The 259,698-nt window shown below is 38.3% G+C and overlaps 1 protein-coding gene, 1 long non-coding RNA gene and 1 other non-coding gene across 11 annotated transcripts; 2 read left to right on the top strand and 1 right to left on the bottom strand.

The window, feature by feature from the left end:
- The first annotated feature begins 43,479 nt into the window (after window positions 1-43,479).
- LOC112133024 (uncharacterized) lies at window positions 43,480-54,362 on the top strand. The gene is made up of 4 exons (XR_002914686.2): window positions 43,480-43,568; window positions 49,228-49,387; window positions 49,482-49,670; window positions 53,644-54,362. It is a non-coding gene; the product is annotated as an uncharacterized LOC112133024 (long non-coding RNA).
- Window positions 54,363-99,322: 44,960 nt separating this feature from the next.
- DDX60L (DExD/H-box 60 like) lies at window positions 99,323-241,967 on the top strand. 9 transcript variants are annotated; one of them, XM_054554678.2, is made up of 39 exons: window positions 99,323-99,541; window positions 103,787-103,906; window positions 107,106-107,219; window positions 107,390-107,459; window positions 107,977-108,166; window positions 117,994-118,335; window positions 123,748-123,864; window positions 125,621-125,734; window positions 128,518-128,676; window positions 132,450-132,591; window positions 133,673-133,828; window positions 142,083-142,188; window positions 142,630-142,745; window positions 144,331-144,491; window positions 147,630-147,882; window positions 151,178-151,344; window positions 152,300-152,446; window positions 153,062-153,211; window positions 154,703-154,822; window positions 155,686-155,781; window positions 158,291-158,406; window positions 159,286-159,428; window positions 159,578-159,687; window positions 172,083-172,187; window positions 172,711-172,839; window positions 174,684-174,808; window positions 177,809-177,961; window positions 182,644-182,812; window positions 184,149-184,305; window positions 187,127-187,227; window positions 193,939-194,139; window positions 198,955-199,059; window positions 199,281-199,422; window positions 200,309-200,430; window positions 203,254-203,401; window positions 204,962-205,104; window positions 207,009-207,160; window positions 217,757-217,819; window positions 220,660-222,227. In XM_054554678.2, the coding sequence occupies exons 3-39, from the start codon at window positions 107,216-107,218 to the stop codon at window positions 220,787-220,789; spliced, it is 5,124 nt and encodes a 1,707-aa protein (XP_054410653.1). In that variant the 5' UTR covers window positions 99,323-99,541; window positions 103,787-103,906; window positions 107,106-107,215; the 3' UTR covers window positions 220,790-222,227. The 9 variants fall into 9 exon arrangements, with proteins under 9 accessions (XP_054410653.1, XP_054410658.1, XP_054410652.1 ...); XM_054554680.2 differs by lacking the exon at window positions 103,787-103,906 and adding an exon at window positions 100,343-100,618 and having other exon boundaries at window positions 99,393-99,541; XM_063723717.1 differs by lacking the exon at window positions 103,787-103,906 and adding an exon at window positions 100,102-100,268 and having other exon boundaries at window positions 99,393-99,541.
- Window positions 108,372-108,502, bottom strand: LOC112133275 (small nucleolar RNA SNORA51). Its single transcript, XR_002914945.2, has one exon. It is a non-coding gene; the product is annotated as a small nucleolar RNA SNORA51 (small nucleolar RNA).
- Window positions 241,968-259,698: the final 17,731 nt, after the last annotated feature.

Genomic DNA, 259,698 nt, shown 5'->3' with positions numbered 1-259,698 from the left:
GTGAAATAAGCCAGGCACAGAAAGACAAACATGGCACGATCTGACACATGTGGAATCCAAAAAAGTCAAACTCATAAAACAGAAGGTAGAATGGTGGTTGCCAGGGTTTGGATGGTGGAGGAAATGAGGAGCTATTGGTCAAAGGGTACAAAGTTTCAGGATGAATAACTTTTGGAGGTTTAATGGACAATATGGTGATTATAATTAATAACACTGTGTTCTATATTTAAAGTTTACTGAGAGTAGACCTGAAGTATTCTCACCACATATACAAGCTGTAACTATGTGAGCTGAGAATATGTTAATTAGCTTGATTGCAGTAATCATTTTACAACATATATGTATATCAAAACATCACATTGTATACTTTATATATAATTTTTATCTGTCAAAATAAAATAAAATTCCAGAAAAAAATTATGTCTTAAATATCAGATAAGAACTTATTTTAAAATAATTTTTATGTAATAAAAAACAATGCCCCGTTAAGCTACCGAAGAGTCATCTTTGCTATAGGGGCATAAACATGATTCTCACATTTTTTAATTTGTTAATTTTCCTTTAAATATTTATTTTAGGAACATTGACCTAGACCTTTTCCATCTTTAACTACATGATATTATATGCTTGTTTACCTAACTAGGTATATGTTGATTTATACATATTTGTGCACTGTATTGCATAGCTAAAAAAATTGCTGCAATGTTTGAGTATTCCTATGTTTTTCCAAATCAATTTATCAAACATTTAGAGATTAAAATTTAGCAATTGGATGCATTTGTTAATAATGACAACTGACAGTCATTGATTACTTATTGCATGCTTCAATATGACATTCCATTTAATATCCCCAGTGTCCCTCTGGAGGAGACATCATTCTTACCCGAATTACATGAAGGTACAAAATGAGGTTTAGGGAGATTAACCAACTTTCAAATAGCTGCACTTTACATGGCACTATTAGCCATTGTGGTGAACTACCTTGACCTCCCCACTGTGGGAGATTTACTAGGACTTTCTAGGGATTGAAAGCAAGGACTGCCTTAGACAAAATTACAGAGCTGAAGCTTATTTTCAGATGTTCTCCTTTATCCCTTCCTTTGGTCTCCAAATGCTCTTCTTTTCCTGTGAAAACCCTTTCCCTACTTGAAAATAGAAATCTACTAGGAGTTGGTTAAAACTAGAAATTGAGACATACAGAGCACACCAACTGGAATCTTACAGAATAGTGTTTACCAAATGTCAATGGGTGAGCCTCAAACAGTGTTCTCTTTTTAAATGAGTTTGGGAAGTAATAGGCTTAAAAACACAAATAACTTTCTTTACTATAGGGTTTTTTTTAAGCACTAGGACTATCTATCTATCCATTGGTCTATCATATTACCTATCTAACATATTTATTTACCTATGATATCTATCAATCATCTATCATCTATCTATTCTCTCTATCAATCTATTATCTAACTCCTCTGTGTTTTTTTCTTCACATGTAAAACATTTTCCACAGTCTTATTATTTAGAACACTGTATTAGTCTGTTCTCATGCTGCTAATAAAGATACCCAAGACTGAGTAATTTATAGAGGAAAGAGGTTTAGTTGACTCACATTCAGCACGGCTGGGGAAGCCTCAGGACACTTACAGTTATGGCAGAAGGGGAAGCAAACATGTCCTTCTTCACATGGCCGCAGCAAGGAGCAGTACAGAGCAAAAGGGGGGAAAGCCCCTTATAAAACCATCAGATCTTGTAAGAACTCACTATCACAAGGACAGCATGAGGGTAACCACCCCCATAATTAAATTACCTCCCACTGGGTCCCTCCTATGACACGTGAGGATTATGGAAACTACAATTCAAGATGAGCTTTAGGTGGGGACACAGCTGAACCATATGAAACACCAATTTTGGAAATGCTTTTGTAAGGGCTATTTGATTCACAATTATATGTTTTTTAAATCCTAACTTAATGGAAGGTGTATGTCCAGGGAAATTGCTGACCCTAGAAGATAATGTAGAACAAACCAATGTTATTTATTATCAGATTTCAAATTAACAAGTTGTTTGTGAATATTCTATGCTACTTTGCCTCAGTATATGCTGCATCCAAAGGAAGCACACATTAAATTGAAAGAACATTGAAAAGTAGTACGGGTCTTTGTAACATTTTCTCCAGGAAGTGATGAGAGATTCACAGCGTCCCTCCCCATTCATGTGTCCTCTCTTATCGAAGTTCCACTTTCCAGGCAGCTGTTCAGCTGTTTGCTTTTTCTCTTCTGCTACCCATTGCTACATGCTGGGTTTGTCCTTTCATTCCCCTTCTTCTTTCTTTGGCCATGGTCCTCCAAGAGTCCCTGGAACTGATGGTCTCTTTTGCGTAATGGTCAATTTAGCCTTTCTTTCAGTTTCCAAACTGCCTCTCTACTCTTGACTCCTGCCCCAGCATAACAAACAATCTCTTAGAGAAGAAACTTTGCAAATACTTTTGATATATTTTAAATCCTTCCTATATAAGAAAAACCTGAATTAAATGGGTGCTAAAAAATGTTACAATCCTGTGAATGTCATGCATTTTTTTTTCAGATCTTTAAAAATTGATATACTGTATTTAATAGAAATAAGAATACTCATATTTTATCTACTGTTAAAGCAAACTAAATATGGCTTGAGAAGGACTCTATACTTCCATATTTGAGTCCTTGTGGGCAAACCATAACCTAACTTAGTCGGTAGAAAAGATTGAAAAACCTAACTTAGGTGTATGTGTCTGTAACAATAGCTGAGTCTTGGCCAATTCCTGTAGTCATACTTCAACCACTCATACACTGCTGAGCATTCAAACTGTGTTCAAATAAGGCAAACATCAACCTGTTACCAATCCAGCTGTTTCTGTACCTTACTTCTATTTTCTGTACATCATTTTCCTTTTTCTGTTCATAAATCTTCCACCTTATGGCTGTGCTGGAGTCTTCGAGCCTGCCAGATTCATGAATTGTTCATTGCTCAATTAAGCTCTTTTAAATTTAATTCGGTCGAAGTTTTTCTTTTAACACTACTAATCATTTTATGTATCACAGAAAAAGAAAATGCTGCCAATTTCTCCACATCTTCTCCAGCACCTGTTTTTTCCTGACTTTTTAATGATCGCCATTCTAACTGGTGTGAGATGGTATCTCATTGTGGTTTTGCTTTTACTCTGTTGGTGGGACTGTAAACTAGTTCAACCGTTGTGGAAGTCAGTGTGGCAATTCCTCAGGGATCTAGAACTAGAAATACCATTTGACCCAGCAATCCCATTACTGGGTATATACCCAAAGGATTATAAATCATGCTGCTATAAAGACACATGCACACGTATGTTTATTGCATCACTATTCACAATAGCAAAGACTTGGAACCAACCCAAATGTCTAACAGTGATAGACTGGATTAAGAAAATGTGGCACATATACACCATGGAATACTATGCAGCCATAAAAAATGATGAGTTCATGTCCTTTGTAGGGACATGGATGAAGCTGGAAACCGTCATTCTCAGCAAACTATTGCAAGGACAAAAAATGAAACACCGCATGTTCTCACTCATAGGTGGGAATTGAACAATGAGAACACATGGACACAGGGAGGGGAACATCACACACCAGGGCCTGTTGTGGGGTGGGGGGAGGCGGGAGGGATAGCATTTGGAGATATACCTAATGTTAAATGATGAGTTACTGGGTGCAGCACACCAACATGGCACATGTATATATATGTAACCAACCTGCATGTTGTGCACATGTACCCTAAAACTTAAAGTATAATAATAAAAAAAGAAAAAAAGAAAATGCAGCCAATTATATTAAATAATTGTAAGCACCACAGATTATGAAGTCTTCCAATTTTAGAGATATTGAAATATTAAAAAGTGCATCTTAGGAACAATTAAATGCAATGATACTTTAAAAAATATATTCTATAAATAACTCACATATGTTTTAGACAATTATATTTATATGAAAATTCCATAGATGATTTTATCCTTTCTAGACCAGTCTTCCTCCAATTGTGGACTATGGATTACCTGTAATAGAAATATCTGGAGCTCCTCATTAAAAATATAGATTTCTGCCCCTACTCCCCTGAAGGTTAATTGAAACGGAATCTTGTGGCAGGGTCTGGGCAGCAAGATGTTTTAAGCTTTTGGATGATTATAACATGCAGCCACAGGAGAGAACTTTTCAACAGTAGTCCCCAGGCCAATAGCAGTGGCATAACTTGGAAGCTTCTTAGAATGCAGAATCTCAAGCCCCAGCTCAGATGTACTAAAGTAGAATTTGCATTTTCACAAGATTTCCAGGTGATTCATAGGTGCATTAAACTGAGAGAAGCATTGTAGACCAGGAGTTCTGAAAGTTGTGGTTTCTAGACCAGCAACAGCAGCTCCAAGAGACTTGTTAGAAATGCCAATTCTTCATCCCCAAGTCAGACCTCACCAATAAAAAATCTGGGGTTAGAGTGGTGGTATGGTTTGGCTCTGTGTCCCCACCCAAATCTCATCTCAAATTGTAATCCCCACATGTCAAGGGAGGGAGATGATTGGATCATGGGGGCGGTTTCCCCCATGCTGTTCTCGTGATACTGAGTTCTCATGAGATCTGATGGTTTTACAAGTGTTTGACAGATCCTCCTATATACACTCTCTTGCCTGCTGCCATGTAAGATGTGCCTGCTTCCCCTTCCACCATGATTGTAAGTTTCCTGAGTCCTCCCAGCCATGCAGAACTGTGAGTCAATTAAACCTCTTTCCTTTATAAATTACCAAGTCTCAGGCATTTCTGTATAGCAGTGTGAAAACGGACTAATCCAAGTGGGGTGGAGCTCAAGTTATCTACGGTTTAATAAGCCCTCCAGGTGATTCTGATGCATACTAAAGTGAGAGAACTATTGCTGTAGCTAATCAGATTAATGCAAGGCAAAGGGATTCAGCTGGGGCAGACACCTGTTTTGCAGTCATGGTGATTAAGAGGCATTAACTAGCATCTCAAGGGCTAACTAAGCTTTTAATCCCAGATATTAAAATAATAGCAGATAGAACAATTGGGAAAAGACAGGACAGAATATGCTGGTGAATGTTGATCTCTCATTTTTAAGTGAGTCAGAGAGTGATAAATACATTCTAAGCCTCAGGAATCTCTTCTAGCTTTAATCTCTTACTCTAGCTTTTGTTTTGTTTTTCTGACTCTTTAGAGCCTCTGTGACAAAGCCATCATATTATGAGTTCTCTATAGTATCTAATAAGTTCTATTTTGAAGTGCTGCCAACTTCCAACTCATTCAGGGCAAAAGAGTTGGTACTTGATATTTCTTTTCTCCACTCTTATAAATGGGAGAGACAATAAAATGAAGGCTTTGGGGAATGATTCATTCATTCAAGTTGTTATTGAGCATCTACCACAAGTCAGACGATATTGGATACTAAAAATTCAAAGATAGAATGGCAGTTATTTCCCCCAAGGAACATACAGTCTATTAGGGAGACAGACATAGCAAGTAAATAATTTCACTGCAATATGCTGCCTTGCATAATGGAGGCATAAAAATGATCATTTATTATAACTGGCCTGACAGTGGTTTGAAGATGAGAATAACAAGAAAAGAAGACAAGTAAGAAGCTACTGGAACAGTTTAACCAAGAGGCCAAATAGTGGCAAAAGTTAGAAGAGACATCTGTGTGAGCATTTTCTTTCTTTCTTTCTTAATTTTTTGTTTCTTTGGGGGTTTTTTGTGGTAAGCATCTTGTAAAGCACAATAATTTATAATCAGCGATTGATCCCATTGTATCCACTGAAAGTAAGAAGTGACTCAGGATATCCAAAATAAGTTTCTAAACATTCTCTGACTTTGGGAGGTTTTCAGAAAGTCATGTTTTTAACTATGCAATAAGTGTCTGATGCTTCTCAACATGCCCTTTTTATTATCTCCAGCATTCCATGACTATACAGTTTATGCCAGTATTATGCTTAATTAAGCACCATGACAATACCGATAAGAGTCTGAAAGCAAGACGTGGCACAGATCAGCCAAAAATGCAGCTATCCTGGCAAGCTGAGGATAAACCTTGCAAAAAAAAGAGCTGCTTCCCAGAAGTTGTCTTCTCTTTAACTAAGATTCAAACGTAAAAGGTTGTATTCCAAGGATAAATGAACATAGTGATCAAGATTATGTTAGTAGTCTCAAGCATTTAGAAACACAATACCAGGGTTACTGTTGCACACCAACAATGGTATGCAGCTTCATATAATTGGGAAGGGTACCTTTATGCTTTTGTACTACAAAATGAACAGACCATAGGAAAGAGGGCCTCCTAGAAGCATGATTTTCTCCAGGGATCCTTTTCTAACCCTCTCAGCCTGAGGTGGTTCCTTCCCAACTTCCCATGTTCTTTTAGAACTCTTCACACCTTTCAGTCATAGCAATTGTCTCTCTAAATTGTAGTTACTGATTTATTGTCCCTTTCCCCACCAATAAAAGCCAGAAGGGTATTTGGGATATGTTTCCTTACATGACCATCAATCTTCTTAGCCATTCATTCACTCATTCATTCAAACTATATGTCAGGTGTTTTGGACACTGGGCGTATAGAATTGGGAAAGACAGACAAACTCAGTTGATAAGGAACTAAAGACCTAGTGAAGGAGAGAGATAGTTCAACACATAAGCAGGTAAATAAACAAATGACTGCAGAGAGTGGTAAATGCTACGCAATTAACAAAAAAAGGCAATGGGGTAGAAAGAAATGGGGTAGGGGAGGGATCTTTTGGTGGGAGTGTTCAGAGCAGGGCTTCCTGAGATGGTGACTTTTGAGCTGAGACCTGTCATCATGAGAAGATCTAGGAAAAAGAGCACTCCAGGCAGAAGGAACTGGAAATGCACAGGCCCTGAGACTTCCTGTGCTTGGAAATCCTGAGAAATGGAAAGAAAGCTTACTCAGAACACAGCTGTAGGTGTGAGATGGGGAGAAGAGTGGTAGATGAGGGTGGAGAGGTGGACAGATTCTAGAACATGCTGGCTGGGCTTTACTTGTAGATTATATTAAGGACAGCAGATTTTGTTCTAAATTAATAAATAAAAAAAAAAATCTGCTCCAGACATCAGCCTGCCGACAACCACCGGTGCTGGTGGGTTGTCGGCTGGCTGATGTCTGGATCAGATTTACAATTTAAAAAGAGCACTCTGACCATTATATGGAGCACAAAAGAATGAATACTATTTAGGAGGTAGCTTCTGATGTCCGTGGAAGGATGGCTTGGACCAGGGTTGAGCAGTGCGGGTGGCAAGAAGCATGTTCAGATTTGGAGGTTTTGCCAATAGGACCTGCTGATGAAGTAAGCTGTGAAGGAACAGAGTATGACTCTCAGGCTTTGGCTTTAAGCAAGTGGCTAGATGGTGGTGCCGTTTTCTGAGACTGTATGAGGAACAGATTGGGAAGGGGGATATCAAATCAAGTGTTCGGTTTGGACACGTTGAGTTTGAGAGGCCTATTAAACGTCTACACCTACTGAAAGGGTTTACTAACCCAGAGCAAATCAAAAGGTGGAGGTTCCCCTTAATATTTTTCTACCACTGTGAAAAAGCAGTTAGAATCTTGGCCCTTGGAGGGAGAATGACCTGTTTGTACCCCAGTTTTCCTACATAACCATTTTGGATAACTGTTCTTTTTGAGCCTTAGTTTCCATATCTGGCAAATATATCTATATCATGGGATTATTGTGAAGATTAAATCAGATCGTGGACGAGATATGTTTATAGAGTACCTGGACCACACTGAGTGCTGAACAATGATACCACAAACTGACGGCTATAATGGTGGTGATGACGGACTGCTTAAGGTGACAAGTGCAGAGGGAGGTTTCACTGCCAAGAAGAGAAAGCTGTGTCCACTGCACTGAGTACTGTATCAAGAGGGACAGGAAGTCGATTTTTTACTAAGCAAGGCCTTTCTCCTCAGGCTTTAAGCTTCTAGTGCTTCAGGTATTATAAGGGCCAAACCTATTGACCAGCTACCATACTACAATAGATTCATCTGCCTCGGCCTCCCAAAGTGCTGGGATTACAGGTGTGAACCACCACGCCCGGCCTGGCACTGATAATTCTTATAAACCAAAGTGCTGTAACTCAGTCATCTACAGTAGTCTCGAGGCAATAGAATTATTCAGAACATTAACTTCTCTTCAGGCTTAAAATCTACAGAGAAAGCTTTAAGATTCTTTGGTTTAGTAGTCTACTCAATAAGCAGTTGTGGAAGGCTGATGTTCATAGCATGAAATTTACCTTCAAGAATCTTGCATTCTGCCGATAAAACCAGATTTCTAAAGAATGCTAAAAATTGTCAACAGACAACAAGGAGAATACAGAGAACTGAGTGGCATGACTTCTATAGTTTTAAAAATTCTGGATCTGTGAAAAGTAACACATTTTGGGAGTCAACTGGAATTTAAATGAAGTCAGGGATTGCAATTAAAAATTTTTCCTTAGATATACTTAAAAACTTCTAATTGAATGGTTGATAAGTTATGTAAATATTAAGCTAACTTAAGAATTGTGAATGGAAGAAAACTTTTCCAGTTTCATGTATGTAATGAGTTAACTATCAAAGCAGATAAATTTGATTGATAACTTGGACATAGTGCTTACGTTTAGGGGAAAAAAGTTATCTTAGTTTTAAAATGGATCCAGCTAGAATCTTCTACTTACAGTTCACAGAATCACACACAGAGTAAATAGATGAAGGAACTGGTAAGTTTTAGAGCATATGGTGCAGAATAAATGAAGTAGAAGGAAAAGACGGAAGAAACTCTGGAAAGTTTCTGGGAGAAAGGAGAACTGAATGGTAAAGAAGGCAAAGGTGGTTAGGAGGAAATGCAAAGAAAATTCATGGACTGCAAGGTTTTAAAAGCTCTCTATGTTTTTTCTTTAGATGAGAACCCTGCCATTATTTTCAAAGAAGAGAGCCAAAGAAATAAGCTCCAGAGAATAAAAATCAAGATTACAAAACCAAGTCAGGCATAGTGCCTAAATAAATGCTTCACAAGGCATAGATTTATATTCACCTCTTTGTTATTCCCTAAAATGTGATTTGAGAATAAATGTGGATAGGAGAAAACTTGTCCAGTTTTAGGGATGTTGGAGGATAAGAACTGATCAATATTCAGGAATTAACCAAGAGTGTCAATCCAGGACAAAAATGAATGTGAACAGCTGTGTTTCCCAATTTGACTTCAGGACATTGGATCTTTAGTATTTCCATAATATGACTATAAAAAATATGTCCCTCTAGCCTTATTGCTTTCCTTAATGGATAATGCTTTTGGCTTGGATCTTTGTGTGGAAAAAAGGATCTTTTGTCTCATAAAATGTTACAGATGCTGCTATGGTAACGCATTTTAATTTTATTCCTATCTCAGAAGATAAACATGGAAAAGTGCAATTGGCAATTTAATCTCATATTTAGCATTAGCTTTAAGTCCATAGAGCATTTTGGTTTTTGTTTTAAAGGGACATTGGCACTTTTGTTAACCTGCTGTACTCAATTAAGCAAAATCCTGAAGGCGCATCTAAAAGGTATTACTTTGCCAACTTAAAAATACCATGTGGCCAAGTTTTAAAACCCGTAAGCGAAAGAAAGCATGCTGCTTCTAGGACAAAATTCTTAGGTGGCCAGAATGGGTTTGTATTTGTGGGAATTTTCTTCTGGGCTAAAAACAAAAACCAAACATTTCAGCATTTACAAAGACAGTATCTATTTGGTTTGAAATAAAATCCGCCCGTTAAATAGACAGACAATTATTGAATGTTTGTTCTAGTAGTAAGCCCTGCAACATATTGCAGTAAAACTTTTGACAGTAAAGTAAGTTGTTTACTTTGTACTCGGTAGATAACCAAGGTTATTGCATCCGGAGGCTGTAATTTGAAGCCCGGTTCCCTGTTGAATTATAACGATGTACATATTTACACGGTAGATAAAGGCTTCCATACTTTCCAGCATCATAAAGCAAGGCAAAAAGCACAAGCAGAAGGGAAGAGACAGGAAACATGGTCAATATTGCATGGCAGGAATTAAAATCCTGTGACATTTCCTCTAAAATTGCAAAGAGACACAAGCCCCTGATTGTATTTTTCAAAAGCCATCAGTCCCACTTCACAATTTTTATTATTTTCTAGGCAGCAGAAGAGTTAATCAAGGGTGTGGTCAATTTATACAAAGTTTCAGTTACAAACCTGCAGGGGTCAAGTCTGATTTAGATTCACCATATGCCGCACTAACCAGTTCCAGAGCACATTTGGCCTGCATCTCAAACAAGAATCCTGATTCATTCATTACATGATTAGAGAACGTGCAGCCTGCTTAATTTTAGTTATCTTAGAGATCTTTTTAGAATAATACAAATCATCACTGTTACTGATTCATACACTGACATTTAGAAATTTCCATAATGAGTGTACTAACACTACAGCCCTTTTGAAATACCACAACATATGCAAGTTGCTAGTAATTAAACTGAAGTGCCTACCTAAGTTGTTCTTGAAGCAAACTTCAGCCCTTTGTAATATTTTCCCTTCATAAAAGTCCCCGAGTATTTACAGTCTGTAGATGAGATCATTCTCTTGAAATGGTAGAGATTAAATGAGAAGGCGAATGAGAGTCAAAGAGAGGTTGTTCACACTAACACTACTCGTACTGAAAAGATTCCACGGCACTATCTCAGTTCTCATTGGTCACTCGGCGGGCTAGAACAATATTTGCTCCAGTTGCTATGTAGAGGGGAGTGGCTGCCAGTTCACTTCACTAATGAGCCTGAACCTGGCCTCTGCAGATAAGAGTAGTTATTGTTTGAGTTAATGTGCTTGCTGATAAGATGCTCACCAAGGCAGGTAAAGGAGATATTTTTCTTTTGTGAACATCTGTAGAGCTGCTACAGATATTTCTCTGTCACTCTCTGAATTTTAACAGCTGTTGCAAAAAGTAAACCAGACCAGGAGATAATTTCTTTCTTTCTTTTTTTTTTTAATTAGTCTTTCCTTCTTCAGGAAGGCACATCTATCTGAAAGATCACACTTCAATGTTTTCCTAAAAAGGACACTATCCTTAAAATATAGAATAACTCACACACCCCAACTCCGGAAACCAATTAAAATATATTTAAAGCATTCCATGGTACTATTTTATAGATATATAATACATATGTAGAATGCATATATTATATATAATATGCATATATAAATATTTACATATAAAATATACATATATACCTACATACACACATATGTTTGTGGAAGTTATTTTAGGAAAAATTTCCCAAATTTCAAATGAAGTAGTTTGGATTTGCAGGTACCTTATACATACACAAACCCCATCACTAAACTGTGTGTGAGAATACATAATGCACACATATGTATGAAAGTTTGAATAATACAGGACTAATGTAAAGCACATGTCAATTTAGGCAGGGTTTAAAAAATTTAAAGACAGATGTTTTTCTTTTTGCATTTAGAGAAATACCCTATTTTTTTTCAATTTATACTAACCGTATGCATTTTTGTGGGATTATGTGAAGACTTCAAATCCTGAATTGAACTTCATATAATGAACAGAGGTACATGAAAACAAGAATATTCAATATGCCTTTAATGACCAATTTTTAGTGTACCCAATACCATGAGAAAAATGGAGTAAATTGCTTAACAAGTAGGATGCTTTTCAGTGTTCTGCTATAGAATTTCTAAAAATTATCAATTATGATGGAAATTATCTATGTACCTCTAACTTTCTCTTTATCACTAGGTCGATAAAGCCTAGTGATTTTTTTGCTATATATTTATTGGTTACTAATAGAGATAAAAACTAGTAAACTAATATATTCATACAACTTCTCATAAAACCAAAAGGGCCCATGTTGCTTTAAACTCTGGTCTAGAATAATAAGAAATTTCAACTTTTATTTAGAGTATTTTTAAAAATTAAAATGAAAAATATTTTTAGATAATTGAAAAGAACCTCAATAGACAATCCAACGGAAAAGTTTGATTTTTTTAAATCACTTCTTTTTAAAAAAAGTTTATAGATTTAGGGGATACAAATGTAGTTTTATTATGTGGACATATTATGTAGTGGTACAGTCTTGGCTTTTAGTATACCCATCACCCAAATAGCGTACATTGTACCCGATAGGTAATTTTTCATCCCCTCTCCCATCCTCCCACCTTTTGGAGTCTCCATTGTCTATTATTCCATTCTCTATGTCCATGTGTACAGATTGTTTAGCTTCCACTTATAAGTGAGAACATGTAGTATTTGACTTTGTGTTTCTGAGTCATTTCACTTAGGATAATGGCCTCCAGTTTCATTCTTTTTTATGGCTGAGTAGTATTCCATGGCGTACATGTGTGTATAATATATGTGTGTATATATATATATATATATATATCTGCATACACACACACACACACACACACACACCACATTTTCCTTATCCAATCAACCATTGATGGACATTGGACACTTAGGTTGATTCCATGATTTTGCTTTCCATTTGCTTTGTGGTTTTAATTTATATTTCTCTGATGATTAGTAATGTTGAGCATTTTTTCACATTTTTTTGGCCACTTATATGTCTTCTGTTGAAAAACGTCTGTTCATTCCTTTGTCTACTTCTTGATGGAGTTGTTTATTTCTTGTTGAGTTGTTTGAGTTTCTTGTAGATTCCAATTATTAGTCCTTTGTCAGATGTCTAGTCTGCTAATATTTTCTCCCATTCTGTAGGTTGTCTGTTTACTCTCTTGACTGCTTCTTTTGCTGTGCAGAAGCTTTTTAGTTAAACTAAATCTTATTTGTCTATTTTTTTTTTTATAAAAATAATTTTTGAACTCAAAAATGTGAGAACCACATGATGCTACTAAAATTTGGCTGCTTACAAAATGGAGCTACAGAGACAACTCACTATTCAAGTAAGGTAATAAATGCTCATAGCTAGAAAAAGTGCTGCAGAATGTGGTTCCAGTTGTTTTTCTGTGTTGCCTCCACAATTAAGACAACATGTTTCCTGAGGAAGTTTTGAAAGAACAATCTGGTGTATCTCTGGCTTCACTGCATTTGCTGATCTCTGTTGGGCCTGACCAATCCACACTATCCAGAAACACTTCATCATGTGTTCACAAAAGACACACAGATAAATGAGCCCAATGTTTATATTAATATGCAGATTTCTTCTGCTTAGCACTTTATTTTAATAGCTGGTTAAAACTAAGAGTATAGGAAAATAATGAGATGGTAATCCTCCCACCACTGCAGAAAGAAACATGCTAACAACAATATGTTTATTAAACAGAACATGTTTATATCTTCATGGACTCTTCGTGGACTCAAGAATCAGTACAATTTCCATGATATAAATATGTGGAGACAGCTGAGCATGGTGGCTTATCCCTGTAATCCCAGCATTTTGAGAGGCTGGGGTAGGAAGAACTCACAGGACTAGGAGTTTGAGACCAGCCTGGGCAGCATAGGGAGACCCCGTCTCGACAAAAATATAAAAAATTAGCTGGGCTTGGTGGCACGTGCCTGAAGCTCCAGCTACTTAGGAGGCTGAGGTAGGAGGATTGATTGAGCCTGGGAGATCAAGGTTGTAGTGAGCTGTGATTGACCATTGCATTCCAGCCTGGGTGATACTGTGAGACTCTGTCTCAAAATTAAAAAAAAATAAATAAATTAGTGGAATTGATTAGTATAGATAAATGTCTCCCTGTGAAAAACTGAAAGAATTGTATTCTTTAAAACAAGGTCTAAATCTAGAAAAGAAGGTAAGCTGAGTTTGGTGTTTCTAAAAATAGATTACTTTCTAATAACTGATACCTTAGCACTCCTGAGGAATATTTTCTGTGGGATGATGGCCAAAGAGATTGGCTAAGTGCTAAGAGACTATATTCTTTATCTTATGTTATCTCTGACCTGTTTTGCACTATTATAACCAATAGTATCCAGAATTCAGTCACAGGACAGGTCAAATTTCTAGGGGTATTTTAAGGAAGAAAAAAAAATCCGCACCATTATATAACACAAAACATACTAATTCTGCAACAGCCACTAGCATTATTTGGCTAGATTTAGAAGATAAAATTCTCTCAAGGCCATAAAATTTCATGGAGCATTAAAAATATATGACAAGGAATCAGCTTTTCGATTATGACAGCTTTACCTTTCAATTCAATACAGATTCTTTTTTATGAGCTCTTCTTTTTCATGAAGTGGGGTGATGGTGACAATGTAAAGTATATTATTCACTAATAAACTACTAATACCATGAAGCAGAATTGAGCTTCCAGGAGTGGTCTTCTCGGAGTGTAAATCTGCACCTGCACCTGTGTTTTCCTGCTGGAGGACCTCCTGGCTTTCCCTTGACCTCTAGATGACATTAGAACTGGCCACCTGACCTCTCCAGTCTCCTCATGTGCCTCTCTCTGGAGCTCCTCTTGCTTAAGTCAAGCTGGATAGGTTTCAGCTGAATGAATGCACTGTGTTCTTTCTTACCTCCAGGTTTGATTTTCTTGGTCTGGAACACCTTCCTTCCTGACTTATCTCTGAGCCTCCTGCAGAGGTGTTGCATGTCCCCCCAGCTCTGTGCTGCACTCATCACATGTGTAATTACTTGTGTCAAGAGCACGGAATGGTCTCTAAATATCCCCTTGTATCCCCAGAGGCTACTGAAACATCTAGCCTATAAGAAACGGTCAATGAATATTTGTTTAATGAATGTAAGTTTGAACAGGAATAGTTGCATTTGTTGGTGGTATTGGTCAGAAAAAAAAAAAGTGAAAGACTAAAGCTGCTTTTCCTTTTATTGTTTGAGATAGGGTCTCATTTTCCTCCCAGGATCACTGCTGCCTTGACCTCCTGGGTTCAATCCATCTGCTGCCTCAGCCTCCTGAGTAGCTGGGACTACAGGCATGTGCCACCATGCCCAGCGATTTTTTTTTTTTTTTTTTTTGGTAGAGATGGGGTTCACCATGTTGCTCAGGCTGGTCTCCTAGGCTCAAGCAACCTGCCTGCCTTGGCCTCCCAAAGTGCTGGGATTACAGGCATGAGCCACTGCACCCAGCCAAGTTTTCTTAAGGGTAATATAATATTGAATTTAAGAAAGTATATGGTCCCCTTATGGGAGCAAATATGAGGGTGGATCTGCTTTTGATCAATGTAGAGACCTATGACTTAATCTATAGTGATTTTCTCTAAAAACATAAATATATAAACTTAAAATGAATAATTACATTAATGTTCTTGAGATCCCAGAGAAATTAATTTTATGCATATATAATAGTTCGTGTAATTTATATAGGCTGTTATTTTATTTCCATAGGTTTAGCCCCCAACTGTTTAAATCCTCCATGGATTTCTGTCATTAGTCTCAGTCAAGAATTTTAATAGGCATTATATAATCCCTCCTGGACCATATATAGAAAACATCTTGTTTAGTCTATCCACAATTTTAGATTATTTCATCTTTTCTAGTAAGACCTTGAAGAGCAATGCATTTCATTTGTATTTCTATCTGTACCTAACAGTGTTATGTCATAGACACTGAACAGATCCTTGCTAAGTAGACAAATAAATGAATGTAATATGCAGTTGTATGTTTATAGAAAAAATTGTGAAGAGATGAAATGCTAACGTCATGGTAGGTTGAAGGAGAACTTGAGACACTGGTTATGTTGGAGTCTACATGACCTTATCTAACCTCACCTCACCTCTAAGAAGCACTGGCTTTATTAACATTTGAACAAGAGACCTAGAAATGTTAATTCAGGTATCTCAGTAACTGTTGAGTGAATTCCCTGTGAGTCACATTTGGATACTGTGAACTATGATAATGTCATAGTAAAGGACAGCTAGGCTCAGAATAAAACTCTCATCTTCTCATCCTAATGAAGCCCAGAGAGATTTTCTTCCATGTGGACAGACAATGGAGACTGGGAAGGGTGAAGGCTGGGAGAAGGGTGATGAAGGCAGGCTACTTAATGGGTACAAGGTATATTATCTGAGTGATGGATACCCTAAAAGCTCTGACTTCAACACAACACAATCTATGCATGTAACAAAATTACACTTGTACCCCATAAATTTATATGAATAATTTTTTATTAGAAATGGTTTTCTTCCACAGAACTAGAGTTGCTTCACAATTCTTGGTCATTAGTAGAACACAGACTGACAATCAGTGCCTTGAGAAAGAGATTTATGTAATGGACAACTACCTGTTCTTGGAAAATCTTAGCTTGTAACTCACATCACATCAAGCAAAAGTTTTTCATAATGCATTATATATATAAATAGGGAACACTACCACTTTTTCATATGACTTTAACTGATAATGAATAGTTTGACCTTGCTAAAATGTCACACTTCAAAATCTACATTTATTTAAAAGACAAATTAAAGTTACTAACAAAAGAAAAGACTGAAGAGGAAAACTGGCAAATAGTTTTATATGTAATATTTTTGGGGTTTCTTGATGTGCTCAGTTTTACTGAGATTTGACTTTAATCATGGAGATGGAATGATGTAATAGAAAGATATCTGACTGACAGCATGATGTTTCTGGTTATGGTCTCTGTGTCTTTAAATGATAGAGAACCTCAAGGCTCTGCCTAAGTCTCATTTCCTAGCAGAAAAGACATGCCTTTAACTGCCTTATGTAAGCCAGTTCTGATCCCTTTCCCCCGAGCTCCAGATTCTTATGTACAACTGCTCTGAGATCACTAGTCAGATGCCTAATAGGTATCATCTCCAACTTAACATGTCTAAACAGAAGCTTGACACCAACTGTCTTCTCAAACATCTGCCTGTGAAACATGCCCACCCACCAGTTGTTCCCATTTCAGTTAACAGATCCACTATCCACTCACTTGCTCAGGCCCCAAATCATTATTTATTCTTCTGTCTGCCACTCCCCACAAACAATCTGCCAGGAAGTTCTTCCAGCTCTCTCTCTAAAAATATACCGCAAATCCAACTTCTTTTCACTGTCTCCACTTCTATTTTCCGTTTGGATTCACTCATCTCTTGCCTTTCACATACCCTTCTATACAGTCCATTCTCTACACAAAGGATGGAGCTGCAGGCATCTTCTGAAAACAAAACTTAGATCACTCTTTTCTCTTAGAATCATCTAATGGCTTCCCATTGCAGTTAGAATGAGGGCCAACCTCCTTTCCATGGCCTAGAATCCCCACACGGCTCCATTCTTTTCAGGGTCACCTCCCGGACCCTCCATGCTCAGCCACACTGGCTTCCTTCCCTCTCTTCAAACATGCCGGTCTCATTCCCATTTCAGTGCCTTTCTCTGCTGGTTTTCTTTTCCAGCAACACTTTCCTCTCAGCTGAACTATTACTTTCTCAGGGAGATATCCCCTGACCACACCATCTAAAGTAATCCTGTAGTCCTGGTTACTTTCCAGCCTGCATCTTTATCTTTCTTAAGCACTTAACACCATTTAAAATTACATTACTTACTTATTTGTGTATGTGTTTGCTATCTTTTTCCTCTTGCCAGCACATAAACTTGAAGGCAGAAACCTAATCTGTCTTGTTCATAGCGATATCTCCAGTGCCTAGAACACAGACTTACTCCTGAACTTCTTTAATGATGGATGAATCAATGAATAAATGAATGAATCTCAGGCAGTACTTACCTCCTCTGTGCCTTTGTTTGCTACTTTAAACACTGGTAGGTTTCGAAATAATATATGTAAATCACCTAGTACAGTGCCAGAAATATAAAAGGCACAGAACAGATATTCAGTGACTGTAGAAAGGATGTTCTTCCTATAACTCATGGCACATACTGGTAGGTAATTTGATAGAGTGAAAAGAGACTTAGAATTAGAAGTACTGTGTCTGCATTCCTTTTTATTTTTTTATCCTTGTGACCTTTGAGCCAGTCTTTCCACTTCTCTGAGTTTTAAGTTCATCACCTGCAGATAATAATCCAGCTGTTATGAGAATAAATATTTAGGCAATGTCTGTAAAAGTGCCTTGTAAAGTGTAAAGAGCTGAGCAAATACATGTAACTTAAATATTATTATTATATGGAAATATCTGTTGATTAATGGAGGGAAAAGTCATGGTACCTCTTATTTTTCCCACTGACATTCCTTCTAAAATAATTAAGTTTATGTATGTTGAAGTCTCAAAACTGGCCTCATTTCAGATGAACTACTTCTCCTGAATATCAATGGATGGGAACCACTCTACTTCAAGTAAAGGTAAGCTTTGGAAATCTCCTTTAAAGGGTTAGAAAAATAATAAGAGAAGTTTGAATAATCTGTGAGTTATATGCATGAATGAAGATTAAGAAAAATAAGTTAAGAAAAAAGCTTATGAATATGTTTTGAATATATTTTTTCTAACTTGAAAAGGATTTTTGAAAGTTGGTCATCTGGGGCTGGGTGCAGAGGCGCAGACCTGTAATCCCAGAGCTTTGGGAGGCCAAGGCAGGTGGATCACTTTAGGCCAGGAGTTCAAGATCAGCCAAGTCAATATAGCAAGGCCCCTATTTCTAAAAAAAAATTTAAAAATTAGCTGAGCACGATGGTCCATTCTCTGTAGTAGCCTGTAGTCCCAGCTACTTGGGAGGCTGAGGCAAGAAGATCGTTTAACCCTAGAACATGGAGGCTACAGTGAGCTGTGATTGTGGCACTGCACTCCAGCCTGGGCGATGGAGCAAGGCCCTGTTTCAAAAAGAGAGAGAGAAAAAAAGAAAATTGGTCATTTGCTTATTAGCCCTTATTAGGTAGTGTATCTTTCTATAGCTTCTTTCAGAAAGGAAGGGGTCTTGGTGGTGATTTGGGCTTCACTGACTTATCCCTGACTGCATCCAGGGAGGCCTCAGAGCACAGAACCCAACAGAACTCGGTTGATAAAGGGCTGCTTATGTCTCACTGTCATCATCTTGGCTCCAGGGCATAATAACAGGCACTGAAATGCCTCCCTCTTGACTGCAGATGTGTTTTCCTACTTTTCCACTGACAGTGCTTCCTCTATTATTGCAGGCAACTCTGCTTTTCAAAGCAAATAAATCATAACCAACAGCTTAGTTATGCTAAAGTATTTGTGTGTATGTATGCACTTAAAAAATAGAATAAAATATTTGCCCATATCCAGAGTGGGCATTCAACTGGTAGGTCAGCTTTCTGTGAATATGGATATAAGGGTTAAAGCTTCCCAAAGACAGGGTTAGACCTGCCTTCCACAAAACTAATAGGTTTGGTGCTTATGACAGTACCTGGCACTTACCAGGAGCTCAAATGTTGGTTGAATACACATCTGAATGGGTTAATGAGCTTCTTCTCTGATCCCCTGACAGCTTGATACAGAAACCAGTACTATGGGGACAGAGACTGCTTGGGAAAGTGCTATGAATCACTTAAATCATTTTAGGATCATTTAATTCATTTGGATTACTAAGAGTAATTTCTTTCTTGATACTCATACTCTTCATCTTCCAATTTAAATGAAACTTTTAAGAGAAAGTTTCAAAAGAAATCTGTCTGGTTCAAATTATGTATGAACCTGATACTAGGAACTGCTGAGTAGTTTCAGATTACACTGTCAACATTGTGCACAGTTCTAGTGCTTTCCAGCGTCTGCCTTGTTTCCAGCTGCAGTGTTACTGGACAAGAAGAACTTCATTCTTAAAGGATTCAGTAAGGTGATGGGTGTCACTGTGAAAAGCAAGCAACTGGCCTTGCAGAATGAGACAGCTTTCTTGTTTGAGAGGTCATGTACTTCACTTAGGGTACCTGAACCGTTTTATTTCACAACAAGCTAGAAATCTAATTATGGGTCTTCAGAAAGAACATTCTACACCCATTTCAGCTTATGTCTGTCATAAAGTTGCTGCATTGATCATTACACCCCTTTATACTCTACCTGACACCATATATTGAGGGTACCTTGAATTACTTCTAGGAAATATACATTGAAATTTGTAAAAGATGCTATTTAAATTTCATATGAACTCAAATATTATTTTTAAAAGCGCCAGGTAAAATTCACTGGTTTATATACTGCTTGCTTGCATGCTCCCTTTCTCTCTCTCTCTCTCTCTTTTTTTTCTCTCTCTCTTTCTTTCTTTTTGAGACAGGGTTTCACTCTGTTGCCCAGGCTAGAGTGCAGTGGTGTGATCACGGCTCACTGCAAGCTCGACTTCCCCGGGTAGCCGGTACTACAGGCAGGTGCCTATAGTAGCTAGGCACACTACCACATCTGGCTAATTTTTGTATTTTTTGTAGAGATGGGGTTTCGCCATGTTGCCCAGGCCTGTCTCGACCTCCTGGGCTCAAGCAATCCACCCACCTCGGTCTCTCAAAGTGCTGAGATTACAGGTGTGAGCCACCACGCTCAGCCTATATATTGCTTTCTTTATAAGACTCAAAAGTTCTCTGCAAATGGCTCTGATATTATCACTATAATAATGTTCTTTTACTTGAAATGTGCATATTTAAACATGTTATCTTAAAATTTTTCAGCTATGTTTGAATTTTGATATAATTCCATTTCTAGTGATTAAAATTCAGTGTCAAGGTGGGGGCATAGTTTACTCAGTTCATGAGCAAATAGTTTTTCTATCATTTATCAGAAGGGTTGGGTCAATATCTCATGCTCTGTACCTTTAATGAGCCTTCTTTTCAGCAAAACTGACCTGAACTTTTCTATTTGTGTATAATCTTGCTGTGGTGTTGGCTGGCTAACTTGTTAAACTAATTAGAGTTTTCAGAGGCTAAACAGTCAACATGAAGTGACTGAAGAATCTTAAGGCAGATACATCAGGGGGAAATACAGTGTAAAAATCTTGTTATGGCTAAAAATCCAGAGTTCCTTTTACACTTTACTATGTTTTTCCAGAGAAAATATTTCTGCTTCTGTTAAGTCATTTGTAATTCAGGGTGAGTTAAAAGTGGGAGATTTCTTGCATCATGTTGGAACTAAAAGAAACTATATTAGGGTAAATCAAATCATATGGATAATCTATTCATTCCAACCTAGTCCTGTAATAACCTCTCAGTCTGTGATTTCAATTGCTATGTGGAAAGTTACATTATAATTTGAACCTTGTCATTTTATAAACACAGAAAAAAGACACACCTAGGTCATGTTTTACAATAAATGGCAGATCATTATTGCTTCCTTTGGTATTTCCTTTGTAATGTTGATTATGATGAACTCCTGGCACCATGACAATAAATGGCATTCCAAAGAAATTCCATTTTCACTTATGTAACAGGATGTTAGAATTGGGCTCCTCTGGTCTCTGCTTCAATGGAAGCACAAGCGTGGTGGTGGATAATGGGTACCCACGTGTATCTGAGACAGATCCATATACATGGATTTTCAAAGAAAGGAATTAAAAAACCAGTTCCAAGACTCTTGGGCCCTTCAGCGCATCAAGGATATAAAAAGTGGTCAGAGTTCGGAGAGGGAAGAAGGGCTGGTGAAGAGACTCACTTGGAGAGAGTTGCTGCCAGGCACTTTTCTGTTTGTGAAAGAGCTGAGGGAGGGGTGTTATCTCCAAACCATAAGCCTGATGACGGAGGAAGGGCCACCTCTACAGCTTTGAAATGCCTTCCTTGCATGTGGGATACCCAGAGGGCTGGCGCCTGACTCATGCCTGAGAAAGGTAAAGTGTACTGTGGACTGGGGTCTATCCTGTCCTGGAAAATTTCATGGGAAAGGAGATTTGAGTGCCTTTGTGTGGAGGAGCCAGGGAAGCGCTGATCTGCCAGCACTGGTTTTCACTTGCAGTTTGGGGGCCAGAGCTGGGGGATGAGTAAACATGGGATGTGAAGGATGGAGCTGCTGTTGGTACAACACAGTAGCCCGTAGGGGTGAGAGGTGACCTCATCAGAAAAAGGCTGAAGATGAGGAACTGATTTGCAGGAGCTGAGGAAGGAGTCCCAAATGGCCATTGGGAATGAGGAGACGAAGGGCTCTGCATAGGCTCTGTAGAGCCCACAAAGCACTCAATGAGAAAAAGAGCTGGTTTTAGCCATCACCAGGACCAGAGAGAGCAAAGCTACCCAGCCCAGTAAGGATTGTCCTATCTGCCCACCTTCCCTCCCTTTCCCACATCCCTGCTGGCAGTAAGTGCACAGACAGGGGTGAGCAGGGAGAGATTAACAGCAGGAGGGAATCCCCCTGCTCACAGCTGACTCAAGCCTGAAGTAGGTCCTAACTGGGGTAGGGGAGACAATCTCATACCACAACAAGCTCAGAGGTTTGAGAATTACATGGGATTAGGCCTTCTTATTACTGAAGGAGACCGTGCTTGAGATTTAATGGGCGTGTAGGGCACCTTACGTAACAGTGGATAGTGTCTATGGTGTTTCCACGTTGGGGCACAGGAAGATTACTGCAGTCCAATGGAATAAATTTAAAGGGGTAGGGGACAAGAAGAATTGATTATGATTTGTTTACTTCTTGAGTTGTCCTAGTCCAACATATTGATTATGCCTGGAATGAACTAATGAATATGATTTAATGGCTGTAGTTTCAAAGTCAATGCTTACAGAGAGAAATATAAGAAATAGTACAATAGGGATCCATTGCTTGGAAATGGTCTAAGATTTGATGGAATATTCTCAGATGCATGGAACTCTATAGGGCAAATGTATATTGAACAAACAAGGGGAGGCCGGGAGTGGTGGCTCACGCCTGTAATCCCAGCACTTTGGGAGGCCAAGACGGCAGATTACCTGAGATCAGGAGTTTGAGACCAGCCTGGCCAACATGGTGAAACCACGTCTCTACTAAAAATACAAAAATTACCCAGACGTGGTGGCTCACACCTGTAATCCCAGCTACTTGGGAGGCTGAGGCAGGAGAATTGCTTGAAGCCGGGAGGTGGAGGTTGCAGTGAGCCAAGATCCTGTTACTGCACTCCAGACTAGGCCACAGAGCGAGACTCTGTCCCAAAAAAACAAAACAAAACAAAAACAAGTAGAAATGTGAGTTGAGAGCCCATTGAATACTGACATTTCCTGGGGGAGGCTGATTACAGGAATACTTGCTCTGCTTCCTGCCTTCTAACCTGTGCAGGGAGCTGTCTAGGAAATAAAGTAGGGTTAGAAACCACAGGCAGAAGTAGCCACTTCTTCTAGGCTTCATGCCTTAGTCACGAGAGAGTATGGAGTACCCTGCACCTAAGAGGCAAAAAGACACTGGGGCAGCCCCAAGGTGACACTTTTCCTCCCGTCTTTTTCTCTAGCACAAATTTCTGTACTTTCTTATTTTCTCAGTCTTTTTTGTTGGGCCAGTTTGAATTAAGATGTTAAGACTGATAGTAACAATGATGTTCCTCTCAAGCATGACTTAAATGACTTGAAAAATAACACAGGGTAAGAGTCTCAGACTTGTGAGGGGATGGATAGTTTGGGCTTCTAAAAGGCAGACTACCAAGAGGTTGATTTGCACATTGAAAGCATCCTGCCGGGCTCTGCTTCTGCTGGTACAGGAGTTTCACTTCCGGAAAGCCCATTTTTAAAAAATGAAAAATATATGTGAATGGAAGAGGGGAAACACTTCACCTTTTTCTTCTCTTCTTCTTCAACTTCTGGTCCCTATTTTAAAAGGTATTAATATGGCTGGGCGCGATGGCTCACGCCTGTAATCCCAGCACTTTGGAAGGCAGAGGCGGGCAGATCACGAGGTCAGGAGATGGAGACCATCCTGGCTAACACGGTGAAACCTCATCTCTACTAAAAATACAAAAAATTAGCCAGGCGAGGTGGCGGGCGCCTGTAGTCCCAGCTACCTGGGAGGCTGAGGCAGGAGAATGGCGTGAACCCGGGGGTCAGAGCCTGCAGTGAACCGAGATCGCGCCACTGCGCTCCAGCCTGGGCAACAGAGTGAGACTCCGTCTCAAAAAAAAAAAAAAAGGTATTAATATGAATTCCATTTACGAACACTGACTATACTATGTGTTAGAAACTGTGCTAAGAGGTCTTAAACCTTTTCTCTCTAATCCACGATCCTGGCACTTCGGGGTTGTTCTATACACATTTTACAAATAAGGAAATGAAGATTTAAGAAGGTTAGATAGGGTGTCTTAGGTTATAGAGTTAATTTGCATCTGAGCCTGGAATCAATCCCTCTTTTTGACTGGATTCCTAGGTCTTAACAACTATGCTATCCAGAGGTAAGCTTTTGAATAATTTATCAATAAGGTGTCAGGATGGGCCATGATGCTGAATACATAGATGAATAATGAGGGATTAAGTCAACTGCTTTGGAATGAACTGCATTTTGTTTCTAAATGTGTTATGCTTGGCAAGTCTATTCTGAAATGGAACAGCTGGTCTACTTACTCTTGCGGCACTCTGCCTCACCTGCTGGTTTAATTGTGTAACAAAAAGTAGAGAAAGAGATGATTGATCTGCTAATATCAGATCTTTCATTCTAATACTCATGTTCAGCTATCTAAAAGAAAAAATAGAACGTAGTCTCCAGGCTGCTCTGGAGAGAACCCAGGGAGCAGCAAGTTTTCTCAGCAAGCGGGTCCACAGAGGGCTCGCTGCAGTGCTCAGGTCTGAATAAAGTGGTTCCACCTGGAGCAAATTATCCCTCTCCCCACCAGGCAGATTCAGTCATCTTCCTCCTTTTTAGTTAGGGAAAGGCTGGAACCTGGTATGGATTTTTCTCAGGCCTCAACCCTCAGAACCAGTTTTAGTCTTCTTTGGTTTCTGTGGTTCTATTCTCTATGCTCCGTTCCTAACCAGCATTAACAGATACCTGCTTAGCTCTCATTGCTGGCACTGAGGACTTACTCACAAGTTCGATTCACTGGGGAAAACACCCCAGGGAACATCCTTAATAATCGCATAAATCTTTAATAATAGTAGATCTACACGTTTCTTTCTTTCATAATTCATTAGAAGACTGGACTCCAATAAAATTAAATATTTTGTTTGTTTTTTCTCCTTGCATATAAATCTCATTGTATACAAATAAAAATACAAAAATAGAAACAAAAAATCACTCAAAATTATGCCCTATGAAGGCAAACATTGTTTCCATTTTATTTTGTTCCAGTGTTTTTAATTTGTATCTTGGTATAAATATGAATAGTATAAATATAAATAGTATAAACATGATAGTATAAATGTAAATAGTATAAATATGATAGGTTTTTCTTTTAAATATCAGTGAAGTTGTTGAGATAACCTGAAAGCTGATTATTTATTTTGGAGTGCTCTAGAATTAAATTCTGGTAGCTTCTGAAATCAAGATTATTAAAGGAAAGATATATAAAAGCAAAATATAAAAAAGTTTCTTTATATATGGAGCATTAAAGACTTTCAAATTGCTCCATAACAAAAATCTTTTAAAAAAATTAAGAGCATACTTAGCCTCAAATATTTTAATGTTTATCATGTCAGCATTACAGCTTGTTAAATAATAATAGTTGTTTTTGTTTTTAAAAATTCTAAAAAAATACAGATAACATACATTGCTATGAGACTATGAATATCTGTGGTGACCACGGATTGGCTGACATAGAGGTGTTCAACTCTTTTGCTGTAGTTTTATGGTTCTACAAATTTCTCCCCATTAAAGATGGGATAGTGTCTTTGCTACAGCATTGGTAGATTTCCCCACTAATTGTTGGTGATCTGAAGAGTAAGAGAGAAACTCAATAAGGGTACTGGAGAAAGTAAAAAGTGAATTAGCTTTCCTTGCCAATAAGGAGTTTCAGGAAATATGTTCTTAATGGAGAGAATAAAACTCACAAAAATAAAGCAAGGAACAAGGAATGATCTAATAATAATGGTTTTTCAGGTGGCAAATATTTCATAAACAATGGTGACCAGATGTTTCCCACCCCCGTAAAACAGAGCTACGGGGCTTCATGTACAAGCCGAAGGATGTCCTGCATTGAACCACAACTTAGTGATGGTGCCCTGTGTGCCAGGCACTGTGCTGGCCTCTCTGGGGGCTGGACAGACATGGTCTCTGCTGCCATGGACCTTGGACTCAGGGAAAGATGTGGTAAATGAACAGTTTTTAAAATCGCCGTTGTCACAAATATCAGAAGTTTCCTTCCAGAATGTGGAATTCCCTGATTCAGCAAATAAAAGTAACATGATGCCCTACCCTACCCAGAAGCTCTCTCCATTGAATGGTAGCAGGAGGGAGAGGAGAAAGAACATTCCAGTAAGAGGAAAAATGCATATTCCAAGGCACTCAGGTAGGGAAGCAGCTTGGTGCTTATCAGAATCTATGTTAGATATAAGGAAAAACAGTCCAAAAAAACAAAGCCAGGCCAACAACAACAACAACAAAAAATGGGTAAACATATCTGCATATCTAATGATACATTTTTGAAGTACAGATTAAGAATAATTATACACAAACATACAGTCTAATTCACCCCAGCCTTCTTTTTCTGACAGCAATACCACAGGTTCTTTTGTAGGCAGACATAGTTATCTTTCTTTAGTGCCAACCCAAGCACAGGAATATTCTCTCCAGTAACTTAATTTTTCTGAATCCACTGATTGCAAATATGTCACTTACTAGTTTAAACATTTTACATTAAAAAAATTTTCAGTTGTAGCACTTGCATTAATGACTCTCATAAATGAATTACCTTATCTTGGACTTAGACTCTGTTTGCTTTAACTTTACCCATCTCTACTTTTTGCAGACTTTTACCAGAGCCATTACAACATTATAAAGCTTTCTTTTTCCAGACTTGCCCTCCTCACAGTCGTTTTGAGTCCCTTCATGGCTGTGGTTCCTTCTCTCACATACGGGGACAGTAAAGAATAGGTTTTCAATTAGATTGATTTCAAATCCAAACTCCTCACTTACTGGCTAAGTAAGCTTGGGTGACTTACCTAATATCTCTGAGACTCAGTTTTCACATCTTTAAAATGGGCCAATGACACTAGAGATTTATCTTATAGGGTTGTTGGGTTATAGGTTTGTAGGATTATAGGTAGTTGGATGTTGCCCAGCATGTGAGATATTAGCACAATGCTTAACACATATTGTCTGGGCGCGGTGGCACCCGCCTGTACTCCCAGCACTTTGCGAGGCCGAGGCAGGTGGATTATCTGAGGTCAGGAGTTCGAGATCAGCCTGTCCATTATGGTGAAACCCTGTCTCTATTAAAAATAAAAAAATTACCCAGTCATGGTGGCACGTGCCTGTAGTCTCAGCTACTCAGGAGGCTGAGGCAGGACAATCGCTTGAGCCCGGGAGGCGGAGGTTGCACTGAGCTGAGATCATGCCACTGCACTCCAGCCTGGCCGACAGAGTGAGACTCTGTCTCAAAAACAAAACAAAACAAAAACAAAAAGACAAACAAACAAACAAACCAACCCAAGTATTAAATACATAGAAATATATAACAATTTGAAAATTTCACTTCAGATTTCCACAGCTTTCTTCCTGTATAGGGGGTTATGACTTTGTACTGGGTAGGATAATGTTTGCCATTGTGTTTCCAAACAGGAAAAGTTAGCTAATGAACTGGGTTGATGTTGCTGGCGGGTTAGTGTTTAGAGCCTGTGTTGCCAGTAAGTGGTATAAGAAAGCTCATGGATTCCAGGGATTCATTTTCCTGCAGCACTGGACTTCCTTAAAAATATCACCTGTTACTTCCCCACATTTAAATCTACCTGCTTGTTTCTCACCAACTCAAAAAACCAAATGAATCCAACTTCCCAGGTTCCTGCCCTCCCTTCACCCCATGGTGACTTTGGGTCCCTTCATGGGTGTGATTCCTTCCTCTCTCACATTGCGGGCAGTAAAGGATAGGCTCTTATTGAGATTGATGTCCAATACGAACTCCTCACTTACTGGCTGAGTCAACGTGGGTGACTTAAACGAACATCTCTGAGACTCAGTTTTCACATCTTTAAAGTGGGCCAATGACACTAGAGATTTACCTTATAGGGTAAATCTCAAAGATTTTACCTAATGTATTTAATGTATACATTTCAAAGGTTTACCCTTGTAGAGTAGTACCTCAAAACCAAAAACTCATGGGAGCTTCCTCTATCTTCCTTCCCAATTTGACTTGGTATTTCATGACTTGGAAAAACTTGGTGTCATCTGAAAACTGGAAACGTCATTGTGAATTTTCTCTTCCAAATCACACTACAATATCAGAGTCAGATGTTTCCAGCACTCATCATAAGCCAACACAAGTGTTTAATTCTACTTCATTTAGTGGAGATTTGTCCTTGGTTTGCTACCTCCAAGCCGGTTCACTAGCCATGGACAACCTGCTCTAAGTACATGATTCACATTGCCTGTTTTGTTTTGTTTTTTTATTTAAAAAAACAAGTTAAAAAATGTTAAAAGAAAATGAAACAGATCATTTTTATTCTAAACTATTGTCAAGGGCCTTTGAAAGTCTTAATATATGTACCCCCAGGTTTGTTTTTATCCACATTGATATCTCCTTTACAAAGAGTAGGTAACAAATTAGTCCTCATGGTTACTATATTTTGAAATTTTGTTTTATTTCCTTTAATATCTAATGCACCAAGCACTCAGGAATTCTACCACTTACACAATAAAAAACTGTGACTCCCAAGTTTGTGGTTATGACGTGTACTCCTGGAATCCTTACGTATAAAATCCTGATAAATAGTCATTGCCAGTTCCTAAGCAAGTTATCAAATGTGGCTAGCAGCTTTCTAATTTTGCCCTAGAGTTTCCTCAGATTGCTTAAATAATAGGCAAAAGACCTGAGCAAACAGTTCACAAAAGAGAAAATAAAAACATTTGAAAATATAATTCATATTCAAAAATGCACACAAAAATAGATTTATTTTTTATTCATCAAATTAAGAGAAATTGAAAAAAACAGACTACCCAATTCAGGCAAGAATACAATGATTTTGGCTTTCTATGATTTGTAATAAGTCAGGGGTATAAAAATTATAACGTAACAAAGGTATACACTATAGTGCATAGATAACTCTAAACTTTGTCATTGGATTTATAAAATGTGAAAATTCTTGAAGCAACTGCAAACTTTGTAGAAGCTACGTAAGTGTTGGCAAATTCTCCATTAATTCAAATTATGCAAATTAGCACTAGTAACAAGAGAGTTAGAAACTGTTTTTCCAAAAATAATGACAAGTAGGTAAAACATTACAGCTCAATGAAAGAACATGGATTGGGGGGCAGAGTATCAAACTGAAAAACAAAACTAAATTAGTAATTGAGGGATTCATAACATAAGCCTCTAAAGAGACAAAACTAAATACTGACCCTCTATAAGTGAGACTAATTTGCTTGCATAGCAAAAATTTGATCTTGAGTGCCTGGCTTGATTAGCAAAGTTCCCAAAGAGGGCACCCCCATAGTGAGTGAGGAATGTAACTACAGAAGTTCAGGTGGGCATGGGGCACGGGCAGACTCTCCCAGTGGCTCTTTAGAAGCTCATAAATATCTCTAGCTTGAAGTCCAGATTAGTTATAGAGGCTTACTGTGTTTTGTCATTTTGCCAAAAATGCCAGTTTTGCTTCGGTTCCACATTTGGCTTTCCCTGTGAGTCTTGCAGGGTTTTATTCTATTTTATCCCAGAGGAACAGAGAACTAGAATAACTCAAATACTTGTAAGCCTGGGGGAGCTCCATGACTTGAATATGGTAATTCTCTGCTTTGGATGGTATGATTGAAGGACTTACCATTTTTCTTTGTTTTCATTTTCTGTTTTGGTAAAAAAAAATGTGGTTTTACACTGACTCAGACAAAGTAAAGTCATCCCTTTTAACTTAGGATTAGCCCTGAGGAACTCTTCTCTCCTTTTTATTAAGTGTGCTTTAGTTCCAATCCCTCCACAATCCCAGGCCCACAGTTATCCTAAGTATTTGCTGATACAGGGGAAAAGGCACTGAGCATTGAGAGAGATGAAGTTGGCATTAATTTCCTAATGTGTTGTATTCACTATGGCTAATGGAGAAATTACTCAGGTTTATTTTCTATTTATAAAATTATTACTCAAGGATGTTGGGAGGAATAAATGGGACAACATGTATGAAAGTGTAAATAATATAATTCTACATAAATGAATTATTGTCAGAACCATCATAAACTTGTTCATTTTCGGGATAGAATTTCATTGCCTTTGCTGAATGCTACTATAAAAAATAAGGTATTAAAAAATCTCTTGGTTTTCTGAGGGTTAAAGATTTGTTTCTTCAATTCTAAGTCTCATTTTTTTTGTGGTTCTTGTTCCTTGAACTATTGCTCACGAATGTCTAATGGCTGGTTAACTTTTCTAAAATTAAATAGCCCTTTGATGGATATCTTTGTTTCTCATCTCTCACCAGAATATTAAAATAAATTGTAGGCTCTAGCTTCCCTCTAAATAGGATACTTTAAAAAAGATAATTGGGTGGAGTATTAATAAGAGGGAGGGAATGTACTGGGTTAAAAATGTCAAGATCCTCCAGTACTAGGTGTTTGAAAAATCCATAGAAATAAAGGATGGAAAAAATAAATTAATTGAGTAGTTGATTTTAATGCTATCTTGTTTACTTGACATTATATCAAATGAGTGAGCATTTAAATATATAAACTGTTAAGACTGTGTTTTGAGGCTGTACAAACACATATACAAAGACATCTGACTTTAAAAAATTGTTTTGAACACCCACTGAGATGAACATCTGTTTTCCATTCACTGCCCTTATGCTTTTGGTTTAGACGCTGCAATACTAAATTTTTTTTTTGAGAAGTGTGACATCGCAATCAATTGACAATTTTAATTATTTCAATGATATCTTTGCAAAAAAAGAAAATTCATCACTCAGAAAGCAGACCACATGGAAATTTAAATATTTATAGAGAGTAAGTGACTTAAATTGTCAGATGGTGGCTTAAATCATCAGATGGTGTTTTTTTCTGAGATAATTATATTTTCCTCAAGATTTAATAGCAACTTTCTTTTTTAATTTTTTTCTTTTTTCTTTCTTCCTTTTTTTTTTTTTTTTTTTGAGACAGGGTCTTGCTCTGTCACCCAGGCTGGATTGCAGTGGCACAGTCATGGCTCACTATAACCTCACTACAACAACCTCCTGGGCCCAAGCAATCCTCCTGCCTTGGCCTCCCAAAGTATTGTGATTACAAGTATGAGCCACTGTACCCAGCCTGCAACTATCATATTATTTACCACGCTCCTCAAACTTGTGTTTAAGTAGTTAATTTCAAGAATAGAATCATTTAAGGTAATAATTTTAAAGCAACCTTTCAAAGGAAACATGTAAGATAGTTTTAAAAATAAGACTTGTATATCCTTATTATCCTTTATATAAGAGCATCCTTATATCATCTTATATTATCTTATATATAAGAGCATCCTTATATCATCGGATGCTCTTCCACAGAGCTTTGAACTTCAACTTTCCTTACTTTGTCTCTCCTACAATGGTTCTCACCTAGGACTTGCATTAGATTTCCCTAATAATGCCCAGGCCCCACCCCAGACCATTTCAACCAGACTCTCTCATCTCTCTCTCATATCAGTATTTTACTAGCCTCTTCTGAGATTCAGCCTTGGGGAATCTCTTTAGATTTAACTAGTCATTGGGAAGAACTTTGTCTTCAAAATCATCTCAAATCACTGCTTCTTTTCTTTGTATACACCAGAAAACAAAGAAGTGTAAAGATAATTTAGAAGTAATATGATCTGCCGAGAGTATTAAAGTGTTTCCCTGTTTTTTTTTTTTTTTGTTTCCTGAGTTAGAAGGAAATGATCTCTTTTCCTTTTTTCATCTGAAAAAAAGCAAGGAACAGCCTCTTCCATCTTTAAGTCAGAGCAATAAAAATTTAACAGTAAATATTACCTCATTGGTGACTGAACTCTGCCTTCAATCTTTTAGAATTTCTTTTTAATGGCTTTAGATAAAATCCTTTTGTCTCATTAATTTTTTTATGTTGAACACTTTGGGTCTGACGTGTAGTTTGTGTTCAAGAAGCACATGCTGGATAATTAATTGTGCTGAGCCTGAAGGAGACTTTTTTTTTTTTTTGCACTTTGTTGCCCAGGGTGGAACGCAGTGGCATAATCTTGGCTTACTGCCACCTCCGCCTCCCAGGTTTTTTTTTTTTTTTTTGAGATGGAGTCTTGCTCTGTCGCCCAGGCTGGAGTGCAGTGGCACAATCACGGCTCACTGCAAGCTCCGCCTCCCGTGTTCCAGTGATTTTCCTGCCTCAGCCTCCCGGGTAGCTGGGACTACAGGTGCACGCCACCACGCCCAGCTAATTTTTGTATTTTTAGTAGAGATGGGGTTTCACCATGTTGGCCAGGATGGTCTCGATCTCGATCTCGTGATCTGCCCACCTTGGCCTCCCAAAGTGCTGGGATTACAGGCATGAGCCACTGTGCCTGGCCACGCCTCCCAGGTTTAAGCAATTCTTGTGCCTCAACCTCCTGAGTAGCTCAGACTACAGGCACCTGCCACCACACCCGGCTATTTTTTTTTTTTTTTTTTTTTTTTGTATTTTAGTAGAGATAAGGTTTCACCAGGTTGGCCAGGGTGGTCTCAAAACTCCTGAGCTTAGGCAATCTGCCTGCCTTGGCCTCCCAAAGTGCTAGGATTACAGACATGAGCCACCATGCCTGTCCTGGAAGGAGATCTTCACAGTTACCCTAGAGGGCTCCACGTTCATTGTGGTGTTATTGGCGGTGTTATGCTGGCCACACACACACACACACACAACACACACACTCCCACACACTCCCCACTTGGTTTTCCTAATAACCCGAGGCAAGTTTGCCAGAAATTGGCTTTTCTACTTTACAAACAAGGAAACTTAGTTTCTGAAAGGTTAAATCACTGGCCGGGTGCTTGCCACATACCCAGTTAGTAGGCGTGTGGGGCGACAGTCCAGGGCTTGAGATTTGTATTCTTTTTCTTTGTCCACAGCTCCTTATAACCCCTTGTCAGGTAAAGGCAGATGGATCAAATCTGCAGCTGACACAAGGGGTAACAGAATCAGAACTCTAAAATGTTTGGACAGGTTGGAATGCTGGCCACAAAAACCCAAAAGGTAAAATTTAATAGGGAAAAATATAAGGTGTTAAGTTCAGATTACTTTAAAAAAATTATGAAATACAGCTTTGGGGAACAGAGAGAGAAGACAGTTGTTCACGTGAATAAAAAAATCTGTGGCTATGAGATAAGCATGTGATAGATTGAAATACATAATGTAAACCTAGGCTGCTTTCTAGTATCCATAGAAGTATAATCAGGTTCAGGAAATGAGAGAGGTCCCAACTTCTTCTCTGTGCTGGAAATGAATCATTTGGAATTTGTGCTTAGTTTTAACCCTCACATTTTAAGTCGGACAGTGACAAACTGATGTTTGATTATAGTACATGTATCAGCGGATATCCTCAAAAACTGGGTTATACTGGACCACCTTTTTTCATTTCGGCACCTATGGAAAGTTTAAAGACCTGCAGGATGTCTATGAATTTTCAGGGCTTAAATTCTCATGGTAACTCCTGGCTGTAAGATCCTTCTTCAAGTTCAAATCCCAGCATCTTGCCTGGGCTATACCTGTTCTTTGCTTTGTGGACCCCAAGAGCTCAGCTTCTTGTTCTGATTTCCACAGAATTTCACTCACAAAAAGATTTTCTGTGCTAAGAGATTTTACTGGTAATTTGGGGGAGGCAAGGAAAGCTTAAGGAGCAGGAATGATAAACATTTTAATTTGAAAAGCAGGCATCCCTGTTCTTAAACTTTCTTTTGGTGGGTGGGGGGTGGGGGGTGGAGGGCGTTGGAATTTTTTACTGGCTTCCGATATGTTCTGAGCACTCTGATCTTGCTGACTGCTCTCACTCTCATTTTTGTTCTTTATTCTCTTCCTCTCAGATTCCTGCAGGAACTCCATATGTTTCTCAGATGAATACATACAGTAATTCGTCTTTCTCTGTTGCTTACTCTCAAACTCAGTTCCAGGCCAAGCTGTGCATATACAAAAGCTATCAAGCTGCTTGGTTAAATGAAAGCACTACCCCTAAATTTCTTTCCGAACAGAATCCATTCTTCTAGAATGGAATTGTGCATTTAAATAGCATTTTATTCCTCTGCTAAGCCAGGAAAATAAAGGGTTTGAAAATGGGAGCTTCCTAGCACTTATTTTAAGTAATTTAAAATCATGAACTCACTTAAAATTGCTGCGTAAGGGATCATTCCACCTTTCCCGTCATAATTGTACATGATAGAACTGTTCCTCTTTCTGACTGTAGGAAGTGCATGTTATATATTGATAAACTGACATTATGTAATTACAAAACTCAGTTGTTTCGTCATTGTAAATAAATACTGGTATTCATAATGATATTGTGTTTGAAATAGGAAAGAGCAGTGCAACATTCCAACACACCTGGAATGAATCTAGGACAGATGTGGGAAAAGGAGGATAGACAGAAGGCTCAGATTAAAAGAGTGAATAGGTAAAAAATCAAACAAGGTATGTAATTTGCTATAGATTAGTTGCAGGAAGCAATAGAGAAAAAGAAACTGAGTTCTTTTTTTTTTTTTTGAGACAGAGTTTCTCTCTTGTTGCCCAGGCTGGAGTGCAGTGGTGCAATCTCGGCTTGCTGCAACCTCTGCCTCCCGGGTTCAAGTGATTCTCCTGCCTCAGCCTCCCAAGTAGCTGGGATTACAGGCACCCGCCACCTCGCCTGGCTAATTTTTTAATACTTTTAGTAGAGACGAGGTTTCACCATGTTGGCCAAGCTGGTCTTGAACTTCTGACCTCAGGTAATCTGCCCGCCTTGCCCTCCCAAAGTGCTGGGATTACAGGCGTGAGCCACCATGCCCGGCCAATCTTGAGTTCTATTAAAAGAGAGCAAAGGAAATAGTCATTTACACTAAGGATCCAGGCTTTAGAGAGATACTAGGTAAGGAATTTGAGTTTTGGAAACCAGAGAGGATGAAAATAGAAAGCTCATGAGGAAATGATTTCAGTCTGAGCTCCGGGATTATGTCTGCCACCACTTTGATTTCCTCTCACAGGCTGAGAGAGTTAATCTATTTTTCCAAGGATTGAAGTTGCTGGATCTGAGAAATCAGACTTGCGTCTGTCCTGACAATGCTAGCCTCTACCCAAGTAAGTGACGGTCATATATAGGCACGTGTATGGTGTTTGTGTCCGAAGAGACCCACAAAATCTGAAGTAGCTTTTACCGTTGTGTCCCTGGGGATAACTTGGACAACCCTCAAGAAACAAGGTTAGCTGGGAGAAACATTGTCCTAGTGTAAAAATGAGTCCCTTTCTGTTAGGGTGGGATAGCTCATGAGATTACTTGCAAAATCAGTGAACTTTTTTAGTGAACAGCCTTGGAATTTTCTGAATAAACTAGGAAATAATAAGAAGTGTAAAATTTTCTACAAATGCTGATAATAGAAATAAGTGTAAAACGAAATTATCCTTTTTGATTTCACAATTCACTTAAGTATTTTAGTAATTCAAGATGATTTTTAAAAGTCATATAATCTTATCTGTATTTTAAATTAGGATAAAAAATTCTAAGTAAATGGTTGGCTTAATTTATTTATAATAACAAGCCCACTCTCCCGTCTTTACATGCCTAGCAGATCCTGGGAAGTTTTCCATTAATGGATACACCTATAAATAGGTAATTAACACACACATTAACCTCAAGAATTATCAGTACCATGAGCTATGCTGCAATATGATACTACTCAAGGCAAGACTGCATTTACTTATTGTGATATCCACAGGGCCTATGCCAGGCATATAATAGGTACTGAAAATATTTGTTGAAATGGACAAATAAGTCATGTTCTTATCTTGCTAACACTGCAGGATATGCAGAAATGTGCACTTAGAACTAAATTTCAAATCATCTAATAATCAGTATATATCAGTGAGAGAAATTATAAACAGAACATGTAGTTTCTAATTTTAAAAGTTGGAACACATTCACACAGATAAATATATGATTTATCAATGACATTTGGAATAGCAGGTTATGTGGTATTTGCCTTGTAGAAGTAAGTCAAGAAATTTGTTTTCAGTATTCAGGCAGTAAAAATGGAGAGAGAATATATATAAAACAATTATTGGCAAATATTCTCTATATATGCATATACATGAATACATCTTCGTGTATACAGAAATATACCAAATTCATTCATTAGTCAACAAATTTTTAATGAGTGAGCAAAACTAGAAGGATCTCTTTCTTTGGGTTTTTTTTCCCCAAAGATACTAATGTCTCTGCTGAGAACTAAAATTTTGTGAGACTTTAGCAATGAAATGCAGTCTGCAGATTTAGTATTTGTTAAGACTTTTCGAAAGGCTGGAGGGAGCCAATGGTGTCTATAAGGTGGGGTATCTTTTCCCAGCTTGGCTGCTTGTGGGAAGGTACCCTTCAAATGATGACTCAGACTCTTGGGACAGAGTACAATATACAATATTTAATATAATTAAATATTTAGCTCATTTTCAAACATTTTTAAAAATTTAGCTCATTTCATCTACTTCATTTAATTTTTTTTTTTTTTTTGCCCTCCTGCCATTTGCATTCAATCATCTATGTCATTACGGAGGTAGAAATGTCTCTCTCTTACAACTGTGGCGGAGGCAGAATAGAGAAAAACTTACAAAGATTGTGTTTTATACATTAAACTAGATGCCCATTTAGTAGCACATCTTGCCTAGTGAGCCCAGTTAAACTTAACTGTAGTCCCTGGAGTTGAGACGAGATTATGTGGAGAGGGAAGATGCCAAAAAAAAAAAGATAAATATAATTTGTATACTATCAACTAGGTGTCAGGTGTTATCCTAATTACTTTCTATTAACTCATTTATTCCTTTCAACAATAGTATCATCTCCATTTTACAAATGAAGAAGATGAGGCTCAGACAAGGCAAGTGACGTTCTCAGTGTCAAACAGCTTGCAAATGATGGAGCTAGGAAGTGGTCCTAGCAGACATGCTCAGAGGCTGTGCTCTTAATTACTGTGCTATACTTTCTCATAAAGTAGACGAGACAGTATCAGCTCATGAGGATTTAAGGTCCATCTCAGTAGAAGAGTGGCACAAAATCTTAGTATATCAAAAGACAGCAGGTAATTAGGTCATATGGAAATGGAAGAGGCAGAGGTCTGAGGAGCCAGGCGAATCCAGTGGGCTGGTGGAGACTGTCTGGAAATGGCCCTTGCTCTGGGTCCAGCCACATCAGAGGGCAATGATGCAACGAGGCCATCAGATAGGCCCAAACCTTTTTGAGGATGTGAAAGATTCCCACCCAAGGTTGGTATCTGCCTAAGCTCTCTCTCTCTCTCTCTCTTTCTCTCCATGTATGTATGTGTATATATATATATACACACACATATATATATATATATATATATGGAAAGGTTAGCTGGGAGAAACATGTAAACCATATATACGTATATATGGAGAGCTTTACATAAATATGTAGGGAGCCTTACATATAGCTTTACATAAATAGTCATGGTATAATTTTTCTGTTTATGGAAACTGCTGGATTGTGGTTGTGGTTGATATAAAGTGCCAAGTTAGGTAAAAGACTAGTTTCCTAGGTGGCAGCACTCAACAAAGTACTTCAGAACTCTTTGCCACTAAAAACCTGCCATAATAATTGTTAATAGGGTGCAGCAGTTTTTTTTTTAAATTTATTTTTTAAAATTTTCTTTTTTCTCTCTGTTGCCCAGGCTAGAGTGCAGTGGTATGATCATAGCTCACTGCAGCCTCGAACTCCTAGGGTCAAGTGATCCTCCCATCTCAGCCTCCTGAGTAGCTGGGACCACAGGAACAACCCACCATGTCTAGCCATGAGTGGCGGTTTTAGTTACCATAAAACCACAGATCCCAGAGACAGACTGCTCAGGCTAGAATCTTGGACATGTCATTCACTACCTGGGTGACTGACACATTACTTATCCTTGCTGTGCCTCAGTTTTCTCACTTGCAAAATGTGGATAACAGCAGTATAACAAAGGTGTGTGTATGTGTGTGTTTGTGATGATAAGACCAGTTTGGGAAATATACACATACGATAACGCAAATGTTAGGGTAGATCCACCACCACTTTCCCCTCACCTCTGCAACTCAAATGTCAGCTTCAAAAGGCAGACATTTTTGTCTATTTTGTTTACTCCTGTATTCTGGGCATCCTGAACAGTGTCTTCACTGAGTAGGTGCTCAATAAATATCTACTGACTGGAAGGGACACTTTTCAACATTTTTATTTTTTTGCAACAAATAATTGGGCAATCAAATGGCTTATATGTCTTTAAAGACTGTATCTATTATAAAATGAATAAGAGAGGCTGGGCATGGTGGCTTATGCTTGTAATTCCAGCACTTTGGGAGGCTGAGGTGGGCAGATCGCTGGAGGTTAGGAGTTTGAGACTAGCCTGGCCAACGTGGTAAAACCCTATCTCTACTAAAAATACAAAAAAAATTAGCCAGGTGTGGTGGCGGGCGCCTGTAATCCCAGCTACTCAGGAGGCTGAGGCAGGAGAATTGCTTGAACCTGGGCCTCCTGCCACTGCACTCCAGCTTGGGCAACAGAGTAAGACTCTGTCTCAACAGATAAATAAATAAATAAATAAATAAATAAATAAATAAAATGAGTGAGAGAGTAAAATAAATACAACCCAATTCCCAGTTATTTTTAGTTTACAATAAAATATGTCACAACTAACAAGACAGTCTAAGAGAGGACATTTTTATAGGATGGGGGCTGAATTTTGTTGTTGGATGTGCTGTCATCTGAACACTTCTCATGTGAGAGAAAAGCAAAAATAAAGAAACCAAGTAAAAACCCAAATAACACAAATGGATAAAGAATGAGTACAGTTACCTTCCTGAATATTTATCCCCATCTTGAGCCCTGAAGAATTCACTGACGCTTAAGTAACAGTGAGTCAACATATCTGTGTAAATATTACAATGTGTTTGTGCCACATTTTCCATTGTTTTCTTTTAAGTATAAATTTCATAGAACTAAAGTGTACTTATTAGCAGGGAGACTGCAATCATCTTTGCCCGCAGGGAATTTGGAGACTAATTACCGTCTCCATAAGTCAACAATTTAGAGTACATCTATAACCCTTCTGCAAAAATGCAATGAGAGATGAAGGCTGGGGTGAGGTGAGAAGGAATGCCAAATACAAACTCCAACTCCTTACAGCTAATTTAATAATTTTGCGGTGAAAAATGGCTTTTTATCATCTCAGGAGCAAGTGTTTTTTTTTTTTTTTCTTCCCACCTGCTAAAAACTCTTTTCATTAAAAAGAGGGCTTGGAGAGCCTTTGCTTTGATGTAGGAGAATGTGTAATACCTGCAATATTTCTTGGCTAGAGAAAAATTGTTTTCATCTTCCAATGCTAATGACTCATTAAAAAGCAAAATAAGAAGATAAAAATAAAGAAGAATGTAAAAACAAACATACATGCATACTTTTTGCTCTTTTTTTTAAAAAAAATGCGCAAACTGAAACTCATTTAAAATAATTTTTTTCCAGGCTCTTGTCTAACTGAAATAGAATTATCACCATTCGACATGGCCCTTCAATCCTAAAACCCGTTTCAGAGTAAAAACATAATTAATGTGATCCCTAAGGATAGAAAGAGGGTGAGGTGGTTTCTGTAGTTTTGTGTTTCGGAAACAGAAAGAAGCCTAGAGAAAGACACAATGACTGTAACAGGCACAAATCAAATGAATCACCCACCAGCATGCTGGGAAAGCCTTTCTGATCTTTTAAGCTTGGCTGTAATTTATTTTTGGAGCCTCTGCCTGTGAATGTGAAAAGTTGAGATGGAACCTGATAGTAGTCGCCTATGACCGTCAGTCACTATGGAAAGCCTTCATGGAAACCAGCTAGAGCATCTGCTAATGAGAAAATCGTTAGGGCTCATGTCGCGGCGAGACTGGGATGACTTGGTCATAATACGGTGCCATAATTAACATTGTTTTTCAGCTTCAGGTGACTTTAAGGTCTTGGACTACACTATAGTTGGTTTACATCATTAAAAAGTATGACATGGACATAAAGATGGCAACAGTAGACACTGGGGATTACTAGAAGGGGGAGGGAGGGAGAAGGGCAGGGGGTGAGAAACTAAACTCTTGGGTACTATGTTCAATACCTGGGTGACCGGATCAATCAGTCATACCCCAAGCCTCAGCACCATGCAATATACCCATGTAACAAACCTGCACGTGTACCCCCTGAATCTAAAAGTTGAAATTATTTTAAAAAATAAAATCAAGTATAATAAATCTGAATTATATGCAGCTGTGTTTTAGTTTGGAAGAATCAACAGGGTACCAAAGGGGTTGAAAAAGATAATTTTGAGCTTTGATGATGGGACTGCGTGTTGCATTGTTCATAAATTAACTATGAAAAGAAATTGTGAGAGGCCTTTGCACAACCTTTAGGTTTTCCAAAGAATCTTTATTTATTTTTATTTTTTGAGACAGAATCAGTGGCGCCATCTCGGCTCACTGCAACCTCCACCTCCCTGGTTCAAGCTATTCTCCTGCCTCAGCCTCCTGAGTGGCTGGGATTACAGGGGTGCGCCACCATGGGTGGCTAATTTTTGTATTTTTAGTAGAAATGGGGTTTCTCCATGTTAGCCAGGCTGGTCTCGAACTCCTGATCTTGTTATTCCCCTGCCTCGGCCTCCCAAAGTGCTGGGATTACAGGCGTGAGCTACCGCGCCCGGGCAGAAATCGTAATTTTTAAAGCTGAAACCCCTTGACGTGGGGTCTGAAAACTTAGCTCTGAACTCAAATTGTATCATTTCCTAGCTGACAAATTATGGAAAAGTTACTTAATTTCTCTAAGCCTCAGTTTTTCTTATTTGTAAAATGGGATAGCACAGCTGTAGTAAGGATGAAACAAAATAAGGTGTGCCATTAAAATTCATCCCTCAGGTAGCAGGTACTCACAATGTTCTTAAAAATTTCAAATTATAATTCTATGAGCTAGTTTTATTACACACCATACATTTATCTAAATCTGTGAAATGCCTGTTTTTCACACCCATAAGATCAGCCTTTTTAGGGGCTGGGGGAGGGCTAAATTCTGAACCACATGAACATGAAGTCGTAGCATCCAAAACTTGGAACATATGTGTTTCGGAAACAGAGAAAGAATCCTAGAGAAAGACGCAATGACTGTAACAGACACAAATCGTGCATAATCACCCACTCGCACAATGGGAAAGCCTTTCTGATCTTTTAAGCTTGCCTGTAATTTATTTTTGGAGCCTCTGCCTGTGAATGTGAAAAGTTGAGATGGAACCTGGGACTTTAGAGTTGGGAGATGTTTTTTCCCCTAAAGTCTGGAATTATTCCAAAAGCATTCCCAATGTAATTTAAAATTCAATAAGAAACCAAGATTTATTTTATGTTCAGCTTTGTACGATTGTGACTCTTCTGGAATGAACTGTCACAGAATGAGTGCAGGTATAATAACTGAATCATAAGGTCATTTGAAAAACAAGGTCTATGGCTAAAATGGACTGAATTTTATTTATTATTTTATTTAAAATTTATTTAAAATAAAATTTAATTTTATTTATTTTATTTTATTTAAATTTAAAACAAATTGTTCTGAACTTGGAATGTCATGACTGTAGGACTTATATTAAGCAGTTTCTCATTCGATTAAATCTTTCAATTCTCTTTGTATACTTACATTTTCATTTTAAGGGCAAGGGCTTTAAAACATCTTATTAGATTCCAGATAGAAAAAAGGAAGTGGATTGTTTACTTACTCAGAATAATTCACTGGATCTATACTTCAAATCATGAAGCACATTTCATAATTCTATACATTTTCAATTATCATTCCCATTTTGATTCTACTTATTTTTAAAATCCTACTTAATACCCTACTTGCTTAAGCAAATACTTCAGTATATACTTATGATGCCTATGTATAAGCACAATTCAAATAAAAACACAGCTTGTTTTGGTATTGCCACTCTAGTGTATTAAAACAGTGAAAAGACCCAAGAATATAAAATATCTCACAGAAAGTTTCCTTACTGGTTATTCTCACCTGAAGGGGGATAGAATTCAATTTATTACTGTAGTAACAGGTTAAACATGAATGTCGCCATAGGCACAAATTATGTTGAACTGGTTTTAAAGAAAATAAACTTTCCCTTCTCCTGAACCTTTCATCCATTTCGAAGCTTTCAACTACTTAGATAAAAATTTCCCTCTCATTTTTGTCTGCCTTTGTAGTCTGACTTTGAGCCAGGACTTGAAGCAGACACTATGGCTCATGCAGAAAAAAAACTTCTTCCCACAAGACTGCCAGCAAAATTTTGCAGACTCAAGATGTTCAGAGAGTTTGGACAATCATCACAGTTTTTGGACACCTATCTGAGGTAAACATAAAGCCAAACCTTGACAGTCTCATTAGTAGTGTAAGTATGATTCAATATGAGGAAGTTCTGCTCTTGGCTGGTTGATATAAGATAATTACAAGATTTCTTAATTGAAATTTAATTGGAGATACAAAGTGATACACAGAACTTTGTAAAGCATCCTGGCTAAACAATTTGCTCCAGTATACCAGATGAGCAGAAAACAAATCAATACATTCTTAGAACTGCTAAGTGAAAATTATGTAGAATAATTGCTTCAATCATTGAAAATACGATTTTTTAGCGGCATGTTTGTGTAACCAAAAGTATGTTATTAGTTATTGAGTGAGTAAAGCATTTGTCATCAGTTTGCACTTGAAAGGGTTACAGGTAAGAGCTGTTTTTTGTGCCCAATTATTTCCTCAGTCCTATGTTCTCACCCTAAACAACTTAATGAAATTGGAAAGGCATATCCTTTTAGAAATGTATCTGTAGTAAAGATAATTTGAAAGCACTAAACCCTAGAAAACCTTTTCCGCCAGGCGCGGTGGCTCACGCCTGTAATCCCAGCATTTTGGGAGGCCGAGGAGGCGGATCACAAGGTCAGGAGATCGAGACCATCCTGGCTAACATGGTGAAACTCCATCTCTACTAAAAATACAAAAAAATTAGCCAGGTGTGGTGGCAGGCGCCTGTAGTCCCAGCAACTCGGGAGGCAGAGGCCGGAGAATGGCTTGAACCCGGGAGGTGGAGCCTGCAGTGAGCCGAAATCGCGCCACTGCACTCCAGCCTGGGAGACAGAGCGAGACTCCGTCTCAAAAAAAAAAAAAAAAAAAAAAAGAGAACCTTTTCAATGCTGATATAGTCAGGCTTTGTGTCTCCACCTAAATCTCATCTTGAATTGTAATCCCATAATCCCCACGTGTCAAGGGAGAGACCAGGTGGAGGTAACTGAATCATTGGGGTGATTTCCCACATGCTGGTCTCGTGATGGTGAGTGAGTTCTCACGAGATCTGATGGTTTTATAAGGGGCTCTTCCTCCCTTTGCTTGGCATTTCTTCCTGCCTTGTGCTGCATTGTGTGGAACGTGTCTTGCTTTCCCTTTGCCTTCGGCCATAATTGTAAGTTTCCTGAGACCTCTCCAGCCATGAACTGTGAGTCAGTTAAACCTCTTTCCTTTATAAATTACTAATCTCAGGCAGTTCTTTATAGCAGTGTGAACAGGATCAAATACAAATGCTAGAATGTTTTAAAAGGTAATGGCAGGAAGGTAATAATGCAGGAGGGCAATGCTCTGTGGCTTAATGCCTTAGGTGCCTGGAGACCTTTATCCTAAGTAGAGGGAAAACGTTGTTACAGGGTTTGTTGCAAACTGAGAAGAAAGCCTTCTGTAGCATGTCATTTCCTTTCGTTTTGTTTTGCTGGAAGGGCAACAGGAATCTGTTTGGGTTAAAGGACAGGCAGAAGTGGAACATCAGAAGTCAGGGGTCTTTTGGGAGAGCCCTGAGTAGCAGGAGTCATAGATCTGGAATAATTAGATTATTAAAATGAACACTTGAAGAAAGGGGAACAGAAAGCTGTTAACCTTAAGAAAAGATTCCAGACAATTCTGTTTGACTCTCTTTTTTATCAAAACAAATAAAGGAGTATTAGTTAAAATGTATTCAGTGAAGTCTCTAACAGGCACCAAGGTACTGAGAGTTCTTTAAGTCTTGTAAATTACACACCACGTTGCTTATGTGATTATTAATGTGATGATGTAATAGTTGTATTTTTATGTACAAAGAATACGGGCCTGGATTGTGTGCTAAATTCCTGCTTTTGCTCAGTTACCTCCTGTAAGACTAATTTTTGGAAACCTGCCATTGATATGTCTACCTTATTTCATTTTAAGAATAATGGTTAAGAATTCTGAACTTTTATAGATTTTTGATACAGATAGCATAAAGGGGGACTATTGGTCAGATATTTGTAGAGGTGGCTATAGTTCCCTTTATTTGCCTAAACTTGCTGAGTTTCTTAAGAGGGGTGCAATGAGTATTCAAATGGAACAATTCTCACCGTGGTGGCTTCAGTATTGCAAGGTGTTAAACACCCCATCCTACTAAATGCCATAATCACTTTTCAGCCATTGTGATACCCACCATGTGATAACTCTGCACATTTCCAGCCTCTTCTTGGAAAGTGGTATATGCATACACCCCTGAAGTCTTCCCCTAGCCCCAGCCACCACCACATAAGAACCACTGGCCTAGGATATGTGGGTTCAGTTATCTGAATCTCAATTACAGAAAATCAACAGCACTTCTGGTAGTAGAAGGTGAACCCAGTTAAGAATTAAGAAGTGTAGACTGTAGTTTGAATACTGAATCTTTTGGAAAATCATTGAATTATTTGAACCTCAGTTTACTCATCTATTAAGTGGTAATCCACCCTTTCTCCCATTTAAGCCACTTAATTCTCGTGAAAATCAAGAGATCTTATGTACCTTAAAATACTTTAAAAAATATAAAAACCTACATAAGGAAATAATATAGTCATTCCTCAGTATCTATGGGGGAGTGGTTCCAGGACCTCCCTTGGATACCAAAATTCAAAGATGCTCAAGTTCCTGATATAAAATGATGTAGTATTTGCATAAAACCTATGCACATCCTCCAGTATACCTTAAATCACTTCTAGATTACTCATAATACCTAATATGATGACTGCTATGTAAATAGTTGTTATACTGTATTATTAAGGAATAATGACAAGAAAAAAGGTCTGTAAATGTTCAGTACAGACACCATTATTTTTCAAATATTTTCAATCTGAGGTTGGTTGAATCCACAGATGCAGATATGGAGGTTGTATTAGGAATAATCCTCAGTAGTCATTATCTTTGGGTAATGTGATAAAAGACAGCCAATTAGTATGAGATAACCTATTATGTACACTGTTCTAGTAGCTATAGAGGATTCAAAGGAGAATAAGACAGAATTGGTGCCCCTGTGGCTCTCATGACAAAGATACAATGTATGTGGTCGAAAAGATGTCAGTATGGAGGTAATAAATGATTAGAAGCAGACATGTGCTATTAGCAATACGTACTGGAGAAGTTCAGAAGAGAAAATGTGTTCAATGGAAGATACAAAAGCCAAAAATGATGAAGGAACCACTTCCCCTATTATACCATTTGAAATGAATAGTTCTTTTTCATCATAATACATATTAGAAAAGTATCAATCTTCTCCATATGCATATTTTATAGGTCATAGATCTTGAGAATATAAATGATTAACACTTTCTTTTGTGGGAAATATTATCAGATAACAATTGATTTCCCTAATAAGACAGACAAGAAATGATTGAAGGGCAAGAAGGTATTAGTCTCATAGTGCCACTGCTAATATGTCCTCTGACTGACTCTCAGATGAACACGTTCGCTGATGGTGTTTTTGTCTTCCCTGTCTGGTCTCTGGCTCTGGTCTTGCTCCTGGTGGCTTTGGTCTCACCTCTGTGTCCTGACTTCAGCCCATCTTTTCCTTGAACTTGGTATTCCTGGTTCAGGAATTGACCTCAGCTTGGAATTCTGGAAACTCATCCCTAAGGGGTGGACTCCTTGACTCCATGTTTTCTCCAGAAATCTAGATAAAGTGCAACCTTGTAAGAGGTCTTCTACCTTTGCCTTGCTTAAGATGTTAAAAGCCCCTTGGTAATGAAGAGATGCCTATATGAGAACAGCCTGATGAACCATAATATATTATACAAGATTATTTGGCCATTCTAATATTTATTAACCTGAAATTCCTGAAGAAGAAATGACATTGTCAGTTATCAAAAACTTGCAGTTCAACTCTTCCTTCTTGTCTTCGTCAACATGGCAAATCCTTCTCCTTTTTGGAGAAAATGTCCTCCTTTAGCTGTGACATTGATCTCTCCAGATCCTTCTTTCTGTATGAACACTCCTTCTCCTGTGGCATTGGCTTCTTTTCCCTCAGTTTCCCCTAGTGCAGGCTCTCCACATGGATCTGTCATGAGTCCTTTTCTTTCTTGTCTGCTTACCCCATGGCCCAGCTATCTCTCCAGTCAACATCTCTCCCAAGCTCCAGCCCCCATTTCAGACCACAGGCCAGACCCTTTATATGAATGCTCTTCCTATACCTCAGACTCAAGTCTGTAATGTAAACATCGTATGGACTTCTCCCTAACATCCAACAGAAATCTATTCCTCCTTTCGTCTTTCTCATCTGAATGGCATAATCGTGTATCTAGTCATCTAGTCATTCAGGCTTGTAGGAATCACCTTTATTGTTTCTTTCTCCTTTATTCTTAATTTCAATAACTCACCAAATCATGAAAAATATCTTCAAAACATTCCTTGATTCAGGCCGCTCATTTCTATTACTGTAGGTTCTTACCCTCTCAGTTTCTTGTCAGTGACTGTTATAATAACATTCTAATTGAGGTAACAGCGTCTAGTCTCTTTCCCTACTAATTAATTCTGTCCATGGTTAGAATTAATTAGAAGGGAAAGATATTTTTAAAAGGGTTTAGTTATAAAAGTAATAAAAGATGATCTTAAAAATTAAAACAACAGCAAGGTAGAAAGTAAAAAGCGAGTCTTCCCCCTCAACTCCCAAAGGTTTGATGTATATTTTTCCAGATGTCTTTCTAAAACATATACACACAAATATGCATTGCATTATTGTCCTCGAGGGTTTTAGTGCTTCTGGTGAAATGTCAGGTGTTAGTCTGATTCTTCATTTTGAGTAACCTATTTTAATTCTTTAGAAGCTTTTAGAATTGTCTCTTCATCTTGAGATTGTATCAAGAGCTTTATTATTTTTTAAACATCTATCCTGCCCAATGCTTGATTGCTGTGTCTTTCAATCAATCAGAAGGTTCCTGTATTTCTTCAGCAAAAGCTAATTTTCTTCTAATATTTCTTTCAATGGTTTCCCTTTCTTTCATTATCTCTGATTTCTTCTTATGGAATTCTACTGAATGCACCTTGGCCTCCATGAATCTCCCTCAAGTCTCTATCCTTTTCCCCTATTTATGTTGTCTTTTCCTGTGTGATCTACATTTTAAGAAATGTAATTTTTTCTTCTACAAAATATTTAGCTTTATCCTCTGATTTTTCAGACAATCCTCTGAAATTTTTTACTTATGTAATTCTATTCTAATTTTATTATATCCTACTTTTTCCCAAAACAATATAATGTTATTTTTATTGATGGTGTATTTTCCTATTGTTAATTGGGATTTAAAAATCTTCTCTCCTAAAGTTTTTTCTTGAGATACCTCAGCTTCTTCTTGGATTGGTCCTATTCATTCATTTTGGTGGAGATAGAGAAGCCAAGTTCTTGTTTTCCTATAATACTTTGCTATTCTGATAGTTAGATTATGTTTACGAATGAAGACTTAGGATGACTGGTATAAGTAATGTGCTGTGTTTCCTCTGAAGTAGTGAAGATCTTATTTCCCTGTAGAGAATAAGAGTAGGGCTTTTGGAGAGCGAGATCATATCCCTTGCAGGGATGTGCATGGAGCTGGAGGCTGTAGCAAACTTGCACAGGAGCAGAAAACCAAATACTGCATGTTCTCACTTATAAGTGGAAGCTAAATGATAAAAACACATGGACACATAGCAGGGAACAACAGATACTGGGGCCTACCAGAGGGTGAAGGATGGGAGGAGGCAGAGGATCAGGAAAAATAACAAATGGGTACTAGGCTTAATACCTGGGTGCTGAAATAATCTGTACAACAAAGCCCCAAGACACAAGTTTACCTGTGCAACAAATCTGCACTTGTACCCGTGAACTTAAAATAAAAATTAAAAAAAAAAAACGACAGAAGTAAAAATCTTTAAAAAAAGAAAAAAAAAAAAGGAGGGCTTTTATAAGATTCCCCTTCCCCTGTAAAACTCCAGCCCCTCAATTTCCAAAGCAGGAAAGGATTTACTTCAGGGACAGAGTGGTTCTCTGTTTAACATGCCTTCGTGGCTGTTTTTGTTGACCTGGTGGCCATTACCTTATGAAGACAGTGTTTTTACTTACATTGTATCTTCGTTGTGGTAGCATCAATGTGAGGGAGGATTTTTCTATCAGCATTCATGATTTTTCACTGAGGATTCCTTAAGCATGCATGGCCTGACTTTTTTGGTTCACCATATAAGCTTCACTTACTGAGTTTCTTGGGCCGATTTTCTTCCATCCATCATGGGGACAGAAGATACGTGAATGGTATCACTCAGTGTCCAGTGTGAGTCATTCACACCTGCCGATTTTTTCAGCTTTGCTCTGGTCTGGAGTGCCGGACACTGAGTGATAATGGAATTGGTATTACATCACTCCTCTGCTTTAGGATGAATTCCATCTTTACCTGGGATATCCTGTCCAAAAATTTGAAGGCAGCCTTTCATCTCTGTAATTTGTTCAGGCAAAATAATCATAAGGTTCTGGGTCTAACCATCCATTTCAGATTGATCCTCATCAGCTTAAAATTTATAGCTAGTCTACTTAAGCAATTTTTTGTTACTCCAAAGCAGTCTTATTACCAAACATTCTGACAAATAGTAGAAAAAGGGGAAAAAATCACCACATGGTCCCACAATTATATATATTCACACATACATAATCAAGAAATCTTAATACTATAAGCAATCTCTAACAATACCATAACATTATTATTTTCCAGTCCTTTTTATTCATGCCTTGAATTAAGGGTATTTGACAAAAGGGGGAATATTTTAAAAATATGCTCTGTAATTTGCGCAAACACTTCTTCCAGAGACTGGATTCCCTGTTGGGAATATCTAGGTATCAGATAGTGCCAAGACTTCAGAGGAGGGGGACATTCCCTGTTTATTAGAGGGAAAAGAATCTGGAGCTTCTACTGCAATCCAGGATAAAAGAGAAATCTGAGAAGAAAGGGCAGTTTGGAGAGAGAGGTGAGTAGTGGTCATTGATGGTTATTGGAGAATATGAATGTCTTAAAATGATATTTAGCTTTCCAGATGACCTGCCTTCTTGGCTCCCTTACAGATCGTGGGCATTCCTGTGATGTAAGTTCCTCATCTGTCTCCTTTCAGACCATCTTCTGTCAAGTTTATTCAGCTCATAAATGTGAATAAAAAATTGCTAAATGTGAACTCAAAGAGACAGTGCAGTTTTACATCTGAGTCCACTCGATGCATCACAGAAGCAGCATGTGCAGCAACAGGAGTCCAATAGGTGAGAAAAGATATGGAAGACACGCTTTGAACTTTCACAAACCATAAAATTGGCGAGGGGAGGAGCCAATTATATGAATATCGTGAGAGGCAGGAACTTCAGTTGCAGGTGTCTATCTCTCTGCAGTTCTAGGTTTATTGAAGGGATAGGTAGAGTCTTTGTACCCTTCAATACCCAACAGAGCTTTACCCTCAAGGAGTGTTCTATAAATGTCCATCACATGCATAGCATAGTCCAAATGCAAGTAATGGACATCAATAACAAGATGAGAGAATAAGGGCAGAGGCCTTATCTGCAAATACATATTTTGTTTAATGAGAAGGTTGAGATTATTGGCTAAAATATCAGACTTCCAGATTTGAGAGCTTAACTATCTTCCTTTATTACCAATTGCAGTAGATAAATTAGAGTTAGCTATTGTTACTCCATTTCTATCAAAGTATATTCAGTCACTATTCTGGAGAGTAAATCCTCAAAAACTTCTAATTCTTTACAGTATGTAATTGTTCTAACACAGAACCTGAGGGCCACAGTAATAATGAAATATAAAATATTGTTAAATGTGCACCATTTAGAATGGTGGGAAACCTAGTAGAGAAACATAAAATTAGTTTGACGTTTACACATATTGTACAGGGGCTGGGTTTCATTAAAATGAAAATAAACATGCAAGCCAATATTTTAGGTGAAGAAGGTATGTGCTTTGCTTTAGCTGCAACAATTACTTAAGTATTTATTTTCATTTATTTAGCCTGGTTTTTATTTTTAAAAACAAAAATACCAATACTTAGTCATTTTGTCTGTAATTATTTGATTTAAAATTATAACAGCTTTATTTGATTTTTGTAATTGTCTTCTGTCTGCTGAGAACTCCCACTACAGAAGCCATGGTTGAATTGGATCTTAGTTTTCGGTAATAAAATGTCTCAAAAAACTTTTTTATATTAAATGATTGTCCTTAGGTTTTAATAAAACAGATGTAAGTTAAACATAGTGATTTACCAGATTCATTTTTTTGGGGGGAAAACTAGCTGAAGCCTTTCCATCGTCATGTGGTAACACAGTTCAGTGAGAGCCTGGGGAGGTTGTCCCCTTCTTAATTGTGTACCACTCTCCTCCTTCGCCTGGCTCCCTGTGATTGCGCTCGCGCTCATACTATGCTGCAGGTTACATGACTGAGGGAGGGAGTCAGATTTTGAAGAGCAAAACACATTTTTTTTTTCTTTTTTCTTGAGACAGAGTTTGGCTCTGTTGCTCAGGCTGGAGTGCAGTGGCACAATCTCAGCTCACTGCAACCTCCACCCTCCTGGTTTCAAGCAATTCTCTTGCCTTAGTCTCCAGAGTGGCTGGGATTACAGGCATGTGCCACCATGCCCAGCTAAATTTTTTGTATTTTTAGTAGAGATGAGGTTTCACTAGGTTGGCCAACTCCTGGCCTCCAGTGATCCACCAGCCCCAGCCTCCCAAAGTGCTGGGATTACAGGTGTGAGCCACCGTGCATGGCCCAAAGCATAATTCTTAATGGCACACCTAGTTCTTATGTTAGGTGCTTCCTCCTTTCCATTGATCTGGATTCCTTTCTACCTTCATTTTGGCATGACTCCTAATTCAAACTGTAACCCTGTTGTATCACACTTCTCATCCAAACTCCATGATATTTGGTATTCTTTATTCTCATTAGAGTTTACTCATTCCAGGATAACAGACATGAAAAAAAAATGCCTAAGAGTTCCCCTGTGGTAGCTAGTCTTCAAATAGACTAGTAAGTGAGAGAAAATAATAAATCGTTTTGAGCCATTAAGTTTTGGAGTGGTTTGTTATGTACCATTAAATAAGTCAAGCACCACTTCAAATGTATGAATCACTCATCGTTACAAATTCCACCAAAAAGCCAACTTTTGGTGTTAATAATCCCAGACACATTACTGTCGGGTTATGTCTTTGGGTAGTTTGCCTGCCTCTCTGAGTCTCAGTTTTCTCACATCTAAAACACGTAATAACAGAACCTACCCTACAGAGCTTGCGAGAGAACTGGATGAGAGAAAGTATATAAATTCCTTTGTAAAAAATGCCAGACATATGTAGCACTCCATTTAGTGTTAGTCATTTAATTTCTCATTGACAGAGAATGAATGAATGAGAAAATTCCACTTACAACATCAAATGTCTTTTTGGACTTTCACATCAATGTGATTCTTTTACTAAGTTATAGAATTGGAGTTGAAGTTTACTTAAGTCTAAAAGCAAACAGCGAGAAATAATAGGGAATATAGAGCTGGAAAAGTAATTCTGAAGCTGTGTAACTTGCCTGTGAGTAATCCTTAGCAATTTCAGAGGAAAGCATTTCAGGAATTGCTTGTGTCACCATATCTGGATAATAATTATGGGTCATCATCATTTTAGGTTTGGGCAATCAGGAGGAGGATGTAGCAGTTGTGGTCCCAGCTAGAAAGAGAGGGTACACTAAAACTCAATGCAAGGAGGGTTTCATGAAAAGATTATATCTGAAGGTGTCATCAGGGTATGAGGAAACCACAGGGATAAGGGATCACCTGGGGACTACAAAGCAGAATTGCTACCACTCTTAACCCTAAATGAACAGAGGGTGGATGCACTTTCCTGAACACAGGGAAGCATTGTGTTGAGTGGAGACCTTCACCTGACTTAGAGGGCCAAGGCAAGCCCATAGGAGGAAGATGGGACACTAAGTACCTTGAGTTCCTCTCTTTCTTCCTTCTGATCTGCCAGGGCCCTCCAGGACTTAGCCCAACCAGAAACCTGAAGGAGTCTGTTCTAGTCTACACAGATCAGCCACTCGGGGCAAGACAGTGGGGTGGAGAAGAGTGGGAAGAGGAGGATCTGTCAGGGTCTATGAAAGATGATGAGTCAGAGGATAATGGAGCAAAAGTAGTAAGGGCAGACTTATGATCCTCATATTTAAATGCTTGTATTTTAATAATCTTAACACAATTCTGTGGCAGCTTAAACCCAAGGAATATTTAAGTTTCTTTTCTGATCTATGAAGAAAGGCTTTGTGAAGATGTACAGAATCCCAAAGAGGTTACTGTCTTTATTTCCTTCTGTATCCTACTCAAAGTTTTAAGGAAGTAATGCCATGAGCATGACTTTTTTTTTTTTTGAGATGGAGTTTTGCTCCTGTTGCCCAGGCTGGAGTGCAATGGTGCGATCTCAGCTCACCACAATCTCTGCCTCCCGGGTTAAAGTGATTCTCCTGCCTCAGCCTCCCGAGTAGCTGGGATTACAGGCATGTGCCACCATGCCTGGCTAATTTTGTATTTTTAGTAGAGACAGGGTTTCTCCATGTTGGTCAGGCTGGTCTTGAACTCCCAACCTCAGTTGATCTGCCGTCCTCAGCCTCCCAACGTGCTGGGAGCATGACTCTTCAACAATGACTCGTGTCACCTCGGAATGATTGCTGTCGCGTACATGTTTGTTATTGTGAGTACACATAATTTTTCACAGACAGCTGAGACAAATGCCACAAGCAGTTGGCAAAGGAGGAGACTGTTGCATATTAATTTCATTCCCTGGGAGGTCTGATCTGGAACCATTTGGGATATGGATGTTTAATGGTCTCTAGCACTGAACTATCACCAGCTCTGCCTTTTCTCATTGCTTCTTGGAACCGTTTCTCATGCCGTCTGCTTCTAATCCTTCTCCTTGTCTCTTTCAGATTCCCTTTCTGGAGGCTTCATTTGCTTCTCTTAATTTTTTTTTTATCCCTGGCTTCAAGCTTATTTCCTGCTCTGATCAACTAATATCCACTTACTCTATTTGGCTGACAAAATTATCCATACAGGTGAGGCTGTGAGAAAACACTCTAGGTGCTAAGTGCCTTGGGTAATTTCTAACACTTGCCCCCCATCATCCGTTGGCTTTAAGCACAGATGATTAGTGCAGGTGTAGCATTGTGTTTGCATGATGAAAGGAAAACTAAATTGTGTTTCTATAGACCTGCCTGAGGATACGACGACCTCCTGGAAGAAAGTGAGGCAAGAGGACAACAGATAGCACTAAATACGGGGAGTGAAAAAGGACTGATTTGCAATGTGGATGTGAGAGAGAGAAGATGAACCCAACTCCTCTTTCATTTTGGATCATAATTTGCTTCAATTCCATGGATGTGAGAAGGTTTAACATTTCAACCAGAACAAACTGTAATGAAAGACAGGTTTTGGCTAGGTTTGATATTTTTCTGATTTGTCAAAATCTGCAAGATCAAAATCTGAAAGCCAGAAAACTATCCAAAGGCAAAGAGAAAAAACACATATGTGACAGTTCAGAACTTGAAGATGGCCCCATGAAGGGTCAAGAAACTGCTGAGACCAAATAGTACATTCCGAATTGCAGGTAGCTAAGAGCTGGCCTCATGTTCCAAAAAAATCCATGGTTCTTGAGGTGTGTGTTGGAAGCTGAACTCTATGCTGGAAAGCAGGGGCTGCTCCTAGGCCATGTTAGAAGACACAACTTCCAATTCCAAAGAGCTAAAGCCATTTTACATAGTACACTGGATGAACAAATGTTAAGATTTTAAGATTTGCAGGTGAAAAGGACTAGATCAGTATAAAATTTTAAAATTGGCAACATAAATGTTAAGGTATACATTATATATTATACAGTATATAATTATTATAGGTTACACAGTGGTAGTAAAGTTACTTTGATTTGTAATAGGATAGAAACACCTTGTTAATGGATTCATCATTTTACCTGCATTGGCCTATTAGGATTTAGAAAAGAAAATACAATCCAAACACAATAGGTCTCATACTAGAGTGATTCTTTTCCTTCTTCTTCTGTGGAATATCTTGTTTAAACTATTACTAAGAGTGATAGTATCTTTAATTTGAGGTATACCATTGGCATTTTCCATTAACAAATAGTAAAACAAATGGGGCACTTACAACATATGTGCCAATCCCCTCCAATTAAAAATTTCTCCCAAATACTAGCATCTAGGTTGGAAATGAATTGGTCAAGATATTTGTAGAGCTGAGTGTGTACAATGGGGCAGCACAGATGTTCAGTCAGTGAAACTGACCCCAAACTGAGGCACGCCGTTCCTTGTCTGCACACCTAACACCTAGATACACTATACCATGTGGCCCCCTGATGAATTTTACTGTGGGCTGAGGAATCTCTCTCATTTTGATGTGCTCATTGACTTTTTAGGCTGTGACAACAATCTCTCATTCCAAAGTTAATTTGATTTCTTCAATCTTCATGCTTCCCTCTTAGCTCCCTGTTCAAAGTTAAAATTATTTATTTCATAAAAAATGATCTTGCAGATTGTATTTTGCAATGGCCTTTTGTAGAAAAGGTATATCAGAAGTCACTTGAACTAAAGTGTGGTTGGGGCCCTTTCTTCCTCGATTTTAGGCAGCAATGTGTGTCCTCAGGCTTGGCCCATGGAATAATTCCATGTTTCAGGATTCTGGCCAACATATGCCAACACATTCTTAATTAGAATGCTGGCAGCTAAACATGAGGATTAAATGGTACTATAATGGATTACAAATCATATCTGTTATATTCTGCTTGGGATCAGTGTTCTGTTTATAAAAGAAAGAGAAACCCAGCAAAATGGCTTTGCTAGAGGAGGCACTGTAGCTCAGGCCCTCACAAGTTGCATCAAGGAAGGTTGTTGCTATGAGTAAAGACGCCAGCTCTTCCTCATGTGACGCCACAAAGTGGGCTGGGAATGTGTACAGCACGGTTTTCTCATGAGGACCACTAAAGAATCAATCATGGCTCTTTTCTTTTTTAAGATTTCTTAACATTGTCTGGGGACAATGGAAGGAAGCCATTCACGAGGTTTGCTTTTAGAGAACTGCTCAATATCTGTGGTGGTGGTTCTGATGGTCAGGAGCACTCACCCAAACTCCATTGAGACAGATCTTGAGAAGGGCTGTGGCAGTAGAGTATAGCAGTTAAAATGTACAGATTCGTTAATGCTCAAGGGGAGGGATACTTCATTTTCTGTGATGATGTGATTATTACACACTGCATACTTGTATCAAAAAATCTCATGTACCCCATATACACGTATGCCTACTATGTACCCATAAAAATTAGAAACAAAAAAGTACAGACCCAGGAGCCAGTTTGTCTCAGTGTGAATTCCATCCCTACCAGTAACTGGACAATTGGGAAGTTTTGCTAAACTATTCATATCTTAGTATGTTATTTTTTAAATGGAGACAACAAATTTGTAGTTCACTGAATCTAACATGAAATCACCACTAGATACCATTATTTTATGAACCACTAATAAAGAAACAGTATATAGTACTGGCCAAGTAAATAATTAAGCTGACAACCAATTCTGACCAAATTTGTATGTGTACAAGCAGTACAACCACAAAATGAGTCATCTGACAGCTGTTGTTGAAGTATGTCCTTTTCTGTAAGGAGTTCTGATTACAAAGATGTTAAAGTGTTATAAAATAGATGTCTTAGAATCCCAGAAATCTGGCAGTATCTAGCTTATTGGAATAAGTGAATTTATACATGTAGTGCCCTTAGAAGAGTGGCATACACTAAGTACTCAAGAAATATTGGCTATTAATATTATTATATCTATTAGTATTACTAGGAGAATGACAATAACTTTCGTGAGGGTTCAGTGTTAATAGCTCTGTAAGAAAATAAAGAGGAATTATTTTAATTGGTGACTTTAGAATGATGACCATAGGGTTGACAAGCATGAAAATGGCAATTTTAGCATAAACTTCCTACAATTTAGTACTATGTGTAATTCTACACAGTGACTGCACAGACATATATGATGGTGGTTGAATGTTACCGTGCTTCTGGTGTTAACTTTCAAGACCTCCTCATTAGGGGATAACAAGGCCCCTGGACTGGAGTGACTAGGCCTAGCTAAGCCCTGACCTTGAACAAATCCTCTTATTTGTCAATACCTTCTCATTACTATCCTTCTAGAAAGCATGCTGGGTCCATGCTGGTCCATTAACATAATCAAATTCATATATTGATATGGAGAATTCTTGGTCTTTGTAGTGGTTCAAAGTCCAAAACTGAAACATTTTCTGTCTCATCTCCCTAGATGTCAACAACTGTATATCTATTGCATTCTCTATGCACTAACACAATTAGAATATTCTCTGTCAAAGCAGTTGGTCTGTAATGTCTCTATAATGGTGAAAATTATTTTGAAGATCTTTCTGACTTTAAAAGAACCATTAATCTTCAGATGAGAGTTTTCATTGCCTGCCTCCCTCCTTCCTCCCTCCCCCCTCCCTCCTCCCTTCCCCCTTCCTTCCCCTCCCCTCCCGTCCCCTCCCCTCCCCTCCCCTCCTCTTTCTCCTCGTTCTCAAAGATTCTCCTCCATTACTTGGAAATTCATTTCCCTAGACTTGTTTTCAATTTCATTAGAAATACCATTTTCAACAACCAAGGCTAAAAGCTGTCATCTTAGGAAAAAGTTCTTATTCCCTAGGGTATTTTTATTTACATTTTTTGGACCACAACATGTGGATCTTATAAACAGTGACTGGAAGCTTGTTTCTGTGGCCTAATTTACCATACACTGTTATATGGAACTAGACTTCACCATTGGAGCTCATAACCGAGAGAACAAAGCTAGTTTTCACTTGCAATTAGTATTATTTTTGGCCAGGAAAAACTTTTGATTGGATTTCTCTGTCAGAGTTCAGGAGACCAGCAGTTTAGTCCTATTTCAGCAGATATCCAATAGGATGCTATTTCTTGGCTCAAATCAATTAAAATTAAATAGGAAAGAACCATTTCTATTGTTATACGTCATTCAAACACCAACTGGTAGAACTATTTTGCATCTTGGTCAGCACAGTAAGCTATATCAAGTTTCATACTTAAAATTGTATTTGCTACAGTTGTTTTTATAAAGTAACTCCAAAACGTCAAAAGAATGCAATGTCTAAATGGAGTCCTTGAATTGCTGTAATTATGCTTAAGCAGATTCAGTGATCCATGAGGAGGTACGGCCCCAAGGCAAATGAAGAAACATGTTGAAAAGTACTTAAAATAGACTCTGCAGAAAAGATTTGAGACATTGAGTGGTTTTGACTGTGAAGGTATCTGAGACTTCAGGGTCAAATTCTTTCAAAACAACTATTTGATACTAGTTTGCATACTAATAAATTAAACTTCCAAAAAGCACATCCTTTTCCTTTTGAGAGCTTTGCAGCATGGTATAATACTTAGTAGTAAGAAAATGCAGAATAAAAGGTCAATTTATCTAGCTGAGGAAAAGCCTGCATTTGTTACTTAAATTATTTTAGATTTTTCTTCCTGCTGAAATTATTGAAATACAAAAACAAAGAGTGGCTAAAGTATTGGGGAACCACTTTCAATTAACTCTAGCAAATAGTTAACACATGCTCACAAAGCAAACTGAGGGAAATTGCTAAACAATTTTAAAAGCAACAAGAAAACAATAGTCAAAGAGATTTTATTTTTGGAAGGTGTTCTAAGTTGACAGTAATCCACAATACAGCTGACCTTCACAGCTTCTACATTTAGAAAGAGAGGATGGGGAGATAATTAGTTGTATGAAGGAGGAGTGGAGATGGAAACAAATCACTTATCTTTGGCTTTGATCCCATACCCTGCAGCAGTGAAGGAACAGAAGGCCAAGTGAGGTAAAAATTTATAAAAAATAGTATGTTATACAGAGACCAAGGGAATGTATCCCACTACTCCCTGGCAGCCTTGGTGATGATTCGGACTCTGAGATACTACAAATCTAGGACTCAACAAATAGTCAAAAGCAACTTTCAAGATGTGTTGTATTTCTGATAAATCATTTGTTTATTTTATGCTGTTGAAGTGTTCCATCTCCATAGGCTCTACACCATTGTGAATACTTAGTGGTATAAAAGAAAATGGCAGTATGAAGATTTTAAAGAGAGGAAACAGAGTCAAAGGTTTTGAAAAGGTAGAGTGTGGGGAGTTTTTACTAAGTCAATGACAATAATTAACTATAAAAGTAAACACTAAAATAATAAGTAACTTTTAAAATAATACATTAATATTTATTAAGATACTACAATGTGCTAACAGTTTTAAGCTCTTTCTCTGTGTTAATTGACTTAACATTCATAATTACCCTAGAGGTAGGTACTTCTATTATTTCCATTTTACCAACAAAGAAACTGAAGCACAGAAAGTTGAAATAACTTGCCACAGTGACCTAACTGATGCATGATGGAGCCAAGAGTCACATTCTGGCTCTAGAACCTCTACTGTCAACCACTAAGCTCTTCTGATGCTTGTTTCATGAATCCCTTTTAATTCTAAAGGGATTATCTGAAGAAGCTTCATATATACAGGTGTGTTTTTTTTTTTTTTTTTTTTTTTGCCATCTGTAGCAGGTAAACTGGGAAGATGATACCATAAAAGATCTATGGCACAAGACTGACTACATGTAATATTCTACTGAAACACCACAAATGCAAAGAAAAAGACATTAAAAACTCTCTACCTTTATTCTTCACCTACATTTATTTCAGTGTTTATTGTTTTGAAACTTGACCATTAAGATATAAACTGATGCTACTGTCTAATTTAGCTACTGCTACTCATGATTAGATACCAATGACTGTCGTAACCAATTCAAACTTCTAACTGTATAGTGATATTCCACTTTTGCCTTGAATATCAGCCTTACTTCTTGGTTCACTAAGATATCAGTGTGAGCAACATTTTCACAGCTTTATGCATTTATACAGCTGGAATGGGCTTTTCATAACATCATGGTGTTATGGGTTGACCAGAAGAGGTAATAAGGCAGCTGCTGCCACTCTATAATATTCAAGTCATTAAACAAGAATTCCATGCAACAGGGGCAATATTTCCTGGGCTTGCTGGATACTGAATTATTCCATTTCACTAAGGTCTGCAGAAATAGACTCAGTATTCTCATTAATGATGGCCTTTCAGGTAAGCTACTGCAGGGGCATAGCTAGTTTTCAGAGTGAAAATTACAAGTGGGTAGGTATTGGATGAAAACAGCGGTTAAGAAAGAATGGAAAAGATAGGAAAGAGGATAAAACCTCTCAATGCGTCGCGTGCCTTTCATGAGTTAACTCCCAGAAATTGTGTGGAGGAGTCAGAGATAAGGCTATCTTTTCACTTAAGTGAAAATAAAGGTGCCATTCTCCCTCTCTCTCTTTTTTTTTTTTTTTTTTTTGAGACGGAATCTTCGCTCTGTCACCCAGGCTGGAGTGCAGTGGCGCCTTCTTGGCTCACTGCAAGCTCCGCCTCCCGGATTCACGCCATTCTCTTGCCTCAGCCTTCCGAGTAGCTGGGACTACAGGCACCCGCCACCACGCCCTGCTAATTTTTTGTATTTTCATTAGAGACTGGGTTTCACCATGTTAGTCAGGATGGTCTCCATCTCCTGTCCTCATGATCCGCCTGCCTCGGCCTCCCAAAGTGCTGGGATTACAGGCATGAGCCACCGTGCCCGGCGAAAGGTGCCATTCTCTTATTGAATTTCTTTTGCTTTCTAGTTCAACAGCAATTGGGTGTTCTGGGGAATATTTATTGTCCTCCGCAAAATATAAAGGCTTTTGTTTGTTCAATTCAATGCAAATACACAGAAAAAAAAGATTTAAAATGAATTAAGAAATAAAAGGATAAGAAAATAGGCAACTATAAAATTAGGTTTTGCTTTCTTATGGATTCTGCCCTAGTGTGCTTGTTCCTATTGTCTAGGTATGTAGATGGGAGGAGAGGCAATTGGGTTGGTGAGATAGTGACAGGCAGCACTTGTTCATTTTCAAATTCCCTCTCACTAGTCCTAATCAGGTCCATAGTGTGTGTGTGTGTTTGTGCCTAACGCACTTTTTTCCTTAAAAGCAAGAAGCTCATATACAGATTTTTTAATTGTCTGCAGCAAATAAAGTAGATAGACTATACCATAAAATATCCATGGCACAAGACTGGATACATATAATAGTCTACTGAAACACCATAAATTCAAAACAAAAAAAACATTTTAAAAAGCTCTAAAATATAACTAAAACAACCCTGAAAATTATATGGACAAATGGCTAAAAGCCAACCTATCCGATTCACAGTGCTTAACACCAAGATATTTTCTGGATGGTTTTTATGGAGTAAATCAAAGTATTCATTAGAAACATTGCTGCTGAACTTATTGATATATCATAAGGATAGTAGATTAACATAAAAGTCAGCATTTTTCACTATTAAGTATTAAAATGATGTAGTTTATATGTGTCTCTGCTACCCACCTTAAGATATAAAACACTGCCAACACAGTTGACTCCCCACAAATCACGTGCTTTATCTCAAAGGTTACTGCTGTCTGGAATTGACTGTTCCTCATTCCCACACATTTCTCTGTACTCCTACTACATCCGTAAGCCTGAAATAGTACTATTTTGCAAGTGTAACTTCATATGCAGACATCTGTCCATGTAATTTATGTGTAAGTTTTTACAACTTGCTTTTCTTTGGTTGATTTTATTCTTATGAGTTTCATATATCCTGATACATGCAGCTCTAGTTCATTTGTTGTGTGACTATATCACAATTTATCCATTTTCTCTTTGATGAATGTTTACGTTCTTTCCAGTTTCTTGAGCACATATTTATTGAGCACCTGTTACATGCCAGACACTGTTCTAGGCTCTGAGGACACAAGAGTGAGTAAAACAGATAAAGTCCTTACACCCAAGGATTTTATATTCTAGTGAAGGAAGAAAGACAACTACAAAAATCAAACAAATAAAATGTACAGTGTATCATATGAGATCTATGGAGAAAAGCAAGAGAGTGGAATAGAGAGTAGGGTAGGCAAGACCTTTCTTTTACATAGAGTAGTTATAGGAGGCCATATTGTAAAGGTGATAGAGATATGGAGGGGATCAAGGATTTAATCCTGCAGATATCTGGGGGAAGAGATTTACAAACAGTGGGAGCAGAAAGTACACAGGCCCCAGAAAAGAACAAGCCTGGTGGTGTGATGGAGTTGCAGCCAAGAACCCCACTGTGGCTGGGGGAGCAGCAAGAAGTGAAATCAGAGAGATGAGGCCTGATTAGGATGTATAAGAACTATGGATTTTACTTGGACTAAGTGAGAAGCCCCTGGAAGGCATTTGGGCAGTGCTGTGATCGTGATTTCATGAAAAAGAATTACTCTGAGTGCTGTGTAGACTGTGATGAACAATAACGAAAGCAAGGAGATGGGTTGGAAGGTAATGCAAATAACAAAGAGACAGATGATGGTGGCTTGACATACAGCCTCATTTATGGAGGTGGGGTGAAGTGGTCAGATTTGGAGACATTAAAGGTGGTGCCAACTGGATTTGCTGGATGAATTGGGTTTGGGGTGTGAGAAAAAGAGGGGTCAGGAATGACTTCAAGGTTTTTTTCTTGAACAGCTGGAAGGAGGGTTGTCTTTTGTTGACATGGAGAAGATTTGGAAAGAGAAGGTTTTTGGAGGAGAGGAGAAACAGAAGTTTAGTTCTGGACAAATTTGTTAAGACTATCAGACATCCAAATAGTGATGTCAAGTAGGCAGTTGTGTATTCTATAAAGGTTTAGTGTATGCACATCTTAAGTTAATTGTGTATCATAAAACAGTTCTCCAAACTGGTTTTACCTATTTACATTTCATGATGCAGTAACAACATATGTATTGTCAGAATTTTTTCATTTTGATAATCTGATGGTATCATCTGGTATCTCATTGTTGACTATATTGTGTAACAACAACAATACTCCTGGGCTAAGCCATCTGGATCTTCACTTTACAAGCATGGAATATTCATAAACTATTGGCTAGTGGTGTTGTTGCTACATTTTCCAGAACCAAATCAGCCAAAAGATGGGAGATACCACATACTGATACCTTTAGTAAGAAAAGTAAATTGATGGCTTATTTTTCTTCCTGTCGTTTTTGAGGAGATGGAAATTTCTACTGACAGAGTTGCATAGATTTGATATAGCTAATCCTCTTGTTTTGGCTTTTGATGATGATCAAAGTCTTGCTGATGTAAACTAATTGGAGGCATTGGATATGCTGTGTTTCGATTATAAAAAGAAATCATTGTATTACTTTTAATTATATATAGTAAATAAAACTTTACAAGGCTAACAATGATGACCTAGTAGTTATCTTATGATTAGATATGAGTAATTGTATTTAGACTATTAGAGCACATTACTGGATTCCACTTTTACTACAGTAAGTGGGTGTTTAAAATATTTTTTTGGCATATGTACACATTTACCTTATATTAATAATATAAAGATGTGTTTGGACTACTTGTAGATAAAACAGGAATGCTTTGTTTTATTTGTAGTTGTTTTCTGAATAATAACTTTATTTGTAGTAATTTGATGGAGAATAACATAGTTTCTCCCCATGTCCCAGTCCCTGTGTCTTCATCCTGCTGCCTGCTGCCATGTTTTCCTGTGGTGTATTCCCTGTGCGTCAGCCTGGACTTTTCCAGTGGCCAATTGCCAAGCTCCTTGGCACCACACTTCACTCACCTCCTAGTACAGCTGCCAACTACCCAACACTGAATGTTTTTACACTAACTATACCCACCTTAAAAAATATTTTCTGTTGATTGACCATTATTAACTTAATACAAAAAAAGGGAAGGATACCCATGAAGGGCTTTGTTTTCTTTTTCCATATAGAAAGATACTGGAAAATTGCCAGGCTACCATTTTCTTTGAAGATATTAGGAATATGAATTCCAAGCGTAGATTTTTAAAGGTGGCAATTCCACTATCTCCATTTCTGGAGGCTGTCAGTAAGCTATGCATAACTTCTGACTCCACAGTGCCAGTGGCTAAGTCTTCTCATTAACAATTGCAGCACAGGATCAAGAATCATAAGAGCTGAGTTATACTCCAGTCTCCATGACTAATGAATGATTTTTGTACTATTAGGCACATCATTTCACAGTTTTCGATCCCAGTCTCCTTACATTGAAATGGTTTAAAACATACAGTTGATAAAATATTTTTAAAGGTATAAATACCTTTAAAATAAATAATACCTTTAAAAATAAATAAATACCTTTAAAAATATAAGGCCTCCTTTTTATAATACCAGAGGTAATTTTGAACTAAAATTCTTCACAAATTTTTTATTAACTCACAAAGTCAAGAGTGGAGAGAACAGGGAAGGTGAGTGATGTCAGGGAATGGGTCTTTATGCTGTTTGGAAGGAGTATATGAGAATGTGGAACATTTGAGCATAAGCAGAGAAAAAATGAATTCTGACTTGATTTCATGTAATGTAATTCAAATTGTTAATATAATTTGCATATCATGTGAATACTACCTCAATTGTATATAACTTCCTTTTTTATGCATAGGGTTTTCTTCTATCAGCTCTTCTCTCTCTTGTTGAGATTTTGTTGGATATGCAAGAATAAAGGAGGAAAACATATTTTCAGTCGTGTTTGTAGTCATGACTGGTGTTCACACATTGTGAGAGGGTGAGGTGACTGTATATGAAGTACAAATGCCTTGCCTTGAAGTGACTGGCCTGGTTTTACCCTGTCGTTTCTGTTACTTCTTCCCTGAGCGGGCGCTACTTTATCCACATTTGTAAGGTTCATCATGCCAGCTTTCCAAAGCAAACAATCTCTGTTGTTTAATCTAAGCTCCAGCCAGCTGCTTAGTAGCCCAGGCATGTTAACCTAGCAATTGATTTCCCTAATCTGGACCCAGCTTAGTCACTAAGATTCTGCTGTGTTCTTTTGTCTTTCTGGAGCTATGGTCCTAACTTTCACTTGCTTAAACTCTTGCAAGGTAAAGGTTTCTCCCTGTGTTCCAGCTCCTGTATCTTGATCCTACTGTCTGCTGCCATGTTTTCCTGTGGTACATTCCCTATAAGTCAGCCTGGACCTTTCCATTGGCCAACCGCCAAGCTTCTTGGCACCATACCTCACTCACCTCCCAGTACAGCTGCCAACTACCCAACACTGAGGAGTGTCGCTGCTCTCACCAACCAGTGTCTCTTGGGCTTCTGCTTATGGCTTGCTTTAGATTCTCCTGACATCCCCTTGCCTCTCCACACGTCTGTCAACTGCTTCTATGACCTCAGGAGATGGCCTGCCAATCAATAGGTCTGCCTAAGCTCCAGGTCCTAGGTCCTCTGGACTGACACAGTCTGAGTCAGATTGTAAAATGCCCCATTGCAGGAAATCTGTAATAAAGATTTTCTTCCAGATAGAAAATTTCCTTCAAAGATTTTCTCTTATGACTGTCATATGTCTCATGTGGTCAAAAGAGCTCAATGTTCTTAGGCGTCTGGTGCACTTACAAATACGTGACAAGGAGGATCAAGATCTTTGGAACAGAAATTAAGAAAATCCAATGCGCATCTATGCTCTCCCTCTCAAACAAAAACAACCTCCAAACCCAAAAAACTCTACAGGATACAAACATGACCAGTTAACTTTCAACAATGGAACATTTTATGAGACTTAATTATTCTAGAAGGGCATAATTTGTCAAGTTTGGACTTTCATAGACTGCAGAATAAGAGAAAACTAGTTAATAATACTGCAGATACTAACTAAATTAAATTTTAGTTCCGCTACCCCCAAAGAGGCAGAAGTGTGAATTTGATGACCCCTAGAATCACCAAATGGTTAAGTGAATTTTAATACAGTAATTATGGTCTGCTCACCTGAATTAATCCTTCAATGCTAAATGGACTGCTTTCTGTCATTTTTTAAAGGTTGTAGTGTACTTTAAGGGTTATTTTGGAAGTAAATGTAGGTGGAACCATATGTAGTTTGAAAACCTGTGGAACTGTTTTGAGTGACATGAGAATGAATGTCTAATGAAAATTATTTATTTGCAAGATTGGTAGGTTAAAAAATCTAAATAGAATCTGAAACATTCATTTCTGTCAAAGGTAAAATGTAAGAAACAAATTCTTCATGTATATAAATCTGTATAAATAATCTACATAAATAACATATAAATGCAGAATTTAGAACGACATATTTCATTAAATGAACACATTAAAAAGTTTTTTACTGCCCCCTGCTGTCAGTTTCTTAAAGAATTATAGTAAAATTACTGTAAAGCTGACTCAAGGTGAATTAGTTGAACAAATTGGTCGGGGTAAAAAAATCGCCCACCTCTAATCACACCACTTTTCAGCCAGTAATGCTGATTTTTACTTCATGTGTGTGCACAATGAGGTCAGATTAAGAAACCAACACTAGCAAAGCTTTTGTTAGTGAGCAAAGGATCAGAGATACAGGGAAGTTTGTGATCTGTGAAATGCTATTAATAAGAAAGTACCAGTGTTTCAATTCAATCTTTAGCCAGTGGTGTCTACTTTACCATTTTTTTCCAAATCAAATAATTTTGAGTTAACTTTTTTTTTTTTTTTTTTTTTTTTGAGACAGAGTCTTGCTCTGTCACCCAGGCTGGAGTGGAGTACAGCGGTGTGATCTCGGCTCACTGCAACCCGTGTCTCCCAGGTTCAAGTGATTCTCGTGCCTCAGCCTCTTAAGTAGCTGGAATTACAGGCATTCGCCTCCATGCCTGGCTAATGTTTTGTATTTTTAGTAGAGAGAGGGTTTCACCATGTCGGCCAGGCTTGTCTGGAACTCCTGGCCTCGGGTGATCTACCCACCTCAATCTCCCAAAGTGCTGGAATGACAGGCATGAGCCACTGTGCCCGGCCCTCGAGTTAACTTTTTAAATATTTATGTAATTTAGGTAAAGCATTCTGCATGAATAAAAGCAAAACTTCCAAGATAAATGAATATTCATTCTTTTTGTAGTATAATCCTGACTTGTTATTTTCATTTTGCCATATAAAATTAAGAAATGAGAAATAATAAAGATAATAGGTAACACTACTGCAGCAGTTACTAGCTGCAAGGTACTGCTTTAATTTTCCCCACGTGTTATTTAATCATAAAACAGAATGATGTAGGTATCATTATACTTCCCATTTCACAGACGAAGAAACTGAGTCACAGAGGGGTAAAGTAACTTGACTAAGGTCCCACAGCTGGGCAATGGAATCATGACTGGAAACCCTGCAGGGGGACTCCAGGATCTCTTTCCCCTTAACATTTTTGCACAGGGGAAGGTATAAACTCTACAATGAAGTCAGAAGAATGTATAGAAATTCTAATGAACGTGGTGGTATGAGTGCTTATTAACTCTAAGTGCATACTCCCTTCACTGTTATTTCTTGCCGTCTCCATGCTCTAGTGGCCCGAGCCTGTGTAGGAGTAACAGGCAGACCTGCGGAGCTCCTGACTTGGTTTATCTTTCTTTCTTAGGAAAATTCTGCCTTCCTTCTTTGCATCACATTGAAGGGACGTGTGTGTGTTTATGTTACTGAATATGTGCCTATTTAGTCCGTGCCTGAGACTAGTCCATTTGGGGGATAATTTTTGTTTGGTTTTTGTTTCTTGTATATGAGAATCTTTTTTTTTTTCTTTCCAACTTTTACATTCGGGGATACATGTGCAGGTTTGTTACATGGGTAAATTACATGTTGCAGGGCTTTGGCATAGATTATTTTGTCACCCAGGTAATGAGATTAGTACCTGATAGGTAGTTTTTTGATCCTCAGGCTCCTCGTACTTTCCCCCCTCAAGCAGGCCTCGGTGTTTATTGTTCCCTTTTATGCGTTATTGGGGGCTAATCTGAAGGTTGGCCTCTACACACTTGTGCCTTTCACTTCTAGATAGCTGCTAGTTTTAGCCATGTTTTCAACCATCTTTAGCGACTCATATTCAAATATACATACACTTTTCACAGTACTTCGAGTAAATCAGTTTCACATCTTAAGTGTGCCTATTTGTTATTAGTTCCACCATCTTAGAGAACAAACTGTTTCCACTGTTCTTTGCCTGCTCAGGTCCTTTGCCTCCCCTCCTTAGCACAGAGGGTGCATGACTACAGATATATCCGGCCAGAGACAACTCGTAGTGGCGATTCTGGGCTGCTTCTCTCCTTGCAAGTACTCTACCTCAGTCTCCAGAGGGCTAATGACATAGGAAATCTTTCTTCCTCCCATATTAAAGCAACACCAAAGTCAACAAAATCATTTGCTATGCATAATACAAAAATTCATACCTGACTCGGGGAGTGGGGTTTCCAGTGACTCTACACTCCAGATAAACTCGGCTCCCTTCTGCTACTTCTTGGCTTCTCAGCTTTTGGATGAATCGAGGTGCAGCTGGGAAGTGGAGGGCGCTGTGGGGCTGTGGGTGAGACTTGCGGTTGTGTGGCACTGCCAAATCCTGGTTGTCCTGGTAGCAATGCCTGGCCCCAGGGGACTTGACCTCTCTTTCCATCTCCCGTTGGTCTTCTGTAGGGCTCTGGCTGGCTGAGGCACTCAGCAAGGCTGACGGCTGATTTTTAGGAGACAGGTACCCACTGTCTGGTGACGAGGACTCCCCGTTTGGGCTTCTGTTTCTTGGCTTTGCGGCTTTAAATATGGATGTCAGCTCCTCAATTAAATTAGCCGCCTTGTCACACAGCTGGCTCTGGGGGCCACCCTTTCTTTGATGTGGCGTTTTGGGCTTTACGTTTGTGCTGGGAGTTTTTGCACCACGCTTTTCAGCCTTTCGGAGGCTCCGGATGTAGCTGGGCCTGGTGAGCAGGGGTGACATGGCAGGTTTCCTCTTTGAAACAGGTGAAGAGATACTCTTAGTTTGTTTCTCTGCCAGAGGCTGGACAGGTGTTGACCTGTTATCCTGAGGTCTCCTTGAGGTGTGTTCACCCAATTTGGTCTCCTTATGGGAAGGGTGTTCGCAGAGGCTTGCAGGAGAAGTATTGAAAATCTGCGAGATCTCCTTTTCCGAGTCAAAATCTTCTGTTTCGGAGTCGGCTATGGCTCTCCGGGCCAGGTCAAGACTCTTGTTTATCTCTTCCTGGCTGAGGAAAGCAGAAAGGCCCGGGAAGAAGTCAGTATTCTTGCTTTCTTCCTGCATGTCTGAGAGGGAGTCATAGAAGGACTCATGGGAGGAGGTCCCTGACATATTTGAGCGGTCTTCATGTACTCTGTGTCTGCTTTCAGTAGGAAGGCCAGAGGCACCGGAAACTGTTTTCTGAAACTATGTTCTGAAAGACAGCATAGGATGTCTTTAGTAGCAATGATTTTTTCCCCATTTTATTATAAAACTTCTAAGTCATAAATTGGGAGAAACATTAAAGTGAATGAATATAAGTTTTCTTTATTCTACAAGTTGGAAGAAATATCAAATATACTTGTGTTCATCATTTTATGATTTTAATACATGCCCTGTGAGTGCTATCAAATATCTCACTAGGCAGTATTAAATCATTCAAAAAGATGATGTGTGCAGTAGGCACTACTAGTAGGACAGGGCTCACAGCCAGCCCCCCGCCCACCTTACTGAAACTCTAATTTGATTAATGTAATGAGATCAATAGAATATTGATATTTTTAGTAAATCTGACTCTGATCATCTAACCCTAAACCACAAAATGCATTTTAAGGATTCCAATTTTCATTTATTTATAGTTTTCAGTGAAATCTTTGAAACTTTATTGTCTTCAGTTATGTTCATTCATATTCATTCACTCAACAGTCCAACAGATGGTAATAATCACTTATTATTAAATTTCAGGTGCTAGAAGTACAGCTGTGCTGTATGCCAGGGATGGGCAGACTTTTCTGGAAAGGGCCAGATGGTAGATACTCTTGACTTTGTGAGCTGTTCAGCCTCTGTTATAATTACTCAACTCTGCATGAGCATGAAACCAGCCATAGATGATATGGAAATGAATGAGCATGACTGTGTGCCAATAAAACTTTATGGACACTCATATTTGAATTTTATATCATTTTAATGTGTTAAAACTATTATTATTTTGATATTTAATTTTTAAACAATAGTTTTAAAATGAGAAAAACATTCTTAGTTTGCGGGGCATACAAAAAAAAGGGGTTGGGATGGATTTGGCTCAGGGGCTGAAATTTGCTGACCCTTCATCCAGACTTACAGCACAGTTATCATGTTCAAGGAGTTAAAAGTCATGGTAGGTAGTAAAGTAGAGGAGATGGAGAAGATATTAAACAAATAATATGTTAACAATATAAAATGTTGATAAGGCTTTAAAGGAAAGTGAGAAAAACCTGGGGGCTATGGGAGCCTAATCTAATCTTAAAGGGCATGAGAGCCTAATCTAATCTTAAAGGGCATGAGAGAACTAGAGCCCTGGCATAGAACACTTACATGGGAATATTAGCAGAATTAAATAAAAGGTGTTCCATTATCTGTAAGCTATTACAGCTTTAAATTCCACTGACATTTCGAACTAAATATTGTGAGGCAATGACTCCTTGTTACTCTAAGCGTGCCATTCTTTTGCTGTATATTTTTCATAGAATACTGAGAGGGAAGGTCTAGAAAACATCAGCAGTGATGTCTGCCACAAGACTGAGTCTAGGAGTGAATAATGGAAGCTTCCTGGATGCGGTGAACCTCAACTTTCTACCTTGGGTCGGTCAGGAGTAAACTTGGTGGGACATTCCCCAGAAATGGTGTGTCTTCAGAGGACTGAATTGAGTTGCTTGTGTAGAAGTATCTTCCCATCTAAGAAAATCTCTAATTTCAAAAAACATTATGCAAGAGTGGAGGGCGTTGTAGAAATCCAGCTCAAGAGCCTACTGCTTCATTGGATGCAGTGAGTCATAGACCTGCTGTTTAACAGAGGATAGTTAATCAGAGGTCCTGAAACTCAATATTAACGTACCCCATCTTCTTAAGTGGAATACTGTACTTTTGTCTTAGATGTCTTCTTAGAAAGACAGTTACTTTTTTGTGCCTGAATTGTTAGATTCTCCACATGCTAGCCCTGCTCTATCTACTGAACCATATTTTGCACTCTTCTTCAAGTAAATCCTTAATCCTTCAGAGGGTGTCATCATTCTCCCTGACTTTACCAACCCAAATATCACTCTAATTCCTTTGTCCTGTCTGTGCTTCAGGATAGAAACATCCTGACTGGTCTCCAGTTATTCAGATATGGCTCATATATGAGGAGCAATTATGTTCAGTATATTTTTAATACTTGAATGTATTTTCTTCATGAGAAACAGGCAGTTAAAGTATGATTTTGAAAAGGCAAAGGTACAGTAATATATAAAAATCAAATAACATGTATTCAAGCTTTTAACAATTGAAAAAATCAGTAATATATTACAATTATTTCAAAGGAGACGCTGAAGGTGAGACACATGTAGGCAATCAGGCATGCTGATACGAAGTTGGTATAGATTTGAAACTGGTTAATATCTATAGAGCAATAAAATACAATATTTGGAATCATAAGAGTGGAAAGCTATAGCATTTCTACTAGAAAAAAATCATTTGTATATCTATGCACCAGTATAATTTGCATTGTTTTTAGATTTTTCCAACTTACAGAGTTGTAAAATTATAAAGACAATAAAAGGCATGGACCCCTGTGGAATTAGATGACCCTGGAAGGTCCACCAGAGCCAATCCAGCAATGGTACTGGGTGTCTATTGCAAGGACACCCAGTACCAATTTGTGTATTTCAAAACGTTTTATAGTTTGTCCTACCAAGGCAGCCTGGTTTCTCTCAGTAATGAGCTCTGAAGTACAATTGGCCCCTCAGTCAGCACACATGGTAGATAACTTTAGGGGAAGCCAGGATCAGGATCAACTCTTACAAGGTGTGAGGAGATGAGCCATTAGGTAACATGGATCTAGAAGAGACATGAAGGTGGAGAGGGGGAGACTCGGGGACTGAAAGCATGTTTGTGTACCAAAGGCACAACAGACTATATTTTCATTTATTGCATTTCTTGTAAAATTTATTTTTCTTTGAAAGACAGCTACTGTGTTTTTTATTTATTTATTATTTATTTATTTATTGTGGCCCGAAAGAAATTCAGTTTTTGTGTTGAAATCAGTGCTAAAGGAGATTGAAAAACTTTTGTGTCAACCAAACCTGGGGTAGGCTAAGCTGAAAATCCAAGGAGATAATTTCAACAAAACCTTTGATTCTTGGCATGATTAAATTGTGAGGCCTAAGCTGGGATAGATGTACTACATGGACCAGGATTACCCATTCAAAATGTATTTATGGACTATCTACCACATGCCCAGTAGTGTGCTAGGGACGGGGATATAACCTTGAAAAAGAGAAGGTTTTTGCCCTCATGGAACTTAATACAAATTACAAATAAATAATAAGCTTATATAATTGAGTATGTCTTTTTTAAATTGTATTTTATTTTTTAAATTGACAAATAATAATTGTACATAATTATGGGGTACCTAGTGATGTTTCAATATATATAATGTATAGTGATCAGATCAGGGCAACTAGCATATTCATCTCTAACATTTATGATTTCTTTGTGTTGGGAACATTCAACATCTTCCTTCTAGCCATTTGAAACTATAGAGTATGTTATTGTTAGCTATAGTCATCCTGCAGTAGTATAGAAAAACAAAGTGCTGTGATAGCACCTAGAAGCAACAGCACGGTCAGGATCAGGAAACCTTTGCGAAAGAGAGAAAGCTGAAAGAATGATGTGTGAGGGATGAGGAAGATTGGGGAGGTGAAGAGGATACTGGCAAATGTGTATTCTAAGACTTGGATCCCAGAGAGTGCATAGCAGACTCAGGTAACTCCACTAAGCATTTCAGTTAAACAGAAATCTATGTGGAGCTTGGAAAATAACCAGAGATAAGGCTAGAAAGCAGGAGTTAGGTCAGAGAGGGCCTGGAGCCACGCAAAGAGCTTGCATTTTATGTTACGGGTAGTCAGTAGGCAAGGAAGCATGTTAAGTCCCTGAGAAACATCACCAGCTTACATTTCTGAGAGATAACTGATTGCAGCCTGAATAGGGGACAGAGGCAGGGGAAGAGGAAGACAAGACTGACAGTAGGGCTGTCCGTGAGAAGGCTTGTGCAGTAATCCAGGGGGTGTGCACATTTATCATGGTTTCATGTTTGGTTGCCATCATCTGGACGTCTTCATTTTGGAGAATTCCTCATGTTCTGAGGATCAGTGAGAAACTGAGCTCACTTGTAACGGGATATGAAATCTCCAAGCATTTTCTTTCCCAGCCCCTTGGAGACCGGGCACAAGTCTTGGCACTTGGCCTAGACAGTGATTAGATGTGTCCATCTTGGACTCTGAAGTGACAGCTGGTGATTCAGGGAAGCAGTGGGTCCAGGGTCCATAGAATAGATGATAGAAAGGAAAAAACTTGGTAATTGATTAAAGACAGAGGGGATGCAGAGGCAGGATTTCAGGTTTTTCACCTCAACAACCAGATGACTGGTACCACTAACTTACATGCTACAAGTGGAGGAACAAGTGTTTTTTTTGTTTTTGTTTTTTTTTTTTAAGCTTGATTTTGATTTGAGCCTTTTGCAGTTGAGGCACCTTTGGTAACTCTGGTGTTGATGTCTAGGAGATGCTGATCTAGAGCCCAGGAGAAGGGAGAACAGAGCTGGATTGGGGATTATGAGCCTATGGGTGGCACTTTAAGACATGGGAATGCATAATGTCATCGAGGAAAAAAGAAGGAGAAGATAGAATCCTTCAAATAGTCACAGAGAAGCAAGAAGAGCTAGGTATCATGGAAGCTGGGAAAGAAAATATCTCAGGAAGCAGTACGTGTCCTTTTGATTTTAGCAACTTGGGAATATTTAGCACCATTGCAACAGCACATTTGGTGTATGCAACAGAAATATAAGCCAGATTGCTATATGGAAGGAAAGGAAAGAAGGAAAGAAAGAAAATATTACAGGTGTGGTGGTTTGTTTTGAAAAGATCCTAGAAAGAAGAGAGACAGAAGGTAGTAGTTGAACAAAAGTATAGACTCTGGTGAGGTCTGTTCATTTTTAGTATAGAGCACTGTAACATGTTTTATACAAACCAAATTAGGCAGTAAGAAGGGAGAAGCTGAAAATAAATGTAAGAAAGTGGGGATGATTTATAGGTCAGCTCTCAAAAGATGTAAGAAGAAATGAGTTATTATAGGACAAACAGAGTATGAGGTGTTCAGCTTCCAGCAGGAAGGGGGCAGTTCTTTCATTGCTAAAGGAGAGAAGTAACAAACGGTGTATGTGTGTTGGGGCAAGGGGGGTGGTAAGAGAGAGAGGGAAAGAGAGAGAAACATGAGATTCTCTGCAAAATTTGTAATAGAAAGAAAGCAGAGTTCCCAAACTGAGACTTCTGTGCATTGGACGTTTATGAGGACAGAAGATGATTTGAAATAGCTGTTGTAGAAAAAGGGAGAAGGAAGTTTCCTAAGAAGGATTTATGGGCAGAGGTGAGGGCCTGGTTGAAGTTAGATGTGATGTATTTATAGTGTCATTAATCTGTGTGATTGTGCAATTCTCTCCACCAGAGCTCAGCCATCCAGTTGAAGGTACAGAGACAGATGATCCTGGTTTGACATGCAGGTAAAATGGGAGGGAAGTGGGCAAGGCCATTGAAAATATCGTCAAGGAAAAGGTGATCTTTGACATATATGCTGGGTTGGAATTCATGGATAGGAGTTTGAGTGTAGAGATTGTCTTTGTTTTTTTGAACCAATGTCAGAGTTGAGTAGTTGCAACAGAGACTATATGGCACATGAAGTCTAAAATATTTACCTGCACTTTTACAGGAAAAAATTGCCAACCCCTTCTATAGAACATTAGCTGCCTAATGAATTCATATAACACATATAAAGGCTATTAATGATCACGATGATTGATAATGATAATGGCTAATAATGGACTGCTTACTGCGGGGGGCATTGTGCCCAGAGTCATCGTGTAGATTATTTCATTTAAAATCCTCACAGCAGCCTCTGGTTTAGAAAGAAGGAAATGGAGGCAGAAAATCTGAGTGGAAGAACTAAGGTTTAAGCCCAGGGAATAACTCCAGAGCTCATGTTCTATGCACTTTATCATCTTACCATTGTAGTTTTCATAATTGAGAATCCTAAGCAATGTATCAGACTAACAAAACTGTGGATCAGAAATCAGAGTTCTGCTATTAATTCAATTGCATTTTAGTTCCAAATGAACATAATATGATACGTCTTAAAACTTCACAAGGAGCATTATATGAGAAAGCTTAAAGCAAACTTCTGAATGATGAAAACATTTTCAGTTCTTAATGTAGGGAGTGTTTTCTGGAGCAGATTATCTCACCTGCTTATTAACTCATATTTTGGTTTTAAAGAGGTGCCATCTGACAGGATCCAGTAGTCAGGATTAGGTGTAGCTTTAAAACTGCTTGCACATTGAAAAAGAAAATAATAGTTCTATGGCATATCTGGTTCAGGCTTAATTTGCAACCCAGTTATTGCCACGGGAACATGCACGTGGTCTAGGGAAAATGCTCATTTAATGAGGATGAACAAGGGCGGTTTCCAAGTGGGCCAAGTTCACTGGAAAATTGTGCTTCAGAGATTTCCATGTCAGTCAGCACTCCAAAATGAAAAGGTCAAAATCAAAAGGAATGAAACACAACCACAAACATCTCCATCATTCGCCTGAGATTTCATGTTTTCTGTCAAACAGTGCTCTTGGTAATTCTATGCCGGTGTGATAGACACAGAAGATGAAATAGACTAAAAATACCCACTAATACTGCTGTTAATGAGTGAAGAGGAAATGAGGTAAACACCAACGCCATTAAAATGGTTCTACTTTAGTAAGTAGCATTGAAAGATTTTGAAATTTTGAGGAATAAAGGATTCTTTGGCGTCTTTAAATTGTCCCGTCCCCTGCCTCCTCACTTTTCTCAGAAGGAATCTGAATTTCCTAGAAATTCTTCTGTCTTCTTCTTTTTCTCATCCTTGTTTTATCCATCATCTCCAGCATTAGCAGTTTAGCTTAATTGTCATTTTCCCCAAAACGCTCATTAGCCACAGCCATTTTTTTTTTTTTTTTGAGTTGGAGTCTCGCTTTGTCACCCAGTCTGGAGTGCAGTGGCATGATCTCGGTTCACTGCAACATCCACCTGCCGGGTTCAAGAGATTCTCCTTTCTCAGTCTCCCGAGTAGCTGGGGCTACAGGTGCCTGCTACCACGCCCAGCTGATTTTTGTATTTTTAGTAGAAACGGGGTTTCACCATATTGGCCAGGCTGGTCTTGAACTCCTGACCTTGTGGTCTGCCCACCTTGGCCTCCCAAAATGCTGGGATTACAGGTGTGAGCCACCGTGCCCGGCCAACCACAACCGTTCTTTAATTTGCTTGAAGTTGCGTAGCATTACGTTCTTCACCATGGAAGAAATGACTCTTCCTCGGCCTCGCCCATCTTATAGTCATGCTTCCTTTCTTCTACTTCCCTTTCCCGGAATAGTAAGTTGAACATGAAATCGATGGAACAACTGCTTAGTTGTGCAAGAGAAGCTTCAAGGAGGACAAAGATGAGCCAGGCATAGTTATTCTCCTTAAATGATCTTACAATCCAGTAGGAGGGATTAGACAAGAGTAAAAAATAACTCAGTTACAAGGAGGAGCATGATAATTGCTATTAAAATAGTTTCAACAAATTGCAGTAAGGGATAAAAATGGTAAGAAAGATCATAGTTACAAATTGTGTCACGTCACTTTTTTGGTTTTTATTTTTTTCCTATGATGCTCCCTGGCTGATGAGAAAAGTTCCAAAGCACGATGTGCAGGTTAAACATGCCCGAGGACAGCCTGAGCTGATGGAAATGCTCTAGCCTCACCCTCCGTCATTACCAACACACATGCACTCAGGCCTCCCTGGCCCACTCACCATTCCTCAAACACTTCAGATTCTTTCTGGTTTTCACACCTTTGCACTTGCTGCTCCTTTTGCTTAAAATGTGCTTCCTTTCTCTCTCTTTTTTTTTTTTGAGATGGAGTCTTGCTGTGTTGCCCAGGCTGGAGTGCAGTGGCTCCATCTTGGCTCACTGCAAACTCCGCCTCCCAAGGTCACACCATTCTCTTGCCTCAGCCTCCTGAGTAGCTGGGACTACAGGCGCCCACCACCATGCCCGGCTAATTTTTGTATTTTTAGTAGAGACGGGGTTTCCCCTTGTTAGCAGGATGGTCTCGATCTCCTGACCTTGTGATCCGCCCGCCTCGGCCTCCCAAAGTGATGGGATTACAGGCATGAGCCACTGCATCCGGCCCTCTTTCCGTTTTTCAAACTCTAGTTCATCCTTGAAAACTTTCTTAAATTTTACCACCTTTTGGTGCTTTCTAACAGTTCCCCAATCAATATAATTTGCTGCTTCTTCCAAGCATGTTACTTTGCATTGCGTTTCTCATAGCAGTCATCATATTAAATTACGAGTATTTATTTAGAGAATGCTTTCCTCGTTCAACTGTGAGCCCCATGGAAGCAGGAGCTGTGACTGGCGTCTTTGTATGGCAAATGCTTAGCACACTGTCTAGGTTACGGCAGATGATGGAGAAAAGCTAAGAAATACCGGATGTTTGAAATGTGGTTTGAGCCCTGGATAGGATTTGACGCACATATGAACAAAGGCACGAGGCAGGAAATGTTCTGATGACTCATTTGCTTTCAGCCTCCCAGAACCTGCTGCGGCATTTCTCTGGGACACGCTCTCTTCAGCTAAACGTTATTCTGCTTTTTTGAGTGAGGGTCTCATTTTGTCTCCCGGCCTGGACTACAATGGCGTGATCATAGCTCACTGTAGCCTTGGATTCCTGGGCTCAAGGGATCCTCCTGCCTCATCCTCCTGAGTAGCTAGAACTACGGGTGAGCATCATCAGGGCTGGCTAAATTTTAAAATATATTTTTGTAGAAACGAGGTCTCCCTTTTTTGCCTATGCCAGTCTCAAACTCCTGGACTCAAGGGGTCCTCCTGCCTTGGCCTCCCAAAGTTCTGGGATTACAGATGTGAGCTACTGAGTTCAGCTAAACGTTGTTCTGCTGTTAAACTAGGTTTTTCATCAGTTTTATCAACTGTTTACTTGTGTCCCAGGCTCTGTTTTCTGGTAAGAACTTGATAGAGTAATCAGTGCTAAATGTTAGTGTATACATATAACACATAACTGTTTGTGTCTACATATAAAATACACTTTACCTGCTCATTTCGCTAATGCAAAATCAGTCATAGGTCAGACATTGTGTTAAAAAAAAGTATCTCTAAAGACGTGGATGTTAATGTTTCTCATTACCCTCAAAGAAAGTTTCTCATGAAAAAATTTGGAACTAGAAAAGCATTTATTCTATTTTCTGGCAATTCTATTAGACAAAGAATTCTGTAAACTTTGATGACTCTTTCACATGGATACCAGCAAGCTCAGGGTTAAATTTCCAGTCATAGAAATTCAGATGTTTTTAGCTAAAAAAAATTTTTTTTTTGCTTACTTTTCTCATTGTTTTATCCAGTCAGCATTTATTTATTGAGTGCCTACTATGTGCTAGGCACCTCTTTCATAGGCCAGGGACATAGCTGGAAAGAAGATAGATTCTCTGTCCTAGGGAGTTAAGATTCTAAGAAGAGAAAGGACAAAGGTAGTAAATTGAGAAAACATTTCAAGTTCAAAGCTTTTTATACTTGGTTTGATCTTCTGTATTTTCTTAATTGATTTTGGGCAATTGTACTATGCTTTTATTGCATACAGCCTCAAACTAGCTTTGAAAGTTGTTAGGGTGCAGACATATAAGATATAATGAAATGCACATTCGCATGTTAATGTTCACATCTACAGACCACTGCTGTTTTAGGGGGCACACCCTCGGTGGGGAGGGTGGTGAAAGTCACAAGAGGAGAACATGCTCAGGTCAATGGTCCTTTAGGTTCCTTCAGAGTGTACCATGGGGGCAGCTGCTGTGTCACCTCATGGCGCTCTGAAGGGAAATTCTCCCAGGTGAATTTCGACATGTGCATATTGCCAGACTCTTCATCTTAAGCAAACATTTGGTGAAGCAAAGGTTTGGGAGGGTTGGCAAATATTGTGAGTCATTACAGAATCCTATCCACCTTGAATTGTCATGAGGCAGCTTATATCCTTATAAGCATCTTGGCTTATCCTAAGCAAATATTGCTTTCAAATGTAAATGTCCATGGTGACCTATTTTGTTAACTCCCTGGGCATATCTCATTCTTCTTCTTTTCTTTTCTTTTCAATTTTTCCCAGGCTGTAGTAGTGTGATGGTGTGATCATAGCTCACTGCAACCTTGACCTAGTGGGCTCAAAGGATCCTTTTGCTTTAGCTTCCCAAGTAGCTGGGACTACAGGTGCATGTCACCAAGTCCTGCTAGTTCTTTTTTATTTTCTGTAGAGACAGGGTCTCTCTTCATTGCCCAGGCTTGTCTTGAACTCTTGGCCTCAAGCAATCCTCCGGCCTCAGGCTCCTGAGTTGCTGGGATTACAGGCACAAGCCACCAGGCCTGGCTATTTCATTCTTTCTTAAGAAATTTTATGTCACTTAATTTATAGATTACTTTTAATTGTAATTTTATGGTTTGCAACTTCTCCCTAAGTTAGTGTCATCTGAATTCTGTTAGATTCATGTTATACTATAAAATATAGAACATATAAATAAGTTTTCATTGGTATGTATATTACACATTTGACATAAGTAATTTTATGAATCTTATCTTGGCATGACTATCCTAATATTTGGCAAAACATTTATTTTTTAGATCCCGAATATGTACTACAGGCATAAATGTATATGGTTCACATTCATATATGAATATACAAATGATAGAAAAAACAGACAAATTTAAAAATTATGACTACCATTTGCCTTTAAAGTTGCTGACTTTTGGATATAGATTACCCGAAAGCCAGCTCTATGATATTTGGGAGAATCCTCTATGTTGTCAGTTAAGAAATATTTATAGGGGGCTGGGCATGGTGGCTCACGTCTGTACTCCCAGCACTTTTGGAGGCTGAGGCAGGAAGATCGCTTGAGCCCAGGAGTTCAATACCAGCCTGGGCAACACAGTGAGACTTCATCTCTACAAAAATACAGAAAAAAACCCAAAAACTTAGCTGAGTGTGGTGGTGTGTGCCTGCAGCCCCAGCTACTCCAGAGGCTGAGGTGGGAGGATTGTTTGAGTCCAAGAGTTCTAGGCTGCAGTGAGCTATGATCAGGTCACTGCATTCCAGCTTGGGCAACAGAGTGAGACCCTGACTCAAAAAACAAACAAACAAGACTTATAGGACCACCCCCTGGCATGATCCCCTTGAATCGAGGCACTATTTACTGTTGAAATGAAAACAGATTTCTTTGACGTGGAGGAACTTGGGGAAGACAAGGAATATACATGAGAAAGAGCAGAGTCTAGTAGGAAGAATTCAATGACAATGCAAGTTGTTCCTACATAACAGCTTGGAAGTTACCTGCTTTCAAAAGTGAACAGTTTGATCCTCAGAGCAATCCATGTAGTAGATGTTATTTTTCTATTTGTGTTACCCACAACTGCAGCAGAAGAAGTTTCAATTATTTGGCCCAACCTGAGCCATCAGAAAGTGGCAGACTCAGGGTGGAAGCCTGCATTTAACTGCAAAGTTTTCTTCTCTCATTGGAGATATTATAGGAAATTACTTTAAAAATTTAGATAAGGGGAAAACTTTTGAAGTCTGTTCATGAAATACTTTTAGAGTCGATGAAGAACTGCTACAATTTTGAAAGAAAAAGTTTGATGTTAGAAAAACACTGACAGGCAGTAAGGATCACTTAATACCATGTACCACATTCAGCAGATTCTTTAGAGAGTCCAGGTGGAATAGCTAAATTCCCACAGTCATTTAAAAATGTATATATAGATAGGAATAAATATATGAAAATGGTTGGAATAACATACACCAATCAACACTGACTACCTCTGTGGGGGGATTTAGGCAGGGGTAAGAGTTGAAAGGTGGGACATTCAGGGGGATCTTTTGTTGCTTATTTTGTAATTTTTGAAAAAAAGTTATAAATGATTTTTAATTTTAGGTTTAGCAGTTTTATTTATTTTCATATTTAAGCAATTACTAAAAAAGTAACGCAAACTATTGATACAAATATTAGATAATGAAATATCTTTTAATAAAACCTAAACTATAAAAACCAAAGTTAGAAAAGATTTAACACTTAATTTTTGTGCTTCAGAATCACAGGCAACCCCCCTAGACTAAATCAATCAACTCCCTCCCTTCCTCCCTCCCTCTCTCCCTCCCTTCTGCCTCCCTTCCCCCTTCCTTCTTCCATGTCTCCCTCCCTTCCTCCCTCCTATCCTCCCTCCCATCCTCCCTCCCATCTTCCCTCCCTTCTCCCTTCCTTTTTCTCTGTCACCCTTTCTTTCTTCCTTCCTTTTTTTAATTTTTTTTGCTACAAAGGGTCCTTTAGGGCAAAAGTCAAACATGAAAATTTTATGAAATTTTATGTTTGATGCAGAAAATGCACTACAATTTTATAATTTATTTCTTAATAAATATACATGGATTATTTTCCTTTCTAATTATTAAGTTGTCAATGCAGGAAGATATATTTATCCTACAGTTTTAAATATCTCTTTAAACAGCTTATTTAATCTCAATTTCAAGGACATAATCTAATAGCTCATTTAATGCAGAAACAGCCAAATAAGATACTTTACAGGGTTTTTGAAGTTATCCCATGTCCTCTTCAACTTATCAACTTTATTCACCATACTGAGTCCATTGCAAATATTTAGATTTTACTTCTGAATTATCCATTTGCACTACCATTATCCAATTCAGGGCTTTATTCTTCTCACTTAAATTCAAAACCTATTTACCAAATTTGCTTCTATATTCTCTAATATGATTTAACAGTTAGAAATTTTAGTCGAAGATACTTTATTCAGTCTTTGTTTTCTTTGCTGTAATTTCACCAGGACACAGTCATGAACTCTAGATGGCCTGAATTTCTAACTGGAGCTCAGTAATTGCAATACCCTTTGACAGCCTCCACACACATGTTGTTTAAGAAGTGGAGCTCTTGTCTGGGCCTTGCAGATTCCACTTGGTATCTCTTAAAGAACTTGTCAGATTTATTTTTAAACCTGAATAATGATTGCCCTCTACATTTTTAAAAAATGAGGTAAGGAGGTCAAAGTGATTGTACTTGTCCAGTGCAATCCAGATCCTCGTTCTATCGTGAAATATGCTATAAGGCCATTTTTAATATTCAGCTCTAGCAATAACACAGAGAAACCCAGAGGAAGAGCTGACACAGAACCCCTGGGATACAGACCCTAATCCATACCAGATTCTAGGATGCCAGAGGACTAATTTATATTCTAGGAATGTGTAATCATGTATTTACAGGGCAGTTAGTGGCCAGATAAACCTCATCGGTCTTTTCTGCTGTTAGCAATAACTTGTCAAAAAGACTTTGATTTTAAAAATCTGAAAAAAAAAATCTGAATAATTGAGGTGAGTATTCAAGTTCTTTCTGTGAGAAAAAACATTGGAAGGCATCTTTATCATGCAATGAGGATTTAATTTCTGCATATATGTGATTGAATAGATTTGGAATAGTTTTATATTGCCAAGAAATGGCTTTATATGTCACCACATTATTCATACTAGAAGGCAATTAGTATTTTTAGCAAATGTTAATAAGTAGTATGAGCCTGAAATCATTTTATGTCAACCTCCTATATTGGATTCAAGACAATTTCATGTGCAACTTAAAACAACATGATAAAAATTATTCTATGATGTTTAAATTTGACTGGACTCGAGACCGCACTGTGGTTTCCCTTAGTAAGCGTTATCTTATTAAAAATATATATGTAAATATTATGCATGAAAATAATTTAAAATACCTGCTGTTACTATCCCAACTCATTTAATTATGTCCAGTGAGTTACTTTTAGAATCTTTTGACAGTGTAATTAACAACTTATAATGTTACTGAAATCTAAAGTCTATCACTTTAAGCCATCATCATTTATCTAGCTTAAATATGGGTGAGGGTCTAGAAAGCTGCATTTTCCTTTTCTGTGAAACATAACACATACACCATCTTGACAAAAGCTGGCTCCATAAATACATTTAATCCTTTTGGAATTGATAGCACCATCTTAGCATGCTTAAGCTTATAACAGAAAGTGTAATTCTCTGACAGCAAAGGCAGAGATGAAGTGGGCAGGCAAATCTTACGTATTATCTGTTTTTGGCAAAACCATAACATTCTCATTATTTTTCCTCTCCAAGCAAAAGAATAATTAAGGTATCTTGTAAATAGTATCATATCTTCAGAAAAACTTTTGTATTTTTAGTTTTTTTTTTTAAGTCCTTAAAATGTTGCCCTACTAGTTAGTATATTAAGATACACCTTACAGACCTTTTCAATGCTTGGTCAGTTTGAAGACTCCAGAGAGGTGATGAATTTCAGATGAGCATTTCTTCTTTTCTGGGAGAATGGAGATTGTGGCCTTGCCTATTCATTAGAGACTGCCTGGTCTGTGGTCACTTTGAGGCAACTGTGGCCTCAGACTCTCATCTGTCCTCTTACTCCACTCAGCTATATTTGGTAACTGAGCTCATGTTTCAGCAGACTGCCATGATCCGGAATTCCAGCAGTGGGCTGGGAAGCACCCCCAGGACCGAGGGCTGGGTTCTTAGAAATAAAGCCACTTAACATAGAAGGAACTATATTTATGGATCTGATAAACATAGGATTTAAACACATCCTTCTATACTTTGGACTTGTAGCTGGAAATCACCACCTGGCCCTTTAACATGTTCTTAATCAATTTAAAGTATAGTATGTGACTCCAAGTAGAAAAAGTGATAATCCAAATGGAAGCTCTTCTTACTATGATCTTCTGTTATGTGCATTTAAATTTTGGTCATGTGCTAGATTATCCTAAAATAGTAAATTCAGTAACTGAAAATTTAGCCACCTGTCAAATTGAGTGGAAAGTCCCATTGTCCTCTTATTTCATATTGCTAATTAAACATTGATATATGACTATGGTATGTATTAAAGGTCTTGTCTATAATAGTATTAAATAAGTATGAACACACAGGGACTGGATCTTATCCACATTGCAACACTGAGTTCTTAGCTCAATGCCTAGGACATCATGAGCATCTAGTAAATATTTGTCATAGAAATAAATAAATGTTGAATGAATAATATTCAGGAAAAGTATTAACCCTCTTCCAGCTGCAAAAAATGTTTCACAATAATTTAATATTATGATCTTTCAAATGACAAATAAAGATAGCAAGAGTTTAATATTTCGATCTTTCAAATAACAAACATAGAAAACAAGAAGAGAAAGCTTTTCTGTTTAAAGGTCAGGTAGCAGAGTCAAATACGAGGGGGGCAAAAAGAGCAACACAAAAGCTCCCAGTTAACTTGGAAATGGAGTGCTGAGTCTTCCTTTGTCTGGATAAGACCATCACATTTGATTCAGTTTAATATCTAAAGATTTTTTTTTTTTCCTGATGGTAGAAAATTTGTGAAAGTCTGCTATTGTATTTTCTTTATAGGCAAAACTGGTCCTTTAGAAATGGTCCTTTCTGTAACTGGATACTTCTTGTGGGTCATTTCATCTGTTATATTAATTCAGAAGTGATTTTAAAATTTATACTTACAAGAAAATACAACTCTGGTTGATTGTCTTACTTTGTGCCATTATAACAAATTGCCACACTGGGTAATTTACAAAGAACAGAAATTGATTTCTTATAGTTCTGGAGGCTGGGAAATCTAAGATCAAGGTGCCAGCAGGTTTGTTGTCTGGTGAAGTTCCTGTCTCTGCTTCCACAGTGATGCCTTGAGCACTGTGTCCTCACATGGCAGAAGGTGGAAGGGCAAGAGGGGGTCAAACTTCCTCCATCAAGCCCTAAGGGCATCAAATCCCTTTCATGAGGAGTCCTCCTGAATCACCTTCTAAAGGTTACACCTCCTGACACTGTTGCATAGGGGATTAGGAATCAACAAAAATTTTGAAGGGGACAAAAACCTTCAAACCATAGCATTGATTAAACACATATTTATATCTGCTTTTTCCTAAAACCACAAGATAATAGTAAAAACTGAAAAGGGCAGAAATTGGGAGGGAAGACAATAGAAGATATCAGAAATGAACAAAATTATTGGAAAGAGATAAATATAAGTATGCATGTAACTAAATTACAAAACTTAAATGCCTGCAGGAGGAGATGCAGAAAAGAAGCAAGTGATTCACCCCATGGAGTCTCAGAAAGGCTTGGGAATTGGAAGCAGTGAACCTATCTTTAGAAATAATTTTAATTGGCAACTCTGATGTTTGTCTCTGCCTTCTGGTGAACTGTGAATCTCATGGTGAATTCCAGAGGCAATCATGTTGTACTACTGGCCAGACGAGGCCTCTCCCACATTTCTTTGGATTGCTTGGTTCCTAAATCCTGGTATAACACCAGCAAAGTGATGAAGCCATAAGAAGAAAAAAGAAAGAAAAAACAGCTTGTGGTCCTGAGAGAGGCTTCAAAGACAGATATGACTTTACTCAAAAGGACAGAGAAATGTGACCTTTTTGTGTGTGTATTGCAAATAGTGCAGCAAACCAAGCTTGTTTTAAAAATCTTATAAGAAGTTCTTTTCCTTAGAAAATTGGCATAAAAAAAATTTAGAAAGTTTGACCAACACTCTTAAGTTAGTATAGCAAGGTCCAATTGATATTAAGGATGAGATTAGTGTGTGGACAGTAATATCATTTCTCATGCACTTTCATATTTCCCACCAGAGCCCATTTCTATGTGCACCAAGGTTGGGAAAGGGGGTCTGTGGCTCCTTCATGGGGCTCCAGTTCAGCTTTCAAATGATTACTTCTTCTTATAGAAATTCCTGCTCTTTCGAAGCACTTATATTTGCATCAACCATCCTCCATCCCACTTTTTAAAATTAAGACTTTGGATCTAGTTGGGCTCTTGGTTCTCTTCTTCACTCCACATCCTGCTATTATTCTGGGTGACTCAGCACCCATTTGTCTATTGTATACGCTGGCATATTGGTTTTGGACCTGCTTTTCTCTATGAGTCTTCATCTCCGTTCCTCTTACAGATCACACAAACGGACCTCCTCCACCTCCAAAATCAGATATAACTTATCTACTGCTTCATAACAAATTACTGTAAAAATTAATGTCTTAAAACAATACATATTTGTTATTTTACACAGTTTCTATGTGTCAAGAATCCATTAGTCTTAGCTGGGTAATTCCAGATCAGGGTATCATGAGACTGTACTGAAGATGTTGCCCCAGCTTCTTTCAGGTGGAAGCATGGCTGGGGCTGGAAAATCTGCTTCCAAGGCAGCTCACTCACGTGCCTGGAAAGTTAGTCCTGTTATTGGCTGGAGCCCTGTTGACTTCTCTGTGTCACTGCCTGAGTTTCCTAGCTTCATGGCAGCTGGATTCTGCCATGATGTCTTTTTTTTTTTTTTTTTTTAAAGTGGAGTTTTGCTCTTGTTGCCCAGGCTGGAGTGCAGTGGCATGATCTCGGCTCACTGCAACCTCCACCTCCTGGGTTCAAGCCATTCTCCTGCCTCAGCCTCCCAAGTAGCTGGAATTACAGGTGCCCACCAACACACCCAGCTAATTTTTTGTATTTTTAGTAGAGATGGGGTTTCACCATGTTAGCCAGGCTGTTCTCAAACTCTTGACCTCAGGTGATCCACCCACGTCAGCCTCCCATAGTTTTGGGATTACAGGTGTGAGCCACTGCGCCTGGCCCCATTATATCTTTTATGATCCAGCCTTGGAGGTCATATTTCGTCTTTTCCGCAGTATCCTTTAGTTATACAAATTGGCAGTATCCACTGTGGGAGGAGACTGCACAGAGGCGTAAGAACCAGTTGGCAAGACAATGCATTGGTGGTCATCTTGGCAGTTGGCTACCACACCTCTATCCCCTTTAACCCATCAGTCCTACAGCCACAATGGGGCATGCTCTGTTTTCAAAACTGCACATTCAAACATGTTATTTGACTGTAAGCTTTCTTCCTCTAGCTCTCTCATACACTGATTTTTCTTCTTCACCAGAATTTCCAGGCTGTAGATCACTCTGTTTTGAGATTATCTATCAGTCTTCCTCCCAGGTTCAGGTCAATCGAGGATACTGGTTTACAAACTTTGTTTTAGGAGATACAAACTCTTGGGCAGCCAATAGAAAAAGTAAAGGTATTCAAAGTTTCCTTGATGAAAGGGGTGTGCAAAGGAATGCTGCAGACTTGCTCATCCATCCCCCTTTGACGTTTTCTTTCTCTTATGATCCAGGAAGTTTGAAAATCCTAAGTTTCAAGAAACAAGTCTACTTACTCCCTTTTCACTTTTATTCTCTCTTTATTCCCAGCATCAACCACCAGGAAACAAGGATCACGGAGCATGTGAGAAAATGGTAATTGAGAAGTCTGATCAAGGAACACACTAAAATTGGAGGCATGAAACACTTGCAGAATTGTCCCAATGGTCCATCTGGGGATCCTGGGAACAAGTGTCTTTTAAGCCACGACCAGTCTTTCTACTTCTTCCTCATACTTTGTATCTGGCTTGCGTACATGTCACAGAATCAGGTATGGCCTCAAAGACTTGTCTGATTAAACTGGTATATCTATCTGTACATAGCAGGGAACTCCAGATTTGTCCCTCATGAGCTCGATTTTATGAACTGTGATTAAATATGCATAAATGTAGCCTGAGCCTGTGGGTGGTCTTTTGGTCACATGTTTCTGCTACTTGGGATGTTTGCTAACTTGTGCATATGCACAAAAATGAAGAGAGAAACATAATCTTACGATGATAGGTAATAGAAGTAGAATTGAGATAGCCTGAAAACAAAATCTATGTCTGTATGTGAGTATTGGGGTAGGGTTAGGTATTATGATCCTTAGAAATAATCTCATTTTCTATCTGCCTTACAAGGGTCCAAATGTAGAGAAAAGTATTATTTAGGGTGAAAATGCCAGTAAAATTAATTTCAAAAGCAGATTTTATTGAATTTAAGCAAATAAAATAAGTCTGGGAATTTACAAAGACAGAATGACATCATTATATCATTATATTATCCTTTTATCATTATGTCATTATTCAGTAATATAAAATTGAATGAAGAGAGATGAGTGCACGTTGGTGTTTTGAATAGTAAAATAAAATTTGAAAAAAATAGTAATAAATAAAAGCCAACAATGTATTAAAAGAATAATACACTTTGGACAATTGGGTTTTAGCCAAGTCATAAAAGTTGGCTTAACATCCAAATTTCTAGTATTTAATTCCTCAAAAGAAACTCAAAAGAAAAAGCCATATGGTGAGCTCCATATATTGTTAGTGAGTCTTCAGACAAAATTCAATGTCTAGTCCCAATGAAAAAAAAAAACTTTTGTGAGAAGTGAAGAGAATGGTTCTACTTTAACATTATATTTTAAGGTATAGGTGCATGTGTGACTGTGTATACATACACACATTTATCCATACACACATATGATGCAATATATAGTAATAAGATAAAACACCAAGGAATACTAACAACTAATATGCAGGTTTTAATGTATACTAAAGAAGAGAAAGGAATGAAGTAACGAAATAAATGGAATGCTATATCCCGTTCTTATATAGGAAGAATTGATTCTGTAATGTAATCAGTTCTTTATCAAAATAATCTACAACTGTCATATAATCTCAATTAAAATAGCATTTTTGCCAGGTACAGCAGTTCACACTTGTAATCCCAACACTTTGGGAGGCTGAGGAAGGAGAATTGCTTGAGGCCAGGAGTTCAAGACCAGCCTGGGCAATATAGTGAGACCTTGTCTCTAGAAAAATTAAAAAATTTAGCCAGGCGTGGTGGTGTGTTCCTGTAGTCTCAGCCACTTGGGAGGCTGAGGCAGGAGGATCGCTTGAGCCCAGGAGTTCTAGGCTGCAGTGAGCCATGGTTGTGCCACTGCACACTCCATTCTGGGTGACAGAGCAAGGTCTTCTTTCTAAAAAATAAAAACAAAAATAAAAAATAAAGTAGCATTTTTTGCTGGACTTAAAAAAACTGACACAAAAGTTTACCTAGAGAAATTAGCATGGCAAAATATCCAGGAAGATTGTGGGAAAAGGAACGCTAAGGACAGAGGAGTAGCCCTTCATTGCTACTGGAGTACTAACAGATTTCTTATGGCGATACAAGCAATGGAGGAATGGATGAATAAAATGACATATTTTATTCTTGTATGGAAAGTACATTATTTTGAATTGGCAGCATATATTAAATAACTACGTACATTTTGATTTATTTCTTGGCCTTGTTCAATTCCACTGACTTCCCCCTCATTATTAAAAAACTGGGTTCCTATTTCGCTTCATTCAGCAAATTGAAGTTCTTTTGGCTCACATGAATTGGAAAAAAAATCATAGTGGAATGGATAAATATGTATGTAGTCATAGAAATATATTCAAGATAGATTTAGGATAAAAAGAGTATACATGAGAGTGTGTTAGAGCATCATCATATTTGTATGTATACTTATATCTATTTTTATAATTTCTCTCTCTTTCCTGACATATGAATAAAACATTTTAAAGTTTTCCTCGAAGATGATAGGTTAATTTTGGTGAGAAAATGCATTCTGACTAGGATGCAAATAGGGTTGTATGTTGACTCCAACATACATGCTGTATTGTTATTTTAAAAATGGCATCAGAGAAAAAAAATGGCGTCAGAGATTATCTTGACTGTTACTGTTTCTTACTCTTTATACTTTTCCCTATCAATAATTATGATTTTTAAATGTGTTTTCTAAGGTACTAAAACAAGAGGTGATACAGAAATAAGCTATCCCAAATATAGCATTAAGTGAAACAAACACATCGTATACTAGTTATTATATCTGGAAGGTAAGATTAAAGGAAACTTTCATTTTTTTCTTTTTGTATTTGAAATTTGTACGTATTTGCATTATATTTATCATCAAATTGCTGTGCTCAGTGGTACCTGTCTGTAGTCCCAGCTACTCGGGAGAATGAGGCAGGAGGATCCCTTGAGCCCAGGACTTTGAGGCCAGCCTGGGTAACATAATAAGACTCCATTTCTCAAAAAGGAAAAAAAAAAAATTCCAGTCATGAGCCTAAAGTCCATTTAATGTTAAAAAACCTTTCTTAATTGTTTAATCCACTAGAGAGTAAAATTTTTTTAAGTCTTTGGGTATAAAATAGAGAATAATCAATTAAAGAAATTTTGAATGCAGTATGTTTCTATTTGGAGAATAAAAAAAAAAACTTTACTGACTTTAAAAATCTTAAACCAGATTTTCTCTACTGTGGATCAGCTCTTGTGTGCTGATTTGCAAATCAGAGCCATATACAAGCGAACCATATTCTGCATATAATGTATGAACATTCATCTTCATCTGGCTACCTTTAAAATGTCATAACCTTTGATCCACTCTCTCTCTGATCTGTTCCAAGGACAGAATCCTAACTACAGTAAACACTTTATATAAAAACACATTTAATTCTATAGTATTTATAGAAGCAAAAAATTGAAGCAATCTAAATGTGCATGTTATGGAATGCTTAAACTCATGGAATTTTAAAGTAGCCATAAAATGTGATTTTTCTGATGTGTTTCTAGTAAAGGAAAATGCTGATTATATTATGCTAAGGGAAACAGGAAGAAAATCAATAGTCTTTGAAGTCCGAATATAACTTAAAAAAAGTTAAGACTCTTTGCATGGCTGAAAGTTTTAATGCTTTAAACTGAGTTGCTTTGACATTTTACAACATATGAAGACATCAATAAACTGTATAGGGTGATTTTTTTTTCCTCCACTAGAAAGAAAAGGCAAATCTACCAAGATAATTAGTTATTTAGAAAGGCTTTTACATTTATTTGATCTAAATCAAAATGAACAATATTTTGTTTCTCTTAAAGTTTGCATTTTATATGCCTCATGGAGATACTTAGCGATATTCAACAACCTTGCAAATGGAGTGGTCTCTGCCAGACAGCTACTAACAGCTGTAGAATAATTTCAGAAGCTGCTTACCCAAGAAGTCTAATATAGAAGGACATGGCTGTCACTGCCTGGGGGAGCAAATAGGAAAGAATATGACAAAGGAGGAAATCAGCTGTTGGACTGAAGAATTTAAACTTTGATAAAATGCCAACCGTCGAAGACAGTTGCTGTCTCACACAAAATCCCAAGAACTGTCCATACTCTACTTCTGTCAGCCTAGCAATTTGCTCAGCTATTGCTATTTTGGGAAGGAATTTCCACCAAGCTGGTGTATCTTCAGCCCCTGAGGTTTCCTCTGATTGACTGATTAACAGGTGTTGAAAAAGCCTGTTGCAGAAATATCACAGACCCAGTGTGCTCGTTTGACTTCTGTAACTGTGACTGTAGTTTCATTGAATATATTGTTTCTTAAGAAGGCTTTCTGCAGGGTAAAATCAAAACAGATTATTTATAACATTTTTAGGTAATTACTTTTCCATAGAGACAACATATGCATTTGTTAATATGCTTTATTATTTATGAATTATAAATTGAATATGGTACTAATGATTATGCAGATGAAAGCTAAATTAATATGACACAGAATGAACTTGTCAAAGAAATGTTGGCATTATAAGCCTAAAAATGCAGTCAGCCCTCCATGGACTCTGCATTTGGTAATTCAACCAACAGTGCATCTAAAATATTTTTAAAAAGCCAACAGTACAACAATGAAACATAATACAAATAAAAACAATATAGTATAACACCTATTTATAAAGCATTTACATTGTATTAGGTATTATAAGGAATCTAGAGATGATTTAAAGTATATGGGAAGGTGTGTCTAGATTATATAAAACACTACACCATTTTTTTTATAAGGAACTTGAGCATCTGTAGATTTTGGTATCTGCAGGGAGTCCTGAAACCAATCCCTCTTGGATACTGACGAACAACTGTAATCATATTTTTCTAAGAGATAAAAGGAAATTGAATAGAATTAAGGCTAGGTTATCCAAGTGTACCTGATTCCTGACAAGCCCAGTCTGAATGATGAGCAGGACTTTGAATTATTTTGACAGAGGTGTACCCTTTAGGGTGCCCACTCAATCATCAGTGAAGCAGGCACCCCAGAGCCAGAAGTTTCCATGGAAGTCTTCACCTACCTTGCCTACCTCCAGTGAGTTGTGATAGGACCTCTCCTGAACCCACAAAACAGATCCAATCAAGTTCCACCTTCCATTCATGGACATTCCCCTCTTCATTGCCTCACACAATGTCATAGCCGGAAGAGTTGACCTTGTCTGACCTCCCAAGAGAAGATGTCTTATCCAAGATCACAAAGCTGCCAAATGTCAGCTGGGCTGAGAAGTGGCTGGTCCTACTCTTTGACTGTCTGGGCCAGCCCAGCCTGGGGAGGTGCTGTCAGTGCGAGGCCCATAGTCCCTGAAAGCTTCACAGAAATGGGTGAAGATGGGGAGAGAGCTTCTCACGTCCTAGTTAAAGTCTGGAATAATCATTAGCTTTGCTTAGTGTTGTCCAATAAACAAGCTTAGCAGATGAGTGAGAAGGCAAGGAAAGAGAATCAGGCTTGGGATCCAGAAGCTGAGATGACCTTAGGGACACTATTCTGCCTCAGGCCACTCTGAGGAATTGGGAGCTTCTAACTGGGCTGGGTAGGCAGCTATTATGCACTGTTGTTTATGTCTGGTATGAAAAGGTGACTGGGGGAAGTGGGGAGATTTTAAATCAGGCAATGATTATAGGTGTGGACGGCGAGTAATAAGGAGATAAATGGAGTTCAGTAGCATAAAGGGTGAAGCCTCGTCCTTTGAGCTTTTCTGAGAAACCCAAGTGGTATGCAGCTAGAGAGGTGGGGGCTATGGATGACAGTGGGTCAGAAAGTTGATAGGGGGACACTGATCAAGTAGAAAGCCACGGGGGATGGATGAGGACTTCAGTTATTCCTCTGAAGAAAAAAAGAAGTAGCTTTATGACAGTAGATTAATTCAGATCAAGGGAGTGAGCCCAGGCAGAGGTTATGAGTAAAAAGGGGTGGAGTTTTACCATGTGAGTCAAGAGCCAAGAACCTGCTGAATCATGCAGAGGTGAGGATGTTGGTGATAGGGCAGACCTCTTCCAGGGCAGAAGAGCTGGAATGCAATCAGTTCCCCACAGAAAGGACTAAGGTCTACTGTCCCAGCAACCCAAGTTCACACCTAAAAGCAAGGGTGTAGGATCAAGTCTCCAAAACCCGAGAGATCAGCTGCAGTGCATACCCTGCTCCCTGGCCTGCTCTAGTCCCTGTCCCCATCAGGGTCACTTCAGATGGCAGTGCCTGGCTTACCAGCCATCTGTCTGAAGAATTAACTCTGAGGCATTCACTAAACACACTTAGGCCATCAAACCTCATACCATATACCAACATAAATTCAGGTGCTAAATGGAAAAAACAAAACCAAAAATAATCATAATAAAATACATGTCTTTTTTTTTTTTTTTTCTCTCTATGGTAGTGAAGTTTTCTACCCATAAGGGCAAGTGAAGAAAATATAAAGGCACAGTGTGGTAAATCTGATGACTTCTAAAAGCTCCTAACTGTAAAATTAAAACAAAATCTTCATTTAAAAAGAAGAAAAGGCAAGTTAAAAAAATGAAAGGAAACCTTGGCAAGATGTGGCCTTGCAATTCAATAAGAAAAAACACATGGATAGGAAAATGAGCAGTATATTTAAAATTTATAAGACAATAGATATATGAAATAATATACAGTCAGCCTTCTGTGGCTTCTACATCCATGGATTCAACTAACCATGGATCAAAAATATTCAGAAAAAATAATCTGTATTGCACATGTACACTTTTTTCTTGTCATTCTCTAGACAATACAGTATAACTGTTTACATAGTATTTACACTGTGTTAAGTATTATAAGTAATCTAGAGATGATTTAAAATTTATACGCAAATATGCCATTTCATAAGCATATTTGCGTATAAATGGAGACTTGAGTCTCCATGGATTTTAGTATCCAAGAGGGTCCTGGAACTAGTTCCCCATGGATAACTAGGGACAGCTACATATTACATTGTCTTGGCTTAATTTTGTCTCAAAAACTGTCAAAAAAGCCACTAGAACAATGATCAGTATTAGAGAAAAAACAAACCAAAAAAGAAAAAAATCCAGTGTTAGATTGTCAAACACGTAAGGAATACAATTTGTTATACTATTTTTATATTGTTTCATTTCTTGATTTTTTTCTTTAACATATATCCAAAACAAAAGGAACATGTATACATGAATTGTTCAAATTTTTAATAAAAGTAAAAGAAATTATAAATAAGATAAAATCTCTATGTATTTGCCATGACATGCCTTCTTATCACATTCAAAGTAAAAGTCACAGTCTCTTTTGTTCTCTGGGATCAGGCATGATCTGTCTCCTCACCTTATCTTTGTGACATTCTCCCACTCTTGCCTAGTCCTTCAGCTTCAGCTACACTGGCCTCTCTAATGCTCCTTGAACCCACGTGGCTCACTCTGTCTCAGGGACTTCCCTGTCCCTCAGCCAAGCCTGGTCTCTCCAAGAAAAAAGAATGGCCTAACTTCCTTCCAATCTTTAGTCAAGTCACCTTCTTAGTGGGATTTTCCCTGTCTATCCTATCTAAAATTTCATCTTCTTTTCCCATCAGGATTTGATATCTCCTCTTCTCTGTGTATTTTTTCTCTTATAGCTTATTTTTATCTAACACAAGGACTTTTTACTTCTCTTGTTATTGTTTATATTCTTTACTAGAATGTAAACTCTGAAGGAAGGAGTTTTTAATATTTTGTATCAGTGTATAAAAAGTGTCTGGACGCAGTAGGTCTCCACACATACATGTTTAGTGAATCCCTAGAAAGGAATGTCCAGAAATTATGATATTTGAATGCATATGGATTGATATTACTGTTGCCACTCAACACAAGGCTTTAAGACTTTTTAAGACAGAGTAAGACCCTGTTATCTGTCTCACTACTCAAGGAAGGACAAGCTACCTAGTGCTACATTCATGGTTCTCAGTATTTCCTGAAGAGAATAATAATAATGATACCTGCATCCTATTGCTTTGTATCTGACCTCTTTACAACATTGAATTCACTTAATCCTTTAACAACTCTGTGGATTGTTTTTAACTCCCATTTTAGAGATGAAAGACAGAGGTTAACTTACCCAGTACGCTGAAGCTAATACATGATGGAACTGTTATTAGAGAGATCCTCTGAATCAAAACACTTGTCACCATTAAGGTATAGTGTTTGGGAGCTCTAAAAAAAGACGAAATACCAATAGGCAGATTAATCTGAAAGCAATGAGGAAATGCTAATGGATTTTAAGACAGGGAGTAACATGATCAGGTTTACATGTTAGAGAAATTACCCTGGCAGGATAGTGGAAAACAGAATGGAGAGAACAGGCTGGAGTCAGGAAATGAACAGGCTTTTGCAGTAAACCAGATGACAACACATGAAGTTCATTCTAGTGAGTGGAAGGAATGACATAAAAGAGAATATGGAATTCAGATGTATCAGCTGTGGTGAGCCAAGATCATGCCATTGCACTCCAGCCTGGGAGACAGGTCAAGACCCTGATTCAAGGAAAAAAAAAAAGAAGAAAAAAAGAAAGGAGAGGCTGGTATAAAATCTCAAATATCACCAATAGGTCAATAAATCATGGACTACATAGCACTGTTTGAATTTGGCAATTAATAGGTCATCATGAATGATGTTTGGCAGAGGAGCTTCAGCGCAGATTCTGGTCTAAAGATAGACTAGACCAATAATCTTTAGGACTTTGAAGTAGAAGTGGAGATGATGACTGTATACCCTTATGAAGTGCCATGATCAAAAGGAGGAGATGAGGCCCTGGTGTAGTGGTTCACACCTGTAATCCCAGCACTTTGGGAGGCTGAGGCGGGCAGATCACCTGAGGTCAGGAGTTCGAAACCAGCCTAGCCAACATGGCGAAACCCCATCTCTACTAAAAATACAAAAATTAGCCAGGCATGGTGGCGTGCACTTGTAATCTCAGCTAACCAGGAGGCTGAGGCAGGAGAATCGCTGGAACCCGGGAGGCAGAGGCTGCAGTGAGCCAAGATCATGCCACTGTACTCCAGCCTGGGCAACAGCAAGACTCTGTCAAAAAAAAAAAAAAAAAAAAAGGAAATGAAATAGGGCAGGGCTCATTCTTTTAATTGTTTTGGAGGGGAAATTGACTTTATCATTTTAATGGAATGAATAGTAAATGCCAGTTGCATTAGGTTCCTATTGTTGCTATAGCAAGTTACCACAAACTTGGTGGCTTAAAACACATGTTTGTTACAATTCTGAGGTCAGAAGTCTAAAAATCAAGGTATTGGTAGGGCTACATTATTTCTAGGGGCTCTAACGGGGAGTCCGTTGCCTTACCTTTTCCAGCTTCTACAGGGCACATGTATTTCTTAGCTTATGGTCCCTTTCTCCATGTATAAGCCAGCAGCACAGCATCTTCTCTCTCCTCTGATCTCCCATTTCTCTCTTATAAGGACCCTTGAGATTACATCGGGCCTACTCTGGAAAATCTAGGATAATCCCCCATCTCAAGATCTTTAAATTAATCACATGCAAAGTTCCTTTTGCCATGTAAGGTAACTTGCACACGTTCTGGCGATTAGGGCATGCACAGCTTTGGGAGCCATTTATTTGTCATTGCACTCTGCCCCAAACATTCTCATCAATTCCATATGCAAAATGAACCATTCCAAGGTCCCCCCAAAGTCCCAATCTATTATAGTATCAACTTAAGTCCAAAAATCCCATCTAAATCTCATCTGCTGAAAAGACCTAAATGATTAAATCAGGTATGGTTGAGACTTTGGGTATGAACCATCCTGAGGCAAAATTTCTCTCCATATGTGAAGCTTTAAGACTAGAAAACAAGTTATTTGCTCCCAAAATACAATGGTGGGACAGGAATAGGGTACCAGTTACAGATATTCTTGTTCACAAAGGGAGAAAATGGAAGGAGAAAAAGCCAAGAAATTTCAAAAATCTGCAAGGCTAACTCCATAGGTTTTAAGGCATGTGAATAACCATTTGTGTCTCTAGGCTCTGCCCTCAGAGTCATCCTTCATGAAAGATAGCTCAAGTTTGTGGCTGAATAGTTTTATCAGACTGTTTGTTGCTTATGGAATTTTGGGAGTCCTATAACCGTCTTTCATTTTATTCTCTCTCTGTACCTGTCAGTTCAAGCTGGCAGTGTTTCTGCTGATATTCTCAGAAATCTTTTGGATTTCCTGTGTATGTCACAGAGATCTTTTTGAGGCACTAGCAAAAGGTTGTCCAACCGTACTCATGACTTTTTCTCCAGAGTATGTTTTCCCAACAGTGAATCTCTTACTTTTACCATCCTTTGCAATCTTGAAATCCTGATAATTTCCCACATTGTCCTTGTCGTGGTTCCTTTTTGGTAATAGTCCTTCCCTCTTATAAGGACCCTTCTGATTATATCAGGTCCCCAGATAATCCAGGGTAATTTCCCCATCTCAAGATTCTTAGGAATATCTGCAAAGTTCTTTTTGCAGCAGAAGATGATATATTTATAGGGCAAGGATTAGGACATAGATGTCTTTGGGGGACCATTACTCAGTCTACCACAGCTGTAAATACAGAGAGGTTAACAATATAGGAATGGAGTGAGATTCCTGAGGAAGCTGGAGGTAACCAACTCAAAAGGGAGTGATTGTATCGTATATGGAGCATGTCATGGGCTTCTTGGACTAGATGGAGGTGTCAGACAGTTGAGAGGAGTCTCTTTAAAACAGACATATTCTTAGTGGACTTGAAGAGAACAGCAAGATGCTGTAGGGTTTTAAGGGCCACTGTAAAAAAGATCAGGGACCTATAGTCATAAACAGTAAATCTGAGGTGAAAAATATTAGACAATTTCCCTCAATGTCCTGTAAGGGCAAAAAATGGTTTACTAGATTGAGGTGATCAAGTTGCAGGGAAGGTGCAGAGGAAAGTGAGTGGATGAAGCAGTTGAGAATGTTAATGAGAGGAAGGTTCAGTGCCTGCTCACAGAGGTGATCCTGGGGAGGTTAAAGAGTGGGGCTCCTAAGGAGGCTGAGAGATTGAGGCAAGGGGGAAGTCTCTAAAAAGTGGAAATTGAGTTTATGATTTTCAAGTTTCTGAATAACATCCAGGCTGGAGTTATGGTAATATATTATTAAAGTGGAAGAGAACTGGATGTTGATTTGCAGTAGAGTCTGCTTATGTGCATTTTACATATACTTTGAGGTGGGAAGTGGGATGGGTGGAGTTAACATCTAGGGAATCCCCACCTGATACATCTGTATCTTTAAGAGAGAAAAACAACAGCAGACAGTCAGTTACATTAAGAACATGTAGGGCCCACTTCTACAATCAAAAGAGGGAATCCCCATTAAATTGTATATGCTTTGGGGGCAGAATAATGACACTGTAGTATTTAAAAGAACTGGAATGAGATAATATATACAGAGAATATTGTAGATATTATCTTTGGAATTAAATTTTGAAGTCTTGGCTACCATTAACTACCTGTAGGGTCCTGGACAAGTAATTGAATTCTCTAAGCCTTATTTACCTCATCCATAAAATAGCAACAGTAAAGTTGCTCATGGGATTTCTGTGAGATTTAATGTGATAATACATGTTAAGGGCTTAACCTATTGCCTGGCACATAAAAAGCTCAATGAATGCTTTTACAACAAAGCCCAATTTTCTGCTGCTAGCAAATGCATTCTTGTGATACAAAGGTCCAGTATCAGATGCTAGAGAAGAATCCATCTGAGATGAACTCATGACTTAATCATGAGTCAGTTCAGGTTCTTTCTCAATGTCATCCTCATTGAGAAAGAGAATCATAACTATTTTCAACCAAACAAAAAATTAAAGAAAAATCCTGACAGAAGTGAGCAATGTTTTCACCTCCTTTTCGAAGCCACTTTATATTCCAGAGTCTGAGAAAAAACTTTGTTCTTCTGGGCTTTTTCTATGGTGAACAAGTCACTTCCACCCTTTCCTTTTCTTGAAGATAGAACTTCTGGCTTCGAATTCTCTCCATTTATTACCCAATGCTGTTACTGGGGCACCCTCACCACCACCTTGAATCTCAATATATTCTGCACACTCATAACATCATGGAATTAAGTGTCTGGAGCACTAAAGACCACGATGCGCTGGGGTTGAAACTCGAATTTCAAACATTAATGAGCTTGATGACAAAACTAAAGAGCATTCTTCTCAATTTAAATTCTTTGTGATAGATGATTGGTCTTTCACATATTCACACTGGACAGTTATACTATTGGAAATTTTTCATAAAATCAACTTCTTAGGACAGAAACTCAAAGCCCCTAATCCTTTTTTACTCCATTTTTGCATGTCCAGTACCTTGCCAGAAAAGAAAAACGCCACACCTCACCATAGACTTTCACAGTGCTTAGCGTGCTGCATCTACTCTCAGCCTCAATTCCTTGTTTAGAGTCCCAGATTTCTCTGCTTTCTTTCCCTTTACATTTACATGCATGTCCCAGATAGCATATCATCGCTTCTGCTATTACCTCCCTAAGATTCTCAGAGTAAACCAATGCAGACCTATATTCTACCTCCAGAAAACTGCGGAAATCGAAAAGGCCTCGCGGTGGAGAAAAGAAACCGAAACTAACTCGCTAGACATAAACTCAGGCGCTGGCTGCTGTGTGGCTCAGAGCGCCCAGTCCGACGCCAGGCTCTGAACCCCTTCCACAAGGCTCTGCGCTCGGTCCCCTCTGCTCCACCTCCTCCCCGCGGGGCGTGCAGCTCAGACGCTCTTTGGATCTAGCAGGCTCGGTGGCTGGGGTGAGGATTGCGGGTGACGTCGGGTGTCGCTAGGGACCCTGGAGCGGAGCTGTCCCGCGGGGGTTCTAGGTTTCCTTCAACATCCAGATGGACCGGGCGGGGAGGTGGCCCGGTGGCTTCGTGCGCGCCGGGCGCGGGGAGCTGGGGCGCCCACTGGGCTCGGGAGGCAGCTTCGCGGAGAGGTAGGGAAGAGGCACTACCGCCATGAGAGACGAGAGTGCTCAGGCATTTAACGGGTCCTCTGCACCCGAGGGGGCCTGGGGATCTGGGGTACTGAGGAGAAAGTAAGGGTCACCACATCTGAGCACAGCCAGTCTAACCTGGACATTGACAGGCAGCAAGCCGCTTCCCTTTTTTCCGTCTTGGATTTAAGCTCTTTTTTTTTTTTTTTTTGAGTCAGAGTCTCGCTCTGTCGCCCAGGCTGGAGTGCAGTGGCGTTATCTCTGCTCACTGCAACCTCCACCTTCCGGGTTCACGCTATTCTCCTGCCTCAACCTCCTGAGTAGCTGGGACTACAGGTGCCCACCACCACGCCTGGCTAATTTCTTTTGTATTTTTAGTAGAGACGGGGTTTCACCGTGTTAGCCAGGATGGTCTCGATCTCCTGACCTCGTGACCCGCCCGCCTCGGCCTCCCAAAGTGCTGGGATTACAGGCGTGAGCCACCGCGCCCGGCCGGATTTAAGCTCTTAATAGCGGAAATCAGGTTTTATTATTTCCCTGGAAAGGTACTTCGTTCTCTTTTCCCGCTTCTCTTTTGTTTACAAAGTTACATTGATAAATTTATAATAAACTCCTCAAGGTTTTCCATAATCAAAGAAGCTGACATCGTCCGTGATGGGGCCTTAAGGATTATGAAAGCTCCTAATGACTGCTAGAAAAAGCGGTCAGAACCAGACAGAAGCAAGTCCTTTAAAGACACAGTAAGAAGCCCAAACCGTAACATCAACGACATACAGACCTTCATGATTTCGAGTGTTCTCCTGAAAGCAGTAACATACCATTCAATCTAAGATTTGCAGTTTGAAGTTTAGTGGAACTCAGGTGCTGAGAGTTGAGGGTACTAAAATAAATGAGGGTGAGTTATGCTTCCAAGGCTCTTCCCCTTCTATCCCAAAGATATTGGGGATAGTTTAGTGTGAATCCTTCCTGATACTCTACAAAGAAACAAGTTTCTGTCTATAGCTCCTATCTCTCCATCCATCCATCCATCCATCCATCCATCCATCCATCCATCCATCCATCCATCCTCCATCCATCCAACCAGCCATCCATCGATCCATCCATCATCTGTCTATCTCTAGATCCATACACTTTGAAAGATATTTTGGCTGTCATACTGGTATGCTTTTCTCGGTTCATGATTTATTGGTACCTGTCAGTCTTACTTAGTAATTGCTGTATGATACCCCATGGTATGCTGGATCATAATTGATCAGTTTTATTTGAAGCAGAAGAGAAAGACATAAAACAAAAATTAAATGCCCTTCTCTACTACTTTCCCCTTCATACTTAGTCTCACAGTTTTAGTTCTCCTGAGGCGTTACCACTCCAAAGATATACATTTCTTTCTTGGTTGCTTATAAATTATATGCTTACAAATCAATTTTTTGTTTTATCTACTTTAGACAGACTCCAACGACTCCCTGTGAAAGAAATACTTCCAATATGAGTTATATATTTTTAAAAATTCTTCTCATGATTAGCTTTATGGCTTTTAATAAAATACCCATGTAAATTATCATCCATGGCTATGTTGATGTGGGTGGAAATCTCTGTGGTTTTCCCTGCTGCAGGCTCATTTTTCTGCTTTGTAAGTATGGAGACCTGCTGGTTGATTTACTGATATAACCCTTTTTTATAACCTGCTGCTTGTTTTACTGATGTAACCATTTTTAAGGCAGCTCATAGTTTATTTGGAAATACAATTCTCTAAGAAATGTATCCAGCTTCTGATGCTCTAGTTAGTTCCCTATGCCGTTAATTACACCCAGAGAGTTTCTATTTTCATCCTAATTCCCTCTCAAATTAGCATAATCTGTCTTAAATTCATTTGAAATGATAGTCTGGCCTGGGAAGGTAACACCTCCACCTAATATTTGCAGCAAGGCTAAGTCCTGTTTAACTGAGAATTCTTTATGAGTCTTTGTTGAGCAAGGTGTTTTTTTTTTTTTTTTTTTTTTTTGGTCTTATCATTTTTTATTTGCAGTACAGAAGCTGTCACCTGTGTGACCCAAATTTCTTGGCTCCGTTCCTTCCTTGCCTCCTTTCCGCTCCCCTCCCCTCCCCTTCCCTTCCTTTTTAAAATAGGGATGTGGTCTCATTTTGTTGCCCAGGTTGGTCTCGAACTCTTGGCCTTGAGTCCTCCTCCCACATCGGCTTCCCAAAGGGCTGGGATTATAGGTGTGAGGCGCTGTGTCCAGCCAATTCTCTTCCTTCTAGCTCTGCTTTCATACCACCCAGTTCTTTCTTAAGACATTTCTCTTTCCCACTCTTTGGTCATAGCTCCTCAAAAACAGCAACTAAAACACTGTAGACATTGACCATCAATCTTTTCCAATCACTTTTCTGTGAGCATCAGGCTTGTTGGCATGTGGTTGGCTTCCTAGTTTTGAAGGGGATGATTTTTACCAGATATTTTGCTTTGCATCACCTGGGTTTCCAACTTTCAAGCCCAAGAAGCCTAGTTTCTCACTGCCTATTATCTGTCCATTAGGGTGGAGATACATACCATGTTTGATTGGTTTTATAATCCGCATCTTCTCTTTTTACGTCTAAGATGAGGACGAAAATTACAAACCTGTGGTATGTTATGGTTTAATTGTTAGTATTAAGAAAATTAGTGGTACATAAAATGATGGTGCATCTTGCAATTCATGGATTTTTAGATTAAGAGAACGATAGCATTATACCATTATGTAATGATAGGAAGGATTTCCCTTTTTTTTTTTTTTTAGACAGAGTCTTGCTCTGTCGCCCAGGCTAGAGTGCAGTGGCGTGATCTCGGCTCACTGCAAGCTCCGCCTCCCGGGTTCATGCCATTCTCCTGCCTCAGCCTCCTGAGTAGCTGGGACTACAGGCGCCTGCCACCACGGCCGGCTAATTTTTTGTATTTTTAGTAGAGACAGGGTTTCACCATGTTAGCCAGGATGGTCTCGATTTCCTGACCTTGTGATCTGCCCGCCTCGGCCTCCCAAAGTGCTGGGATTACAGATGTGAGCCACCGCGCCCAGCCAGGATTTCACTTTTGTACCAATTTCTGTAGCAGTAAGGGAATGCTAACTTCTGTAGCAATTACAACTTCTAAATTTCGGTGGCATTACACAATAGAAATGTATATATATTGTCCTTCTAAGAGTTCAAAGCAGATTTTCCTGGCCAGTGGGCCCAACAGTGATTCAGGGACCCAGTTTCTTCCATATGGTGGTTCCACTGTTCCCTGAAGTCTTAATATTCTTTGCACCTAACTTTTTAAAAGAGAAGAATAGAGAAGGTATACCTACTTCTCAAAAGTCTGGCTATCACTTCCACTCACATTCCATTGGTACGAACTAATTTCATGGCTATCTCCAGATGCAAAAGAATGGGGAAAATGTAGTCGTTGGCCAGATAGCTACTTCTCAGGGATAATTCTTAAATGTGGAAGGAGGAGCATGAATTTTAGTGGATAGTTGATATCTCTGATCCAATACATATGATTTTTTTTTTCAATTTTTTAAACTTCCATCAGAATCCAAAAGAAAGTCTTCACATTACAATTGGTGTATAAATGTATTGTTTTTTAATCTATAGGATTCCCTCTTTCTCTCTCTCTTTCTTCATCTCTGACTCTTTGTCTCCCCTCGCTATTCTATGTTAGTTCTTAAAATTAGAGGCATAATCAGTTCTTTTTAATTTTTTATACTTTTGTTAAGAATTCACATAGATGGCAGCATATTCCATTCAGAGACAGAGAATGTCTTGCTGTCTCTATTTTTATGATGTTAGTATCCATTGATGTTCAATATCTAGATCCATTAATTTATTAGATGTTTCAAAATGAGGAAAATATAAATTCCTCATTTCTTCTTTTATTTTTTTGAACTGGATTACTTCTGTAAAGACAAATTTCTCGTACTATTTACTTAATCAGGGTTACACTTTGTATTGACAATAGCGGATAAGTGTTTTTTTCATTGCAAAACATGTTCTTTTTAAAAACTTTTATTTCTTAAATCTTTATTTTTTGATTTATCTTCTCTCTTAGTTTGCTAAAGCTGCAGTAACAAAATATTATAGAATGGTGGCTTAAACAACAGAAATTTATTTCTCACTATTCTGGAGGCTGTGAAGTACAAGATCAAGATTCTGGCTGATTCCTTTTCTGGTGAGGGCTCTCTTCCTGGCTTGTACATGACTACCTTGTTGCTGTGTTCTGAGAGAGAGATTGAGCAAGCAGGAGCAAAGGGGGAGGGGCGGGGTGGAGGGGAGAAGGGAGAAGGGAGAAGGGAGAGAGTATGAGCTCTCTGATGTTTCTTCTTAAGAAGGCACCAGTCCTATCAGATAAGGACCCTATCCTTATGGCCTCTTCTAATCCTAATTACCTCCTGAAGCCCCCATCTCCAATTACCATCACACTGGGGTTTAGGGCTTTAAAATATGAATTTTGGGGGGACATAAACATTTAGTATATAACATTATCTTCGAATGCTATTTCTGGGCTCCCTATTTTTTTTTTTTTTTATAAATGATAATAATAGCATTCCTACTCTTTTCCTAACATTTTTCCCTCTTTGTACTTCTCAAATTGGTTAGCTATTTTAATATATTATCAATGTTCAAAGCATTTACATTTTGGTTCTCTGAATAAATTAAGTTCATTGTTATTTGTCTATATATTGAGTCTAAAAATTGAAAAACAAACACAACATAACTGTATACATAGTATTCATTATGGAGTCAAGTTTTGTGATCAGATCCAAACAGGAAATGCATTCTATATAATTAAAACTTGATTACAGTAGACTTTTCAAAGCATTAAAGAAGATGAAAGACATTGGTCATATGTCAGAGCATTCAATGTTGGCCATAATGTTAAAAAAGCTGACTTTAATCAGTTTTCACTATGTCCAGGTGCTTTTTAAGCAGTTTATGTATGAACACATTTTATCTTGACAACCCTACGATAATAATGTTATTCCAAATTCGCAGACAGGAAACAGAAACAGAGATGGTAAGCAATTTGCCTCAGGCCGCACAACTAGTTAGTTGTGCAGTTAGGAATTCAACCCAGGCACCCTGGTTTCAGAGCTCATGTTCTTATTCACTTTAATGCCTCTTTCATTTTGATTCTTTTGTGGCTAAAATGTCTTTCTTTTTTTGCCAGACTTTAGATTTTCTCTTTATCTTTGGAGTACTGAAATTTTATCAGGATATATCTAGCTGTGGCTTTCTCTTTTTTTCATCAAACTTGTTTTGTTTTTGGAGAATCTTTTCAATCTAGGGATTCGTATTTTTCTTCAGCCCTGAGGCAGTCTTCTTAAATTACATTTTCTCACAGTATGTTTTCAATTATTTTCGCCACTCATTCTGGTATCCCAGTTATGTCCTCCAGGATTACCTTTTAATGGATTATATAAGCTTTGATCAATCTTTCATGTGTCTTAATATTTCTTTTATTTCTATCTCATTGTCTTTCTGGACTCTGTCTTTTAACTTGGGATTCTGTTTTATTGTTCAGCAAACTAATTTATTTTATATCTGCAATCTTGCTTTGAATTTTCAAGAGTGCTTTCTTGTTCCTGTATTTTTTTCTTTTCAATAGCAGCATGCAAGCTCTTATTTCATAGATTCAGTATCTTTGATTCTGTGTGAAAATTCTAGTTGGAATTTTTTAAAGTTCTCTTTTGACTTCTAAATTATCTCTTTTTCTCAGTATGTCTTTTAGAATATTTTGATGTTTTTTAGTTTGTTTATTTGTCTTCATTTTTGGTGTTTATTTTCCTGTCTGATCAGTATTTTATATCTGACGATCCTTACTTTTATATTCATATTATAAATTTTAAAAATTACAGTGCTTAATAAAAAAGCTGTTTTAGGCTTTCCTAACCTGTCTCTCTCTTAAATGGGAGGGGCTCTTTGAATGACCACTCCATTCACTCCTTCAGGGCTCATCTGAAATGTCACTTTCTTGGAGATACTGTCTGTAGCAATCCTGTCCAATTCGTTATAACTCTTTTATTTTTTAAATAGTACTTAACTTTTAAGTATTTAAAATTTTATTAATGTTTTTCCACTAGATGATAAGCTCCTAGAGTGCAGCAAAGCCTACTTTTGTCCTTTTCACTGTACTCCCAACCCCAAGGGCAGCGTCTGTCACACAGCAGGTGTTTGCTCATTCAATAGTTGTTGAATAAATGCATTCTGCTTTCTGTCCCTTCAGTTTCACAGAGACTGTACTTACTTTGGCTATAAATACTTTTCTACTTACCAATCCTGTGGCAATGTTGAGTTCTAACCATATTTTGCTTCTGTTCTTTATGGTTACTATGAAGTGAAGAAGTGAGTTCTCCCAGAATCACCTCCCAAGACAAGGATTTGAGTGCCAATAGTTCATTTTGGGAGTGATCAGGAGTGGCCAGAAACTTGTTTTGGGAGTGACCCAGAGTCACTAATAAGCAGCATTCAGTGATTTCTTCTACCTGTGATATATACTCATTTCCTCAGTTATCTTTAGTAATCAAATGACTTGATAGTTCTATTTCTAGCCCAGAAACCTGGCCACGTTTCAGCGTGCTTTGTCCAAGCCCCATCATCCATCCTCTTGTCCTTGCTAGGATCTGAGGAGTCATCCGTGACACTCCCAACTCTCCCTTCCCATGTGGAATCTATTGCCAAACTATGTCACATTTATCTTCAAAATGGCCCACCAATAAATCCACATCTCTCCAGCTCTAAATAGCACCACATTAGCTCAAACCACCGTCATCTTTCTACAGGACTATTTCAGTAGCTTTCTTTATGCACCTCCCCATCCAATCTGCTCTCTCTACTAAAGATAGAGTAATGTTTACCAAGTGCAAGTGTAATCAAATTACAACCAGTTTAAAACCCGTCAATGGCTGAGTTTAGCTCTGAGGATGAAGACAAAACACCTTAAAATTCCTTAAAAGACTGCCTAGCTTCCTTTTTCTCTAACCTTATCTGACACAGTCTTACCCTCTGCTGCAGCCGCACTAACTTCTTTTCTGAATCTCGTACTTTCCATACTGTCCTCTGTCACAGGGGCTTTGCACATGCTGTTCCCTTTGCCAAGAATACTTTTTATTGCTTTTTTGGGGGGCAAATTAACTATAAGGGAGTACTCATTCCTTCAGATCTCAGTTCATGCATTAATTCCTTAGGGAAGCCACCCTCATCTCTGTGCCTTTTGTCACATTTGTGATTTGAAATTTTTTGTATCATTATTTGATCAATCTTTGCTTATTTACTAGACTGCTTGCTCTGTGGAAATTATAACCATATTTTTTGGGTCCATTTCTTTGTTTTAGGAATAACTGCAATTCTATTTTTTTCTTTTATTACAGAGGTGCCATTCACATCAAATGTAGCCATTTTAGAGGTGTCAAAATAAATCAGCCATATTTAATAAATTCCAGCTCTACTCTTCTACCCTGTAGCCCAAGAAGCAGCAACGATGGGTAATTCTCAATCTTTGATATTTGTAGCCTATAAAACAACAATCTTGTAAGATATTCAGATTCAATAATGTTACAAAGTAATTGGATATCTATATTTCATTTCCTTAATAATTACTAAATTATATAGCTGTGTAAAATATTGATGGCTCAAAAAGTCTCTTTTTTTTTAGGGTCAAAGGATCATGCAGTATTTTTCAGGGAAATGACACAGTTAATTTTGAATGAAATGCCAAAAGCTGGGTAAGTACTGTGAAGTAAAAAAGAAGGAGCTATACTATTGTATGCTCTGTGTTTCCACATCCCTCTTAACCCATATACATATACATGATCACTCAACCTATTTATCTTGGAGCAGCTTGGAGATGATGGGAACGCACTCTTCTTCCTATAGTTGTCATAGCTGTCACTGAACAGACTGTTTCCTAAAACAATCAGATTCATGGAGCTGGGGGTTATATATGTCCTTATCCAGAATAACAGCCTTTAGAATCATATTCTCAAGTTCAAATCCTGGCTCTGCCATTTAGCATTGGATAATTTCCTTTGCCTCTCTGAGCCTAATTTTATTTTAATAAAATAGTAATTGTGCTATCTCCTTCTTATAAAGGACAGTTGCTTAAATGAGATATTTGAAAAGGCATCATGGACTGGCATGAGGTACTCAACAAATAGTAGCTTATGCAATAATAGTAACAACAACAGCAACAACATCTCTGTGAAACATCTGTGATTTTTATTCTCTTTGATTTTATTTTAGGTATTCCAGCATATTAAATGATTTTGTGGAATCTAATTTTTTTGTGATTGATGGAGATTCCTTGCTTGTCACGTGCCTGGGTGTAAAATCATTCAAGTGGGGACAGAATCTCCACTTTTTCTATCTGGTTGAATGCTATCTTGTGGATCTTATGAGTAATGGAGGACAATTCGCCATAGTTTTCTTCAAGGTAATATATGATGATTGATGTCATTTTAGTCCTTTGAAGACTGTAACTGAAATCTCTTAACCTAGAGTCTTTGACCTAAAATGAAGCATGCCATCATAGAAAATATAAAAAGACAGGTTAACAAAAGAAAAAATTACCCATAATTTCACTACTCAGAGATAACCATTCTTTATTTTTTATTTTATTAAATTTTTTTCCCTCGACTCTATGTTCCCACATTCACGGTATAGATCAGGCACAGAGCCTGGGCTGAGGGGTATATTGGGTAGGTTTACTCTACCTCCTTTTCTATATAGTCAGTGTAAGAATTCAGCCTGTGGTAAGCACCAGCAAGCCCATTCTTTAAGTTTCAGTATTTTATTATAAAATTTCAAATATAGATAAGTTGAAAGGTTGTAGAGCAAATATCTATATCCCACCATCTAAATCCTACAATTACATTTTATTTTACTTACTTCTTCATATATCTGTAAGCTTATCCATGCCTTTATTCACCTGTCAATCCTTTTATTTTGGGGGTATGTTTCAAAATAGTTGTAGACATTACATTTAACTCTGAAACACTTCATCATACATGCCATTAACTAGAGTTCAGTACTTATTTGCAGGTTTTTTTGATGGTAAAATTTACATGAAATAAAATGCACAGATCTTAAATGTTACAAAAAGTTTTGCTCCAACCTAATACCATTTAACGAGCTTTGGCATGTACATAGTATTTACCAGTCCACTGAGTTTTGACAAATGCATGCACATGTAACCCAAACTCTTGTTCCACAGTACGTCTTCTCATGCCTGTACCCAGTCCATCCTCACCCTATCCCCTAGAAGCAACCACTGTTTAAATCCTTTCTATTGCCTTCTTTAGTTTTGCCTGTTGTAGAACTTTCTTTTTTTCTTTTTAGATGGAGTTTCGCTCTTTTTGCACAGGCTGGAGTGCAATGCCGTGATCTCGGCTCACTGCAACCTCCACCTCCTGGGTTCAAGTGATTCTACTCTCTCAGCCTCCCAAGTAGCTGGGATTACAGGTGCATGCCACCATGCTCAGCTAATTTTTGTATTTTTAGTAGAGACAGTGTTTCATCATATTGGTCAGGCTGGTCTCGAACACCTGACCTCAGGCGATCCACCCGCCTCGGTCTCCCAAAGTTCTAGAACTTTTAATAAATAGAATTTTACAGTATGATCTCTTTGTATAAACCTTTCATTCAACATAATATTTTTGAGAGGCATCCATTTTGTTGTGTGCAGTGGTATTTTGTTCCTTTTATCACTTTTGAGTAAGGTTTTATTGTAGAAATGTGCCATGGTTTGTTTACCCATTTTCTTGTTGAGTGGACACTTCTCTGTTGAGCGGTCTCTTTCAATATCTTGCCTAGATGAATAAAGCTACTATGTGCATTCACATGCAAGTCTTTGTGTGGACGTAAGTTTTCATTTTCCTTGTGCATATATCTGTGATTGAAATATATGTTTTATAAAACTGCCAAAGCTTTTCCTAAGGTAGTTGTGCCCCTTTACACTCACTCCAGCAATGAATAAGAGTTCTGGTGCCCTGTGTAGTTGCAAACATTTGTATTTGGTCAGTCCAGCCATTCTGGTGGATGTGTAGTGTTATGTCCCTGTGTTTTAATTGGTATTTATCAAATGGCTAATGATGTTGCCTACTTTTTCAAGTGCTTATTGTTCATTTGTATACTATGACTTGTGAAGCATCTGCTCGTATCTTTTGACCATTTTAAATTGGGTTCTTTATCTTTTTAATATTGAATTGTAGTAGTTCTTGATATATTCTGTATACAACCTCTTGTCATATATATTATTGCAAATATATTTTCCCAGTCTGTGGCTTGTCACTTCGTTTTGAGACGGAGTCTCGCTCTGTCACCTAGGCTGGAATGCAGTGGTGCAATCTTGGCTCACTGCAACCTCTGCCTCCCGGGTTCATGCCATTCTCCTGCCTCAGCCTCCTAAGTACTTGGAACTACAGGCATGCGCCACCATGCCTGGCTAATTTTTTGTATTTTTAGTAGACACGGGGTTTCATCATGTTAGCAGGATGGTCTCAATCTCCGGACCTCGTGATCTACCTGCCTCGGCCTCCCAAAGTGCTGGGATTACAGGCATGAGCCACCGTGCCCGGCTGCCACTTCATTTTCTTAGTGCTATCTTTGGATGACCAGATATTTTAATTTTGATGAAATCTAATTTATTATTCTTTAATGGTTATTGTGCCTGTATCCTGATAAGAATCATTGCCTATCTCTTAGTCACAAAGATATTTTCCTATATTTATTAATAATTCTAGAAATATGTAGTTTCAGCTTTTGCATTTTGGTCTATGATATTTTTTGAATTAATTTTTGTGTGTTTGTGGTGTGAATTGGGGATTGAGGTTGATTTGTTCCAGCATCCATTGTTGAGAACATTTTTCTTCTACCAGTAGATTGCTTTGGTTTCTTCATCAAAAATCAAATGATTATATATGTGTAGGTCCATTTCTGGGCTTTTCTACTATGTTCCATCAAAGGATTTAACAAATTACCAGTACCACAATGTCCTGATTTGTGTAATTTTATAGTAAATCTTGAAGCCCACTTTGTTCTTCTTTGCTTAACTTTGGCTATTCTAGGTTCTCTGCATTTCCACATGAATTTTAGAATCAGCTTGCCGAGTTCTATTTAGAAGAACAATGGGATTTTAATGATATCAAATTTTCCAGTGAAACCATTTGGATCTGGAGTTTTCCTTGGAAGAAAATTTTTGATAAAAAAGTTAATTTCTTTAATAAACATAGGGCCATTTAGACTTTCTGTTTTATCTTTTGTCAGTTTTGTTGATTGTGTATGTCAAGGGATTTGCCCATCTTATCTAAATTGTCTAAAATTTTGGCATAAAGTTGCCTATAATATTCTCTTATTTTCCTCTTATTGCCTAAGGACTTGTAGTGATGTTAGTGTTAGTTAGCTCCCTCTTTCATTTTTTTTTTTTTTTTTGGAACAGAAACTAAATTTTCTTTTTTTAAAATTCAAGACAGGGTCTCACTCTAGCTCCCAGGCTGCAACACAGCAGTAGCATGATTTTGGCACACTGTAACCTCTGTGTCCTGGGATCAAATGATCCTCACACCTCAGCCTCCTGAGTAGCTGGGACTACAGGTGTGTGGCAGCATGGTTGGCTAATTTTTGTATTTTTTATAAAGATGGGGTCTTGCTGTGTTGTACAGGCTAGTCTCCAACTCCCAAGGTCAAGCAATCCACCTACATTGGCCACCCAGAGTGCTGGGATTACAGGCATGAGCCACTGTTCCTGGCCACTAAATATTTATTTTTTCATTCATTTTCAAATTATGCAGTTTTACACTGAATAACACAGAAGGAAACTAAAATTACCAACAGTTTATATGTAAGCTGGATTCCTGTCTTAAGGAAAAGAAGAACACTACAAAAGCAACACATATTCTAACAAAACGTGTTCTAACATGTTTTGTTAGAACAAAAACAAAAACCCTCTAAAAAGCTTTCACATTACACTCCCATTTTGTGAATTGGCAGCTGTCTGTGTCCCTTAAATCTTGATTATCTGCTGCTTTCTGTGTAGCAGGCTACAAAGCACACAGATTGTAACTATAGCTTACCAAAAGGGGTTACATGGACCATATACCCATCACCTGGATACTCTAAACCAGTTTTTAAACATACACTGCAGAAATCCTGACTAATACAGCAAAATAAGACTTTACTTTGGCTAGCTGCTAGTGACAACCAGTGATGCAATAACAGGAGGGGACTGGTCAGAAACGTGACACCAACTCTTTTTTTTTTTTTTGTAGTTCCTCAAATTTATTTGACCATGGAGGTAATGTTTTACGAGCTTCTGTCTAGAGAGCCTAATTCTCAATAGAACATATTTAGGGAAATATTGGCTTATAGTATTAAAAACATAATTCAACAAGTAATTATTGAGCATGAATTATATTCTAGCCCTATGGCAATCATTCCATGCTTATAGAAAAGTAGGCTAAAGTCCTCATTTCAAGTAGTTTGCAGGCTCTTGGGAAATAAACAACAGGAAGTATATAGCAAGTCACAGTGGTTTACACAGAATATAAATGAGCATTTGCCTAAGACAAAATAATTATTTAATATTTCAATATAGAGTCTGACACATTTATTCAATTCAAGTGTCTGTTTTGCTGACCAGTCACAATTTCATTTTTAAGGATGTAAAATATTTAGCAGATGAGAAGAATCCTTTCTTTCAGTCTAAAGTGTTCCCCAGTGAAATTTGAAAGAAACAAATGTTATCTCAGTCGATTCATACCTTTAATTTTACTGTTTCCTCCTCCCACAGAAGTGAATAAAACAACTGCCTGACTAAAGAGGAGGTATCTTATGGTTTAAATGATTAAGCTCCACTACCAAAATAGGGGGAAAAAAACAATCTCTAGAAACAAGTTTCAAACTAAAAATAGTTGTTTTGGACTTTTTTATTTCTCAGTTTTTTTCAGCCATATCATAAATGTTTAGATTGACAAATATGATCCAAGTAAAATCATCACATAATGATCCCCTTAAATCAAGTGTCATTTTGTGCAGTTAATTTTTGATTATTCTTTGGCACCTGCTAAGCTTCTTTCAAATGAAAAACTATACTCTTGCTGGCACGTTACTGGTGTAATGTCCCGAAATATGTTAATATTATTCATGATTTTGTTCTTAAGTACATTTTAACTGAATTATCTTTTTTTTATGAAGTATTTATTGATCATTCTTGGGTGTTTCTCAGAGAGGGGGATATGGCAGGGTCATAAGATAATAGTGGAGAGAAGGTCAGCAGATAAACACATGAACAAAGGTCTCTGGTTTTCCTAGGCAGAGGTCCCTGCGGCCTTCTGCAGTGTTTGTGTCCCTGGGTACTTGAGATTAGGGAGTGGTGATGACTCTTAAAGAGCATGCTGCCTTCAAGCATCTGTTTAACAAAGCACATCTTGCACCGCCCTTAATCCATTTAACCCTGAGTTGACACAGCACATGTTTCAGAGAGCACGGGGCTGGGGGCAAGGCCATAGATCAACAGCATCCCAAGGCAGAAGAATTTCTCCTAGTACAGAACAAAATGGAGTCTCCTATGCCTACTTCTTTCTACACAGACTGAGGTTTTGTTGAAAAGAAAAGGGGGAAATGTGGGGAAAAGAAAGATCAGATTGTTACTGTGTCTGTGTATGACACCAACTCTTAATAGCAACTGCTCTACTTGAAATTCACATCTGGTGAAATGAGGACAGATTTTTATTCCTCTATTTTCTAATGATAAGTATCATAACATAATTTTACAAATTAAAATGTAATTTGTCATTGTTGTATCTGATTCTATAACCTGATATACTGCTAAGGGAAAAGAAGGAGTTAACTTTTTAAAAAATGTATGAAAGCCGTAATACCATCTACTGTATGTGACAAAGCGTCACAGATTCTCTATTGTGATAATTTCCATTTTCTTCTGCCCTCATTTATCCTTTACATTGCTAAGCTGTGTCTTCTCTCTTCTTGATTAATCTAGTTAGTGATTTATCAATTTTGTTGATGTTTTCAAAGACCTAGCTTTTTTCACTTTGTTAATTTTCTGTATTGTCTTTTTTTTTATTTCACTGATTTCTACTCTTATCTTTATTTGTTTCTCTTGGATTTTCCTTACTCTTTTTTCCACTAACTTCATAAATTGAAATTTTAAGCTAAGATCTTTTTTCTTTTCTATTTATGAACGGTAAAATTTTTCTTGTAAGCTCTGTTTTAGCTACATATCACAAATTTGCATCTAATGGTTTTTTCTTTACCATTTAATTAGAAATAATTTCTGACATCTCTTGTGATTCTTTTTTCTTTGACCAGTGGATTATTTAGAAATTTGTTGTTTTAAAAGCTGGGGGTATTTCACTACTAGATTTCAAGGTATTCCACACAGCTCTAGTAACCCAAACAGCATGATACTGGTGTAAAAATAGACAGTTGGACCAATGGAACAGAATAGAGAACCCAAAAATAAATTCACATATTTACAGCCAAATGATTTTTGACAAAAACATATCAAGAACATTCACTGGGGAGAGGACAGTGTCTTCAGTAAATGGTGCTCAGGAAATTGGATATTCATATGCAGAAAAATGAAACTGAACCCTCACTTTCACTATATTAAAAAATCAATTCAAAATGGATTAAGGACTTAAATGTAGGACCCAAAACTATGAAACTATTAGAAAAAAACATAGGGGAAATGCTTCACGACATTGGTTAGTGTGAAGAGCTTATGGAGAAGACTTCAGAAGCACAGGTAGCAAAAGCAAAAGTAGACAAATGGGATTATATCAAACTAAAAAGTTTCTGCACAGGAAAGGAAATAATCAACAGAGTAAAGAGACACCTTCAGAATGGGAAAAAATATTTGTCAGTATTTATCCTACAAGGAATTAATATCCAGGATATGCAGGGAACTCAAACATCTCAATAGCAAAAGAAAAAAAAACAGATAATCCAATTAAAATGTGGGCAAGTGAGCTGAATAGGCATCTCTCAATAGAAGACATACAAATAGCCAACACATGTATGAAAGCATAGTCAACATTATTAATCATCAGATAAATGCAAATCCAAACCATAATAAGATAGCATCTCTCCCCATTAGAATAGCTATTGTCAAAAAGACAAAAAAAAAATGCTAGTAAGGATATAGAGAAAGGGGAACTCATATGCTGCTGGTACGAATGTGAGTTAATTCAGTAATTGTGGAAAACAGTATGGAGGTTCCTCAAAAAACACAAAAAGGAATTACTATATGAACCAGCAACTCCACTACTAGGTATATATTCAAAGGATAGGAAATCAGTATGTTAAAGAGATATCTGCTGTCCTGTGTTTATTGCAACAATATTTACATAGCCAACATATGGAAACAAACTAAGTGTTCATCAACAGATGAATGGATAAAGAAAATGTGGTGTATACATACACTATATAATGCTATTTGGCTATAAAAAACAAAATTCTGTCATTTGTGGCAACATGATGATCTTGGAGGACATTATTGCACCATAGGGTGGATATAATTAACAGTAATTTATTGCATTTTTTCAAATAGTTAGAAGAGCAGATTTGGCATGTCTCCAACACATGCACACACACAAATAATTCTGTCTGATGTGATCAATATGCTAATTACTGTGATTTGATCATTATACATTGTATACATATATATCAAAATATCACCGTTTACTCCATAGATATGTGCAATTAGTCCAGGTGAGGTGATGCACAAGTGTAATAACAACCAACACTTTGAGAGGCTGAGTGGGGAGGATCATTTGAGGCCAAGAGTACAAGACCAGTGTGAATAACAAAGTGAGATCCTGTTTCTACCAAAAAAGAGTACAATTATAAAGTCACTTAAGGATGATTTTAAAAATTAAAAAACTATTGTTTTAATGTATAAATTCTTGTTTTTTCTAGATGTGTTATTGATTTCTAATTTAATTCCATTGTGGTTGAAGAAAATATTTCTGTATAATTTCAATTATTTAAACATCTATTGAGACTTGTTTTGACGTCCAATACATGGCCTATTTTGGTGAATGTACCATGTGTTCTTGGAAATAATATATATTCTACAGTTCTTGAATATAATGTTCTAGAAATGTCATTAAGTCAGAGTAGTTGATAGCTAAAATTAATTTTTATTTGCAACAATAGATACTTATTTTAAGGACACCTAGGAACATGAGGTAGGAGGAGACTTCCCTCAACAATCTTTCTTTGCTCTCTGAATTTGTATGCTTAAATTCTAGGAAGCACTTTAGGATCAAAACTGATAAGAAATTATATTTACTTTCCGGTAGAATGGCAAATTCAATAGAGGCACTGTCTTTATTTGGATTGATCTATATAAACATCCTCAACCGTGTATTATATTACGGTTTTTAAAAAGTACAGATTGAATGGCTTCCAATTTTAACAAATCTCAACCCAAATACAAAAGTATATTATGAGCCCATTCCCTCATCGTACTCCTAGAAGCAATTGTTGTTTTACTCCTAAGAATTCTAGTCTATATTGTTCAATCTTTCTACATAGGATTTTTTGGAGGTGGGGATTAGTTTTAGCACCATTAAAAGTGAAAGCAGTGTTTTGATTGATACCTATAGAAAAGTCAGGGTTCTTTGTAAATTATGACAGTCTAGCAGGCTAGAGTGTCAGTATCATTTAAAAACGGATTTTTTTTTTTCTTATTAAGTTCAGGGGTACATGTGCAGGTTTGTCATATAGGTAAGGTTGTCTTATGGGAGTTTGTTGTACAGATTATTTCTTCACCCAGGTATTAAGCCTAGTACCCATTAGTTATTTTTCCTGATACTCTCCCTCCTCTCACCCTCCACCCTCCACCCTCCAATAGGCCGCAGTGTCTGTTGTTTTCCTCTATGTGTCCATGTGTTCTCATGATTTAGCTCCCACTTACAAGTGAGAACATGCAGTATTTGGATTTCTGTTTTTGCATTTGGGACATGATCTCATTCTTGTTTATGAATGCATAGTATTCCATGATGTATATGTACCACATTTTCTTTGTCCAGTCTGTCATCGATGACTTAGTTTGATTTCATGTCTGCTATTGTGAATAGTGCTGCAGTGAACATATGCGTGCATGTGTCTTTATGATGGAATGATTTATATCTCTTTGGGTATATACCCAGTAATGGGATTGCTGGGTCGAATGGTAGATCTTTCAGGAATTGCCACAGTTTTCCACAATTGTTGAATTAATTTACACTCCCACCAACAGTGTTAAGCATTCCTTTTTCTCTGCAACCTTATCAGCATCTGTTATTTTTTGATGTTGAGTTATTTTAACTGTCATTTTTTATTATTTTTAATAATAGCCATCTGACTGGCATGAGATGGTATCTCATTGTGGTTTTGATTTGCGTTTCTCTAATGATCAGGGATGCTGAGCTTTTTTTATATGCTTATTGGCTGCATGTATGTCTTCTTTTGTTTTTGTTTTTGTTTTGAGACACAGTCTCTCTGTTGCCCAGGCTGGAGTGCAGTGGCATGATCTTGGCTCACTGCAACCTCCGCCTCCCCCAGGTTCAAGCGATTCCCCTGCTTCAGCCTCCCAAGTAGCTGGGATTACAGGCACCCGCCACTGCGCCCAGCTAATTTTTGTATTTTTAGTAGAAACAGGGTTTCACCATGTTGACCAGACTGGTCTCGTCCTTCTGACCTCAGATGATCCACCCACCTCGGCCTCCTAAAGTGCTGGGATTATAGGCATGAGCCACCACACCCGACCGTATGTCTTCTTTTGAAAAGTGTCTGTTTATGTCCTTTGCCCACTTTTTAGTGGGGTTGTTTTTTTCTTGTAAATTTGAAAAATAGAAATTTTGATTTGCTAAGTAGAGACTTACATTATTTAGGGAGGAAACACGTCACCTGGAACATTACATTTTTATCTACTAATAGTGATTCACATCAGCTTCTCAATTCAGATGAAATACATCTATCTACTTGCTACTTTAATCCCTATTTGAAAATAGATAGTAAAAGAATTAGAGGTGAAGTAGTAGTGTATGCCTGCTCAAATAAAGGACCTGAATCTATATAATCCACATTTTGACCTGTGGCATACACTTGTGAAATGAGTCAAGTTTAAGGCCCTTGAGCAAAACAATTAGATCGCATGGGTTAAGTCCTATATGGCTTTGTGCTGTAAGCAACAAAATTAACAATCACTAAAGGAAGATTTCAAAATGATGTATTTTTTTCTTTTTCTCACCACAGGATGCTGAATATGCGTATTTTGATTTTCCTGAACTTCTTTCATTGAGAATCGCTTTAATTCTCCACCTTCAACACAATACTAACATTGATGTGCAAACGGAGTTTTCTGGATGCTTATCACAAGATTGGAAGTTATTCTTGGAACAGCATTACCCATATTTTCTGATAGTTTCAGAGGAAGGCCTGAGTGATTTACAAACGTATCTTTTTAACTTCTTAATTATACATTCCTGGGGAATGAAAGTCAACGTTGTGCTTTCATCAGGGCACGAATCTGATACTTTCAGACTTTATGCACATACTATGGAAAGCACAGACAGAAACCAAACTTTTTCGAAGGAGGTAATTGACATTAATAACTCTCATTTTTTGTCCTGATTTCTTGTTTTAATTCTCAAAATCACTGACTCAATGTACTTTCTGTATTTTTAATGGAACTTACTATAGGCAGTCTCTGAAGAGGTAATACATTTAATAATGGTAACAATAATAATGATGGACATTTATTAAGCACTTACGCCAATTCCTTTTCCTAAATTTCTCTTAATTCTCAGGGTACTCCTATAAGGTCTGTGGCATTATTATATCTGTCTATTCATATCTAATTATGGTATTATCACCTCTTCTGTAAAAGAATATTTGGAGTGTTGAAGTAATTTGCTCATGTTAAGTACCTAATTGTGGTATAATGAGAAATATATTTGCACTTTATCCCCAGTTGCTGTCACAAAGCTCCTAAAACCCTTGGAATTTCTTGAGTAATAATAATGTCTTTTGTTATTTGTAAGGAGCTGCTTTTGATCACATCTGAATTTTTCCTAATGAGGTAACCTAGAGTGGGGCCCCTGGATAGCCTCAGGGTTGGGCTGGCCACCAAAAGGACCAAGCCATCAGAGGCTGGAAGCTTCAGTCCCAACCACCAACCTCTGGGAAAGGGAGTAAGAGGGGCTAGATATTAAGCTCTATAAAAACTCTTGAACAGTGAAGTTTGTTCAGCCTCCAGGTTGGGAAGTCCTCGGAGGGTGGTGCACCCAGGGTGTTACTGGGGCCACCTGCCCCTCTCCTCATACCTTGCCCTGTGCATCTGTTCCATCTGGCTGTTCCACAGTTGAATCCTTCATAATAAGCTGGTAATAGCAAGCAAACCACTTTTCCTGAGTTCTGTGAACTATACTAGCAAATTACCAAACGTGAGGAGGGAACCCCGGATTTGTAGCTGGTCTGTCAGCATGTGAAGCCCGGCATTGTGATCCGTGTCTGAAGTGGGAGGCAATCTTGTTGGACTGAGTCCTTACCCTGTGCGGCCTGCATTAACTCAGGGTAGTTAGTGTCGGAATGGAATTAAATTGTATGGCACCCAGTTGGTGTCTGGAGAGAATTAGGCAATTATTGGTGTGGAAAACCCATACTTTTTTTTTTGTTAGCGTTATAAGTAAAGAAGTGGTTTTCCTTTACGAATAAAAGGTTGACAGTGGATTTCCCCAAAGGAGTATGTCTGTAGCTTCTATATTTAGCCATAGGGTGTCCTGCTGCCCAGGTCCTGGAAAGCAAGAAATGCATTTAACTGGAAATCCATGTGTTTAGAGGTTCGTGTGTTGCATATAGGCAGTGAAATGATGGCTAACATGGAGGAAGGACCCTTAATGAGAAAGAAATGAAGAAGACTGACAAAGAAGCAAGTAATGAGATAATTTCATTCCTTAACATAAACTCATGAAGTCTGAAGAATTTTCAAAGCATTATGATAGGCTCATTATTTTGGTATAGTTGACATTAGGTTTATGCAGTATTTATGTTATGAAACTTGGGAATCAAAAAATATATTAATAATCTTATGAGTGAATCTAGTTTTGTTCCAGTTTTCACATTTTGAAATTAATTCTGATGACGCAGGCCATTCGATAGTTTATCAAAAATAATCTTTCAATATAATTCATATTTTTACTTTTTATAGCAGATCTCTGTCCTTTGAAATTGGAACTCTGCCTTTGTTTTTTGTTTTGGTTGGAAAATTGCCTTCTAAATGTACAATATGGCAATAAAACTAAAATTTATCATGTTTTGAGAAACATCCTTCATGTAATTAAGACATACAGATGTTTGTCATGCTTTTAGATTAGTTATTTGCTTTACTTTTATTCTGTCATTAAAATATTTCCCCAGGTTTTTTTTTTTTTTGAACTTTAGACTTCTCCTTCCTTCCCTCCTTCCCTCCCTCCCTCCCTCCCTTCCTTCCTTCCCTCCCTTTGGTGTCTTGATATATTGCCTAGGCTGGAGTGCAGTGGCGTGATCTTGGCTCACTGCAACCTCTGCCTCCTTGGTTCAAGCAATTCTCTTGCCTGCCTTGGCCTCCCAAGTTGCTGGGATTACAGGTGCCTGCCACCATGCCAGGCTAATTTTTGTATTCTTAGTAGAGATGGGGTTTCACCATGTTGCCTAGGCTGGTCTTGAACTCCTGACCTCAGGTGATCTGCCCACCTTGGCCTCCTAAAGTGCTGGGATTGCAGGAGTGAGCCACTGTGCCCGGCCGCTAGACTTTATTTTCATATTGAGAAGAGGTACTGTTACCAGTAAGTCTCTATTTTGCCTGAAAAATACCAGACTCTGACTTAAAAATGCAATACTAGGGTCTTGATTGGTCTCTCCTTAAGAATAATCTTATTTATTTATTTATTTTTAATAGAAATGGGGTCTTGCTATGTTGCCCAGGGTGGTTTCAAACTCCTGGGCTCAAGTGATATTCCTGCCTCAGCCTCCCAAAGTGCTGAGATTACAGGCATGAGCCATCATGCCTGGCCTTCTTTTCTTTTTAAATTGATGATTTTATTTTCTGTAAAATTATTTTCTAATCTGATGGTAGTTTCCTTTGCTGTGCAGAAGCTCTTTAGTTTAATTAGATCCCATTTGTCAATTTTGGCTTTTGTTGCCATTGCTTTTGGTGTTTTAGACATGAAGTCCTTGCCCATGCCTATGTCCTGAATGGTAATGCCTAGGTTTTCTTCTAGGGTTTTTATGGTTTTAGGTCTAACATTTAAGTCTTTAATCCATCTTGAATTGATTTTTGTATAAGGTGTAAGGAAGGGATCCAGTTTCAGCTTTCTATATATGGCTAGCCAGTTTTCCCAGCACCATTTATTAAATAGGGAATCCTTTCCCCATTTCTTCTTTTTGTCAGGTTTGTCAAAGATCAGATACTTGTAGATATGTGGCATTATTTCTGACGGCTCCGTTCTGTTCCATTGATCTATATCTCTGTTTTGGTACCAGTACCATGCTGTTTTGGTTACTGTAGCCTTGTAGTATAGTTTGAAGTCAGGTAGTGTGATGCCTCCAGCTTTGTTCTTTTGGCTTAGGATTGACTTGGCGATGCGGGCTCTTTTTTGGTTCCATATGAACTTTAAAGTAGTTTTTTCCAATTCTGTGAAGAAAGTCATTGGTAGCTTGATGGGGATGGCATTGAATCTGTAAATTACCTTGGGAAGGATGGCCATTTTCATGATATTGATTCTTCCTACCCATGAGCATGGAATGTTCTTCCATTTGTTTGTATCCTCTTTTATTTCCTTGAGCAGTGGTTTGTAGTTCTCCTTGAAGAGGTCTTTCACATCCCTTGTAAGTTGGATTCCTATTTTGCAACCTACTCATCTGACAAAGGGCTAATATCCAGAATCTACAATGAACTCCAACAAATTTACAAGAAAAAAACAAACAACCCCATCAAAAAGTGGGCGAAGGACATGAACAGACACTTCTCAAAAGAAGACATTTATGCAGCCAAAAAACACATGAAAAAATGCTCACCATCACTGGCCATCAGAGAAATGCAAATAAAAACCACAATGAGATACCATCTCACGCCAGTTAGAATGGCAATCATTAAAAAGTCAGGAAACAACAGGTGCTGGAGAGGATGTGGAGAAATAGGAACACTTTTACACTGTTGGTGGGACTGTAAACTAGTTCAACCCTTGTGGAAGTCAGTGTGGCGATTCCTCAGGGATCTAGAACTAGAAATTCCATTCGACCCAGCCATCCCATTACTGGGTATATACCCAAAGGACTATAAATCATGCTGCTATAAAGACACATGCACACATATGTTTATTGCAGCATTATTTACAATAGCAAAGACTTGGAACCAACCCAAATGTCCAACAATGATAGACTGGATTAAGAAAATGTGGCACATATACACCATGGAATACTATGCAGCCATAAAAAATGATGAGTTCACGTCCTTTGTAGGGACATGGATGAAACTGGAAATCATCATTCTCAGTAAACTATCGCAAGAACAAAAAACCAAACACCGCATATTCTCACTCATAGGTGGGAATTGAACAATGAGAACACATGAACACAGGAAGGGGAACATCACACTTCGGGGACTGTTGTGGGGTGGGGGGAGGGGGGAGGGATAGCATTGGGAGATATACCTAATGCTAGATGACAAGTTGGTGGGTGCAGCGCACCAGCATGGCACATGTATACATATGTAACTTACCTGCACATTGCGCACATGTACCATAAAACCTAAAGTATAATAATGATAATAATAATAATAATAATAAAATAAATAAATAAAAAGAAAAAAAAAATTATTTTCTAATTCATTATCTATAAGTATTTCCCTAAAAGAAGTTATTTTTCTCACCCCCTTTGGACTGTTTAAATTAGTCTCAATAAATATTATAGATTTATTATATGTTGATAATTGTTCAGGATTGGGGGTTCATACTACCTTCTCTAGTTTTCTATATTTTTGAAAGCTCTGTAATACCAAGACAGTTCATTATATTCTGAAATAAAAATTAATTTGTCAAAGAGGAAATATGCATGTTTATCAGAGCTTAAGAAAAATTGTCCTAAAGACATCTGAGGGTGATTTTACTTAGTATACCTTATAACACATGTAGAATTCAAATGTCTCACTAAAAAAATTAATTTAACTTTATTTTAACTTCTGGGATACATGTGCAGAATGTGCAGGTTTGTTACATAGGTAAATGTGTGCCATGGTGGTTTGCTGCACCTATCAACCCATCACCTAGGTATTAAACACTGCATGCATTAGTTATTTATCTTGATGCTCTCCCTCCCCCATTCCCCCAACAGGCCCTAGTGTGTGTTGTTCCCTTCCCTGTGTCCATGTGTTCTCATTGTTCAGCTCCCACTTATAAGTGAGAACATGTGGTATTTGGTTGTCTGGTCCTGCGTTAGTTTGCTGAGGATAATGGTATCGAGCTCCATCCATGTGCCTGCGAAGAACATGATGTTGTTCCTTTTTACAGCTGCATAGTATTCCATGGGACAATATGTACCACATTTTCTTTATCCAATCTATGATTGATGGGCATTTGGGTTGATTTCATGTCTTTGCTATTGTGAGTAGTGCTGCAGTGAACATACTTATGCATGTATCTTTATAATAGAATGATTTATATTCCTTTGGGTATATACCCAGTAATAGGATTGCTGGGTCAAATGGTATTTCTGGTTCTAAGTCTTTGAGGAATTGCCACACTGTCTTCCATAATGGTTGAACTAATTTCATCCCCACCAACAGTGTAAAAGAATTCCTATTTCTCTACAACCTCGCCAGCATATGTTGTTTCTTGACTTTTTAGTAATCGCCATTCTGACCAGCATGAGATAATATCTCATTGTGGTTTTGATTTGCATCAGGTCCCTCATATTTTACAGCTGGGAAATACTTTATTTAAGATATTTTATATGGTTTTCTTCCTTTTACAGAATGAAACAGTGATTCAGAGTGCATATAAAAGCCTCATACAACACTTGGAAGAAAGAAGGGTTTTAGCATTAGCACCTCATTTTGAACATTTGAAATGGAATGATATAATGGAAGAGGTATTAAAATTTTTATTTCTTTAAATACAAGTTTGATAGAATTTGATAAATGAGAATGAACTTGTGATTAGTTCAGTCCTTAGAACAGACTAAAGGGTGCCGTATACCTCCTTGGTACATGTATACTATCTGAATATTAGAATGTCATGCTCTCAATGTACCTTGAATTCATCGGATGGCATATGTAATTTTATGTTCATTTCTGGAAGCCATATTTTAAAACAGACTCTGGAAAACTAGAAAATTGTAGTACTTAATACAACAGTAATGTTTATTTTCCAGTATTCAAATTGAGGAGGGCTCTAAGATATCATTTGCCATATAAACAGTCAAAATGTGGAATTAATTATACCTTAAATCTAATTTTCTGATTATCTTCTCAAACTATGCTTTATACTACCGTTTATCATGATGGATTACTAAGCACCTCTTTCTCTTTTTTTTTTTCTGATTCTCAAGCGGTAAAAGGTGGTTGCATAAGAAAGTTTGGAAAAAAACAGAAAAGTAGTAAGAATATCCATAATTCCACTTCTTGATATTAGCATTTTAACATATATTTTTATGTAGCTGAGGACATAGTGTGTGTGTGTGTGTGTGTATATATATATATATGTGAGTGTGTGAAGGTGTGTGTATATATATATAGTTTATATATATGTTTTTGGTGTTTTTTTTTTTTTTTTTTTTTCAGACAAGGCCTCACTCTGTTGCCCATTCTGGAGTGCAGTGGCACAATCATGGATCACTGCAGTCTTGACCTCCCAGGCTCAAGTGATCCTCCCACCTCAGCCTCCTGAGTAGCTGGACCCACAGGCATATGCCACCATGCCTGCCTAATTTTTAACTTTAATTTTATATAGAGATGGTGTCTCACTTTGTTACCCAGGCTGGTCTTGAACTCCTGGGCTCAAGTGATCCTCCTACCTTGGCCTCCCAAAGTCTTGGGATTATAGCTGTGAGCCACCATGCCCAGACTGTATATATATTTTTAGTGTACATTTCATTAAGATTATTGCATATTTTCTTGTCATTAAGAATTTTTCATAAATGTAATATCTAATGAGTGCACTATATTTTCTTAATGCTAGACACTTAAATTAATTCAAAATTTTGGCTGATATAAATAATGTTATAATGAACATTTTGATGTATACTTTTTTTGTATGCGTATTGGATTATTATTCCTCTATGCTAAATTCCCAGAAATTCAAAACTGGATCATAAGGCATCAACATATTTAATGATCCTGATGGACGCTGTCAAAGAGCTTTGCAGAAATTCTATACCTACCTGTACTTTTATCTTTAATCTGTAAGAGAGGTGACTCACCACACAATTTTCAATGTTGTGTGATATTATTTTAAAATTTTTGATATTATTGATATTTATAACAAGCTAATTTTTGTTTTAACATATACTTCTCTGATTTTTAGTAAAATGGAATGATTTTATTTTTATTAATCTATTTCCTCCTTTGTGAAACAGTTGTTCATGTTTTACTAAATCTTAATTTCTTATTGAGTTATTTAATTTCTTTACATATTTAGGTTTTCATATTTCTCTGGCATATTGATTGTAATTATTTTTCAATTTTCTATCATTAAAATGATCATACATTTTTAAACTAAACATTTGAAGTTCTGTTTAGTCAAATCTATACAATCGTTTTCTTTATGTTTCTTACAAGTAAGAGCACTTCTGAGTAAAAGAATATTTCTAAATAATTTGACATTTGAAGAAATTTCTTTTTTGATAGGCATATCAGACTCTATTTCTGCTTCAGCACCTATGGTCAGAAGGATCGGACATCCAGCGTGTTCTCTGTGTCACTTCATGTTCACTATCCTTGAGAATGTACCATCGTGTCTCAGTAAGTAAAAAGAACACAGCCACCAGGCAGAAAGCTGTCATTCATCGGGTGTAACTGGTGTAACTTCACTGGTGGCATCAGGTTCTCCACTGTTGACATACTCTTGGTTTCTGACTGCCATTTTCTTCATTAGGAATTTAGCCCCTTCCCCCACCAATTTACGTGTATTAAATACCAAAAAGGGGAGAAAAATTAGAATCTGTATACATAAGAAAATATTATGTTATATAATTTAGTGTTTTTCTTAAAATACAATGTACAGTAAGTTTTATCTGGTGTTTCACTTAGTAGTTATTTAGCCCAGTTCTTCTAAAAAACAGAGAAAGTGAGGAGGAAGAAGAAAAGAAACAAATTGGAGGAGGGGCCCCACTATACGCTGTGTTTCAGGGACTTTGTGTTACCTGACACCATGTAATCTTACAACTTTTCAGTATAGCAATTATCACTCTCTCCTGTGGATTCAGGACTTTGAGACCAAGACTTCCCTAACCTACCTAAAATCACATGGTAAAAGGCAGCCTGGATTTTGACTAGGATGGTTGGCTCCACAGCTTGTAATGATTCTGCTGTGTTAAGTTTTGTATTTAAAAGAACAGTTCTGTTATTGTTTATTAGTATCACTGAGACTATAGAGATCCTGAATTTTTATAATTGTTTTCAGCTTATAGGGCCCTTTAGGAATATTTTGAGGAACATGGATTTTCCGCTCTACTATATGCATCCCTGCTTGCATAAGTACACACACACACACACACACACACACACACACACACACACACGCACACAAAGTTTGTATGCAGTCTAGATATCGGTGTGTTTCAGGCTGAAAACTCTGTTCTTAAAACAAACAGCAGTAAAAGAAATAGAAAAAAAAGAAAAAGAAAAAATGTGACTGTACAGGGCTCAAGAAGTTAGTATTCTATAGGAGAAAATTGTCCATTTCTTAAATCTGTCAGCATGTTTTCATAAAATATTTACTTTGTGCATGGTAATATATATGCCAAAAATAAATATATTTGGAGAGAGAGAGAAGAAATAGACATGATATCTACCCCCATTGATCACACATATCTTGGAGGGCAATTTTAATGTCCCTTTGAAATAACTAGAGGAATTTCAGACCTCTAGTCTGAACCACCAACTCACCATTTTCACTTGGATTTGTAATAGACATCTCAAATTTAGGATTTCTGGAACCAAACTCCCCAAACCTGCTTCTGCCTCACTCTTCTCCATCCCAACAAATGACAACAACATTCTTCTAGTTGCTAAAAAAAAAAAAAAAAAAAAAAAAGAAGCTGTTAACTCTTCAGGAGCACCATGGAGAATGGAGAGAGCAGTGAGCATTTTGTGCTTCTTCCTTCTTGATTCTTTCCTTAGTTTGAATTTCCCATCTTTGATTTTCTCTTGACTGATAACACATTTATTAATTCCCTTAGCTAAGGATATTGATTGTCTAATGTGTGCTAATAGCTGCTTTCAACCTACAGAGCTGGGATGTTATGAAGACTAGCTAATAATAGGTAACATTTAGGGCTTACTATGTATTGGTGATATTCTAGATATTTCACGTGTCTAATCTCATTTAGTTTTTCCAGAAAGCCTATGAGAAAGTGTACTGTTACTATCCCAATTTTTCACATATAGGAGAACTGACTCATACAGTGTCTTGACTGGAGTTAGACAGTTTTCAGAGCCCAGATCCTGAATTACTGTGCAATAGTCTTTTTAATGTAGGAGACAGAGCACTCCAATATTTTAATTTAGTATGTAGTGCAGTAGATCTTAGCTATGTAGATTTCTCTAAAATTGTGAATTTGAATACTTTAATTTTTGAAGATAAACAGTAAAAAATGAACTTAGAAACTTTACATTATTTCAGCATGATTGTCAGAATTTTAAGAGCATACTTAAAAAATGATAATTTCCTTAATATATTCACTTTTATGCTATGCTGAAGATGTGCTGTGAGTGGGAGTGTGAATAGCACAGATCATAGGGTTCTGGGTATAAAAGCTGATTTCTTACAAAAGTTCATATTGATTAATTTAATTTGCTTCTTTCTTACATGATTTAGAGATGGCTAGGGATCACTGTCTCGTTTGAATCTCCTTTACTCTATTTGCCTAATTGTTTTTGGAAAAATGTTTTCATAAGACCATGCACGATGTTTTTGGTGGTTCTAATTTTAAAAAATGAACATATTGAACCCAAATCAATCTCCTTGTAATTTCAGTTATCCCTAATTTTGCTCTGTGAAGATACCCAGATTAAGGTTTTCTTAACCTTCCACATGACAACCTTTTATAAATTTGAAAATAGTTCTGAAGTCTCTGCCACAGGAGGTGAAACTTGACCATTTCCTTCCTCGATTTCTCATTCAATATGTTTTACGGATAGATTGCCATCCGGGATTTCTCACCCTGAACCTGCCATGGGTTTGTGGATATTACTCTTCACTCTCTGAAATGACAGAGCATTTTACATGGGGTTCTGTCAATGCTCAGACCTCTGGGTCAGGGACTTCCTTTGCTGCCAACTCATTTAAAGTCCGGCTTCACTGAAAATCATAAGAAATGCATTATGTGAACTACTAAGCCTGGAGCTTTCCCTCCCTCTTACCTATTTCTGTATCAGTGCAGCCAAGTTTGTGTATGCAGAAGGGGACTTTCTCACAAATGTAGATGTAAAACTTTGAAGATATGATCTTCGTGGAGTGCCTATTTCAATGCCATTTCACAGCGTGACATTGTGGCTGTTTGCATCTTCTTTATTGTATGCAGGTGCACAGTAATTGCCTATCCCTGAAGGAGGTGGAAGATTTCTGCAGACTGCGTTGCCTCTGTGTGGCTTTTCAACTCCACTTACCCCTTTCTCAGAGAGCTTGTTCTCGAGTCATAACATGCTCTTGGATTAGGAACAGTGATTCTTTCTTAAAAATGGTAAACATATTTTGTTTATTTTTTGTTTGAACATGAGAGATGAAAACCATGATCACCTTTAAAACTAGAGTTATATTGGAATAATGCCAGATCTAATTAGCTGATAAATCAAGTTCCTATTTTCAACAACTTTTATTTTTGGTAGTGTAATGAGGAAAACCACAGCATAACTGTTTTATAGAAGCATGAGAGCCTTCCTCTTTTTCCTTCTTATCTCTGATGAGATCTTGTTTTTGTATAATCAATCATAGAAAATTGATTGGCATTGTATTCTCTTTGTAGGAAAAGTGTTTATTAATTTATTTTTTCTGTTTATAATAAAAGTGTATTAAAGGAAAGTTAAAAATTGAAGAAAAAATAATAATATGTACTACTAACCCACTGCTCAAATTAATACTGTTAACTGTTAATATTTTGGTTTAATTTCTTTCATGTTTTATTTTAGGACCTAGTTTTTGTTATGGTTGCAATCATACGATATATGCTACATATTATTTTATTGTAAAAGCATTTTCGCTTTTGGTTAGCATGATTTTTAAAATTTTTAATCTTTGTGAGTACATAGTAGTTGTACATATTTATGGAGTGCATGAGATGTTTTGATACAGGCATGCAATGCCTAATAATCACATCATGGAGAACAGGGAACCCTTTCACTCAAGCTGGTTAGCATAATTTTTATGGCCACTAAATATGTTTCAGTGATTGTATTGTAGTTTACTTAATCATACCTCTATAAAGGGACATTAGAATCATTTGAAGCTTTTGTATCATAAATGCTACTGGCCTTGAGGGATAATTTGTAATGAATTACTTTGAATAGATTTTCTGAAATGGGAAAAGAGATGATAAGCCAAAAAGGTATGGAAAATTTGAGGGTCTTGATAGATTCTGTCAAATTGTTATCATAGACATTTTAAAACCAATCTGTCAGGCAGCCAGTCCACACATGTTTATTCAGTGCATATTCACTGTGATCAGCACCAAGGAAGGAGTGGAGAAAAATACAAACTCATATCTCTTCTTCTTCCATGGAACTTCAATTTGCATTATTGAATAAGCAGTAAAATGATTACAAAGGTGCTGATGGATATGAAGGAGGGACTAATGAAGCTTTGGAAATGAATGATTAAAGAGACAAAGCCCAGTCTGGAAAGGTTGACCTCTCCGAAGAGTGAAGACAAGTGAAATGACTCATGGTCTGAAGGATGAGTAATAGTTAGCGGGGGAAGGGAAGAGCAAAAGGTTTTCAAGAGAGGACATAGCACTTGGGAATGCCCCAAGGAGCTGAGATATGTTTAGTGTGACCAGAGAGGAGAAAAGCTGATGAAGCTGAGGAGGGGGATAGGAGAAAAATCAATATAGTACTTGTTGGCTCCGTTAAGGACTTAGGAAATCCTATGAGTAATGAGAAGTGATTGAAGGGTTTCAAGCTGAAATTGACATTTTTGTTTAAGGGTTCTTTGGCTGAAGTGCATAGAGCGCATTGTAGACATCCAAATATAGAGGTGAGGAAACCACCCCAGTGATCATATGGTGATGATGCTAACATGGCTAAAATGTTGGTGGCAATAGGAACAAACAGAAGTCAAAGATACAAGAGTTCTTTAGGCTTTGAAACTGACAGGGTTAAGGAATAGGATATGAGGCAGAAGGGAGAAGGAGGAGTCAATGATGACTTTCAGGTTTCTGGCTAGGCCAACTGTATGGATGCTGCCACTGAAAGAAGAACATTCTGAAGAGGAAAATAATGAGTTTGGGAAATAGTGAGTTTGAGGTGGTGGCAATGAGACTTCCAAAGGAAATATGTAAAAGGCAGTTTAAGTATTCTTTAGACTGGGAATAAAATTTTGGGACACATTAGTCCATGAGTGGTTCTGAATACCATACCAGTTACGTGTTTTTCTAGGGAAAATGAGAGGACATCTTGATTCAGAGTCCAGAGATATTTCAGAATTTAGTGGTCAGGTAGAAGTTTAAGAATTAGAAAAAGACACTGAAAAAGAGTGGTGAAGATAGATGGTAGAAAATCTGGGAGAATATGATATCTTAGAGTTCATATGAATCATATTTCAAAAAGAAGGGAATGGTTTATTAGTGTCAAGTTCTGCAGATAATATGAGGATGTTGACAGAAAATTCAGTGACTTTAATTTAATGGCATGAAAGTCAAGGCCAATTATTATCATTATCATTATTATTATTGTTTTGAGACAAGGTCTTGCTCTGTTGCCCAGGCTGGAGTGCTGTGGCATGACCATAGCTCACTGCAGCCTCGACCTCCCAGGCTCAAGTGATCCTCCCACCTCAGCCTCCCTAATAGATGGGACTATATGCCACCATGCCTGGCTAATTTTATTTTTTGTAGAGGCAAGGTCTGGTCATGTTGCCAAGGCTGGTCTCGAATGCCTAGGCTCAAACAATCCTCCTGCCTCAGCCTCACAAAGTGTTGGGATTATAGGCATGAGCCATGGTACCTAGCCAAGGCTAATTATTATTAAGAGATGTTTTGGTAGAGTGATGGAGTACAAAATCTATAGAATATTCAACAGTAATGAGTGGATGGGTATAAAATAAAGGTAGTGGAGGCAACTCTTTCCTTGGAGTTGGTCTTAGTTCATCTGTAATCTTTTTTTTTTTTTTTTTTTTTTTTTGAGGGAGACCAGAGTTTTATTATTACTCAATTCAGTCTCCCCTGAGCATTTGGAGGTCAGAGTTTTTAAGGACAACTTGGTGGGCAGGGGGAAGCCAGTGAGCCAAGAGTGCTGATTGATCAGGTCAGAGATTAAATCATAGGGCGTTGAAGCTGTCTTCTTGCACTGAGTCAGTTCCTGGATGCGGACCACAAGATCAGATGAACCAGTTTATAGATCTGGCTGATGTCAGCTGATCCATCACGTGCAAGGTCTGCAAAATATCTCAAGTACTGGCTTAGGTTTTACAATAGTGATTTTATCCCCAGGAGCAATACTGGGGAGGGTCAGAATCTTGTAGTCTCCAGCTGCATGACTCCTAAGCCATAATTTCTAACCTTTTGACTAATTTGTTAGTCCTCCATGAGCCGTCCAGTCCCCAGGAATGAAGGGGGTTTGTTTTGAGAAAGGGCTGTTATCATCTTTGTTTCAAACTATAAACTGTAAACTAAGTTCCTTCCAAAGTTCGTTCAGCCTACACCCAGGAACAAACAAGAACTGCTTGGAGGTTAGAAACAAGGTAGAGTTAGTTAAGTCAGATCTCTTTCACCGTCTCAGTCATAATTTTGCAGTGGTGGTTTCAATCCCTCCTTCTGGGTTTTATAACTTCTTAATCTTAAGGTCTTGACTAAAGAAGATGGAAAAAGGGCAAAGACTGCTCTAACTTCTTCCTGCTCACCAGGGGTGTAGTGGGGGTAGGTGTTGACCCCAAAGTGAGAGGAATGGAACCACTTTGCAACTGTTTAAATGTACTCATGCAGACCTGGCTGGGATCCCAGGACCTACATGACGAAGGTGTTAGTATTGTCATGTATAGTTTTAGTGCCACATTAAGGGAACAGCATACTATAAGGTAAATAATGAGTACTAGGATAAGCAGTGCAATTCCCAGTTTTAAAAGTAGAGATATGAAAGCATTAGTTTGGGGACTTGTAGACCACCATCTGTAATATTTGTGGTTGTAATGACTTTATCATTCCACCCAGAAATGTCCCTTGTGACCTACCTTACAGGGGGTTAACCAGGAGTATGAAATTATTCCATGCCTCCCTGCTAATAATGTTTTATTTTTAATTTTCAGAACAAGTGGTGTGAACATTTCATTTTAAGCAACTTAAACGTTTTTGGATGCTGGAATCTGAATTTAAATCATGTTTCTGACTTGTATGATGAGCAATTGTTGAAGAATATTGCCTTCTACTATGAATTTGAAAGTACTCAAGGTAGTACCTTAATATGCATTAACATTATATCATGAACAAATTATATAAAACCCTTATAAATTTTCCAGTACATACCACAGCAACATTTTTGTTTCTTGAAAACCTTTGTTTGTGTGTGCGCATACTTTTTACGTATTTTATTTTTTCTTCACTTAATAACATTTGAAAATGAGTTTAATGCTATGATATGATATGCTATGATATGATAGCATATTAATACTTACATTTTTTATTTAAATGGTAGATGCATATTTTATAACACTTACTGTAATTAATATAATCCTTTCACTATTTTTGAACATTTAAGGATATATTGCATTTTTCCTAAAAATAAATAAAACTGCATTTTGGTACATACATAATTTTTGCCTTCCTTTGAATATTTTTATAGAGTAAATTATCTAGAGTGGCTTACATAGTCAGAGAATAATAAAACATTTCAAAACATATTTTTCCTGAACAAACATTATTGAAGTTTTTTGTACCTCTGGCATTTAATTCCCTTAAATGACAAACATTTGAATAAACTGACTGCATAAAATGTAGCAAATTTTACTAGTTTTAACAAAATTCTCACCCTCTCCATATTCTGTAAACTCTTTAAAAACTTGTTTTTAAATTAGTTTTTAAAGTTGCAAGCTTATACGTAGCATACTGTGCTTCATTATTTTGGGGAATAATGATATATTTATCATTCACAATATTTAGTAAGGACTATGATTAAAATGGTGATGTTCCTTTGTTAATTTTTTGGGCAGGGAGGGCATCTCGGTACATTGCCCAGCTGGTCTTGAACTCTTGGGCTCAAGCAATCCTCCTGCCTCAGCCTCCTGAGTAGCTGGAACCACAGGCCCATGTCACAGTACCTGGCTCTGCATTATATTTAAAGAGAAAATGACTTTAAAAAACTACTGTCATAGTGTCATGACTAATTTTCATGCAAGTGTACTGTGTAACTCACTGTAAGTTTCCATATTTGATCTTCTTTCCAGAGCTCTATGAATTTATTCAAGAAAGATGCTCTGTGTGTGTCTGCATGTGTGTGACTTTTAAGATTTTAATATTTTTTATTGTTATGCAGAACCACATTTGACTTTGGGAAATTCCATTAGGAGGGATTATGAACACCTGTGGAATGTTGTGTCACACATGGTTAAAGAATTTAATGTTGGAAAGTCTTTTCCTCTGAGAACAACAAGAAGTCATTTTCTTAGACAAGAGAAATCGGTCATTCAAGGTATTAAATGGGTAAATTAAAGTGGAACAAAAGCATGTCTGTCCTGAACAACTTTTAGAAACCCTAATAATTCAATTCTTCCAAATGTAAATAATTTTCCTTCACTGTGCTTTCTCGTTTACCTCTTAATTGAGGTTTAAAATACATACAATAATGTGGTTAAAGTAAACCAGTGTGCAAAGTAAAGCCTGGTGAAATTTTACACAGACATATACATCTGTGTGATAACCACCCAGATCAAGAGAGAGGCCATTTCCAGCACCTCAAGAGAAAGCTCCTCGGGCCATTTCCCAATCCATCCTCCCCCTCCTCTCATCTCTTTAACGGACTTCAATACGATTTCTTAGTTTTGTCTGCTTTGAACTTCACTGGGGTGGAATCATATAGTATATATTCTTTCTACTTTTTTCCTCTCGGTATAATGTCTGAGACATTCCTGCCTGTTGTATTTACCATTATGCTTAAAAGTTATTGCTGTGAACTGTCTCTTTGTATGAATATATTACACTCTGTCCATTTGGAGCATTTCCGGTTGGCTATTGAATTGTTGAAGAAGCAGTAAAATGATTACAAAGGTGCTGATGGATATGAAGGAGGAACTAATGAATGCTGTGGAAACTAATGATTAAGAGACACAACCCAGTCTGGAAAGGTTGACCTCTCTGAAGAAGGGAAGAGAAGTGCAATAAGTCATGGTCTGAAGGATGAGTAATAGTTAGCTGGGGGAAGGGAAGAGCAAAAGGTTTTCCAGAGAGGACATGGCACTTGAGAATTCCCCAAGGAGCTGAGATACGTTTAGTGTGACCAGAGGGGAGAAAAGCTGATGAAACTGAGGAGGGGGTACTTGCTGGCTCTGTTAAGGACTTAGGAAATTGTAAGAGTAATGAGAAGTGATTGAAGGGTAAAACTGTCATGAATATTCTTACATAGAACTTTAGGTAGGTATATGCATTTATTCACTTCAAGTATATACATAGAAATGCAGCTTTATGAACTACTGTCCACATATTTTCTAAGGTGATAGTTCCAAGTTAAACTCCCACCTTCCCTGTGGGCATTTTGGAATTTTAGAATTGCTTCCCAGCCTTGTCAATCTTGTGTGTGTGTGTGTGTGTGTGTGTGTGTGTGTGTGTGTGTGAGACAGAGTCTCACTCTATTGCCCAGGCTGGAGTGCAGAGACACCATCGTAGCTCAATGTAATCTTGAACTCCTGACCTCAAGCAAACCTTCCACTTCAGCCTCCCAAACTGCTGGGATTACAGGTGTATGCCATCATGCCCAGCCTATTGTTAGTCTTTTTTATTTTGGCCATTCTGATGGGTGCGTGGCGGTAGCTCATTGTGGTTTGAATTTGCATTTTCTTGGACTTTTCATCTGTTATTGGCCATTTGAATATCCTCTTGTGAAGTGCCTGCTGATTTTTGCCTGTTTATAAAGTATAGGTTGTAAGTATTTCACAAGTCTATGATTGATCTTGAATTTACTTTTGTATGGTGTGAGAGAGGGGTTATTTCTTCACCCTCTGTTCTCTTTCGTAAGTTTATCCTTGAGCCTTGTTTATCCTTGAACCAATATTAAAGTTGATTATGGTAGTTCTGTAAGAAACTTTGGTTTTGGTAGTGTATGTGCTCCAACTTTGTTCTTTTGAAGATTGTTTAGTTTATTCTGAGTCCTTTGCATTTTCATTTAAATTTTATAATTGGCTTGTTGATTTTTAATAATAGTCTGCTGACAGGTTGATTTTTGTTGTTTTGAGTCAAAGACCCATTTGGGAAGTGTATCAGTTAGGTTTCTACCAGATACACAGAACTAGTAGGATACACATGTTAAGAGATTTATTGCAGGGAATTACCTTACCTGATTATAGGGACTGGCTTGGCAAGTCCAAAATTTATAGGGCAGGTCTTAAGGAAGGGGAGGGTGGAACTTTGGGGCATGAGCTGAAGTTGCAGCCCACAGGTGGAATTTGTTCTACCTCAGGGAAACCTCAATTCTGCACTCAGGGACTTTGAGATGATTGGATCAGTCTCTTCTAGATTATCTAGGATAGTCTTCTTTACTTAAAGTAAAATTGATTATAGTCTTTAAGCCCATCTACAAATACCTTTACAACAACATCCAGATTCATGTTTGATTGGATAACTAGGGAACTATAGTCTAATAAAGTTGACATCTAAAACCGACCATTTCTGTCTACCTCTTGTCATCTGAGCACCCATATACATATCCTTAAACCATACTTAATCTCCCAATAAAGGCACTAACAAAATCACACTTGTGCTTAACATGATACAACTATCCTGCATACAACCAACAGCATGTTAACTCTTCCTTCAAAAGACAATGCTAAGTTCTTGGGCAATTTTCACTCTTCTGCGTTGATATCCTGTAACCTAAATACTGTGATACAAAGCACACTATTATGACTACATTGTATATAAACTGATAAAAGAAGAAAACAAAAATATCTGCTTAATATATATTTATTTTCAAGACAAAATAAGGAAGAAACACCCCTAACTATTACAGTCCTCATTTCTGCAACTGGTCACATGGTCATAGCTGGTATTTATGACTGCCTCCTCCTCCCATTACCTATTCCCTAAACCCTTTGCACCCAGCAAGCACCTAAGCGGTCATGGTTCTTTGCCTGAGGTCCTCCTTTTCCAGGGTTGCTGTCACAAAGCACCACAAGCTGGTGGCTTATAGCAACAGAAGTTTATTCTCTTACAGGTCTGGAGGTTAATGTCTGAAATCAAATTGTCTACAAAATTGGTGTCTTCTGGAGGGTCTGAATTAAAAACCAAACTGTTAATGGAAAAACTAAACTTTGTAAAATATTTTTTTAAAGAGGTTTATTCTTAGCTAATATGGGTGACTGTGGCCTGGGGAAAACACAATCCCAAGAAGTCTTGAGTAAGTGGCCCTGAGGTGGTTGGGTTACAGTTTTGTTTTATATATTTCAGGGAGGCAGGAGTTACAGGTAAAGATATAAATCAATAACATAGGAGCTATACACTGGTCCCAAAAGGCAGGATATCTTGAAGCAGGGGCTTACAGATTATAGGTAGATTTGGAGATGACTTCATTTGCAATTGGTTAAAGGAATAAAGCTTTGTCTGAAAACTTGGGGCCAGTTGCGGTGTCTCAGGCCTGTAATCCCAGCACTTTGGGAGGCCAAGGCAGGCGGATCACAAGGTCAGGAGATCGAGACCATCCTGGCTAACACAGTAAAACCCCATCTTTACTAAAAATACAAAAAATTATCTGGGCATGGTGGCACGTGCCTGTAATCCCAGCTACTCGGGAGGCTGAGGCAGGAGAATTGCTTGAACCCAGGAGGTGGAGGTTGCAGTGAGCTGAGATTGTGCCCCTGCACTCCAGCCTGGGTGACAAAGTGAGACTCCGTTTCAAAAAACCAAACCAAAAAAAACCAAAAAAAAACCCATGGAGTCAGCAGAAAGGTTTAACTGAAGACCAGGAGTCTGCTAATCATCATGTGATGTTCTGCCAGAGTCAGGTTATCAGAGCAAGTCACGGTATACTGAGTCACAGTGACCTTTAGGGTGCATGACATCACCTTTCACAGGCATGGCCTTAGATCTTGTTCATGATCTTATTGCCACAAAGATTCTGTTCTGTCAGTCTTGCAATCTCTATTTTAACATTAATGCTAGTCAGTTTTTGTGTCTAAACTGCAAGAGGGAGGGGAGTATAGTGAGGCCTATCTGACTTCCCTTTGCATCATGGCTCAGAACTCAGTCTTAAAGGTTTCTCTGGGGTAACCTTGGCCATTAGGGGGTCCATTCAGTTAGTTGCGGGGGTTGGGCTTTGGATTTTATTTTGAGTTTACAATTCCATGCCTCTCAGCTTCTGGAGGCTGCTGGCAATCCTTGGTGTTCCTTGGCTTGTAGATGCATCACTTTCATCTCTGCCTCTACCTTTACATAGTGTTCTCCTTCTCTCTGTGTGTTTCCTCTGGGTCTGTGTCCAAGTTTCTCTGTTCTTGTAAGAATAGCAGTTATTACATTAGGCCTCACCCTAATCCAGAAAAACCTTATCTTAACTTGATTTCATCTGCAAAGACCCTATTTCAAAATAAGGTCACATTCACAGATAGTGGGAATTAGGACTCGAACATGTCTCTTTGAAGAACACAGTCCAGTCCAATCCTTTGTTCCTTAAGGGTCTGGACCCATAGAGTACTGTTTGCATTGGGTTGTTGTAGTTTTCCATTGATGTTAATCATGTGGCATGGTAGTATGAAGGGATGGATGTACTACGGGATCCTTAAGGGATCTCCTGTATTCTGGACATACTTTTTCTTACCCTTCCATTGAGTAGTAGCAGCCCAATGTCCCCTTGAGAATCAGCATAAATCACAGCAGCCAGCACAATAACCCTTTCCTTTGCCTGTTGACTCAGAGGTACAAGGAGTTCAAAATGGCAAGATGGCAGTCCTAACTTCTAGTTCAACGGAATCATTGTTGTGTCTCCTGGTGGAAACATTCCTCTCTTTGGAACAAAGATCTCTAAACAAACAGAACATAGGGTTGCCAGAACAGAAAGCAGAAATTTTGCTAGTATATCACTTAGGGGTTCTAGTTTGTGGAGTCATTCATTTTCTATGCCTGGAATCCTGAATTGTGAATTATGCCTATAATTCACAAACAACACTATATATTGGACACTAATTCAGAGCAGTTACAACCTTCTGGAGAACATTGCCCCAGCCTTCAAAGTATTTCCACCTAGCTGACACTGTAACTGTGTCTCTAAAAGGCTGTTAGACTATTCTACTGAGGCAACTGCTTCAGGATGATGGAGAATATGGTAAGACCAGTGCATTCCATGAACGTAGACCCACCGCCACACCTCATTTGCTATAAAGTGAGTTCCTTGTGATCAGAAACCATATTGTGTGAAATGCCAAGATTGTGGATAAGGGTTCTGTAAGTCCAAGGATAGTATTTTTGGCAGAAGCATTGCATCCAGGGAAGGTAACTATATCCAGAGTAACTGTCTATTCCAGTAAGAAGAGGGAATGACTCCTTTCATGAGGGAAGCAATCTAATATAATCAGCCTGCAATTGTGTCAGCCTGGACATGTTGCAGGGCCTTCTCTTATTCTTGGCTCCAATAAAAACTAGCAGCTTTTCAGGTCACTTGATAAATAAGCCAGAATAGCTCACCTAAGTGAGAAATGTTGCCTTCCAAATTCACAAAGGCTCCCCCAGGCATTACACTTTATTTCTTGTTGTAGGAGGGACCAGATGCAACAACTACCCTTCTCCTAAGGAAGGATATCTTGATATGCCCCACACGACTGGACTCCTACAAGTTTTGCAGAGGTGGAACATCCTTGAATTTTTGTTCCATTCATTTTCCACCATCAACAAATGTTGCTGAGATGGAAATTCTCTGAATTTTTGCTGAATTTATTTCCCATCTTTGACATACGAATGTCTTATTGGTATGTCAAGCAGTGTCTACTTCTTATTCACTAGATCCGAGCAGCGTAATATCAACTATGTGATGGACCAGTGAGATACTTTGTGGAAGAAAAAAATTTCTTCCGGAAAATTCCCTGGGGCTAAATTATGACATAGGGCTAGGGTAGGACAGTGAAGGTATATTTTTCTGGCCTTTCCAGCTGAAAGTAAATGGCTCCTGGTGGTCTTTATTAACAGGAATGGAGAAAAAAAGCATTTGCCAGCTTGATAGCTGCATACCAGGTACCAGGAGTTGTATTATTTTGCTCAAACAATGAAACCACCTCTGGAAGAGCAGCTGCAGTTGGAGTCATCATAGGGTTAAATTTACAGGAATCTACTGGCAATTTCCAGAATTCATCTGTCTTTCTGCATAGGCCCAGTAGTCAAGTTGAATGTGGATGTGAGGAAAATCAGCACTCCTGTATTTTTCAAGTCCTTAATAGTGGCATTAATCTCTGTAATCCTTCCAGGAATGCAGTATTACTTTTGGCTTACAATTTTTCTAAATATAGACAGTTCTAGTGGCTTCCATAAGCCCTTGTTCCACAGGTCAGGGAACCAACCCAGAGATTTATTGAGTTGCTGAGTATGTCTGTCCCAGTTACGCATTCTGAGACTGGTGAAATAACCACACAGAAGATTCAGGGACCCACTGTGAGATGAACTTGAGAAAAAACTTCATCAGTCATCTGACGCTCCACAAGCCCTTACTGACTGAGGGGTGGGGGGTTGGGAGCACAGGACATTTTGGGTCTCCTGGAATTAGTGCTAGTTCAGAATCAGTATCCAGTAATCCCCTGAAGTCAGATGATTTCCCCTTCTCCAGTGGACAGTCACCCTGATAAATAGCAGTAGGTCCCTTTGAGGAAGACTGAAGAAAGATGAACAGTATGAGTTTTGGCAGTGGAGCGGGGTCCTTCTTCAAAGGGATTTAGCCTTCTCTCCAATCAAGGGGTTCTGGGTCTGTAACAGGACTTAAGTTTAGGAACTGATTAAGGAGCCATGACTGGTGATTTAAGTTAGGCATCTGTTCACTTACCTTAGAACTCTTCCTTTTATACAGATCAATTTAGAATTTAGTGGAATGCCCATCTTTTGTTTTTTTCTAGGAACCCTATGACCAGCTAGCCAATGCGGTAGGTTTCTGTGAATCAGACTATTCAGATTACTGCTTTGACTTTGCCGTCCATTATGGTAACCATAACTACCTTTCGTTTAGTGATTAAGTGCTGCCACTTGGCCCCTGCCACCCCAGGATTGAATTATCCCTGTTGCATTTAGGGATCCAAGTTTGCTGGTAGCAGTTCCCACTGCAATTTCTGACTTACACAGTAGAGTAACTATGGAGCTATTCCAGAATTCTGGGGTTCCCCTTACAATTTTATTTCTCATAGTTGTGGTGGAAGGTGTGTCCTCTGCACCCTCATGGGGTGAGTGAGCAGATCTTACATGATAAGTCACTCTAACCTTCCAATCTCTCTAAGCCTTTGGATACCTTAGGTCAATTACATGTCCAATTGGAGTTTCAGAAGCAGAGGATAGAGACATCAGAGGAAGAAATAACCATAGATAATGACTGAAAATAATTTTTTTCTAATTTAATGAAAGATACAAATACCTGGAGTTAGGATGCAGAAATGAGTCTCATATACGATATACACATATACACACTCACGCATCTATGCACCTACAACACACACAAAAACACACACCGCTAGATACATTATAGTGCAACCACAGCATACCAAAAACAAAGTTCTCTTAAGAATGAGAAAGAAAACAGTTACCTACAAAGACATAAAAGTTAAATTGCTAGCAGACTTCTCCACAATAACAATAAAAGCAAGAATAATGAAATAATATCTTTTAAGTAATGAAATAATATCTTTTAAGTATTAAATACTTAATGAAATAATATCTTTTAAGTAATGAGACAAAATAATGGTTGTTGGGGGATAGTGTAACTAGCGTAAGTACAACTTATGAATGAGGAAATAATATAGATATTTTCAGATGCACAAGAACTGAGTTAACTAGCATCATATCCTCATTAAAAATATTTGTATATGATACAATTCAGGAAGAAGGAAATAGTCCCAAAGGAAAGTGAGAGATGCAAGAGGAATGCAGATGGGAATTGTGGATACGCTGGCAGAAGGATATTGTCCAGAATTTAGGAATGAGGGAGGAGAAAGATTATATTTTTTCATCTACAGTTTTGAACAAAGCTAAATTTAAAAATCCTCTGGTCTATTATATTCAGCATGTAAGCCATATATAGGAACTGTGAAAATAAAAATTAAAGAAGGCTCCAAAGAGTATTTGGTGATAAATAGAATACTTTTGTTATTAATTTTTTCCTATTTTTGTGATTTAATTTTCATGGAGGCTTTTATGTAGGTGAACTCTGAGTGGTGCTTCGTTTTTCAAGTGCTGTTATTACTATACCGTGACACATTATTCATACTGTGACATAATAAAAAAGAATAAGTACTTGGAAATGGAAAATCTGCGTTTGTCTATCTAGTGATCTGCTACCATCTACATACATATGTAAAGGGTTATATACTAATTTTTAATATACTGGCTTGTTACAACATGTTTGCTTTGAGGAATATCTCATTTGAAAGCTCTAACTTGGTAAACATTAATAAAATTTATGTAAAATATTATGCATTTGAAATTTTAAAAATAATGTTCAAAATTCATATAGGATAGTTACACCTTTCCTCTCATCTTAAATTTATATTTGTTTTCAGAAATCTCCTTGGAAAAGATGCCTAGTGTGGGTTTTATTCCAATGACATCTGCTGTAATTGATGAGTTTGTTGGAGATATGATGAAGGATTTGCCTATTCTAAAGAGGTATAGAGTTAATGAAGTACCTGATTTAGTGCCATTAACTCGAAAATACTAGTGAAGTGAATGACTCATCAAAATGTCTGTGTAATATATCGTATCAGGATATGGTAAATTCTATATCATGTGACTATAATACATTTAAGTGATTGTAACATCTAGTATGTCAATATTATTTGAACATTACTACATAAAAATCTATATTATTTTGAACATATAATAAAATTACTCCAGCTATAAATTTTACTACATTGTTGTTGATGTGGATGTGACTGTTACAGGAATGGCAGAAATTCAGGGTTTTTATGTCTCTGAGGTTTTATGACCCATATTATATCACACAAATAGAAAAAGAGGTTGTACGATTTCTATGTTATCATAGCCTGAAGTTTGTGCTAAAATTTGAAAAGCTTAAAATTTAAAAAAATTATTTATTTCTTTTTACAGTGATGATCTGGTTGTTCCTTCACTGTTTAAACAAAAGACATCTGATGAACTTTTGCACTGGCATGCTCAAAGACTCCTTAGTGACGACTATGACAGGATCAAATGTCATGTTGATGGTGAGCTCTGTAACCACGATAAAATAGAGCTTATATGAATTGCCTTTGCTGCTCTTTTTTACTAACAGTGAAAAGACATTACATTGTAAACACATTATATTTTGAATGAGATCTATCTATATATTATATATAATATATGTTATATTTTGAATGAGATCTCTATATACAATACACACTATACATATATGTGTGTATATATATATACACACACACACACACACACACACACAATATATATATGTTAATTGAAGAGGCACAGTAGGAAGCATGCTGTCTGAAAAAAATCCCATTATATTATCTGGTGTGCATATGTACGTATGCATGCAGATGTATCTGTTAATTCAAACAGAGATTTATTAATCTTTTAAGGATGTACATATGCATGGTATTGTCATGAAAATATCAGATGCTGTTTAAGTGGGAAAGATAGTTGATGGTTTTAGGAATCTGTCTATACCTTGAAGTAAATATGCTGATACAGCCATAGTCTTCCTAAAATTTTAGCTCTTTTCCTGCTAAACGATTGTCTAGTTGATTGCATGCTGCCAAGCACCAGCATAATTGTGCCCATGAAAACTCAGTAATGAGGAGGGGTTGAATCTGTAAAAAGTAAAGCCCATGAAACAATTAAAAATGGGTCCTAAGGAAAGGAATTCATAGATCTTTTTTTCCTGGTTCATTCTTTTAGTGTCTTTCTCCAATCCCATGTTTATTTCCACCCTTTTCAGAACTAGTAAAACTTTTCAGAAGAATCTAGAAATAAGTCAAGTAAGTATGCCAATTGCATATAGGAATAAGCTATTTATGTAAGTGTCTACCAAGATTCTGCATGGTGTGTTTCCAGAGTGGTTTGATTTGTGATCACATACACAGACATGGAAAAAGCAACAACATCCAAACCAACAAAACACTAGCTTATTTATATCTTTTATGTTTGTAAAGAGTGTTCCTAGGTCTCAAGTGAGTCTAACCTTGCTTCCTGGGAATTTTCTGTGTCATTTGAATTTTTGCATGGTGTAAGATAATTGGTATCAGCATCTGTCAGCTGTAAGCTCCTAAATATTTGACTGTGACCAGAAGTAGAGGTTTTTCTTTTTAGGAGTGCAAACAGAATGTTTTAGGTCCGGGGTCAACAAACTTTTTCTGAAAGGTCTAAGTAATAAATATTTTAGGCTTTGCAAACCAAGAGACCAAAATTGAGAGCATGATGTAGGTACTAATATAATCATTTAGAGTGTAACCAATTTAAAAAAATGTACTTATCAGATTTGATCATGTGGACCTAGTTTGTAGACCCCTGTTGTAGGTGAATGTGCTATTAGGCTGCCCTCAACCTTCCTCTTCTCCTCTTCTCCTGCCAAATGACAGGGGCAATGTCCAGGTACTTGGATCTGGACATTAGCAGAGCTTCATCCTCTCTCTTCTTCAAATAATATAGGGAATTATTTTGTCAGCATATGGTAGTCTGACCTCATTGGCAAATACTGAATTATTATTCTGGAGTTAAAAAAATAATGTGTGGGTAGCACACATATATAGCAATATTTTAAAATACACGTTTACATTTTAAGTCTTTTTATTTCAGAACAATCTAGAGATCCTCATGTTCTTGATTTCCTGGAAAAGATTCAGGATTGTCAGCAATTTTATGGGAAATCGTTAGAATCAATCTCTACAAAAGTCATTGTGACTCAAACTACTCGGCCAAAGGAGGCTTCCAGTGGTGCCAGTGGTGAAATATTACAGGTAGATCTCATAGATTTTACCTAATTTTTTTCTTTGATGTTGTTTTGTTTTCTTTAGACTCATATTTGTCTCTGGAGGTGTCTTCCATGCTCTTCTTTCTCATGTTTGCTAACTGTCTTAGTCCATTCTCACATTGCTAGAAAGATATACCTGAGATTGGGTAATTTATAAAGAAAAAAGGTTTAATTGGCTCACAGTTCTGCAGGCTGTACAGGAACCGTGGTGGCATCAGCTTCTGGGCCTCAGGGAACTTCTTTTTGTTTTTTGAGATGGAGTTTCACTCTTGTTGCCCAGGTTGGAGTGCAGTGATGCGATCTTGGCTCACTGCAACCTCCGCCTCCCAGGTTCAAGCAATTCTTGTTCCTCAGCCTCCCAAGTAGCTGGGATTACAAGCACCCACCACCATGCCCAGCTAATTCTTGGTATTTTTAGTAGACACAGGGTTTCATCCTGTTGGCAAGGCTGGTCTCGAACTCCTGATCTCAGGTGATCCACCCACCTTGGCCTCCCAAAGTGCTGGGATTACAGGTGTGAGCCACCACACTCAGTCTTCAGGGAACTTATAATCATGACAGAAGACAAAGGGGGAGCCAGCACTTCACATGACTGGAGTAGGAGGAAGTGTTGGAGAGGTGCTACATACTTTTAAACAACCAGATCTTGCACAAGTCACTCATTCACTATCATGGGAACAGCACCAAGTGGGATGGTGTTAACCATTTATCAGAAACCCCCTCCTCATGATGCAGTCACCTCCCATCAGGCCCCGCTTCCAAAGCTGGAGATTACAATTCAACATAAGATTTGGTGGGGCCACAGATCCAAATCATATAACTTACAAATGAGTTATTTTACTTGCTTGCCATCAGAAACTCTAAGAAGATTACATAAAATCTAGTATTCTATCTTTTTTAGAATAAGAAAAGATATATTTATCTGATAACAAGCTTAAAGCATCAAAGGATTACAAGCTTGGATTTAGAAAAGTCAAATTTAAGTTAAAAGAAATGTTTGTGGGCTGGGTGCAGTGGCTCACACCTGTAATCCCAGCACTTTGGGAGGCCGAGGTGGGTGGATCACCTGAGGTCAGGAGTTTGACACCAGCCTGGCTGGCCAACGTGGTGAAACCCCATCTCCTCTAAAAATACAAAAAAATAGCCAGACATGGTGGCGGGTGCCTGTAATCCCAGCTACTCAGGAGGCTGAGGCAGGAGAATTGCTTGAACCCAGGAGGTGGAGGTTTCAGTGAGCCAAGATCATGTCACTGCACTCCAGCCTGGGTGATAGAGCAAGACTCTGTCTCAAAAAAAAAAAAAAAAGAAATTTTTGTGTATTAGTTTATTACAGTGAAAATCTTTTTACATAGAAGTGGTAAAAATAGGCCTAACATTTCCATCAGCTTCATTATTTTGCCTGAATTTTGAAAACTGTCTATGTTTTTAAGTTATTTATGCCATTAATCTGTCCTGGACTTTTGTTTTTATTAAAGGTAAGACCAGGCCTTCTTGAAAGGGTGGGAATCCTCCATACCTATTTTCTTTCTCTTCCTGCCTTTACACTAGACCATACTTGTTTACAAACTTAGAATCCCTGTAATTCAAAAAAAATTTAAAAAGATAATGTGGAAAAGTATCAGGTCACACAAATGATAGTGTTTATAACTGAACAAATGGTAGATTTTATGGTTCTGCTTGGGAAGGTACTACTTTGCGGTCATTCTTCATCAGAGGGGATTTCATTAGGCTTCAGTACTTCTCTCTTGGCCTCATGGTTGGGAATTAAGGAAAGACATTTATTTGCTGTGGTAAATCGCCTTCCTGAGGTCAACTATGCTAAATACGTGAAACAGCACAAACGAAACTATTGATGACCAATGGCACTTATCATGGCTGCCTTACCCTTACTGGAGTAGGAAAGGGAATGTTTTTGGAGAATGAAACATAAAAGCCCCAGAAGGAAAAGATCCAAAACATGAAAACATTTCTCTTTCCCACTAATTTCAGAAAATTCTTAATCGGAGATCTAGAGTCTTCCTTTTCCTTGCCAGACTGTCAATTCATTAACCAGGTTGAAGTTGCAAAGGCTACAGTCAGTGAGAGGATATCTCCTCAAAGCTGTTCTAGATAATAGTTATCACTAATTATGCTGTAGGCTTCTTAGCACTGCTGTTGGGTCTCTCTCCTAGAGCTATTTAAGGGTCCATTCAGCCACACAACACATGCTTTCAACTGCAGAGGCTCCACCTCAGCCCACAGACCTAACCTCCTCTGGGCTGGGGATGGCCAGGTGGGGCTGGCTCAGGCAAAGGTCCAGGCTTGGCTTCAAGCATAAGGATCAAAGTGAATATAGCATCCTGAAGCAACCACCTTCTGCAGCCGTTGTGCAAGGGCCTCACCCAGCTGAGCCCTTTGCTTTGCCAAGCCCTGCGCCCGAGGCTGGCCCCTGGGGCCCAGGCTGTGTACCTCTGCTCCTTTGGCAGCGCTAACTGCGGGGCCAGGAACTGATGGGAGCTCGCTCAGTTCTGTTATGTTGGTAGCATGAGGCCTAGGAGCAGCCTCCACACTGAAATAGAAGCAAAATGGGAATTAAATGTTTGATCTAGTTAGGGGAGAGGTGGGAAAAATTACCACCCCACTAAGTGTGTGTGACTCCTCCATTTTCCAGTGGGATTTCTGTTTTTTTCCCCACATTGACTAATGTCTGCTTAGACTGTTGGTGTTTTTCAACATGAATCTCCAAAGAGTGAGTGGGATCTGAGAGGCCCAAAATGCTTTGTGGGGTGGAGAATGAATAAATTAATTAAGTTCCAAATCCCCAAGAAGCTGCCCTACAATCAAGCTCAGTGGCTACTCTTTCTCTTCTTTGTTTTCTTCCATTTACTTTTACTTTTTTATTAATAATTTACACCATTTAGAAATCTAGAAAATATTCTGCAGTAAGAGGCAATTTACATTTATACTGAAGTTTAAGTAGGTTTGCATCACACAGACTTTAAGAAAAGACATTAAGAATTCTTGCCTGTGCAGAGTAGAATGATGGCCAGAGTCCTCAGTAAGTGCACAAAAAATCATCTCACTAGTGAAATGTCACAATGGAATTTTTCCACTTGTTTCATATGTTCCTTTTATTATTGAACAGAATACCAAACCCCACCAAATTACCAAAAAGAATAAGAAAAAGTCATTTCTCAAAGAAGATCAGAACAAAGCTCAGCAAAAGGATGATCTGCTGTTTTCTATTGAAGAGGAGATGAAGAAGAATTTACATTCTGGAATAAGGAAATTGGAAGATTATTTGACCTCATGTGCAAGTAATTCAGTGAAATTTGGAGTTGAAATGTTAGGATTAATTGCCTGCTTTAAAGCATGGAAAGAACATTGCCGAGGTGAAGGTATGGGACTCCACACTCTATGGATAAAGAGTAGTGATGAAAATATTAATGATGTTAACATATTTACTGAATGCATGGTTGTGCTTAAACTTTGTATAATCCATTGTCTGATTTTATTCGCAACATGACCCTTTAAGATAGTTATTATTAAATTTTGCAGACAAGAAAGTGGAATTGCAGAGATTAGACAGAGGGTTCCAACAGGGAAAAGATGGCACATTCATAAAGAAATGAGGAGAGTATAAAGAAAAAACTCTTTCCAAAAGTGTGGAGAGAATTAAGGGGATCAGCAAAGCAAGGTGAGGCTCAGCAACAGGGCCTATCAGAGAAGGAAAGCTGTCAGCACCAGGCAGATGTGAAGTTGCTGTTGGGAGGTGATTCTCCATTGGTTTTTCCATATTTCTGCCCACCTAGCCAGCAGAGGCATTGACAGGTTCACTTCCAGACTATCTTTTTAAGTATGTTTGTATAGTGAACAGGCTTGGAAGGAAGAAATTGTGTTTCTCTCTAGGGCAAAGGCCAAGTTTGTTTACTGTCCAGTTAATAAAGATCACATTTCCCTCCAGGGCAAAGAAGCAGGTTTTGCCTGAGACCCACTATAAAATATTTTGGTTTTCTAAGTGCAGATTTCCTTAGCTGTGACATCAACCTACTTTGTGTGTGGTTTCTACCTGGGCTGTATATCTCCCCCATGGAGCACAAGGGGAACTGACATATACATGATGGTTATATTGTTAACTGGGCCATGAAAATAAAGCCTTTTGTTTCTAACCCAGGAGTCTCATGTCTTTTGCCAGCAACCATGAGACTATGAAAGACTAAATTTCTAGCTTGTAAATAGAATAAAATCTCAGCCCTTTCCTAGTTCTTGACAAGAGCAGGTGAGTGAACGGTTACCAGAATTCCTTGAGAGCCATAGCTGTGGGGGAATAGATGCCCAATAGCACCTGCAGTCCTAGGTAACGGTACACAACCATTTCCACACTGTGGGCTGGCAGAGAGGGCACTGGATTGGAATGGGCCCTGCCTGCCTAGCATTCTAAGTGCTCCCTCAAATTTCTGTGGCTCCCTGTGCTCTCCTGTATCAATGTCTCCAACTGGCAGTAGAGAATGATTTTGGCAAAATATGTAGCAGAAATGATGTGTGCATACTATTTTCAGGTATTACGTCTTCATATGGCTTGTAATGTGTGCTTTTATTACTTAGTTTCCTGAATATTGACTTGTGGAAGAGCCAACTAAGGGAAAGAATCAGAAAAAACTGAGTAGAGATATGTGATTTTTTTTTTCTTTTTTTTGGGATGGAGTCTCACTGTCACCCAGGCTGGAGTGCAGTGGAGCGATCTCAGCTCACTGCAACCTCCACCTCCCGGATTCAAGCTTCAGGTGATTCTCCTGTCTTAGCCTCCCGAGTAGCTGGGATTACAGGCGCCTGCCACCATGCCTGGACTGGCTAATTTTTGTATTTTTAGTAGAGATGGGGTTTTGCCATGTTGGCCAGGCTGGTCTTGAACTCCTGACCTCAGGTGATCTGTCCGCCAGGGCGTCCCAAAGTGCTAGGATTACAGGTGTGAGCCACTGTGCCCAGCCTGAGATATGTGATTTTGATGCTAGACAAAGCTGACAATTCGTTGTTGTGGTTGATCACCCTGTCTTGAGTATGTCTTACTCAGATCCTTTTCATGTGTGGCCACGTGACTCTGTAGTCACGCTCATGTCTCTATTCTACTTCCCAGCAAAGCCAGTACCTCAGTGGGCTGTCAGAGACCATGCTCATTTTCATCTCTAAGCTTTAGCATATGTGTTTTTACTTATCCCTGATGCCATATCAGATAGGAATTGCCATTAGCTATTAACAGAGATAGGAATTAACAATGGCTTAAAAAAGATAGTTTATTTCTCTTTCATGCAAAAGAAGTCCAGAGATAGGCAGTTCAGTGTCACTGGGAACTTAGGCTCCGCTATCATCATATTATACCGTTCTTAGTGCATGAGTTGTATTCTTAAAGTTATGTCATGAATGCAGTTGGTGGCTGATGCTACAGCCATGATAACTGCATTCCAAAACAAAGTAGGAAGAAGAAAAAAGGGCAAATGTGTACATTCATGCTGTATTTCTTCTATGGAAGGAGGCTTAATCCCAGAAATTCCACCAATTTTTGCTTACTTTTCAATGGCCAAACTTAGTAACAAAACCGCACCAAACCACAGAGAGATTAGAAAATGTGAACTTTGAATTGGACCTATTGCAGTATCCATTAGTATGGGGATTTATAAGAAAGCATTGGGTGAGAATGGATGTTGAGGAGGTAATATCAGTTTCTGCTACAGATGTTTTTCTGCTTGTCTCCATTGGCCTAAATTCTGTGTGTCCTTCAAGGCTACCCTCTTGTGGAGTCCTCCCAACTTCTCCTGCTCACATAACACTGCTTCTATCACTCCATTTGGACCCTGAATTGTAAATCACTTAGATATTTTACTGATCTGTTTCAACACCAATCCCTTGTTCTCCAATTAGATTGAAGGTTCCTCGATGTAAGAACTCTGTCTTAAATTTCATTTGTACTTCCTTAAAGCGTACAATGGTGGTCTGCATAAGCAGTTGCTCAGTAATATTTGTCAAGAAAGAGGATATTTCTTAACAAAGAGGAAAGAGGATAAAGACTTTATATGACTTTATATGGAATGGTTAGTAGTGGGATAGAGATAAAGAGGCTGTAAGTGAACAGGAGGTAATAGAAGGGCTTAGGAGAGTCTGGATAGAATGGTTGGGATGCAGTGAGGTTGTATCTTAGCCCTCAATAATTGAAGGGTTCCGCTGATGGTTTCATAAATACAAGTACTGTATGTGGTCAAGAGTAGGCCTTGATAAATGTTGCTCATGTTTTGGTCAGGCATCTAAAATCATAGGACTTTTTCCTGTGAACAAGAGTAGAAGACACACAAATAATATGTGGGTTATTGTGTTATTTTTCTCTGGAAATGTGTACAGAGCTCAGTTTAAATGGTTCATGTTTCTGCTATAAATCACAAAGTTTGTTTCTTTTCTTTTTTGCCTATACTTACCCAGCTATGTCTAAGTTACTTAAGATGATAATTAAATGTGTGTAGATGGAGTTTTAATTTAATTTAATCATGAATTTTAGTTTTTAATGCTCTAAAATCTCCTTTAAAGTCAAGTAAAATAGTGAGGTTTAATCAAATGAGGTTAATTGATTAACTCAATGATTGTCATGAGTGATCAAGCAGTTATTTTTGATGTTCTTTATAACAATTTTATTGTTTCTTTAACAAGGCAAAATTTCAAAAGATTTAAGTATAGCTGTTCAAATGATGAAAAGGATTCATTCACTCCTGGAGAGATACCCAGAAATTTTGGAAGCAGAACATCATCAATATATAGCTAAATGCCTTAAATATTTAGGCTTTAATGATCTGGCAAACTCTTTGGATCCAACTCTGGTAAGAGAACTAGAATTTCTTATACTTTAAATTTTTACTCAATTTTAATATGGAAGAATAACTAATAGGTCTAATGAAGTATCTCACATATAGAGTTATCAATTGACTATGTTTACTCTGATTCTAGTTTATAAAATAATAGATTTGAGATTACTTATTAATAACCTAGCTGCCAAACTTTGAAGTAAATTAAAATTAGAAAATTTGTACAGATGCTTCCTGAAAACAGAAATTAAATACTAGATGATATCCAGATGCCACTTTAAACCCTCTTGGTAACAGGAATGAATCCTATACTTAATTCTAGCACAATCTAAAAACTGTAATGTAGTGAGATTGAAGAATGATCTTTAATAAGGTTTCAGGTTCCAATTCCAGGATGAACTTTTTTTAACGTTAATGTCTGCTATTTTACTTTTCCCAAGAATAACATTTTAGGCAGGAAAACTCTTCTTACTTAAATATTACACTATTTAAAAGCATAGTAGGCCAGGCATGGTAGCTCACGCCTGTAATCTCAGCACTTTGGAAGGTCAAGGTGAGCAGATCACTTGAGCCCAGTAGTTCAAGACCAGCCTGGGTAACATGGCAACACTCTGTCTCTACAACACACACACACACACACACACACACACACACACACACACACACAATATTAGCCACAGTTGATAGCATGTGCCTGTAGTCCCAGCTACTCAGCCAGGGGATGGGATACGGAGTGCTGGGGCTGAGGTAGGAAGATCACTTGCACTCAGCACTTCAAGGCTGCAGTGAGCTATGATGGCGTCACTGCACTCCAGCCTGGGTGACAGAGCGAGATCGTGTCTCAAAAAAAAAAAAAAAAAAAAGCGTAGTAAAAATGCCTTGTGCATAGAATGTGCTCAGCGGATATTTAATAAATGTTTATTCAATTTTGAAGTTTAAGTTGATTTCAAATAATATATTAAAATAACAGATAGGAGATGACAAAAATAAGAAGAAATATTCGATTGACATTGGACCAGCTCGGTTTCAACTGCAATACATGGGCCATTACTTGATACGAGATGAAAGAAAAGGTCGGGATCCCAGGGTCCAGGATTTTATTCCCAACGCATGGCAGGTAATGACAACAAACATTGTACTTTTCTAATCAGTGTGACTTCAGAACTTTTCATTACTGTGTCTCTACATGTTAAATTTTGCATAAACTTCTTAATCTTGTTTAATGTCTTTCCTCTACTGTGCCTGGAGAATGTAACTAGAGTATGAGAAATCATTCACTTCTTCCCCTTCTTGGCCTTTTTATTTTCACCATCAATGGAAGTTATACTGATACCTGTTTGTATGTGAAGGCATGCTAATGTGGCATTACTAGTTCTTACAGCTCAGTTTTGGAAACCTCTTTCTGTACTTACTCAATGACAATTGGAAAAAGTGTTTTCTAATGGAAAAATATGTTTTACTCAGTCTCACTTTCTATTTTGCAGAAATGAAACCCTCTCTCTAGGCCAAAATGTAGAACAAAATCTCTTTTCTGAGGGAATGGCATGAGTAATCCAGGCATTTTCCTGAATCCTTCGAGTGTTCACCAGACCTAATCTTCAGGGGTTCGGGGAGTTCCCCCAAAGGTAGCATAATACAGGCACAGGAGACAGAAGGTACAAAGGATACTATCTGTGTTTTGGTTAACATGCTGTTCACTTTCTTGACACGAATGGTGCTTTGTACCTTGCAGCGGGAACTCCTGGATGTGGTAGATAAGAATGAGTCAGCAGTGATTGTTGCCCCAACGTCCTCAGGCAAGACCTATGCTTCCTACTACTGCATGGAGAAAGTGCTGAGGGAGAGCGATGTCGGGGTGGTCGTGTACGTTGCACCCGCAAAGGTAGTGCTTGAATGACTTTCATTTTTGCTTTTGTTCCTGAACATCCCCTTTAAAAAGAATACACACAGTCACATGCTAGATCTAATTCACTTTGTTATTTTATTTTTGAGACAGAGTCTTGCTCTGTCACCCAGGCTGGAGTGCAGTGGCACAATCTCGGCTCACTGCAACCTCCACTTCCCATGTTCAAGTGATTCTCCCACCTCAGACTCCTGAGTAGCTGGGATTATAGGCGCGTGCTGCCATGCTGGGCTAATTTTTGAATTTTTAGTAGAGACAGGGTTTCACCATGTTGGCCAGGCTGGTCTCGATCACCTCAGGTGATCCACCCACCTTGGTCTCCTGAAGTGTTGGGATTACAGGCGTGAGCCACCATGCCCAGCCAAGAAACTATTTTTGATATTTTCATTTCATCTCATATATTAATATTTTCATTTATAGTTACTGCAATTATACTTATTTTTAGAAAATATTTCACTATCATGAATATAAAAATGATGACTATGTAGTATTTTTAAGGATTAATTTTTAAAAAATTTATATTTTAAGTTATTTCCCTTTCTTTCTTTCTCTCTCCCCTTCCTTTTTTATTTTCCCTCCCTCCCTTGGAGTGGTATGCTATGATTATAATTATGAAGATTTATGTTTTGCTTTTAATTAATATTGTTTCAATTAAAAAACACAGCCAGGTATATATGACTTCCATTTCCAGCAATATGGCCGTATAGGTCAACACAAAAATCTCTTTGTGTAAAATACCTGAAATGCTGGATAAGAGAAACCAAACATCTTTTTATATAATTATAGTTAAGCTCAAAACAATAGAAGGGGAATCCTAGGGGCTGAAAATTTTAAGAGAAGGCCACAGGGGCTCTTTGCCTCTTTTAGGCAGCAAGTTGCAGGGGCTTAAATAAGAAAGGATCCTGAGAAACATAGGCAGAGAGAGCACTAGGAGGATCCCAGGCAGAGCAATGGTGGTTTACCTGGAATCATGAACCAGACATTCAATAGAAAGTCATTCATTTGCCCATTGTCACCATATACACGATATGTAATATCTGTCTATCTATCTATCTATCTATCTATCTATCTATCTATCTATCTATCATCTATCTCTCGTGTGTGTGTGTCTGTGTGTGGTATCAAATAATTTCATTACCATCTGTATTTTTCCCTACTTCTTTATTTCATTTTCATTGAAGTGTGTGTGTGTGTATATGTGTGTGTGTGTGTGTGTGTGTGTGTGTGTGTGTGTGTGTGTGTGTGTGTGTAAAATCAAGGAGGATCCAAGAGAATACTCAGTGGTATCAAATAATTTCATTACCTTCTGTATTTTTCCCTACTTCTTTATTTCATTTTCATTGAAGTATGTGTGTGTGTGTGTGTGTGTGTGTGTGTGTGTGTGTGTGTGTAGGGATTCTATTGTCCTCAAGGTTTTATATGTCTGTTCTCTACTAAGTGACTAATGGTTTTTTTTTTCTTGTCAATCAGTCCCTTGTTGGTCAAGTGGCTGCAACAGTTGCGAATCGTTTTACTAAAACGTTGCCTGCTGGCAGAACTCTATGTGGTGCTTTTACAAGAGATTATCGTCACAATGCACTAAACTGTCAGGTATGACATATTAATTAATGAGTTTATTATGAAATTATAGAGCAGTACTTATATAACTGTTTTGCTGGGAATCTGCAAAACACAAGCCCTCATAGAAATCATTTCATCGAATTCACAAAGAAAATGAAATTGCTCTAAGGAAAATTTAAGGTTGTTCTACTCTAAAAAGTAAGAACTAGGCTCACCATCTCTAAGGATACTCACATTGTGAACTGAAATTTCAAATAGAAAGTTATGATATTTCATTATAACTTAGAAAGGGAGTCAAGTAGATTTGACAAACCCAATGCATTACTAAATGACTATCCAACCTTGTCTTTCCATTCAAAATTGCTAGGTCTTGTGAACAATATTTATACTTACATTATGATGTGAAATTTCAAATAGAAGATTGTGATATTTCATTATTACTTAGAAAGGGATTCAAGTAGATTTAACAAACCCAATGCATTACTAAATGACTACCCAACATTTTCTTTCCATTCAAAATTGCTAGTTCTTGTGAACGATATTTATGGATCCTCATAATAAAACCTTGTCTCAAAAAGATTGTGTGTTGATAGCGGACCCGTCGATAGGTAAATCATAGGTTAAGATAGATTGTCTCCCTTATTGAATTCACAAAGTAGACATTTAAGACTAAACAAAATGTAAAACAGTCATTACAGAGTAGAAGCTTTTTTTCATTTTCATTAATCCAAATGTTCATAAATGTAAAGATTTAAATGAAAAACGTCAAAGATGCAATGTTATCTTAATGAAACTGCTATCAGCAGCAGCATATTTTCTAGGTTCCTATTACTATGCCTGATATAAAATTAATGCTTCATAAAGTTAGCTACACTAATCATTCGTATTTGTAGGTACTTATTACAGTGCCGGAATGTTTTGAAATCCTGTTGCTTGCTCCTCATCGCCAAAAATGGGTGGAAAGGATCAGATATGTTATATTTGATGAGGTAGGTTTGGTGTTAGTTCTCTGGTTGATGTTCTAGTCTGCATACACACTATAATTTGTAATTTAAAGAATATGGGGCTTTTTCAATGATGGCAGTTAAGTTGTGCGTCAGCCAGGGTACCAATGGAAAACAGATTGCATATTCACATTAGTATAATTTTTAGAAAAGTGTTTTTACTAAGGGGCTGTTTACAAAGGTTTGTACAAGGGAAACCACAAGGTAAGTGCAGTAATCCAGAATAGTACAAGCCTTTCAACCCTGTAAGGCTGAAGGGAGGAGGAAGCATTATGAACCTTAACAGAAGAGAGATTCTATAGATATGTCTCTTTGAGAAGAACAGTGACCTTGGTGAAGAAATGCAGCTGGCCAAGGTTGACCTCTTAGGGAAAGAGAGCAAGAGAATAAAGACCTTGAACTCACTGTCTTCTCTCCTTCCCATTTCTTGCCTAGGCTTCCCACTGGCCAAACCCAATACAAGCTAGAGAGCTAAGGAGGCTGGGTGAGCCAATTCCCAAGGTTAGACTCATTGGCCAGAGAGCAAGGTGGTGAATGGTGTAGATCTGGAAGGACATAACTATGTTATTATCAAAATGAATGGAAAGAACTGTAAATAGAATTCAAGCTTTGTATTTTGTTGCTTCAAGGATTTTTCAACTTAAAGGAAAACTAGGTGACAAACCTATGTAGTGAATCTACTCCTTTTTTGTGTGAAGTTGAGAGTTGGCAGACATGCTGTCGTTCTGCTTTCTTTGTCCTGAAAGTAGTCTATTTCCTTTTATGCATCAGGCTGTATTGTGTGTTGCTGACTTTGAACATTCCCGTTTTAAGGGAAAACAAAACAAAACCCTTGATCTTCGTGATCTAGAACCTTGCATTGTGGTCTCGTTTCAAAATGCCTAAGCACAATAATGTTAAAACGTGGGTAATGAGGCCGGGCGTGGTGGCTCATGCCTGTAAACCCAGTACTTTGGGGGGCTGAGGCGGGTGGATCACCTGAGGTCAGGAGTTCGAGACCAGCCTGACCAACATGGTGAAACCCTGTCTCTACTAAAAATACAAAAATTATCCAGGCATGGTGGCGTGCTCCTGTAATCTCAGCTATTCGGGAGACTGAGGCAGGAAAATCACTTGAACCAGGGAGGCGGAGGTTGCAGTGAGCCAAGATCACACCACTGCACTTCAGCCTGGGCAACAATAGCGAAACTCCATCTCAAAACAAAAAACAAAATGTGGGTAACTTTGGTTTTCTGATTTATACATGCACAAAACTTGATTGTAAGAAGGCTTTAAAAATTGTTTATTCTAGAAAGTTCGGAGAAATTGCCTGCTGATACAAAATATAAGATTAGCATTTGGTAAAGTGGGTGATTATCTGACTAGATCAAAGTCAGAAGGGATATGAAAATATTCTTCTTTATGTATTTATTACTAGGCTTGGTTAGTAAGTCTTTCCAGCTGAGGCCCAATTGTCACGATGTGTTCTGTTTAATTAAGACCAAAATTTGGACCTTCTCTCTAAGTCTTAATTTGCATTATTTAACCAAAGAGAATTGATTCGTTCATTCAACAGATATTAATTGAGTACCTACTCTGTGCTAGACACTGTGCTTTCTCCCTGATATGCCAGTACTGACCTTGTGGTTTAGTGAAGGGGAGAGCAATTAAATAAGTAAATGTACCAATGAAAATATAAGTAAACATTGTGATACAAACTCTGAAGAAAAAAAAATCAGTCAGTTTTCACTAAGATAATAGCAAAATGGGAAGTAAGAACAACAACAACAACTTTGGAGCAGGTACTCAGGGAAGGTGTTTCTGAGACAATGACCTTCAGCTGGGCTTTGCAGGGATCGGCAGGAGTGGTCAGCTAAGAGGTGGATGAGGATTTTAAGTAGCAGGGTCGTATATGTGAAGGCTCTCAGGTGGAACACGTGTGTTCAAGGTATGAAAAGAAGGCCAGTATGTTGGGAGCAGAGTGCATGGCGGGGAAAGTGGCCTGAGATGGGGTTGGAAAGGTGGGAAGAAGCAAGATCATGCAGGAAGTTACACTTCCAGTTAAGCAGCTTGTAGTTTGCTGTAAATGCACTGGGAGGACAGTGTAGGGATTTAATTAGGTATGTAGCCTAATTTGATTTTTGTTTAATAATACCATTAGGGCTATGATGTGAAGAAAGTATAGAGAAAGAGTGGAAGCTAAGAGAAAAATCAGAAGGCTGTTGTAGAAAGCCAGGTGATGGTGGCTTCAATGACAACAAAAAATGGAGAGAAAAACATAGCTTCAAAATAGATTTTTGGAATTGGAATCTGTAGGAATTAATAATGGTTTAGATATGGAGATTGGAGAGAGTTAAGTGTCATGATGTCTATTGTCTGAATTTATCACCATTCACTTTATTTAGGTTAGGTCATTTATAGGAAACTGGAAAAGTATGCATGATGATTTTATGCTTCTATTTTTTATTTACCATTTTGACATCAACTTTTCAACTGATTTTTTTTTCTTTACTAGGTCCATTATCTTGGCAGAGAAGTCGGAGCAAAATTTTGGGAGCTCCTCCTTGTCATTATTCGATGTCCCTTTTTGGTTCTTTCAGCTACCATAAATAACCCAAATCTTCTCACCAAGTAGGTATAGGTAAAAAGAATGGTTGTTATATATTCAGTGGTTGAATTATATATTGTCTATATAGTCTGAAGTCTTTAAGGTTTTTTCTATAATAACTTTCAAATAAATTTATTACCCAATCTTTGAAACGTCACAGGTCTCTCTTTGTTGCCCAGGCTGGCCTTAAACTCCTGGGCTGAAGGAATCCTCCCACCTCAGCCTCCTGAGTAGCTGGGACCACAGGTGCACATTACCATGTCTGGCTTTCTAAAATTTTTTTGAAGATATATTTCCTGGAAGTTAGAGAAGGAAAACATCTCCAAAGAAAATCAAGGTCTCCCATAGCCAGATCTGAAATTGTGTAGGAAAATTTCTAAAAATTTTCAAATAAATATCATCTGAAGTAAGAGAGAGAATTGTATCCCCCTTTCTTTGTCCTTATCCAATAATTAAAGCTAAAATGGAAATAACTGGGACACAGTCATTGACCTTGCAGATGACAATCATAAGAACAACAAAGCATTATATGAACATCAAGTATTGTTTTGTTACCAGACTTGATTTTTCCTAGTAACAGCAACAATGATAGTAACAGCAACACTGGTAACAAACACATAGTGCTTTCTATGTGGCAGGTATATTAACTCATTCAAGCCATGCAACACCCTTATGAGAAAGATACTTTCATTATCTTCCATGTTATGATGGAGAAATGGAGGCATAGAGAAACTGAGGAATTTGCCCGAAGTCCACAGCTCTGAAGTAAACTCAGGTGGTTTAAATTGAGAGGGCATGCACTAAATTTTTAAACTTGTGAAATTTTTTTTGTTTAAAATATCCAAGTTCTTGATAAATACTTCTATATTTTATTTAAATTATATGCATGTTTATTCTGTAAGGTGGCTGCAATCAGTAAAACAGTACTGGAAACAGGCAGACAAGATTATGGAAGAGAAATTTATTTCTGAAAAACAGGCTGACAAATGTCTCAACTTTCTCCAAGACAATTCATATAAAAATCAATCATATGAAATTAGACTTGGTAAGCTTATTTTTTTTTATGTTTTACTATATAGTTTTATATTTTACTATAAAGCTTTTTATAGGGATTTTTGTATTTTACTACAAAGTTATCCATATTCTAATAATTATATGTCCATTAATTTGGATATTCTTGCTCTTCATATCTAGTGCTCTGTGGAGAGAGACACAATGATTTAGAGAAGCATATATGTTCAGTAAAACATGATGATGTTTATTTTGATCATTTTCATCCCTGTGCTGCGCTAACGACAGATATTGTAAGTATAAAAGCGTATTTGTCCTGTTAGTGGAATTTTTAGATGTGATATACATATCACAACTGGAAAGGGACTCAATTAATTTTCATAGAATTGCAGCATGTATAGATAATCTTTTTCTTTTTTTACTGATTCTTTTATTCATTTGTTTTTTTAATTTAATACATTTTTTATTTTTAATTTTGTGGGCATCTAAAGTAGCTGTATATATGGGGCACATGAGATATTTTGATGCAGACATGCAATGCATAATAACCACATCGGACTAAATGAGGTATGTATCCATTACCTCAAGCATTTATCCTTTAATGGACACATAATGGTAATTATTATAATATTTTGTATTATACAAAATACATAATGGTATTTTGTATACATAATACATAATGGTAATTATTATAATTACCATTATGTATCCATTACCTCAAGCATAATAACTACATCAGACTAAATGAGGTATGTATCCATTACCTTAAGCACAATCCAATTCTAATCTTTTAGTTATTTTAAAATATAAAATAAATTACTGTTAGCTATAATCACTCTGTTGTGCTATCACATACTAGATCTTATTTATTCTATCTATTTTTTTTGTGCTCATTAACCATTCCATCTTCCACCCAATCCACTCCACTGTCTTTGCTAGCCTCTGGTAACCATCATTCTACTCTGTCTCCATGCATTCCATTGTTTTAATTTTTAGCTCCCACGGATAAGTTAGAACATGTGAAGTTTTTCTCTCTGTGCCTGGCTTATTTCAGTTAACATAGTGACATCCAATTCCATCTATGTTGTTGCAAATGATAGGATCTTATTTTTTTTTTTATGGCTGAATGGTATTCCACTGTATTTAAGTACCACATTTTCTTTATTCATTAATTTGTTGATGGGCACTTAGGTTGCTTCCAAATCCTGGCTATTGTGAATGGCGCTGCAATAAACATGAGAGTCCGGATACCTCTTTGATATACTGATTTCCTTTTTTTTAAGTATATACATAGCAGTGGTATTGCTGGATCATAAGGTAGCTCTAGTTTTTGACTTTTTGTTGTTTCTATTTATATCTTATTGTATTGTCTGTCTTGAAAAGTTGCTGTGGTTGTAATTTGTGATAGGTTCATTGTTTTGTCTTTCTACTGAAGATATACTCATATCACAATTACAATGTTATAATATTCTGTGTTTTTCTGTGTACTTACTAGTAAGTTTTTTGCCTTCAGATGATTTCTTAATGCTCATTAACATCCTTTTCTTTCACACTGAAGAACTCCCTTTAGCACTTCTTGTAGGACAGGTGTTGCTGAAATCTCTTAGCTTTTGTCTGAGGAAGTCTTTATTTCTCCTTCATGTCTGAAGGATATTTTCACTGGATATACTGTCCCATGATAAAAGACTTTTTCCTTCAGCTCTTTATGTCATGCCACTCTCTTCTGGCCTGTGAGGTTTCCACTGAGAAGTCTGCTGCCAGACATATAGGAGCACCATTGTGTTATTTGTTTCTTTTCTCTTGCTGCTTTTAGGATCCTTTCTTTATTCTTGACCTTTGGGAGTTTGATTATTAAATGTCTTGAGATAGTCTTCTTTGGGTTAAATCTGCTTGGTGTTCTATATCCTTCTTGTACATGAGTATTGGTATATTTCTCTAGGTTTGGGAAGTTTTCTGTTATTATCCCTTTGAATAAACTTTCTCCTCACTCTAGGGGTTTTAAGCCCCTTTAAGGCCAATAAATCTTAGATTTGCCCTTTTGAGGCTATTTTCTATATCTTATAGGAATGTTTTATCATTTTTAATTCTCTTTTCTTTTTTCTCTTCTGACTATATATTTTATTTTCTTTTTTTTTAAATTTTAAATTTTTAAATTTTTAAAATTTTAAATACCAGTCTCTGCCTGGCTTTGGTATTAGGATGATGCTGGCCTCATAAAATGAGTTAGGGAGGATTCCCTCTTTTTCTATTGATTGGAATAGTTTCAGAAGGAATGGTACCAGTTCCTCCTTGTACCTCTGGTAGAATTTGGCTGTGAACCCATCTGGTCCTGGACTTTTTTTGCTTGGTAAGCTATTGATTATTGCCACAATTTCAGCTCCTGTTATTGGTCTATTCAGAGATTCAACTTCTTCCTGGTTTAGTCTTAGGAGGGTGTATGTGTCGAGGAATTTATCCATTTCTTCTAGATTTTCTAGTTTATTTGCGTAGAGGTGTTTGTAGTATTCTCTGATGGTAGTTTGTATTTCTGTGGGATCGGTGGTGATATCCCCTTTATCATTTTTTATTGCATCTATTTGATTCTTCTCTCTTTTTTTCTTTATTAATCTTGCTAGCGGTCTATCAATTTTGTTGATCTTTTCAAAAAACCAGCTCCTGGATTCATTAATTTTTTGAAGGGTTTTTTGTGTCTCTATTTCCTTCAGTTCTGCTCTGATTTTAGTTATTTCTTGCCTTCTGCTAGCTTTTGAATGTGTTTGCTCTTGCTTTTCTAGTTCTTTTAATTGTGATGTTAGGGTGTCAATTTTGGATCTTTCCTGCTTTCTCTTATGGGCATTTAGTGCTATAAATTTCCCTCTACACACTGCTTTGAATGCATCCCAGAGATTCTGGTATGTTGTGTCTTGGTTCTCGTTGGTTTCAAAGAACATCTTTATTTCTGCCTTCATTTCGTTATGTACCCAGTAGTCATTCAGGAGCAGGTTGTTCAGTTTCCATGTAGTTGAGCGGTTTTGAGTGAGATTCTTAATCCTGAGTTCTAGCTTGATTGCACTGTGATCTGAGAGATAGTTTGTTATAATTTCTGTTCTTTTACATTTACTGAGGAGTGCTTTACTTCCAAGTATGTGGTCAATTTTGGAATAGGTGTGGTGTGGTGCTGAAAAAAATGTATATTCTGTTGATTTGGGGTGGAGAGTTCTGTAGATGTCTATTAGGTCTGCTTGGTGCAGAGCTGAGTTCAATTCCTGGGTATCCTTGTTGACTTTCTGTCTCGTTGATCTGTCTAATGTTGACAGTGGGGTGTTAAAGTCTCCCATTATTAATGTGTGGGAGTCTAAGTCTCTTTGTAGGTCACTCAGGACTTGCTTTATGAATCTGGGTGCTCCTGTATTGGGTGCATATATATTTAGGATAGTTAGCTCTTCTTGTTGAATTAATCCCTTTACCATTATGTAATAGCCTTCTTTGTCTCTTTTGATCTTTGTTGGTTTAAAGTCTGTTTTATCGGAGACTAGGATTACAACCCCTGCCTTTTTTTTGTTTTCCATTTGCTTGGTAGATCTTCCTCCGTCCTTTTATTTTGAGCCTATGTGTGTCTCTGCACGTGAGATGGGTTTCCTGAATACAGCACACTGATGGGTCTTGAGTCTTTATCCAATTTGCCAGTCTGTGTCTTTTAATTGGAGCATTTAGTCCATTTACATTTAAAGTTAATATTGTTATGTGTGAATTTGATCCTGTCATTATGATGTTAGCTGGTTATTTTGCTCGTTAGTTGATGCAGTCTCTTCCTAGTCTCGATGGTCTTTACATTTTGGCATGATTTTGCAGTGGCTGGTACCGGTTGTGCCTTTCCATGTTTAGCACTTCCTTCATGAGCTCTTTTAGGGCAGGCCTGGTGGTGACAAAATCTCTCAGCCTTTGCTTGTCTGTAAAGTATTTTATTTCTCCTTCACTTATGAAGCTTAGTTTGGCAGGATATGAAATTCTGGGTTGAAAATTCTTTTCTTTAAGAATGTTGAATATTGGCCCCCACTCTCTTCTGGCTTGTAGGGTTTCTGCCAAGAGATCTGCTGTTAGTCTGATGGGCTTCCCTTTGAGGGTAACCTGACCTTTCTCTCTGGCTGCCCTTGACATTTTTTCCTTCATTTCAACTTTGGTGAATCTGACAATTATGTGTCTTGGAGTTGCTCTTCTCGAGGAGTATCTTTGTGGTGTTCTCTGTATTTCCTGAATCTGAATGTTGGCCTGCCTTGCTAGATTGGGGAAGTTCTCCTGGATAATATCCTGCAGAGTGTTTTCCAACTTGGTTCCATTCTCCCCGTCACTTTCAGGTATACCAATCAGACGTAGATTTGGTCTTTTCACATAGTCCCACATTTCTTGGAGGCTTTGCTCATTTCTTTTTATTCTTTTCTCTCTAAACTTCCCTTCTCGCTTCATTTTATTCATTTCATCTTCCATGGCTGATACCCTTTCTTCCATTTGATCGCATCGGCTCCTGAGGCTTCTGCATTCTTCACGTAGTTCTCGAGCCTTGGTTTTCAGCTCCATCAGCTCCTTTAAGCACTTCTCTGTATTGGTTATTCTAGTTATACATTCTTCTAAATTTTTTTCAAAGTTTTCAACTTCTTTGCCTTTGGTTTGAATATCCTCCCGTAGCTCAGAGTAATTTGATCGTCTGAAGCCTTCTTCTCTCAGCTCGTCAAAGTCATTCTCCATCCAGCTTTGTTCCGTTGCTGGTGAGGAACTGCATTCCTTTGGAGGAGGAGAGGCACTCTGCTTTTTAGAGTTTCCAGTTTTTCTGCTCTGTTTTTTCCCCATCTTTGTGGTTTTATCTACTTTTGGTCTTTGATGATGGTGATGTACAGATGGGTTTTTGGTGTGGATGTCCTTTCTGTTAGTTTTCCTTCTAACAGACAGGACCCTCAGCTACAGGTCTGTTGGAGTACCCGGCCGGCCGTGTGAGGTGTCAGTCTGCCCCTGCTGGGGGGTGCCTCCCAATTAGGCTGCTCGGGGGTCAGGGGTCAGGGACCCAGTTGAGGAGGCAGTCTGCCCGTTCTCAGATCTCCAGCTGCGTGCTGGGAGAACCACTGCTCTCCTCAAAGCTGTCAGACAGGGACATTTAAGTCTGCAGAGGTTACTGCTGTCTTTTTGTTTGTCTGTGCCCTGCCCCCAGAGGTGGAGCCTACAGAGGCAGGCAGGCCTCCTTGAGCTGTGGTCGGCTCCACCCAGTTCAAGCTTCCAGGCTGCTTTGTTTACCTAAGCGAGCCTGAGCAATGGCGGGCGCCCCTCCCCCAGCCTCGCTGCCAACTTGCAGTTTGATCTCAGACGCTGTGCTAGCAATCAGCGAGACTCTGTGGGCATAGGACCCTCTGAGCCAGTTGCGGGCTATAATCTCCTGGTGCACCATTTCCTAAGCCCGTCGGAAAAGCACAGTATTGGGGTGGGAGTGGCCCGATTTTCCAGGTGCCGTCTGTCACCCCTGGAAAGGGAACTCCCTGACCCCTTGTGCTTCCCGAGTGAGGCAATGCCTTGCCCCTGCTTCGGCTGGCGTATGGTGTGCTCACCCACTGACCTGCGCCCACTGTCTGGCACTCCCTAGTGAAATGAACATGGTACCTCAGATGGAAATGCAGAAATCACCCGTCTTCTGCGTCGCTCACGCTGGGAGCTGTAGACCGGAGCTGTTCCTATTCGGCCATCTGGGCTCCTCCCCCCTGACTATATATTTTCAAATAGCTTTTCTTCAGGCTCACTAATGCTCACTTCTGCTTGATTAATTCTGCTATCAAGAGACTCTGGTGGATTCTTCAGTATGTCAGCTTTTGCTTGATTCTTTTTAATTATTTCAATATCTTTGTTAAATTTATCTAATGGGATCCTGCTATCATTCTATTGATATTATATATCACATTGATTTGTGTATGTAGAACCATCCCTACATTGCTGTGATAAATCCCATGTGGCCATAATGAAATATCTTTTAAATGTGTTGTTTAAGTCAGTTAGCTAGCATTTTGTTGAGGAGTTTTGCATTAATATTCATTAGGGATATTGGCCAGTAGTTTTCTTTTTTTAATGTGTCTTTGCCTTGTTTTGATATCAGGGTAATACTGGCTTTTTGAGTTTCCTCAAAACAGCTATTTTGAATTATCGGTCTGAAAAGTCACATATCTTTGTCTTTCCATGGTTGGTTCCTGGTACCTTATTTAGTTCATTTGGTGAGGTCATATTTTCCTGGATGGTCTTGATGCTTTTGGATATTCATTGATGCTTAGACATTAAATAGTTAGGTATTTATTGTAGTCTTCACAGTCTGGGCTTATTTGTACTTGTCCTTGAGAAGGCTTCCCAGGTATTTGGAGGGGCTTGGATGTTGTGATCTAAGATTTTGGTCACTGCAGCCATTATCTGCACTGGGGGGGCACCCCAAGCTCAGTGAGGCTGTGGCTTTTGCAGTCTCATAGAGGAACCACCTTGGTGATTTGGATAAGATCCTGAATAATTCTCTGGATTCTCAGAGACTTTAGTTTTCTTCCCTTACTGTCTCCCAAACAAATGGAATCTTTTTCTCTGTGTTGAGCTGCCTGGAGCTGGGAAGAGAAAGCAACATAGCATCCCTATGGCCTCCACCGCAGAGACTGCACTTGGTTAGAACGGAATCAAGCACAGCACTAGGTGTTGCCCTAGGCTTACAATAATCGTTGTCTGGCTACTGCCAATTTTCATTCAAGGCCTGAGGGCTCTACAATCAGTAGGTGATGAAGCCAGCCAGGCTGGTGTCCTTTTCTTCAAGGTGGCGGGTTCCCCGGACCTCAGGTAGGTCCAGAGATGTTTGGGACCCAGGGCTTGGAGTCAGGATCTATCCACTCTTCCCTTCTTTTTCCACAAGTAGAGGAGTCTCTCTCTGTGGCCACCAGCGGCCCTGGCCCATGGTGAGTTTTTCCTGGCTACTGCTAATCTTCACTCAAGGCCCAAGGCCTCTTCAGTCAGCTTATGGTGAATGCTGAGAGGCCTGAGTTTCTCCCTTCAGGCCAACAGGATTTTCTCTGGCCCAGGGTAGGTTCAGAGATGCCATCCAAGAGCCAGAGCCTGCACTTGGGGACCCCAAGAGGCTGCTCAGTGCTCTACTCCACTGTGCCTGCGCTGGCATCTGAGCTGCAAGACAAAGTCCCATTTACTCTTCCCTCTCTTTTCTTCAAGCAGAAGTAGTCTCTCCCCATAGCCACCACAGCTAGGAAGGTGCTGGGTCATATCTGAAGCCAGCATGCCTCAGAGTATCACCCCAGGCCCACGGCATGTACTACCTAGCTACCACTGCTGCTTATTCAGGGCCCAAGCGCCCTTTATTCAGCGGGTGATGAATCCTGCCACGTCTGGGTTCATCTTTTCAAGGCAGCAGGTTTCAGCATGTGTCTAGAAAGGTCTGGGAGCTAGGGCCTGGAATGGGGGCCTCATGACTTTGCTCAGTGCTCTATCCTACTGTGGCTAAGCTGGTGTCCAAGTTTGAAGACAAAGTCGTCTTTACTCTTCCCTCTCCTCTCAGCAAGCAGAAGGGAGGAGTTTTGCTCAGAGCTGCGAGCTGCATTGCCTAGGGTTGGGGGAGGGATGATGCAATCACTCCCTAGCTCTCCTCAGCTGGTGTCTCACTAGATTGCATACACCCCAAGTCCACAGGCTCTGAGCCCAGTACAGCACCATGACTTGCCCAGGAATTGTAGTCCTTGTGGCCTAGGCTGCCTTTCAAGTTTATTTAGGACCCTCGGGCACTTTAACCCCGGTGATGAGCTTGCCAGTTTCAGAATTACCCATCCTGGAAGTCAGGTTTCGACTGCTGGGATGGGCAATTCTCCTCTGGGTCAGGCTAGTCTAAATGCTCCCTCCACTGGTGCCAGCTGAGTTCTGCCTGGTGTTGCTTTTCGCTGTGACAAGGTAGCACTGAGTTCTAATGCAAAGTCCCAGTCACCATGCTTTCCCTCTTCCAAGTGCACAGACTCTCTCTGCATGCCATGTGGCTACTGCTGGAGGATGTGGGATGGGTGGCATTGGCAGGTCGACACTGTCTTTCCTGCCCTCTTCAGTGATACAGAGTTAAAACCAGATACTGTGATCACTCACCTGATTTTTGGTTCTTACAAAGGTGCTTTTTGTGTGCATAGTTGTTCAATTTGGAGTTCCTGTGGAGGCTGATGCTCACAGGAGGCTTCTTACTAGGCCATCTTTACAGATAATCTTAACCTCAGGTACACGGACATCAAGGATGGACTTCATAGAAAAGTGAAAAACCCCTAAAAATTGTGTGTGTATACATTCTTCTAGCTTTCATTAGATCCTCAAAGTCGTTTGGGACACCCAAAGTTTGACAACTGGAGAGGAAGTAATGGAGAGTTCTCATTCGGGTTCTTTGGTTAGTTTATTCCTTTTTTTTATTTACAGACATTATCCTTTCCTATCTATGGCTTCTTAGTATCTATTTCTGTCTTCCACTTCTCTGTGACTAACAGTACCGCCACAACTGTATCGGCACTCCTCGTTTATGTCAGAATTTCCCATTACCAAATGGTCTGAACAGGGAAGAGACATTTCCTACTAACATAAAAATCAGAACATGACTTTTTTCATGGTGGATTGAGAAGGTGAAGTTTTCGGAGATCTCACTTGAGGCACTGGATTATGAGTGTGGGAAGACATTAATTTCTCCTGCTATTCTCTCCTCTTTTTCCATCCTATCTCTGTTATTAAATTATATAGGATCAAGTTGCCTTGTGAAGATATAATGACATTAGCCAATAGTTGGTCCTTTTTTTATTACTTTATATCCAAAATTATGCTGTTCCATTTATCTTCCTAAAACATAATTCTGATCCTGTCCTTATTCTACTCAAAAGTCTTCAATGTTTCTCCATTGGAAATAAATTTCAGACTTTGTAGCTTGGCATTCAAGTCTTCTATAACTTAGACTTTCCTCAGCTTTTCACTCAAACCCTGGATGTAGCTTATCTAAAGGGTTCATGCTGTGTGCTATACCTGGAATGAATGCTTCATTCCAGATGCCGAACTCTAAGTTTCCAGATTCTATTCATCTTCCATGTCTTTGCTAATGTGAGATTTTTTTTTTTCCCAGAGGTCTTTCTATGATCTCTTCACATGGAATTAATCTTCTTTTCTGATAAAATGTAACTTATTATTTGTACTTTTTAAATGACACCAATTATGTTTAGCCTGTTATAATTTTTTGCTTTCATGTCTTATTTTTCTTATTAAATTATAAAATTGTTAATGAAAAATTTTGCACTTTTTCACCCCTGGATTACCTTATAGCTAGCTCATAGTGCCACATACACAAAAGTTGCTCAGTAAATATTTGTGGAATGATGATTGCCAACATGTGTTGAGAATTTACGTGGCAGGCACTTGTTAATATTTATATGTATTTCTCTTTTAACCTTCACAACATCTTTATAATAAATGTACTATAATTATTCCCAACTTACAGATGAGGAAAAAGAGGGTTAGCGAGGTTGTTTAACTAGTCCAAAGACTCAGTTAGTAATTGTCAGACTATGGTACAAACTCAGAAGTTCTGACCCCAAAGCCTAATGTTCCTAATCATAGTGTTATACTAAATAATTTGTGGATCGAATGCATGAGTAAGGAATTAAATGGAAATTACTTCGTAGATTCTGAGCTATGGTGATTAAGGGCATGTAAAACTCACTTAAAGTGATTCTGTCTTCCAGAAATTTTCAGACATAATTTTATTATGTAGTTTTTTCTTGGCTTTGCAATGACTCATTCCAAATGGCATTCCTGTCCCCATCCCTCCCTATTCCTCTGACTCTGTGCTTAGGGAATAGATATATGATAAGCGTACATCACTCTTTAAGCCTTCCAATTATATTTTGATATCTTCAGCATTGAATTTTCAGCAAGTTTTTAGTTGCATAGTATTTTATAATTTTTTAATGGTTTACTCTGCTTAGAGTGATTTAAGGTAAGTTACCTTTAAGCATTTGTGAGTACAGTGGCCTGGAGTTCTTGGTAAGATCATCATTTTGGCCATGTGCCTTTGTCTATTTTCAGTAGCCATTAATGGAGTAATTGGAAAGAGACAGAACCGTTACAGTGTGTTCTGACCCTGTATGACTTCTGCAGAGCTGTGCTGTTGTATGAATCTTCTCAGCTCTTTACTCTGTGATACTTTACTTTTGTATGCCTGGGGACAACTAGAGAGACATGCTTTTTAAAATGCTTAGACAACTGGTTAAATTTGTGAGGTGTGCGTTTATATAAGACCTTTCTTCGTGCTATAGCAATAACAATAGCAAGATGGTCTATCCAAATGAGTATAGTATTCATGAGATTACACTGAAATTGTTCAATCATGAGGGGAAGCAGAATACATTGAAGCAACAGGAGAAGAATGTAAAAGAACCTTCTAACCTTGGATTTATTCTCTGTAACACTCATGGAAATAGCTTTGGGAAGGAAGGCATGGGAACAGGATGAGTGAGCTGGCTTTAATCCAGCTGTGGTGAGGGATCACTGCAATCCGTATATGGCTTGTTCCTGGGCTAAGGGAAGAACTGCACAGCCTTCCTACGAATTATGCTGCCATAAAAGAACAGCTGCTCAGCGCCAGAAGAGGCTGTCGGCACCAGGCAGTCCTCGAAAGAACTACTGTCTGTCTCTTTCTGTGTAGTTCTGATAAATGCTTACCATATAACTTTTTCACTTATTTTTTATTCATTTTATTTAATTTTTATTTTTTTCAAAAGGAGCATTGTGGTATGATATGCTTTTGTTTATGAATGAAGAAGTACAAACCAATATAACCATATAATGATCTTTTATATATTGTCTTTCTATACAATTTTATGTATTATCTAGGCCAGCTTAAGAGAGATCAACTAATTACATGTTGTGCAGAGGAGAACAATTGAATTGAATATATCCTTTTAGTGATATAGTTGACAAACTGATGAAAAAGAATACCTGAAAGTTAATAATCAGTCACTATGATGGATGGGATACTAAAAAATAGCCAGGCATTTTAACAGCATATTGTATACATTATATCATTTAATCCTCACAACAAATCTGTGGTGTAAGGATAATTATTCCCATTTTAGAGACGGGAAACCAAGGCATTCATAAAGGAAGGGAGATGCTTTGAAAATGAATCACTATTATTCTAGAGACCAAAATAGAAGCATAGCATTAGTATGTACTTGATAGTTCTTGGAAAACTAATTACTTAAGTCAGGAATGGCTTCATTTATAGACAGAATATGTGGTCACCTGCAAGATGCAGTTTATGAGATACTGAAATCCTCACCTTCTGAGATAATGAATGCAGTTACTAGTGTGTTCAAATGAAGTCCTTGCCAACTAGCTAGCTTCATAAATTCAATCTGAGAATTGCTAGATGATGATTCTTTATATTATGTTGCATAACATAGAATAAAAAGAAAACCTTGCTATATTAACCTTTTGACTCTCACCACAATCTTGAAGACAAGCAATGAAGACATTGTCATTCTCATATTATAGACAAGAAAAACAGAACCCCAGGGAGCAGTGATTAGAGCTGTGATTAGAACCCAGCTGTGCGTCACAGTCCACCAAACAGCCTTTCTTTGCTTTCTGAACTCTATCTTTGGAGTGGCTCCTTTAGCCCAGTATTTCCAATCTTCTAGGAACCAGTAATAGGTATTTTTTAAAGGAAGGGTTCCTTCCTCAAATATATTTGGGAGAAGTGTGATATCCTGTCCCTTTCTTAGAGATTCACAGTACACATGAACATAACAGAAACCTTGACATAAAGATACTTGGTTAACTTGATTAATAGGGCCTTCCCCATAGTTACTCATCTTTAATTTTTTTCTTGGTGTTATGATTTAGATGTTACTTTATCCCTTTTGTACATAGTGGATTAGAAGAAGTGGTGATTGAAGCCAAAGGAGTATAGAACACAAAGGCTATGAGGACAGGATTTGTTCTTGTACCCTACATGGTGCTTTGCACACAACTAACATCAACAGTATTTGTGAGAGAAAAAGTAGTACATGAGTTCTAAAGGCTTCAGACAGAAGCTGATCAGTAACCAGGGTAACCATCAGGTAGAAATTTCTTTGAGTATCTGAAGGTTGTCTGAGGGTCTTTGCCCTTAGAAACTTGATCCGGCTCTTATATTGGATCTCTAGGGGCAAAGCTTTGTCCCTTTTTACATGGCTTGGTAACCATAAAATCATCTTCATCACTAAACACATTTTAATGTCTGTTTCAAAGGGATATTTCAAAAAGAAAAGTATATTTTTTTGTCTAAACTGAGGCTATTCTGTAAGAGCTCATATTTTCCAGCCACCCAGTACCCTCACTGGCATTCTAGGGAAGTTTCATAGAGCAGTGTTAGTTTATTATCTAGTGCAAATAGTCTCAGGAAATAGTACTGAAACTTATTAGTGGATTTTGAAGTTTTCCATTTCAGCAGGTTAGGGATGCTACTTTGTTAAGACTTTATTAACAGATCCTTGCAGAGGTGAAATATTACAGCTTATTGTCTTTTAATGTCCCTGGATTCACAGGTAAAGACTTGAGGGTTTAGCCGTGAAAGATAAAATAAAAGAAATATAAACATTGTAATTTTATTTGTTCATCCATCCATTAATTTGTTTATTCACAGATTGAAAAGTATGGATTCCCACCTGATCTTACCCTCACCCCTCAAGAAAGCATCCAGCTTTATGATACCATGGCTCAAGTCTGGGAAACTTGGCCCAGGGCTCAGGTAAATATAGAAATATATATTCACCAAAATGAACTTTAGTTAATGCTATTCCAGAATATAGCAAAATTACTCTTCAGGTAAGCAGACTCATTCTCTCTACTTGGTTGATGCTGCTATTTTGAAATAATAAGTTATTTTTTCTTATTTTCAGCCATTCTTTGTGACTTTATTATTGTATGTAGCATGGAATATTCTGTAATTCTCGAAAATATGTCTTACTTTAGCTTTTGGGATACCATACTACTTTAATTGCGTTTTTGGACTTATATTCCTCTGTTCTCTTCTCTGTTGGTTTTCATCTTTTCATCAGCTGTGCCCTGTATTCTTTCTTTTGAAGAGTTCACCCATCATCATAGGTTTATGTGTTAGAAATTATTGGGAGGTAAAAAGATGTTCAACAGCCCCTGCCCTCAAGGAGTTTGCAATTTTGTTAAGGAGACAAGTAAACTTAAATACATCATTGTATTTTTCCTACTATAGATTGCATAGCTTAGCTTAATTTTGTGATAATTTTCCCCCCGAGGAATTGTGTCCAGAGGAATTCATTCTTTTTAAGAATAAAATAGTCATTAAGAAGTTGGATGCTAGAAAATATGAAGAAAACTTAAAGGCAGAATTGACAAATTGGATTAAAAATGGCCAAGTGAAGAAGGTAATTTTCACACTTTCTTGGACAAAGTTTCACTTAATTGTTAATTGTTTGGAGTTGCATAATAATTTAGCCAATAACTGTTTTGTAATCTTTTTATTCCAATTTTTGTTTTAGTAATTCCATTTAAACATATTATCCAGTGAGTATGAGATAGAAAAAAGGAGGAGGGAACTGCTTTCATTTCTTAGCTCAGTGATCTTTAAAACATGCGCCGTAGGCTTTTGGTTTCTTCAGGTAACAGCTACAAACAGCTAAAAACGAAGAACCTTTAACTTTAACAGGAGAACCAATGTTGCCGAGGCTTTCACAGAAGAGGGACTGGCTCCAGAGGAATGATAGTGGAGATCAGAAATTAGTACAGGGGCTAATCTAAGAAAGTTTTGTGCAAATAAAAATAAATTATTTAAAAATAACCAATTTCTGAAACTCATGTACATGATGATAAGTGAGAAAATGTAAATATACCTGAAAGAGGCTCAGGCAAATTTACAGATGACAGACTCATAGGTGGCTGTGCTGAGAAGCAAAGGCATCCTTGAGCATAACATTGATGCATCTTTGGTTCTAGTTTGCTGACTGTCATGTTTATTTGCCTTTTTCACTCTGGTGGTGAAAGAAATAAAGATAAAAATGGTATTGGTTGGCCGGGAGTGGTGGCTCACACCTATAATCCCAGCACTTTGGGAAGCTGAGGTGAGTGGATCACTTGAGGCCAGAAGCTTGAGACCAGCCTGGCCAACATGGTGGAATCCTGTCTCTAAAAAAAATACAAAAATTAGCCAGGTGTGGTGGCGCACGCCTGTAATCCTAGCTACTCTGGAGATTGAAGTGGGAGAATCACTTGAGCCTGGGAGGCAGAGGTTGCAGTGAGCCGAGATCATGCCACTGTACTCCAGTCTGGGCAACAGAGGGAGACTCATCCTCAAAAAAAAAAAAAAAAAAATGATACTGATGTTAGGAAATATTACAAATAATTTAGCCTGTTTGGCACAGAATGCTGTGTTCCATTAAATGTTAATCAGGGGAAAACTGAATACCAAGGATGTCCCTATTTGCCACCACTCAAATGATAATTAAACTGGAAAATAACTTGGTCAAGAAAATTATTCATGATAGCCGTTAACTATTTCATCAAAGATTTTCCATTGTATATTATGTAAAGGAATTTAATGTTAATTTTCCTGATATAAAATAACATTTATTTTTTCTGATTAAAAAAGAAGTAGATGCTGTTTATAAACAAATTATCAAATATGGAATAGTAGGATAAAAGTTACTACCCACAATTTCAACAGTATCTGAGGTGAACAACTTATTACACTTCTATTGATCATTGTATTTTGTGACTCACTCATCTCTTGAATTTTCAGTTTAGCATTATAAACATGTCTGTATACTATTACAAATTATTGGTAGACATAGTTAAAACTTTTTCTTTTTAATTTTAAGAAGTTCTTTTCCATTATAGGTTTTATGTACTCCTTAACATATTTGGCAGCTATTTTGTTATCTAATAATTGGAGAAACCCTGTGTTACTCTTCCTGCAACAGTTGAAACAGCAACATTTTATGAACATCCTTATCCTACTGACTTATTTGTAGTGCCTACAAAATATCATATATTGTATTTTATATCTTTTATTGTCTATTCTTTAATATAGAGATGTCTGTGACTCTGTTGACTTTTACCACTACTTGATAATATTGAAGGACTATTTTAAAACCCCACCCAAAACTATATATGAAAAATTATTCTAATTTTAGACAACAAAATAATTCCTTTCTTTCTTCTGTTTCCACAAATTCTTTTTTTGTTTTTAAATAATTTTAACTTACTGTTCTAGGTCAAAACAGTACTGAAAAACCTTAGTCCGGATTCATTGTCTAGTTCAAAAGATATGGTAAAAATGTTTCCTCTTCTTGTTGAAAAGTTAAGACAAATGGATAAGTTGCCTGCAATATTTTTTTTGTAAGTAACTGAAACTTTATCTTTGTTTATATGTTAGAATTTTTTGTTTGGTTTTGTTTTCAATTAGTCTCATTTATATATAGTGGTTAGAAGTAACCCTACTTTTACTATTATGTTGCATTTTAGAAAAATAATATAGATTTTATTTTTAAAGAAATGGGTCAGTCTTCTAGGTCAATCCTTATAAAATTTTTCATCTTATTACTCTCTTACTTCCTTGACTCTTGATTTTTAAAAATGTTTTCAGCTTTCCTAAATGTTTTCTTGTAAGCAACTATTATTAACTTTAGAAATGTTCCTTTAGGAACTAAATTGCATTTTTCATGTACAGATGTAAAACACATAAAGCATTCATAATTTATTGAATGTTTGGTTTTTAATTTATAGCTAAGAAAACTAAGCCCAGAGGCTTTCCTTGATATTGTGTGGTATAATAAAAAGACCTTGAGTGGTATTTAGCATCTCTCTTTGATTAAGAGAACCGAAGTGGGACACATTAAGTGGGTAACACTGTGTACCCTGGACCCACTCTAATAATCAAAACCAAAAAACTTATTTAGCCCAGAGAATTTCAGATTATTTTAACTACGAAAGTTTTGTATAGAATAAATTCCCAGCACCTTGATCCAATGGTAATGTGAAATTGTTTACAAAGACAAATACACAAACACATAGGTGCGTAGATATGTTAAATGGTAGCACTAAGCCACATGTGTTTTGTTACGCATCCAAAGTCTGTGCTGGTGGTCAGTAACTAAAAGACGATGATAAGAGAAATTAAAGAGTAGTATGACTGAAGTCACAAATGTGGGGAATTACAAGAAAATTTCTTCTTTTGTGCTTGGACCAGAGTAAACAAATGAGGTATTCTGCCAACATGTTATAACATCTGTCTAGATTACTTTCCAGTGTGGCTCTGAATTTTAGTTAGAAACAAATGTATATTCCCCTATATATCACTGAGGAATGGCTGAAAGTATGACTTTGGGACGGGAATCTGAATAGAAACAGGATTCATTATTTATACACTTATATGCATTTACTTTTTTAAATAAATTATTTTAAAAAATAGATATTTTAAATGTTTGGGAACGAGATCTTTGCCAGCTTTAATGGAGTTTCCAGTTGCCTTGAAAGTATGCTACAGAAATCCTAGGTTGGGTCCACCGGTTTGTAGCTCTGGAACATTGAGAACTCTATGACAGTTGGTTTAGGCTCAAGCTGGGTCAACTTCCCTTCCTTAATCTGGACTCTAGAAAAAACACATGCTGCTGACAAGATGCATGATTAGCGACTGGTGCCCATGTAGAGGCGTAGTTAAGAGCGCGTACTTTGGGTCAAATCTTAGCTTGAACTGCAGCTCTGCCCTCCTTTGGCTATGTGACTTCTGAAAATCTATTTGGCCTCTTGCAGTCTCATTTGAAAAATGGAGATAATAACTAATTCATTGGGTTGTGATATGGATTAAATGAAATAATTTATATAAAACGCTTAACTAATCAGTAGAAAACATGACTGATTGAGGCCCATTCACTAGATTTTTTTTTTTTTTAAACTGGACTCTTGTCATAGATTATCAGAGGGATTGAAAAAGGAAAATTAATTCTAGATGACCTAGGTTTGTTTGTGTTAAAGCAGTAAGAAGAATCATTTAATGCTGTCATTTAGGGTACTGTTTGCAACCAGTAATATATGAGTGTTGCATATTAACTTGTATTACTGTGAACAGGGAGGCAAATTTAGAAGTGCAGTTAGACATATAGCCTCGGCTTCAGTGAGCTGCAAGTGCGCCACTGCACTCCAGTCTGGGCGACAGAGCAAGAGCCTGTCTCAAAAAAAAAAAAAAAAAAAAAAGCCTCTGAAGTTGAAGCTGAGTTGCCCGGGTTCTAATCTTAACCTGACTAGTTACTAGGCTATGTGACCTTGAAGACAGTTTTAAATTTCCTTTGGCATTTACTTCTTTATCTGCAAAACAGAGATAATATTACCTTCCTCATAATGTCATGGTAGAGATTAAATTAGTTAATATATTGAAGCCACATAGAACAGTGCCTGGAACTTGGTCATTGTTTGCTATTATTATTTTTGCTTTTTTACATACCAAATCTTCTTACCGTGCATAGTAGACTGTGACTTTCCTAGTCTTTGTTTCTTCAGTGTACTAATTTAATGCTGGTCAGCTAAATAGAATTTCTTTTCGAAGTCTGTTTTCTAAACATGCTAGTAAATCCATGGCCTCACAAGTAATATTCGAAAAAATTCTATGGTGAACTCAGCCTAGAATGAGTATAATATTACTGGACATTACATACATTGAGCCAAAACATTTTTTTCTAGCAAACTCTTTGTCAAGATGATAGTGGTAGATGGACATATGATATTGTCAAACTCCCTAAAATATTTGAAGAGATTTATTCTGAGCCAAATATGAGTGACCATGGCCTGTGACACATCCCTCAGGAGATCCTGAGAACATGTGCCCAAGGGCTACAGCTTGGTTTTATACATTATAGGGAGATATGAGACATCAATCAAATACATTTAACATATACGTTGGTTTGGTCCAGAAAGGCAGGACAACTCAAAGTTGGGGAGGGAGGCTTCCAGGTTACAGGTAGATTTAAAACTTTTCTGATTGGGAATTGGTTGAAATAGTTATCAACAGAAAGGGATGTCTGGGTTATGATAAGAGGTTGTGGAGACCAAAGTTTTACCATGCACATGAAGCCTCCAGGTAGCTGGCTTCAGAGAGAATAGACTGTAAATGTTTCTTATCAGACTTAAGGTCTGCGTTGGTGTTAATGCTGGAGAGTATAGAGAGGTATGTTGAACCCCTACTTCCCACTGGGGCTTAAACCAGTCTTTCAGTTTAAATTTTAGAGTGCCCTGGCCTGGGACGAAGTCTATTCAGATGATTGAGAGGCCTTATAATTTTATTTTTGGTTTACAATATGGATAGAAACATAGTCTTTTCAAAGCACTATTTTCATTTGTTTTTAGGTTTCAGAATGGGGATGTGGGAAAAAGAGCTGGAAGTGTGTGCACTTTTCTGGAGAAGACAGAGACAAAAAGCCATCCCCACACTGAATGTCATAGTTATGTCTTTGCAATAGATGAAGTACTTGAAAAAGTGAGGAAGACACAGAAAAGGATGTAAGTATTAATGTTTACTTAAACAAATTGGCCCCTGAAGACTTAAAATATTTACAAGACACTGTCAGAAATGTTTAGAGACCTGAGCCACAAAGAGGTTCTTGTTATTGCTTCACAGTTTTTGCAAATAGAGTAAATTTGGGTGGGAGGATGGGAGGAAGGGAATCCCTCTTATACATGTAGATAGATTTCATTTAGGAATCAGGAGAGGTGGGACTACAGCCTGTAAGCCTAAGAATCAACTGGGCCTCCTAGGAGGCCCTCAGCCTACTTAACCATAACCTGCATTCATGCCCCAGGCCACAACCTGGAGGTTTCCTGGTCTGTAGAACACTTATTCACTATTGGTGGGAGTGTAAGTTAGTTCAACCATTGTGGAAGATAGTGTGGTGATTCCTCAAAGACCAAAAGACAGAAATACCATTCAACCCAGCAATCCCATTGCTGGGTGTCTACCCAAAGGAATATAAATCATTCTCTTGTAAAGATACATGCATGCATATGTTCATTGAAGCACCATTCACAATAGCAAAGACATGGAACCAACCTAGATGCCCATGAATGATAGACTGGATAAGGCAAATGTGGTACATGTACACCATGGAATACTATGCAGCCATAAAAAAGAATGAGATTATGTCCTTTACAGGGACATTGATAGAGCTGGAGGCCATTATTCTTAGCAAACTAATGCAGGAACAGAAAACCAAATACTACATGTTCTCACTTATAAGTAGGAAGTAAATTATGAGAATACATGGACATGTAGAGGGGAACAACACACATTGGGGCCTATCCGAGGGTGGAGGGTGGGAGGAGGAGGGAGAGAGAGGATCAGGAGAAATACCTAATAGGCACTAGGCTTAATACCTGGGTTATGAAATAATCTGTACAACAAACTCTCGTGACCTAAGTTTACCTATATAACAAATCTGCACATGTACCATTGAACTTAAAATAAAACTTAAAAACAAAAGAATGGCATATAGAATGAATTGCCATACCAATTGTATGCTTGGAGTAGGACTTCACTGCTGTGATTTTCTTTTCCTTTCTCCCCAAGGTCTGATCAGTTCTATGGTCAAAATATTTCTTCTCTCCTTGCCATCCTCTCCATCCTCACTTACTTGCTCTGCCTTGGTTCAGGTCTTTGCCATTTGTTATTTGGGATTCTTTGGAGTCTTTCTCGTGTGTAATTTCTTGTTCCAGGTTCACCTGTTCCAATGTTATTGATGTACAGGTGCTGGTCTGATTGTTCTGTTATGGGATTCTGTTACGGGTGTTGCTTTTCTGGCCGGAAACCTCTGTGGCCAATGGCACCTTTGCTGCACACAGCCAGGCATGCTAGCTGCAGAGGGGTGGGCAGCTCCAGGCACTGGCACAGGCACCAGCTTCCTGTGAGGCTGGGGCTGGACCAGGTGTACTGCAAGCAGCTTCCACGGCTGGCACTGGGGAATGTGGTGGTGCCCAGAGATGCCAGGAACTGCAGAGCCCCAAAGAAGTTATCACAGCCATGGCTTGGGGAGCTCCTAGGTCTGGGCTCCCCGAAGGGCTGCAGCTCTTCTCCCCTTCTCTCTTCTCTCCTGCTTGTCACCCATAATGTGGCAAGCAAGGGGTGTGTTTCAGCCCTGTTTGTGTTACAGCTCTTTTAGCCCTGCCATTCAATGGGTCCCAAGTTCTTGTTCTGCATCCAGGAAGAATGAGGTACACAGACAAGTGGAGGGTGAGCAAGGTGAAGAAGAGCTTTATTGAGAAATGGAACAGCTCAGAGGAGACCTGCAGTGGGTAGCTTCTCTCTGCAGGTGGGGTGTCCCAGTGAGTGTTGAGCACTTAGCCGAGAGGAGAACCTGGAGTGAGTCGCTCCTCTCTGCAGGCAGGTAATCCTGTCAAGTGCTCAGCTCTCAGTGGAGAGGAGACCCTGGAGTGGGTTGCTCTTCTTTGCAGTTGGTTGCCCTGTTGAGTCCTCAGCTTTTAGCAGAGATGAGGCCCTGGAGTGGGTAGCTCCCCTCCACAGCTGGTAATCCTGACGTCTGCTCAGCTCTCAGCAGAGAGGAGACCCTGGAGTGGGTAGCTCCTCTCTGCAGCTGGTCGTCTGTTGAGTCCTCAAGTCTGGCTGAGTCTGAGGTTTATATGGGATTCAGAGGGGAAGAAGTGTGTGCTGATTGGTCCATGGGTGGCCATGGGCAGGCCTGGAAAAAGCACCATAAGTTCCCACTCCGGTCCACAGGACTGGCAGCCCAGCCTTCAGGTTTCAGGCCTTTCCCAGCTTGAAGGTGGGACTTCACCAGGGACCCACTCCTTTCTGCTCAGAGCCTGTCTGCCTCCTGCTGCTGTTCATGGCACCCAGGCTGTTTGTGCCAAAGGGCCGCCTGCAGGCCGGCACTGAGCTGCTCTTAGCCCCCACCTTGGCCTCCCTCCCATGCTCACTGGCACTCAATGTCTGGAAACGGCCGAGTCAACAGGGAGCTGGCATGTCAGCGCTGTCCTGAGCGTGCACGCACCTGGTTAGGTTGTGACAGCACCTGGGCTTGGCCTCAACTTTGCTCTGAGATTGGAGTGGGTGCCAGGAGCAGGGAGAGGCCAGGCAGCAGGAGCAGATACTTCTGAGCCTGTGGAGTAGGGGCTGGGAGCAGAGAGAGGCCAGGTAGCGGGAGCAGGTGCTTCCAAACCTGCAGAGGGAAGGGGGCCTTCCTGGGCCCCCGAGAGTGTGGCGATGCCTGGGTCCACAGTTGCAGCTTGGGTGGCTGCAGCTATATGTGGGAGGATGGGGCTCCTGCCCACTCCTGGCACCCAAGTGCACAGGGAGGCCCAGGTCTGCAGCCATGGCTTGGGTGGCTGCAGCTATGCCCATAAGGGCAGGGCTCCTGCCTGCTCCCAGCCCCCAAGAGCACAGAGATGCCTGGGTCTGCAGCTGCAGCTTGGGTGTCTACAGCTGTGCCTGGGGAATGCGTCTCCCACCCTGTCAACTCAGAAGTAGGCAGGACTTCCCCTTGTTCCCAGCTCCTGCTGGCTCCATGGAGCACACAGCCCTGGCCTTGCCTCCCCGACTGCAGCTGGTGTCATGGCAGCAGCCTCTCCAGATTAGCCACTGCTGCCATCAGTTCTAATGTGCACATTTAGTTAGATTGTCCTACATACAAAGTTCTTCCTTCTGAATTGCTTGGTAGAGTTGTTAATGGGTAGGCACTCACATGAATTGCTCTCCACCATCTGAATCTATGTACTACACACTGAATCTACCTGGAGGGCCTTCCTTTCTGTTGGCTCATAAATCCGCTCATTTCTCCCACATCTTTTGTTTTAAGTCTTCTCTCTGAAGTTTATAATGATTCCCTCAGATAGATCTATTACCCTTTGTCTTTTGTTCTCATTCCACTTTGAATCATTAAAGCATTTGGATTAATTATAACACTGCATTGCAGTTGTTTCCATATCTTTATTTTCTTTAGATTGAGAGTTCCCTTACCAGAACTGTGCATATTCTTCTTTGAGTCCCTCAGTAATAGCATATTGCCTGGCACATAGTAATAATGCTTCATAAATACTTTTGAAACACTAACTAAACCTTCCCTCAACATTTGTCTTAATCCATAACAAATTACCACAGACTAAGTGGCTTCTAAACAGAAATTTATTTCTCACAGTTCTGGAGGTTAGGAAGTCCGAGATCAGGGTATTGACAGAGCTGCTTCCTGGTTCATAGAGAGCTGTCTTCTCTGTGTCCTTACCTGGTGGGAGGGGCGAGGGATGTCTCTGGAGCCTCTTTTACAAGGTTGCCAATCCCATTCATGAAACTCTGTCTTCATGACTTAATCACCTCCCAAAGACCCCACCTTCTGATATCACACATGGAGTTTAGGATTTCAACACATGAATTTGTTTTGAGGGGGACACAAACATTCAGTCTGTAACAATATTGAAACAACTTCCGTAGCCCTTCTAATTCAGACGTTTCCTAAAGACTAGGGCAAGCTCTCTATTGTTTCCACCGCTGCTTTGATCTTCTTTCTGCTTGTTGTGTATATTTTTTGGACATAGGGGAAGGGAAAAATACCTGGGAGAGAGATGTCGGAGCTCCAGGTCTTCTCGGTGACTGATTCTCTTCAGTCAGTCTTTTTTTCAGGACTAGGAACTACATTTCAAGTTGGATGTGTAATGAACGATATGGGCCATGAAAATAAAGAATATTTAATGGTAGAATCAATTTTTCTCTTAGGCCTAGTCAGGAAGGGTCTCTGCTGTCAGCATGGATATTTAAAGTACCCTTTTCTTTCTGGAACCCTCTTCTTAAGACCAGAGTTAGTGGGATCAGGGGATGTGCCAACTCGTTCTAGACTGTGCCACACACCCCGCCCCCTTTGCTTTTCCACTGTGCTCTGGCAAGTGCTCAAAAGAGATTCAGGGGCAGAAATTTTCCTGAGAAGAACTGGATATCTGTTACAGTGTGAAGGAGGAGAAATTATGCAGAGAAAATGAAGAAAATATAGAGGATTTTGCTGATGAGGGGACCTGACTTCTAGATGAAGTGGTGGAAGTGCACGTGAGGAAGGGGAGACCAAGTCAGGATTGATGGAGCTACTGTCAACGTCGGATGACCAAGGGAAATCTGTGGGGCCTTAGGCTTCTTGCAGTAACTGAATATGAGTTTTCATTACTTAAAAGTTTTTTTTTTTTTTAAATAGTAGCAATAAAAAAAACCCGAAGAAGGCTGAAAAACTGAGAAGAAAACAAATGTATATAGCTGAATATATTAATTTCCTGGAGAATCTGAAGATTCTGGAAATCTCTGAGGACCGCACGTATGCTGATTTCAAAGCCCTACACGCTGAGATTACCAGGAATAAAGGCTCAGTACGTCAGAGAATTATTAATATAATACTCTACAGTTGTGACGTTTTATCATAGTGATCGTTTAATATCTTTGAACACTGAAATGACTTGTGTAATATCTTTGAAATATGATTATCTCTGTGTATTATTTTGTTTGTTTTGCAATGATTATCCCAATTTAATGTGCTAAAGTTCTATAAGTGACTCTTCCTTGCTCAGTGTGAATGTCAGCCTCTTATTTTATTTCACTCTATTATCTTGGATTAGTTTGTAGCCTGATTCTAGAATTTAATTCAATATGATATATTTTAATTCTGGTCATGTTTGGGTTTATGACACAATATATTTTAAAAAATATCAACTGAAAGTTTCAATTTCAGAGACCTATATAACGTTCAAAACATTTCATTAAACAGATATTGAAATATCCAAGGATGATATGGCATTTAAACATTTTTTATTATGCAAGTAATTTATGTCCATTGCAGAAGTACTTGAAAATAGAAAATAAAAATAATGTCACAGCTCAGAGAGACTCACTGTTCTATCAGATCTTTTATTCTATTGCTTGTAGTCACAAGCATGTCCACACTCACATAGACATTTCATGTATTTATTTGTTAATAAAATAAGGCCATATTATACACAAATTGGTCTGTAATCTCCTTTCCTCCCTTACTTATTTCTTGCCAACAACAATAGAGCTACGTTATAATTTTAATAGCTTCATAGTATATATTTATGTGGATGATTATAATTTATGTAACCAGTTGTCTTACTCTAGGCTGCATAGGCTATTTTTATTATTTTTTCTTGTTCTTGTAATACGTTTTTACCTTTGACATCTTTGCCAACTGCTGGATTTCCTCCTGAGGATAAATTCTTAGAAGTGAGGCTATGAGGGTATGGACATTTTTAAGGGGTTGGATATGACTTGTGAGTGGTTCAGTGAGAAGTAAGAATTCTCTGATCATCTAGAGTAGACATCTTGCTCTGCCTTCTTGGAGAAGTCTCTCTCTCTTTGCTTGAAAAGGACTCCTAAGGTTCCAGTAGAGAAGTAGTCTGTCTGTCTCAGGCAGCAGAAGGTCGTTTACTCATCTGTCCAGGGCATTTGATCTGCTGCTTCAATAGCATCTTCCCCTTTAGTTTATGAATGCCTCTTCTCTGAGATAGTCTGTTCACAAAAATGGGCAGATTGTTTCTGTAGTCATAAAACATGTAGGTTCAGGGTCAAAGGGCAGCCTCACTGTGTGCAAGATGTAAGTGATTTGCTCATGAAAATGTCCTTTGATTCTGATTGAGCTTGAAATTAAATAAAATACATGATCAATTGTTTTACACTTCTTTCTTGTTTTAGACTTTGGATAGGGTATTAAAACGAGTGCGATTAACAAGACACGGCAAAGAACTGGAGGCTTTAGCACAAAGGGGGATTGGATATCATCACAGCGGCATGTATTTTAAAGAAAAAGAGTTCGTTGAGATACTCTTTGTAAAAGGGCTTATTAGGGTAGGTAAATTTCTTTGCATTTAAAAAATAAAGTTGTGCATATATGATGCTGAATGCCACTAAAAGGTAAAAAATTATACCAGTTGTTTTTCTCATCTAACCAGTGTCTTTTTATTACCACTCGCTGGACTGGACTGCTCCATCTATCCCATTTATTAGAGGAGTTTAAAAATTATTTCTACATTGAAAAATAATATTTATAATGGAGTAGTATAGCTGTGGTAATCTAGGCATAACCTTTACTCTTTTTTTTTTTTTTTAATTTTTATGAGATGGAGTCTCGCTCTGTTTTCCAGGCTGGAGTGCAGTGGCACGATCTTGGCTCACTGCAACCTCCACCTCCCAGAGTCAATCGGTTTTCCTACTTTAGCGCTCCCGTGTAGCTGGGATTACAAGTGTGCACCACCATGCCCAGCTAATTTTTTTTGTATTTTATTAGAGACAGGGTTTCACCCTGCTGGCCAGCCTGTTCTCGAACTCCTGACCTCATGATCCACCCGCCTGGGCCTCCCAAAGTGCTGGGATTACAGATGTGAGCCACTGTGCCTGGTCATAACCCTTTACTCTTTAAACTTAGTATCTAGGACATAGTTCTTACAATTTTGTCCTAGACAGCTCATAAGGATATTTATACATTTAGTATAAATGACTATACTTTTAGTCAGACTATTTTCTAATGTCATACCTCAGCTAAGAGAAAGACATTTCTTTTTTAAGAAGTGGAAAAAGCTTGCACTAGACTAACATATTTTAGACAGAGCTGATAGATGTGATACCTCCAAATGAACTTGGAAGAGGGTAAGGACATCTTAGATGGCTCATAGTTAAATGCTTTATGTTAACTTTTTGTTAGTATGTTTCAGAAGCTTGCAATATTCTATTTCTAGGTGGGGATAGTGTGTGAAGAGTTGTGTAGAAGGGTAGTCGTTATGCTATTCAGGGTATTTATTTTGTAATCTTTTTTTTTGAGACGGACTCTTGCTCTGTCACCCAGGCTGGAGTGCAGTGGCACAATCTCAGCTCACTGCAACCTCCGCCTCCTTTTCAAGGCATTCTCCTGCCTCATTCTCTTCAATAGCTGGGATTACAGGCATGTACCACCATGCCCAGCTGATTTTTGTATTTTTAGTGGAGACAGGGTTTCACCATGTTGGCCAGGCTGGTCTCAAACTCCTGACCTCAGGTGATCAGCCCACCTCAGCCTCCCAAAATGCTGGTATTACAGGTGTGAGCCACCATGCCCAGCCATTTTCGTAATCTTAAGAAGAGTGAGGAGTATTAGATATCATAAATAAAAGTTGTTTCTTGCTGTTTATAAAAATAAAATATTGTGAACAACTCTGCTCGGTTTTCATATATGTATCATTTATTTGTCATTTTAAAGGACAAATAACCAGAAAAGTTTTCATAAAGGTTATTAATTATGGGCAAAGGTCACTCCAGTTTTATTCATCACAGTCAGTGTTGTAGATCTTGTCACATAGTAGTGGCTCAATAAAAGTTAATGAGTGAGTAAATGAATGAATATGTAAATGAATGAATAGCCTTATTATTATAAAAGTGTTATTCTGAAACTGCGAGAGCTTGCTACACAGAACACTTTTTTTTTTTTTTTTTTTTTTTTTGAGACAGAGTTTCACTCTTGTTGCCCAGGCTGGAGTGCAATGGCGTAATCTCGGCTCACTGCAGTGTCTGCCTCCAGGGTTCAAGCAATCCTGCCTCTGCCTCCTGAGTAGCTGGGATTACAGGCATGCGCCACCATGCCTGGCTGATTTTGTATTTTTAATAGAGACAGGGTTTCTCCATGTTGGTCAGGCTGGTCTCGAACTCCTTATCTCAGGTGATCGGCCTGCCTTGGCCTCCTAAAGTGCTGAGATTACAGGCATGAGCCACTACACTTGGCCAGAACACATTTTTTTTCTAAATGGTACTCATTATGGCTAAATTCTAAAGTTTAGTGATTTGAGCCTTTCGTTTTTATTGATGAACTTTTACAGATGAACAAATAATGGGTTGAATTTGGATGGGTTTATAAATATCGATTAGAAAGTCTTTTTGCTTACTCTTTATCGTTAAATAATTGAAATAATTATGGCACAGGTTAATATTAGTGTATTTGGCAGGAAGAGAGAGCAGCTATATGCACTTAGCATTAAATAGGTGATTGGGCACATAACTGATATTAAGAAAGTAAATAAGAAGCAAAATGTAACTTTATTATCCTTCCATTAATTAGATCATTTAGCTGTTTGGATAAAACCTCCATAAACAAACATGAGAATAAGAGAAGGTGGTTGTCCAGAGTATGTAAGGCAAAACATTATTACCCTATCTTAAGGAAAATTTGAATGCTTGTTGTTCATTCATTCATGCATTTATTGGACACATATTTATTGTGCATCCGCTGTGTGTCCAATACTCTTCCAGGTGTTGAGGATACAGCAGTGGCCGAGAGAGATCAATGCCCATGTCCTCATGATACTGAAGGTCTTGGGGGGACAAGTAAACATGGTTATTTTAGAAACGATGGTGCAGGAAGTCTTTTTGGACATTTATACAGAGACCAGAAAAAGCCTGCAAATGGAGATTTGGGGAAAATGATTTTAGGGTGAGCAAATGGCAACAGTTAGGATGCTGAAGTAGCAGTGTTCTTTGAATAGTCAGGCAGTTGCAAGAACAGTAGGGCTAGTATGTTAGTTTTAATGACATGTGGTTTGTTAAAGCTCTAAGAGTTGTTCAGTGACTGGAGTGGAAAATAGATCTTGTGTCTTTATAGATATGCTATGTTGTGTATTAACTCTTGTTTTTCTTTTTTTCCTAGGTAGTGACAGCTACTGAAACATTCGCCTTAGGGATCCACATGCCATGCAAATCTGTTGTTTTTGCCCAAGACTCAGTCTATCTGGATGCTTTAAATTACAGACAGGTAACTCTCTGACTCTTTAACTCCCATTGCTGAGAGCTGAGTGTGAAATAATGAACCATGTGGCACTCACATCTGGTAACAGGCTATGTCCTTCCTTTTACTTTCTATGTGGCATAGCATTTTTGAGTTGAGTGGCCTCATATCTTGTTGCTTCATGTTGTGTGATTTATCTGTTTTCACTATTTTTTCACGGTTAGGGTTTATTGGCTTAATAATCTTAAAGTATTTCGGTTTTTAGTATAGCTTTTATATTTCTTGAGAAATGTACAGCTGTTTTGATTCTTGATCCTTTATAGTGCTCCTTTATTTTATTTTTCTGGGAGTATGTAAAATGGTCTGAAATTCCTTGCGTTAGCTGTTTCCTTTAATTTGCCTTTCTCTGTGTGTGGCACTTGGTATTATCAATTCCTGGGTCTTTTGGGAATCCTGTCATTTAAATTAGGTAGGTTTTGACTTCCTTACTTGAAGTTTAGTATTGAGTATTTAGGAGTCATTGACCACCTGTTTTCCAAATTCCAAGACTTTAATACCATTCACCTTCTTGGGAGTTTATGCTTTTTTTTAAAAAAAGGTTTTCATTATCATTTTAGTGGAATTTCTGGAGGGAGAAATGTTACTCGGAGGTCTCTAGATAACTTTTTAAAAATCGAGGATAAAAATATGTCTGTATTATAAGGCGAGGGAGGAAAGAGAAATGAAAGAAAAACAAGGTTGAGAGTGAGAAAAATAAAAATAAAAGAGAAGGGCTATAGAACAGAGATTTAGACACAAAGACAAAGATGTTATACCTGAGAGTCTTCTCATTTCCTTATGTGACATCCTATATGTGATATATATTGCAAGTCAAAGGGAAGAAAAATCATCTCCTCTGTACACACTGCTAAAAAAAAACCTGACAATAATCTTTGCCTAGTCTCGAAATATAAAAGATAAATTATAAAATATAAATTTTTTCAGTTTGCTTATTCTTGAAGTTTTCCTCTTTTCTTATTCAAATGTGGATCATGTGAACTCACCTAGGCTGGAATATGAAGACTGTGATTTTACAGAGAAAAGTAGTTGATCTCCATTTCGTGACCTTTTAGGATGTTGCTGTTTCAACTTTAAAAGCCATATTTTCCTTTTCTCAAGTACGGCTATAGACCATATCACCTTTTACCATGTTCTGTTATGAAAAACAGGAAGTCCCTGAGCTGGAATTTTTCAGTCTTTCTCTTTTTCGTGTAGAGAGCAAAGTTTCTCTTAAGGGACTTGTGTTTCCTTCAGAATTATAGTCTCCTTTTTTCTCTTCCTTGCCAAAATCACTAGTTTGGAAGAAATCCAACATCATTTATTTACTATGGACCACAATGAGAGTGGAACTACTTTGTTATCCTGCCCTGATGACTTAGCATTATCTCCTAGGACAGAATAAAATATACTTTCTCTGTGAATGGATTTTATTTGTTTCTCGAGGGTCAGGTGGCAGACTTTTCTGGGAATTGCCCCTTGCACTTATACCCCTCAACAACCGCCTAATCATCCCAAATGTCAGGTTGCCTCTGTTTAGAGAAATGCACTTAAAACAGAATTGTATTTCCATATTATTTCTATGTTATTTACAATTTGTCTAGAAGGATGTGTCATACAATGAGAACCAGAAACTGTTAGTTCTACTGCTTGCACTTTCCTACCAAAAGTATTTCATGCATTTCAGTTTTGTCATGATCTTATAGCTACAGCCTTAGTTTAGCTGTCATTATTTTGACTTCATGTCAGTATTTTGACACATCTTCCAACTAGAAGTAAGCATTTACTATGTTTTATACTTAAAAGTTTTAAAAAAGAAAATCTATCTGTGGATTTATGTTTCTCACTCAACAACTAAGTTATTATTTAGAAATATAAATAGAAAATTCAGTCTCCAAAGCTGGTTTCCCAGGAACTGACTTCAGTGACTTTGTCCAGCTGTATCAAAATCTTGTTCTTTCTCTAGATCTATTTGAATATGTGGCATGAAGCTGTGCACCTTCCTTCCTTCTAGTGCTTTCTTTGATAGAGGAATCTAGTCTCATGGGAGTGTGATTTTTCCTAGCGCAGCAGGTAATACAGACCCCTGAACTGTGTATTTTATATTAGCTCTTTAAAGCAAATAATATGCTTTACTGTATTAATTGAAAAAAATGATATGGATTTTCTGCTAACTTGCCATTTTCTCCTTTTGGTCTTTCCATTTTCTTTTAAAATATACTCATTTATATATTCCCTCAAATGGCATTTATTATGAGTCAAATACATGTCATGACCTGCTCCTAGGTGTCTTCCTCATGTCACTCAATCTTCATAGGATTTTATTGCCTGTAAGATAAAGAGAATACTTGTTAGCTTTGCCTTCCTGGCTTTTCTTCAGCAATCAAGGAGAGCAGATTACACAAGGCTGTGAATAGCAGGAAGCTGTGATTATTAGAATCATTGGGAGCAGCCACTGAGAAAGCTGCCTACCACAGTCTGCTGCCTGGGTCCCAATGAGTCACTTCTTTCCCATAAGCAAAAACACATTCACTGCCTCCCAGGGCCTCCAAAAGTCTCCTTATTGGCATACGCCTGGGATTGCTCTAGTTATCAGAATGCCCTTATTGCTATCACAGTCTCTTGGTATCCTTTCCTGAGCCTCTTCACCACCATGTCAGCATTACCTTGATTCTGCCTACATTCAAACCACCCTGTTGCCCTGCCCCTCCCCTGCTGGGAGTGCTCACCACCACACTGGTGGCCTGGCTCAAGTCTTGCCTCAGGTACCTATGTGCTAGATCTTCACAGTGCTTCTGAAGGAGTATGTATAATGATTAATATGGGGGAATCTCGTCCTAGATTCCCTAGGCTTAACTCTTTACCTTATTCTTTACTAGCTGTGCAACTACGGACAAGTTAGTTAATTTCTGGGGTGTCAGTTTCTCAATCTGTACGATGGTGACAATAATTATATTTCAGAAGGTTATTATGAGGACTAACTGAAAAATGTACACCACTCAGAACTGTGCACAGCACATAGTAAGTGCTCAATGAATGTCAGCTGTTATTAGTAGGGCCCTTTGCATCCTGATCACCGCGTAATTTTTAAAAATATATATATTTATTTCTTGTTCTTTCCTAGTGAGAACCTTCTGGCACAAACTGTTTTAGTAATTGACCTCTCATTTCTGCTATGCCTTGTTCATCAGGACCTTTGCTCTCCTTCTTCCTCTTAGAGACTTTTCCTTCTTTCCCCTGATTGAAATCCTAGCCCCTTTACAAGGGTCTGATTGAACTGTCCTTATGTGTTTTCTTTGAAGTCTTCTTTGATTACTCCAGCTTTGGGGAGATGTGATTGCGCTTGTTCTTTCACTGTTCTTGTTATGTACTCTTGTAAATTCCATTAAGGAATTCGTATCTCAAATAGCAATTAGCATGGGGATGACAAGAGATGCTGAAGGTATTTGTGGAACTGATGATTTCTTCTGTACAATGTGCATCCATCTATGCCAGGCTGTCATTTTCAGTTGTGGTATAATGGAAACCATGATAATGGAAAATCTGTGGACATGAGGTGATTATTGCCAAACAGATGTGAGACTTCAGGTGAGATATCCGAACTGCTGGATCTTCCTTCACTATCTCCAGAATGGCCGTGATAATCACTACCCCACAGCCTATGTGAGGATTAAGTGAAATAGGAAAGAGACACATTAAAGGTCCTTAATAAACATTTCCTTCTTCATTTGCTGTGCCCACTTTTTCATTCCAGAGTCATCTTTAATGCTTTTCTCTCCTTTGCTTTTGATGCTTAATCTATTACACAGATCATCCAATTACTCTTCTGCAGTGGTGTCATCAGATTTCTGTATCACAATTTCTGTAGCCAGCATCCTTCTTCCTTCCTTCTTTACCCAGGGCTATTATAAGAGTGTTAACAAAAGGATATGAGATCTGCAGAGGCAAAACAGAGTTTTATTTTCTATAAAAAACAACCTGCAGATTGGAGAAACTCAGCCTTTGCTGTAAGTGAAAGTGGGCTCTTCAAAGAACAAAGGGAGGGTCTGGCCTAAATAGGGAAAGTTCTCAGCCTTGTTTTCAATCAGATCCTTTGTTTGCAAATGAAGGATTCAAACTTCTTCCTTTCTGATTGGTTGAAATAGTTGAGCTCTGACTGAGTGGTTTCCAAGCTCCAAACCAGAAGTTTCCATCAGATGTTTCTTTCAAACAGCTAGGAGTGGAGATTTCCAGCCACAGTTTATCTTGGCACCACCAACAGCAGCTGGTTTGGCTTGATCGTAGGAAGCATCCTTTGACATCTTTACATCTTTCTGAGAACACAGCGTGCATGACCACTTCCTCACCCTGCCGTGGCTGCCTAGTTCTGTTTTACCTTTGAGCAGCTCAGCCACAGGAGTCCATTCTGTCTGTTGGCCAGGGGCATACTTTAACAGTCCTCCTGGTTATGATTTGCCCGTATTCTATTCCGTGCTGTAGATGATGGATAGCGTAGTTTTTCTTCATGTCATTTTCTGGCAAGGGAATATTTGATGGCTAATTCTACTCTAGGATCAAATGTAGAAGTGTTGGCAATATTCAAGCCCTTTATCAATAAAATCCCTTTTGCTCTCTATCTAAAATATGTATATTCTTATGATCATGAACATTTATCCTAATCAATCTAATCTTCTTACTGTTTCTAACCATCTTTCTAATCTCTGTCTTCTTGCTTTTTTCTTCTCTGCTGTCATTTTTTTGCATGGGTTGTCTACCATGTAATCTTCAGGAACCTCATTTTTAGGATTCCCAGAGGCAGGCTCACATGGTCCTTGGGGACGTGACTTTGATTAAAAAAAATCAGGGGTTAGTTGAATCTGCTACTTCTCAGTTGCTGGATTGTGGCTAAGTTACTTAGGTTCTCTGCGCTCAGTTTTCTTACTTTTGTTCTTTTTTTTTTTCAACATCACATTAGAAGTCCTTCTTTATCTTTAAATGGGGCTGACAATACTCTCTACCTCACTGGATTATTATGAAGATCGCCTAAAACTAATTTATATAAAGGGCCTAGCACATATTAAGCATTGAATAAATGGCTGTTATTTCTTCTGCAAATAGTTGGTCCTTGACATACCTCTTCCACGAAGCCTTTCAAAATGTTGTCTCTTTTAATAAATTTACTTGATTTGTATCTCAAGGAGCTTAGGCACACTTTTTAAATTTCATTACTTTTAACTCTATTTGTTAAAAGAGTTAGAGAAAGTGTCTTAAATAGGGAACAGTTGCTGTTGGTGGTGCCAAGTGTGGTTGGAATTCCCCGCTTCCAGCCATTTGAAAGAAACATCCAGCAGACTCTTCTAGTTTGGAGCTTGAAACCACCCAGTCAGGGCTCAACTATTTCAACCAAGCAGAACTGAAGAAGTTTGAATCCTTCATTTGCAAACAAAGGATCTGATTGAAACAAGGCTGAGAACTTTCCCTATTCAAGCCACTCTCTAGTTCTATTCCTCTCTCTCTCTCTCTCTCCCCCTCTCCCTTTCCCTCTCCCTCCCTCCCTCTATCCCTCCCTCTCTCTCTCCTTCTCTTTGTGTGTGTGTGGTGAGAAAGAGTGGGGGGTATATGGACTCTAAGCTCCTTGAGAGCAGGTTCCATTTGTAAGTTTCTTTTACGTATCATCTTACCATCCCTAGTACAGTTGTCTGCATGATAGGGAATACCTGTTAATGACTCTGCCTCTGAATATGAGGAAAAATGCAAACTGCTTTTTCTATTCTCTCACTCTATAATAATCACTACAATCAACACAGAAGACTTCTGTGACCAAATGTGTGGGAATTTCTGCTCACCACTGAGTGAGCAGTCAATTCTGCAGCTCAATTCAAGTCCACATTACCTACCTGAAGATAGTATCAGATTCCACACATTGAGGGCTCAGTCCCCAAGACTGCCTCCTCTTCAGACACCAGTCACAAGTCTGGTCCTTTGGAACTTGTGGACCAACTGGCTTCCAGTTGGGGTTCCCATGACCTCCTCTTTGGGTTTAGTTAATTTGCTAGAGTGGCTCATGGAACTCAGAAACACTTATATTTATCAGCTTATTATGAAGGGCGTTATAAAGGATACAGAAGAAGAGCTGTGAGAGCAAGGTATGGGTCAAGGGGCATGGAGCTTCCATGCCCTCTCAGGGCACACCACCCTCCAGGAACCTCCATGTATTCAGCTGTCTGGAAGCTCTTCGAGACAGTCCCTTTAGGTTTTTATGGAAACTTCACTACACAGGCCTGAAGAATGAAACCGTCAGCCACTGGTGATCAACTTAACCTTCAGCCCTTCTCCCTTCCCCAGAAATTGCGAGGAGGGGCTGAAAGTCCCAATCCTCTAATCGTGCCTTGGTCTTTCTGGTGACCAGTCCCCATCCTGAAGCTGCCTAGAGACTGCCAGCTATCAGCCAACTCATTCACATAGAGATATTGGAGAGTCCAAGGATTTTAGGAGTCATATGCCAGCAACTGGGGCCAAAGACCAAATATATATAACAATGCCTCATTATCTCTTTTGCCCAGCCACACTATATTTTTTAAGTGCCATGTTAACATAGATTAGTTTCGGAACTAAATGCACAATTTAACACAATCCCGGATAACAAGTGTAAAGTCATACGTCTTTGGACTTCATAGGATATTATTTGGGGAGGTTTTACATGTGATTCTTTGCTGCTTTCAGATGTCTGGTCGTGCTGGAAGAAGAGGTCAAGACCTGCTTGGAAATGTGTATTTCTTTGATATTCCATTGCCCAAAATAAAAAGACTCCTTGCATCCAGTGTTCCTGAGCTGAGAGGACAGTTCCCTCTCAGCATAACCCTGATCCTGCGACTCATGCTGCTGGCTTCCAAGGGAGATGATCCAGAGGATGCCAAGGCAAAGGTACCATGCTGGACACTGCCTGAGGTTCAGTCTTCATCACTGGCCTGGCTCTAGTCGGGTCTGCTGCTCTTTTAGAAGTCTGTCTTGAGAAAGAAAATAAACTTTCTTTTTGTTTGTTTGTTTTGGAGACAGGGTCTCACTGTGTCACCTAGGCTGGAGTGCAGTGGTGCAATCATGGTTTACTGCAGCCTTGATCACCTGGGCTCAAGTGATCTTCTCATCTCAGCATCCCGAGTAGCTGGGACTACAGGTGTACACCACCATGCCCAGCTAATTTTTATTTTATTTTTTTTTGTAGAGATGAGGGTTCACTGTTGCCCAGGCTGGTCTCAGACTCCTGGGCTCGAGCAATCCACTCACTGTATTAGGGTTCTCTAGAGCAACAGAACTAATGGGATAGATATATGTATAAAGAAGAGTTTATTAAGTATTAACTCACCTGATCACAAGGACCCATAATAGGCCATCTGCAAGCTGAGGAGCAAGGAAGCCAGTCTGAGTCCCAAAACGAAAGAATTTGGAGTCTGATGTTCAAGAGCAGGAAGTATCCAGCACAGGATAAAGATGTAGGCTGGGAGGCTAAGTCAGTCTAGCCTTTTCATGTATTTCTGCCTGCTTTATATTCTGGCCATGCTGGCAGCTGATTAGATGGTGCCCACCCACATTAAGGGTGGGTCTGCCTTTCCCAGCCCACTGACTCAAATGTTAATCTCCTTTGGCAACACCCTCAAAGACACACCTAGGATCAATACTTTGATTCCTTCAATCCAATCAAGTTGACACTCAGTGTTAACCATCACACCTGCCTTGGCCTCCCAAAATGTTGAGATTACAGGTGTGAGCCAATGCACTTGGCCAAGAAACTTTTTATCTGAGGAATGTGAGTGCCCTTTAATTATCAGGCCCAGAGAAGCACTGGAATGTGACAGGGTGTGACAGCAGTCATGTCTCACTCCCCTCGGGAGCTAAATAATTACCTCTTGAAGCCACTTCCTGTGTGGGCTCTAGGCTAAGTGACATGAAGTAGCCATAAAACACCATACATTGGACACCATACCTCATTCCTTATAGTTCAACAATGTATAGCCAATCACAAATCAATGTTATTTCTGTAAAACTGTGAGAAGTCCTTCAAAAAACTTTGTATCAGCCCACTTCTTATCCTCTTTTGCCTTTAAAAATCTGCTTGTAACAAAGGCTGAGCAGAATACTCTTTGGGACAACTTGGAAGTGTGTCTGTCCCAGACAGCTGTCGTCAACCTTGGCCCAAATGAGCTCTCTATATTAATTTTGCCTCAATATTTTTTAGGTCAACAGTAGCAGTAACTCTTCAGTTTCATCACTCTTTTAATGCTTTGTATTTTCTTGATGATTATATGTTTCTTCAGGAGAGAAAAAAATAATTAATTTTGTTTTATCACAAAAGACCATAAGCCATTAAGAATTACCAGGGTTATTTTTGATGTGTGAAAAGTAATATAGTATAGTCGTTGAGTATTGGCTATAGACTCATAAAGGTCTGGAATAGGTCCCTGGTTCAATTATTTACTGACTATTTGACTTTAATAAGGCAATTACATTTTCCTAAACCTCAGAACTGTCAGCTATAAAATGGAAATAACAACCACTGTAGATTATAGTTAAATTAAATGAACTAGTTAATGCAAGTCAAGGACTTCTTAGCCTCGTATTCGATTAGTAGTGAACACATAAATGCTAGCTATTATCATTTGTAGTCTCAGGTCTTATGATTTTAGTTTTAGGCTTTTTATTGTTTTGCTTTAGTGTTCATTAAAGAGAAGAATGGGAAAAGCACTTGCTAACTTTTTCATTCTTTTTATATGTTGTTTTTTACTTTTTCCTTTATAAAGGAGATCAAGTATGAGTGATAACTGATAATATAACTTGATTTTGACTGTCTATATATTTTTTGTGGAAGAATAGATCTGCTTCTACCTTAAATTCTGTTATGTTGTCAGCATTTGCCACTTAATTAATTAGATCAATATGAAATTTTTACATTAAAGAATTATTAGAAGAATTATAATTGAAATGAAAGATTGAATATGTTCTCAAATGTATCACTCTTAATTCCAGATAAAAATGAGGAAAACAGTATTTCTGTATTAAAAATAAAAATTATATTTTAAATATAAAATAACCTGTTTATAAAAGTTTATTTGGAACCATAGAAAAGCTGAAAGAGGGAAAAATCACCCATACCTAGTTCCACTACTCACTTGATCTTAGCCAAAACGCCAAGAAGCGATAGTTCCACTACTCAAAGGAAACTGCTTTATTATTTTGGTATATTTCTTCCAGTCTTTTCTACCTGAATGTGGGTAAGTGTTTGCTTTTTAAAGAATGGATGCAGTTATGTTGAACTAGATGTCAGAATTTGGTAAATTTGCCTGAGGTTTTCAATCAGAACAATTTTGGGGGGTGTAACCCCACGTTGAGTAGTGTATAATTCACGTTAAAATTTAAATTTAATAAAATGTCATTGTAAGGTTACCAAGTTTTCCATATTCTTATATATTCATTATCATGGCCAGTTACATCAGATTCCACTTACCAAGACAAAGAGTCTTCCCAGAACCCTGTAATGAGTCAGGTGTGTGCCTTTTGATAGTCACAGGGAACAGTGACACCCAGTTCTATGTAAAAGTGGCCCCATTCTTGAGCTCTTAACTTTGATTACTCTCCCAGGAAGAGAGAGTAGTACACTTTCAAGGTTTTTATTGTTGTTTTTTATATAATAACGTTTATGAGGGTGACATATTTTCTGGGCTCCTGCATATTTGAGATTTTTTCTTTTGTAGTAAGGACAATTTAACCAGGCATAAATTTATTGGATTTGAGCCATTAGTCTTCAGAATTGTTGATGCTTCATTTTCTTTGGCATCTACTGTTGTAGAGTATAATCTGTGGCCCTACTGATTGCTGTTTTCTTGTAGGTCTCTTGACTTTTTCTGCCCATGTATATGGATCCTTTTCTTTATTCTTATATGTTACTTTTTTAGGAAAAGTTTCTAGTTACAGTTTTTTTTTTTAAATTGATAGAGTTTATCATATTCAGAACCTTTTCAATTTATCACATTCAAGTTGTTTTTGAAGTAAGAAGTATATTTATTAAATTAGATTTTTAATTTGATCTCTATTTTAATTGCTTTGGTTTCTTTATTAGAAAAAGTTTCACTGGCTGAGTATGGTGGCATGTACCTGTAGTCCCAGCTATTTGGGAGGCTGAGGCGGGAGGATCACTTGAGTCCAGGAGTTTGAGGTTGCAGTGAGCTATGACCTACTGCACTCCAGCCTGTGATGGGAGGGAATGCTGCAAAGGTCTCTGAAATGTCTGTGGGAACTTTTCTGATTGTCTTGACTAACAGCATTTGCCTTCCTTTTAGTTATACAAATATATGCAGGCTGCTTGAATTCCTGCCCAGAAAATAGGCTTTTCTTTTCTGCCACATGGCTAGGGTGCAAATTTTTCAGATTTATACTCTGCTTCCCTTTCAAATACAAGTTCTAGTTTCAGGTCATTTCTTTGCTAACACGTATGCGCATAGGTTGATAGAAGCAGCCAGGCTACATCTTGAACACTTTACTACTTAGAAATTTATTTCTGCCACATGCCCTAAATCATCTCTTTCAAGTTCAAAGTTCTACAGATCCCTAGAGCAGGAGCACAATGCAGCTAACCTCTTTGCTAACACTTAACAAAATTGACCTTTGCTCCAGTTCCCAATAAATTCTTCATCTCCATCTGAGACCTCATTAGCCTGGACTTCATTGTCCATCTTACTATTAGCATTTTCATCACAACAGTTTAACAAGTCTTTAGGATGTTCCAAACTTTCCCTCATCTTCCTGTCTTCTTCTGAGCCCTCCACAAAATTCCAACCTCTGTCCGCTATGCAGTTCCAAAATCGCTTCCACATTTTCAGATATCTTTATAGCAGTGGCCCACTCCCCACTATCAACTTTCTATATTAGTTCATTGTCACACTGCTATACAGAGACACTTGAGACTGGGTAATTTATAAAGAAAAGACATTTTATTGGCTCATGGTTCTGCAGGCTGTACAGGAAGCATAAGTAGCTTCTGCTTCTGGGTAGGCCTCAGGAAACTTTCAATCATGTCACAAAGTGAAGGGGAAGTAGGCCATGTGTTACATGCATGGCTGGAGCAGGAGGAAGAGAGGTAGAAGGGAGGTGCTACACACCTTTAAACAAACAATCAGATCTCATGATAACTCACTATCATGAGAACAGCACCAAAGGGGAAATTCACCTCCATGATCCAATCACCACCCATCAGGCCCTACCTCCAACATTGGGGATTACAATTTGACATGAAATTTGGGTGATGACACAGATCCAAATATTTCCATTCAATTGACTGCAATCTACCTAATTCCATTAGGTTTAATGGGATAACTCAAGATTCAGAACAATGTAATTACTCTATTTACCTTTAGAATGGCCTAAGAGAGCTAATCTTGTAAGCCAGATTGGCTTTCATACTTTATTTTTTCAGGCCACTATTGGTCACCACTGTTTCAGAGATTTAGCAGATTATTTGCCAATCTGGGTTATGTATAACAGTTCTGCTTTATATGATGTATTTAATTCAAGGAAGCATGTACCATGTGAAGACACAATCAAAGAGAGAATATGAGATCAAATGAAATTTACTTTCACATAAGATCTGGTAACATTATCTATATAGTATGTATGTGTACTATTTATTACATATCAGTATTTACAAATACTGTTTAAAACTAGATAAATTAAAGTACTCTTCTTTTATAGGTGTTGTCAGTGCTAAAGCATTCATTGCTGTCTTTTAAGAGACGAAGAGCCATGGAGACTTTGAAACTTTACTTTTTATTTTCCTTGCAGCTCCTGATCAAAGAGGTATCATCATGCTTTGGCTTTTTGTTCTCTGTAACTTGTACCATGTAAATTTCTTTCTATGCTAAACCAACTGAAGTTTCTATAAGCTGCATTCAATAATAATGTTACTTATCATTTATTAATAAATGAAGTCAGGTAATATTTGTCAATCACTCACACTGGTATTTTATGGTATTTGAGTACATGGTAAGTTAAATCAACTTTTTTTTTCTCATTTTTAGGACTATTTAAATAAAAAATGTAATCCAAAGAAATTTGCAGGACTTGCATCATATTTGCGTGGTCATGAACCTTCAAATCTTGTTTTTGTAAATTTTCTCAAGAGAGGCCTTTTCCATAATCTCTGTAAGCCAGCCTGGAAAGGTAAGCTTGGGTTTTATACCTGTAGTCCAAAAATGGCAACATATTTATTGAATAGCCAAAACCTCAGATATGTTTTTCTCTTCTTCCTCCTTCTCATTTATTAAAGCAAATAAATACTAAGTATATGTTCAGATTTACAGATGCCAAAAAATTAGACACTAAAAGTCAACTGATATTTATTCTAATAAAGAGTATTTGAGGGCTACTTATGTATTACTTAACTGATAAAGAATCTTTGCGGAAGAGAAAACGGAGAAGCATAGAAAGAGAATAAGTTTCTGATGGTCATATGATTTTAGTATGCTTCAGAGCCCAGTTAATTAAACCTAGCCACCTTTTAATGCCCATGGTATGGTGCTCATGTGTTATGGGGAGTGGAGAGTAGGTCAAGATGACCAGAACCTAGAGCTAGTGTTTAGAAGTGTTGGTAGGTAAGTTTGGGAGCTTTGTTTTGACAGGATTTGAAACGCCCTAAATAGCAGGCCAAGGAACCTGGATTTTTCAATTAGCCATTGAGATACCCTCAAAGATTTTTGAGTAAAGGAGGGATATGCTTATATTCATGCTTTGGAAAGATTGATCACTCTCAAGATGGCCTGAAGAAAGGAGAGTGCAAGTCAGGAAACCAGTTAGTAAACATTCTGGGGTGGGAACTAGGGCGGGTATAGCAAGGATGGAAAAACAAGGCACAGAATATGAAAGCTCCTGTCTTACCCAAAATAATAAATGTGCACACAGTGTGGCAAATATGGTCAATTTCTGAGGTATGTATTTACTAGAAAATTTTGCCTTCAACAAAAGGAAATGTACTATAAAAACAAATTTAGGCACAAAATACATGGAATCAACATTATTCTTATTTACAATAATGCTCTTTATTTCATAGGCTCACGGCAATTTTCCCAAGATGTGATGGAAAAGCTCGTGTTAGTATTGGCAAATTTGTTTGGAAGAAAATATATTCCAGCAAAATTCCAAAATGCTAATTTAAGTTTTTCTCAGTCAAAGGTAAAGTTTGTTATACTTACAATGATGTAATAATGATAGTTATTAAATGTATGCTACTGGAAAGCATTCAGTACCTACAGGTTTAAATTAATATAAGCTACTCCATTTGTTTTAATAGCGTTGTCTTTTCATAATTAGAGTTCTATTTAATTTTTAGTTCAAACATCTTCCCTTGCTAATCTAACAAACAATTCTTATCCCTGAAGTTTTTTCACTTTATTGGAGCAAATTATGTAATTCAGTAGCAACAGAGATTACATACACAAATAGTCATTTAAATAGAATGACAGCCCTACTGCTGAACCTATGGCTCCCTTGGGATTGTTTACAGCTAGGGATGGGAGTGCAGGAAAGGAATTACATTATGGGCTCTAATGTCCTCTTCAGACAATATTGAGGTAGTCACCTAAGAAAGAATCCCCTAACTTAAGGGTTGAGAGACTGAAAGAAAAATTATTTTCTAAGTGTTTTTGTAGCACTGTTTGTTTCTAATTTCTTATTTTTTTAAAGACACAACAACAACAAAATAATAACAAGCAAACAAAACCCAAGAAAATGTGCATTAGAACCTGGGAATGTAGAAGAAGCTTGTTTCTATCCAGTAACCCTAATGAATAGAGAACAAAAAGGGAATTAGCATTAATCTAGGCTTTCTGACCTCACAATGCCTCTGGATATACCTCCAGACTTGAGCACCCAATTTGAGTTACTGACATATATCCACATTGCAAACCACTGGAACTGTTAATCCTTTTCTTAAATGCATACACATTTTAAAGTATTTAAAAAGGAAACTTCATATTTTCTACTACTGTAAATAGAAAGCCAGAATCTTTGGTTTCAAAACTAAGGAAGCCATAAGAATAGATGCAGTTAACATGATTCTCAGCTGAAGCTGCTCTTTCTTTGCTACAAAAAGAGATTATAAACTTTTAGAGAAACAATGGTGGTCTATTGCCTCTGGACTTTCTAGGGTTATCAGAAAGAATAGGAGAGGACTGGAAAGAAGATATTTTTATATATTTATTTATTTATTTATTTATTTATTTATTTGAGACGGAGTCTTGCTCACTCACCCAGGCTAGAGTGCAGTGGCGCAATCTCAGCTCACTGCAACTTCCACCTCCCGGGTTCAAGCCATTCTCCTGCCTCAGCCTCCCAAGTAGCTGGGATTACAGGCGTTCGCCACCACGCTTGGCTAATTTTTTTGTATTTTTAGTACAGTTGAGGTTTCATCAGGTTGGCCAGGTTGGTTTTAAACTCCTGACCTCAAGTGATCTGCCCGCCTTGGCTTCCCAAAGAGGTGGGATTACAGGCATGAGCCACCATGCCCAGCCCACTTTTTATTTTTTAAAACTGATTTATAATTATTTAATGTTCTGTGTGTCACACTAAATCATCTCAGGTACCTCTTATATTATGTACCATAATTTGGGATAACTGCTCTATATTAGTCAATTAGCAAAGATTTATTGAGCAATAAATATGTGTAAACTATAGCAAAAATCATGATTGGGAAACATAGTTGCTACCTTCCAAGAGCTTGCTCTCCTGATGGGGCTGTATAGCATACACATTCGAGAAGGTGGCACACAACACAAGGTGTACGTGGTAAGCAGCACGTGCTGCCCTAGAACGGTGTCCAGCAGTGACACAATGGCAGGACATGGAAGGCATAGCAGTAAAGAGACCATATCACTTTGACCAGAGTGTAGAGCTGCACCTGTCAATTTGTTGTTTTGCCTTGGTCCATCCACAGATAGAGCTGAGTCTGAAGCAGGCTTGTGGAAATTGTCATGCTATCCACTGTAAGAAGTTGGTAGGGGCATTCTTTATTATGTCCACACAGTTGCCTTTTGTAAGAATCCCCCTGGAAAATTCTTATCTGATATTAGTGCTGAGAATAAATAGCTGTTGATCTCATAGACATTCTGAAATGTGTCATTCACACTTGCTCCTAGGAATCTTAGAATATAATTTGTGCCCCATTTTAGTCTGTCTTTCTTGTTTTCCTTTCCTTTTTACCAAATTTTGATTTATATGATCATATCATATTATCTTTACCCTTATAAAATACCTCAATTATTGGAAAAATACAGGGTATGAATAAATTAAGGAAAATATCAAATAAATAATAAAACCCATAATTGTGACAGAAGAAAACTAAGAATATTTCTAATGTCATAGCTATTTCTAACCCACACTAAGGAAACTTCTAGTCCTAATTCTGAAAGAATTTGTTTTTAAACATGAAATTTGGAAGCTGAGTTAGCTTGCAATACCAGCTACTTCTCTATCTACTACCTGTCAGGTTTGGAACAAGTTTACCTCTGTGAGGGTTAGCTCCCTCATGTACAAAATGCAGATGAAAATGTTTACTGCATAGGGTTGTTCTCAGGATTAACTGAGCTAACATATAACAAGTGCTTGGGGCAGCACAGCACGGTGTTGGCACATAATCTGAACTCAATAAAGAATTCACACTACTACTGCTACACTAACTTGTTACTTGCTCTCCAAATATGTCCCTCAAGTCTCTGAAATATACCTAAGTTTAAGATCAGTGTAGGACATGTTTCTATTAAATTGGTGGTTTTGGCTAAGTGGAGTCAAAATAACTTTTTTAAGGAAAGATGTTTACATTTATAAATGTTGGTTGAAATCAAAAGGAAATTTTACCTTAATCTCACAGGTGAATAAAGTAATCAAGGGCTTTGATGAATGAGCATAAATCTACAGAACTATGCTGCAATCTTCTCACCAAGCAGTTTAATTTTTTAAATAAAAGTAAAGAGATCTTTCTGAAATGTATTTTGCCCATAGGTGATCCTTGCCGAACTCCCGGAGGATTTTAAAGCTGCTTTATATGAGTATAACCTGGCAGTAATGAAGGATTTTGCCTCCTTCCTGCTGATTGCTTCCAAGTCGGTGAACATGACAGGAGAGTATCAACTCCCTTTGTCAAGAATCAGTAAGCAGATTTTAGTTCCATTCTGGAACAATTTAAAGAGTAAACAATCTTGGTTAAGAAAGCCTCTGGATATTGGATGCTTCAAAGCTGGTAAAGGAGCTTATTACAGGGCAGCTGTACTAACCCAAGTGTTTTATCCCCAGAAAACAATTTAGCCCATTGTAGGGTGTGGTAATGGCTCTGTTTTCCCATAAAAAAAACTTTATAATTACCAAATATTAATTGGGCAGTGGAGGAAAAAAATAAAAGTCATTCATGAACCATTTTGATGGAAGGTTGCCTATCTGTTCAGGTTGGAAAACTGGATCAGAAGAAGTGACAGATGAAAAAGAAAATGGCATAATTTCTGGCATTTTTTTTCCCCTGAGGGGCAGTTGCATAGTGGTTACAAATGTGAACACTGGAAGCAGAGTGCCAAGGTCTAAATCCTGGCTCTGCTACTTATTAACCGTGAAGTCTCATGCCAGTTACTTAATCTTTCTGTGTCTCATTTTTTTAATCTGTCAAATGAAATGACTAAAAATATTACCTAGCTTACAGAATTTTAGAGGATTAGGTGTATTCATGTTTATAAGGTTCTTAAAACGGTGCATGGCACATAGTCAACATCGTGTAAGTCTATTCTACCCAATGTGGTAGCCACCAGCTAGCTATGTGTCACTATTTAAATTAAGTTGATTAAACATAAAACAACTGAAAAGTGAATGCTTTAGTCACTTGGACTTTCCAGTGCTGGTGGCTTCTACTTTGCACACAGGGGAGGTAGAATATTTCTATCATTACGGAAAGTTCTAGCGGACATTACAAATATCATTGTTTGCTTCAATTATTTGCTCTTGATTGAGGAGTAACTGGTATTGCAAAGTAACTAAGTTTCCAAATTTCAATTTTATAGCAGGAAACTTTTAGGGGAGAATAAATGGAAAGAAGAAGCTAGACTAAGAGTAAAGAGTGGAGCCATAAAATGATTCCCATATTCCCCTGTCTCCTAATATAGTCTCAGTTGGAGTAAAAGACAGGGAGGTAAGCATTGTAGTTACTCAAGATTTGTTGATGTAGGACACAGCATGCGCAAATGCAAATGCAGACAACAATGGTGGAAGCAAGGAAAGTAGTGCAGAGAAAAGATGATGGGAGTGTGTGATTGTGTCATGATGGGAAAAACGAGCCAGACCTGAGTGCATGACTTGGTGCCTTCCAAGTCCAGCGAGATGGTACTCGCTGGATGGAACCTCTGTTTTATCTCTTATGCCAGCTCCAAATCCACTGGTAGGAGCTGCCTGAACGTCATGTCTAGGAGGTTTCTGAGGTTATATCTGAGTTCATAGGCAAAAATAACAGGTAATAAAAAAGAGTAACGATGATAAGTTAATAGTCAACATGGATTGAATGATTACTCTGTGCCAAGCTGTGTTAATGACTTTATGCACCATATGTCAATCAGTTTTCTTTCTGATGAGATGAATGTCACCTACTGTGGCTTTACCTACGGTGAGTTTAAAAGGGTTAACATTTGGGCTGATTTTTAAAACCTAACGTGACCTAGTCCAACATGGTCAGAATTCACAGGTAAAGAATGTGAAGACTCCCAACTCGTGTCTCACTTGATGAGTTGCAAGGAAGGAAGAGTAGCCATTTCACCATTTGTTTGTCTTTCGGGGAACACAGATAATGATTTGCTTCGACCAGAGACTATCAACCAGGTAAGTGAAGGATACATCTTATGTACAAAATGTGTTTAGCAGACAGAGTGGGGTTACATTGCTGTGAAGCCTTGATAGGACCTCAAACCCAAAACACTGAAAAATGTCCACTGATGAGCGTCATTGTCTAAGAGAATGAAGCCCTGGAGGCCAGTGTGATTTTATGCTCTATGGAGTTGGCCTGAGAAACCCTGCTTCTTTGTCTACAATTTCAGACACCACTGTTTTTTTTCTCATTTTTTTTAAATGAGGTTTGCCACAGGTTTGCTGTGGGAAGAGGAAAAGAAAGCGGCTCACGTTTTTCCAAAATTGATCATAGACCTCATAGTGCTTTTTCTACTCCAGACCACATGGGTCTTTGGGGACAGTGGTCTGCAAAGGGGGCCACAAAGCATTAGAACCTCTGGGAGGTTCTGGATAAAATATTAGGGTGCTAGAAGATTTTAGATTTAATTTGAAATATGAGAAATAAATTCCACATTGAATATATTGAATAATAAAGATTGACACTGTGCACTGGCTTAATTTATCCCTGGGTCAGAGAGTCATACATCATGTCAAATATGGTCTTCAAGTATTTTTGCAAATGTAACGTTTAAAGGAATTTTTAAAAATCATGAATCTTCTTGCACAGTTTGGGTTGATATCTAAAAATTTTGTTAACCAAATTTTTAATAGCTGCTAAGGTAATTTCAGGTTCATTATAAATATTGACATTTTAAAAGAACTGTTGAATTATTTAAAAGTTTATCCAAAAGAATATAGATATCAAAGCTATTCGATACCCAGAGTAAACAAATAGAAAAGAACACAGATGATCAAACAACTTCTTCAAAGTTACAAATTCTACATTATGTATTTTTCTCATTGAACTTATATATCTTCCGTTCCCTTCCCTCCCCTCCCCTTCCCTCACTTCCCCTCCCTTTCCCCCCTTTTTATTTGTGACAGGGTCTCACTCTGTTGCCCAGGCTGGAGTGCAGTGGCACTATCTCGGCTCACTGCATCCTCAACTTCCTGGGCTCAGGTGATCCTCCCACCTCAGTCTCCCATATATCTGGAACTACATGCATGTGCCATCATGCCCATCAAATTTTTTGTATTTTTAGTAGAGATGGGTTTCAGCATATTGCCCAGTCTGATCTTGAACTCCTGGGCCCAAGCAATCCACCCACCTCAGCTTCCCAGAGTGCTAGGATTACAGGCGTGAGCCACCATGCCTGGCCTGAACTTGTATTTTTATTCCAACTTGCTCCACAGTTTAATTTTACCCATGCACTGGCAGAATTTGCAGATTCCTTCTGATTCTGTGCAGATTAATTTGTCTAATGTGCCCAGAACCACGGAGACTTAGTTTTTGTTTGTTTGTTTTGCTTCTCTTTCATTTTCTCCTCTTCTACCTCCTCCTCCACCAGTTTTTTCTTCTCTCTGGAGCCCAGAGGTTTGTGCTGTTTCATTTTATTCTCCCTGTGAGCACAGGGAGACACTAGCTACATGACACTCCTTTCAAGGTCATTCTGTGCACCAATTAAGATAATGATGAAAATTCTACCTTAAAATCAGCTTCTATTATTTTTCCTTAGTGAATGTTGCTAACAGTATTGTAGTCGGATGGTTGAAATTGCCTTCAGTATGCTGCGAGAGTCCCTATTTCCCTCAGCGGGGCTGCCCATTCCTGAGGCATGCTTAGTGTTACACTGGCCAGTGTCTGTACCACGCCCTTTCCCTCACTGTAATGGGCCCTGTTTCTCTCAACCCCCATGGGAGTCGCCCTCTGCCTGCCTCCTTCACTTCAACTTCTTCAGAATGTACTTTAAGAAACAGATTCATACAAAAGAAATCTCAAACTGCATGGTTACTCTTTACATATCAATAATGAATTAATAGAAAATGTCTTTCTTCAGGTCATTCTGCGCACAATCGGTGTTAGTGGCACTCAGGCTCCTCTGCTGTGGCCATGGAAATTAGATAACCGAGGAAGGAGAATGCCACTAAATGCATATGTGCTCAATTTCTATAAACACAACTGCTTGACAAGATTAGACCAAAAAAATGGGTAGGTTTATGGGTACGTTTCTGTAAAATATATACATACATATATATCTATGTTTTATTATTGTATATCCATATTATATATGTAACAGCATATAATTTACATTATATAGTTATATAAACATAAATTTATATTATGTATTTTTAAATAGAAATTTTAATACCTAATCTTTTTAAGAGTTTAAAATACAGATGAATCATAAAAAACACACTAGATCACTTCGCAGAAGACTGATTTCTGGTGATTAGAAATTCCAGTATTATTTGGGATTTTGGGGCTACTACCAAAATTTTAGTACTTGAACTAGTTCTGGTGAATGTATTTCTGAAGACAGAAAACTTGGATATATTACAAAGCTCAAAAAGATATTTTAATTATACTAACATTTCTCTTAGTATAATTTAGTAATAAACTATACTAAATTATTAGTATAATTTACCAATAAGCTATACTAAATTATTAGTATAATTTACCATTAAGCTAATTATTCATTAAGAAAGAATGTTGATTTCTAGGAGTATATCAAATATTATTTTTTATGAACTACATTAATATTTTTAATGAAATAAATATTTTTTATGAAATAAATTAATATTTATTTTTTTCCCACAAATGTGACATGGAGGGAAAAGATCTGAAACTTACATTATGAGAAAGTTAACTTAGCAGGTGTCTGTTAGAAAGTGACACTTGTTCTAGTTCTTTGACATGGAAAACATTTTACAAAGCAGTAAAGAAGGATGAATACTTAGAATTCACATGGAAAGTGAAGAATTTAGCCATGGAAACAAGTAGGTAGAAATGGGGAAAGTCATGCTTTTAAACAGTGATTCAGGAATTCTATATGTATTTTACATAAATTTTTAAATAATTCTGATAGAAATAAGTCTTAAATATTTTAATGCTGTTCTTTTTAAAGTTTTTAAATTGACATATTGTAACTGTACATATTTATAGGGTAGAGTTTGATATTTTGAAACATACATGTTGCATAATGATCAAATCAGGTTAGCCAGGGTACCCATCACCTTATGCACTTATCATTTTTTTGTGGTGAGAATGTTCAAAACCTCTCTTCTGGCTACTTTGTAATCTACAATACAATGCTGTTAACTGTACGTACCTTACTGTGCAATAAAACACTAGAACTTATTCCTCCTATCTACTTACCGTAATTTTGTACATGTTGATCAACCTCTGCTCACCTTCTCCTCTCTCTTCCCCTCCCCAATCTTTGTAACCATTATTCTACCCTCTACTTCTATTATATTAATTTTTCTTCTTTTTAAACTTTACATGTGAGTGATATCATGCAATATTTTTCTTTCTGTCTCTGGCTTATTTCACTTAACATAATGTCCTCCAGATTGATTCATATTGCCACAAATGACAGGATTTCATTCCTTTTTATGGCTGAATAGTATCTAATTGTGTATATGTACCACATTTTCTTTATCTATTCATCCACTGTTGGACACTTAAGTTGATTCCATATCATAGCTATCATAAATGGTGTGGCAATAAAGATGGGAGTGCAGATATCTTTGACATACTGATTTAATTTCTTTGGATATATATCTAGTAGTGGGATTGCTTGATCATATCATAATTCTAGTTTTAATGTTTTGAAGAATTTACACGCTGTTTTCCATAATGGATATACTCATTTATAATCCTACCCACAGCATGTAAGGGTTCCCTTTCCTTCACGTTCACACCAACACTTGCTTTCTTTTGTCTTTTTGTTATTAATAGCCATGCTAACTAGAGTGAAGGTGGTATTTGATTGTGGTTTTGATTGGCATTTTACGATGATTAGTGATAGTGAACATTTTTTCATATACCTGTTGACCTTTTGTATACTTTCTATTGAGAAATGTCTATTAAAGTTTTTTGCCCATTTTTAAATTGAGTTTTTTTGCTGTTAAGTTTCTTATGTATTCTGGATATGAATCTTTTGTCTGATGTATACTGTGCAGATATTTTTCTCCAATCTTATAGGTTATCTCTTCACTCTGTTAATTGTTTTCTTTACTGTGGAAAACTTTTTAGTTTGATGTAATCTCTTTTGTCTATTTTTGCTTTTATTGCTTGTGTTTTTGAGATCTTATTTAAAAAATCCTTGCCCAGTCCAAGATCATTAAGTTTTTCTGCTCTTTTTTTTTTTTTAATGGCCGTATTAGTTTGTTTTCACACTGCCGATAAAGACATACCCAAGACTGGGCAATTTAAAAAGAAAGGGGTTTATTTGACCTACAGTTCCATGACCTCACAATCATGATGGAAGGTGAAAGGCATGTCTCACATAACAGCAGACAAGAGAAGAGAGCTTGTGCAGGGAAACTCCCATTTTTAAAACCATCAGATCTTGTGAGACTCATTCACTATCAGGAGAACAGCTCAGGAAAGACCTGCCCCCATAATTCAGTCACCTCCCACCGGGTTCCTCCCATGACACATGGGAATTGTGTGAGTTACAATTCAAGATAAGATTTGGGTGGGGACACAGGCAAACTATATCATTCTGCCCCGGCCCCTCCCAAATCTCATGTCCTCACATTTCAAAACCAATCATGCCTTCCCAGCAGTCTCCCAGAGTCTTAACTCATTTCAGCATTAACTCAAAAGTCTACAGTCCAATGTCTTATCTGATACAAGGCAAGTCCATTCCATCTATGAGCCTGTAAAATCAAAAGCAAGTTAGTTACTTCCTAGATACAATGGGGGTATGAGGATTGGGTAAATACAGCCATTCCAAATGGGAGAAATTGGCCAAAACAAAGGGGCTACAGGCCCCATGCAATTTGAAATCCAGCAGGGCAGTCAAATCTTAAAGCTCCAAAATGATCTCCTTTGACTCCATGTCTTGCATCTGAGCCATGCTGATGCAAGAGGTGGGTTTCCATAGTCTTGGGCAGCTCCACCTCTTTGGCTTTGCAGGGTACAGCCTCCCTCCTGGCTGCTTTCACAGGCTGGCATTGAGTGTCTGTGGCTTTTCCAGGTGCACAGTGCAAGCTTTCAGTGGATCTACCATTCTGGGGTACAGAGGATAGTGGCCCTCTTCTCACAGCTCCACTAGGCAGTGCCCCACTTAGGATTCTGCGTGGGGGCTCTGACCCCACGTTTTCCTTCTGCACTGTCCGAGAACAGGTTCTCCATGGGGGCCCTGCCCTTGCAGCAAACTTCTGCCTGGACATCCAGGCATTTCAATACATCTTCTGAAATCTAGGTGGAGGTTCCCAAATCTCAATTCTTGACTTCTGTGCACCTGCAGGCTCAACACCATGTGGAAGCTACCAAGGCTTGGGGCTTGCACCCTTTGGAGCCATGGCTCGAGCTCTACATTAGCCTCTTTCAGCCATGGCTGGAGCAGCTGGGATGCAGGTCACAAAGTCCCTAGGCTGCACACAGCACAGGGACCCTGGGCCTGGCCCATGAAACCACTTTTTCCTCCTGGGTTTCCAGGCCTGTGATGGGAGGGTCTGCCATGAAGACCTCTGCCATGTCCTGGAGACATTTACCCCATTGTCTTGGGGGTGAACGTTAGGCTCCTTGTTACTTATGCAAATTTCTGCAGCTGGCTTACATTTCTCCTCAGAAAATGGGATTTTCTTTTCTATTGCATTGCCAAGCTGCAAATTTTCCAAACTCTTATGCTCTGCTTCCCTTATAAAACTAAATGCCTTTAACAGTACCCAAGTCACCTCTTGAATGCTTTGCTGCTTAGAAATTTCTTTCTCCAGATACCCTAAATCATCTCTCTCAAGTTCTAAGTTCCATAAATCTCTAGGGCAGGGGCAAAATGCTGCCAGTTTCTTTGCTAAAACATACAAGAGCTACCTTTGCTCTAGTTCCCAACAAGTTCCTCATTTCCATCTGAGACCACCTTAGACTGGACTTTATGGTCCATATTGCTATCAGCATTTTGGGCAAAGCCACTCAACAAGTCTGTAGGAAGTTCCAAACTTTCCCACGTTTTCCTATCTTCTTCTGAGCTTTCCAAACTGTTTCAACCTCTGCCTGTTACCCAGTTCCAAAGTCACTTCCACATTTTCAGTTACCTTTTCAGCAGCGCCCCACTCTACTGGTACCAATTTACTGTGTTAGTTCATTTTCACACTGCTGATAAAGACATACCCAAGACTGGACAACTTACAAAAGAAAAAGTTTTATTGGACTTAGAGTTCCATATGGCTGGGGAGACCTTACAATCATGGCGGAATGTGAAAGGCACATCTCACATGGTAGCAGATGAGAAAAGAGAGCTTGTGCAGGGACATTCCTGTTTTTAAAACCATCAGGTCTCATGAGACTCATTCACTATCACAATAACAGTGCGGAAAAGACCCGCCCTCATAAGTCAATAACCTCCCACTGGGTTCCTCCCACGACATGTGGTAATTGTGGGAGTTATGATTCACGATGAGATTTGTGTGGAGACACAGCCAAACCATATTAATTGTTTTATAGTTTCAGGTTTTACATTTAAGTCTTTAACCATTTTGAGTAGATTTTTGTATATGGTGAGAAGTAGGAGTCTAGTCTCTTTCTTGTGCATGTGTATGTCTAGTTTTCCCAGCATCATATATTGACATATTAGCATATTATATATGCTATTATATTTAACATGTTATTAACATATTAACATATAACATATTAGCATAACCTATTAAACATATATATAATAGCATATAATATATTCACATATAATATAATGGCATAACATATTAAACACATATTCCCTTTTCTCTCATGTGCGTTCTTGGCACACATGAGGGAAAAGCTAATTTATAAAAAAAATCAGTTGGCTATAAATGTGTGGATTTATTTCTGGGTTTTCTACTGTTTCATTGGTCAAAGTATGTGGTTTTTATGATGGAATCATACTGTTTTGGTTATGATAGCTTTGTAGTATATAGTGTGTTGAAGTCAGTGTGATGCCTCTAGCTGCGTTCTTTTTGCTGAGGATTGCTTTGCATATTTCGGACTTTTTGTGGTTTCCTACAAATTTTAGGATTTTTTTCCTATTTTTGTAAAAAATGTCATTGGTATTTTAATGGAGATTGTATTAAATTTATAGATCATTTTGGGTAGTGTGGCCATTTTAACAATACTAATTTTTTCATTCCATGAACATGGAATATCTTTTCATTTCTTAGTGTCCTCTTTAATTTCTTTCATCAATGTTTTACAGTTTTCAGTGTAGAGATCTTTTACCTTCTTGTTTATTTATTATCTAATTTTTTGTAGCTATTGTAAATGAATTTCTTTTAAAACAAATTTTTATTTTCAGACAGTTTGCTATTATTGCATAGAAACACTACTGATTTTTGTGTATTAATTTTGTATCCTGCAAATTTGTATTATTTGTTGATCAGTTCTAACAGTTTTTCATTAAGTCTTTAGGGTTTCCTGTATATAAGATCTTGTCTGAAAACAGGGAAAATCTGACTTTTTCCTTTCCAATTTGGATGTCTTTAATTATTTGTTCTCTTGTCTGGTTGCCCTGGCTAGGACTACCAGTACTATGTTGAATAAAAATGGTGAAAGTCGGCATCCTTGTCTTATTCCTGATCATATGATGTTAGCTATGGATTTGTCATATATGGCTTTTATTGTGTTGAGGTACATATCTTCTATACCTAATTTGTTAAGAGTTTTTATTATGAAGGGATGTTTTGAATTTTGTCAAATGCCTTTTCTGTATCTATTGAAAGATCATATGGTTTTTGTTTTCCTGTTAATGTGATTTATCTCATTTATTGATTTGCATATATTGCACTATCCTTGCATTCCCTGGATAAATCCCCCTTGATCTTATTGAATGACATTTTTAATGTGCTTTTGAATTTGGTTTGCTAGTATCTTGTTGAGAATTTTTGGATTTGTGTTTATCAGGGATATTGGCCTATAATTTTTGTTGTTGTTGCTGTATCCTTGTCTGGTTTTGGAGTCAGAATAATGTTGGTCTCGTAAAAAAAATTTGGAAGTAGTCCCTCCTCTTAAATTCCCTTAATAGTTTGAAGAGGATTGGTATTAGTCTCCTTTAAATGTTTGGTAGAATTCAGCAGTGAAGCCATTAAGTCATGGGCTTTTTTTTTTTCTGATGAAAAACTTATGATTACTGGTTCAATTTCTTGTCTCATTACTGCTCTGTTTAGATTTTCTATTTCTTCTTTATTTAATTTTGGGAAGTTGTATATGTCCAGGAACTTAGCCATTTCTTCCATGTTATCAAATGTGTTAGTGTATAGTTGTTCATAATAGTACCTTATTATTTTTTGTACTTCTGTGGAACTGTTGTAATGTCTTCTTTTTAATATCTAATTTTATTTATTTTAGTCTTCCCTCTTTTTTTCTTAGTCTAGCTAAAGGTTTATCAATTTTGTTTATCTTTTTAAAGCCATCTTCATTTCTTTGACCTTTCAAATTGCATTTTTTGCCTCTATTTTGTTTACCTCTGCTTTAAGCTTTATTCTTTCCTTCTACCAGTTTTGGGTTTAGTTTGTTCTTGTATATTAAGTTTCTTGAGGTGCATCATTTGGTTGTTTAGTAAAAATCTTTCTTCTTTTTTGATTTAGGCCTTTATTGCTATAAATTCCATTTTAAAACTTCTTTTTCTGTGTTCCTTAAGTTTTGTTATAATGTGTTTCCATTCTCATTTGTCTTAAGAAATATTTAAATTTCCCTTTTAATTTGTTTATTGATCTGTTGGGGTTTTTTTAAGAGTAATTGTTTAATTTCCATGTATTTGTAAATTTTCTGGAGCATTTCTTGTTGCTGATTTCTAGTTTTATACCATTTTGCTCAGAAAAGTTACTTGATATGATCTCTGTATTCTTAAATTTGTTCAGACTTGTTTTGTGATCAAACATATGATCTATCCAAGAGAATGTTCCATGTACAGTTGAGAAAAATGTGCATTCTGAAGCTGTTGGATAGAATATTCTGTAAAAAATATCAGCCAGGCACAGTGGCCCACACCTGTAATCCCAGCACTTTGAGAGGTTGAGGTGGGATGATCACTTGAGGTCAGGAGTTCAAGACCAGCCTGGGCATCATAGCAAGACCCTGTCTCTAACAAAAGGCTGTTAGGTCAATTTGGTCTATGGTGCAGTTTAATTCTGATGATTCCTTGTTATTTTTTTTTGCCTGGATGACCCATTCATTGTTGAAAGTGGGATAGTGAAGTCCCTAATATTATTATACTGCAGTTTATCTCTCCTTTTAGATCTAATAATATTTGCTTTATATATTTGGATGTGTTGGCATATAGAATTACAATGCTATATCCTCTTGTTGAATTGATTCCTTTATCATTATATAATGACTTTGTGCTTTTTATAGTTTTTGTCTTAAAGTTCATTTTATCTGATATAAGTATTGCTACTCCTGCTCACTTTTGATTTCTGTTTGCGTGGGATATCTTTGTCCCTTCCTTCACTTTCAGTCTATGCTTGTCTTTAATGGTGAGGTGATTCTGTAGTAGTCAGCATGCAATCGTACATTGAGTTAATTTTTTTAAGAGATGGAGTCTCTCTCTATCACTGGAGCTGGAGTACAGTGGCACAATAATAGCTCACTGCAGCCTCAAACTCCAGGGTTCATTCAGTCCTCCCAGCTCAGCCTCCTGAGTAGCTAGGACTACAGGTGCACACCACCACACCTGGCTAATTTTTTATTTTTCTTTTTTGTACAGACAGGGTTTTACTATGTTACCTTTAAAATAAAATCCATTCACTCTGTATCTTTTAACGGGAGACTTTATTTATTTTCAAGGTAATTATAAGTAGGTAAGAACTTACATCTGCCATTTTGTTCATTGTTTTCTGGTTGTTTTGTAGATTCTTTGTTCCTTTATTCCTCTCTTGTTGTTTATGTCTGTGGTTTCGTGGTTTTCCGTGGTGCCAAGCTTTATTTCCTTCTTTTTTCTCATTTGTGTGCCTGCTCTAAGTTCTTTCTTTGTGGTTATTATGTGCTAACATAAAGAGTCTTGTAGTTATAATAGACTATTTTATGCTGATAACAACCTAACTTTGGTCACATAAAAATATTTTAGACTTTCTTGCTTCCCCACAATAATTTCTGTTTTTGTTGACTTAATTTACATCTTTATCGATTGTGTATTCTTTAGTCATTAATTGTAGGTGTTGTTGTTTTTTAACCATTTTGACTTAAATCTTTCGGACTAGAGAACTGAAGGATTTCTGTAGCACCCAGACAGCATGGGGTTATTCTGAACTTGATTATGAATTTACTTCTATCGATGAGTTTTAATCCTTCAAATATTTTTGTGATAGTAATGATCATTCTTTCATTTTTAGTTGTAGCATTCACTTAAGAATTTCTTGTAAGCCTAGACTAGTAGTGATAAATTTCCTCAGCTTTTGCTTGTCTGGGAAGATCTTTATTTCTCCTTCATTTCTGAAGGATAGCTTTCCTGGATATAGTATTCTTGACTGACTTTTCTTTTTCTTTCAGCACTGAATATATCATTCCATTCTTTCCTGGCCTGTGAGGTTTCTGCTGGGAAATCTGCTGATAGTCTCATGAGGATTCCCTTATGTGTGACTTGATGCTTTTCTCTTCAGCATTTAGAATTCTTTGTCTTTGACTTTTGACAGTTTGGTTATAATGTGCCTCAGAGAGTATCTTTGTGGGTTGAAACTAATTGGGGACTTTTGAGCTTTTTAGAAGCATATATCTCCCAAGACATGGGAAGTTTTCAGCTATTATTTTGTTAATAATAATAACAAAATATCTCTCTACTTATCCCTCTGGTGCCCCTATAAGGTGAATATTTGTTCATTTAATGGTGTCCTGTAAGTCCTATACGGTTTCTTAATTCCTTTTTATTCTTTTTCCCTCTTTGACTGGTTATTTCAAAAGACCAGTCTTCAAATTCAGAAATTATTTCTTTAGCTTGATCTAGTCTGTCGCTAAAGCTCTCATTCTTTTTAAAATTTAATGCATTGAATTCTTTAGCTCCAAGATTTTTTTGGTTCTTTTGTATGATATCTACAGGAGGATAGGCTACAGATGGTGGTGGTATAGTTTTGGTGGGGGCAGGGACACTGAGCTTGTTATTTGGGGCAGGCATATTTTGGTTCAGTGTGCCAGCAGGCTGTATGGTGGACTCTCCAGAGAAGTGAGGCTGTCACCAGGCTGGCTCTTGAGCTGGGTATCTGTGGGTGCAGTGAGTCAGCCAGCTGTGCAGTAGTGTCTCTGGGGGAGGTAAGACCACTGTTGGACTGCTGTTGGTTTGAGTGCAGGCATATGTGGGCTGGCCAGCTGTGTGGCAGTGTCTATGGGGAGGTCGGGCTGCTGCTGAACTGGATATTTGGCCAAGTGCATATGTAGTGGGACTGCTGGCTATGTGGCAGTGTCCCTGGGAAGGTGAGGCCTCTGCTGAACTGGCTGTCGGGCCAGGCACATGTAAATGCATGCCGGGCTGACTGGCATGCCACAGTCTTTTCAGGAGGTGGGGCCACCTCTGCCCTGGCTGCCAGGCTTGGCATGGGTTGGTGCAGGCATGGTGGTTCTTCTGGCTATGCAGCACGAGTATGCACTGGTGCAGTGGCCTGGCCACCTGTTCAGTGGTTTTCTTGCTGTGCATGTCTGCCTTTTCCCCAGTGGGTGGTGGGCTGCCACATAGCTTTGGATGTGAAATGATAGTGGGGCTTCAGGGATGGGGAGAGAGATTGGCTACTGGCCTTCAAAATGTCATCATGCCATAGCTGCTTAGGTCGTGAAGGAGGAGATACACAATGTGGGCTCTTACTCTGGGGCAACGTAGCTACTTAAACTTCTGGCAACTCTCCAAAATAGATTCTGGGCCTGTGAGGACTGGGAGACTCTCTTGTAGCAAGAACTGCTGGCATCTGTGATGGCTATGGAAACCGCTGGAAGTCTTTTGCATACCATTTTCCTGTAAGAAGAAGCCACCCTGACTCCCAGTCATTTCTGGTAGGAGAGACAGTGTGGCAGAGGCAGGGTGCCTCACTCCTGCCTCTGGTGCTATCTTGGGCTTCTGTGCTCCGCAAGGATTTTGATGCTCCCCTGGTGCTCTCCAGCATACTTAGTCACTCCAGTTGAAATAGAGTTGTTTATTTGTTGTTTTGGTCCCTTTTTGTGGGGGAGATAAGCATCAGGCAACTCTCATTTTCCATCTTGCTCAATGTTCTGCTATTCTTGACAAATCTTGAGCTACATCTGTCTTTCTTAGGTCTAGTTCTTAGTTATGAAGAACTAAGAAAGTAGAAATAGAACTAAGAAAAGTAGAAGTAAGTAGAAATAACATTAGTCTGTCAACTTGTTTTGTTTTCACTTTAATCTCTAGTCCTCATTGACCCTTCTAAGTTTACTTTTATATTTCACCCTCCCCCTTTGATGATGGTCAAATTATCTCTTTAATAATTTTTTTTGTGGTTTTTACCTATGCCTCTCAATTTCATTATGATTAATACAATAGAAGGCTTAACTGGGAGTATATTTGGCAGATAAATTAACTGCCATGGACAGACCACTATTAAAGTTTGAGTTAATTCTTTTATGTTTATGTTTTTATACTTTTTAATTAAGAAACGTTATTCTCTTTAGGATGCGTATGGGACAGCTTTTGAAGTGTTTGAAAGATTTTGCATTCAACATTCAGGCTATCAGGTATGTTTCATGCTGAGTTTAATTTTCTCAATTATTTAATGATAGTTTAGCAAACATATAGCTCTTCCTTTGTGTAAGTTTGTGATTCTCATGAAGGAGCACTCTGAAGATACTATTGAGCCTCCCAGGTTCTCTGCAACTCAGCTATCCAAAGGCTCTGTAGACCCATTCCTCAGGACAATGTCACACTGTTTTTTTTGTATTAAGATTCATCTCAAATCCATTTGTAATTGAATTTCATTCGGATCAGAGCCTGGAAGGCTCTTCCTCATGAATTCATACATCTCCAGGCCTCACTATACTCTCACTATGCTCAATTTCTACAAATGCTGAGCAGTCACACTGAGTCAAATAAATGACTTCAATAGATCTCTGGTTTATATCCACTTCAAAGCAGTTAAGTCTTTCTCATATCCAGTGCCTTTCCCAGACTCTGGCATCTCCCGTTGATTTCCTGTGTTCATCTGCCCAGTGCTCAACAGAGACCCAAGCAAGTATGAACTCCATGTGGGCACTCCTTCCTCTATGCTCCATTGGCCGGCCAGTTTTTGTCTAGATCCATTTTCCTTACCTCCAGACCTTACTTCTTTATCAAGTGTATGTGGTTTTTCACATAAATTCAGTTTTGGAAGGAGAATATTTATTTAGAGTTCCTTGTTAGTGAGGACACATTTGTGGTTTTCCTTGGTCTGAGCCGAGTCTGACCCTTTGGAAAGCTTTCTACAAAGAGTGAAAGTCTTAGGATGACCCTACTTCACCCACTTGGAGTATCTCCACATAAAGGATTCCTCAAGTGGCTTATAGCTACCAAAGCTACAACCTCTTTGAGTAGCCTGAGAAACTTTGGAGATTTTAAACATATCCCAAGAGTTTAAACAGGAAAAATAATTCCTTCATTCATTTATCAATTATAAAAGTATCAAGGTCTTACTGTGTTAGAGGCACTCTTCCAGGCACTTCAATGTCATGGGAGAAACTTTCTTGTAGACAGTCATATGTGGTAAGTGCTATAATTGAGTTACACACCAAATACTAAGATAACATAAATAACTTTATGATTAATGCTACTATAATCGGAAAAAGCATTACAGAAGACATAATTTCCAATCAGGTCTTAAAGGAGAAGTGAAAATTCATTAAGTAGATTAATTATACTTAATATAATTCTAGTTAGGGTAATTAAGTAGAATAATTAGGGTAGTCAAATTTTAAGCAGGGAGAATAGTGTATCCAAATGTACAGAAATATTAAAGGTCCTGATGTATTCAGGGATAGGCCCCAAGCTAATGATGGTGGAGTACAGAATGTGGAGGTTGTGACAGGGATTGGGGAAAATGCTGAGAAGTGAGTGTGGAGTCTTTGAAAGGAATTTTGTTGTATATGTGAAGGAAGGGTCTTATTTGTTATGCAATGAAGTTTGGATTTAAAATGGTAGACAAAGGTGAGACAGGGGTGTTTCTAAGGATGAGCATGACATAGATCTATGTTTTAGAGATATTATTCTGGCAGAGTATATAGATTAACTCAAGAGGTAGAGAAACTGAAAGCAGGGAGCTAAAGCTGGAGGCTATACCCATATTCCAGGTGAGAGAAAATGAAGGGTTGAATTAGGCAGTGGTGGTAGAAATGAATGATAAGGATTGGAGAAATATTTAAGAGGAGGAATTCATGCAATGGGGAAGAGATATTATGACAAATTGGGTTTCTAATTTGGTTAATGGTAATGTTAATGAAAGTAGGGAATACATGATGATGACTTCGGAACTGACAATAAGAAAGTATGAGTTGGAATTTAAAATGTCACATGTGTTGTCTATAAGACATCCAGGGGGAAATGTTGAGCAGTCAAAAGAATAATAGGTCTGAAACTCTGGAGGAATTTCAGACTTAGAGATAAAGATGTGATCATTCCTAATATTCAGCCACTGAGGACTAGTAAAAAACTGAAACTCTGCTCTAGAGTGAATAAGGTGGAGCATGAAAACAAAAAGGGTGGCAAAATGTCAAATCCCAATTGATTGCAATGCTCGAATAGCATGTCAGGTAGCTGAGAGACTCACTTGTCTATGTCTCTTCTCATTCACCCCAGCTTCTATCCTAAGATATATGGATAGGGACAGAATTTTTTTCCACTGAATTGGGTGACTGTGGGTTTTTAAAAATAATTGTCCCTATATTAGGAAGTCCATATGGCTTTCATGAGATGTGTAGAGAGAAGAAAAGAAGTTGAATAACACTTCTAGGTTCTAAGAATATGGAATTCTGTGGTCTTACAAACTCACAGAGCAAGTTTAGGTGTAATATAAAGAGGAACTGTGGCTGGACACAGTGGTCCACGCCTGTAATCCCAGCAGTTTGAGAGGCCGAGGCGGGTGGATCACGAGGTCAGGAGTTCAAGACCAGCCTGGCCAAGATGGTGAAATCCTGTCACTACTAAAAATATAAAAATTAGCTGGGTGCCTGTAATCCCAGCTACTCGGGAGGCTGAGGCAGAGAATTGCTTGAACCCAGGAGGCAGAGGTTGCAGTGAGCCGAGATCAGATCACGCCACTGCACTCCAACCTGGGCAACAGAGCGAGACTCTGTCTCAAAAAAAAAGAAAAAAGAAAAAAAGAAGAACTGTGTGAAGGTATATATCTTTATCTTTCTCAAGATACATGTTGTATGTTGTAAAGATTTTACAAGATAATTGTGCATTTTATTAATATTCTGCATACTTTTTCTCCATATTTACATCTGATAGGTTTTGGGGGGAATTACTTCTGCTAACCTTTTAATAATATTGATTGTTATAAAAATGTGGGCTCATTATTTTTTTATTATTATTATCATTTATACAGTGACTCCTTGAGTGAACTATGTGAAAATAAGCATGACAATGTAGTCCTGGCATTTAAACAATTGAGTCAAACCTTTTATGAGAAACTTGAAGAAATGCAAACTCAGATGAGTCAAAATCATTTAGAATAACACCATGGAAAACTTTCAAGTCTGATTATGTGGTATTTATCCCTTTGCAAGGAGAGATATAATTGAGCTTACACAACGAAATGGAAAAAATGTTTGTCTTGGAGCCAAACAGAATTAAACTCAAATATTAGCTCTGCTATTTTTTAACTGAATGACTTTAAGTTATGTAATATATCTGATCTTTAACTTCATTTTTGGCAAAATCGGAGTAAAAATGATTACCTCTAGTTGTTTTGAGGATTAAATGAGATAATGTAAGAAAAGTGATTGGGATTGGGTGGTGACTTAATTAATGATAGTGTTTTTTTTAGTAGTTAAAGTTAATGTATAGCAAAATTAGTTTCACATTGTCAAGTTTTCAATACATCCCCAAGTTCATTGAATTTTAAATTAATGATCAATAAGTCACAAAGGACCCAAATCAATTCTGAACAACAATTTAGTTATATAAGAAGACTTCTGAGATTATAAGAAACTCACTGCTGTGGACTGGATGTTTGTGCCCTCCCCTCCAAAATTTTTATACCGAAATTCTAACCCTCAATGTGATGGTATTAGGAGATGATATGTCATAAGGGTGCGGCTGCTTGGATGTAATTAGTGCCTTTAACAGAGAGACAAGAGAGCTTGCTCTCCAATCTCTGCTCACTACCACTGGATGATACAATGGGAAGATGGCCATCTGCAGACCAAGAAGCAAGCCCTCAACAGAACTGAATCTACTTACACCATGATCTTGAACTTTCCAGCCTCCCGGATTGTGAGAAATACATGTTTGTTGTTTAGCCATCTAGTCTGTGGTATTCTGTTGAAGCAGCCTGAATTGACTAAGACAGTCACTTGGAGTAGTTATAAACCACTTTCCTGTTGAAAGCAGAACATGCTGATTCAACTGTTTTGTCCAATAGCAATGATAGATTTTGTTTAAGTCCCCTACACTTTCTTATTTCTTCTTTCTAAATGATCAAGAGTACACTTTCTGGCAGTGATTAAGGAGTGTGTATGTAACAGAAAAAATATATATACCCTGTGAACCCGAATGTGGAATTCGGATTGTTTCTGCCCTCAATATCATACTTAAAAAACAAGCATACAAACAAACATAAGGGAACAAACAGCAACCATAACAAAAACAAACCTTTAAAGGTGCGTTTTTGCTGTGATAAATGAATACAGTACTCTGAAGGAGAAAAAAGTCTCTTAAATGAGCTTAAACTGCAGGTGATTTAAAAATTAGAGAGTAGAATTCTTAAAGCTATTGAAAGTTTCAACCAGAAAACCTCAAGTGAATTTTGTATGTAAATGAAATCTTGAATGTAAGTTCTTTGATTCTTCAAGCAAACAATTAGCTGAAAACTTGGTATTGTTGTAGTTTATGTAGTAAGTGACTTGGCACCCATCAGAAAATAAAGGGCATTAAATTGTTCCTTGTGTTAAATCTGTTAGTCCATCCATTTGTAGACATCTACGCATTAGGTATTTTGCTTTCATTGCTATATATCTTTACTGCAGCCCTAGGTCACATACTACAAAATCTGTTTTAGACCCAGACCTTGAACACAGAGCATTTCTTTCTCAGGGTGAAAGACATAACCTTTTGTATCATCCAGGATGTACCAAGACACCGTTTATCATATGGCATTACTTACAGATATATTACATAGGCTTAGAAAAACACTTTGTCTAGAAATGGAAAAGCCTCTTTTCCTTAGAATTTAACCCAAAATTGGCAGTCATGTGCCAAAATCTTACTTGTCACTATTAGGGCTAATCCTAAATTTTTTTATTTAAAATAAGCATATAGTAACAAACCTAGTAGATATTAATCCAGCTTTATAGATAATAACTTTAAATATCAAAGGCTTGAACACAGCAAAAGACAGAGACTGTCAGAGTGGATCAAAACACAATAACCAACTATATGTTGTCTACAAGAAACCTCCTTTAAATATAAAGACATATGCAAATTAAAAGTAAATGGATGTGACTTCTAGTTTCTGGTTTCTCATGTAAGAATCTTGGAATCAACCACTCCATCCTAATTAGTGAAAATAGAAACAAACTGAAAAATTGATAATTCTACATCCCTGAGAGAAGTGATGTCACAGGCCCCTCAAATTCGAGCAAAAGACAGGTGGATACAGAGAATCACAACATACTAAGGCAGAAACCTCCACAGGAAATAGTGCTGGAGTAGGAAAACCTGAACTTTAATGAACGAATTGCTCAGTGTGGGCACATCTGAGAGCTAAAAACTCCAGGGGGATACATTCACCTGGGAGCCATGCTTCTGTGAGTTTTATATCTGGGAATTGAACATTGGAGAAGAATCCCCTCATGCTTCTGGAAGGAGGAAAATAAAATAAACTGTTTTAAAATGTGCCAGAGCACTCTGTTCTTTTTAATAAGGTCTGCCCTCAGGAGAAACTAGTTACTCAGAGCCTAGCCTGCTGGAGTTTTATCAGAGACTAACTCACCTGTTAGAAGGGAAATAACCAACTTCAGCCCACTCTAGCCATCCTACCCCACCTAAAGCAGGGCGTAGAATAAAGCTGAGGAGCAATGGTAAAGTTCATAGTCTTGAGGCACAAGCTCACTAAATGTCAGAAATAATTATAGTCATAAGTCTCTTCTTAATGGAAATATGTTCTGAGAAATACATTGTTAGGTGATTTTTGTCATTGTGTGAACATTGTAGAGTGTACTTACATGAACTTAGATAGTGTAACCTATTATACTCCTAAACCATGTGGTGTAAACTATTGCTGTTAGGCTACAAGACTGTATAGCATTTTACTGTACTCAACACTGTAGGTACTGGTAACACAATGGTAAATATTTGTATAGCTAAACATATCTAAACATAGAAAAGGTACAGTAAACATATGGTGTTATAATCTTATGGGACCACTGCCATATATGCAGTCTGTCATTGACCAAAATGTCATTATGCAATGCATGACTGTATAGGACTATAGACCACTCCCCCAACAACTTACCACCACATTACTAAAGACCTGTTGCTTACAGCAGTTCTTTTTACCCAGTACATTATATCTGGCTATCAAGAAAAAATTACTAGGCAAAAAATTACTAAAAGGCAAAAAAACCAGTTTGAAGAGATGGAGCAAGCATCAGAATCAGACTTGGCAGAAGTGTTGGAATTATCAGAATGGAAATTTAAAATAGTTAATTTAAAATAATTAATTTGCTATGGGCTTCCATGGATAAAGTAGGCAGCAAGCAAGAACAGAAGGGCAGGCATTATCCAATTTATTGAGGGACAGAACAAAAAGGTAGAGGAAAGGCAAATTTGCTTTCTTTGCTTGAACAGATGCATCTGTCTTCTGCTGCCCTTAGACATCAGCACTCCTGATTCTGGGGCTTTTGGACTCAGAGTGGGACATACACCATTGGTAACCCACAGGCTCCATTGCCAATCCTCAGTTCTTTGGGCTGGGACTGAATTATACTTCCTGCTTTCCTGTTTCTCCAGCTTGCAGGTGGCAGATCACGGAACTTCTTGACTTTTATAACTACATGAGCGAATTCCTAAAATAAATCTCCTCATATCTCTCTGTATATGTTCTATTGTTGCTGTTTCTCTGGAGACCCCTAACTGAAACAATACCCTCTTAAATAAAATTCTGGAATTTCTATAAATTGTTTTCTTGCAAAAAGGCAACATAAAATATAAAAAGAAATAAAATGGATTCATGAGATTTTTGCTTAGGCTAAGAATTCAGTTAGATAATTTTAGTCAACTTAGGTTTGACCTAATATATTACTAAAAATGTTCCCCTTTTTGATAAAAATTCTGAAATTCAGAGTCTAAATGATGATTATACATATTGTTTTTGTTCTTCTTTTGCTTTGCAAATGTAATTAGTATTTGAAGACAATATCTTTATATGAAACATCCAGTGAAATTAAATCGATGATTTACCTTTTCAAAATAAAAATCTTCAAGGGGATTGGGTTAAGATGGCAGACTAGAAGCACCACTCTCATGGAAAGGAAACAAAGTAGCTAGTGAAAACTCACCCTGAAGGCTGATCATTAAAGAAACCACACTGGAATCCATCAAGGTAGCAGGGAGACAGAGCAGAGAGTCGTGACACCAGGCACCAGCCTGTCTGGGCTCATCATAGAGCCAGAAGAACCTCTCTGACATGGGAAAGGGTAAGTGAGTAAGAGACCCCTGGGTGACTCATGCTCTTCACAGGCACCTGTGCAAAACTGGAAATGAGATAATCTCCCTGCCTGCCTCCTCCCGTCCACATTTCCCCTACCCTGCTTCTAGGCTGAGGCATAGAACCACCTGGAAATTTAGTCGGGGCAACTCTTGAGACAAAGGGGACATCTACAAGCCTTGGGCCCCATAGCAGACCAGAATCTGACATGGTAGCTCCAATGGAGGCCGTAGTTGTAGTGCCTGGGAGTAGTAAGACTGCTCCACCCTACCTGCCAAATGGGGGTCAGTGCTGGTGCTAGCTTCTGGCCCAGTGGTCCTGCTTTGATTTGAACTCAATTGGCAGCTGCAGCCTCCCATTGTCCCAGGAAATGCCCAGATGGCAGGATGGGCTACCTCACCTACCCTTTTCACTCATAGCCAGAAGGGCTATGCTTGCTAGAGCTTCTGACCCAGTGGTCACACTTGTGTGAACTCAGCCCTAGGGCACAGCCTCTTGTTCTAGGAAGCACCCAGCTGTCAGGATTGGTGAACCCACCTATCCCCGTCACTGATAACCAGGGGAACCATGCCAGCTCCAGCTTCTGGACCAGAGTCCTACACTGCCTGAATTAAGTGAGGGGCCTAGCCTCCTGTTACTCTGGAAACAATCGAAAGGCAGGGTGGGCAGCTCTACCTACCCCAGCTTCTCATAGCCAGATGGCCCACATCTGCTAGAGCTTCCCACCCAATGGTACCACTTCTGCCTGAACTCTCTGGGCAGGTGCAACCCTGTGTTCTCCCAGGAAGCATTTGGACAGCAGATTAAGGCTGACACGCAAGGATTCAGCCTGTCTGCCAACAGGAGTCCCTCCCTGAGGGAGTGTTGTGGACCAGAACACACAACAAAAGAAACATGGGCATGGAGGCAGTAATCAGAAGGGGCTCCTGCAAGACCCAGGAGCAGACTAGAATTAAAAACAGTAGACTGAACCCACATTATGTCATAATCAAACCCCCAAGGGCATCAAAGAAGATGAAAGCAAAAAAGCCCATCTAAAGGATAGCAATGTCAAAGACTTTAGGAATATCAGTCCACACAGATGAGAAAGAACCATCTCAAGAACTCTGACAACCCAAAAATCCAGAGTATCTTCTTGTCTTCAAACAACTACACTAGTTTCCCAGCAATGGTTCTTAACTATGCTGAAATGGCTGAAATGTCAGAAATAGAATTCAGACCATGGATAAGGAATGAAGGTCATCAGCATTCAAGAGAAAGTCAAAACCCAATCTTAGCACTCTAAGGAATATAAGAAAACAATATAGGAGATAAAGACAAAAGGGTCATATTAAGAAAGAACCAAACTGAATTGATAGAGCTGAAAAACTCACTTCAAGAATTTCAGAATACAATTGCAAGTATTAACAGCAGAATCAACCAAGCTGAGGAAAGAACCTCAGAGATTGCAGAACAGTTACCTGAACTATCTCAGTCAGACAAAAATAAAGAAAAAACAACAAAGAATGAACAAAGCCTCCAAGAAATATGGGATTATGTGAAGAGACCAAATCTATGGCTCATTCTTGTCCCTGAAAGAGAGGGAGTGAAAACAACAACTTGGAAAGCATATCTAAGGGTATCATCCATGCACATTTCCTCAACTTTTTTAGAGTGGCCAACATTCAAATCCAGTAAATACAGAGAACCCCTTTATGATACTATACAAGATGACAATCACCAAGACACATTGCCATCAGATTCTCTAAGTTCAAAATGAAAGAAAAAAATTGTTAAAGGCAGTTCTAGAGAAGGGGAAGGTCAGTTACAAAGGGAACCCCATTAAACTAACAGCAGACCTTTCAGCAGAAACTCTACAAGCCAGAAGATATTGGGGGCCTATATTCAGCAATCTTAAAGAAAATACATTCCACTGAAGAATTTCATGTCTAGCTACACTAACTTTCATAAGTGAAGGAGAAATAAGATCCTTTTCAGACAAGCAAATACTATGGAAGTTGGTTACCATGAGGCCTGCCTTCCAAGAGGTCTTTTAGGGAATGCTTTAAATATGGAAAGGAAAGACTGTTACGGTCACCACAAAACACACTTAAGTACATAGACCATTGACACTGTAAAGCAACTACACAATCAAGTCTGCATAATAACCAGCTAACAACACAATAGAAATGAAGGTCATCAACATTCAAGAGAAAGTCAAAACCTAGTCCTGGCACTCTAAGGAATATAAGAAAACAATACATGAGATAAAGACAAAAGGGCCATTTAAGAAAGAACCAAACTGAATTGAAAGAGCTGAAAAACTCACTTCAAGAATTTCAGAATACAATTGCAAGTATTAATAGCAGAATCGACCAAGCTGAGGAAAGAATCTCAGAGACTGCAGAACAGTTATCTGAAATATCTCAGTCAGACATGTGCAGTTTAAAATCTGCACATGTCAATAATAACCTTGAATGTAAATGGGCTAATGCCCCAATTAAAAGGCACAGAGTGGCAAGTTGGATAAAGAAGCAAGACCCAACTGTATGCTGTTTATAAGAAACCCATCTCACAGGCAGTGACACCAGTAGGTTCAAAGTGAAGAGATGGGGAAAAACCTACCATATAAATGGAAAACAGAAAAATAGCAGGGATTGGTATTCTAATTTTAGACAAAACAGCCTTTAAATGAACAGTAAAAAAGGACAAGGCCAGGTATGGTGGCTCATGCCTGTAATCCTAGCACTTTGGGAAGCCAAGGTGTGTGGATACTCGAGGCCAGGATATCAAGACCAACCTGGACAACATGGTAGAACCCTGTCTCTACTAAAAATACAAAAATTAGCCAGGCGTGGTGATAGGCACCTGTAATCCCAGCTATTTGGGAGGCTGAGGCATGCAAATCACTTGAACCCAGGAGGCAGAGATTGTAGTAAGTGATGGAGTGAGACCCTGTGCCAGGAAAAAAAAAGAATATTTGTATTAGTCCATTTTCACACTGCTATAAAAAACTGCGTGAGACTGGGTAATTTATAAAGAAAAGTGCTTTTTTGTTGTTTTTTTGTTGTTGTTGTTGGTGGTGGTGGTTGTTGTTGTTGTTGTTGTTTTGAGATGGGAGTTTCACTCTTGTCGCCCAGGCTGGAGGGCAATGGTGTGATCTTGACTCACTGCAACCTCTGCCTCTGGGGTTCAAGCAATTCTCCTGCCTCAGCCTCCCAAGTAGCTGGGATTACAGGCATCCACCACCATGCCCAGCTAATTTTTGCATTTTTAGTGGAGACGGGGTTTCACCATGTTGGCCAGGCTGGTCTTGAACTCCTGACCTCAGGTGATTCACCTGCCTTGGCCTCCCAAAATGCTGGGATTACAGGTGTGAGCCACCGTGCCTGGCCAGAAAAGAGGTTTCATTGACTCAGTTCTGCATGGCTGGTGAGGCCTCAGGAAACTTACCATCATGGAAGAAGGCAAAGAGGAATCAAGGCACATCTTACATTGTGGCAGGAGAGAAAGAGAGAGTGAAGGGGAACTGTCACACACTTTTAAACCATCAGATCTCATGAGAACGCACTATTTCGTGGGAACTCATGAGAACAGCATATGGGGAACCTGCCCCCATGATCCAATCACCACCCACCAGGCTCTCTCTTGACATGTGGGGATTACAACTCGAGATGAGATTTGAGTAGGGACACAGAGCCAAACCATGTCAATATTACATAATGGTAAAGGGGTTAATTCAACAAGAAGACCTAATTATCCTAAATATAGATGCACCCGAGACAGGAGCACCTAGATTTATAAAGCAAATTCTTACAGACCTGTGAAGAGACTTAGATAACCACACAGGAATGATGGGAGAGTTCAATACCCCACTGACAGTATTAGACAGATCACTGAGGCAGAAAACTAGCAAAGACATTCGGTATCAAAACTTGACATTTGACCAAATGGGCCTAACAGATATCTACAGAACCCTCCACCCCAAAACGACAGAATATGCGTTCTTTTCATCTGCACATGGCACATACTCTAAAATTTGCTGCACAATTGGCCATAAAATAGTCCTCAGTAAATTTAAAAGAAAAAAAAAGTCATACCAACCACACTCTCAGACCATAGTGCAATAAAATATACATCAATACTAAGAAAATCACATAAAAGCATAGAATTTAAAGAACCTGTCCCTGAATGACTTTTTGGGTAAACAATGAAATTAAGGTGGAAATCAAGAAATTCTTTGAAACCAAAGATTACAAAGATACAACATACCAGAATCTCTGGGACACAGCTAAAGCAGTGTTACGAGGGAAGTTTATAGCACTGAATGCTCACATCAAAAAGTTAAAAAGATCTCTAATTAACAACCTAACATCACACCCAGAGGAACTAGAGAAATGAGCAAACCAGCCCCAAAGCTAGCAGAAGACAAGAAATAACCACAATCAGTGCTGAACTGAAGGAAATTGAGATGTAGAAAACCACACAGAAGATCAATGAATCTAATAATTGATTCTTTGAGAGAATAAGTAACATTGATAAATCACTAGCTAGACCAATAAAGAAAAAAATGACAAAAGGGGCATTACCACTAATCATGCAGAAATATTAAAAAAAAACTCAACAGAGGTGACCGTAAACACCTCTATGCACACAAAGTAGAAAACCTAGAAGAAAAGGATAAAATCCTGGGAACATACAACCTCCCAGGAATGGACTAGGAAGAAATAACTTGGTCCAGGACAGGAATAGACCAATAATGAGTTCCAAAATTGAATCACTAATAAAAAGCCTACCAACCACAAAGAGCCCAGGACCAGACGGATTCGCAGTCAAATTCTATCAGATATATAAAAAATAGCTTGTACCATTTCTACTGAAACTGTTTCAAAAAATTGAGGAAAGACTTCTCCCTAACTCATTTTATGAGGCCAGGATCATCCTGATACCAAAAAAAGAAAACTTGAGACCAATATTCTTGGTGAACATAGATGCAGAAATCCTTAACAAAATACTAGCAAAACAAATTCAGCAGCACATCAAAAAGCTATTCCCCCATGATCAAGTAGGCTTCATCCCTGGGATGCAAGGTTGGTTCAAAATGTGCAAATCAGCAAATGTGATTTACCACATACACAGAATTAAAATAAAAAAACAAATAATTATCTCAATAGATGAAGAAAATGCCTTCAATAAAATTCAATATCCTTTCATGTTAAAACCCTCGATTATGCATTGAAGGAACAGACTTCAAAATAATAAGACTCATCTATGACAAACCCATAGCCAACATACAGAATGGGCAAAAGCTAGAAGCATTCTCCTTGAAAAGCAGAACAAGATAAAAATGCTCTCTCCCATGACTCCTATTTGACATAGTACTGGAAATCCTAGCCAGAGGAATCAGGCAAGAGAAAAAAAAAAAGACATCCAAACAGGAAGAGAGGAAGTCAAACTACCTCTGTTTGAAGACAATATGATTCTATACCCAGAAAACCCCACAGTCTCTGCCCAAAAGCTCCTTGTTCTGATAAACAACTTCAGCAAAGTTTCAAGATACAAAATCAATGTAGCAAAATCAGCAACATTTCTATATACCAATAACATCCAAGCTAGAGCCAAATCCAGATTGCAATCCCATTTATGATTACCACAGGCCGGGTGCGGTGGCTCACGCCTGTAATCCCAACACTTTGGCAGGTCAGGGTGGGCAGATCATGAGGTCAAGAGATTGAGACCATCCTGGCCAACGTGGTGAAACCCCATCTCTACGAAAAATACAAAAAATTAGTGGGGCTTGGTGGCAGGCACCTGTAATCCCAGCTACTTGGGAGGCTGAGGCAGGAGAATCGCTTGAACCTGGGAGGCAGAGGTTGTGCCATTGCACTCCAGCCTGGGCAAAAGGAGTGAAACTCTGTCTCAAAAAAAAAAAATGACCACAATAAGAATAAAATTTCTAGGAATACAACTACCCAGGAAGGTGAAAGACCTCTACAATGAGAATTACGAAACACTGCTAAAAGAAATCAGAGATGACACAAACAAATGGAAAAACAGTAATTGCTCATGGAAGGAAGAATCAATATTGTTAAAATGGCCATACTGCCCAAAGCAATTTATAGATTCAATGCTATTTCATCAAACCAATGACATTCTTAACAGAATTAGAAAAAATATTGTAAAATTAATATGGAACCAAAAAAAGAACCCGAATAGCCAAGGCAATCTTAAGCAAAGAGAACAAAGCTGGAAGTGTCACACTGACTGACTTCAAAACTATACTACAAAACTACAGTAACTAATCAGTGTGGTACTGATACAAAAACAGACACATAGAACAATGGAACTGAATAGAGAGCCCAGAAAAACTGCTACAAACCTACAACCATCTGATGGTCAATGAAGTTGGCAAAAACAAGCAATGGTGAAAATACTCCACCTTCAATAAATGGTACTAAGATAACTGAGTAGCCATATGCAAAAGATTGAACCTGGACCCCTACATTATACCACCTACAAAAATCAACTGAAGAAGGATTAAAGACTTAAGTGTAAAACATAAAACTATAAAAACCCTGGAAGATAACAAAGAAAATACCATTCTGGACATAGGATCAGGTAAGGATTTCATGACAAATACACCAAAAGCTGTTGCAACAAAAATAAAAATCAACAAATGGGACCTAGTCAAACTAAAGAGCTTCTGCACAGCAAAAGAAACCATCAGCAGAGTAAACAGACAACCTAACAGAATGGGAAAAAATATTTTCAACTATGCATCTGACAAAGGTCTAATATTCAGCATCTGTAAAGAACTTAAATTTACAAGCAAAAAAACAACATCCTGTTAAAAAGTGGGCAAAAGACACAGACACTTCTCTTTTTTTTTTATTATTATACTTCAAGTTCTAGGGTACATGTGCACAATGTGCAGGTTTGTTACATATGAATACATGTGCCATGTTGGTGTGCTGCACCCATTAACTCGTCATTTACAACAGGTATTTCTCTTAATGCCGTCCCTCCCCACTCCCTGCATCCCATGACAGGCCCTGGTGTGTGATGTTCCCCACCCTGTGTGCGAGTGTTCTCATTGTTCAGTTCCCACCTATGAGTGAGAACATGCGGTGTTTGGTTTTCTGTCCGTGCGATAGTTTGCTCAGAATGATAGTTTCCAGCTTCATCCATGTCCCTACAAAGGACATGAACTCATCCTTTTTTATGGCTGCATAGTATTCTGTGGTGTATATGTGCCACATTTTCTTAATCCAGTCTATCATTGATGGACATTTGGGTTGATTCCAAGTCTTTGCTATTGTGAATAGTGCCACAGTAAACATACATGTGCATGTGTCTTTATAGTAACATGATTTATAATCTTTTGGGTATATACACAGTAATGGGATGGCTAGGTCAAATGGTATTTCTAGTTCTAGATCTTTGAGGAATCGCCACACTGTCTTCCACAATGGTTGAACTCGTTTACACTCCTACCAACAGTGTAAAAGTGTTCCTATTTCTCCACATCCTCTCCAGCACCTGTTGTTTCCTGACTTTTCAATGATCGCCATTCTAACTCGTGTGAGATGGTATCTCTCATTGTGATTTTGAGTTGCATTTCTCTGGTGACCAGCGATGATGAGCATTTTTTCATTGTCTGTTGGCTGCATAAATGTCCTTTTGAGAAGTGTCTGTTCATATTCTTTGCCCACTTTTTGATGGGGTTGTTTGATTTTTTCTTATAAATTTGTTTAAGTTCTTTGTAGATTCTGGATATTAGCCCTTTGCCAGATGGATAGATTGTAAAAATTTTCTCCCATTCTGTAGGTTGCCTGTTCACTCTGATGGTAGTTTCTCTTGCTGTGCAGAAGCTCTTTAGTTTAATTAAATCTCATTTGTCTATTTTGGCTTTTGTTGCCATTGCTTTTGGTGTTTTAGTTATGAAGTCCTTGCCCATGCCTATGTCCTGAATGGTATTGCCTAGGTTTTCTTCTAGGGTTTTTATGGTTTTAGGTCTAACATTAAAGTCTTTAATCCATCTTGAATTAATTTTTGTATAAGGTGTAAGGAAGGGATCCAGTTTCAGCTTTATACATATGGCTAGCCAGTTTTCCCAGCACCATTTATTAAATAGGGAATCGTTTCCACATTTCTTGTTTTTGTCAGGTTTGTCAAAGATCAGATGGTTGTAGATGTGCGGTATTATTTCTGAGGGCTCTGTTCTGTTCCATTGGTCTATATCTCTGTTTTGGTACCAGTACCATGCTGTTTTGGTTACTGTAGCCTTGAAGTATAGTTTGAAGTCAGGTAGCATGATGCCTCCAGCTTTGTTCTTTTTGCTTAGGTTGTCTTGGTAATGCAGGCTCTTTTTTGGTTCCATATGAACTTTAAAGTAGTTTTTTCCAATTCTGTAAAGAAAGTCATTGGTAGCTTGATGGGGATGGTGGTGAATCTATAAATTACCTTGGGCAGTATGGCCATTTTCACGATATTGATTCTTCCTATCCATGAGCATGGGATGTTCTTCCATTTGTTTGTGTCCTCTTTTATTTCATTGAGCAGTGATTTGCAGTTCTCCTTGAAGAGGTCCTTCACATCCCTTGTAAGTTGGATTCCTAGGTATTTTATTCTCTTTGAAGCAATTGTGAGTGGGAGTTCACTCATGATTTGGCTCTCTGTTTGTCTGTTGTTGGTGTATAGGAATGCTTGTGATTTTTGCACATTGATTTTGTTTCCTAAGACTTTGCTGAAGTTGCTTATCAGCTTAAGGAGATTTTGGGCTCAGACGATGAGGTTTTCTAAATTTACAATCATGTCATCTGCAAACAGGGACAATTTGACTTCCACTTTTCCTAATTGAATACCCTTTATTTCTTTCTCCTGCCTGATTGCCCTGGCTGGAACTTCCAGCAGCATGTTGAATATGAGTGGTGAGAGAGGGCACCCCTGTCTTGTGCCAGTTTTCAAAGGGAATGCTTCCAGTTTTTGCCCATTCAGTATGATATTGGCTGTGGGTTTGTCATAAATAGCTCTTATTATTTTGAGATACATCCCATCAAAACCTAGTTTATTGAGAGTTTTTAGCATGAAGTGTTGTTGAATTTTGTCAAAGGCCTTTTCTGCATCTATTGAGATAATCATGTGGTTTTTGTCTTTGGTTCTGTTTATATGATGGATTATGTTTATTGATTTGCATGTGTTGAACCAGCCTTGCATCCCAGGGATGAAGCCAACTTGATCATGGTGGACAAGCTTTTGGATGTGCTGCTGGATTCAGTCTGCCAGTATTTTATGGAGGATTTTTACATCGATGTTCATCGGGGATATTGGTCCAAAATTCTTTTTCTGTTGTGTCTCTGCCAGGCTTTGGTATCAGGATGATGCTGACCTCATAAAATGAGTTAGGGAGGATTCCCTCTTTTTCTATTGATGGAATAGTTTCAGAAGGAATGGTACCAGCTCTTCTTTGTACCTCTGGTAGAATTCAGCTGTGACTCTGTCTGGTCCTGGACTTTTTTTGATTGGTGGGCTATTAATTGTTGCTTCAATTTCAGAGCCTGTTATTGGTCTATTCAGGGATTCAACTTCTTCCTGGTTTAGTCTTGGGAGGGTGTATGTGTCCAGGAATTTATCCATTTCTTCTAGATTTTCTAGTTTATTTGCATAGAGGTGTTTATAGTATTCTTTGATAGTAGTTTGTATTTCTGTGGGATCGGTGGTGATATTCCCTTTATCATTTTTTATTGCATCTATTTGATTCTTTTCCCTTTTCTTCATTAGTCTTGCTAGCGGTCTATCAATTTTGTTGATCTTTTCAAAAAACCAGGCCAGGAAGCTCGAACTGGGTGGAGCCCATGCAGCTCGATGAGGCCTGTCTGCCTCTGTACACTCCACCTCTGGGGGCAGGGCATAGCTGAACAAAAGACAGCAGAAACTTCTACAGGCTTAAATGTCCCTGTCTGACAGCTGTGAAGGGAGTAGTTGTTCTCCCAGCATGATGTTTGACATCTGAGAATGGACAGACTGCCTCCTCAAGTGGGTCCCTGACCCCCGAGTAGCCTAACTGGGAGACACCTCCCAGTAGGGGATGATTGACACCTAATACAGCTGAGTATCCCTCTGAGACGAAGCTTCCAGAGGAAGGATCAGGCAGCAACATTTGCTGTTCTGCAATATTTGCTGTTCTGCAGCCTCCGCTGGTGATACCCAGGCAAACAGTGTCTGGAGTGGTCCTCCAGCAAACTCCACCAGACCTGAAGCTGAAGGTCCTGACTGTTAGAAGGAAAAGTGACAAACAGAAAGGAATAGAATCAATACCAACAAAAAGGACATCCACACCAAAGCCCCATCTGTAGGTCACCATCATCAAAAACCAAAGGTAGATAAAACCACAAAGATGGGGAGAAACCAGAGCAGAAAAGCTGAAAATTCTAAAAATCAGAGCACCTCTTCTCCTCCAAAGGAACGCAGCTCCTCGCCAGCAATGGAACAAAGCTGGAAGGAGAATGACTTTGACGAGTTGACAGAAGTAGGCTTCAGAAGATTGGTAATAACAAACTTCTCCGAGCTAAAGGAGGATGTTCGAACCCATCGCAAAGAAGCTAAAAACCTTGAAAATCGATTAGACGAATGGTTAACTAGAATAAACAGCATAGAGAAGACCTTAAATGACCTGATGGAGCTGAAAACCATGGCATGAGAACTACGTGACGCATGCACAAGCTTCAGTAGCCGATTCGATCAAGTGGAAGAAAGGGTATCAGTGATTGAAGAGCAAATGAATGAAATGAAGCGAGAAGAGAAGTTTAGAGAAAAAAGAGTAAAAAGAAATGAACAAAGCCTCCAAGAAATATGGGACTATGTGAAAAGACCAAATCTATATCTGATTGGTGTACCTGAAAGTGATGGGGAGAATGGAACAAGTTGGAAAACACTCTTCAGGATATTATCCAGGAGAACTTCCCCAACCTAGCAAGGCAGGCCAACATTCAAATTCAGGAAATACAGAGAATGCCACAAAGATACTCCTCGAGAAGAGCAACCCCAAGACACCTAATTGTCAGATTCACCAAAGTTGAAATGAAGGAAAAAATGTTAAGGGCAGCCAGAGAGAAAGGTCGGGTTACCCACAAAGGGAAGCCCATCAAACTAACAGCGGATCTCTCGGCAGAAACTCACTCTACAAGCCAGAAGAGAGTGGGGACCAATATTCAACATTCTTAAAGAAAAGAATTTTCAACCCAGAATTTCATATCCAGCTAAACTAAGCTTCATAAGTGAAGGAGAAGTAAAATCCTTTACAGACAAGCAAATGCTGAAAGATTTTTTCACCACCAGGCCTGCCTTACAAGAGCTCCTGAAGGAAACACTAAACATGGGAAGGAACAACCAGTACCAGCCATGCAAGAACATGCCAAATTGTAAAGACCATCGACGTTAGGAAGAAACTGCATCAACTAATGAGCAAAATAACCAGCTAACATCATAATGACAGATCAAATTCACGCATAACAATATTCACCTTAAATGTAAATGAGCTAAATGCCCCAATTAAAAGACACAGACTGGCAAATTGGATAAAGAGTCAAGACCCATCAGTGTGCCATATTCAGGAGACCCATCTCATGTGCAGAGACACACATAGGCTCAAAATAAAGGGATGGAGGAAGATCTACCAAGCAAATGGAAAACAAAAAAAGGCAGGGGTTGCAATCCTAGTCTCTGACAAAACAGACTTTAAACCAACAAAGATGAAAAGAGACAAAGAAGACCATTACATAACGGTAAAGGGATCAATTCAACAAGAAAAGCTAACTATCCTAAATTTATATGCACCCAATACAGGAGCACCCAGATTCATAAAGCAAGCCCTTAGAAACCTGCAAAGAGACTTAGACTCCCACACAATCATAATGGCAGACTTTAACACCCCACTCTCAACATTAGACAGATGAACAAGACAGAAAGTTAACAAGGATATCCAGGAATTGAACTCAGCTCTGCACCAAGCAGACCTAATAGACATCTACAGAACTCTCCACCCCAAATCAACAGAATATACACTCTTCTCAGCACCACACCGCACTTATTCCAAAATTGACCACATAGTTGGAAGTAAAGCACTCCTCAGCAAATGTAAAAGAACAGAAATCACAACAAACTGTCTCTCAGACCACAGTGCAATCAAACTAGTACTCAGGATTAAGAAACTCACTCAAAACCGCACAACTACATGGAAACTGAACAACCTGCTTCTGAATGACTACTGGGTAAATAACGAAATAAAGGCAGAAATAAAGGTGTTCTTTGAAACCAATGAGAACAAAGACACAACATACCTGAATCTCTGGGACACATTTAAAGCAGTGTGTAGAGGGAAATTTATAGCACTAAATGCCCACAAGAGAAAGCAGGAAAGATCTAAAATGGACACAGACACTTCTCAAAAGAAGACATACACGCAGCCAACAAACATGTGAAGGAATGCTTAACATTACTTATGTTGGGAGAAATGAAAATTAAAACTACAATGAGATACTATCTTGCATCAGTCAGAATGGCTATTATTAAGAAGTCAAAAAATAACAGATGTTGGCAAAGTCATGTAGAAAAGGGAACAATTATACACTGCTGGTGGAAATGTAAATTAGTTCAACTATTTCAGAAAGCAGTTTGGCAATTTCTCAAAAAACTTAGAATTACCATTTGACCCAGCAATCCCATTATTGGGTATATACCCAAAGAAATATAATTCACTCTACCATTAAAACACATGCATACATATATTTATCACAGCACTATTCATGTAGCAAAGATGTGGAATTAACCTAAATGTCCATCAGTGGTGGACTGGTAAAGATAAAATGGTGCATATATACCATGGAATACAATGCAACCACAAAAAAGAATGAGATTATGTCATTTTCAGCAACATGGATGGAGCTGGAGACCATTATCCTAAGTGAACTAACACAGGAACCAAAAACCAAATACCACATGTTCTCACTTGTTAAGTGGGAGTTAGACATTGAGTACCTATGGATACAAAAAAGGGAACAACAGACACCACGGCCTACTTGAGGGTAGAGGGTGGGAGGTGGGTGAGAATTGAAAAACTACCTTTTGGGTACTGTGCTTATTACCTGGGTGATGAAATAATCCATACCCCCACAATGCACAATTTACCTACAAAACAAACATGCATATGTACCCCTGAACTTAAAAGTTAAACAATAAAAAAATACAACCAAAGAAAATGTAAATGTAAAAATTTGGTTGGGAGCAGCAAATGCAAAATTCTAATATAGTACTCTACTTGAAAATGTCATGGAGAACTTCAATAAAGAGACATTAAAGAATATAATCTTACAGTCTTTAAATTTCAAAGTTATGACCTTCAGACCATATATGATGTAAGACTGAGAGATGGGGTTATCAGAATACTTCCTTACAAGGGTGAAATAGCTAAAAATGAAGCTGAATGGAAAGTCTCAGGAAGTATATGATACTTAATGGAAGAGAGGTTTATTTCTGTCATTTTGTCTGGGGAATTTTTCTTCAAAATATGTTTGGATTTTATGGGCTAAATAAAATGTTTTAAATGAAAAAAAATCTGAATAAATAAAGACTTGAATAGACATTTCACCAAAAAGATATATGGATAACAAGTATATGAAAAGATGTTCAACATCATGTGTTATCAGGAAAATGGAAGTTAATAGAACAATGAGACACCACTACACACCTATTAGAATGGCCAAAATCTAAAACATTATCAAATGCTAGCAAGGATGTGGAATGACTGAAATGCTCATTACTTGCTTGTGGAAATACAGAATGGTACAGACACTTTGGAAAACAGTTTGGCAGTTTCTTGCAAAACTAAATATACTCTTATATAATCCAGAAATTGTACTCCTTGTTATTTACTCAAATGAGTTGAAAACTTATGCCTACACAAAAATATGCACGTGGGTATTTATGTGGCTTTATTCATAATTTTCAAAATTTGGAAAATGACCAAGATATTCCTCAGTAGGTAAATGGATAAATAAACCGTGATACATCCAGACAATAGAATATTATTCAACTCTAAAATGAAATGAGCCATGAAGTCCTGAAAACACATGAAAGGCCTTTAAATGCACATTATTACTAAGTGAAAAAGGTCAATTTCAAAAGACTAGATATTGTGTGATTCCACTTATATGAGATTTGGGAAAAGTCAAAACTATGAAGACAGTCAAAGGATTTTTGATCACCAGAGGTTGAGAGGAGAGAGGGATGAATGGGTGGAGGATTTTTTTTCGCAGCGGTAAAACTACTATGTGTGATGCTGTAATGGTGGATACATGTCATTACAAATTTGCCAAAACTCATAGAACGTACACTATCACAGGTGAACACAAATGTAAGCTATGAAACTTGGGAGATTATGATTTTCACTGTAGGTTCATCAATTGTAACAAATGTACTACTTTCATATAAGGGTTTTGATAGTCTCAGAGGCTATGCATATTTTAGGATGGGGTATACAAGAAATCTCTATTTCTTCTTCCAGTTTTTCTGTGAACCTAAAACTGCTCTGAAAATAAAGTATATTAAAAAATCACAGTGATAGCAGTTTTAGAAAAATACAGACCCAGAGACTCTAGAAATTTTTACCATCTCTTATCTTTACCATATGCTTAATGTAAGAGTGGTTTATTTCTGTCATTGGAATAAGAAAGAATCTTAATATATTACCAAATTGGCTTTCACTCTTTACTTGTTTTATACCCTTTACCACATTTCCAAGTCTTTGGCTGGAAGATAAATTTTTTTTTTTTTTTTTTCAGATGAATGAGCCGCCAATCTTTGACCCCTTCTTTTTGAAAGAATAATAGAGGAGATGGGATGCAACCTGGTATCCGTTTCAAAAGAGGATCTGTTTCTAACTTCTTTATTTAGACCTCTTCTTGGGTAGGAATTATTGACAGTAATTGTGTCCAATCATAATTACATTTGAGGTAGGTCTAATAGCAGACACTGTTCTGTTTTGTGTTTTTGTTTTTGACTTTAAAGAGCAAGCTGGCACTATGGTTTCATAGGGAACCCCGGCAGCATTTCATGCTCTATTTATTATAATAATGTAAAATTTCTCTTTCAATGAGTTCCTTTTCTGGAATTTTTTTGACATGAAAATACCAACAGAGAGAATATTTCTTTAGCAAATAAAGCAGTAGATGAAAAGCTCTCTGCTGTGGGTCAGAGAAGTAGAGTTGGCACAAAGAAGAAAAATACATCATGAAGAGACAATACTGACAACAGTTGAGTTTCTAGTTCATTGAACACCTGCTCTGAGTCAGGTGCTGATCTAGACATGGACATAAATAAGCAAAAGAAAAAAGTCATTGCTTTTAAGGAGTTTGCCTTCTAATGAAGTAGGAAGATAATAAAGAAACATATAACATATGATATAATTTTATGTAGTAATAGAGTCTGTGACTCAATAGGGAGTGATGTAGAATGTGGGAGAAGAAATTAGCTATGCAATTGTTTGGGAGAAAGAAATTTCCAGGCAGAAGTGACAGTTGGTCAGTGCTCCTGAGAAAAGAATGAACTTTGGTCAAGCTATACAGAGAAGGCCAGCATAGCTAGGTGGCACAAAAGAGCACAGTGCAAGATGAGCGTGGAGGGGTTTGAAAGGTGATGGAATGTTGGATCTTGTAGGCTGTGAAACCTAAATATTAAAGAAAGCCATTGGAACAGTTTGGCCAGGATATGAATATGATCTAACTTGCATTTATAAAAGATGTTTCCAGTGACACGAGCATAGAGAGAAGGAGGTGGGATGAGAAGCATGTTACTATGATAGTCATGGAACTTGGAATCGGTTGGATACAATTAGAAGGGATCAGTATTTGACCATCAGTATTTGACCATCAGTATTTAGGTTAACTCTGAGTGAAGTTCCAGATAACTGGAAAATTCAAGAAAGAACTTGCTGATGAACCATATAATGGTTAGGAGGTTAAGAGAGGAAACAAGGATGACCTGGAGAATTTTGCCTTGTGATAGGGTGAGTACTATTTAGAGAGACAGAGAAGAGGAGGTATGAGGATGTGGAGGATTCAAGAGTTCTGTTTTGGAACAAACTAGTCTGAGCAGCATATGAGACATTCCAGGAATAGCTTGAACTCAGGCAGTGACCAGGGCTTGAGATAAATAGATGGGAGTATTTAGCACAGAAATAATACATAAAGCCATAGGAGTTGGTGAAATCACCATGAGTGAGTATAAATGGAAGAGAGATGAAATTTTGTTCAGTCCAACATTTTAAAGTCAGAAATCAATTGAGGAGCTGGAAAAAAAGATTGAGAAGTAGCCAGTGAGGTAGGAAAAAAACAAGGAGAAGGTGGTGTTCTTTAAGTCAAGCGTAGAATGTGTTTTAAGAAGAGGGAATAATCAACTATGTAGACGTTGAGTAGGATGAGAAGGGATGTAGCAGTGTGGAGGTTGTTGGTTACCGTGAGAGAGCAGTTTCACAAGGGAGTGATCAGGATAAAAATGTTGATGGAGTAGTTTGAGGAAAGACTGGGAGGTGAAGAAGTGAAGAAGGCAAGAACAGACAAGTTTTTCGTTTTCATATAAAAGGGAGCAGAGATATGGAGTGATAGTTGGAGTCATTGATGAGATTAAGTGAAGATTTTTTTTCTAATATGGGAGAATGACATCTTTTTTGTTGTGAAACTGGATTTGAGTTGGTTTTGGTGCCAGGCAGGTATGTCTTCTAATTTGTTTCCTAGGACTGTAAATAATACATTTGCTTGTTAGCCCAATAAATCTCTCAGCCCCTGTCCATAATTGCAGTAATTTAATGAGTCATCCATGATTTTATCATTTTGCATAATTCATTTGAACAGTAGAAACTTTCCTCTAATTCGATGGACTATTTCTCAAGCTCTTAATCATATCTATATAAGATTTGATTATGGAAAGGGGTATTTATCATGTAATAAGGATTTAATTTCTGTACAAAAGTGATTTACTTGATTTTTAATGGTTTTAAACCATTAAAAATAACCTTTTAGAAATAATTTATATGTGTTCTGCATTTGTATGTAGTCTTCATACTAATAGGCAATTAGCAATTATAGCAAATGTCAAAAAATATGTGAACCTAAAATTAATCTCTATCAGCCTCATATACTGGATGCAAGAAAATTTCACACGTAACTTAAAGCAACGTGGTGTTATAATGCAATGTTTTAATTTAACCAGCATCCAGAGACTATATAGTAGTTTTCTTAGGTAAGTTTTAAGTTTTTGAAAGAGAGATATATACATTTCATGTATTAATATAATTTTTAAAGACTTCTATTTAATGTATCAATTACTTTATTATATCTAGTGAATTATTTTTAAAAATCCTTTGAAAGTATAATCCACAACTTCAAATGTTACTAAAATATGCAATGTATTGGTTTGTAGCCATCAGTATTTAGCTTAAGTATGGGTGAAGTTTCCTATAACTGCATTATCATTTTCTGTGAAACATGCACAATCTTGAGAAAAGTTCTCCATGAGTATATTTAATCCTTTTGTGATTGAAAGCACCAATGTAGCATGCTTGTGATTATAGTAGAAATGTAGTTCTCTGAGAGCATAGGTGGATATAAAATCTGCAGGTAATCTTATGTATTGCCTATTTTGGAAAGACTATACTATTCCTATCACCCTTCCTCTCCAAATAAAAACAAAATCAAGGCATCTTCTAAATAGCATCATAACTTCAGAAAAAAAATTGTTATAATTTTAGCTGTTTTTTTTTCTAAATTCTTGAAATGTTGTACTATTTGTTAACATTTTGAGATACACCTTAAAGACGTTTTCAACACTTGGTCAGTTTGAGGCCTCCAGAAAAGTGGTGAATTTCAGATGAGTATTTCTTCTTTACTGGGAGAATGGAGGTTGATCTTGTCTATTTATTAAAGAATGCCTGGTCCATGGTCACTTTGAGGCAACTGTGGCCTCAGACTCTCATCTGTCTTCTTACTCCACTTAGCTATATTTGGTAACTGAGCTCATGTTTCAGCAGACTGCCATGATCAGGAATTCTAGCAGCAGGCTGGGAAGCACCCCCAGGACTGAGGGCTGAGTGCTTAGAAATAAAGGCACTTAACATAGAAGGAACTATATTTACAGATCTGATAAACATAGGATTTAAACATGTTCCTCTGTACTGTGGACTTGTAGCTGAAAATCACCACCTGCCATTTCAGCATATTTTTAATTAATTAAAGGTATAGTATGTGATTCCAAGTAGAAGTGACACTCCAATGAAAGCTCTTCTTCCTGTGATCTTCTATGTGCATTTAAATTTTACTCAAGTGGTAGATTATCTTAACATAGTAATCCAGTAACTATTGTAAAATAGCTACCTGTTTTACTCACATTGTTAGGTAAAAGTGGTCATTAATGATGATGAATATTACAGACATAGTTCATAACAAGAAAATCAAATTGATTGTCAGGAATCATATAGGGACTGGGTTTAAGCCAAGTTTTCCCAACCTGTGGCCCAGGATGGCTTTGAATGTGGCCCAACACAAATTTGTAAACTTTCTTAAAACATTATGAGATTTTTTTGTGATTTTTTTTTTTAGCTCATCAGCTATCATTAGTGTTAGTATATTTTATGTGTGGCCCAAGACAATTCTTCCTCTTCTAGTGTGCCCCAGGGAAGCCAAAAGATTGGACACCTCTGGTTGAAGTCATGCATTGATTTCTCAGATCAGTTCCTAATACATCAAGCATCCAAGAAATGTTTGTTGGAAGAATAACTAAATGGATGAATGGACGAACCTAACTTACATATTTTTATACTGTATACCTTTAATTTGGGGCAATCTAAGATTGTATCTAGGATTAAAATAAAAAGCCCAAGCAATTTTCTCTATATATTGATTTAATTCAGTTGATAATGACTCAACATTCCATTTTTCATCTATTAATAACATTATAAATGGGATTATGAATACTTATAAATAATATAAATATAAGACTAATGTCAAAGATTTCTTCATATTGTTAGTGGGTACTAGATCATACAACATCAGAAGATGTCAGAATTAAATATAGCCTGTAGGGTAGGACACTTGTTCATAACAAGGATAAGTCTTTTCTTTAGTTGTCAAAATGACCCCACAAGACCCGTGTTACCTGTTCTGTAGAGTCTGTGTTGAATGTAGTCTAATATTTTAATCCTCCAAATAGCAAATATAGGTAAATAGAACAAAAATCATGGCTGTCCCAGTGTCTGGTAGCAGAACCATATCTAAAGGGTGAAACTATAATGAAAAATTCTTTGTTATGTTAACTTGGAATTGAAGTACTGAGTCTTTTATTTATATGGTACTTCATCATCACACTTGATCCAGCTTCTTATTTAAACAAGTTTCTAAGTGAGCTTGGCTGATTTAACATATGATTTTTCTTTTGAAAACTTCACAAATATCATAATACAAACCTAACAGGACAAAGACTGGAGTAAGAGATAGTAAAATATGCTGGAAATCAAGAAGGTTGTTGGAAATGGTAAACAGATGAAGTAGTGATGTAACTGAATTGAAGAGCAGAGCGAATCAAAACTGAAACCCCTTCAGAAAGAGATGCTGATGACATGCAAACGATTTGTTTTAGAGCCCAGGGAGGCTCAGGAATTGGAGGCACCAGTCACTTCCTTACAAATACTTTTAATTGGCAAACTATGGATATTTGTAGTGAGATAGGGGCTTCAAACCAGGTTGAAAGAATCCCTAAGGTGCAGTTGGACCCTACTTTCCCATCCCCACTTTTCTCCAGAAAAACGAATCCGGAAGCCTTCAGACCTAAGAACGCACATCCTAGAAGACAGCAGATGAATCACTGGAAGAAGTCTGGGGAGTTGGATTGAGGAAGGGAAAATAAGAGCTTCAACTGTGCTTGTAATTTTATTTCTTCACACAAGATATGGTACAATATGTGAAAATATTAACATTGGAAAAATCTTGATGGTGGTATGAGCATTAGGGAATGGAATATCAGGATTAATTAGATAAATGGTGAATAATGTCACATATACAATATACTATTAATTTTTAAATAAAATAGATGCTTTTTCTCTTAACAATTAAATTATATAAATCTACCATCATGTTAATGTTTTCACATGTTTTATTTAATTTTAAAAATTTATTTTTAATTTTTGTGGGTACATAGTAGGTATTTACTTATGGGCTACCTGAGATAGTTTGGTACAGGCATGCAATATGTAATAATCACATCACAGAAAACTGGATATCACCCCCTCAAGCATTTATCTTTTGTCTTACAGACAATCCAGTTATACTCTTTTAGTTATTTTAAAATGTACACTTAAATTATTATTGACTATAGTCACCCTGTTGTGCTAGCAAATACTAGGTCTTGTTCATTCTTTCTAATTTTTTTGTACCCATTCCTTCCTCACCTCCCTCCAGTGTTTTATTATTGAATGAATAGTACATATCTCAGAGTCTCACCAGGTTTTTTTTTTTTCCAGAGTGAACTGCACTCAGGCAATAACTTTGGTAAATCTTAGGTAAACTTTACAACCCCATCTCAATGCAGTGCTGAAGAAATGCTCGCTCATTTAATATTTCCTTTAATAAAACCTTACTCATTTCTTTTTGCTGTTGTTTACTCTTTTTTTTTTTTTTGAGACGGAGTTTTTGCTCTTGTTGCCCAGGCTGGAGTGCAATGGTGCAATCTCCACTCACCGCAACCTCTGCCTCCCGGGTTCAAGCGATTCTCCTGCCTTAGCCTCCTGAGTAGCTGGGATTACAGGCGTGCACCACCACGCCTGGCTAATTTTGTATTTTTAGTAGAGACGGGGTTTCTCCATGTTGATCAGGCTGGTCTCAAACTCCCGATCTCAGGTGATCCACCTCCCTTGGCCTCCCAAAGTGCTGGGATTACAGGCATGAGCCACTGTGCCTGGCCGACGTTTTAAAATGAATAAAAAATGTTTCCCTTCCTCTTAAGGTGTGTTAAAAAATACAAGTTTTCCCTTCTAAACCTCTCAGGAAGTCTAGCTAAGTCTTATTATAGGTAGACTTCCTCTATCTCAGAGAGAAATTCACTTTGTATTTCTGAATTATAAGAATAAAAAAATTGCAAGTATAGGTGTAAAAACCCTCAAAATGATGCAGATTTATATGTATGATAGAAACAATTCTAGAAGCATCAGACGGGGCTGGTGCTTCTAGAGGAAGATTCTGATCTCAGCCCGAGAAGGCATTGAGTTCTCAGAGCCTGGAAAAGCAGGTGGGTGGTGGGTTCTGTGATTGGCCAGGACACTCATGCAGGAAAGAACAGTATCAAGGCATAGCAGGCCTGGACATAGACTCCTGAGCACTGAGCATCAAGCATCATGGCCTTGGAAGCTGCAGTGAAAGTAGTGGATGCCTCTTCTTTGTAATGGACCATGGGGATTAGAACAATGAGTCTCATGGTGAACCGCAGTGGACTACTGACCAGAGGAGGCCTCCCTGACATTTGCCTGGGTTCCCTGGCCCATAAATCCGGGTATAAGGCCAGTGAAGGAAGAAATCCATAAGAACGAAAAAAAAAAAAAAGGAAAAAAAAAGAAAAAAAAAGCTTATTCTCCTGAAAGGTCTGAAAACTGGATATGATTTCATCAAAAAACATAATGCAACATGACATTTCTTTCATTCTGTACAGAGTGGAGAAAAACATACCTGTTAAAAAATATTGCAATACAAGAATATGAAATACAGAACTTCTCTTCCTTAGAAAATTTACACCAGACTGAGACTCTTAAGTTATTATAACAAGGTTGGACTGATTCATTAAGGATGAGGTTAGTGCTTGGAAAGTAATACAGTGTTACAAATTAGTTTTTTAGATGCTGTCAGGCTAGGCTGGTGGTGTATGCCTATAGACCCAGCTCCTTGGGAGGCTGAGGTGGGAGGATCCTTTGTGTGCAGGAGTTTCGGTGCAGCCTGCGCAACATAGTGAGACCCCCATCTGAAAGCCATTTTTTAAAAATGTTGTCTTGAGGAGTGGCCAAGATGGCCAAATAGGAACAGCTTTGGTCGGCAGCTTCCAGGGAGAACAATGCAGAAGGAGGATGACTTCTGCATTTCCAACTGAGGTACCCAGTTCATCTCAATGGGACTGGTTAGGCAGTGGATCTAACCCACAGAAGGCGAGCAGAAGCAGGGTGGGGCATCGCTTCATCCCGGAAGTGCAAGAAGCTGGGAGACCTGCCTCCTCCAGCCAAGGGAAGCCATGAGGGACTGTGCTACCCTACCCAGTTACTACACTTTCCCCATGGTTTTTGCAATCTGCAGACCAGGAGATTCCCTCGGGTGCCTATACCACCAGGGTCCTGGGTTTCAAGCACAAAACGGGGTGGCTGTTTGGGCAGACACCGAGCTAGCTGCAGAAGTTTTATTTCATACCCCAGCGGCACCTGGAACCCCAGCAAGACAGAACCGTTCACTCCCCTGGAAAGGGGGCTGAGGCCAGGGAGTCAAGTGGTCTCACTCAGTGGATCCCATCTCCATGGAGCCCAGCAAGCTAAAATCCACTGGCTTGAAATTCTCGCTGCCAGCACAGCAGTCTGAAGTCAACCTGGGATGCTCAAGCCTATTAGGGGGAAGGGCGTCTGCCATTACTGTGGCTTGAGTATGCAGTTTTCCCCTGGCAGTGCTAAGGAGGCTGGGAGGTCTGGGCTGGGCATGGCAAAGAGATTGTGGCCAGATTGCTTCTCTAGATTCCTTCTTACTGGGCAGGGCATCTCTGAAGGAAAGGTAACAGCCCCAGTCAGGGGCTTACAGACAAAACCCTCATCTCCCTGGGACAGAGCACTTGGGGGAAGGCGTGGCTGTGGGCACAGCTTCAGCGGATTTAATCTTTCCTGCCTGCTGGCTCTGAAGAGAGCAGCTGATTCTGATGAGGGATTCTCCCAGTACAGTTCACCAGCTCTGCTGAGTGACAGACTGCATCCTCAAGTGGGTCCCTGACCCCCGTGCCTCCTGACTGGGAGAAATCCCCCGACAGGGGTTGACAGACACCTCAAACAGGAGAGCTTCTGCTGGCATCAGGCCAGTGCCCCTGTGAGATGAAGCTTCCAGAGGAAGGAGTAGGCAGCAATCTTTGCTGTTCTGCAGCCTCCACTGGTGATACCCGGGCGAACAGGATCTGGAGTGGACATCCAGCAAACTGCAGCAGATCTGCAGAAGAGGGGTCTGATTGTTAGAAGAAAAACTAACAAACAGCAACAACATCAACATCAATATAAAGAACCCCTACACAAAAACCCCATCCAAAGGTCATCACCCTCAAAGATCAAAGGTAGACAAATCCACAGAGATGAGGAAAAACCAGAGCAAAAATGCTGAAAATTCCAAAAACCAGAATGCCTCTTCTCCTCCAAATGATCACAATTCCTCTCCAACAAGGGCACAAAATGACAGACAGTGAGACTGAAGAATTGACAGAAGTAGGCTTCAGAAGGTGGGTAGTAACAAACTCCTCTGAACTAAAGGAGCATGTTCTAACCCAAGGCAAGAAAGCTAAGAACCTTGATAAAAGGTTACAGAAACTGCTAACTAGAATAAGCAGTTTAGAGAGGAACATAAATGACCTGATGGAGCTGAAAAACACAGCACAGGAACTTTGTGAAACATACACAAGTATCAAATCAGCTTCATCCCTGGGATGAAAGGCTGGTTCAACATACACAAATCAATAAACGTAATCCCAAGAATGCCCTCTCTCACCACTCCTATTCAACATAGTATTGGAAGTTCTGGCCAGGGTAATCAGGCAAGAGAAACAAATAAAGGGTATTCACATAAGAAGAGAGAAGTCAAATTGTCTCTGTTTGCAGATGACATGATTGTATATTTAGAAAACCCCTTTGTCTCTGCCCCAAAACTCCTTAAGCTGATAAGCAACTTCAGCAAAGTCTCAGGATACAAAATCAATGTGCAAAAATCACAAGTATTCCTATATACCAACAATAGACAAGCAGAGAGCCAAATCATGAGTAAACTTCCATTCACAATGCTACAAAGAGAATAAAATACCTAGGAATCCAACTTACAAGGGATGTGAAGGACCTCCTCAAGGAGAACTACAAACCACTGCTCAAGGAAATAAGAGGACACAAAGAAATGGAAAAAAATTCCATGATCATGGATAGGAAGAATCAGTGTCATGAAAATGGCCATACTGCCCAAACTAATTTATAGATTCAATGCTATTCCCATCAAGCTACCACTGAGTTTTTTTGCAGAATTGGAAAAAAACACTTTAAATTTCACATGGAACCAAAAAAGAGCCCATATAGCCAAGACAGTCCTAAGCAAAAAGAACAAAACTGGAGGCATCATGCAGCCTGACTTTAAACTATGCTACAAGGCTACAGTAACCAAAACAGCATGGTACTGGTACCAAACAGATATAGAGACAATTCTATATAGCATTTCTGGCAAATGCTCAGAAATACACCACACATCTACAACAATCTGATCTTTGACAAATCTGACAAAAACAAGCAATGGGGAAAGTATTCTGTATTTAATAAATGGTGTTGGGAAAACTGGCTAGCCATATGCAGAAAACAGAAACTGGACCCCTTCCTTACACCTCATACAAAAATTAACTCAAGATGGATTAAAGACTTAAATGTAAAATCCAAAACCATAAAAACCCTAGAAGAAAACCTAAGCAAATACTATTCAGTACATGGGCATGGGCAAAGACTTCATGACTAAAACAGCAAAAGCAATGGCAACAAAAGCCAAAATTGACAAATGGGATCTAATCAAACTAAGCTTCTGCACAGCAAAAGAAACTATCATCAGAGTGAACAGGTAACCTACAGAATGGGAGAAAGGTTTTGCAATCTACCCATCTGACAAAGGTCTAATATCCAGAATGTACAAGGAACTTAAACAAATTTACAAGAGAAAACAATCCCATCAAAACGTGGGCAAAGGATATGAACAGACACTGCTCAAAAGAAGGCATTTATGCAGCCAACAAACATATGAAAAAATGCTCGTCATCACTGGTCATTAGAGAAATGCAAATCAAAACCACAATTTGATACCATCTCATATCAGTTAGAATGGCAATTATTAAAAGGTCAGGAAACAACAGATGCTGGTGAGGCTGTGGAGAAATACATAGGAACACTTTTACACTGTTGGTAGGAGTGTAAATTAGTTCAACCATTGTGGAAGACAGTGTGGCAATTCCTCAAGGATCTAGAACCAGAAATACCATTTGACCCAGCAATCCCATTACTCGGTATATACCCAAAGGATTATAAATCATTCTACTGTAAAGACACATGCACACGTATATTTATTGCAGCACTATTTATAATAGCAAAGACTTGGAACCAACCCGAATGCCCATCAGTGATAGACTGGATAAAGAAAATATGGCACGTATACATCATGGAATACTATGCAGCCATAAAAAAGGATGAGTTCATGTCCTTTGAAGGGACATGGATGAAGCTGGAAGCCATAATTCTCAGCAAACTAACACAGGCACAGAAAACCAAACACCACATGTTCTCACTCATAAGTGGGAGTTGAACAATGAGGACCCATGGACGCAGGGAGGGGAACATCACACACTGGGGCCTGTTGGGGGGTAGGGGGTAAGGGATGGGAGAGCATTAGGACAAATACCTAATGTATGTGGGGCTTAAAACCTAGATGACGGGTTGATGGGTACAGCAAACCACCATGGCACATGTATACCTATGTAACAAACCTGCACGTTCTGCACATGTATCCCAGAACTTAAAAAAAAAAAAAAAGCAAAAAAAAGAATGTTTTCTTGACCCAGTTTTGAGGTCCTGGCTGGAAGCTGGCCAGCTTCCTTTTATGAGAAGCCCATTATGCCTAACCATCTCCCATATAGGGTTGTATGCACCCACCTAATCACCACAGGGCCAGATACCAGACTATCGGGGCAGCCCCTCGGCCCCAGAACCCACTGAAATTCTAAAACTAGCCAATCCAAACTGCTTTTTCTTTTCCATGTTCCCTCTCACGAACCACAACATAGCCACTTATTGGCAGGTGCCTCTCTCATGCCTCTTGGCCAAACCCGTGCTTCCTCTGAGTGACCCTCCAGGTGGTGTTCCCTCAGAGAACTGTGAGTAATGAAATTGAAAAACTCTTTCCAGACTCCCTCTCTCTTGCTCGCATCTGGCCTTACTGTGCCTCACCAAGGGTCTTATGGTTAAAATGAGTGTCTCATGAATTTTCACATTTGTCTGGAGCCCACTTCCACATGTAGCTGAGGTTGGGAAGAGGGGTGAGCAACCTTTCGGCTGGATCCTGATGTGGCTGCCAAATGATCACTCCTTCTTCTTATAAAAGGTTCTGCTCTTTTGAAGCTCTTGACATTTGAGTTGACCTACTTTGTTTAATCAAGACTTTGGATCCAGTTGGACTTGTGGTTCTTTTTCATTTCAAGTCTTACATTACTCTGGGAGACATCATCACCTGTTTCTCTATTTATCCTACACCTTCGCTATTGCTTAATGCTTGTTTTGTGACCTGTTCACATCTGTTGATCCTCACCTCTATTCATCTTCATTCCTTCAGTTTCACAGCTGCACTTGGATGTGCTCTGCTTCCAAAATCCCAAATCAAAATGTATGTCAATTATCTATTGCTGGTTAAGAAATTACTACAAAACATAGTGGCTTAAAACACTTGATCTTAGCCAGAGGTCAAGAAGTGATATAGTGGCTTAAAACAATATGTACATATGAACTTAGTATATTTTTACCCAGAACACTAAAGGTGACCCTAATTGATTTTAAATCCCTGAAACAAGGTGTCCTCTATTCCAGGCCATCTATTGTCTGTAGATTTGCAAATCTTTGGATTCATTTCTAAGTGTACTAGTTTCTTCACACTTTAAATGTTCACACTTTTAAATGTTCATGCTTTAGGCTGGGCGAGGTGGCTCATGCCTGTAATCCCAGCACTTTGGGAGGCCGAGGCAGGTGGATCACCTTAGGTCAGGGGTTCCAGACCAGCCTGGCCAACAGGGAGAAACCCAGTCTCTACTAAAAATACAAAAATTAGCCAGGTGTGATGGTGGGCGTCTGTAATTCCAGCTACTTGGGAGGCTAAGGCAGGAGAATCGCTTGAACCTGGGAAGTGGAGATTGCAGTGAGCCAAGATCATACCACTGCATTACAGCCTGGGTGATAGAGTGAGACTCCGTCTCAAAATAAAATTAAAATAAAATAAAATAAAATAAAATATTCATGCTTTAAAATGTTCATATCCTTTGACCTACTCTATTTTACTCTGAGGACAAGTATGAAATCATATTCACCCCATTATTTATAATAACTAATAATTGGAAAAAACATAAATCTCTAATTTGTGGGATGGCTAAGGAAATAAACGAAATTTTTAAATGGTCATAGGGACCATTTAAAGTGATATAGCACAGTAAAAACTCATTATTGAATGCTAATGGAAAGAAGAAGAAATTATTTGCATTTATACTATGAAGGCATTACTTAAAAATGTAAGCATCTTTTCTATGGCTGAAGGCTTTAATGTTTTAAATTGTGTTGAAATAAAGGATAACATATTGACTAGATGAAACAGTTTGATTTTCTACATTATTTTATTTATTTTTCTCCACTAAAGGGAAAAGGAAAATCTACCAAAATAATTGAATATTTAAAATGGCTTTAAGACTTATTTGACATAATTAAAAGTGCACAGTGTTTTGTTTCTCTTAAAGTTTACATTATACATGCCTCATAGAGATATTTGTCAAAGGAGATATCCAGCTTGCAAGCAAAGAGGTCACCGCTAGACAGCTATGGACTTCTGTGGGACAATTTCAGAAGCTGCTTACCCAAGAAGTCTAATGTGGAAAGATGTGGCTATCACTCTCTGAGAAAACAAATAGGAAAGAATATGACAAAGGAGGAAATCAGCTGTTGAACCAAAGAAGGATTTAAATATTTAAGAAATGCCAACCACTGAAGACAGTTGCTCTGCAACTTAAAATCCTGAGGTCTGTTGTGTATCTGTTGGCCAAGCAGTTTGTTCATAACTATTTGGGGTAAGAATTTCAATGGAACTGGCATATCCTTAGACCCCAACGTTTCCTCTCACTGACTAGTCAACAGGTGTTGAAAAAGCCTGTGGCAGATATATCACAGATGGAGTGTACTCATTTTAATTTTATACCTGCATCTGTGGTTTTGCTTGAATGTATTCTTAAATGAGGAAATGTTTTCTTTGTTTCTGTAAATAAATTGTTATTGACATAATCACTTTTTCATAGGTACACATATGAATTTATTAATACCATAGGTTTATTTCTGATTTATAAATTTAATATTGAAGCTATGACTACACAATTCAAACCTAAACAAAATTAATAGAGAATGAACTCTCTTTGTAAAAAATAAAAATTGTTGGCATCCTAATTTTAAGAAAGCATGCAATTATCTGGGCTTTGTAAAAACCTATTGTAGCTGGAGAAATAAGTACTATTGAATTTTCTTACAAAGCCACCTGTCAGATAAAGCTCTTGAAGCAACAATCACATTGGAGTCAGAGAAAAATCAAAACTAAAACAATATGGTAACAGTAGGTAACAGCCCAATTTGCCGTGTTCTTAAAGCTTGAAAGAATGAATGGCTCCTCACAAACTTAATGCTGTGGGCCCCTTTAAGGCTCTCATACATAATGCTCAAAAAAAAAAAAGTTACTGATTCTATCCAACCAGAAATTTGTTTTTTAAAAAAATCTGCTATAATAGATTTCACTAACATGTTCTGTTCAGTGTGTATTTCACCAGCCTCTTGACTGCAGTTTGGCTTCACTTCTGAAGGGACATAATACACCTCTACCAGGCCATCCATGGATACCTCAGCAGCCTTCTGTTGCACACAGTCTTTGCAGGCAAGATCTTAACTGCTTCTACCCTTCTCCAGAAGTACAGGTATGATACTACATTGATGATATCCTCCTCTGCAGAGATTCATTTGGGACACTCATTCAAGACATGCAAATACTCATAAAGGAGCTTTAAAAAGGGGATGGACCATTGGTTCATGCATAAGTTTAAGACCCTGCCACCTTGGTTAAATTCCTGAAAATTATTTGGTGAACTGAGGACTGCTCCATCTCTGATGCTGTCAAGATGAGCAGAGGAACATAACTGTCCCTCTCTAACATCTTTTAGTCCTTTTGGGTTCTGGAGGCAACATATTCCACATTTACAAATTTTACTTAATCTCGCTGATGCTGTTACTTGCAAATCAGCCCACCTTAAAGAGGGCCCCCTCCAACAAATGCTATAAAATCTGTCCAAACTGAAATGGGCAGGCATCTCTGTTAGCGCCCTCAGAGACTTCTTCACTGTAGAGGCTTTAACAACCTCTTCTCATGCCTCATGAAGTCTCTGAACCACCTGTGATGGCCATAACTTGTCCATGGACTTCTGATACAAAATATTGCCCTTTGTCAGCCCTGTACTGTGCACCATTGTGTTAACATTTTACTGGCCACATCCTGGGCTCTCTTGAAAACAGAGGCTCTCACAGCCCCCAAGCCTGTGACCTTTTCTATCCAATTGCCCATTATGCTTTGGTCATGGAAGCAACACTCCATGGCCTGGCTCCACTACCAAGGCCTCCTGGATGCAGGATGGAGCCAAACTTGGGCTCTCTGGCATAGCTCACTTGTAGAAAGAGGTGATCTTCCCTGTCCTGAGTCTCTTGCCAGATGCCACATTGCTGGAGAAGGCCTCCACACTACCTGGGGAGCCTCTGGGACCAACTGAGTGAACAGAAATGGGAGTTCATAGATTTAATGAATGGAATCACCACCACCATATGTGCTAGAGCTCAATGGAATGTGGTGACTTTCCATCCTTTAACCAGGGTGTCCCTGAAAAAGGATGGAACCCAAGCATCAGCACAGTTGGCTAAACTTTGAAAGTCATCTCAGCATTAGATGCCCTCATTGAGAATTGGTCCCATCTGTCCACTGTTACATAATCTTGGGCCATTCTCGGGCCATGGCCTGTGAGTTCCTTCCTTTGGGGTAAAAAACTCTGGAAATCTCCTTTCTTACTGATACCCAAAATATAAATTAAGGTAATAGATACCTCTATACATACTAAGGCCATAATACAAGCCCTCACGAGGACATTTCTTATCCCCTTTGGAGTTCTAGACATTAATGAATGTGAGAAAGGTGCATTTCACTTCTCAGAATATATAACACTGGGCTCTTGAAGAAAGCATTCAGTGGAACTTCCACCTTGCCTATATATTGGTACCAGTCAGTTTAATTTGAGAGGCCTAACAGGCAATTCAAAGAGCTCTTATTAAAGTTACAACATGGCAAATAGATGTCCTGGTGGGTGTCACCACTGCTACATGCATCCATTGATTAATGTAAATTCACAACCTCTGGGGACTCACACTCCCTATACCAGTGCCACAGGAGTCCCTCAATTGTTTTTGTTGGTCATAATGGGGGCACCTCTAAATTTCATGTTCTTGATTTCCATCTTCTATTTGATCCTCTCCCTCCTGGTCAAATACCTGATTTGCTTCCTAGGAAAGCCCTCCTACTCTCAGAAAGTCTCAGACATCATCAAATTTTAAGTGGATAGAAAGGCATTGTATCATAAGGCCGAAAATTTCACGTGCTTGCTCCATGTGAAAGTTGAGGCTCCTTTGAGGCTCTCGGGGCCCCAGAGACCTAACCAGTAGTTCTGGGCTCTTCACCAGATAAACTCTGCACCCAGCTCCAAAGCCTTCCCACCTAGCTCTTTCTCTATCAGCCCTACCAGTTGCACTTAACTTTTGGATTTCACTGTCTTGTCAGCCAGCAAAATTATTCAATCAAACAATCACATCCTTCTGTGGGAAACAGAGAGCTTCCCCCCATCCTTTGGTAATTGCAGAGCCTGGTTCCCATAGTCCCTGCTTTTTCACTTTGCTCCTGATTTCCATCCCGGTGTGGCCCTGTGTGGCACACAGTTTCCTCCTCCCTTGGCTGGGAGGGCATGTGACTAATAAACTGCTGTCAATCTTCCGTGTCAAGTGCCATGAGTCTGGCCATCCCTTAACCCTAGGGTGGGGATCATTCCCTCACCAATGGAGAGAAGAGGAGGTGAATAAACTATTTGGAGTGTTCTAAGAAGAGAGGAAATATTGATAGGAAAGTTTAATCTAGAAGCAATGAGCATATATTGAAGTGTTTTTTAATGGGGTCTTGATGTGCTCAGTTTTACCTGCTGAAAAAATGCAGCAGAGTAGAAAATGAATTGGAGGGACAGACTGGAGTTAGAAAGTGAAAAGGTTGTTTCAATAATCCAGATGAGAAATGATGAGGCTTGCTCTAGCCTTTGGAAAAATGGAAGAGACAAGAGATTCAAGATTCTGTAAGTGTTTGGAGTTGGAATTTACTGGGATTTGAGGGAGGTGAGGATGCAACAATGACTCCCAGGTTTCTAACTTGAGCAGTAGTTATGTGATGATTCCGCTGATTCTTACAGAGAAGGTGGGAAAAGAAATTGATTTGAAGGAGAAGATTGTAACTGAAATCAAGGGAGAAGAGGCACTTTGGAAGAGAGGGACTGTACAAACTATCTTTCTAATGCTGAACAGAGGCAAGTAAATCAAACACGGACTAAACAAGCATTGTTTGGATTTGTCAATTAGTGGATCCTCATTGGATATCTTTGACAGAGCAGTTCCAGATCAGATTTAGGCTAATGGGCCTGAGAAATTTGAAGGGAGGTGAAGAAGTGTAGCCAATGAGTAAAGACCACTACAGGGCACCATGCTGAAAAGAGAAGGGTTGAAATCGAGCATGACATCATTTTTGCTATTGTTTAAAAATGGAAGTTTGAACCTATTGAACCTATTCAATTCAATAGGTTCAATTATAATTGAATTCTATTGAATTGAATAGGTTCTAATTGAACCTATTAGTGGAATGAACACTATGTTTTACTTGACAAAGAGATGTTAAAATATACAACAAACTGAAGAATGATGGGCTAGGGTGCTTGAGGGGAGATCCAAACCCAGATCTAGAAGGCTAGTTATGTTGTGTGTAAGTGGCATACTGTGTGTTCTGCTTAAACTCTGTGTGAGACTGGAATATGGAGTTATCAGAAAGCTGGAGAGAATTATCCTTGAAAACAAAAGGGATGTTCTATTATTTAAAAGACTTGAGAATGGTAAAGTGCTGAATTGTAAATGTCATTGTGAAACGTGCGTAAGGCTGAGAGGAACAGATAAAAGTATCAGCTGTGTTGTTAAACAATACATTTGATGAGATCCTAACTGGGGCATTCCCCTTGGTGGCCAGGTATCAAAAAGAAAAGAAAACTTGAATTAATCAGGATTAACAAATTATAGGCAAGTGTAGAGGAAAGTCAGTAGGTTCAAGCAGTTGAACATGTTAATTAAGAGGAGATGGTACATGTGCCCAATGTGCAGGTAAGTTACATTTGTATACATGTGCCATGCTGGTGCACTGCACCCACCAACTCGTCATCTAGCATTAGGTATATCTCCCAATGTTATCCCTCCCCCCTCCCCCCAACCCACAACAGTCCCCGAAGTGTGATGTTCCCCTTCCTGTGTCCATGTGTTCTCAATAATAATAATAAAAAAAAAAAAAAAAAAAAGAGGAGAGTTGAAGTGTTGGCTCATGGAGTTCACCCTGATAGGACAAACATTTGGGAGTCCTCAGAGGTTAAAGTGTAGGGCATAAAGGGAGGGGTCTAAAAGGAAAAATAAAGTACGTGACTGTCAAGCTTCAGAACAAAGTCCAGGGTGTGGTCATGGGAGTAGGCTGTTGAAGTGAAAAAGTAAAAACACGCTAAAGTTTCTGTGTGTTTACACACTTTGGGGTGGAAAATTGAAGAGGATGAGTCAAAGTTTTCTTGAACTCTCACCTGATGAATCCGGTCACTGAAAGTCAAAACAACTGTAGAACATCATATATTCTAAAAAACTTTATAATTTAAGCAAAATAAAATCATTTGTCCACTAGCTGAAACACTTTCAGTTGTAGAATTTGAAGCATTTGATGAAATTGTGTAATAGAGAAGGTTGTAGATAGACCATTGGGTTAGACCACGTTTTGAATCTTAGTATAATTTACTAGCTGTTTTATCCCTCTAAGCTTTATTTTTCTTATCTACAGAAGGACAGAAATCATAGTACACACCTCCTGAACTTGCTGTGATCACTGATATGGTATTAGCATATTGCTTAGCACATAGTAGCCATCTGAATTAATTCTACCTCTTATAACACAATCCATTATTTCTGTTTGCAAATATGTTACTCATTTCCTACAATATAGTTTGCAATACTGTATTAGTTCTCTATGGCTGCTGTAACAAATTACCACAAATTTAGTGGCTTAATACCACACGAGTTTGTTCTCTTACAGTTCTGAGCTCAGAGGTTCAAAATCAGTCTCTCTGGGCTGAAGTCAAGGTGTTATCAGGGCTGATTTCTGGAGACTCTAGAAAAAAAAAATGTTTCCTTGCCTTTGGTAGTTTCTAGAGACCACCTGACTCCTTGGCTTGTGGTCCCTTCCACTGTCTTCAAAGCCATCTGTGTAGTGTCCCCACATTCTGTCACTGACTGTTTCTATCATCACATTGCCCTCTCGAACTCCTGTCTCCCTCTTATAAGGGCCCTTCTGATGACCTTGGGCCCACCTGGATAATCCCGGGTAAGGGGTAATCTCCTCTTCTAAAGATTCTTATTTAATCTATTTTGCAAAGTTACTTTTGCTATGAAAGTTACCATATTCATAGGTTCCAGGAATTAGGATTTTGGCCTCTTTTGGAGGGAGGAGTGCAGGGTATCATTCAGCCTACCCCAGGCAGGTACATCAGAGATCACAGTGAAGGAGACAGGAATATTGGCTGATTTAAGACAAATCATGTGTTAAATTCTAGAGTCTTTTATTTTCTTTCTTAAGCTCATCACTAACAAACACATGAATTTCTAAACAAATGAATAAACAAGTAATTGTCTGATGGATGTGAGAAATGTCCTCCTTCCCCATATCCCCCTCTTTTAACAACTTGACTCTCTAATTTTTCACAAGACAAAACATCATTCACTACTCTCTCTGTTCTGTGTTCCCTGTGGAGCAGTGCCTGGACCTTGGCTCTTTCCTTTCCTTGTAGACAAAGCAGCCTGTGGCTTCTTATCATCCTGATTACCCAAATTCACTGCTGTCTTTCCTCCACACCCTCTTCTATTTCCAATATATGAATGCACATTTATAGCATTAATGAAATCAAGCATACTAGGGCACTGAAAGGAAAGGAGATGAGTATCGAAACCCACATTGCAAGTATCAACAGGCAAAAATTAAGAGAACATTTCATCAATTTAAGGCACAAATAAATGTGACCATTCTGCATTTTCAATTTATTTTTTAATGTTGATTCTTGGCCCATCAAAGTACCAATTACAGTTTATACAGAACAGTAATCATCAGCTTCTCATAACAGAAACTCAAAGTTCATGTAGTGTTACATACTTTCTTTTTTTTTTTTGCATACAAGTAGAAGTAGCAAGATCTCCCATTTCATTGTGGGGTTTCAGATTCCACAGTGTCTTTTACATTTTGTCTA

Source organism: Pongo abelii, chromosome 3 (genome assembly GCF_028885655.2).
Source record: "Pongo abelii isolate AG06213 chromosome 3, NHGRI_mPonAbe1-v2.0_pri, whole genome shotgun sequence".
NCBI classification, from domain to species: domain Eukaryota; kingdom Metazoa; phylum Chordata; class Mammalia; order Primates; family Hominidae; genus Pongo; species Pongo abelii.
The sequence above is the reverse complement of the archived record's forward strand: the minus strand, read 5'-3'. Positions and strand labels throughout refer to the sequence as shown.

Excerpts from the sequence above, each read along its gene's own strand:
- DDX60L (XM_054554678.2), top strand. Across the intron at positions 153,212-154,702 it reads TGTACGTTGCACCCGCAAAG|TCCCTTGTTGGTCAAGTGGC; the intron begins GTAGTGCTTGAA and ends CTTGTCAATCAG. Across the intron at positions 172,188-172,710 it reads AAACTTGGCCCAGGGCTCAG|GAATTGTGTCCAGAGGAATT; the intron begins GTAAATATAGAA and ends TTTCCCCCCGAG.